General features: G+C 33.3%; 1 protein-coding gene and 1 pseudogene across 7 annotated transcripts; both read right to left on the reverse strand.

The window, feature by feature from the left end:
- Nucleotides 1-38927: 38927 nt before the first annotated feature.
- Nucleotides 38928-40514, reverse strand: LOC141501957 (glycylpeptide N-tetradecanoyltransferase 2 pseudogene; annotated as a pseudogene).
- Nucleotides 40515-69743: 29229 nt separating this feature from the next.
- On the reverse strand, nt 69744-221359 carry GABRG2 (gamma-aminobutyric acid type A receptor subunit gamma2). 7 transcript variants are annotated; one of them, XM_074229949.1, is made up of 10 exons: nt 221253-221359; nt 178993-179135; nt 177144-177211; nt 174883-175103; nt 172248-172330; nt 169513-169650; nt 76993-77145; nt 73859-74064; nt 71541-71564; nt 69744-70158 (listed from the first exon to the last, which is right to left on the reverse strand). In XM_074229949.1, exons 1-10 carry the CDS (start codon nt 221357-221359, stop codon nt 69883-69885), a joined length of 1419 nt encoding a protein of 472 aa, XP_074086050.1. In that variant the 3' UTR covers nt 69744-69882. The 7 variants fall into 7 exon arrangements, with proteins under 7 accessions (XP_074086050.1, XP_074086044.1, XP_074086034.1 ...); XM_074229943.1 differs by having other exon boundaries at nt 76993-77142; nt 178993-179144; XM_074229933.1 differs by having other exon boundaries at nt 178993-179144.
- Nucleotides 221360-288358: the final 66999 nt, after the last annotated feature.

Genomic DNA, 288358 nt, shown 5'->3' on the forward strand with positions numbered 1-288358 from the left:
ATCAAACGCTTCTGTCAAACACACAAACATTCATCCCAAATGTGATCTGAACCAGTTTGAAATGTAATTGGGAAATAGTTGACAAAATAAATTAAACTGCAGTAAAACCTAGATAATATTGCATTTTAAAACTGTCACCATAAAGACCCTTAATTATGTTTAATGGTCCATGCTTGTACCGAGTTTGAAAACAATGATTTATGTAATACAAGGATAGAACTAATTACTATGAAGGGATACGTCACCAGAGAGTGAATCAATGTATATACTATACTATTTTTATCTCATTTGATCCTCACAACAATACTGAAAGGTAAGTATTCAGATTATCCCCTTTCTGCATATAAGGAAACTAAAGCAAGCAGAGTATAAATGATTTACCCAGTAGGTATAAAGAGAATCAAGTTATGAATTCAAGACTTCACTGGAAGGCTAGCATTGTCTGCCCTGTACTACCTAGCTACCAAATTATTTAAATATATATATATATATATATATATATATATATATATATATATATATATGTTATATATATAATATATATATAAAATGTGTATATATATGTGTATATATGTAGCTATACATACATATGTGTGTAGATATATGTACATATATGTGTGTGTACATATGCTTATGCATAAATATTTATTTCTGTTATCAGTCTATCTTATCCCTGCAAATCTATGAGTTGGGCCCTAAAATTAAGCATAAGACTCAAATGGTTTGGAGATATTATTGATATAAAACTGTTCAGAGTCAGAAAAATCCTTTTATAAACACTAACATTTTCCTGGTAAAACTACATATAGCAGAGGATTATAGAACACAGTGATCTCAGGAGAACTGAGGTACTATTGTTACAATTTCTACTTTATATTTAAATTTTACAATTTTAGAATTTTTACAGTGATATACACATTTCCTTATTTTATCTTTTTGTAAAATATACAGTTACCATTTTTTATTCCCCATCTTCTTCCTGATGCATTCCAGCTAGAGTTGCAATAGAAACATAAAGTTCAAACTCCATTTTCAATACACATAGTGTCTTCATTCTGATACATCCAAAAGTCCACAAATGAGACCAAAGGATCTCATTATTATAATGCCCTTTCTCTGATAAATACTTAACAAAAAAAAATGTTAGGGCTATGCTGAACTCAAAATGAAGATAATGTATATTGCAGACAATCTCCTTAAAGGCTTCATTATTCCTGCAGTTTTCAGAAGAAGAAATGAAAATTATCTATACTCATGTGAAAAAATGCTCCAAATCATTATTGATTAGGGAAATGCAAATTAAAACAACTCAGAAGTAGCATCACATGTCTACCAGACTGGCAAAATAACAAAAAAGAAAAACAATCAATGCTGGAGAGAATGCAATAAAACTGGCACCCTAATGCATTGTTGATGGAGTTGTGTACCAATCCAACCATTCTGTAGTGCAATTTGGAATTCTATCCATAGTGCAGTAAAACTTTGTGTAGCCCTTGATCCAGAATAGCACAAGATTTATATTTCAAAGAGATAATAAAAAAATACAGAAAGGTCCCACATGTACAAAAATATTTATAACCACTATTTCTATACCAGTTCTTTTATAGGGTCAAAGAATTAGAAATTGAAGAAATATCCATTAATCACAGAATGGCTACAAAAGTTATAGTATATGAATGTTACGGAATATTACTATTATTATCAAAGAAATTATGAGTGTATTGACTTCAGAAAAGTATTGAAAGACTTACATGCACTAATAATGAGTGAAGGAAGTAGAACCAGGAGAATATTGTACATTAGCAGGAACATCATGAGATGATCAACTGTGATGATGCAGCTCTTCTCAACAGTTCAGTGATCAAGGACAATTCTAAGAGACTTGTTTGGAAAAATGCTATCCATATGCAAAGAAAAAACTGGATTCTGAAAGCAGAGTAAAGCATATTATGTTCATTTTTTAAAACTTCTTTTAAGTTGTTTCTTTTTCTCTTATGATTTTCCCCTCTTATTTCTAATTTTTCTTTCACAACATGGCTAATATGGGAAATATGTCAGATATGATTGTACATATACAACTTATAACAGATTGCGATGGGGAATGGGGGGAGGAAGGAAGGCTGGTAGAAAAATGTAGAACCAAAAGCTTGCAAAAGGATGAATGTTGAAAATTATCTTTTCATGTAATGATAAAAAATGAAATAAAAGCTTAGGGGAAAAAATCTTCTTTGTTCCCCTTTGTAAAACCATTATAATTTCCATTATTCCCATTCCTTTCATTTTTTTATTCCTTTTCTTACTTTATGCTTGCCTTCTTCTTAAGTATCTTCTCTTTATTTCCGATGCCTCCAGATTTTTTTTGGAACTACTTCACACTTCTAATTTCTCTGATTTCTTGGATATCTATGCATATTCTTATTTATTCAGTGTTCAGTATTAATGTGAAATGTGGACATCACTTGATATTTCTGCATTTTATTCATCTCCACTTTCCCCACAGTACCTAGATGGGTTCTTGAATGAAGTTAAGATCTTAGTGATGTTGAAGACTTTGTTTTCAGGGAAGGGATGTCATGAATTGTACAAGAATTGGATTTGAGTGAGGGGGTGCTGTGCTAAATCACCAGTCTCACTTTCTCCTCCAGATCCATCTGTGTCCACTGGCCATATAGGAATAAGGATGACTGTAGATATCCCTGGATATGAAGCAGTCAGAATCAAATGACTTGCCCAAGTTCACACAGCCAGAAAATGCCTGAGGACACTTATATTGTGCAGTGGGTTCAGTGTCAGTCTTGAAATCATGAGGAATTCAATTCCAATATAGTCTCAGACACTAAAATCTTAGTAGAAATTTGATAAATGAAGGAATATCTTTAAGAGGAGAGAGCAAGATATTGTTTCCCAAAGCATAGAGGCAACATGTTTTTTGCACAGTAATGCAGATTTAAAATTGTAAACTAATGAATATTTGTCTTCATTATTCCCTATTTCTTTTCCTATATTCCATTAATGACATTCTTTCTAATTTTGTTGCATAACTAGTATTATCCTCCCCAATGACCTACTCTTTGATCCTTCATTTATTTCAGCTACAGGATAAATGAACAACCAGAGTTGTGCTGTGACTGCCATAGCAACTCAGTCAATGGATAAAAATACAATTCAAATACAAAAAAACCAGAATGAGGTATGCAAAAACCACTATTTAAGGTGGAAACAGCTCCACTGAAAAGGGCAAAATCAAGGAAAATAAAAAATGAAGTTAGAGACATTAAGACTTATATGAACCAGTGGGTAATCAGTCTTTGATGCTAGAAGTGCATGACAGGATATTTTAGTGAGGCAGTAATTGGATAAAAATAGTGGCATTCAAGGTCCATTATTGTTTTGCTGGTCATGTTGCACCTTAATAATTGCGCTAATTATGGAAAATGTGGAGCAAAAATGCTACTAGTGTTTCTGTCAACATAATGAATCTGCTGCCTGGTAAAATTTAATTTGATTATTCTTAAATTCTGTAGATAGAGCATACTAAGTTAAATTTTCTCTGGTGAGTTAAATTAGTTCAAACTTGGTAGCTTTCAAAACAAAATCTCCATTTTTTATTTTTTTCCCCTATGATTTTAGAATGAGATTTTTGAATTAACTAACTTGTCAAAGCATCAAGAAGTTTCTCTGTATCTTTTAACTCAGAGTTATCCTAGGAACTGATATATATATATATATATATATATAATATATATATGTGTATATATATATATATACACATATATATGTGTGTGTTTATGTGTGTATATATGTGCATGTGTACATATGCATATATACATATATGTATATGCAATTTATATATGTATATACAAATATGCAAAATATATATATATATGTATACACAAATCTGTTCCTGCCTTTTCTAGCAGAAAATTCTAGAAATAAGGAATGCTAGGTTGAAAAGTATCTTATGATAGGAGGTATTTTTACTGATATTCAAATTTATCTATATATTAGCATTCATCATAGAGAGCATATTGGTGTATGGATGCTGTCCCCATGGGGAATAAGATAGACATTTCACCCCTTTTCTAAAGGTCACTAACAGTCAATATCATGTGCCTCCCTCTCCCCTCCATAGGGTGTTGCTTCAGAGGAAATTGGCTTCTAATAAAACATAACAAAAAACACCCATTCAGAATCTAATGAACACTTTATAAAAATTATCTCTTACATACCTCTTCCTATTAATCCTAATTTCTCATATCAAAAATGATTAATTTGTAAACATTTTTATCAAAAATACCTATGTACAATGCTAACCAATTCTTTGCCACTGAAGGGGAGGGCATGCAAGGGAGAATGGAAGGCAATTTTAAAACTTAAAAATGTACATGTGTATATGGCCGCATAAATTAATAAATAAACAAACAAATAAATAAATAAATGGATAGATAGATAAATAAACAAACAAATAAATACATAAACAGATAAATAAATAAATAAATGGATGGATAAATAAATATATAAATGAATGAATGAATAAACAAATAAATAAATAAATGAGTGAATGAACTAGTAAACAAACAAACAAATAAATAAGTAAATAAAATGAAGAAATTTGGTTCTGAACCAGGAAATGCTATGTTATAAATGAATGAAAGAAAACCCTGCTAGAGTGACAGCAAATTTTAGATTTTATTCACAAATCCTCCAGGACATGGGTACCTCACCTAACATGGCGGACGAGGTAGCATTTGAACATCAGGTAATTTATAGTCTTCAGAAACTCTTTCCCCTCCCTCTTGGATTTTCATAGGCCTTCAGAGTTTGAGTTACCCTCTAAGAGGTCCACCTCTTCCATGACATGTCCCTAGTATGATCCCCCTATATCATAGGACACATGCTATAATGATGAGCCCCATTCCTCACAGCGATAATATTGCATGGGATAATATTCAATTACCTAATTGTGCAAACTCAGTTGCATTAGGTCAAGATCTCTAGGTCACTCTTGACCAGTTAAGGACTAGTTTCTTCTAATCTTGGGTTTAGGAAAACTCTTGCAGTTTTATGATTGCCTGGGTCCATTCCTCCTTTGTAATGGATTTAAAAAGGACCCCTCCTCCACACTCCATAAAGAGCACAACTCTACATTACTCACAGTTGCTCACTAAGAACTTAAAGAGTGATTCGATGTCTCTATTTCATATGTACATACACACACACAAACACACACATTCTCATAGTCAGATTTGAGGAAAAGGAAGAAAACTACTACTTATCAAAATTTTATGTGCCCAGAATGGTACTTAGAACTGGAGATACAAATAAAAACAAAAAGGAAGAGAATCACTGTCCTCATGGAGTTTATATTCTAATGGCAGTAGACCATACCAAAAAAATAGAGGCGTGTATCTGAAGAATGGAGTGAATAAGGGAGAAAGGTACCTAGTATAGGGTATGATTTTCAATTCCAAAATACAGGAACAGATCTAGGAAGGAAATGATGATCATAAATGGGAATCTTAGGGAAAACTTAACAATGGAAGAAAAGGAACTTGCTGGGTGGAGGAACATTGCAGGGTAGATAAAATTAATCGTAATTTTCTTAGGCTGAAACTGAAATAACAAAGTTAATTTTATAAATGAAATTTTATTCTCTAGGATTTAATCAATAATTCGTGGATAGATGACATTCTTACAAATGTCAACACAGACTTAAATGAATTATCAATACTTATAGAATTTAAACAATGAACCATAAAATTTTGGCAGCCAACCAATTGGTTTACACATTTGTACATAAAGGTGCCATTGAATACTTTCTGATTCTCTAACCCTTCCATAAGGTTTGTTCTGTGTAAGAATTGTCAAAGAACCAATTAGCAACTCTCTCTTCTTCTGATTTGATATTTTACTTTGTTAAGAGATATAATCTAGACATATAAAACTTAAGAATTTCTCCCTTTGCAAAATGTCATAAGTATGAGAATTTATTCAGATTCCTATCTAAATATTTTCCTGTCTTTTCAGGATGATCTTGACCCTGATTCTTTAAACAATTTGATAGTAAAAGTTGCAGATGCAATTAGAGGGAGACTAAGTTATTTCACATAGACAGAACTTGCCTTCCGATTTTAGAGAGAGACTTGTGGAGGTCAAAAACCAACATTCCAAACTTATAAACTCAAACTAGAGACTGAGAGAACAAATTTTTTACAGAAATACTAATTCCAAATTAAAGAATATCAGATTAGACAAAATCATAGGTATTTCTTGTATAGTTTAATTTCTTGTAATAGTAAAATACTCCTCTGCATCCTTTCCATGACAATTATACATACATGACACTAATATGTATGCTGCCTAAATGAGTAACAACTGAATCTCAGCACTTATGTATTTCTTTTGCTTGCAACTTCTTCCCTGAGCATGAGGTCCTATGCCTGGAAACAGCTCATGAATCCTAAAAGTCAAAATCTCCTATTTTCTTCAAATGAGGTTTCCCTGAAATTACTACAGAGTTTCTAAGAAAATAAGATGGCTGCCATCAGAAAGATGAGTTCAAGTCATGATCTGGTTAGGGCATTAGACATTGAGTTAGGAAAACATGGTTTCAAATCTTTGTGACTTAGGACAAGTCACTTAAGCTTTGCTACATCTAAATTTCCTCATCTGTAAAATAAGATCAATAACAGGGAAACCTGAAGGGCTTTGTATGAACTGAAGCTGAGTGAGATGGGCAGAACCAGAAAAACATTGCACACCCTAACAGCAACATAAAGGTGACGATCAACCTTGATGGAATTGTTCATTCCATCAATGCAACAATCAGGCATAATTTGGGGGTATCTGCTATGCAGAATAATATCTGTATCCAGAGAAAGAATTGTGGAGTTTGAACAAAGACCAAAGAATATTACCCTCAATTTTAGGGGAAAAAAGTTATCTCATTATGTAATTTTTCTATGTCTTATACTTTATTTTTCTTCCTTAAGGATAAGATTTCTCTGTCATTGCATTCAACTTAGATCAATGTATCCCATGGAAACAATGTAAAGACTAACAAACTGTCTTCTGTGGGGGGTAGGGAGAGGGAAGTGAGATTGGGGAAAATAAATAAATAAATTTAAAAGTTAAAAAAATAAGAGGAATAGTATTAATAGGTTCTAAAGTTTCTTCTGGCTCTAAATATGGAAATTTAGGAAATTCTATCGACTTGTTCTAATGTCACAAAATTGAAGTTAGGTGAAATGATGGTTCACCAGTTCCAAATAAAGATTATATATTAAGATATTTTAAGTACAATCCTACTAGAAAAGTATAATAGGAATTATGGATTACTCCATCATTTAACTGTGATCATATTCTCCTTTGAGTCTTCTGTTTTAAACATTTCTTTTGTATTCAGGAAATAAAGAGTTATCAAATCAAATCTACATTGCACACTGAGAACCTTTTTAGAAGTAATCCTATTGATCCGTTCTAAGTGAACTCTTCACCTGAATCAATGCTATTTTTTTAAAGATATCATCTCCAGAATCCTATGGGGCAAAGGGGAGTAGAAGGAAAGGTAGTCAAGAATCTTTTGCAAAGTAGTCAGATTTTTTGCAAAATGAAACTGCTCCATTCCACAGTGCAGAAACTAGGTCCCCACACTGAGAAAGGTCAAACACAGCTACCTTCCCTTCCTACTCTCCAGATCATGCCAGTATTTATTTTAATTTTAGAATACTCTGAGGACTCTTGATCTAATGAATAGAGGTTCAACGTAGTTGACTTGATTGCAATTATAAGTATTTCTAACAAGAATAACTTCGTTTTTTCAATCACTCTGATTCACAATCTCAGGGTCATCTTTGACATCTCCCTCTTCATGGTCCTGGTGTGGTTTGTCTTAGTTTTAACAGTAATAAATCTGAGTAAGCATCAAATATAGATTATTTGTCTCCAAGTCTAGTAGTTTATTTGCTACAATATGGTGCTTCTAGAATTATTACCAGTAAATTGACATAAATGATCTTATTGATCCTCAAAGTATAAATTTGAATTAAATAATGCAAGTGCATGCATTTTTCATTTTTCCTCAGTCTGCAATTTGGTATCTCCTTCCCACCATTCTACCCAGATAGTTTCATAAAATGACATTAGCAATCACTTCCAAAATATTTTTTGCACTTTGTTTTTTCCTTCACTTTTTGGAACATTCAATGCCTTGGATCAACCGTCATTCTATATATGTTCTATTTTCTTGGCCTCATAGACTCCATAATTCCATACTGGTGTCATCAGTTCCTATCCTGAGTCTTTTGCTAGAACAACTTCCTTTTTTCTGTCACTTATAATAACACTTCCCAAGATGCTACTGTCATTCATCAACTATTTTCTCTTGATAAATTTGACCTTGGCATTCTCATTTTCTCTCTAACTCCAAACTCTCCATCTTGAAAAATGAAGATGCCTTTTATTTTTAATCAAAAGCTATTTCCTGTTATAACACCAACCCATCCCCATTCCTTTTCCACAAAACTGAAATAAGTAGCTTTCTTAGAGGGAAAGATTCTAATATGTAGGGGAAAAGAAAGTCTTTGTGTGAAATCCAATGTTTAAGCAGTTTTGAAGGAAACCAGCAATTCTATGAAAAAAAAAGGCAGAAGAATGTTATTTATATTTCCCAAACTACTAGGGTCATTTAGACAAGGATAGAAATAGAAGATGAGTATTGTTTGCAAGGAACATTAACTAGGAGAGTATGACAAAGAGTGAAAGAGGAAAAACATTGGAAAATATACTCATTTTGAAAATTTTCAAATAACAAAGTACAAAGTACTTTTTGAACTGCAGTTGCGTTTGCTTGTCTCAACAATTCATCCTCCATTCATTTTCATAAAGAGCAGATCTAACCATGTCTCTTTTTCTCAATGAATTCCAGTGACTGTATCATCTCCAAAATCAAACACAAAATCTTATCTGTCAATCAAAATCTTTCTTAATGTAGCTCCCTCCTAACTTTCCATCCTCCTCTTAGTTTATTCCTTGCCATATAATTTTTTGGCACAAGGGCCATTAGCTTCCTTGTTATTTCACAAACAAGATACCTCCTTTCTCAGCTCTAGTTATTTTATCTTATCAATCTACTTTATTACCTTCCCTGGCTTTTTTAAGTTTCAATTAAAATCATGGGGCAACTAGGTGGTTCAATAGATGGAGCACTGCCTTGGAATAACAAGGAAAGGAGTTTGCATTCATCCTCAGATATATACCACTTAATAGTTGTATGATCTTGGGCAAGTCACTTAACCCTGACTTTCTCACATCCAGGGTTATCTCCAGTTGTCCTGATTCAATATCTGGCCACTAGACCCATATGACTCTGGAGGAGAAAATTAAGGTGGTGACTTAGTATAGCATCACCTCACTCAAATTCAATTTATGTGCTTGTCATGACCATCACCTCCCAGATGTCATGTTCTTCTTTGAGAATGAAGGACAAATATCATCTAAAATTTTATCTCTTACACAAAACTATTTCCAATCCCACTTTTACTCCCCCCTTTTTTACATTAATACATACTGAAAGATTAAAACAAGCATTTATATAACAGTGCAATAAAAAGATGATTGTATAATAAATGGCAAATCTACTAATTACAACTTGCTATACCTTTCAAATGTACAAAAAAAATTATCAGGTAATTTTTCTTTTTTTCCTCTTTTTTCTATCATCCCCCAGTCCCACCCTAGAGATGGCTGCCATTAGACAAAATAAGAATATGTAATATATATGTGTGTTCAAAATTATTTTATACATATATCTATTTATCAGTTCTCTCTCTGGATACAAATAGGTTATTTCTTCATATATATCCTTCACAATTAATTTGATATTTAGAATAATATAATAGTTCATAATATTACAAATAACTTATTCATTCAAATTTATTTTTCCTCTTATTTCTATTTTTCTCTTCATTATTTTCATTACAAGATTTTCTATGTTTTTCTAAAATCACTGAGTTCATAATTTCTTATTGTACAATACTATTCTATCACTTTCATATCCCACAATTTGTCCAGTCATTAACAAACTAATGGCTATTCCTGTAATTTCCAGTTCTTTGTTTCCAGAATTGCTATAAATATTATAGAATGCAGATTCTTTTTCTTCCCCCCCATCTTTTTTGAAAATTACCTAAATTTTCATCTAATCTGAAAGTCTTTATGAACATAAAAATAAGACAAATAAAAATTACCATCTTCTACATGAAACCTTTCCCAACTCATTTAATTCTAGTATTTTTCTCCCTCTTATTTCTTATTTTTATTTTTATTTAACTATTTTATTTTTGTTTAATTTATTTGTATGTATTATTTTGCTTCTCTCGCCTATATTAATCTGTGAGCACTTTGAAGGCTTGAGACTCTCTTTTTCCTCTTTGTATCCCCAGTGCTTTTCACAGTGCCTGGCTCATAGGAAATACTTAATAAATGTCTATTTTAACCACTTTCTGCTTTTACATTTTTTAGCAATGAAAGAACCTATAAATAACCCATTCTTTCTTGACTTTGCAATATCTTCAATTCTTCTTTGCACTTTAGCTACATATCAAACCAGCTACCTTTGTATTATGTTTTTATACTGGTTCTCTTCTCTGTATTCTCACAGCTGCTGTCACAGTCATGGCTTCATTCCTTGAGATTTCATGTAATATCTGTTTGCATCTCTCTTATTTACTTAGCATGTTATTACTTTGTACTATAAATGTTTTTCAGTGAAATGAAACTTTAAAAGTCATTGGCATCAATTAATTGCACTGGCCACTATCAATTCTAGAAAAAGAAGTATGAAATAAAGTTCAGTCCTCTTAGGAAATGGAAAACTAAAATTTGAAATGTAATTTTTATATTCTAAGAGATATATTCACTGAAACAAGAGAAAACTACTGGCCTATATTGCCTAATTGACTTTTTTGAAGTGATAAAAGCATTTGGTGGTAGACACTAGACTAGAATTTAGCTCATCATGCTACAACTACAATTTTATTTATACTATGCATCCAATGTCAGTAGTTGCCATGCTTAGACATAGTGCTATTGCAGAATTTTTAAACTGGAGAGAAACCTAAATCGTCATACAACATCTAATTCCTTATGAACAAATAAAATTCCAAAAAGAAAAAATAATCTTCTCCAAAAAATGTAATAATTCTTTAATTTCAGGAAATTTTGTTAAATACTTCCAATAATAAAAGGAACAGGTACATTATATGGGTTGTCAGATATGAAAAAAGAAAAAACTCACTTCCATACTGAAGAGAAAAAAACTATTTCCTCTTCCACCTCCTTTTTTCCTTTGTTATCATTTGTCTTCTTTTATTCATCTTTTTTGACTGCCTGAGCTTATTTTCTCCCTTTTTTCAAAGTCACCTTCAGTTTTCTATCAGGAAATAAAGAAAGAAGAGATAGAATCTGAGAAAGATAGAAAAATATGAAATGGGTTTAGGGAGAAGAATAACACAAAAGAGTGAAGAGAGAAAGATTCTAGTAGCAATTTGTGAAATTATTTGAGAAATTGAGCCTAACCATTTGGAAACTTTCCCAGCCTCGCCTCAACTGTTTTCATCTATGAGCCATCAATAGAAATTTCATTGTCTAAGAACAGAGACTTTCAGGTAGAGAGGAGCTACTTATGCAAGCCTGTGGTTTTTGTGAATTGTTTTTCTGCCAGACTGAGATCTTAATATAGACTCCCTATAAAGTATTAAGTAAAACACATGTTAAAAGGGAGCACCCAGCTGCTTTTTCTTCTTAATATATACTAACTCTGGGCAATTATGTTAACTATAAATGCACCACATGAACCCCAGTTAGAATGTTCAGCAAAAGAAGGTTACTTTAAAAATTTATGAATTATCCTCTTTTTGCAATGCAAGTAAACAGGCAATTTATTTTGTTTGCCTCCTTATTGATTTCTACTGTGGTATTATGAACATCTAGTTGGCACAGTAGCTAGAATGCCAAGCTTAGAGTCAGGAAGTTCTGAGTTAAAATCTGACTTCAGATGTTTACTACCTGTGTGTCCCTGGGCACGTAATAAGAGGAATAAGTAAATTTCATAGATTGTCAGGTTGAAAAAAGAAGAAAACATTTATATACTGTAGAGAAAAATACTATTTCCTCCTCCTCTGTTTTCTTTTATTATCATTTATCTGCTTTTATTAATTCTTTTGACTGATTGAACTTGTTTGCTTCAGTTTCTTAATATGTAAAATTATCTGGAGAAGAAAATGACAAACCACTCCAGTTTCTTGACAAGAAAACCCCAATAGTGGACATAAACCATTGGATAAAACATATATGGTTGACCAACAACAATAAGGACTTTTAATTAATGGAATTTATCTTGTTTCTCCTCCCCGTCCTTTTCCCCTTCCTTTTAGGGCACCAATTTGCAAAGTTCAACAGTCAAACAAATTTGAATTGAATGGTATCAGCAAGGGATCACAATGCATTAGATGAAGCCACTAGGGTTAGCTTATGAATGGAGCTTTACTCTTTTCCATTCTTATCCTTAGTTCAAGTTTTCCATCAACCTGAAATCATAAGGAAAATTCCACCTCATTATACACCATTACAGCAACATGGGGGTGATGATCTATCTTAATGGACTTGCTCATTCCATCAGTGCAACAATCAGGGGCAGTTTTAGGGTATCTTCATTGGAGAATACTATCTGTATCCAGAGAAAGAATTGTGGAGTTTAAACAAAGTATAAGAGATAACAAAATTAGAAATAAATTAACGGTTCCCCACCCCTCCTAAAATGAAGGCAACACTCTTTGGTCTTTGTAATGGTGTATAATGTTCTTTTGGTTCTGCTCATCTCACTCAGCATCAATTCATGCAAATCATTCCAGGTTTCTCTGAATTCCCATCCCTCCAGCTTTATAGAACCATAGTGTTCAATAACATACATATACCACAATTTGTCCAGCCATTCCCCAATTTATGGACGTTCACTCAATTTCCAATGTTTGCCACCACAAACCAGGCTTCTATGAGTATTTTTGTACAAGTGATGCTTTTACCCTTTTTCATCATCTCTTCAGGGTGTAGACCCAGTAGTGGTATTGCTGGATCAAAGGGTATGCACATTTTTAATGCCCTTTGGGTGTAATTCCAAACTGATCTGAAGAAAGGTTGGATGAGTTCACAGCTCCACCAACAATGCATTAGATCCCCAACTACAGCAGTTAATTTTTTTAACCCTTTCTTACTTTTGGAAAGATTTTATTTATTCTGAGTTTTACAATTTTTCCCTCTCCACCCTTCACAGAAGTTAGTCTGTTAGACTTCAAATTGTTTCTGTGATATAAGTTGAATGTGATGAGAGAGAAATATACTTAAAAAAGAAAAATAAATGAGTTAGCAAAATTACATAATAAGATACCTTTTTTTTTCTGAAATTAAGGGTAATTTTCTTTAGTCTTTGTTCAAACTCCACAATTCTTTCTCTGGATACAGATGTTATTCTCCATCACAGATAGCCCCAAATTGTCCCTGATTGTTGCACTGATGGAATGAACAAGTCCATCAAGGTTGTTATCACCCCCTTGTTGCTGTTAGGGTATACAGTGTTTTTCTGGTTCTGCTCATCTTGCTCAGCAAGAGTTCATACAAATCCTTCCAGGCTTCCCTGAATTCCCATGGAATGGTTACTAATTCCTGGTTACTAATGCAACAACAGTGTTCCATGACATAGATATACCACAGTTTGTTAAAGCATTCCCCCAATTGAAGGATATTCACTTTAATGTCCAATTCTTTGCCAGCACAAACATGGCTGCTTTGAATATTTTTGTACAAGTGATGCTTTTACCATTTTTCATAATCTCTTCAGGGTATAGACCCACTATTGGTATTGCTGGATCAAAAGGCATGCACATTATTGTTACCCTTTGGGCATAATTCCAAATTGCTCTGAAGAAAGGTGCAATGAGTTCACATCTCCACCAACAATATATTAGTGTCCCAGATTTCCCACATCCCTTCCAACAATGATCATTATCCTTTCTGGTCATATTGGCCAATCTGGGAGGTTTGAGGTGGTACCTCAGAGATGCTTTAATTTGCATTTCTCTAATAAGAAGTGATTTAGAGCAACTTTTCATATGACTATGGATTGCTTTGATTTCCTCATTTATAAATTGTTGCATATCCTAAGACCATTTGTGAATTGGGGAATGGCTTATTTGGTTTTTTTTTTTTTTGAAAATTTGACTCAGTTCTCTGTAGATTTTAGAAATGAGTCCTTTGTCAGAAATACTACTTGTTAAAAATGTTTCCCAATTTACTAAATTACTTTTGATCTTGGTTATGGTGGTTTTGTCTGTGCAAAACCCTTTTAATTTACTGTAATCTAAATTAACTAGTTTGTTTTTAAAGATATTCTCCATCTCTTTCTTGGACACAAACTGGTTCCCTTTCTATAGATCTGACAAGTACACTACTCCTGTATCTTCTAGTAGGCTTATAATATTGCTTTTTATGTCTAAATTCTGTATCCATTTTGATCTTTTCTTGGTATAGGGTGTGAGATGTTGGTCTAATACAAGTTTCTTACATTCTAACTTCCAATGTCCCCACCTGTTTTTACGGAAGAGAGATGGGTGTTGTATTTTGTCAAAAGCTTTTTCTGTAACTATTGATATAATCATATGATTTCAGATAAGATTGTTATTAATATAATTAATTAAAATAAGTTTTCCTAATATTGAACCAACCCTGCATTCTTAGAATAAATACTACTTGGTCATAGTGTTATCATCCTAGTGATTACATGCTGTAATTGTTATGCTAAGATTTTATTTAAGATTTTTGCATCTATATTCATCAGGGAGATAGGTCTATAATTTTCTTTCTCTGTTTTAACTCTTCCTGGTTTAGGTATCAGTACCATATTGTTATCATAGAAAGAGTTAGGCACAGTTCTGTCTTCACCTATTTTTCTAAAGTGTTTATAGAGAATTGGGAATAATTGTTCCTTAAATGTTTGATAGAATTCACTTGAGAATCCATCTGGTCCTGGAGGTTTTGTCTTAGGGAGTTCAATAATGGCTTGTTGAGTTTTTTTCTGAGGTAGGAGTTTTTAGTCAGTCAATTTCCTCTTCATTTAATCTGGGAAGCATATTTTTATTAATATTGGATTATGACATTTATTGGCATAGAGCTGGGAAAAATAATTCTGAATTACAACTTTAATTTCCTTCTCATTGATCGTGAGTTCACTTTTTTCTTTTATGATACTAGCAATTTGGTTTTCTTCTTTTTTTAATCAAATTGACGAGAAGTTTTCAATTTTATTGGTTTTTCATAAAACCAACTCATGGTTTTATTTATTAGTTCAAAAGTTTTCTTGCTTTCAATTTTATTAATTTCAACTTTAATTTTTTGAATTTCTAATTTGGTATTTAATTGAGGGTTTTTTAATTTGTTCTTTCTTTAACTTTTTAGTTGCATATTTGGTTCACTGATTTCCTGTTTCTCTAAATTATTTTTTAAAAATATAATATATCCCTTGCCAGCCATCTTGAGTGTATCTCATAGGTGTTTGTATGTTGTTTCATTATTTTCATTATCTAGGATTAAATAATTAATTCTTTCTGTGAACTTTTGTTTGAACCAATCGTTCTTTAAATGAGATTATTTAGTTTCCAATTAGTTTTAGGTCTATATCTCCCCGGCCCAATATTGCATATGATTTGTTTTTAGGTTTTGTTTTTTTTTTTTGCAAGGCAAATAGGGTTAAGTGGCTTGCCCAACATCACACAGCTAGGTAATTATTAAGTGTCCGAGACAGGATTTGAACCCAGGTACTACTGAATCCAGGGCTGGTACTTTATCCACTGCACCACCTAGCCAACCCTATTGCATATAATTTTAATTGCATTATGATCTGAGAATGATGTATTCACTATTATTGCAACTAATCATTACGTTTTTATGCCCTAGTTACATGGTCAATTTTTCCATTAAGTGCAACGTACTGTGTGTGTGTGTGTGTGTGTGTGGGGGGGGGTTAGGATATTCCTTTCTATTCCCATTCAGTCTCATCCATTAGACTATCATAGCTAAGTTTTCTAAAACTCTATTTGCCTCCTTAACTTCCTTCTTGTGATGAGATTGATCTATATCTGAAAGCAGGTCATTGAGGTCTCCAACTACTAGAGTTTTGCTGTCTATGTCTTCCTTTAGCTCTTTCAATTTCGCCTTTAAGAATTTGGAAGCAACTTCTGGGCAAGATGGTGGAGAGAAGACAGGCACAGTTCTAAAGTCTCCTGATCTTTTCCCATCTATCATATGAAACAAACCTTTTAAAAGAAATCCAACCCACAAAACACAGAAAGAAAAGACAGGAGAAAGAACATCTACCTCAGGATTTGTCTCCTCCAGCAGCAGTGGACAAATTTGGGTGGGTGAGTCTGTGCTCAGAGGAAGGATCAGCCCTGGATCAACCAGATTAACAGCTGAATTGGAACTGGGAGTCTGAGGGCCAGAGAGCCAGACCTGCTGGATTAGTGGTGGGGCTACAAGGCAGCGGCTTGCATCAACTAGGGAGCAGAGGCACTGGTGTTGGTGCTTTCCCCCGGAGCTTGGCGACAGGGCTTGGGGAGAGAGTTCTGGTGCAGGAGAGCTGCAGACACCATCCCTGGGCTTCTCTGTTCTGAGGAACTCTGAGTCCACACCTCCATTACAACTCAGACCTCTTGGGGAACGAATAATTCCAAACTACTTCTGCCTCAGGGCAAGGTGTGTGACCAGAAGAACATCCCAGCTGACAATACAGAGAGGAATGACCTCAGGCTATTGTGAAGCCCACCATTGATTGAAGGCTAAAGAATTCAATACCTCCAACTCCTCCCCTCAAGCAAAGGGAGAAGGCCTCAAGCAAGGTCACAGACACTCCAGAGAAAGTAACCAACACCCCCTACTGGCCAGCCAGAGAAATTGCACTCAATGAGTAAAGCCTTTAGAGATCCCAAGCCCCTGTGAACCAGCCCCTCTCCAACTCAATGTCTTAGCAAAATGAAGAAGGGTCAGGCGAATGGTGGATCTGTAGAAAAATTCTTGGAAGGGAAAGACCATAACGCAGAAAGAGCTAGAACCTCTAAGGAGAATGCAATCTGGTCTTCAGCACAGAAATACTTCCTTGAAGAATTAAGGAAGGAGCTTAAAAATTTGGGAGAGACAATTTATACCTTGCAACAAGAAAACAAATCCTTAGAAAGTAGAATTGGACAAATACAAAAGTAGAATAAATCTCTCAGATCTTCAATTGGACAAATACAAAATGAGAATAATTCTCTCAAAACCTCAATTGGTCAAATGGAAAGCTCTTTCAAAAGTAGAATTGACCAATTGGAAAAGGAGTTGCAAAAGGTTAATGAAGAAAACTCCTCCCCCCCAAAAAAAGAATGGAGTCTAAAGAAACTAATGAATCCATGAGACAGCAAGAGTCAGTTAAACAAAATCAAAAGATGGAAAAAATAGGGAAAAAATGTAAAATAACTCATCAACAAAACCACTGACCTTAAGAATAGATCGAGGAGAGGCAACCTGAAAATTATAGGACTTCCTGAAAACATTGAAGGGAAAAAATCCTGAACTTAATGTTAAAGGATCTAGTGATGCAAAACTGCCCTTGATATCATGGAATCAGAAGGCAAGGCAGTTATTGAAAGAATGAATCGATCCTCTCCAGAAAAAGATCTTAAAATGAAAACACCAAGGAATGTTGTGGTCAAATTCCAGAACTATCAGATAAAAGAGAAAATCCTGCAAGCAGTCAGAAAGAAACATTTTAAATATCAAGGAGCCACAGTAAGGATCACATAGAACCTGGCTGCATCAACATTAAGGGATCAAATGGCCAGGAATGAGTTATTTCCAAGAGCAAGTGAGCTTGGAATGAAGCCAAGAATCTACTTTCCCACAGAGCTGAGCCTTCTCTTCTAGGGAAAAAGATGGACATTTCACAAAATGGAAGAATTCCAAAAATTCCTGATGAAAAGACCAGAGCTAAATAGAAAATTTGGACATCAGACAGGAGGTTCAAGAGACACATGAAAAGATGAAAAAAAAAAAGAAAAAAGAAAGAGGGGGTGGTAAAAGGAAAAAAAATGCTATCAAGTAAGTTGAAACTAGCTATATCCCAGCATGGGGGGAAAAGCCTCTCATAAATCTTGGGAACTGTAAATCTAACAGAGAGAATATACCTACCCAGAAATGATGCACATTCATGATCTATCCATGAAACTGCTATCTAAAGAGATGTAACTGGCTTTAACCCCATTTGAGAGAAAGACTCTAATAACTGTCAAGAATTTGAACTCTATTTGATAGAATACACTGAACTAGAAGTGACAGACACTCAGAATTTTCTATGACATAGATAGAATGATCTAAAAAACATTACCTGCTTAAAAAGGGGACAGGAAGTGGGAGGAGGGAGGGGATTGAATGCAGTAAATCTCATTACACTAAGAGGTACAAAAAACCCTATGGTAATAGAGGGGAAGAAGGGGTTAGATGAGAAACACCTGAATCTTCTTCTCATCAGATTTGGGTTAAAGTCAACCTACACACACTCAGTTAACTTATAAAACACCTAACCTTTCAAGTGTTAAAAGGGGAAAAGGGGAGTGGGTATGGAGAAAGGGAAGGGGAGTGGAGGAAAAGAAGGGGAAACAACAAAAGGAAGGGAATGGAAAAGGGAAAAAATGAAAGAGGAAAGAAAGGGGAGAGTGTGATATAGGAGGGCAAACACACTGAAAGGGGTTGTATTCAGAAACAAAATACTTGGGAATATGGATAAAGGGGGGAAAGGAGGAAAATACAAACAGAGGGCAGATAGCACAGAGGGCAATAAAGAATTAGTAATCATAACCTTGAATGTGAATGGAATGAACTTTCCCTTAAAAGGTTACCAAATAGCAGAGTGGAATAAAATCCTACAATATGCTGCTTACGAGAAATTCATTTGAAGCAGAGAGAAACAAATAGAGTAAAGGTAAAAAGTTGGAGCGAAATATATTTTCCTTCAGCTGAAGTGAAAAAAAAGCAGGGGTAGCAATCCGTATCTCAGACAAAGAAGCAGCAAAAATAGATAGCGTTAAAAGAGATAAGGAAGGAAACTTTATCCTCCTAAAAGGCACCATAGACAATAAAGTTATTTCAATGCTGAATATACATATGCACCCAGTGGGACAGCACCAAAATTCTTTGAGGAGAAGCTGAAAGAACTACAGGAAGACATAGACAGCAAAACTCTACTAATGGGTGAATTCAACCTCCCTCTCTCAGATCTAGATAAATCAAATCATAAAATAAACAAGAAAGAAGTGAAGGAGGTAAACAGATTGTTACAAAAATTAGATATAGTAGACTTTAGGAGGAAACTGAGTAGGGATGAAAAGGAATATATATTTTTCTCTGCAGGACATGGAACTTATACAAAAATTGACCATGTACTCGGACATAAAAACCTAATGATCAACTTCAGAAAGACAGAAATAGTGAATACATCTTTCTCAGATCATAATGCAATAAGTCATATGCAATATTGGGCCAAGGAGATATAGACCCGGAACATATTGGACAGTGAATAACCTAATTTTAAAAAAAATGAGTGGACCAAAAAACAAATTATAGAAAGAATTAACTATTTTAGACTAGATAATGATAATAATGAAACAACATGGGATTCATTCACAGCAACTCTCAGGGATATATTATAGCTCTAAATGCTTACATGAATAAATTGAAGAAACAAGAAACCAATGAATTAAACATGAAACTAAAAAAATTAAAGAAAGAACAAATCAAAAATCCCCAATTAAATACCAAATTAGAAATCCTAAAAATTAAAGGAGAAATTAATGAAATCAAAAGCAAAAAATAAACTATTGTATTAGTAAATAAAACCAAAAGTTGGTATTATGAAAAAAAAACAATAAAATTGATTAAATTCTGGTCAATTTGATTAAAAAAAGGAAAGAAGAAAACCTATTGCTAGTATCATAAATGAAAAAGGTGAACTCACCACCAATGAGGAGGTAATTAAAGAAGTATTTTGAAATTATTTTTCCCAACTATATGCTAATAAATTTGATAATCTAAGTGAAATGGATGAATATTCACAAAAATATAAGTTGCCCAGGTTAAATGAAGAAGAGATAAAATACCTAAACAGCCCTATATCAGAAAGAGAAGTTCCACAAGCCATCATTGAACTCCCTAAGAAAAAATCTCCAGGGCCTGATGGATTCACAGGTGAATTCTACCAAACATTTAAGAAACAATTGGTTCCAATTTTATATAAACCCTCTGGAAAAATAGGTAAAGATGGAACTCTGACTAACTCTTTCTATGAAACCAATATGGTGCTGTTACCTAAACCAGGAAGAGTTAAAACAGAGAAATAAAATTATAGACTCATCTCCCTGATGAATATAGATGCTAAAATCTTAAATAAAATCTTAACAAAATGATTACAATGCTGAAAAAGCTTTTGACAAAATGCAGCATCCATTTCTATTAAAAACCCTAGAGAATGTAGGAATAAATGGACTATTCATTAAAATAATTACAAGTATCTATCTGAAACTATCAACACGCATTATATTCAATGCAGAGAGGTTGGAGGCAGTCCCAGTAAAATCAGGGGTGAAACAAGGGTGCACATTATCACCACTACTGTTCAATATTGTAGTAGAAATGTTAGCATCAGCAATTAGAGAAGAAAAAGAAATTGAAGAAATTAGAATTGGGAAGGAAAAGACAAAACTCTCACTCTTTGCAGATGACATGATGTTCTACCTAGAGAATCTCAGGAAATCATCCAAAAAACTACTGGAAAAAATTAGTAATTTTAGCAAAGCTGCAGGTTATAAAATAAACCCTCATAAATCCCCAAAATTTCTATATATGTTTAGCAAGGTACAGCAGGAAGAGCTAGAAAGAGGAATCCCATTCAAAGTTACCTCAGACAATATAAAATACTTGGGAGTCTATTTGCGAAGACAGACTCAGAATCTCTTTGAAAATAATTATAAAACATTTCTCACACAAATTAAATCAGATTTAAATAACTGGGCAAATATGAACTGCTTATGAATAGGTAGAGCTAATATAATTAAAATGACAATTCTACCAAAATTAAACCATCTGTTTAGTGCCCTACCAATCCAAATTCCAAAGAATTACTTAAATGAGTTAGAAAAAATAGTAAGTAAATTCATATGGAGAAATAAAAAGTCGAGAATTGCCAGGAGCTTAATGAAAAAAAATTGCAAACGTAGGTGGCTTAGACCTACCTGATCTAAAATTATATTATAAAGCATCAGTCATCAAAACTGTTTGGTATTGGCTAAGAAATAGAGTGGTGGACCAGTGGAATAGACTAGGTGCAAAAGCAGGAGATGATTATAGTAATCTGCCCTTTGATAAACCCAAAGAGTCCACTCATTGGGATAAAAACTCCCTCTTTGATAAAAACTGCTGGCATAATTGGAAGTTAGTATGGAAGAAACTTAGCATAGACTAACACCTAAGACCCTTTACCAAGATAAGATCCAAATGGTTAGAGGACTTAGACATAAAAAAAATACTATAAGCAAACTAGAAGATCAAGGACTAGTTTACCTGTCAGATCTATGGAACAGGGAGCAGTTTATGACTATGGAAGAGTTGGAGAACATCTCCAAAAACCAATTAGATGATTTCAATTACATTAAATTAAAAAGCTTTTGCACAGATAAAACCACTGTAACCAAGATGAAAAGAAATGTAGTAAATTGGGAAACAATTTTTACAAGTAATGATTCTGACAAAGGACTCATTTCTAAAATATACAGAGAACTGAGTCATATTTTTAAAAGAAAAAGCCATTCCCCAATTGACAAATGGTGAACGGATATGCAAAGGCAATTTATGGATGAGGAGATCAAAGCAATCCATAGCCATATGAAAAAATGCTCTAAATCATTAATTATTTGATAAATGCAAATAAAAGCTTCTCTGAGGTACTACCTCACACCTTTCAGATAGGCCAATATGACCAGAAAGGACAATGCTCATTGGTGGAAGGGTTGTGGGAAATCTGGGACACTATTACACAGTTGGTGGAGCTGTGATCTCATCCAACCCATCTGGAGAGCTATTTGGAAATCTGCCCAAAGGGCAACAAAAATGTGCCTCCCCTTTGACCCAGCAATACCACTACTGGGTCTATTTCCTGAAGAGATGAAGAAAAAAGCCTAAAAGCATTACTTTTACAAAAATATTTATAGGCTCTGTGGTGGCAAAGAATTGGAAATCAAGTAAATGTCCTTCAATTGGGGAATGGCTTGGCAAACTGTGGTATACATATGTATGTCATGGAATACTATTGTTCTATTAGAAACCAGGAAGGACAGGATTTCAGGGAAGCCTGGAGGTATTTGCATGGACTGATTCTGAGTGAGATGAGCAGAACCAGAAAAACACTGTATACTCTAACAGCAATATGGGAGTGATGTTCAACCTTGAAGGACTCACTCATTCCATTAGTGCAACAATCGGGACCAATTTTTGGGCTGTTTGCAAAGGAGAGTGCCATCTGTATCCAGATAAGGAGCTGTGGAGTTTGAACAAAGTTCGTGGACTATTTCCTTTAATTTAGAAAAAAAAAAGATATCTTATTTTATGATCTTGTTACCTCTTAGATTTCTTGTCTCTTCTTTAAGGATATGATTTCGCTCTCATCACACCCAATTTGGATCAAGGTACAACATGGAAACAAAGTAAAGACTGACAGATTGCTTTCTGTGGGGGGTTATGGGGAGGGAAGTAAGATTAGGGGGAAATTGTAAAACTCAGATAATATCTTTAATAAAATCAAATTAAAAAAGAATTTGGATGCTATAGCATTGGATACTTACATATTTAATATTGAAATTACTTTATTGTCTATGGTACGTTTTGGGAGGATATAGTTTCCTTTCTTATCTCTTTTATTTTATATCTATTTTTGTAGTTGTTTTGTCTAAGATAAGGATTGCTACCCCTGCTCTTTTCACTTCAGGTGAAGCAAAATATATTTTACTCCCACCTTTTTCCCTTTACTCTATATGTATCTATCTGCTTCAAATGAGTTTCTTGTAAGAAGCATAGTGTAGGATTTTAGCTTTTATTCCAGTCTTCTATTTGCTTATGTTTTAAGTGAGAGTTCATCCCATTCACCTTCAAAGTTCTAATTAACTAACTCTTTATTGCCCCCATGCTATCTTCCCTCTGTTTGTACTTTTTCCCTTTTTTCCCCTTTCCCCATATTCCCCCTCCAATATCAACTCTCCTGCCCTTTTCTTTCCCCTTTTCCTTTTCCCCTTTCCCCTCCTCTTCTTTCACTTAGTACTTCTTTTTCTCCTCCTTCCCTGTACCACCCTCCCCTTTTCCCCTTTTTATACTTGAAAGTTAAGATAAGTTTCTTAACTTAACTTGAGTGTGTATAATTTAACTTTAAGCCAAGTCTGAAGAAAAGATCATTCATGTTGTGCTAACCTTCTCCTTTCTTCCCCTCTATTGCAGTAAGTATTTTGTACCTCTTAATGTAATATAAAGTCTCCTCCATCCTCCCATATCGTTACTGTCCCCGTTTTTTAGGGGGTTTTGTATTTTAGTCAATCTTTCTGAGTCACAAAATGTTATGTGTCCATCACTTAAGGCTAAGTATATTCTCTCTCTAATAGAGTTACAGTTCTTGAGAGTCTTTCTCCCAGGTAGAGATATAGCCAGTTTCATCTTGTTGGATAGCAGTCTGACGGATAAGTCATGATTGTCCATCACTTCTGAATAAGTATATTCTCTCTAATGGAGTTTCAATTCTCAATAGTTATGAGAAACTTTTTTATTCCCAGGTGGGGATATAGCCAGTTTCATCTTATCAGATCGCAGCATTTTCTTCTTTATCCTTTTTTATTTGCCTTGTCATGTGTCTCTTGAACCTCCTGTTTGATGTCCAAATTTTTTTATTTAGCTATAATCTTTTCATCAGGAAATGTTCTAAGTCTCCCATTTCATTAAATATCTATCTTTTCCCCTGAAAGAAAAGGCTCAGCTTTGTTGTGTAGTAGATTCTTGCCTGCATTACAAGCTCCCTTGCTTTTCAAAATATCAGATTCCAGGCCCTTCAATCCCTTAATGTGGATGCAGCCAAGTCTTGGGTCTTGGGTAATACTTAATGTGTCTCCTTGGCATTTAATTTATTTCTTTCTGGCTGCTTGCAGGATTTTCTCTTTTGCCTGATAGTTTTGGAAGTTGGCCACAACATTTCTTGGTGTTTTCATTTTAGGATTTTTCTCTGGAGAGGATTAATATATTCTTTCAATAACTATTTTGCCTTCTGGCTCCATGATATCAGGGCAGTTTTCCATCATTAAATCCTGTAATATTAAGTTCAGGCTTTTTTTTTTTCTCTTCAATGTTTTCAGGAAATCCTCAGGTTGTCCATTCTTGATCTCTTCTTGAGATCAGTGGTTTGGCTGATGAGGTATTTTACATGTTCCTCTATTTTTTTTAGATATTTTGGTTGTGTTTAATAGAATCTTGTTGTGTGTCAAGAAGTCATTAGTTTCCACAGGTTCCATTCTTTTTTTTTTCTTAGAAAAGAATTTTCTTCATTTACCTTTTGCAACTCCTTTTCCAATTGGTCAATTCTATTTTTTGATGGAGTTTTCCATTTGCCCAAGTGTAGTTTTGAGAGAAACATTTTCTTTTTGCAATTGTGTTTTCATTTTGTATTTGTCCAATTGTATTTTCCAAGGATTAGTTTTCTTGTTGCGAGTTGTTAAATTTCTCTTTCAGTGTGTTAATTTTCTCTTGAGCTTCCTTTCCCAATCTTTCCAACTGATTTTTAAACTCCTTCCTGATTTCTTCAAGGAAGTCTTTCTGGTCTGGAGACCAATTCATATTCTTCTCAGAAGTCCTAGATCTCTCTGGGTAAGAATCTGTTACTTCTAAGTATTTCTCCATGGGTCCTCCTTTTTGCTGATTTTTTTTCATTTTCTTAAGATCTTTTGTTTGGGGGGGCCCTGTTTCTTAGAGGCTTGCTTTTGAAAACCCTAGAGGCTTTGTTTACTTGGTTTAGTAATTCCAAGGGCCAGTTAGTAGGGGGTGCTGGTTGCTTTTTCTGGAGTGATTGAAGCCCTTTCCCAATCCTGGAGGAAGTGAGAAGGTTGTGAGAAGGGATAGAGGAGGGGAGCAGGCTTTGAATTGACCTTGAACAATGGGCTGGAAGCCAACCTCTCTTTGAGCTGAGGGTGCTCTGTAGTCCACACCTGTGCCTGAGGGTGTGGGGGGAGGGTTACCATTTGTTCCTGGAAAAAAAGCTTCACTAAAAGTACAGAGTTCTGGTCCTACAGCCAGGGGGATGATTTCTAGTCATGCAGACCTCCCCTCCCCATGGCCAAATACTCCACAGCTAAAGATTTTTCTCAGACCAGCCACTCACCAAAGCCTCCAACTGGTGTTCTGACTTCCCCCCATCACTTTCCCTGTGCTCATCCTCTGCTCTGTGCTGTCCCTCTTATCTCCTTTCTGGTTCACCTATGTTCCCCTGAGACAGACCTTGTAGGAAGGTGTTCTTCTCCTAGCTTCTTTTTTTGGATTTTGTTAATTGAGTTTCTGTTAAGAGGTTTCTTTCATGTTATTTCTGAGGGGACATCAGGAGCACTTAACACAGTTCCTGTCTTATCTTTGCCATCTTGGCCAGAAATCCCTGTTATTTCATATTTGCTGAGAAAATGTTTACGTCAACTCTGAGGCCTCTGTTCATATTTTAGTTTGCAGAACATTTAGATGGCAGAGCATTTCCATTAAGCAAATTCATTGATTGTTATTTTTGTTTGTTTGTTCTTCACCCTGAAACCCCAAGGTTTGCCAAGTACACATTGGGCATGAGATACTTTTATTGTTTGTAGATATTTAATACTACATGTACTAATATTTTTCTTGTTATGGAAATAGGTTTCTTTGTCTTATAATAACCTGAAAACTGAGGGAGAAAAAAAATGGAAGTTTCACTCTTAATTTTTACCTGTTCCTTCACTCCTAAACATTTGTTACTTTTGTCTTGGACATAGGGGAAGATGAAAGAGGAGATGATAAGGAAGACAGGTGTAGTTCACCTAATCAAATTTAGAGAAATAAAATTTGTTCATATAAGGAAGCAATTTTGAGACTTTCTCACCCAACACTTCCCCCCTCATATAGAATTGCCTAAGTGTAAAATTAGATGGCCTAGGTAGCTCTTTCACAGGCAAAAAATGGCAATCTGTCTTTGTCTCTGAATTTGTCTTTCATTACTTTATAATTTTATTCAGTTTCCTCCATCCATTTCTTTTAACTTACTTGCTAAAATTTTGAGAGGTGATGGTTTGTAATCAGATTACCCAAATGTACATGGCATACTGAGCATTTCTGGATCTCTTAGGAGACAAGATATTTAATATCTAAGGTGTTATAAAGCATATTCCATCAATAGTAATTGAATCACGAATTGCAACCCTACCTAATGATGAACTAAAATGCAACTAGTCTGCCCCTTCCTACACACCAAGTTACTTTATATGAGGAATGTTCCTCCTAAGTAGCAAGCTCATAGATTGAGGGGATGGGAAAACCTGGGGGAGGAGGAGAACAATAAATAGTCCATCATGGACACCTGGGAAAAATAAAAGACTAAGAGAGGAGAGAAAAGTCTTCAGATATTCACTCAATTATAGCAAGGAAGTTAGAAAGTGTAGCTAAAGAAAGGATTTAAAAATTTTAAAAATAACTAAAAAAGGATTTTTAAATTTTTTGTATTTTCCTTTAATTTATTTTCACATTACTAAAATATTCTTGTATAAGTGTAAACATAATATCCCCTTTCCCACAAAAATATAAAACCTCATGAGAAATAAATAAAAAGAAAGATGAAAAAATGTGTTTCAGACTGTTTCTGATACCATCAGCTCTGTCTAAGACAGATCACATTCTTTATCATAAGTCTGTCATAGAAGGTTCCTCCATCCATTCCTCCCCACTGCCATCTATTATATTTTCTCTCTCCTTGCACTCTGTCCCTCTTCAAAAATGTGCTGTGGGGCAGTCAAGTGGCACAGTGGACAGAACACTGGCCCTGGAACCAAGATCCACCCCAAAGATCCAACAACCATCTGAACCCATGGTCCTGGACAAGCCACCCAATAATAGCACCTTGCAAAAAAATAAAAAAGAGAATGTGTTATAACTGACTTTCTTCTCCTATGATCTTCCCTCTCCTCTAACACACACACATTCCCCTTCCCCCTGTCCCCCTTCTCTCCTTTTACTTCTAGATGTCTATACACTATTGAGTGTGTATGCTATTTCCTATCTGAGCCATTTCCAAAGAGAATGAAGAATCCCTCATTCCCCCATGACTTCCCTCCTTCCATACCATTGCAAAAGCTACATGAAATATCTTTTGTATGAAATATCTTAGCATATTCTACCTCTTCTTTTATTTTACTCCCAGTACATTTCCTTTTCAACCATTTACTCCATTTTGCCATATATTATATCTTCTAATTCAGCTTTCACCTGTGTTTTATCTATAAAAGCTCCTTCTACCTACTCTATTAAATGAAAAGGTTCATATGAGTTTTATAAGTATCATCTTTCCATGCAGGAATACATGCAGTTCATCATCATTAAGTACCTTATGTTTTACTCTTCTCATCAACTCTGTATGCTTCACTTGAGTCCTGTACTTGAAGATCAAACTTTCTATTCAGCTCTGGTTATTACAAAAAGAACATTTGAAATTCCCCTGTTTCATTGAAAGTCCGTCTTTTCCGTTGGAATAGGATGTTCATTTATTCTGGGTAGCTGATTCTTGGTTGCATTCAATGCTCTTTTGCCTTCCAGAATAAATATTATATTCCAAGCCCTACAGACCCTTAATGTAGTTGCTGCTACATCCTGTGTGATCCTGACTACAATTCCACAGCATTTGAATTGTGTCCTTCTGGGTGCTTGTAATATTTTTTCTTTGACTTGGGACTTCTGTAACTTGGCTATAATATTCATGGCGATGGTTTTTTTTTTTTTTTTTTGATCTCTTTCTGGGGAAGATGAATAGATTCTCTCATTTCTATTTTGCCCTCTGCTTGTAGGATATCAGGGCAATTTTCCTGTAGAAATTCTATAAAAATGAGTTCAAGGCTCTTTTCCTGATCATGACTTTAAGGTACCCCAATAATTTTTAAATTATTTTTCTTGGATCTGTTTTCCAGATCAGTTCTTTTTTCAATGAGCTATTTCAAATTTTCTTCTAATTTTTCATTCTTCTATTGTTGAAGCATTATGTATTGATTTCTCATAGTCATCAGCTTTCTTTAGCTTCATTCTAGAACTGAAGGATTTGTTTTCCTCAGAGAGCTTTCTTATCTTCACTTTCAACTGACCAATTCTGCTTCTTTAAAGCATTCTTCTCTTCAATAACTTTTTTGAACTGATTTATGCATTTGACTTAACCTGGTTTTTAACTTGTTATTTTCTTCAGTATTTTTTTTTTTGTATCTCCTTGACTAAGCTGCTGATTTCTTTTTCACATTTTTTTCCTGAATCTCTCTCATTTCTTTTCCTAATTGTTTTCCTATCAGCCTTACTTGATTTTCAAAATCTTTTGTGAGTTCTTTCATAGCCTGAGTCCAACTTCTATATTTCTTGGAGTCTTTAGCTGCAGAAGTTTGGACTTTCTCATCTTCAGATTGAGTATTGATTCTCCATGGGACCAAAATAATTGTCTATGGTCAGGTTCCTTTTTTTCTGTTTACTCATTTCCCCAGACTGTGCCTAGTTTGGAAGCACTTCCTAAGCTTTTGAAAGTTATTGGAACATTCCCACAAGGACCTCAGTATGTGAGGCTCTGACTGCACTTCTGCTTTGTTGAATGACAGCTAACTCACCCCTCTTCCCTGGGACTGTGATGGGGCATTCCTACTCTATGGGGGGCCTATACTGTGGCCAGAGTCTGAAATTACATTTCCAGAGTCCTGTCCCAGAGATAGAGGACAGACCTTGGTGGTCTCCTTCCTCTCCCTTTCCTTCTGTGAGCTGAGCACTATGGGTTCAGCTAGTGGGTGGCATTCCTGGGCAGCTCCATGGGCCTGCTTCTGTTTCCTGGAACCTATGCTGTGCTGAGTGCCAAGGCTGGCTGAGAGTGGCTAGGCTGGCCTGGGCTTCAGGCTTGCTCAGGCAGAGCTGATCTTCCAAGTTGTGCTTGGTGCTCCCTGGGGTGCAGGTCAGGAAACTGCTTCTGCTACAGGTAGCAGGCCCTCCCAGGCACCCTGGGGCTGTTTTCCTGAGGATGATGTTCCTTCTCTCAAGTGTGCTGCCACCCCTCTAAACCCATAGAACAGAGCCTTTGCATTATTTTCCTGGTTACCCTGGGCTGGAGAATTGCCTCATTGGATCTTTCTAATGGTCTCTGTCTATAAACAATTTAGTTAGAGTCATAATTTTAAGGTTTTTGAAATATTTTGGAGAAAACCTAGGAGTGAATGTACTCCTGTTGCCATCTTAGCTCTGTCCCCTCTAAAGAAAGAATTTTTTATTAAAATTTAAAAATCTTTTCATTGATACTGAACAACTTGATTGAACTACCTCTAGTATCACAGTTATGCACCTAAATAACTGTATTTGTGAGCTTTTTGAGTCATTGGGGGAATCCAATGCCTTCAATCTTAACCCTAGCCCTTTTCCAACTTACTCATGGAATGATAATTTCAAAATCATTTAAAAGTGAAACCTTCAGTTTTGAAAGGTTCATTATCAACTTTCTATATTTAGCTATCCAGAAAGTCAAAATAATATAACTGATAGATTGTCTTTTCATTAACCAAGAAAATTAAAACCTGATGATGTGCATGATATCCTTCTAGCTAATATGTTATTCATTGGAGAGTAATAACAAACCTTATGATTAAATATATACTTATTTGTATATATCAATAAATATGCATATGCATGATATCTAAATATGCCTACTATACTACATAACAAAATTGCATGTCAATTTCAGAGACATATCATATACATGTATTGTTCACATCAGATGTCCCCCTTCTTTCCTCAAATGTATTTATAATGCATGAAATATTGTCAGTGTTCTGGGAGATGTCTATACTGTATATTTCAAAAATGGTTTCATTTATATTATCTCATTTGATCCCTTCAAAATAGTTTGGATAGATTTTTGTTTGTTTGTTTGTTTAAAGGATTCTCTTCTTATTTTAGCTGAGATATCCTTGATTTCTGGACAAGTAACTTGCACAAAATAATTCTGTTCATTATTGGCTGAAGAATGACCTTAACAGAGCAGCCAGGTGGCACAGTGGATGGAGCACCCGCCTTGGTGACAGGAAGACAAGATTTCAAATCCAACCTCAGACACTTAATAATTACTTGTGTGATTTTGGGCAAGTCACCTAACCCAATGTCTTGCAAAAACTAAAAAAATAAAAAATGGCCCTAACCTTGGTATCCTGACTCTTAGTCTAAGACTCTCTCTCTGAAGAGCTCTCTATTTCATATCAGGCCAATTTAACAAACATTTAAAAGTGCCCACAAAGTAAAAGAGGATACAAAGTCTAAAATCTGACACACTTGCCCTTAAGATGTTTTTATTCCACTGAGGGGAGAATATAAGAATTATGTAATTTAGTTAGATAACTCTAAATTTGACAGTTTGACTTTACAAAAGAAAAGAAATAAAAAGAAAACTCATAGCAAACCAAAAAAAAAATTGCCTACTTACACACAAGACGCTGATGTTTTGGCAGAGGTTAACAGTACTGCTTTCATTTTTAAAGCATTGTCCCCAGGCTTTAAATAGCAAAGAAACTTTGTTTTTTCAGAGTTTCATTGTTGCAAATTATTTTGAAAATTTATTAATGCAGTTTGCCAAGACTTCTTTCCATCAACACTGTCTCAAGAATTCTGTCAGGATTTGTCATTTTTACTAAAATAATGATAATGTAAAGACATTTTATTCTAATTTTGTTCACATTGAATCTGGCAGTTTTATTATATGGCCATGTCCGTAGTACATTATTTCGATTAATAATATATCAACAAATGGATTTTTCTTTTGGAAACTACTAATTTTGGGGGGTTCGATCAGTGGGTAGTTAAAAGTCTGATTTTTAAAAAGTTGTCCAGTTTTCTTTTGTTTGGATGAATATACATACTTATAGAAATAGGCACTACATATAGATATATATATATATATATATATATATATATATATATATATATGTATATTTCAGGAAAGGAATAGACACCTGCCTGTGTGGGTGAATTGAATTTAAGTAAGGTAGAGTTGCACAAAGTCATTAACCTCACTCTTCCTTCTAGATTCATCAATGTTCAGCAGCAAATAAAATTCAGGACAACTGGGGATGATCAAGCATGCAGTTGATGAATTTGGTATCTTTGATGTCTGATCAAGTTCCAAGAATTCCTTAGCACCTGTTTCAACTTCCTTTAGTGCTGATGGAACTAATTGTTGTCTTCTGCCCATTCTGTCAGGGAAGTCTTCCTAAGTTTGGAGACGATATCTCCCTAATCCATCAGTAGGTTTGAGTCTTTTCAACTACACTCAACCTGGTTTAGCCCAACTGTCTGGATGTTTTGGGGAAAGTATGACCTCTGCAAATATTATAACTTCTTAGAATCACAAATAAAAGTTGGGGAAGAGACAGAATGATGAGGAAACCCTGAAATGGACTGGGCAATTTCTCATACATGCTTGCTTTTCATGAATATTCTACAGACATTTCTCTCCCCCCCATACCATTATGCACATGTACATATAATGTCTTTTCTGTTATAATATGTGTATATTTCATATATATATATATATATGTATATGGGTTTATTTATATGTGTATATATGTTTGTGTTTGCATATGTGAGAAGTGTTTTTATATAAAAATATTCCTCCCTCTGTATATATAAACACATACGCCCTTTATATATACATATAGATGCACAAATATATGTGTATAGGCTTCTATCTACATATATATATATATATATATATATATATATATATATATATATATCGATAAAATTTACTTGTTTTTTAAATGGCATTTTTAACCACAAGTCTACCATGAATGCTAATGGGTAGCTATTGGGGACAGAAAGTTGTGGATACCTAGTGCTATAGAAAACTTGTCTGGATGTGTGTTTTTCAGTTTTGCACCATCAACTCCCAAGTAGTGGAAAACACTTCAATATATGTGTTGGTATACTTCTTACTGCTATTGACTGCAACTCTTCCAGACTTTCATAGGGAGTTTAATTAGTTCCTATATCTAAATTATTGAATTCCTTAGTGCTTTACCCTTTGGTGATGAAACACTCAAAAATAATAAGATAGATTTACAAAGGGGCATATTTGATTTGATATTGGATTACTGGTATGATTCTAATAATTAGCACAATCAAATATTTAAATATAATACTTCACAAAAGTTTTTACTTTCTTTTCTTTGCAGATCTTCAAGCAAAAACTGGATTATAATTTATTCAGAATTTTATACTGAGGCTTCTGTTTAGACTTTAGATTGGTCTATATGGTCTCTATATTCAGCCTTCTAGTGCTGAAATTCTGTGATTATGAGATATGCAAATAAATGATAGGTATTTGAGTTGAACGTATAGAGTTTTTGATAGATTAGGGACACCTTATTGCCAACATGAGGTAATGAAGTTATGGTTGGTACATTGGAGCTTAAATTTGATGGTTTGGGATTTGTTACTCTTATTTGTGTAAGAATGAAAAGACTGAGAAGAGAAAAAAATAGATGGCTTCAAAACACTTATAGATGCACTTCCTGGGTGGAGTCAAGATGGAGGAGTAAAGCTAAGAAGCCCCTAGAGTTGTTTTTTTTTTTTTGGTAACAATTTTTTGTTTATTTTTGTTGTTATAAGACAATGGGGTTAAGTGACTTGCCCAACATCACACAGCTAGGAATTTATTAAGTGTCTGAGTTGGGATTTGAACTCAGGTCCTCCCAACTCCAGGGCCAGTGTTCTATCCACAGCACCACCTAGCTGCCTTCTAAAACAGCTTTAAATGCAGCCTCTAAACAGACCCTAAGTGACAGAACACACACACACACACACACACACACACACACACACACACACACACAGAAAAAATAACACCCACACAAACATAATGAAACATGTTCTCAACTCAAGATAACATGGTGGAACTTCAGAAATTGTCTGTGTAATACAATGTAAGTAGGCAAGTTGGAAAGTCAGCAGAAGGCTCTTAATCATAGCTCAGCTCAGGTCCTGGTTCATCAGGCTGACAGTACAGCAGGTTAGCAATAAGAATTCAAATCCCAGCTTGGAAAACAAAGTTTCAACCCAAGAATGAAGATGCAACCAGGGTGAACACCTTAGATGCCAACACAGAAAACCAGAGACAAGACCTCTAGGCCCTAGCACAAAAAGTTTAGGACAATACACCCTCTGACCCCAGGAGCAAAACTCAATTGTCAAAATGAACAAAAAATCAAAAAGACAGATCAAAAAAGAAAACTACCTGTAGTCATTTTAGAAGAGGAAAGCAGTGACAGAATGCCTACTTGTAAAGCATAAAAGGAATTTATTAGATGATCTTAAATACAAAAAGATTTCTTAGAAGAGCTCAAAAAAGTTTTTCAAAACCAAAGAAGAGAGGAGGAATAAAAATTGAGAAAAGTAACAATACTTATACAGGAGAATTAAGAAAAATGTACTGAAGAAAACAAAACTTATATTTAAAAGTAAAATTAATCAAATGGAAAACAAAGAAATTAATTACAATAAAAGTTTAAAAGACCATTGGGGAAAGAAAATAAACTCATTAGAAAGAAAAAAATAACCAAATGGAAAAGGAAAACAACTCATCTTAAAGTAAACTTAACCTACTGTGAAAAAAGAAACACAGAAGCAAACTCAAGAAAATAAAACCCTGAAAATTCAAATTTGGCAAAGGGAAACTATTGATGTTTTGATAAAACAAGACTTTATCAAACAAAATCAAAGGCTGAAAAAATAGAAGAAAATGTAAAGTATCTCTTAGGGAAAAAATGACTAATTTGTAAAATAGAGAAGAGATAATTTACAAATTATTGGTCTACCTGAAAGTCACAATCAGAAGGAAAAGAGACAATGTTGTTCAGGAAAGAATAATGGAAAATTGCCCTGATATCCTAGAAAAAGAAAAAAAATGCATCAATCACCCTCCAGAATAAGATAACATAACAAAAACTCAAAGGAATATTGTAGATGAATTTCAGAATTGTCAGCTAAAGGAGAAAATAACTACAAATAGCCAAAAATGAGCAGTTTCTGTACAGGGAGTCACAGTTATGTCTTACTTAACAGCTTAAACATTAAGGTATCAGAGGGTAAAGAAGTTTGGATTGCAATCAAGAATCAAGTACTCTTCAAAATTTCACCATATTCTTTACAGGGAAAGATAGGTTTTCAATGCAATACAGGACTTTCAAATTTAGCTGATTAAAAAAACAGAAATAAACAGAAAATCTGCTTTTCCAATTCCAAATTCCAGGGATATGGGTAAAAGTAAATGGAATGAAAAATACTTAGCCAGTAAGACTAAGCTGTCTCTGTCCCTAGAGGGAAAGATAATACTTGTAACCCCTGAGAATTGTACTTCTCTCACGATTGTTGAAAGGCATATACTTTGACAGAGGGATTGGGTACAAGACAGATATAGTACAATTAAAGTATGTAAAAAAGGATTATTCTTGGAGAAGAAGCCAAGGTCATAAGATGATAAATATGGTTCAAATGACCTATTGTAGTAGAGGTAAAGAAGGGAGATTGTGAACACTGAGTAAATCTTATTTTCAACAGATGTGTATCAAAGAGATATATTTACCAATTGTGTTTGGAAATTTATCTTAGGGGCAGCTAGGTGGTGCAGTGGATAAAGCACCAGCCCTGGAGTCAGGCGTACCTAGGTTCAAATCCAGTCTGAGACACTTAATAATTACCTACCTGTGTGGCCTTGGGCAAGCCACTTAACCCCATTTGCCTTGCAAAAACCTAAAAAAATGTATCCTATACTAGGGGAAAATAGAAATGAAATGGGAAAATGGGAAAGGGCAGATTGAGATAGAGAACAGTCAGAAGCAAAACATTGGTGAGGAGGGATAAGGAGAAAAGAGAGAGAAAAGTATAAACAGGGGAAAGATGTGATAGAGGGAAATACAGAATTAGTAAGCATAACTTTCAATATGAATGGGATGAACTCTTCCATAAAATGGAAGAGGACAGCAGAGTGGATTTTTAATCCACTCTGCCATCCTACAATAACCCTACAATATGTTATTTTCAAGAACACTATTTGAATCAGAGAGATAAACACAGTATAAAGGTAAAAATGCTGGAACAGAATATATTATACTTCTGTCTAAAAACCAAAAATGGGATTACAATCCTAATCTTATATGAGTAAAAGGAAAACTAAGTCTAATTAAAAGTTATTAGCAAGGAAACTACATCTTCCTAAAAAAAATACCATAGACAAGTAATATCACTCTTAAACATATATACACCAAGAGGTTTAGGATCTGAATTTGAAGAGAAAATGTTGAATTAGTTACATGAAGACATATACAGCAATACTAAATTAATGAGTGATATCAACATGCTTCTATCAGAATTAGATAAATCTAATTACAAAATAAACTAGAAAGAATTTTTGTGGTGAATAGAATTTTAGAAAAGTCAGATATGATAGACTTCTAAAGGAAATTGAATGGAAATAGAAAGGAATATATCATTTTCTCATTGGAACATGACACCTCCACAAAATTGACCATGTATTAGGGCATAAAAATGTCATAATTAAATGCAGAAAGGCAGAAATTTTCAATGCCTTCAAATCAAGGTGTAATAAAAATTCTGCGTATTAAAGTACAACAGAAGGATAAACTAAATATTAATTAGAAACTAAATTTCCTAATTTAAAATAATGAGTGAATCAAGCAGCAAATCCTAGATATATTCAACAATTTAATCAAAGACAATTACAATGATGATACATCAGGCCATAGCATGTTGGATGCAGTCAATGCAGTTATTTGAGGAATAAAAAAGGAGATCAAAGAATTGGCAAACTTAATAGAAATCACTCAAATATCTTAATAGATACTGAATAAGCCTTTCATAAAATACAGAAGCCATTTCTATTTTTAAAAGAAGCAAGTGAGAGTATAGGAATAAATGGAGTTGCTTTTAAAATGATAAGAAGTATGTTAAAACTTTCAGCAAATAATATTTGTAATGAGGATAAGCATTCTCCAATAAGACTAGGAGTGAAACAAAGATGCCTTTTAACACTTCAATCATTCAGTATTGTATTATGTTAGGTTTAGCAATAGAAGAAAAAAAGAATTTGAAGGAATTAGAATAGGGAATGATTAAATGAAGTTCTCACTCTTTGTAGATGATATGATGGTATACCTAGAGAACTTTAGAAAATCAACTAAAATTTATTTAAAACAACTAATTTAGCAGAGTAACAGAATTAGTTCATTGGCATCTTATTCAATTTCTTTATTTGAAATAGAGTAATTTAAAATGAACCCACATAGTTCATCAGCATTTCTATATATGACCAACAAAGTCCAATATCAAAAGCTAAAGAAAAATTCCATTTAAAGTAACTATAGACAACTTAAAACATTTGGGAATATACATCCCATGACAAACCAAGAAATTATATGAAAATTATTGCAATACACTTTTCACAGAAGTAAAATCAGATCTAAACAATTGGAAAAATATCAATTGCTCAAGGGTATTCTAAGGTAATATTATAAAAGATGATAATCATAGCTAAATTAAATTATTTGTTCATTTCCATAACAATCCCCCTTTACAGAACTAGAAAAAAATGTAATAAAATGTAACAAAAATCATCTGCAGGTACACAAGTTCAAAAATATCAAAGAAATTAAGGAAAACAATGCAAAGGGGGGCAACTAGGTGGCTCAGTGGATAAAGCATGAGCTCTGGAATCAAGAGGATCTGAATTCAAATCTAGCCTCAGACACTTACCAATTGCCTAGTTGTGTCACCTTGGGCAAGTTACTTAACTTCCAAAAACAAAAAGAAATGCAAGGGAAGGTGACCTAGTTGTACCACGTGTAAAATTATATTATAAAGTGACAGTCATCAAAACTGTTTGATACTGCCTAAGAAATAGAGTGCTGAATCAGTGGGCTAGATTAGGTATAAAAGAAACAGTAATGAATGATTCTAGTAATCTCTATAAGATAATACTAAAAACTCTAGTTTCTGGCATTAGAACTCACTATTTGACAAAAACTACTGGGAAAACTGAAAATTAGCATGGCTAAAACTAGGCTTTCATACTCTGTACCAAGATAAGGTTGAAATGGGTACAGATTTTAGACATAAAGGATGATACCATAAGCCAATTAGGAGAATAAGCAATAGTTCAACTGAGAGATTTATGGATAGGGAAGAGCTTATGAGGTAGAACATTATAAATTACAAAATGGAAAAAAATGATTAAATTAATTAAAAAGTAATTTATAAGTATAATCAATGAAGCCAAGATTAGAAGGAATGCAAAAAGTTGGGGGGGGATTTCACAGTGTTTCTGATAAAAGACTCATTTTTAAAATAAATAAGTCAACTGAGTCAAATTTATAGCTAGTCATTTGCCAATTGCTAAATGGTAAAAATATTGGAACAAACAATTTTCAGATAAAGAAATTAAAACTATCTATAGCCATGTGAAAAAATTCTCCAAATCATTATTGATTAGAGAAATACAAATTAAAACAAATTTTAGGTACTACCTCATGCCTATCAGAAAGGTTGAAATGACAAAAATGAAAACTGATTGAATGAGAGGTTATGGGAAAATAAGGATACAAATTCACTGTTATTGAAACTGGGAAATGATTCAACCGTTCTGTTTAGCAATTTGGAACTAGGCCCAAAAGGTTATAAAACTATGCATACTCTTTGATCCAGCAATATTCCTAGTAGATCTATATACTAAAGAAATCATAAGAAACTGGAAAGAACATATTACAAAAATATTTAGAGCAGTTCTTTGGAAATTGAAGTAATATCCATCAATCAGGGAAGAGCTAAATAAGTTATGGTATATGAATGTGATGGAATACTATTGTTAAATAAGAAATCATGAGAGGTCTGACTTCAGAAAACCCTGGAAAGACTTTCATGAACTTAAGTTGTATAAAGTGAGCAAAAGCAGGAGAACAAAGTACACTTTAATAGCATCATTGTGAGATAATCAACAATGATGAATGCAACTTCACTCAGCAGTTCAGTGATCAAGGGCAGTCTTGAGATGCCTGGTATAGAAAAATATATCTTGTCTAGAGGAAATGTGGGGGGTGGGGGGAGAAGCAAACCAAAAACCTATGGAGTCTGAATGCAGAGCAAAGGGTACTTTGTTCACTTTTCAAAATTTCTTTCATATTCGTTCTTTTTTTCTCATGCTATTTTTTCCATCTCAATTCTAATTACTGTTTCACATGACTAATAGGGAAATATATTAGACACCATTGTGCATGAATGATCCATATCAAATTAATAGCTGCCATGGAAAGTGGGGAGGGTGGCAGAATTTTATTATTTTTTCCCTTAATCTCACTTCCCTCCCCCACATAAGGCTGTCTGCAAGTCTTTACCTTGGTATACATTGATCTAAGTTGAATGAGATGAGAGAAAAATCATATCCTTTTTTTTTTTCACTTAAGTTGTGCTTTTATTCTTTGGAACAATGGTTCTGTGATTTGTTAAATAGAACATCAACTCAAATGATGACTGCAGAGTTCTAGAAATGAAAATGTCCTTCTACTGTAAAACAAGACCAACCTTTTCAGATTCTGTTCCTGGACACCGCCAGTTGTACAAATAATATTGCAAATGACCATCTCCTATACCAAACTTGAGTTTTTCTAGGAATATTTTATTTTCCATCAAATCTAGTGCATTGAACACATCAAATCCTTTCAATTTAGATATAATGATTGCATCATTCTTTAGGTTCAGTAGTGGAGTCTCAGTATGAATGTTGTGGAAGGAACAAGCAGCTTTTAGACTTTTATGAATTGGGTGACGCATGACAGTGGAAGGTAACGTGTAGAAGCTCAGGAAGTCAGTTAACACTCCATTTGAACACTCTACTACAAATGTGTCGATAATATGATCCTGAGGCAGAAAACAATGGGCCACTTCCTCTTCATTCATCACAGGGGCAAGATGAAACTGCTTCAGATAGTTGTTAATTAATTCTTGCATAGCTTTGGTATCTTTTGCCCAATCGGTCTAAAGCCTGAAGTCTTTGTGACATCAGGAAGTCTGTATAGCTTCATTGTTCTCTGTAAAGTCATATTTCTACTCAAGTGAGAAAATTTCACTTCTACCAATTTTCTGGGATTTAGTGATCGATGCCAGTATCTGCAAGTAGCCACTGGCTTAGGAAGTACCACTCCTGCTGTATAAACAGCTTGAAAAATCCCCTCCAAGTTGACTCTTCTAGTTATTTCTCTAATCAGCACTGGTGCTACCCGTTTTGATCTCAACTTCTTATGAACACAGAGAAAATTTATTTCTACCATCTTCTTCACACTGTCATAAATCTGAATGTTAGCTGGGATGGCACTTATGAACCCCACTAGGTTTTTGTTTGAAGAAACCCTAACTCCACAGTGCCACTGAGGCAGCCAGCCTGGAGGACGAAGAGCCCATAAGAGGAACTCAGGGGAATAATCAAACCTGTACATGTTGTCATCATCTTCTACATAATTTTCATTTAACAATGTATATAATTCCTTGAGTACTTCAGCATTACTCAAGTCTAAGGTGTCCCACGTGAAACCCTGGGGTAAAGAATAAGGCTCTTGACGAATATTGTCCTTATCTGGTTCAATTGCACCATGAGATGTAACTACTTCATGAAGCTCGGGCACAGGTTGTGTATCCCAAAACTGATATTTCCGTTTGTTAGCATCATCAATGTTTTTGGCAGGGCCCTGACATGCAGAGAGAAGTTCCATCGCCTTTGAATATCCTGCAGTCTGCATCGGAATGGCTGGATTTTTGGAAGGCTGTTGAATTTTAATCTCCTGGGAATCAGATGCTGAATCTGATTTTGTGCCTCCAGAATTTGGTTTCTCCTTTTTTTTCTCTTCTGTTTCTTCTTTTTCTTTTTTGGCTCCTAAATCCCCTCCAGGGCTTCCGCGGCCGTGCTCAGCCTGCTCCTCGTTGTCTCCGTCGATGCGGCAGGTGTCCTGGTCATCCAGCTCCAGGCTCTGCTGGTTGGCGGCCGACTCGCTGTCCTCCTCCGCCATGGCGCCAGGCGGCGGGCGCGGCTGGGGCGGCCGGGGCGAGCGAGCCCGGCGGGGAGGCGGCGGGTCGGGAGCACCGCCCGTGGGAGAGCGAGCGCAGCCCGGGCGCAGGCGCCCGAAGCCGCCAGCAGCTCCCTCCAGCACCGCCGCCGCCGCCCCGAAAAATCAAATCCTTAAGGGAAAAAAATAAAGTATAAGAGATAGTAAAATTACATAATGAGATAATGTTTGTTTTAATAGTCTTTGGACTTTGTTTAAACTCCACAATTTTTCTCTTGATATAGATAGTATTCTCCATTACAAATACCCCCAAATTATGCCTGATTGTTGCACTGTTGGAATGATCAAGTCCATTAAGGTTGATCATCATCCCCATGTTGCTGTTAGGGTCTACCATTTTCTTTTGGCTCTGATCATCTTGCTCAGCATCAGTTCGTGCAAATCCTTCCAGACTTCCCTGAATTCCCATCCCTCCTGGCTTCTAATAGAACAATAATGTTCCATAACATACATATACAACTGTCAAATATCTTTTAAACCAATGGTTAAAAGAAATAGGGCATCAATAATTACTTCTCAATATGATTTACGTGAGCTTTTGTCCTTTTTTCTGTACTGAAATAATGTAATCTCTGTCCCTTCTCTTTTCCCCAATTTCTATGTTATTCTGGTTGGTATTTTTCTATCATTATATTTAAATCAATTAGTTTCACTGCATTCCTAATGAAAGAATGAATCTTAGCCTTCACTTAAGTTGATTGTCTTCAACTGAATCCTAAGAAGAAAGATAGAAGAAAGAGTTAAACTAATGATGAGAAAAATAGATGGAAATCCTTCTGTCTGATCCTCCCATTCACTTCTTTACAACTTGCATAAAAAAAATTATTAGTCAACTAAGACATAAGGTGTTTTTTTTCTGAGCCATCTCTTTGGAAGTCACTATTAATTGTACAAGACAGATTATCTTTGAACCAGTGAGGAGATTCACAGCAATTCAGTCTACAGTTGAGGAATGTGACTTGGGATATCATTGAGTGTAATTATATAAATTTTACAAATTGAGTGAATCCAATGGAGCACCCTTATTTCCATATTATTTATAATCCTAGTCAGAATGATTTATTCATTACAGTTCAGAAGAGGCAGAATAAAAGCTGAGTAAACAGGAAAACAACCATTTTGTAATAGGTAAAATATCTTTGTCCTTTACTATTTATATGATCTCAATTATTTCCTACTGAGATTAAAGAAAAAATATGCAATAATGACTTCAAGAATGCCTAAACAACTTTTAGAAATATCTAGGATCATTATTCAATTGTCCATTTTCATTAGGACAAGAGTCTTTTTTTTTTTGTTTACTTTGAGAAAGGATTAGGAGATGAGTCAATGGAAAAACTTGCTAAGTTTTCCACACTAGAATAATTTACATGGCTAGGTCCATGATAAATTAATTTCCTTATTACTCACTAGCCACGTAAATAGGGGTGTTACTCAAGGTTTTGCTTTTGTACAAGTTCTCTTTTCTTCCTTCTTGCCATTGGTAGTTTTGTCTACTTTTGCGATTTTAGTCAACTACTACATCAATATTGGTAAATCAGAATTGCAGAATCATAAAATTTTAGAATAGAAAAAGAAATCAATTGCCATCTTGTTTAACACACATTAAATAAAAATTTCCAATAAAGGATACCTGAATGAATGATCATCCAGTCTCTACTTTAACCTCAGAAGAGGGGGATCTTAGGATTTCCTTATGCAGTTGATTCTACTTTAGGCAGCTGTAATTATTCAGAGGATTCCTTTATTTTAAGCCTAAATTATCCTTCATCTCCACCCCAATTTCTATGTGTGGCTCTTTAATTTTCCTCTGCAAAAAAATAGGATAAGTCTAATGCTTTTTCTTTCCTCCTACTTGGCAGTCCTTTTCTTCAAGTGTAAAGGAAGTTATTTTGTCCTCCATGAGTGTTCTTTTTTGAAGAGGGAGTGAAGTGATATGATATAGTGCCAAGTCCAGAATCAGGAAAGCCAAAGTTCAAATCTAGCTTCCAACATTTACTAGCTGTGTGACCCTGGTTAAATCACTTAGGCTCTGTTTGTGTCAGTTTTGTGAATGATTAAATAGGATGAATGATAGCACTTACCTCCTTAGGTTGTTTTGAGGTTAAAAAACAGATAATGCTTGTAAAGTGCCTTGTCACAACGTAGTTAACAATATAAAATCTAGCTAATAATTTTACTATTTTTTACAGTCTAAACCATTCCAGATTCCTTCAATAAACCTTCATTTTTTTCCCATGCACTTCAACAGCCTGGTTCTCTTCTGGATATTCTCTGTTTTTTTGTGCTTTTTTGAAATTGTAGAACACAAAATATACTCCAAAATTTATTTGATCAAATATATTTCTCCAGGCACACATACCTAGTTTACCACCATAGATAATATCTTGCTATATTTTTAACTATTCATTGAATCAATCTATACCTTAATGGCCAATTTACACTTCAATCACAAAATGTTTAAAACTTAATTCAAACATCCTTTTCACTAAACTTGATCTTTGGAATCAGTTCTTTATTCATACGTGCAATGCTATGGAGCACTTAGAGCTTGTCAGTCAGAAATCAAAAATGCCAAGGTCATTCATTATATACAGGGCCATTGCCAGTCATCTTGACTTTTGTCATGCCATTGGACTTTGATGACTTGGGAAGAGAGAGTGAGACTGAATTTAGGTAACTCTGCCTCACAGAACCAATTCATGGGCATATCAAAACATCACCTGTGATATCACTGGTAATCTTAGAAAATGAAGAAAGAGCAAGATATTAAAATCACTTCTTTGATCCAAATTTTCCAGGTTTATATTCTTGAAAAGTCATCAATACCTCTTTTCTGTCTTTTGCTCCACATATGTAAATAGTTGACAAATACTAGGAGAGAGAGAGAGAGAGAGAGAGAGAGAGAGAGAGAGAGAGAGAGAGAAACCAAGAGACAAAGAAAGATGAAGGTACTATACTAAGTGCTGGTCATACACATACAAGTTTAAAAAACAAATCACTTCCCTCAAGGAAGTTACATTCTCTTTTGTAAATAAAATTTTATTGATATATTGTGGTAAGATACCATTTAAATTTCTTGCTATATCTTTCCACTCCTAGAAATCTTTAACATATAAAACAGACATTTTTTTTGAAAGCAAGAAGAGGTAGAAGCTAGGAGTGGAGCCAAGATGGCAGCATGAAGGCAGTATTTCCCGGGAATTCCTTCTACCAACAAACTCCAAAAAAAAAAAAAAAACAAATGATGACTCTAGACAAGATTTAGAAGGGCAGAACCCACAGACTGAGTGACACATTTTCCCCGGCCAAGATAACTTAGAAGTTCTACAAGAAAGGTGTGTTTCACAAAGACCAGGGGTTGGACAAAAAAAGCCATGGCTGCAGCACAGCAGAGCCCAGCCCAGCCCAGACCAGACCAGAGATCATCTGCAACAGCTTGATGGAGTGATGAGACAACTCTCCTACACCAGAATGAGTTTGGAGTGAGGAGCACTGGTGGCAAAATCTGCAACGAGAATCTGGAGAAAGCAACCTGTACACCCAGAAACAGTAGGGGAAGTCTGCAGAGATTTCTCTGCTCTCCCTGGGGTAGGACTCCCCTGTTTGCCACACTCAGATCAAGGCTGCAGTTTAGCCTTCCATACTAAGCAGCCAAGCTGGATTCCATCCTTAAAGCCCCAGGGCAGAAAGAAGTAAGGGGGGCCATCTATATATCAAAGCACAGGTAAGAGAGCAGAAGACATTGGAGTAATAAAGGTCCCAGTGGGGTGTCCCCTCCAAAAAAATCCATAGCCTTGGAAGTGCTGTCTTGGGTTGAGGAAATGCATAAACAACAGAAAAAAAAAGAATCTGACCATAGAGAATTAATTTAGTCCCATGAAAGATCAAAACACATACTCAGATGATGACAAAATCAAGACTTCCATATTCAAAACCTCCAAGAGAAATAGAAAATGGGCTCATACTTTGGATGAGTTAAAAAAAAAGACTTTGAAAAGAAATTAAGGGAGATGGAGGAAAAATTGGGAGGAGAAATGAAAGTAAGGCAGAAAAATCATGAAAACTAAATCAAAAGCTGGGTGAAATATGTATATATACATATGTAGATAGATAGATAGATAGATAGATAGATAGATAGATAGATAGATAGATAGATACTGAAGAAAATTTGTTAAAAAAAAACAGCTTTGGCCTAATGGGAAAAAAAAGCAAAACAAAAGGCAAATTAGGAGAAGAATGCCTTAAAAAGCAGAATTGTCCAGCTGGAAAAGGAGATGAAAAAAACTCTCTGAAGCAAATAACTCCTTCAAATGCAGAATGGAACTAATGGAAGCTGATGTCTTTGCAAGAAAGCAGGAAGAAATAAAACTCTTTCAAAAAAGTAAAAAATTAGAAGAAAATGCAAAATATCTCATTGGAAAAAAGCCAACCTCAAAAACAGATCCAGAGGAAATAATTTTAAAAGTATTGGGCTATCTGAAAGCCACAACCAGAAGAAAAGCCTAGACTTAATTTTTTAAGAAATTATACAGCAAAATTACTCCAAGACTCTAGAAGCAGAGAAATAGAAATCAAAAGATTTCCCAGTCATATCCTGAAAGAGATTCCAAAGGAAAACTTCCAGGAATATTATAGCCAAATTCCATAACTCCCAAATCAAAGAGAAAATTCTAAAACCTGCCAAAAACAAGCAATTCAGCTACCAAGCCTCCATAGTCAGGATTACACAGGCTCTGACAGCATCTACATTAAGGACTCATAGGGATTGGAATATGATATTCTGGAAGGTAAAAGATCTTGTTTTGCAATGAAGAATCAACTACCCAGAAAAACTGAATATCCTCTTTCAGGGGGAAAGATGGACTTTCAATGAAACAGGGGACTTTCAGACTTTCCTATTGAAACAACCAGAGTTGAATAGAAACTTTGATCTCCAAGTACATGGTGAACCATAGAGGGGGTGGAAGAGAAGGACTAACTATGAGGAACTTGATGATATTGAACTGTTTGTATTCCTGCATGGGAAGAAGATATTGATAACTCATATGAACTTTCCCATTTATAAGAGCTATCAGAAGGAGCATATCTATAAACAAAGATATAGGAAGGAGCAGAATAGAATTGTATAATATAGTAAAAAGATGGAACTAGTGGGTGATAAAGGAAAGTACTGGGAGGAAGGAGGAAAAGGAGATGAAGAAGAAGCTAAGAAATTTCACATAAGAGTCCTGCAAAAGCTTTTTCAATGGAGTGGAAAGGGGGAAGGCAAGGGGGGATGAGTGAGCCTTCATTCTCATCAGAAATGGCTTAGGTAGGAAATAGCATACAGATTTAATAGGGTTAGGAAATCTATCTTACCCAAGAGAAAAATAAGAAGAAAGGGATGGGATAAGATATAATGGGGGAAGGGAAGGGAGAATAGGTGACAGAAGAGAGGGAAGATTGAGTGAGAGGGTCCTTAGCTACAACACACTTTTGGACAGGGCCAGGATGAAAGGAGAGAGAAAGAGAGGATAGAATAAATGAGAATAAGGAGGAATAGTGTGGATGTACAGCTAGTAATAGCAACTATGGGAAAAATATTGAAGCAACTTCTCTGGTGGACTTATGATTAAGAAAACAACTCTCCCCAGAGATAGCGCCATTGAAATCTGAACACAGACTGAAGTAGAATTTTTTTTCCTCTCTCTCTCTCTCTCTCTCTCTCTCTCTCTCTCTCTCTCTGTCTATTCTTGAGATTTTTCATCTTGTTGGGTGGGGGGAGGGGTTTATGTTTACTCTTACAACACATTCAATTTATATCAATGTATTGCATGGAAACAATGTAGAGACTATCAGACAGCCTTCTGTGTGGGGGGATGGAAGTTAGGGTGGGGGGAAAATAGTAAAATTCAAAACCTTACAAAAATTGATAGGTACATATTATTATTGTATATAATTGGAAAACAAATGAAAAAAGTTAAAACTAAAAAAAAAAGAATGCAGATGCTATGCCATTTAGGGTTTTAGTATTAAAATTAGTTTGTTGTCTATGGCACCTTTTAGCAAAAGATAAATAAAAGCAAGAAGAGACTTCTGGGACAGAGCTAAGAGGGTCGCATGCTCCTGGACTTTTTCCCTATGCAACATTCACAGACATTAGAGATATAGATACTAACAAAAAAAGTAAGATTGAAAAAAAAGATTCAATTTTAGACATCATTGGAGGATCTTCAGTGAAGGCCTGTCTCTTCAGGGGAAAAGGGGAAGTAAAACTCAGCTTTCAAGCAAGAAAGTCATAAGGAGACTTTTAGCCACAGTGTGGTCCAGGGCACATTAGACAACAGTATAAAGTGCCAACATCAGCAAACCAGCAGGGAAGGTCCTAACCTGACTCTTTGCCACTGAGGGGAGGGGTTGGGAAGGGAAGGTGAAAGGAAATTTTGTAACTTAAAAATATGCCTAGTTTTATGATGAATGTTGAAAAACATTCATAACATAATTTGGAAAAATAAAATATCAATAAAAAAGAAAAAAAAGGAAATACTCTGGCAAATCTATGGGAAGGTAAGAAATTTATGACCAAACATGAAATAGAGTACATTATATTTCACAAAATATATTATATTAAATAAAAATATTTTGTGCTAATAAAAGCAATTCTGTCAAGATTATAAGGAAAAAAGAAAGTTAGGAAACAATTTTCATTACCAGAAGCTATGATAAATTTCTCATTTCTAAAATGTATGATTGTATCAAATATTTAAGATCATAAATCATTCTCCAATTGATAAATGATCAAAAGATATGAACATGTGTTTTGCAAACAAAGAAATTAAAGCTATATTTAATCATGAGGGTGAAAAAAACATTCTCCAGTATCTGAATGAACACTATGTTTAATTTTTTAAAATTTCTCTTATTTTTCTTTCCTGTCTCAAGATTAGCTTTTTCCCCTCCTTAGTCCTAATTCCATATACAGAAACGACTAATCTGTATACATGTTAAACACAAATGTACATGTATTATTTTCACCAGATTGTTTGCTTTTGAGGGGTGTTGGGTGGGGAGGGAGGGTGGAAGGAAATTATGTAATGTATAAATATGCATATACATGCTGAAAATTTTTCATGATGTAATTGAAAAAATAAAATAAAATATTAATTGGGGGAAAACAAGAAAGAAGAAAAAATTCTGAGAACATATACAATGTCCACCATAATCCTACACTTCTTTGAAGGCAATAGAAAACTTGCCTCCTCACATATTTTTAAGGGTTTGTTGTTCTGTCCTTCAGACATCTCTAACTCATCATGACTCTATGGGGGATTTTTTGGCAAAGATTCTGGAGTGGTTTGCAAAACAAAATTTAAGTGCTTCTTCTAGCATTTAAGCTCAGGTCTTCCTGACTGCACACACTATTTTTTATCCACTGAGCAACCTAACTGCTATTGTAATTTTGCAACATTTATTTTCAATTCTTTTGTAGTTGTTCTTTCCACTTATATTGTTAGATCAATATGAATATTGTTTCTGTTTATTTCACTTTGCCTCAGTTCAGGTAAGTTTTTCCATACTTCTATATATACATCATATTCATGACTTTTAATACCCTAGTGCTATCCCACTCAATTTTTGCATCACATATTGTTTATTCATTCCTTAATCATAGGCATCTACTTTGTTTCTAGTCCTTTGCTATCACAAGAAGTATAACTTTGATAAATTTGTAAATTTGATAAATTATTTTCAGAGGTTTTCTTGAAGTATTTATCTTTATTGAATGAGAAAATAATGGCACCATTGAATGAAAAAAATAATTTAGAATGAGAAGAGACTTTATGAGGAAATAAAATATTTTCATAATATGATGACTTTGTAACTGGTCTATCTTTTTATGGTTTTATTTCACTTATTCAAGTAAGTGCAAAAATATTTTTACTAATTATGTATACTAATACTAATAGTACTAATACTAATTATGAAATCCTTGAGATTAATGGTTTTTTTCTCTTCATATCTCCCACAAATTTAGTACAATGTTTGACATATTATGAATACTTAATAAATACATACTGACTTGTAGAAAAATAATCACCATAATAATAGTGAGAATCATGAAGTTTCAGTGCCTTTCCATTGACCAGCAAAGTTTATCTAATGATAATGTGCATATCAAGTTTATTTTCAAGCTGCTTTATTTTACTTTTTATATTTTCTAATATAATACTCTGAAACTCCCATTCTTCGTGGGTTTTCTATCCTATATTTACCCTTATTTAGTTCCTTCTCTCATGCTTAGAATAAACCCTTCATTCAATTGCCATTGTCAATTTTTTCTCTTCAAAGACTAATTTTGATACTACATCTTCTATAAGATATTTCCTTATTTATTTCAAATAATAGCTACCTCTGCCTCAAACTTCTCATAAACCTTCGTCCAGATATTCTCTGGTCTTTTCTCAAAACACTAGTTGAAAAATTGTTTCCCAATCTACTACATTTGTTTGGATGATAGTTACAGTGGTGGTTTTGTCTGTGCAAAAGCTTTTTAATTTAATGTAGTCAAAGTTATCTAGTTTGTTTTGAATGATGTTCTCTATCTCTTCCTTGGTCATAAACTGATGTCCTTTCCATAGATCTGGTAGGTAAACTTTTCCTTGATCTTCTAGTTTGCTTATAATATTGCTGTTTATGTCTAAATCCTGTATCCATTGTGATTTTATCATGGTATAGGGTGTGATATGTTAGTCTAATCTAAGTTTCTTTCATAATAACTTCCCACTTTCCCAATAATTTTTGTCAAAGAGATAGTTTTTATCACAATAGCTGGACTCTGTGGGTTTGTCAAACAACAGATTATTATAATCATTTCCTGCTATTGCACCTAGTCTATTCCACTGATCCACCACTCTATTTCTTAGTCAATACCAGATAGTTTTGATGACTGTTGTTTTATAATATAATTTTAGATCTGGTAGGGCTAAGCCACCTTGTTTTGCATTTTTTCATTATTAAATCCCTGGGGAGCCTCAACTTTTTATTTAACCATGTAAATTTACTTACAACTTTTTCTAACTCATTAAAGTAATTTTTTGAATTTTCATTGGTAGGGCACTAAACTGGTAGTTTAGTTTTTTGGTAGTATTATCATCTTCATTATATTAGCTCTACCTATTCATGAGCAGTTGATGTTTGCCCATTTATATAATTCTGATTTTAATTGTGTGAGAAGTGTTTTGTAATTGTTTTTGAGTCTACCTTGGCAGTTAGACTCATGGGTATTTTGTATTATCTGTGGTTACTTTGGATGGGATTTTTATTTCTAATTCTTTCTGCTATATCTTGCTAGTCAAATATAGAAATGATGAGGATTTATGAGGGTATATTTTATATTCTGTGACTTTACTAGAGTTGCTAATTGTTTCCAGTAGATTTTTAGATGATTTTGAGGGATTCTCTAGGTATACCATCATGTCATCTTCAAAGAGTGAGAGCTTTGTTGCTTCCTTCCCAATTCTAATCTCTTCAATTTCCTTTTCTTCTCTTATTGTTGAGGCTAACATTTCTAATACAACATTAAATAGTAGTGGTGTTAATGGGTATCCTTGTTTCACCCCTGATCTTATTGTGAATATGATGGTTTCAGATAGATATTGCTTATTATTTTAAAGAACAATCCATTTATTCCTATAATTTCTAGTGTTTTTAGTAGGAATGGGTGTTTTATTTTGTTAAAAGCTTTTTCAACATCTATTGATATAATCATATGATTTCTGATAGATTTTTATTGATATAATTAATTATATCAACAGTTTTCTTAATATTGAAGCAATGCTGCATTTGTGGAATAAATCCTACTTGGTCATAGTGTATTATCCTAGTGATAACATGTTGTAATCATTTTGAAAAAATTATTTAAGATTTTTGCATCTATATTATTCAGGAAGATAGGTATATAATTTTATTTCTCTGTTTTAAGTCTTCTTGTTTTAGGTTTCAGCACCATATTGGTGTCATAGAAAGAATTAGGCAGAGTTCTGTCTTCATCTATTTTCCCAAAGAGTTTATATAGAATTGAAGCCAATTGTTCCTTAAATGTTTGATAGAATTCACTTGTGAATCAATCTGGCCCTGGAGATTTTTTCTTAGGGATTTCAATAATAGCTTATTGAATTTCTTTTTCTGAAATACAGTTATGTAGGCCTTTAATTTCCTATTCATTTAATATGGACAATTTATATTTTTATAAATATTCATCCATTTTACTTAGATTATCAAATTTATTGGCATATATTTGGGCAAAATAATTCAGATTATTTACTTTAATTTCCTTCTCATTGGAGGTGAGTTCATCTTTTCATTTATGGTACTAGGAATTTGCTTTTCTTCTTTAAATTAAAATGACCAGAGATTTGTAAATTTTATTTGTTTTTATATAAAACCAACTCTTGATTTTATTTATTATTTCAATAGTTTTCTGGCTTTGGATTTTATGAATTTCTCCTTTAATTTTTCAATATCTAATTTGGTATTTAATTGGGGACTTTTAATTTCTTCTTTCTCTAATTTTTTTATTTGCACATTTAGTTCATTGATTTCCTCTTTCTCTAATTTAATCATGTAAACATTTAAAGATATATATATATGTATATATATATACATATATATATATATATATACATATATATATATATATTTCCTCTGACTACCACTTTGAGTGTATCCCAGTATCCCATAGCTTTTGTTATGTTGCTTTATTATGGTCATTATCTAGGTTGAAATAATTCATTCTATAATTTGTTGTTTGATCCACTCATTCTTAAAAATGAGGTTATTTAGTTTCCAATTAGTTTTAGATCTATATCTCCCTGGTCCAATATTGGATATGATTTTAATTGCATTATGATCTGAGAAAGATGTATTCACTATTTCTGCCTTTCTACAATTGATCATTTGGTTTCTATGCCTTAGTACAGGGTCAATTTTTGTGTAAGTGCCATGTACTGTAGAAAAACCTGTATATTCCTTTCTATCCCCATGCAATTTCCTCCATTAGGCTATCATATCTGAGTTTTCTAAAAATCTATTTACTTCCTTAACTTCATTCTTGTTTATTTTATGGCTAGATTTATCTGAATATGAGAGCGGGAGTTTGAGGTCTCCCACTAGTAGAGCTTTGCTGTCTATGGCTTCCTGTAGTTCTTTCAACTTCTCTAAGAATTTGGATGTTATGGCATTGCCTGCATACATATTTAATATTGAAATTACTTTATCATCTATGGATACTTTTTAGGAATATATAACTTCCTTCCTTATCTCTTTTAATGCTATCTATTTCTGCAGTTACTTTGTCTGAGATAAGGATTGCTACCCCTTCTTTTTTCACTTTAGCTGAAGAACAATATATTTTGCTACAACCTTTTACTTTTACTCTATATGTATCTCTCTGCTTCAAATGTAAATAGCGTATTGGAGGATTCTAGTTTTTAATCCACTCTGGTATTCATTTATGTTTTAAGGGAGAGTTCCTCCCATTCACATTCAAAGTTCTAATTAACTATATCTTTATTGCCCTCCATGCTGTCATCTCTTTGTTTGTATTTTTCTCCTTTATCCATATTCCCCAGTATTTTGTTTCTGAATACTGCCACCTTCACTGTGTTTACCCTCCTATATCAACCCCCCTCCCCTTGCTTTCCCCTTTCCCTTTTCCCCTTCCACCTGAGGGGGTGGTGGCAGGGGCAGCTACCATTTGTTCCTAGAAGAATGCTTCTCTAAAATATGGAGTTCAGGTCTTGCATCCATCTGGAAAATTTCCAGGCTCGCAGATCACTCCTCTCCCTGTCCAAAGACTCCTCATCTAAAGTTGTTTGAGCCTTTGTTGCTAACTCTGGTCCTCTGGCTTCCCTCATCTGCTGTCCCTATAATCACCCTCTGGTCTCTGCTCCTGTTTCACCCAAGTTGCCCTGAGACAGACTTTGTTGGTAGGTGTTCTCCTAACTTCTTTTCCTCAGTTTTGTTGATCCAGCTTCTGCTAAGAGGTTTCTTTCATGTTATTTTTGAAAGGGTACCATGAACACTTGACACAGTATTGTCTTCTCTGTACCATCTTAGTTGGAAGTCTGAATTGATTTTTAAATTTTTTTTTTTCAAATTTCATTTATTTAAGACAATGGGGTTAAGTAACTTGCCCAAGGTAGCACAGCTAAGCAATCATTAAGTATCTGAGGCTGGATTTTAACTCAGGTTCTCCTGACTCCAGGGCAAGTGCTCCATCCATTGGACCATCTAGCTGCCCCCTAACTGAGGTTTAAAAAGTGTAATTTTTCATTTTTGCATCCTCAGTGCTTAACCTATATTAGGCATTTAAATGTTTGTTAAAAATAAACTGAGCAAGGACAGCTAGATGATACATAGAGCACTGTGCCTAGAGTCAGGAGGACATGATTTTAAATAAGCTATCAAACACTTAATAATTACCTAGTTATGTGGCCTTGGACAAATCACTTAACCCATTCATTGCCTTGCAAAATAAACTAAAATAAAATAAACTGAAATGTTTTTTTTTTCCTGAGTAAGGAATATTATTTATGTCACAATAAAATGCCATTAACTCAATTGTAGCATCAAGCTTTGCCTCAGAAATAATATTCCAGGTTAAGGTAATTTAGGCTTCAGAATTCACTGAAAACTATGGTTTATAAGTTTACACAGAGATCACATTGACATATAATAATAATAATAATAATAATAATAATAATAATAATGATGATGATATAGAAAAAAAGGATGCCAAAAAAGTGACAACAAAAATTTTTCTCTATTTAATAAGGTAGAACACATAGACAAGACAACATATTTGTCTAGAGAATAAATAAGAAAGGCATATGGAAGAGAAATGTGAGTGGATTTGCAAATGCCTGTGTGGGTAAAAATTCCATCTCAAATGATTCAGAGATATCATTTCTTTTGATGATGTCCTTGAACTATTTAACTACTTTTTCTTATGTGTGTTGCTATGTTTAAGTATTGCTTCCAGATACATCATTTATTTTTTTAACTAAACATTCCCAGTTAAATGTAAAAACAATTGTTAATTTTCATTTTTATCACTTTGAGGTCCAAAATCTCTCCCTTTCTTCCTCCCCACACCTCCCTTTGAGAAGGCAAGTATTTTACTATAGGTTATATATCTATAGTGTCACAAAACATTTCCATTACAGGCACATGGTGAAAGAAAAAATAAACCAAAAAAAAATTCCTCAAGAAAAACAACGTAAAAAAGTATGTTTCAATCTGTATGCAGTCATCATCAATTTTTTCTCTGAGCATGGATTTCATTTTTTCATTATATGACATTTATCTCATTGGATCACTGGAATCCATCATTTCTGATGGATATTTCTGCCTGTCTTATGATTACTGAACTTATCGCTGCCACTTCATTGATTTTCAACTGCTAAATTTGAAAAAAACCCTTTATTTTGCTATAACCTTAAATAGATAAAATCTATTGTCATTTTGACTAGAAGAAATAATTGATTCTTTGTTTGGCTATTTGTTTTTTTCTATGGATGCATCTGGAGCAGGAAAAATATCTGTCTAAATTAGGTAAATTATTCTGTTTTTGTATTGCTTGATCCTACATTTCATGCCCCCATTTCTAATACATGATTTTTAAAAAGTTCAGTAGAAGCATACTAGATTTTGCTGTAGTTCTTTATCTTAACTCTGTGTGTGTGTGTGTGTGTCTTTCTGTTTCAAACATGTCGCTTATAATCAATTCATTGTGGAATTGTAATCCATTCTTCACTCTACTTCTATTTGGTGGAAAATTTCAAAACATTCATGTTCATAGATATGAGTGGATTTCCTTCCATCTCATTTTCTTCTTTCTTTCTTTCTTTCTTTCTTTCTTTCTTTCTTTCTTTCTTTCTTTCTTTCTTTCTTTCTTTCTTCCTTCCTTCCTTCCTTCCTTCCTTCCTTCCTTCCTTCCTTCCTTTCTTTCTTTCTTTCTTTCTTTCTTTCTTTCTTTCTTTCTTTCTTTCTTTCTTTCTTTCTTTCTTTCTTTCTTTCTTTCTTTCTTCTTTCTCTTCTGTTCTCTTCTGTTCTGTTCTCTTCTGTTCTGTTCTGTTCTGTTCTGTTCTGTTCTCTTCTCTTCTCTTCTTTTATTTCTTTCCTTGCTTTTTTCTTCTCATTCATTTTCTTTATTTTTACAAAGATTTTATTAATTTTGAATTTTATATTCCCCCTAATCTTACTTAACCCCCCACCCACAGAAGGAAGTCTGTTAATCTTTACATTGTTTCAGTGGTATACATTGATCTAAGTTGACTATGGTGAGAGAGAAATCATATCCTTAAGGAAGAAAAATAAAGTATACGAGATAGTAGAAATACATAATAACAGTTTTTTTTAAAAAAAATAACAGTAGTAGTCTTTGTTCAAATTTCATCATTCTTTCTCTGGATAAAGATGGTATTCTCCTTTGCGGGTACCCCAAAATTGTCCCTGATTGTTGCACTGATGGAATGAGCAAGTACATCAAGGCTGGATATCACCCCCATGTTGCTGCTAGGGTGTACAATCTTTTTCTGGTTCTGCTCATTTCACTCAGCATCAGTTCATGCTAGTCCTTCCAGGTTTCCTTGAATTCACATCCCTCCTGGTTTCTAATAGAACAGTTGTGTTCCATGACCTACATATATGACATTTTGTTAAACCATTTACCAATTGAAGGACATTTACTTAATTTCCAATTTTTTGCCACCAAAAACAGGGCTACTATGAATATTTTTGTACAAGTGATGTTTTTGCCCTCTTTCATAATCTCTTCAGTGTTTAGATAGAGTAGTGGTATTCCTGAATCAAAGGGGATGCATATTTTTGTTCCTCTTTGGATGTAATTCCAAATTGCTCTCCAGAAATGTTGGATGAATTCACAGCTCCTCCAACAACATAGTAATGTCCCAGATTTCCCACATCCTTTTCAAAATTGATCATTGTACACTCTGGTCATATTGGTCAGTCTGAGATGTGTGAGGTGGTACCTCAGAGATGCTTTAATTTTCATTCCTCTTATAAGTAATGATTTATAGCATTTTTATATGACTATTGATCACCTTGATTTCCTCATCTGTAAATTGCATTTGCATATCTTTTGACCATTTGTCAATTGGAGAATGGCTTGGTTTTTTTTTTTTTGAAAATTTGACTCAGTTCTCTGTATATTTTAGAAAGGGTCCTTTCTCAGAAATACTGGTTGTAAAAATTGTTTCCCATTTACTACATTTCTTTTGACCTTGTTACAGTGGTTACAGAGAGTGAGATAGATAAATACTGTATTGGAAGCAATAAATATGAGTTTGAACTATCTTAGGGAGACAGTGGAAGATAGAATGTCCTACTATTTAGTGATCCATGGAATTAAGAAAAGTTTGACACAACTGAACCAATGAACAACAGCAATAAAACACATTTTTCACTTTACCTCCCAGGGGCATGATATTTAGCTATGACTTTTTTATATTCTCCATATATCCTGTACTCTGCTTTCTTGAAATTTAAATGTTGGTGACACAAGGACAGAGGGATACATAAAGCTGCTAATTGTGTCCTTGGTCTATTTCATCACATAGGAAAGAAACTAAGCTCAGAGATAACATTAGTGATAACTGGTTAGAAATTGATCTAAATGTATTGGAGGAGGAGTGAAGATTTTAGGCTGTCTTGTTCATTTTGCTTTATTTTTCCTCATTTCAAAGATTGTTCTTTTTTGTATTAAACTCCTAAATAGCAATCAGGTAGTTCTTTTTTCTATCTAGTATAGAATATAATTTATTAATTCAGAGATAATATGAGGATAGGGAAAAAATAAACAAAATTTTTAGACATAATTATGTCCATCCATTTTTAATAATTTATTCTGTTTTATTGATTTTCCTATTGCTCACAATATGTTCTATATGCATATGTGCATATACACAAATACATGTACATGCATGCATATATATCTTTATACATATATATATATATATATATATATATATATTTGTGGTTTGTATATGTCTTCAAAGCACGTGGCTCAAAAGGCAACAATTTAGGTACTATATGCTTTGATGTGCTTTTGAATTTCTAAATGACATTACTTCAAAATCATTTAAGAAAAAAACATCAAAAATATGTAAAAAAATTTTAATTACATTGTGCCCCAAACCTTCATTAATGATGAAGATGAAGAAATGATTATATTCTCTAAGTCAATAGCTCTGGAATATTCCATGTGAACTTTCAATGACTTCAAAAAAAACTCAATCTGGAGGTGTAGGTGAACAAGATTGGAGGTCCCATATAGCCCATAGAAATTTTATCTTCAAAGGGAAGAAACTCGGAGACATTGGCAAAGGAAAAATATTGAAGAATTAAGGATTTTTAATTATAAAAAGTTTAGTCTATAGATTTTAAAATGTGTTAACTTTTGATACAGCAGTATTTTTAAAAGAGATTCTTCCTGCTATATCTGGGACGTTGTCCTAAAAGACCAGAGTTCTAGATCTTATTTCTACCTTTCCCTCCTCTCCCCTCTATGCTTTTCTCTCTCCTTACTTCATGTAACATTTAAAAGATTTTACCCTATATCTTAACAATGTTTAAATAATTATTTGACTTTTGCCCTTTAAATCCTTTTTTGAAATACTTAATGCATATTGAGTGAAAATTGGTGATTGATAGCACATATTTATTGATATATTTCATTATGGATTTTGTTTATAAATGTATAGATGCCTGCAAAATATTGTCTGTCAAATGGGAATTTTTTATATTGTTATAAATAAAATAACATTCTTTAACCCTGACAACCTGTGATATAATTTTTGTAAAATAAACTGCTTAGGATATGAATAAATAATAATTTCCCAATTACCTCAATGTATTTACAAAAAACTTTCAAAATAGGACTCTTTCAGAAACTAGAATTCTAATTAGACTTTTGGCAGGTGTATATGAATATAGGTCAAGATATAATGCATATACATGCATCAGCTTTTCCAGAATTTGAACTTGGAATTGCTTACATAAGAGGATATTCTGGTACTAAAACCCTTTTGCACCAGTGTAGATCAGTAATATATCTTCAGCTTATGGTATTAAAAAACTGCCTGAGACACTGAGAAGTTAAGTGAGATATAGATAGTTGTTATATAGACAACATGTGTCAGAATTAAAACTTGAACTCAGTTTTTCATGATTCTAAGATTGGATCTCTATTTTATATAAGTTCATAAAAATCATAGATTTAGAACTAGAAGGGAATTTAGAAGTCATATATTTCAAGTATCTTATTTTACAAATTTAAAAACTGAGACCTAGATATTTAGAAAGACTTGCTCAATGTGACCCAGTTAATAAAGACAGAAGTGGAATTTGAACTCATTCCCTCTTACTCCCAGGGATGCTCTTTTTTTCACTATATGTTACTCTCTCCCAAAATTAAATATAAATCATAGATTTAAATTTATACACACACACACACACATATATATATATATACACAAATGCTTTTGATCAAATACATTACCAACTTCAATTTTTTAATTGATCATCTACCTTAAAAAATCACATAGAAAAATATATTAAGAGAAAAATTGGTAGTGTGACCATAGGAAAAAATGAAAATAAAAATGTACTAGATCTTTTTCTAAAGAATTATGATTAAAAGATATACTTTTGCCTGCAGACAGTGACATTACCTGAAGTTTAATGATGAGCCACTAATAAGGATAATTAATGTTATTATCCTCTAACTCCACTTTGTATCTACTTCCCCTGCCTGTTTTCACCTTCAAGGAACATGATCTCCCTTCGAGGATAAATTTATTGCTTTTAAACTTACAACTACCTTCTAACTCAACCATGACACCTCCTTTGGCCTCTTCTCTCTTCTCATTGTAAGACTGGAAGGCAGAGTATCAAATTCTTCCCAGGCTTTCTTTTAAAGTGGACAAAGACAACACTTTCAGTTCGTTCCACCTTACATCTACTGGTCTATTTGATTTCAACTCCATAGAACAAAATGCCCCCCTGGCTTCTTTTCTGTTTCTTTTTGTGTGTGGTCTCCTGCTTTAGCCAGTAAGCTACGGGAAAATTCTTTTCTTCTACTAGTTGTATCCTCAAAACATATCACTGTGTCTGAGAACATTGTAGGTACTTTGTAAATGTTTATTGATCTGATTGAGTTGGATTAGATTAGAATCAAGATATACTGAAACAGTTTCATCATCTCTTTCCTCTTAGGCAGCAAGGGGGAACCCAGTACCTAGAACATAGTTTTGAAATCAAAAGTGTAAAGATTCATAGCCTGCATCAGACTCGTACTAGATTTGTGATCCTGGGAATGTAATATAATCTTTCTCAGTCTTGGTGTCCTCAAATGTAAGATGAAGATAATAGAACTTACTGAACATGTCAACAGTTTGTATAAATTGAAATAACAAGCAAAATGCTTTGCAAAAGTTTAACATGTTATATTAATGCTATCACTTTTATTATAATTATTTAGAATAATCTGAATAAAAGTAGTAAATTGTTGTTATATATATATATATATATATATATATATATATACACATACATACACATGTGGGGAACACAGAGGACTATTTTGAATACAAAAAGGAAATTTATTAACTCCTCAATGACCCCAATTGTTATTTAGGTTGGACCTAGGAAACAGTAACTTCCAAAGATAATTATAATATGTATAATTGGCACAGTGGATAAAGCACTGACCTTGGATTCATGAGGAACAGAATTCTAATTTGACCTCAGACAACTGATACTGACTGTTTGAACCTGGGCAATCACTTAGCCCTTATTGCCTCACATCTAGGGCCATCTCCAGTTGTCTTGATTCTTATCTGCTCACCGGATCCAGATGACTCTGGAGGAGAGAGTGGGACTAGTTATTGTGCACAGAACCCCCTTGCTCAAATCCAAATAAAATGCTTGTCATGGTGTCAAGATATTCTTTGAGAATGAAGGACAAAAATATTTATACTCTAAAACAAAAGAAGGGGGATTAATGGGAAATGAAATCCTCAAAAATAAACCATGACTGTTTTATAGAATGAATATTGAATCTAGTATCAGAAGACTTTTCCTTGAATAATAGTTGCACTAGTCAATATCTTTCTACCTTTTGGCAAGTTCAATTACCTTTTAGGATAATAAAGGATAATAATGACAATTAGGAAATGAACTTCTTGCCTCTTTAAGAAATTTTTGAATAGCAGAATCACAGAATATGGTTTGGAAGACACTTTAAAAATCAAGTGGAGTCAATCATCTGTCTCTTGATTTTTAAAGTGTCTTCCAAACCATATTCTGTGATTCTGCTATTTAAAAATTTCTTAAAGAGGCAAGAAGTTCATTTCCTAATTGTCTTTATTACAAAAGTTCCATATTGGAACTGAGAAGAATATGAGGTTTATTGGTTTTAGGGTAGGGCTCTGGAAAACTCAGAGATGATTCTAACCTGAGGGTACAGATAAAATATGAAATATTTTTTCTTTTAAATTTTGTTTGCATTAGCTGTATAAGATTGAAGCTATTACTCAGGCATAAAGATTCTCTGGAGGAAAGGATGTGGAAAAAGATAGTTGGCTATTGAGGCTGCTGTGTTTACTAATGTATATAGAAGCTCTTGTTAGTTTTTTTTCTAAACTGCCCCTTTGTCTGTCAGCTGATATTAGCCATGATGATAATTTTACTTTATAATTTCAATGTTATCTTTGATTTTAATTTTTGTCATATATTTTTAAAAGTAAACAGAGATGGGGTGGAGCCAAGATGGTGACAAGAGAGCATCCTGTCTTAGGCGCTCTCTCATAAAACTTATACTCTAATGACTCTTAACTAAATTTTCAAGAGACAGAACCCACAGAGGGACCCAGTGAGGCAGTTCTCCTACTCAAGGTAACAGGCTCTGTTCCCCAGGGTTGGAGGGGCAGCCCACCAGAGAGGTGGCCCGCCAGAGCAAAAGAACTTCAGCCTCCCAGAAGCAGACCCAGGGTGCTGGAAGCTGCTGCTCACAGCAGTGGGGGAGTTTCCTGATCTACGCCCCGAGGTGCACAGAGCACAACTTGGGGAAACAGGAGGGGGGTACCTTTGCGAGAGTGAGCATGTGAAGCCCAACCCTCAGGGCAGACAACAAGCAGCATGACCAAGGAAATCCAGATCCAGGAAACAGAAGCAGGCAGAGCACATAAGCAGGAGTCCCAGGGCATGAGCCCATTGAGCCAAGAGAGGCCAGTGAAGAGAGAGACTGCAGAGCTCTGGCTTCTGCCCCTGGAACAGGACACTGGGGCTCTGACCACAATCAGATCCTGATCACAGTCTAGGCCCCCCCATATAACAGCAGGGGCCCCCACCTCAGCCCCATGGTGGTGGGGTGCTTATGGTCATTCACAGATCAGGAGGGAGGACAGAGCCTCACATACTGAGATCCTTGTGGGAGTGTCCCAAAAGCTCAGGAAGCACTGCAAAAGCAGCCTCAGGCTGGGGAAATGAGTAAACAGAGAAAAAAGAGGAACACTATTGGGAAATACTTTTCCTGTGAGCACAAGAAAGATCAAAACACTCAGTCTGAAGATGAGAAAGCACAAGCTCATGCATCCAAATACTCCAAGAAAAACAGAAATTGGGCTCAGGCCATGATAGCTCAAAAAAGACTTTGAAAATCAAATGAGGGAGCTAGAAGAAAAACTGAGAAAAGAAATGAGAGAGATGCAGCAAAAACATTAAAATGAAGTCAGCAGCTTAGTCAAGGAAATCCAAAAAAATGCTGAAGAAAACAGCATGCTAAAAACCAGCTTAGGTCAAATGGATAAAACAGTTCAAAAAGTTATTCAGGAGAAGAAGGCTTTAAAAAAGCAGAATTGGCCAGATGGAAAAAAGAGATAAGATAGATCTCTGAGGAAAACAAATCCTTCAGACAAAGAATAGAACTCAAGGAGATTGCTTAATTCACAAGAAATTAGGACTCAATGCTTAAAAACCAACAGAATGAAAAATTAGAAGAAATGTGAAACACCTCATTTGAAAAAACAACTGATATGGAAAACAGACTTAGGAAAGATAATTTAAAAATCACTGGACTACCTGAAAGTCATGATCAGGAAAAGAGCCTTGACATCATTTTCAAAGAATTACTGCAGGAAAATTTCCCTGATATCTGAGAAGCAGAGGGCAAAATAGAAATTGAGAGAATCCACCTATCTCCCCGAGAAAGAGATCCCCCCCAAAAAACCAACCCCCATGAATATTATAGCCAAGTTCCAGAACTCCCAAGTCAAAGAGAAAAATATTACTAGCAGCCAGAAGGACACAATTCAAATACTGTGGAGCTGCAATAAGGATCTCACAGGACTTAGCAGCAACTACATTAAAAGTTCACATGGCTTGGAATATAATATTCTGGAAGGCAAAAGAGCTTAGAATGCAAGCAAAAATCAACTACCCAGCAAAATTGAATGTCTTCTTCCAGGGAAAAAGATAGACTTTCAATGAACCAGGGGAATTTCAAACGTTCCTGTTGGAATGGCCAGAGCTGAACAGGTTTGATCTTCAAATACAGGACTCAGGTGAAGCATAGAGATGGAGGAGTAGGGGAAAACAGGAGGGACTTAATGATGATGAACTGCATGTATTTCTGCATAGAAAAATGAAAATTATGATACTCATATGAACCTTATCAATTAACAGAGCAGGTAGAAGGAATTTTTATAGATGAAGCACAGGACAAAGCTGAATTTGAAGGAAAAATATGGTGCAAAAATGGACTCAATAGAAAAAAAGGGAAATGTAATGGGAGGAAGAAAAAGGAGAAGGGGAATAGGCCAAGATATTTCATGTAATAAGATTTTTATTTATTACAATGAGCTATTGCAATGATATGGAAGGGGGAAGGCAAGGGTGAATGAGGGAAACTTCGCTTCCATTAGAGGTGGCTAGGAGAGGAAACAGCATATATACTCAATGTGGTATAGACATCTGGAGTAAGAAGGAGGGGGGACCAGCGAAGTGGTGGGGATGTGAATGATGGAGGAGAGGGTGGACCATGGGGTGGGGAGAGTGGTCAGATATAGCACGTTTTCTTTTTTACTTCTTGCAAGTGGCTGGGATTGGAAGGCCTGTCCTGTACCATAGGGCCAGGTGGAAGCTGGGCCTAAGGGGTGTTATGGGGGCTTGTGGCCTCTTGGCCTCAGGGCCAGGGATCTGTCTGCTGTACCACTCAGCTACTCTGCAGCAGAGTCAGAATGAAAGGAGAGAGAAAATATAGTTCATGGTAGTGGAGTAATATGAAAGGAGGGAGTTACGATCAGCAATGGCAACAGTGGAAAAATATGGAAGAAACTTTTGTGATGTACTTATCAGAAAGAATTGTGATCCACCCATGACAGAGTTAGTGGTGTTGGAACACAGAGTGAAGTACAGGTTTTATTATTATTATTTTTTGGGGGGGTGTAGGGTAAATGGGGCTAGGTGGCCTGCCTGGGGCCGCATATCAAGGTGATCGTTGGGTGTCTGAGGCCAGATTTGGACCCAGGTGCTCCTGGCTCAAGGGCCAGTGCTCTGTCCACCACCCAAACAAACTTAGTATTATTACCATTTTATTTTATTTTGCGTCTTTTTCTTCTTTATTTTGGTTTTTGCAGGGCAGTGGGGTTGTGGTGGCCTGCAAGTCATACATCTGGGTGATTGTTGGGGGCCGGATTTGGGCACAGATGCTCCTGGCTCCAGGGCTGGTGCTCCGTCCACTGCACAACCTTGTCATACCTACAATTACTACTATGATTTTTTAAATTTTAATTTAATTTTTATTTTTTCTCTCCCCTTTATCACTCAAGTGAGTCTATATTTTTTGGGGGGAGGGGTACTTTGTTTACTCTAAAACAGGAATATATTATTAATGTATAGAAAATATTATTTGTACAAAATGAGAATAAATATGAAATTAAATATGAAAAATAAAAAAGTAAACAGAGAAAAGATTTATTCTTTCAGTACCACATATACCATGTTCATTTTAAAACAATGATTTCAAGAAAATATTCTGATCACGAAAGACAGCTCATCCTTCATATTATTCCTGACATTGCTTGAGTACTTATTTTTGTAATTGCATCCTGAATTTTCAATGATCTGTACAATTTTTCTAATTTCAATAGCTTTTAGATCCTAAGGAAAATAATGACACTTCATATGCAACAGCATTTCTTCATAATTTTTTATTACAATGCTATTGCTATAAAAATGTTCCAAAGATAAATAAATAGCTTTTAAATTCACAAAATCTACTTAGTACTAAGCATTGTGTGACCTTGGCCAAGTCACAGTTAAAGGGATACTTGTTCCTATCTCTGTAAGGAAGGCATTTGAATTAAAGGATTTCTGTTATTCATCCTGCATTTTTGAAGAAGACTATATCATCAGGAAGTTGATGCCATGACAAGCACATGAATTGGATTTGAGTGAGGAGGTGCTGTGCTGAGTCAAAAGTCTCACTTTCTCCTTCAGAGTCATCAGGGTCCAGTGACCAGATATGAATCAGGATGATTGGAGATGGCAGGATTAAGTGACTTGCCCAAGGTCACACATCTAATAAGTGGCAAGTATTTGAGGCTAGACTCAAACTCCTGTCCTCCTGACTCCTGCTCTATCCACTGTACCATTTAGCTGAGGATTTCTAATGTCCAATCCAAGATCTATCAGAATAATACTTTCTCCAGCAATAGTACTCATAGCTCTTCATTTGACAGAAATACTTTCACAGGCCAGCAACATCTTTTATTTGCAATTCCTAAGATCAGAAAAAAAATCATAAAGTTAAATTTTGAATTTGAAGAAGTTTGAGTCTCAGAAAAGTCTTACATTGAGAATGTCTTCCCATTGAAGGGACAAGGGGAGAGGTTCATTAATGGAACATGTGGACAGGATCTTCCTTTAACCTAAAATATCCTTAATTTTGTTGCTGTGCAGTAAAAAAGTCCTTAAAACTCTCAGATTTGCCATCTGAAGAACTGATTCAATACTGCTATTAGCTCTATTGTTAGTTATTTTAATTTCTGAGAGTCTGTGCTTTCTCATCTGGAATAATAATAATAATCACTATAACACTTCCTATTGGTCAGGTTCTCTGCTATGTTTTTCCAGACATTTTGTCATTTGATTTTCACAATAGTTGTGTAAAGTAGATATTATTATTGCTTTACAGATAAGGAAACTGAGACAAACAGTGACCTGCTTAGAGTAGCATAGGTAAGAAGTGTCTGAGGTAAGATTTGATCTCAAGTCTTTCCAAATCGTTTAACTACTGAACTATACCACAAATAAACAGAATTATGAATGATCCCTAAGGTTCTAGTGAACCCTCAAATTCTTAAATCTATAGCTGGAGTAAGAAAATATTGTTAGAACTGTGGAAGAAAGGAACAAATGAATGAAATTGTTTTTTAAAGAAATTTCAAATGGGAGCCTATTATGAGAAATTAATTTCTGCTGTGACTTTCAAATAAAAACTGTTCAGTTAAAAGACTTATGCTTCACACCCATTTAATTAAAAGTTCTAAGTACCAGGTCAGAAATGTTCTATTCCCCAAATGATTCAGTGTCCTTAGTTAGATTAGGTTAAATCATGTCAGTTAATTTTAATTGCCTCTATAACCATTATGTGTATAGAAATGAGATTGTGATTTTGCTATCATTAATCGCTGGACTAGAAATAGAATAATATCCCTGAGACTGGAATGATTTGGTTTTTTGAGTGTATTCTGAAGTTCTATAGTTTTAAGTTTGTGACTGATGAACTACAATATTCATCAAAAAAAGAACGGTACAAATGCTAATATTCATCCCAAAGATCTACCTCTCATTCAAAAATGACAATGTGTCTTGAAGTGAGTGCAGCTTCTCCTTTGCTGGCAGTATATTCCAAGATTGCCTGTCCATTAAAATTCATTCTAAAGAATTATCCAAGGAAATGATTTAAAGTGAATCTGAAAATGTACTATATAGCATGTATATTATATAATATAAAATTAAGTCTTCTCTGAAGGCTTTGCAGCAGTGTACTGAAAGAACTGAGGAATTTTATTGGAAGCAAATAACATTACCCCTCAGAAATATCATCATCCCTGTTAAATAATATTCATTTAGCATCTAACTGAAAAAATGTTGGGCAAGAAAGAAAATATTAGCTTGTCATAGCAATAAAGTGTTAAGCACACAGTAGCTATTTAATAAGCCCTTGCTAGTTGATTGCCTGATAGCTTGTTTCAGTTCATGCCTTAAAAATGAATTAAATTGTCAAAGTAGAAATAAGCTGTTTTCCTTTAGGACTCTAGCTGAGTGAATTTTAGCTAATTATTTGTCTCTAGCTCTTGTTTCCATAATCTATAAAATAAGATGGTCGTTTTTCCTCTCTCTCTCCCTCTCTCTCTCTCTCTCTCTCTCTCTCTCTCTCTCTGTATCAGCAAATACTGTTAAATATATAGGCTTAGAAAATTGCTTAATCAGCCATAAAAATAAATAGGATTTCAAGATTAGTCATTGTCAGAGGTAGCATTTGAATTCAGGTCTTCCTGATATCAAGATTACTAAAGCCATTTCTCTCTAATTCTATAACAAATAGCAAACTACAATTGTAACACTGATGTCAACAGATATATGACATATAAATATAAAACTTCAATCACTGAATAAATATTTGACTTTAAGGTAAAGCATTTATATCAAATGACTGTAACATAAAAAATCTATTTGTAATAACTGCATAACTGGGATGGAACCTGAATGTACCTTTACCAATAGGAAGATCATGTCCAGACTGATAATTGTGAAAGAAAGCAGGGAACTTGTCCCAGATTAATCTCAGAAGGTTCTAGGGAAAGAAAATTTTCAAGTGAGAGCCTGTTGACTGAAGAGAAATTATTCAAAGTGTGTAGCATGGTATGAGAGAAAACTCAAAATGGGAAATAGACCAACTGGGCAAAGAATACTTGGAGTGGATGAATCTGAGATAATGTAGAAGGACAATACTTAGGGAGGGTATTGGTCAGGAATTAAGAAAGGAGAAATAGCATAAGAAGAGAAAAGGGCTAGAATGTAAGAATATTAAAACTGAAGGGGGCAGACTGACAGATAACTTAGGATATCCTCATTGTTCTCTCTCTCACCCCTCAATTTTATGGTTTAAGAAGCCAGGACACAGCTAAGATTACTTGCCTTGTTTTAGGATAAACACTTACTATCACTAGGAGTGAGAGTAGGGACTTTTGACTTCCTCACCAATACTCTTTCCATTTTATCTCTCACAATGAATCTTAGTGATGTAAAGTGAAATTAGCCAGTGATGGCCATTCAAGCACAAAGTGCCTCTTGAATAAGGCCCATGGTCCATTTCAGATTTATATTTTATGAAAAATGTACTGAGAAAGCATTAATAACAGCAACAAACATTAACAGAGAGTTTTTATTGAAATTCTCAGAATTCATATTATTTGATTAATTTAATATTGCTTAAATCAGAAAATTTATCCCTCTCCCAGACAATAATTGTATTTATCAGTATGGATAGAGGGAGGAAGAGGAAAAAGAGGAGAAAGAAGAAGTGAAAGGAGGGAGGGAAAAACAGATTTCCTACACCATAGAACCTCACAACCATTCCAGACAATGGTACCAAAGAGGATGGAAATGAAAGGAAAAGGAAGGTAAACCTAGGAATTTCCATCCACTTATCAATTTTTTAGCATGAAACTGTATATATATATATATACACATAAAACTATACCCATACAAAATGCACACACATGCATGTTTGAAATATGTATGTATATTTATATATATTTCTATGTATGTATGCATGTATTTCAACTTATGTATGTGGTGTCTACCCAAATAGACTTTCATAAGCCTTAGTAAAGGAAGAGACTGTATTATTTTGGTCTTATATTTCCAGTGTAATGCCCAATATATAGTTAATGCTAAATTAATGCTTATTTTCTGAATAGTGATCCTATTAACAGCCTTTCCCATACTTACCCACTACAGAAAAATAGCTCCGCCCCAAAAAAGGCATTTAGAGAACAAAAAAGACCCACCTTTTAAAACCGCATTGTGCAAAGACACCAGCAAGGAGATGCCAACTTCTCATATTTAACAGCAGCAGTTTTATTGTGAAAATCCAAAGGTCTGTGCAATTCCTTTTTTAAAAGGATTTGAAATACATTTGACAAGGATGATTCAGAATTTGTTTATCTTTCTGTGCTTAAGAATTTCCAAACCTATACAAACATTGAAAAACAAGCTTTTTTTGTACCTTCTGTCAAAAAGCAATTGTATCACAACAACCAGTACATGTCTCTCATTACTGAAATTTGGTGGCAACTCTACTTAAGTAAGCATTTTAATACTTTGACATTTAGAGAAAAAATTCAAAGAGATTGATTACATCTACATTGGCATATCATTGCATAAATGAGCATATCAAATATGATTAAACTGGTGGCCGAATGAGTTTCAAGATTCATTCAGATAGAATAGTTGGTTTGAAATACACAAACTACAAACAACTTGTCTATTGGCAAAGACACCTTTTATTCCCCTTTGATTATTTGGGGTCATCTGTAAATTGTATACTAGCAATAGTTAGATTTTCTCATATAGTAACTAAACCACGTAAGAGAACTATGTTGAAAGAATGTTGCTGTTACAGAAACAAAACTAGGAGATGGAACAAATTGTTCATATGCACAATTCATCATGTTCAAAGTCATTAGTTCATTAGCTCAGTAAGAGTATAGTCTAACAATGTCAAGAGCATTGATTTGCAGCTAATTCTTATTGAATGCTTACTCTGTATAAGACATTCTTTTCTTAGCTACAGACCATCCCTTTAACCCCAGTCATAAATGAATTTTGAAAATCTGTGCCAATGATTCATATGAGAGAATGTGGTTGAATTTGCTCCAACCCATTCTAACAAATAGGTAAAAAAAGTAAAAGCAAATGCCCATCTATTGTGTATTAATAACATCACTTATACATACAAAAAGAAAGGAGGAGATAATCCCATTGATATAGATGAAAAACAAAAATGAGCTTTGTATGAAAAAGAAATACAAATTCCAGATAACAATGAAAACTGAAGTTCCTTCTAACACTTCTGGATATTTCTAAGAGATCATGTATCACTTCACAAATACCCCATGTGAGCTGACTAATCATCATTTGAGCTTGGTATGGAAGAAGTCACCAGCAGCTTATGTATTAATAGCCTGAAGCAGATCTTGTGATTGAGAATAATTTCTATTGAAGTCTAATGGACTAGAAAGAAAGAAAAAAATAGCATCAAGCACATATAGTCACTTAATAAGCTAGATAAGAAGTTGGCAATCCTTTTTGATTTATAGACTATTGAGCAGAGGCAAATGTAGATTGCTTTGTCTATATGTATTAAGGTATCTTAAACTGTCATAAACAAAAATGCTATTTTAATCTTCATGCATGAGAGGGCAGCTGAGTTGTCCTCTCCAATCCCAAACCCAAACCTGATTCCTTGTGATTCTATTCACTTTTTTTCCCTTACTGCCCAGAGTCACAAAATAAAAGACAATATTTTATTTTATCTCTGCTTCATTTATTTTGGCCCTAAAAGGAGGCATGCACTACTTTAAGCATTATAAGATAGTTCGATATTTACAACATTTTACATGTGCTCTTAAAAGGATAGTATTTTGTTCTATTATAACTTGGGATTATGGGAGGATAACTTGTCTAGGCTAGTAACACTTATTTGAATTGAGAGGTGATGATTCTCAAAATGAGAAGAAGATTAATAAAGGGTAAAGATTGATCATGTCTCTCTACCCCAGCAAACACATTGCACATTTCTTGTAAAATTTGTGTGTTTTTGTGTGTAGTTGTACAATGAAAGGGAAAAAGAAATTCCACGACTTCAATTTTATACCCCCTCCATTTCTGTTGCAACTGCTATTATTATATTTTGATGGACTCTAGATTTCAATATTCTTATTTCTCATTTATATGAAAGTTTTCATACGTTCAATCAGTTTAATATATAAGTCACACTACTCAAAGGAAATTTGGAAACAAATGACATGGCATGATTAGGATATTTTGTATTATGGCACAAATGAATTGAGACCAATATAATGCATATGAGAGATTATAGTAAGTGAACATTTAGAGGGAATCTTTAAACCATCTCCCCATTGGAGTAAGACTGTTAACACTACTCCATTCTTGTTTAAAGGTAAAGATAGGAAACCCAGTAAACCAGGTTGAATAAGCAGAAGGCAGTGGGAAAGAAGATCCGAGCATACGAGTCCATTTTCGCAATGCGAATATGTATTCTTCCATGACGCCATGCCCCTGTTCGACAATCTTCAAAGCAGCAGAAAAAACTGGCACAGTCCTTGCCATCAAGACATTCATAGCCATACTCTTCATCTCTTTCCTGAAGGTGTGTGGCATTGTTCATTTGAATAGTGGCTGACCTTGGTCGAATATCAATTGTTGGTGCCTAGGAGGATAATACAAAGGGAAGGGAATGAAAGGACAGAATCCTTAGAGCCATACATTTTTGCCTACAGCATGGTCAATGGGAATGATGATTCAGCAAATGGGGACTCAGGAAATTGCTATGACATCGTAATCTACAATGATAAAATTTAAATTATGAAGAGAGCACATTTCAAATTTCAAGCTAAGCAATGCAGCTGAAAATAATATTATTAAGCTAATAGCTATAGCAAGGAAATTGAACAACAAATGAATTCAAAGATCTAAAAGATTATACCAAACAACTACATGAGACTTTATTCCACTAACTATTGGAGGTGATGTTGAAAACATGAAGGCATTAAATGGAATGGAGAATTACTTTTTTTAAATGAATACTTTTTTGAAACCAAGGCATCTATCATGCTTATATGTTTGCAAATAGCCTGTTAAAATGATCAAAGATGGTGCTAATTGTAAATCCTGTTTTAATTGTATAGCAATATAAAATATTTGGGTGATAACTTTATGATATGATTAATGTATTATAGAGATGAAGTTTCACAATAAATGGTCACTATTAAGGAATATAAAAAATGTTAACCAAGTTCACCCACATGAATGAGTATTTTCAGTGAATTTCACCACATAGAATGGCAAAACATTATGTGTTTGGTTAACAGAAATCAGTATTTCCTTCTATGCAGTGAAATTAAATCCCTGTCCTTCTGCTAATGGAAAATGGATTAGAAGACAAAGGAGTTTCTTCAGCATTACCATTTCAGTTCTTTTTGACTTAGGATAAGTCAGCATTTAGGAATCAGCTTCCTAAATTCCAATTAAAATTGATAATTATCATCATTTGCTCTCTTGAATGATGACAGTGTATGTAGAGCCAGTTACAACACTTGCATGAATAAGTTTATTCAATTATAAAAATACTTTCTTTTCCAGGACTTTTCCCAAAGGACCCTATTATAATTTTTACATGCATGAAAAATATTAAAATATATGTAATCAGTAGGAGAGAGATCATGTCTCAAAATTTAATTTTCAAAGAATTAATGTGTCCATTTCAATTCTGAAGATTATGTATAGCACTGTGGAATGGAGGTTTCTAAGAAATAAGGCCAAATCATGGTTGACTACTTAAGAAAGTCCTGCTTTATTTAAGGTACTGTCAAGGTGTTAACAATAAATGAATTCAGAACATCTGTGACTTGATGTAGGAGCTGCTGAATCAACTCTACAAATTTATTTCTAAATCTGTAGCACTTTCTACTTCTTAGAGGTATTACCTGGAGTAGAATGCTTAAATGTCTACTTAAAAAAAATCTCATTTAAGCGTTAATAGTTAAATTCAGCAGTGGCATGCAGTGAATTTCCATTCCAAAAACATTATACCTTGAAGGAAAACATCCGAAGAAGCTTTGGTTTTGTAGACAGAAAAGAGAATAACATTTTTTTTTCAAAGAAAGGAAAACAAAGGAGAGGAAGAGACAAAATAAGAAAAATTAAAGATACATTCCCAAAACATAGTAAGCAAAAAAAGAATTGAAATTATAAATAGAGAAGGACAGTTCTCAACTATGATAAAAACCTGTGACTGAGGTGAAAGAAAAATAAAAATCTGGTAATTCTTAGCAAAGTTCCAGTTAAGTCAATATTATTCTGAATTAATATTATCTTGACACTAAACTACAATATAACTACAAAGCCCAGTTGTATTGCAAGCTAACTCTCAACTGATAATGAATCCAGAATAGATATAAGTATTATGAGTTTTTTTTCCTAAACCGTTTCATCAGTAAGAACTGATTAGAGTAAGCCTTTACACAATTAGCATCAGTACATCATTACAGGAGAATTAAATATGTTATTTCTTCAGTGAGGGATCTTAGTACTTGCCAGCTCTCTTGGCTAAGTAATAAATTACATTATCTACTTCATTTATAGAATGAAAAAATGCATCCCATATTCTTAGCAATTTCTATTTTCTTTGTTGTATTTTGTCAACCCTTTCCTCTTACTTGCTCATCCTTGCCAATTCTTTCTTCACCTAATACCAAAGTCCAAATTGTAGAATATAATTGTTTCTCATCTTTGAAACAAAAGATATAATTATAGAAATTAGTATATTTTATCAACCTTTTTATGCCCTGTTATCATACCCTTATTATTTTAGGAGTGATACTGAAAGAGAATAAAACAACTACCTGATTAGAATCAGAAAATAGAAAAGGAGAATGTCAAGTAAGGAAAAGGACAAAAATGAAATTAAATCAAGGAGAGAAAATGGAAAGTTGGAGAGGCAAAAGAAAAAAGAAAGGACAGACCTGCAAAAAGTAAGCATATTGCACATCTGAGAAATGAAAAATAAGAATTTTAAGGTTACTAATAGTTCTAAAGGCTATAGTTCTTAACAGAAAATTATCCTCAAAGACAGGAAGACCTATGTCTGTCCTTTGATATCTGTCATTTGAACCTGGACAATTCACTGATCCAACTAGTATTCTAGGTATTTATCTAAAACAATAAATTACAAAGATGGTATCAATTTGCATTGATTAGATGAGGTTTTCTCACCTAGAAGTTCTCAATACTAAAGAAATCTCAGGTCCAATCCCTATCCCTAATATTAGTGCTGTAAACATATTTGAGTCATTATATACTCTAATATTTAATTACATATTTATTTCCTCCTTGCAATAATTTAAGTAATGTTATCTGGAGAGCTGTAAGGACACAAATCAAAAGTTAGAGAACTGTCTCAAAAAGTTTCAGTAAATATATCTGATGGCTCACATAGCCACCAATGTTAATTCCCCCCCCCCAACATTGCACAGAGGGCAAAACTAGGAACAGACCATTCTATTCTCTTATCCTAGTACATAAATTTACAATTTCCTACTATCTTTCTTCCCTTATCCTGATCATAGCAATTGTGATAGAGTATAAGAAACTCTCATGAGTACTCATCAGCAAGTTTTTCCTGGTGATATGAAAGCTAGTTGGTAACTTTTCTAAACAAACAAGCAGAGCATATAATATAATTTTTATTTGAAGAAATATTTCATCAGGAAGATATCTAATTCCAAGAGGCCCAAAATACATAGGCCATATTCAAATCATCTATATTTACTATGTTAAAATATGTGGAAATCTTCAACCAAAAACATGTTGTTTTTCTCTTTGCAACAGAGAATTGTTTTTCTGATCAGATTTCAAATTTTAGAAATTTACCTGGAGAGTTACCCAGTATATGAATTTTATCCTGAAATATCAATAACTTCTGAAAAAATGTTGGTGAATAAGATTTGAAGGGTTAGAAGGAGGTATAAATGTAAAATTCAATGGAGTTCAGCCTATTAATAACTAGCTGACAGACAAACTTTGCATCAGTAAATATACTTCCCACAAAATGAAGAAAGCATAAAATTGTCCCATTTTGTGTAACTATTATTACCCAAAGAATGCATCAACTACATAGATTCTGCTCCTGAGAAACAAATATCTATTGTCTCTAGTGACCATAATAGAACAGCTACTTCTCCCTTATGGCTGGCTAAACTAAAATTATTGCTGTCATCTTTGACTTAAGTTATCCAAGATCATCTATTTGAAGAGTAACAAAAATCACAGATCAGATATGCTCTTAACACTACCCTGGAGGTCTACGTACACCAATAATGTCAAAAGTCTTGAAAGAGAATTGTACATACTGGATTTTTCTTCTTTTTGTCTTTGTCCTTGCTTGGCTTCCGATTGCTGACAAAGTAATGCAGTGTGCCATATTCCACCAAAGCGGAAAAGACAAAAATAAAGCAGACAGACACAAAGAGATCCATGGCAGTCACATAAGAGACCTTGGGCAGAGATTTACGAGCAATCGTGCTAAGAGTAGTCATCGTCAGGACAGTGGTAATACCTAGGAAGGAACCGATAAAATAGAAAAAGGAAAATAATTATTATACCAAATGGTGATCAGGATGAGAGCCCTGAGACACCAAAATGTTGAAAGTGTCTATATGTAATGGGGAAGGGGGAGAAATGTGAACTAAGAAAGTTCTATTAATTTAGAACATGTTGGCTGCTAATTATTAAGAGTGGATATAAGGGGTCAGCTAGGTGGAACAGTGGATAGAGCACCAGTCTTGGAGTCAGGATTACCTGAGTTCAAATCAGGCCTCAGATACATAATAATTACCTACCTGTATGGCATAGGGCAAGCCACTCATCCCCATTGCCTTAAAAAAAAAATAAAAAAAAAAAGAGTGGATCTGTAATTGCTTCTCATCTACAAATATACCATGGGAAGCTTAACATGATAAAATCATGGAAACACTGATTTTGAGTTGGAAGATAACCTAGAGAATATAGCCATTATTTTTATTTTACAAAGGATGAAACTAAGGCTCAGAGAGATTACATGACATGCGTCTAAAATTTATAGTTAGTAACCCATGTCTTGTGACCTCATGTTCAGTGTTGTTAATCAATACCCTTGCACATCTCATTCTAGAGAATAAAGCTAATTTTCAATGAACACTGCAAACATGAAGAACTAAGGACAGGTTTTTCACCATAATTAATTAATCCATACGTGAATGAAAGAAAGAAAAATATTAAATGTTAATGATGTGTCAGACTCTGTGCTGATTTCTGGGGAATATAAACACATAAGAGAGACTTACTTTGTCTTCAGGGGAGACATTATTTACAGGGGAAAGATGGCCAAAGAAGAATGAAGTCATAGAGATAATAAGTTGATTTATATAGCAGCTGAATGGTAAATTAGAGCACAGAACTAGAAATCAGGAGTTTTGAATTCCTATGCTGATTTCTACATTAACTAAAGGGCCTAAGCTAATTAACTTTGTTGAAATTCAGTTTCTTCATTTATAAATTAAAGGACTTTTACTTTATAATCTCTATGATACTGTTTAGCTAGCTACATGTTATGAATTTATTTTTGCTTTCCTTAGCCTAGTCAAAATTAAAGCTAAGTAAGTATATTTCCTAAGAATCAGTAGCTGCTCAACCTCAATAATGGTCAACTTTGCTTTGTGACTCACTCTCCCAAAGGAAAAACAAACAAACACACAGAAAAATATCATCATTTAAAGACATGCTGTGCTGTGTCCACCAGAATTGCTCTTAGCCATAGAGTAGCTAGGAGGCAATTAACTGTATCAGAGACTCAAACAGAAACTCAAGCTTTGCTGGGAGGAAATTCTGAAGAAGTTTAATAATATATTTCAGTAGAATCTAGGAAAAAATAAACAGTAATGGACAAGTTTCTGAGCATGGGATGAGGGGAAGTGTTGGAACAACTTCATAAATCTTGAGATAAAATTACTATCTTTTACACAAGTACACAAATATCATGATTTTGATCAATGACTAATTGAAGTCCTTTCATTTGATTAGGGAACTGTGTCAGGATCTATATAGCTTTTTCTTCAATCTACTAAGTATCTTTCTCCTTAAAATATTTTCTCTCAAGAATTGTATTTGTTTTCTCTATATATAGATATGTATGCATATTGTTTTGTTTTATATATATATATATATATATATATATATATATATATATACACATATGGATTTTTGTACCCACTGCCTCTGAGGGGGGCAGCTAGGTTGCCTAGTGAATAGAGCACTGGCCCTGGAGTCAGGAGATCCTGATTTCAAACCCAGTCTCAGACACTTGATAATTACCTAGCTGTGTGACCTTGGGAATGTCTTACCAAAAAACCTCAAAAACCTAAAACAGAATAAAACTGAGAGGACATCTTGCTCATCATATGTTTAGATAAGATCCTCTTCAAAACATCATTTATTATTGGTCATATAGTTGTTTTCTGAAGACTTTTAATGAACCAACACATTTGGAAATATTCTGTGGCACATTTACTTAGCCATAAATGGTCAAAAATATTTTCTTATATCAGGTCAAAATCTGGTTGTCTGTATCTTCTAAACATTGCTTTTCTGTCTGTCTTTTGGGAGTAAGAAAAAACATTCTAATTCTTCTTCCTGTGACAGCCCTTCAATTTCTTGAGGATGGGTCACATATTCTCATAAAATAAGAGACAAAGATATAGATCTCTCTTTCTCTCCATATATAGATTCATACACATATAGATGAATACACATTTATTCCCCTAGAAGGTTTTAATAAAGACTGCATTTTTGAGACTTCATTAACATCAGACACTACCTATACGTATACACAGATATAATTATGTATGTGAATATATACATATAAATACACATGTGTATAATATGATTTTCATACCATAGAAAAATTTTAGTAAAGTCTGAACTTTTCATACTTCATTAACAAAAATACCTAGAAAAGAAGATGAAAATGTTTGGAATTATAAGGGTAATTTTCCTTATTAAAAATACAAAATTAAATTTAAATAGAACATAATTGAAAAATGGAAAAAATGATAGTTTTACTATCATTTTCCAGCATTTGACAAATTAATAATGCCTTATTAAAATCTTATCTGTATACTTGTGGTTCACATTAATACCTTTAATCAAGAAGTAAGGAATAGCATCCATTTTTCTCTTTTTCTATTATAATGTGAACTTCACTCTGCAAATTTACATATTTGGGCAAAGTTTTTTTTAAAAATTAACATAGGCAGACAATTATATATTCACTATAGGAGATTCTACTTCTATGACATACTGATTCATATATATGTATATATAAAATATATGTATGCATATATGCATATGCAGCATACACAAATATGTATATATATGTGTGTTTGTGTGTGTGTGTGTGTGTGTGTGTGTGTGTGTGAATACACATGGAAGCACATGGAAAACAACTCACCTAATGAGGTTCTGGCTGGCACAGCATCCTTATTAATCCAAAAGGACACCCAAGATAAGACAACGATGAGTGTGCAGGGAATATAAGTCTGAATTGTAAAATATCCCATTCTTCTGCTCAGGTCAAAGTACACAGACATTACAATATAATCTCCTGGAAAAAATAGACATTAAAAATTTTAAATTTTAGGTTCATGTACTACATTTATGTTTCTTTATACCGGTAGGCAGTAGCTACTAGTTTTGCTCATTTATTTGTTTGGTCTGCCTACCCTGATTACTAAGGGAACAACCAAGGTTATTTTCTTTTTTCTGTTTCTCATCTGAATGATGCTATATCAAGACAAGTGTATAAATGAAAACCAAATCATGGGTAAATTATAGGTGAGTTTGGTATCTTAAAAGACTATCAATATCTTATTAGTAGATATAGAGGGAACAGTTAGCAACCATGTTAGTTCATTCACTGGAAATATTTACGTAACAAACATTAATTAGGGAATATTTGTTTAAAATGAAGAAGAGTTATTGCTAGTGAATGAAAATAACCTGTGGTCAACTCTAGGATATTATTCTAAATCCTTAGTCAGATCCTCAGTAATTATATATTTATTAAGTTCTAAGTGTTAAATAGTATGCTAAGCTCAGAAAATAAATGATCATCTTTAATTGAGAATTACTATGTAGTCAATCATTCAACAAGTCAAGTCAACTAGCATTTAAGAACTTATAGAAGAGGTAATGTGCTAAGGGCTAGGAATGTAAAAATAAGCAGAAAGCTATACTTTACCCTCGAGCAATGTAAGGGAGAAAAAAAAGGGAAATAGTAACCATGTATAGTACCTTTTATGTACCAAGCACCAAGTGCTTCATAAATATCTCATTTATTCCTTGCAACAACCTTGATAGGTAGGTGTTGATATTATTCTCATTTCACAAGTAAGGAAACTGAGACAAACAGAGGTTAAGTAACTTACTCTGGGTCACACATTTCATAAATATCTGAGGACAGACTTGAACTCAAGTATTCTTGCTTCCAGGTCCAGTAATCTATACACAGCACTGAATAGAAAAGGTGAAAACCCCTAAAGGGACTTGGCAAGAGTGTAGTCTGGGTAGGAATGAACATATGGCTGCCCTGAAGGGCCATAACATTTAGAGTGATTAGAGAAAGACTTCATGTTGGAGGTTATTAAGCTATCTTAAACTGAATGATACTATAGGTCAAGAGGTAAGGAGTGAATGTATCCCTTGCAACCAGTCAATGCAATGGTTAAGAGAGATGAGAGTAAGCATCTTGTATGAATAACACAGAGAAAACTAATGGGGCTGTTTTCATAGATTTCATATGCAACATATAGAGAACTTTGAATTTCAATTATTTGTCTAACCTTGCAGTCAGTATATTCAAAAGATAGCACTTGAGTATATTTCTTTCAAATTTTGTATCTCTCTCTCTCTCTCTCTCTCTCTCTCTCTCTCTCTCTCTCTCTCACAACACTGTACCTTTCTTTCCCCACAAAAGACAGGGACAGCAGGGACATAGGATCTCAAAGATACAGTCCATTTCTGAAATTTCTGTTTGAACATGGGATATCAAATTTCGGCAGAAAAAAATACTCATTTGACCTTAGTTAAATGATAGACTCATGATGGTCATTTTATTTAGGTCTTTAAGATACTAATCCTTAAAATAAATGTACCCTTGGAAATCAAAAGCTTTTCAAACTTTTCTTTGTGTTGGCTAGAAATCTATTGGGATCAAGCAAAATGGTAGATAGATGATTTTATTACTGAGATTAAATCAATTATTTTACAGACTTAAGGACATCATTTAACTTTTTTGGTCTTCTTGTCTTAGCTACTTTAAAAGACAACTTCTATTCTCTGTCTCCTGTTTATCATGGAGAATGTGTGGTCAAATGAATTGCTAGTTCATATTAAATTCCCAAACTTGAAACTCTTCCATAACTATGGCCTTTTATCTTAGTGAATTCAAGCAAATATTATAGGTACCTGTCCAAATGAAATTTCCCCTGCAATAGACTTTGGGAAGGGATTGATATTTCATAAACCTTATGGCTGAGTGTTTTGCTTCTCTTCTATTGAAATAAATTTACAATGAAAATCCTAACAAAAGAATCAGCTTCAAGTTAACATATTTCATTTTTGCTGGCACTAACCCAATCTTTTCTGACTCTCCACCTGCCTCCCACCATCTCAAACACCTTTGTTCCTTGTTACACTTCTCACTTTCTAGGGGACCCTGCTGAGTAGCCCTCTGAGTGTCATAAAGCAGCAGTAGGAACCACCATGCTTTCTCACTCCACAATCTGTGGCAAAAAAAAAAAAATCATTAGAATGGTAAATAGTTTTTAGATTACCTAAGAGGCTTCAAGGTGAACCTGCTATTTTTACACATTGCCATTCAGATATGTAAAACAGATTCAGACATTGGAACAAGTTGGCAGGAAATTATGCATAAAGTTTAGCTGCATGGGGCCATGTGCTTCTGCAGCACTCAAGGAAAGATTGGATTTCCCCAAAGAATACAAGGAAAAAACCTGATTTTGAAACCCTGCTGTTAAGATGACACCTTACAACTGAATCCTAATTAAGCACATTGAGTTGTATAAACAAAATGTAGAATCTTTCAATAAATCCACAATTGTGAGAGTTAAAAAATATAAAGATGTTCCCCTTCTTAGAGCATTAAAAGTGATTTGTTCCCAGTTATTCCCATAATAGATTATTGCATGTATGTTCCTTTATAAATTCCTGTTCTTTTACGGGATTCAGTTGCCTCTTTGGAAAATGATGAAGGATTCTTTCAAGTTGTTCTCTAATCTCTCTTTTTCTCCAACTACTGATCTCCCTGGATTCCTTTAAGTCCCAACTAAAATCCCAACTTCAATACAAAACCTTCTCTGATCCTTCTTAATTCCAGAGTATTAGTTCTGTAATTTGCTATTTATCATGTATCTAGCTTGCTTTATATATAGTTGTTTGCATGATTTCTGTCCATTTGTAAGCTCCTTGAGGGCAGGAACTTTCTTTTGTCTCTTTTTGCCTTTACAAAACTTAGCATGATAGCTGGTACATCATAAATAGTTATCTTTATTGATTGATGACATCTAACTAAGCTCCCTTCAGCTCTCAACTGGTCATCCCAGTTTATAGAAATGAGAGTTCTTTTTAGCTGAAATATGGAGTTATAGAATTTCCCAACTTAAAATCATTTGAAAATCATCTTTTAAACTTTCCTAATTTCACCAATGAGAAAAAAATGGAACTTGGAGAGATGAAAATATTTCACTCTAAGATGTCAACAGACAAACTATGATCAAAAGCAGAATTAAGACAAGATTTCCAGTTCAATGCTCTTTTTTCTACATTATGTTGCATATATCTTTTGTAGTTAAGGAGAATTTCATGGAAAAAGAAGTACTTTCTGGACTTCAAAATGTTTTGGAAGATGGAGATGGTAGAAAGAAGAGATAGCCTAAACAGAGTCCTGATGCTGGAGTGAAGTCAGGGATAGATAGGGAACAACAAAAACCAATTAGTTTGTCTGTAGCATAAGCAGCTCAAAGGTTAGAACACTCTACTTAGAGTCATGAAGTCCTCAGGTGAAACATGATCTCAGATACTTGTTCTGAAGCCCTGAGTAAGTGACTTAACTTCTCTATGACTCAGTTTTTGCCATTTGCAAAGTAGTAATAATATCACATAACTCCAAGGATTGTTATGAGGACAAAATTAGATAATATTTATAAAGTGCTTTGGAAATATTAAGGCACTATTTAAATGCTAACTACTATTACTATTAGCAGTATCACTAACAGTACTAGTTCTAGCAGTAGAAGTAGTACTTTTTTCTATGAAAACAAAGCAAAAAACAAAACAACACACACACACACACAAACACACACACACACACACACACACACACACACACACACACACACACACAAACCCATACCTGGAAATAGTCAAGTTTGGAGATAATTAAAATCTGAAGTCCTGGATAAAGGACTGCCTTTATTAGCTTCTTGATTTGTGCAGCCCAAAGACTGCAAGATAAGGGGAATGTTGTGGGGAAAGGTTATATGGTCATATTGAGACATGCAACCTTGATAACTATTGTACCATACTATTGTCTTCCTTTGAAGTATTGACACAACTTAAGGTCAAAGAAAGGTCAAGTATTATCCAATTTGTCAGTGTTGTTGCTTTTGAAAAGGTAAAATGAATCATTTGAAGAAAAAAGTTTTCTGTATTCAATATTAGCTCACAATTTTATGACTTTAAAGTTGTACTAAATTCTTTAAATACATTATTATCTCATTTGATATTCAAAACAACAAATGAGGAAACTGATCCCAAGAGCTAATAAATATGTTAAGGTATGTATAAAACAAATTATTCTGACAACTAATCAATCTGGTCTCTATTCCCTTCACCACAAAAACATATGACACTTTGTAATGCAAAAATTGCTATTCTTTCCTATTCCTTGCATAACATACTTAGAATTTTCTCATGGTAAGACATTTTTGTAACTTCAGCTCAGAGTGGCAGACTGACAAAGCAATCAAAGTCTGTGAACAAATTAACTCCAGTATAAGTATCCTCTATGCTCAGATAGTAAAAACTTCACAGAGAGAGAGAGAAAGAGAGTGAGAGAGAGAGAGAGAGAGAGAGAGAGAGAAAGAGAGAGAGAGAGAGAGAGAGAGAGAGAGAGAGAGAGAGAGAGAAAGAGATAGAGACACAGAGACAGAGACACAGAGAGACTTTAGGGCTTTTGACTTATATAAAAGGTGCAATTCCTTTGTATATTACTGAATCTACCCAATGCCTAAATTTTGATTTGAAACTAAAGTTATTTTATATAAAAGCCTTGATGAGGTCCTTATTTTAGCCAAATAAGAGATAAACCAATCGTTCATGCCCTTGTTTTTGCACAGTCAAAAACATATACTAAATCCATAATAACAATTAATTCATTCCAATTATTTTAATAAGTACCTTGCAGATTTGCTAAAATAAAATTATGCTTTCCTTTTGTTCACCTTAGGTACCAAAAGAAGACTAACTATATATCAGCACCAGGTGTATAGTCACAGGTAGCAATAAAATACTTTTTTCATATATAGCTTCTCCATGGATTCTTTACTACTGGGACATTAGAAGGTTTGCTCATTTATCCTCTTCAAAAATCCCAGTTTTATTGTATCTTAGGAGAAAACTTAAAATGTGTGTGTAGCTTCCATATAATACCCTAGGAACAAAAGATTTTTTTCCTGAAAACTCTTGAGACCTTTTGAACAAAAATACTGCCTAGGTTTGTCTATATCATTTGGATTTAAAATATATCTGTTGACATTTTAGATATTAAGATGAGAGATATTCCAGAGGAAAAAAAGGACTGAATCTACAGAGTTAATGTTAGAATTGTGAGTAATTCTATGAAAGACAGCAACTCTTTGGATTTAATTTAAAATACAAAACCTAAATTTGTTTCTACAATCTATAAATATAATTATGCCAGCTGGGTTATTCTAACACAAAAGGAGAAGTCTATAGTGGAAAGAATTTTGGACTGGAAGTCAGGAAGTCTGAGCACTGCTCCTAGTTCTGCAGCTCATTGACTGTGTGACATGAGTTTTCATATCTATAAAATGAGGGAATAGGATTGTGGTCTCTTGTAAATACAAAGGTGAGCACTTACTGGAACCTGTAGTAAGTCTGTGACCCTAAGTCACTCATCTTCGCTATGATTCACTTTTTTTTTCCATTTGCAAAATAATAATAGTACATAGCTCTAAGACTTTAAAAAAACATGAGGCAAGAGGTCTCTAAAAGTGAAGGGATAGGGACAAGATCTGTGTTTTCCTTCGTGCAAGGAATTTCCATAAGGGGAAACTCATCAACTATTACAGGTCCTTCTCTCTAACGTAAAATTTTAGTTATGTAGTTCCCTGAGAGTCTCAATAACTTATCTCAGCTTTTCTTGACTCCAAGTATAATTCTTTATCCACTATGGATATACTGTGGACAATCTACATAAGAAAACTGACCCTCAGGGAAGCCAGTTTTTGTTCAGCAAATGTTGAATCAATGCCCAGACCAGATCCTCACACACAGGATCTGGTAGAATGGTTGCTTGATTAGGTTGAAATGAAGCAGAAACCAGAGAGGAAGAATTTAAGATAATGATGAGAAGAGTTGATATTTATATAGCACATTATAATCCAAGAACAGCATTAATCCATTATTTCATTTGGGCTTCCCTATCGCCTGAGAGGTAGGTATTACAAATATTATTATTGCCATTTTGTAAATGTTTTCAGAAAATGCAAATGGCATGACTAAGGTTAAGAAACCACTAATTGATAGAACTCTGTTTCTAGTTCAATTCTCACTGAGAATGTTCTGTTCATTCCCTTACCCTGCAGCTGCCTCCAGAATAGTGTCCATTGAAAGAATAAGTAAAAACTATAAAATAACTGATGTAGATCAGGGAACAACTAAAGAAATGAAAAAATTGATTGGTTATAGATAAATTTGCTTCCCCAGAACTTGACACAATGCTTAACACGTGGTAGGTTCTTAATGATGACTTGACTGATTTTAGTATTTTTCTTTGTTCCTTATATATTCCCTCCTTCCCTTACTTGTCTTAATATCCCTTTCCTAAATTTGAATTTAAGATGACAAAAGAAAACTAATATGACCTGCATGTAGCATCTGGTGAATATTGTTTTTGGAAGTCAGTACCTTTGACACTTGATCTACTCAGTATAAAAGCTATGACTGCCTTTTGAGAAAACCTCTGGACCAGAGGAAATGGGATGGTTTAATTTGGCATGCCATCTCACAAACAGAAGTACAGAATAGCTCTGTCCTGTGACCAAGAATTCACAGTTCCACTGCTGCAGGCAATGGTACTCTCAGTCCTGAAATAGAGTGCCATCTATCCATAGTTAGATGTCAAGGTTAGAATGTAGCTCTTTACATGTACCTACATTCTCAGTACAGAGTCAATATATGGAAGGTTATTACTGAGAGAGACAGAAGGAGAGAGAAGGTAAATAACAGATGACAGAATGGACTGGAGGACAGTGCTGATTTTCTCCTAAGTGGCCTTCAGGTTTCCATGCATTAGTACCAGAAAGTGATAGCTTGGTAGTCAAATGCATTTGCACAGCCACAACCCATTTCTCATTGATGGAAAGGAAAAATAGATAATGTCCACTGTAGGACCACTTGAGAGACATATTCATTCTTATGAAAATATTTTTTTTAAATTGCTTAGGTGTATTGTATGTAGTTTAGAATTCACAATGTTCTTAACCACATACATCTACTGGAAATGGGAAATTTAACAACCTCTCTCAAGGACAGCAGGCTGTCAAATTTGAAGAAGTCATTGTCCCCAATCTACTCTTGGAAAATGAACTTAAAATAATGCCTGTATACTCTTCCCATTAATCTCACAGTTCTCAACAGGAGAGCATCAGATTATGAAAACCACTGGGTAAAAGCTAAGAACCTAGGAGTCAGGAAACCAAGGCCCTCATCTCAGTTCTACCATTGACTAAGAAAAATGACCACAATATCTCTGAACCTGTTTGCTCATTCATCTGGCCAGAAGATGAGGAAAAGGACGAATGAGTTAATGTACTTAGACACACATATGCATTTATATATATGCTTTTTTTGTGTGTTTGTAAATATGTAAATACATAAAATAAATAGATGAGTCAATAAATTTATAAAACATATACAATAAAAAATTAAAAATAAAATGAAATCAAATAAAACTTGCTTATATAAATGTTTATAAGCATAGATATTATCTATATAAGTAGGTATCTATCATTTATATATCTACATCTATCTCCATATGTTTAGTATTTTCAAAGAATACAAGGAGTTGCTTGCAAACATATAATATGCAAAAGAAATTATTATTATTATTATTATTATTATTATTATTATTAAAATAAGTAAATATGATTTCAAATTGGAATTGCAGAAATCTCTTAAATTATCAGCTTCTTATGGAAAGCCTTGACAAATCATCAAAAGTTAAAGACCTAAGTAGATAGAAGTATCTTTAGAAATGAAAGTACTCTTGAGAAGATGTGCTGTGTGGGTGTGGGTATGCTGAAACATACATGCAAGTGTGCATGGCAATTCTTTTATGTTCTTTGGAGTTTATTTTAGTTTGAAGTCTAGCACTACCATTGATATCTTCTAAGGGAAGAGAAAAGGCTTTCCAGACAAATTGAAAAATTTTATGCCCCCAGAATAATGAGAAATTCATAACCACTCATAGAAAGTATGGTTCAAATTTTATTTGAAGGAGGTAGTTACTAAAAAATATTAACTTTGAAAATGCTAAAAATGTAAAATAATATAGTTCTAAGGAGATACTTTTGAGACTTATTTTTCTTGAAAGTGATCTTATTCTTGATGGAAGCATTCGTTTTTGGAGATCTGGTTTGCTGTTCCCTGTCAGAATTATTCTATCCAACTTCATGGTGTCATTTAAAATCAGGAGATGCTGCTATACCCTATGACCTATTTTAGCATTCTACAAAAAATGTATATGATTTAAAAATGTGACTATAACCAATTAAGATTTTTAAAAAGTTCACCTGATTAATTCCACAGACTTTTTTTTTAACTTAAACACTCCTACCCCCTCCTCCAAGCTTTTTTGATCAAAAGACACAGTTCTAGTGTCAGGTCCCAATTTCCTGATGATTGTATTCTTCTAAAAGATGTCATTACTATTCCCAGATTATCACAGAGTGATGTGATAGTAATAGGGTTGATATTTAAAGGCCTGGCATAAATGTGTGTATATGTATGATTGTGTGTATGTATTTGTCTGTATGAAAACACACTGACGCTTGAGTCAAAGGACCTGAGTTCAGATCCCATCTCAGATGCATGTTATCTATATGATTATAGGTAAGTCACTTAGCCTCGCTGAGTCTCTGTTTTCTCTGTAAAATAAAAGAGTTGGATTAGACTATGTCTGAAATTCTTAGTAGTTCGAGATCTGGAACTCATTAATGTCTTTGATTTTTACATCACTGTCATTTTGTATCTTTTTTTATTCTGCCAAGGTCCCAACCCATGTGGGAATTGAACACTCCCTTTAAAAAAATATACTAATTATGTAACATTAGTAGCTACTGATAATGCAGGAAACCTTTCCCATTGATGACAATTTCTTCTAATCTATCCAAAGGGGATAATGATAGCTGTCCATGTCCCAAAATAAATAAGGTGGAAGAAATGACATTTGCTTTCCTGATAGTTTCAAAACTCTCAGAATGGTCTCTATCAGTACAATTGTATAACTCAATTGCTGAGCTAGCTTTTCATTTTGACTAAATATGTCAGAAAGGCAGTATCACATAATGGATGACCCTCACCTTCAAGAAGCCCTAGGGTTCAGACTCTGACCCATATTGCTATGTGAACCTGGGTCAAGTGCTCATTAGTGTCCCAATGTTTCTAAGGCTGAATTGTAGAGATGTTGCTCATTTCTATTGGTATAGGAAGTTTCTTCATTTGGGAGTTCCTTATATAAATGAAATCAAAAGCTCAGTTGTTATTCCCTAATCTATTCCCATTCCTTCTACTCCATCACAGTATTTTCTCTAATTTCAAATAAGTGCTTCTTAAGCTGTCCAGTTAGCAGGGCAGGTTCATTTATATCAGCAACACTTGATGCTGAAGAAAAATGTTGTTTTTTTTTTTTTATTAGGACTCTGACATTGTCAGTCCTTTGAGCACAGAAATCTATTCCAGAAATAGGGCCATTAGGAAGGGAGAGGTTGACTGTGTGATGTAAAGAAGGTTCTTTATCTCTTTTCTTCCTGTCTGCCTGTCTGCCCACCTGTCTGCCCGCCCATCAGACAGTAGGAGTTTTATGCTCGATATGTGTCTATTTGGAGACAGAGGAAGAGGCCAAAAGTACTGATGGAATGACAGCTGTACTGTCTCAGCTCTATTGCTGGGCCCAATCTCCTCCTAATAGTCATTTCTAAGCCCTGATTGTGACTTGATTATGTAATGAAGTAAAGCAATGTAAAGGCTTTGGGAAAAGCTTGCTCTGTAGTCCATTTTCACAAGATTATCTTTGGGATTCAGATCTCAATGAGGTTGGTTTTCAATTTACATGTCAAAGAATGAATTCCAATTACAAACTGTTATGTGTGGAACCACTTTTCTTTTTTTAAAGGAATGATTTGTGTGCAGGCCTGAAATTAAGTACATTCTGTCCTTAGAGAAAGAAAAAGTTTCTGTGTCCGTGGTGTGCAGGTGATCCAATAAAAACTAAATCTGTGAAAGAAACATTTGAGAGGCATAATATTGAGATATATGTTACCTGGAATACACAGAAAGGATGAAAAAAACAAAGCCCATCAATAATATCTTATGGCTGGTGGTTGATTCATTCCACAGATGGCATTCCATTTCTAATTAGAGTATTTAATGTTGGCATTAACCAGGCTAGATGTTACTGACCTCCTTTTATAAAAAGGCATGCATTTAATCCATTTAATTTTAAAATTATAATTTGAATTTCTGGTTTTAAATCATGGTCTTAGGGATGGAAAGGAATTTAAGAACATTTTGACTCCCATTTTATAGATGATGAAACTGAGATTCAGAGGGAGGAAATTATTTTTATAAAGGTAAATGCTTAGGAGTAAATTTGAAATCCCTTCACTTTCAGTTCAGGAATCTCCTCTTCACAATTTCTTCTTTCTCCCATCATGTTGCCATTTAAACAAGTTATTGAGAATTCCAAATTGGAATTAGAATATGAAAATAATTAAAATTCTTGCCAGTTTTGTTAAATTATCATAAAGGGAGGCATACCTAATTCTATTGTAAGCTAATTGTGTTTGCTATTTTGGAAGCAGGGAGAATAGAAATAATGAACAAACAAAAGATATATTTTATCCAGTAGAGATTATGGTCTCCCCAGTTTCTATGGAAGCAACTTTCTAACTTGAGTATCAGGAAGATTCTCTCAGGGGTAAATTAGTGTTCCTGTATGATGAAGGCATTAATGTAAGTGATTGTAATCACTTGGAAGGAATCTGGTATGTAAATAATGTGCAAATGAAAGCCTTTTTTATTCCCTCCCTGCAGCTTGGAAATGAAATTTCACAGTTTTAGTTCTAAGCTTTTAAAAAGAGAAATTGAACCTTGCAGAGCTCATTCTCATTGCTCATTATCTAGTTTGCTCCACAAAACACCTGGATAAAGTACAATCCTTGTTGATGTTGGAGGATATTAATGGATACATGGTGAAGAATGATTCACTAGATGTAGTATTTCATGGGGAGTGTAATGAAAATATCAAATAAGGGTTACTAAATCTAAGTAGGATGATCTTGTGACTGATGTAGTGCCTAAATTAAACTGAGGGGTTAAAAACTTCTTCTTTGGCCTTCTGGATATTTGCATCTGTGCTTCCAAATGTCTGTCATCCAATTTGTATAGTCCATCACTTTTTAGGCCAAATGAGATTTTCAATAATCTTTTCAAGACTCTATCAAAAGCAAAAGTCTCTGAAGGTTACTCTGGATTGAATTAGGTCAGAAACAAAATGCTGTAGGCTAGGCTGACCCAATTTGATTTGGAGGTTGTTTCTCTAGGGGTACAAAAGATTTAGAGAAAGTTGTGCTCGGAAGAAAAGACAGTATCAGGAAAAGACAGGAAAATTTTAAATTCTACCATCCCCCCCAACAAAAAAGCTATTTTTTTTAAAGAAAAAAGGATCCTGGTGCAGAGAGGTGGCACAGTGGATAGAGCACTGGTACTGGACTCAGGAGTACATGAGTTCAAATCCGACCTCAGACACTTAATAATTACCTAGCTCTGTGGCCTTGGGCAAGGCACTTAACCCCATTTGCCTTGTGAAAACCTAAAAACAACAACAACAAAAAAAAACGGAGCCTAAGATATCTATTTTTCATTTCCATCAATGAGAAATGGGTTGTGGCTGTGCTCTCTCAACATTCAAGATACTCATGAATCTTTTTAGTGTGCATACTTTTGACCCACATATATCCCAATTCTCCTACACCCTATTAAAGTATCTTAATGAGTTGTAGGCCATACACACTCAAATTTTCATTAAACTAGTCATTGGATGATAGATATATGGTGCCATATGTCTGAGAGTAAAATTGCCAAGGTAAATATTTTTACATGTGCTCTTGATTCTAAACTTTCAAATCTTTATCCCAAAACCTCAATCAGCTTCCTCCCTTTTCTTTCTCCTCCTCCTCCTCTTCTTCTTCTGTTTCTTCTTCATCTTCTTCTTCTTCATTTTTTCTTCTCTCTAAACTTCACAATCTCCTTATTTTTGTTTGTTCTTTAAAGATTTCAAACATACCCAAGTCTACTTCATCTTAAAAACAAAGCAAAGTAATATTTTTTCTGGACTTTACAAATGCTTATTGTACATTCCTACTTCTCTCAGATAAATTACTAGAAATAGTTATCTATACTTAACTTTTATCCCACAATCCTTTTCGATCTGATATATATAACTTAACATAACTTAACATTAATTGTTCTCTCCAAAGTTATCAAAGATTTCTTATTTTCCAAATCTGATGACCTTATTTCAGAACTCATCTTTCTCAAATTATCTGCTGCATATAATACCTTTTCCTCAGGGATGTTCCCACCTTTCTAGATTTTCTGATAGCACTCCTTCCATAGTTTCTCAAATCAAATCAAATAAGCTAACACGCAAAAAGCATTTTGTATAACATAAAGTACTTAAAAATGTTAACTATCATTATCATCCTTCTTGACTGACCATTTTAATCTCCCATATTGGATAACTACATAATCTTGAACTCTATGATTATCTAAGTACATGTCTTTGGTACTCTTCTTTCTCTTCAAACTTTCTCTTGGTATCCTTATCAACTACTTGAGTTTAATGTTCATTTGTACTCAGAGAACTATTTATGTACATATGTATTTATACTTCCATATATACACATTTACATATACACACAAACACACACACACACACACACACATATATATGGGATATATGGGAAAGGTCATATATGTGTGTTTTTACTTACATATATGTTTGTAAGTATAAATGAATATATGTCCTGTCCCAATCCTCCCTTGAAATTTATCTTCAATACCCCATTGTTAATCAACTATTGGCCACTTCAAACTGATTATTTCAAACTAAAAAGAACTGAAGTTGAGCTTATCATTTTTCTGTTACACCTTTATTACAGACTTTCAAGTCCATAACCTTGACTTTGCTCTTGAGTGTTCCAGAGTATTTAGAGTGATCTCACTCTATAAAAAAATCAATTTTGTAATTTTGATGGTATAAGCAACATCTCTTATATCTGACCTATTATTTCTCTTACACTATGGCCACCTTAGTGCAAACCTTCATCAACTCTTGTCCAGATTATTACAACATTCTCCTAACTGGTCTCCCTGCTGTTTAACCTCTCCTTGTTTCAATCTATCTACTATCATGTTACTGGAATTAGTTTCCTTAAATGCATATCATTGTCCTATTTAATTACAACTTTTGTGCATACCTAATTTGTGTGAAATGGAACCTTTTATAACAAGAGAGCAACTTCCATTGAGTCTGCCTAAGACTTCAAAACTGGTAAAACTCACCTTGTCGCATTCTTTCTGCCTCAATGCTGCGCTCTTTTCAAGGATTCCTATATGTATTGAATTGCAATGCTAAAATGGGAAGTACTTTCTTTTTTCTGCTTATTATCTCTTATTCCAGGTCCAAAAAAAATAGTTTTGGCATTGCTGATTTCTGTTCTGTGTTACTTTGCTTCAATTTCATGTGAAGGAGGTTATTCTCAATGGATTTGAGTCTGAGTTGTGGTGACTTTGAAGCTAGAATTTCAACCACCTTAGCCAACCAGTCTGATATGGAGGTTTGTGAAGTCAAGGTATATGAGATTCAAGCCCAAGAGGAAGCTTTAGTACTTGGAAGGAGGACTGTACTCTATGGGAACCAAACTAAGCTATGAACCTGATCCCTGTTCTCTCTCTCTCTCTCTCTCTCTCTCTCTCTCTCTCTCTCTCTCTCAAAGGTGCCCTGAGACAGCTACTAGTTCTGTGACTCTACACAAGTCCTTTAATTCTGTATGCCTCAGTTCTTTATTTGTAAAAATGATCTGGAAATAGCAAACCACCCCAGCATCTTTGCCAAGAAAACCCCAAAGAGAGTCATGAAAAATTAGACACAACTAAGATGCCCCAACAACAACAGCAATCATAACAACAAAAAGGCAGATAGGAAAATCCTGGCCATATCTGACATCAGCAAGAGGGAACCCAAGGACCTGCCTACAGCATGGCCCCAACGTCTTATCAGTCTCAATGAACATTTCTTCCCTCCCTGAACTCTGTGATCTAGTCAAAACGATTTCAAATATTTCTCACAAAAAACTCATCTCTCATTTCTGCCTTTGCATAAGTTGTGATTATATCTCCTCCCCTCCAACTTATACAAAATCTTCCTTTCCTCCCTATACTATCAAAACCTCCTCCATGTTACTTTGCTTATTTCACCTGATAGCCTTCCCCAACTACTTTGCTTTTGTCTTATATTTATTTCCAGGTGTAATCTTTGACCCAAGATCCATTGGACTGTGACTTTTTTCTTATTGGTAGAGAAGTATTTCTCTCCCTTGCATAAGGGGCAGGGCAGAATCAGCAAGAAATGGGAATGTTCCAGCTTTCAATAGTCTTTTATGAGTCCCTTTTAGGACTCTCCAAGGAAGAGTCTTCTTTGAGTATACAGCAAGCTATCAGTTTTGAGAGAGAAGCTGAAAGAGGTCAAACCATGTTCAGAGTGAGCAGTCTCCATAATGTCCCTATTCTCAATTTGCTAAACTAAAGACATCAGAGGGTTCCCCCTTGGGTAAGATCCATATTATTCTCTCAAAAGTTTCTTCATTCTAAATTGTCTAGTTATATATTATCATGCATATATATATATATATATATATATATATATATATATATATATATATATACTTTCTCTGATTTAGCTTTAGCTAAGATTTAGATAACGCAGCTTTCTACCTATTTTCTTTTTATTTTTATTCATTGTGGAACTGGGTACTTGATGACAAAAATATCAAATATTGTAAATACTGCTTGAGTCCCTCCTTTCCTCCAAAATGAGAGTCATGACACCTTAAATGGAATCCAAACATTCCTAATATTTAAGAGACCCAATAGCTATAATTCTAGCATGGTACCAATTCATTAAAGACAGAAGAATAGCCTCAATCCCAACTTTCTATTTCCCTTCCTGTCAGGAGTGAAAATTTCCTTTGAAGAAGGGAAGGAAGAAAAGTGACTGGAGTTTGTCTTTTCTGCTTTCTTTCAAACCACAGACAAGAACATTATCATTGCTACTGGAGTGTCCTCTCTACACATATGGGGTCCACTTTCTATCTTTTTACATATAGTGATATTTATATTTGTATTTATTCTGTAATCACCCATATATGTCTTACTTGTCTCTATGATTAGATTATAAAACACTTGTGAGTGTGAACTATTTCATTCTTTTCAATCCACTGTGACCAGCGTAATCCCTGGCACCCAATAGGGTCCTAATAAATGCTTTTTGCCTGAATAAGTGATTTATCATTAGGAAAATACTCAAAAATTTTCTTTTAGTAAATGAGAAAGACTGATTCACTGTCAAAGCCTTTGAGAAACTAAGGTCTAATGTTATGCTATATTGAGGCAATTAGGTGGGATGTAGTGGAATCCAAGAAAGTGGCAGCAGCTGTTAAATACATTTTTTTTAGTACATTACAATTTATTAACTGCATTCAAAGCAACAATCTCATATATTGGTTGATGTAGGTTTTATTAGCCACATTTTATTCTCTGAGATCAGAGAGATTAAGATAGTTCAGAGGCCGCATAGTTTAGGAGATAGAGGAAGGAGACAAGGAGATGGGGGTGGGGAGCTTATAGTTTGAATTCTTGTATGCTAATTATGTAACTCCAGATAACTCTTTTTTTAGCTCTGGGTCTCAATTTTTCTCACCTGTAAAAAGAAAACTTTTTATTTAAAGAGTTTTCAAGTCCCTTCCAGCTTCAAATCTTTTGATCTATTTTCCTTTGAATTATCAAGACCCATCATTAGTGTCAGGCCCCTTACCTAAACTGGTCTGTTTATTCTAAGACCAGTACTCTTCCCACTTCATTATAATTCTTGTATTTTTGATTCACCCAGGAGTTATCATAGCTCCAAAAAATTTTTAACTTATCTCTTTGCTTCTGGTCTTTCCAGTCTCTAACATTACATTCAGCTTAAAAAAATTACTTCATACTCTATGCCACTGTTGTAACTAAGGGGAATACATATCTCTCCCTACATTCTGTTTGGGAAGAAATTGAAGAAGAATAAGATCTATGAGAATTTTAACCAGGCGAAGCAATCACTAGCTTGTTTTTTTTTTTCCTTAAAAGACTCTAAATCATTCACAATGAATAAAAACTTAGGGGAAAAAGCTATAGAATATTTCTCCTCTGGAGGCAAAAGAAGTGAACATTTTAACAATCACTGATGTGTCTATCACTAGCCCCCTGGGAAACAAGAAAACAGATAGGGTAGTCCTTGTCATGGTTGAAAAGAATAAGAGGAATTACAGTTTAAAAGTCTATTGTTTTTCCTCATGTCTTATTATGAATTGTAAAATATCAACAAACCAAGTAAACATGCTTTATAATTAAATTACATTTGATTAAAGGAATTCTCACAGAGGAGAATAACACAGCAGGCAGTAGTAAAATTGTGCTTATGAAAAGTTTCACAAGAGACACGCATAAGCAGGATCATCATAAATATATTTATAAAAGTAACTAAATTTTCAATGAGTCAAATTTAGATCTGGTATAAAGAGAAATAACCTGTAACAATTAGAGCTATAAACAAGTATGGGACTCATGAGATTGGACTTTCAAGCAAAGAAATAATTGATGACCACCACTGGATGGGTAATAGTGAATCTTTTTCAGGTATGGCTAGTCTAGTTGACTGTTATAATAATTCATGAATCTGAAATTCTGTGATCCTGTTTAGGAAATTTCAATAGCCTCACAGTGCTTAATGATAAATCCCCAGGGCTTTAGCCTGATATTCATTATCTGTCACAATTCAGCTCTTTAATTCAACCTTTCTTAATTTATCTAGAGGCACGTATATTCTTTTTGGCAGGTAATCATAGGCATTTCTTATATTGTGCTGAAGTGTTATTACCTTTACACATTGGATACATAATCACAGATCTTGAGGAACCTTTGGACACTGCTTAGTCTAATCCCTTCACTTTAAAGGGAGGAAACTAAGGCCCAGAGATGGTTATTGAATAATTTAACATCATTTTTGATCTCCTGCTCAAAGAAATAGAATAGTCTATGTCAACCCCTTGAAGTTCTTTAGAAGAATCTCAGATGCACTTAGTAGTACATCTCTCTGCCCCAAATTTTATCTTGAGGAAAAGAGGAAGGAGTAGCAGAGAAAGAGAGAGGGACTTGGCATATGGATAAATTGATTGACTGGTTCTCAGAAGTCAACATGGGAGAAACAGAATTAGTCAAATGCTGATACCACACTCCTAGATGTCAAGAAAAGTAAAGCCTGGGTAGTTTCCAATGTCATTTCTTCAAGTCTTGTAGCTTGCTAAAACATCAAACAAACCAGTACATGAGGAGAAATGACAATAATGACAATAGACAACTTCACCACACTGATACCTTTGTACTCCAGGGAAGGCTTGGTTGTATCTCTTTCTCCAAAACAGGAAACATAATACAGGTTTGAGTGAGCTAGATGAGGATCTGAACTGAAATCAATACAACCCCACAAAGACATAGAACAACAGAGAAAGGAAATGCCTTATTTGTCACATAGCCAAATCTTTCACCCTTCTGGAAAGGAAAGATCCTGAGGATAATGAACTTGTAATTATGAGCAAATAGTATGCTCTAGCCTTTTCTGCATGATGTTTTTACATAGCCCAAGTCAAAAGTAGCTTGTTTAGAGTGTCCTCTTACCTCTTCCTTAAAAGATATTATTTCTCTCTTGCTGCCAACCCTGTCCACTATGTGTGTGTGTGCAAAGGTCCTGCCCTAATTTAGCAGCTCACGCAAACCTGCCAAAAGCTCTAAATATTTGATTCCAACCTCCCAAGCCCAGATTTCCTCCTTACATTGAGCTATCCTTTGGAAAAATATTCTAATAAACTTCTTTGGAGAAAAGAACTGATAAATGAGATACTATAGGGCAATAATATTCTAACAGGGTATTCTAGAAGACACAATGTTTTAGAATAGGACACAGAGAAAAGCCTCTAATACTCCAATTGCAATCAGTTATGGCAATTTAAGAGCAGGAAGTTCTTGATAGGGTAAAAGCAAAAAACTAGTGGACAATAACAATTATAATTCATTTTACATAACATTCTGAGATTTACAAAACACTTTCATTAAACCAACCCTATGAGGAGCAGCTAGGTAGCAAGATGGATAGAGCACTGGCCCTAGAGTCAGGAGAACTCGAGATCAAATCTGGTCTCAGACACTAGATATTTACTAGTTGTGTGAGTTCAGATTAGTCATTTTGTACCTCTCCCCCTCCCCACACCCCAAAAAAAACAAACAAACAATACAGTGAGGTAAAGAAAAACAGGTCCTATTTTGCCCAGTTTGAAGAAAAAGAAACAGATTTCATGTGTAGTGTAGTTCTATGTCACCCTCCCATATTCAATAAAATCAAGTGGCTTCCCATGAGCTACAGGAATAAATATAAAATCCTCTGATTTTTAAAGCCATTTATAATCAGATTTCTTCCTACATATTACTTCTCCCTACTTAATCTATGACCAGCCACAACAAAGTACCTTTAGTTAAATTCCTTTGTATTTCCCTATTGTGAAATTGTGAAAGCATTTATTGTGTAAGATCATAGCCCAAGAATTAAAAGCTCTTTAGTAACCTCTGTTCCTAGGATCCCAGAGAACTAACACCTATATCCAGACTAGTCACCCTTTCATTTTGCACACAGGTGAATATCTTTCCCTGATATCTTCCTCCCATTTTCAGTTTTTGTCAACATTAACCTCCTTGATGTTTCTTAAGCAAGAACTTTCAGTTCAAAAATTATGTTTTTTCATTGACTATGCTCAATTCCTATAATTTTTTCCTCTTTTCATGTCTGCCTCCTATCTTTCCTGACTCCTTTGAAATTTTAGGTGAAGCCTTCTCTTCTGAGATAAGCCATTCTTGATTTCTCTTAATGAGAGTGCCTTCCTCTTAATATTATATCCAATTTATCCTGTCTGTATCTTATTTGTACATAGTTGTGTAAATCATATTCTATGCCTCCACCCCAACTCCCACATTAGAATTTGAACTTCTATAGAGCAGGTCTTGTTTTTACCTTTCTTTGAGCTAATAAGGCACAGGACTGGCAGATAGTATCTATTAATAAATGCTTGTTAACTTAAAAGACAAATTTACTTTTGAAGATAATTACTGAATATGTATGTATGTATCTGTCATTTTCTGGATTTTGTTCTATATACACATGTACATCTGTCTTCATGTATATATGTATATAAACATGCATTGTATGTATAACATGCATATATAAATATTTGTATCTAGATCCATGCATAGCATACCATACAAATTTGCATATATACATACATGCAGAGAAAAAAAGAGAGAGAGAAAGAATGGGAGAGGGAGAGAAAGAGAGAGACAGAGAGAAAGAGAGAGAGAGAGAGAGAGAGAGAGAGAGAGAGAGAGAGAGGGAGGGAGAGAATGAAATGCAATATATCTAACTGAAAATTATGACATACTATGGAGAGTAGTTGTTTGGCTAGCTAAGAATAAATGGAAAAGATCTATATAAATAAGTCCTCATGTCATACAGAATATACTTAGATCTCTGACTTTAACAATATCAGAATATTTACCATCTTTATATATCAGAAACCCACCAAGTTCTCTTAGCCTTATCATATGTAAATGATAAATTATCATTTATAAATCTTTTCCATAACTTATCTTCCACAAATTCACCAGGAACACTGCCGCACCCAAGAAGTATTCTTCCAGTATTTTTAAATAGTTCATAGGTAAAAAAAATCAATGGTCTTACTCATATTCCATAATTGTTAGATTTCTATTATATTCATATTTTTCCTTAATATATGTTCTGCCATGATTCATGGGTAAGTCATAATTTTTAATAGAACAGTAGTTACACAACCGAGGAGCTAGAAGAAATCTAGAGGTCTAGTGTTCTCAACAGTATCTTAGTAAAAAAGATGGGAATAGTACTGAGAAATTCAAGTTTCGCAGGGGCCTTCCATGCACTCAAAAATGTGATCAAAGCTGGAAATACAGAAGCTCTTCCCTTTTTTTTAAATCACCCCCAATAAATTTTTGCACAGGAAATGATGTTTGAAAAAGTGGAAACTGAAATTTAAACACCCTGTGGTAATTTGAGCTAAGACTTAGGATGATGAAATTTACAAATTATAGATCAAAACTAACCTCTGGGGGCGGCTAGGTGGCACAGTGGATAGAGCACTGGCCCTGGAGTCAGGAGTACCTGAGTTCAAATCCAGTCTCAAACACTTAATAATTACCTAGCTGTGTGGCCTTGGGCAAGCCACTTAACCCCATTTGCCTTACAAAAGCCTAACCCCCCCCCCAAAAAAAAACTAACCTCTGGGAAGAGTAAGAAGAACAATCAAGAGGATATTGGAGAGTGTCTGGTGGAATAAAAATGATGTCCTGAAATACTTGAACCATAGACCTACAACACCAAAGATATATCACCCCAGGATTCAACAAAAAAAAAACAAAAAAACAAAGAGATAAATATAGATAATATGTCCATACAAAATGCTTTCCAGAACATGCTTCCAGATAATATCCCCATTGAAAAAAAATTAAAATCTCCCCAATCTCAGAAAGTGCCATCTTTATTCCAAGATTTTGTCTTTTCAAGCATAAGTATTTGAGCTGCTGAACCCATTCAAGGAAAACAGGACTCTGTGTAAAAAGAATTTTCTACAATTTAGCTTTCCATTGACTTAGGTACAAACACAGACTGAACAAACGTCTCCTCATTTCAGAGAGAACCATTTCCTTATGTATTTCTTGAATGCAGAACACAATTGTTTTTGGATTGATGACAAAGCAGTTCAGGTCAAGGCTCAGCAAGATAGAATTGCAGCAGGTCAGTAATGACGGTCCCCAATATATTTTCATAGTGAACTTTTTAATAGTGTAATTGTAATACTAATGCTATTACATGATATCTTATCATTTTAAATTTAGAGTTAAAAGGAAACTTTGCTATAATCTAATACAATTACTTCTCCCCTCTCCCCTTTGCTCAACCTCTGCAGCTAAAGAAACTAAGAAGATCCAGAAAGGTTAAATAATTTTCCCAAGGTCATGTAGCTATCAAATTGAAGATCCAGGATCAAAATCAATGTCCTCTGTCTTTAAACTTTGCCATCATCCCATTCTTTACTTTAATTGATAGTCCCTAGGGGTTTCTGTAAAGCAAAAAAAAAACTCCACAAAAAACAAAAAACTAAACAAATACAAAACAAACAAACAAAAAAATCAAACAACTTAACCCTGGTTATTTTATCTCTGAATTTAGCTAAGCTGGTTATTGGATAATAGGGATATCATTGTTGGAAGAATCAAACTTAACAGTCTTTTCAAATTCCTAAGAGATATTTGACTTTTATTAAGTTGGTAAAGCTTTCAACAGTTTAGGATCATTTCCATACCACAATCTGATGATCTCAGAATTGTACTAAATCAACTATATGAATAATATAGAATCATTACAATATCTATAAAACATTCATGAAACTTTTAGTATATAAAGTTCCCAGGTACATTGGAGGAGGAAGATAAGACCATTTTTCCCTTTTCTTGACTTTTATGTACCAAGAAGGAGACGTGGAAAAATGCAGGACTAATTGACTCTCATCAACAAATATCCAGTTCTTAAAATTACAAATACATAATAATTTTACTAAAAAAAGAAACTGAGAGTGACTATCAAAATAGCAGCCATTGGTTTCAAAGATATTCATAAATATTCAGTCATTTATTTTCCTATAATGTAGACCCCCTTACTACCAACTATTTTTTTACATTTTTGAAAGGCAAACAGGGTTAAGTGGCTTGCCCAAGGCCACACAGCTAGGTAATTATTAAGTGTCTGAGTCTGGATTTGAACTCAGATACTCCTGACTCCAGGGCCCATGCTTCATCCACTACACCACCTAGCTGCCCCCCAACTATTATGTCACTCTGTTTTATCCTTCAAAAGAGTGACTTCGGTCCAAGATGGCAGAGGAAACACAGGCACTGTGTTAAAGTCTTATGATCTTCCCTCTTATAAAATATGAAACAAAACTCTTAACAGAAATCTGATCAACAAAACCCAGAAATAAAAGCTAGGAGAAAAGCATCTACCTCAATGTTTTTCTTCTGTGATCATGGTGAGCCCAGGTGCAGAGGTCAGACTCTCCGAGGAGTACAGGACAGGGTAAGAGCCTGAGAGTCTGAGATTGGGACTAGCCTGATCTACCTAGGGGGTGTGGGCCAACTGGGGAGCAGAGACATTGTTGGTCTCAATGACTGTCTTGCTCTTGCCCTCAGGGCTAGAGGGTGAGTTCCAGTGCAGGAGAGTGGCAGACATCGATCCCCAGGCTCCTCTGGTATAGAAGAACTCAGGGTGCATACCTTAATTCCAGCTGAAGCCTCTTCCCAGAACAAACACAATTAGAGCCCACTTCTACCCCAGGCTCATGTGTGAACAGCAGAGTTCCCTCAGTTGTGAAGAGGGAGAGCAATTACCTTGTCCTAGGGCAAAGCCCAACACTGTCCATAGATAAAAGTATTCAATAGTTTTAACCACCCCCTCCAGATCAAGGAAGAGGGTCTCAAATCAAGGTCACAGACACTCAAGAAAAAGCAATCCATGTCCCCTACTGACTGCCCCCTATTGACTAAACACAGTAAGTAAAGCCTCTAAGGATCTCAGCACCAAATCTCTATGAACCAGCCCCTCTGCAACATAAGGTCTTAGGAAAATGAAGAAAGGATAGTGGAAAGGAGGGTCCATAGAAAAAAATACCTAGAACCTCTGAGGAGAATATGATATGGCCTCCAGCACAGAAATATTTCCTTGAAGAAATCAGGAAGGAGTTTAAAAATCAATTGGAAAATTTGGGAGAGAAAACACCTTGCAACAAGTACAGAAATCCTTGGAAAATACAATAGGACAAATACAAAATGAGAATAATTCTCTCAGATTCTCAACTGGTCAAATGGAAAACTTACAAAAATAGAATTGGCCAATTGGAAAAGGAGTTGCAAAAAGTAAATGAAGAAAATTCTTCTCTACAAAAAGGGTTTAGTCTGTGGAAACTAATGACTTCATGTGAAAGCAAGAGTCTGTTAAATAAAACCGAAAAAATTGAAAAAATAGAAGAAAATGTAAAATACCTCATCAGCAAAACCACTGACAACAAGAATAGATTGTGAAGATACAAACTGGGAATTATTAGTCTTCCTGAAAACATTGAAGAGAAAAAAAGCCTGGGGTTAATTTTACAGGATTTAGTGATGGAAAACTACCAGGATATCATGGAACCAGTGGGCAAAATAATTGTTGAAAGAATACATCAAGTGCTCCAGAAAGAGACGCTAAAATGAAAACCCCAAGGAATGCTGTGTCCAAATTCCAGAACTATCAGATAAAAGAGAATATCCTGCAAGAAGTCAGAAAGAAACAATTTAGATACCAAGGAAACACAGTAAGGGTTACAAAAGACCTGGCTGCATCAGCATTAAGGGACTGAGATATTCTGAAGAACAAGGAAGCTTGGAATGCAGCCAAAAATCTAACACCAAGAAAGCTGATTCTTCTCTTCCAGGGGAAAAGATGGACATTGAACAAAATGGGAGACGTCCAATATTTCCTGATGAAAAGACCAGAGCTAAATAGAAAATATGGATATCAAATGGGAGGAACAACAGTCACATGAAAAGGTTAAAAAAAGGGGGGGGCAAAAAACTGCTATCCAATAAGATGAAACTGGCTGTAACCCCACCTGGGAGAAAGATTCTCATAACTCTTGAGAATTATAATTCTATTAGAGAAAATATACTTAGCCAGAAGTGATGGACACTTAAGCCTTTACTGTGATTCAGACAGAATTATTTAAAAATAATACCTCCTTATAAAGGGGGAAAGTGAGGAGATGGGAAGATGGAGGAGACTGAATAGGGTAAATCTCATTACATTAAGAGATACAAAACAAATATTTTAATAGAGGGGAAGAAGGGAGGAGGTGAGAATAACCTGAATCTTCCTTTCATAAAACTTGGTTTAAAGTCAACTTATACATGCACTAAGTAGAGTTAAGAAACTTATCTTACTTTTCAAGTTTTAAAAGTGGGAAAAGGGGGAGATGAGGAATAGGGAGGGGGAGAAAAAGGGGAACTAACAGAAGGAAGGGAAGGAAGGGAAGGAAGAATGGGAAAAGGAAAGGGGAAAGAAACGAGAGGGAGTTGATATAGGAGGACAACACACTGAAGAGGGTGGTATTTAGAAACAAAATACTGGGTAATATGGATAAAGTGAAAAAGGGGGGGAAATACAGACAAAGCAGCTGAAAAAATAGATAGCATTAGAAGAGATAAGGAAGGAAACTATATCCTCCTAAAAGGTGCCATAGACAGTAAAGCAATTTCAATACTAAATATGTATGCATCCAGTCACATAGCATCCAATTCCTGGAGGAGAAGTTGAAAGAGCTACAGGAAGACAGAGACAGCAAAACTCTACTAGTGGGAGACCTCAGCCTCCCACTCTAAGATTTAGATAAATCCACCATAAAATAAACAATAAAAAAGGTAAGGAGGAAAATAGATTGTTAGAAAACCTACATTTGATAGACTTATGGAAGAAATTGAATGGGGATAGAAAGGAATATACATTATTTTTTGCAGTACATAACACTTACAGAAAAATTGACTATGTACTGTGGCATAAAAACCTAATAATCAGTTGGAGAAAGGTAGAAATAATGAATACTTTTTAAACAGATTATAAGGCAATTAACATCATATGCAATATTGGTCCAGGGATATAAAGACACAAAACTAATTGGAAACTAAATAACCTAATTTTAAAAAATGAGTGGATCAAATAACAAATTACAAAATGAATTAACGATTTCATCCTAGATAATGCCAATAATGAAACAGCATACCAAAACCTATGGGATTCACTCCAGGTGGCTATCAGGGTATATATCATATCTTTAAATGCTTACATGAATAAATTAGAGAAAGAGGAAATCAATTAACTAAATATGCAACTAAAAAATTAGAGGAAAGACCAAATTAAAAACCTCCAATTAAATAGCAAATTAGAAATTCTAAAAAATTAAAAGAGAAATTAGTAAAATGAAAAGTTAGAAAAATATTGAACTAATAATAAATAAAACTCAGAGTTGGTTTTATGAAAAACCCAATAAAATTGATAAACCACTGGTCAATTTGTTTTAAAAAAGAAAGAAGAAAACCAAATTGCTAGTATCATAAATGAAAAAAAGGTGAACTCAACGTAAATAAGGAGGAAAATAAAGGAAAGGAAAGTAATAATACAGAATTATTTTGTACAATTCAATGCCAATAAACTTGACAATCTAAATGAAATGGACTAATATTCACAAAAATATATTAGTTGCCCAAATTAAAAAAGAGGAAATTAAATACCTAAAACCCGTATTTCATAAAAAGAAATTCACCAAGCCATTATTGAAGTCGCTAAGAAAAAAATATCCAGGGCCAGATTGATTCACAAATGAATTCTATCAAACAATATAAAATCCCTGGGAGTCTTTCTGCCAAGGCAGACTCAAAAACATTTTGAAATGGTTCCAATTCTATATAAACTCTTTGGGAAAATAGGTGAATACTGAACCCTGCTTAACTCTTTCTATGGCAACAATATGGTGCTGATACATAAATCAAGAAGAGTTAAAATAGAAAGAGAAAATTATAGACCTATCTCCCTGATGAATATAGGTGAAAAAATCTTTAAAAAAATCTCAGCAAAATGATTACAACAAATAATCACTAGGATAATACACTATAACCAAATAGGATTTAATCCCAGGGATGAAGGGTTAATTCAGTATTAGGAAAACTGTTAGTATAATTAATAATATCAATAACAAACCTATCAGAAATCATGTGCTTATGTCAATAGATGTGGAAAAATCTTTTAACAAAATACAGCACCCATTCCTACTAAAAACACTAGAGAGTATAAGAATAACTGGATTTTTCCTTATAATAATAAGTATCTATCTGAGACATCAACAAGCATTATATGCAAAGGGGATAGGCTAGAGGCATTCCCAATAAGATCAGGGGTGAAACAAGGATGCCTATTATCACCACTCACTACTATTCAATATTGTATTAGAAATGTTAGCTTCAGCAATAAGAGAAGAAAAATAAATTGAAAAAAATTAGAATTGAGAACGAATAGACAAATCTCTCACTCTTTGCAGATGACATGATGGTATACCTAGGGAATCCCCAAAAATCATCTAAAAAACTACTGGAAATAATTTGCAACTTTAGCAAAGTTGCAGGATATAAAATGAACTCTCATAAATCCTCATGATTTCTATATATGACTAACAAGATACAGAAGAAATAGCTAGAAAGAGAAATCCCATTCAAAGTAACTTCAGAAAACATAAAATCCCTGGGAGTCTTTCTGCCAAGGCAGACTCAAAAACTTTTTGAAAACAATTCAAAGCACTTCTCACACAATTGAAATCAGATTTAAATAAGTGGCAAAGCATCAGCTTGTCAAGGATAGGTTGAACTAATTTAATAAAAGTGACAAATCTCCCCAAACTAAACTACTTGTTTAGTGCCCTAACAATCCAAGTTCAAAAATATTACTTTAATGAGTTAGAAAATGTTGTAAGTACATTCATATGGAGAAATAAAAAGTCAAGACTTTCTAGGGATTCAAAGAAAAAAAGAACAAAAATAGGTGGCTTAGTCCTACCTGATCTAAAATTATATTATAAAGCATCAGTCATCAAAACTGTCTGGTATTGGCTAAGAAATAGAGTGGTGGATCAATGGAATAGACTAGGTTCAATAGCAGGAAATGATTATAGTAATCTGCTGTTTGATAAACCCAAAGAGTCCACCTATTGGGATAAAAATTCTCTCTTTGATAAAAACTGATGGGAAAATTGGAAATTAGTAAGGAAAAAACTTAGATTAGACCAACACCTCACACTCTATACCAAGATAAGGTCAAAATGTATAGCAGATTTAGACATAAAAAACAATATTATAGGGTCAGCTAGGTGGCGCAGTGGATAGAGCACTTGCCCTGCAGTCAGGAGTACCTAAGTTCAAATCTGGCCTCATCACTTAATAATTACCTAGCTGTGTTATGTGGCCTTGAACAAGCCAATTAACCTCATTTGCCTTGCCAAAAAACAAACAATATTATAAGTAAACCAGAAGATCAAGGAATAGTGTACCTGTCAGATCTATGGAAAGGGAAGCAGTTTCTGACAAAGGAAGAGATGGAGAACAACACTAAAAACAAACTAGATGAGGTTGATTACATTAACTTAAAAAGCTTTTGCACAGACAAAACCACTGTAACCACGTTCAAAAGAAATGTAGTAAACTGGGAAACAATCTTTACAATTAGTGTTTCTGACAAAGGACTCATTTCTAAACCATAAAGAGAACTGAGACAAATTTTCAAAAAAAAGCCATTCCCCAATTGACAAATGGTCAAAGGATATGCAAAGACAATTTATAGATGAGAAAATCAAAGTGATACATGGTCATATGAAAAATGCTCTAAATAATTACTTATTAGAGAAATGCAATTTAAAGCATCTCTTAGGTACCACCTCACACCTCTCAGACTGGCCAATATAGCCAGAAAGAACAATGATCAATTTAGGAAGGGATGTGACAAATCTAGGACACTAATACATTATTGGTAGAGCAGTGAACTCATCCTTTTAGAGAGCAATTTGGAAATACACACACAGGGCAACAAAAATGTTCATACCCTTTGTTCCAGTGAAACCACTACTAGATCTATACCCTGAAGAGATCATGAAAATGGGTAAAAACATCACTTATACAAAAATATTCATAGTAGCCCTGTTTTTATTGGCAAAGAATTGGAAATTAAGTAAATGTCCTTCAATCAGGCAATGGCTTAACAAACTGTGGTATATGTATGTCATGGAACTCTATTGTTCTATTAGATACCGGGGTAGGGGAATTCAAGGAAGTCTGGAAGGATATGAATGAATTGATGCTGAGGGAGATGAACAGAACCAGAAAAACATTTTACACCCTAACAACAACATGGGGTTGATGTTCAACCTTGATGGACTTGCTCATTCTATCAGTGCAACAATCAGTCACAATTTTGTGATATCTGTGATGTCGAATACCATCTGTATCTAGAGAAAGAATCATGGAGCTTGAGCCAAGAGCCAGACTATTACTTTTAGTTAATTAATTATTTTATTATTATGTATTTCTAGTGTCTAGTATACTTTATTTTTCTCCCTTAAGGATATGATTTCTTTCTCATCACATTCATCTTATATAAATATATACCATGGAAACAATGTAAAGACTAACAGACTGACTTCTATTGGGGGGGGGGAGGGAAGCAAGATTAGGGGAATGATTATAAAACTCAAAATAAATAAAATCTTTCTAAAAAATTAAAAAAAAAACCAAAAACCAGAAAAGGTGGCTGAGTGGAATTTCTCTCTCCATATTTTTCTCTAGCTTCCTGCTATTGCCTATTAGAAGTCCTTAGAAGTTCACCTGGTCCACCAATTTCTCAAGGGAGACTCACATAAATTTGAAGCTCTTAAAATTCTCCAATATTTTAATGTCATTTTCATAGTACAAAATAAAGTAAAAACCTCTAGAATTCTTTGTTCTCCCAGTTCCCATGGCTCTTACTCTATGAATTTCCATTCCATTCCATCCAATTTAATTCAACATTTATTTTTATTTAATCCCTTCTATATGCAGGATATGTTACTAAATACTGAGGGTGAAAGGATAATATGACAAAAAGCCCCTACCTTCAGAGAAAAACTGATATTCCATCATTGTACCATTCTTTTTAGTATCCCAGCAGTTAAAATCCTCAACTTTTATTTTGTATACCAACCCTGAAACTTAATCTGGGGGGGGGGGCTGGAAGGCAATAATAATCTTTTCATTGAACACTGTTACTTTAACCAAATGAAAAAATTACTTATCTCATATGAGGCATTACATATAGTGGTCAATTGTGTTATTTTCACATAATGTACAGCACATTAAAATGTCCCCTTATGGTGAATTATAAATCTATATCATTTTACATATGTTCTATCAATCCCTTATCCCCCTTCCTGGAATGCATAATATAGAGACCTACATGCTCCAAAGCTCACTCCTCATTTTTCAGGGATATCACATATTAGGCTATCATTAGCTGTCTAAAACAACAGTTCTGCTGAAATTTTGTGCTACTTATGAAAGATTTACCTGAATTTCCAATACTTGAGCTTGTTTTGAGGGGAGTCTGGGGTCTTTGCCTATCTTTTCCTAATCCTTTCTCCATGAAAACTCAAGATATATTTGCGTTCTCTCTCACTTTTTAGATTTGAGAAGGCAACACATATGATCTCAACAATTTCCAATACAGGGATATCTATGAAAAAGATGATTTTTTATTATAGACTATAGCTTCTCTATTCTTTTAAAATATTTCCCCACTGCACATTGTTGTAAGCTTGTGGCTTTTCCAGAATCCTAGCAAAGGACCTAGATATGGTAATATAATCAGCAGGTCTATATCCACATTGAATCCCCTCTGAAAACAGCTGTTTGATTGCAATGTATGGATAGAAACAATCAACTCATCAATAAACATTTGTTAAGTACTTATCATAACCTTCTATATATTATGCTGGAATCTTCATTGAGTTCAGTTTCTTCTGGGTTCATTTGTTTCTGTTTGCTTGATGTGCCAACTATTTCCCTTTGAGGCTGCCAGTAATTAAGATCCATTGTATTTTTTTAGAGTCTTTGTTATTTTCTGGTGTTATTGCATAGTCTGAAAGTCTCCCTAGTATTTTAACTACTTACTATGGCATGGCTATCTCTTAGTAAGATATTCTGTGTTTTCCAATGACACTCTATTACAATAGCAAGAAGACATCTCATGGCTGGAATTCCTGGCAATGAACCTAGATTTCATTAATGCCACTTGTTCTTCTTGTGTTCTTCCATCCTGAACCCATAACTGGATAGCCAGCCTCTCAATATCTTCGTCTCATATCATAATATCTATGGATCCTTGTATCACATCATCTAACATTCCAAAGAATAAACAAGATTTTTTCAAAAACATGAATCATAGGAAAAATCTTGTGACGTTATTTTGGGTTTTATTCCTTTTATGCATTATACATGGATTGTATTACTATATGATTTTACCATTTTATATTCTAATCTCATTTACTCCAGAGTAAACACAATTTTTAGCTATGACATTCTTTTCTTTTGTCTAGTAATCAATTTTTGTATTATTAACTTTTCTCCTGTTTTAATCTTTTTAGTTCTGCATAACTCTTCATGACCACATGTGGGGTACTTGAAAGTTTTCACATTTCCTTCTCTAATTCATTTTAAAGATAAGGAAATTTAAACAAATAAGATTAAGTGACTTTCCTTGGGTCACACAGCTCTTGAGTTCAAATTTCAGCTCAGGAAAATGAGCTTCTCTGTCTCCAGGTCTAATACTCCACCAACACTGGATTCAGGAGAACCAGAGTGCAAATCTGTCTTCAGACATTTGACACTTATTCACTGTGTGACATTGGACAATTCATTTAACTCTGCTTGCCTCACATTCAGGGTCATTTCCAGTCATCCTGATTCATATCTGGCCAGTGGATTGATCAGATAAGGCTGGTAATTTTGCATAGGAATCACCACCCCCAACTCAAATCCAATTCATCTGCCTGTCATGGCATCACTTCCCTAATGTCATGGTAGTCTTCAAGAATAGAGGATAAGCAACAATAATAGCTCATTTGTGGTCATCCTGCAAATAGACCAACTCACCAGTCAATCCTTTTCTTCTGGGTATGGAGGATTGGCTCAAATTATGTTCAGTTTAGGGGCAACTAGGCAGTAATAGATAGAGCACCAGTCCTGGAGTCAGGAGGACCTGAGTTCAAATGTGACCTCGGATATTTAATATTTCCTTAGCTATTTGACCTGGGGCAAACCACTTAACCCCATTGCCTTACAAACAAGCAAACAAAACAAAAACAATAAAAACTATGTTCAGTTTAATTCTGCAAGGATGCTGTTAAGATGTTACTCTATGCAAGGACCTGTGCTAGACAATTAATAGACAACAGTACAATAACAACAACAACAAAATGCCAGAACCTTCCCTTTAAAGTGCTTACCTTCTCCAAGAGAAATTAGAGATTGAGTTTACTTCTTGTATTAATCGGCTTTTTAAATAATTCTGAGACCTGTTACCAGCTTTTTTATTTGTTAGGGGTCTCACTTTCTTCACCAGCTCTGTATAGATCACCCTTTTCTCTTGATATGAGGTCTTTAAGAAAGAACTTTTGCATTCATGTACCTTTTAAGATATGATGTATACTGATCTAGTTAGCAAGGGCAGTTATCCATCTCTATTTGATAACATCCAACTTGTCAGTTGAATAAGATGTAGGCAATTTGGTTTTTGTCCAAATATACTTGGAATTATACGCTGTATGTGTAGTCTCCAAACCTTTCATGGATAACTTATTTAATGGAAAAAACTCACAATTTGAAAATAGGATAATGAGTAGTACATCTGGCAAAAAGTAGACTTCTGTAGGCCAAAACATTCTTGGCAAAAAAAAAAAAATTCCCCAAACCATTCAGGCTGTCATATAAGCTCTCAGAGCTTATATGGATAAGCAAAAGCCAAAACTAGCATGTATATATATGATAGATAATTAGGTTCTTGAAGCCTTGATCACATTTCTCATCCTAGCATTCTCTTAAGACTACCAATGAAACAAGTTCAAATTGCTACCTTTGAATTATTTCCCAAATTGCAAAGCACATGGAGTGAAAAGGGGTGGACATGACCTGGGAAGGAGGGACAGGAACAATAATTACTAGATATTTCCAAGTAAAATTCCTGTCCAAATGCCACCTCTTTCCTTTGAAGCTGAAGTTCAACTTAAAACTGAAATGGCAAATTATTCCAGCTAGTGAGGGGTGATACAAAAAAAAAGGGCAGCACTGTTTTAAGTCCTTGGTATCTGAGAAGAATCACTGACCCTCCTTTGCCTTCTCCGTGTCCTTAGAGGTTCCACAGAAAACTACAAAAACCTCTCTTTACCTATAAGTCCTAGTGATATAGAGAATTAAGAAAATAGAAAATCTATAATCAGAAAGACATTCTACTGTTAAATTGCAAATTAAACAAAATTAATGCTGTTAAATATTGTTAAAGGATGGAAGATTCTTTGTTCTTAAGAGCAAAATTGAATCCTATTGTTTCATGGCTAGAAGTAAAAGTTTGTATGTTGTCTCTTTAATCCCAATTCCCAGCTTCCAACCTTTTACCTGTTTCAGTTACATAAGGGGAAAGGGGATTCCCCTTTTGTCCTCAGTGACCAGATAATAGGCAAGGCTATAAAAATCTGAACTGGACCCCTTCTTAGAATCAGTCTTCCCTTTGAACCAGTCAACTCTGATTGACTGCTCTGTCTCTGTCTGTCTCTATCTGTTTCTCTTTGTCTCTCTCTTTGTCTCTCTGTCTCTGTCTCTGTCTCTCTGTCTCTCTGTCTCTCTGTCTCTGTCTCTCTGTCTCTGTCTCTGTCTCTCTCTCTCTCTCTCTCTCTCTCTCTCTCTCTCTCTATCTGTGTGTGTGTGTGTATGTGTGTGTGTGTGTGTGTCTCACTCTCCCAAGCAACCTGGTCTAGTCTTTTGTTATTCACTCCCTGCAGAATGCTTGTTGACTCTTCAAAAGAAGAAAAGTTTTAACCTGTTTACTTTGCAATATTATATAATAAATCCTGAACAGTTTTAAAATCCCAGGGATTATTCTAGTTCCTTCCTTTTTCAGTAACCCTTGCTTTCTATCTTTAATTGGCAACCCAAATCCCATGAGCATAAGTCTTAGGCCATATTTTGGAATGACTGGTTCCTTCCTTTTTTTATGGAAAGTATTTCTTTATTGTCCTTTATTTCTTGGGATCAAAAGTCTCAGCACATCATGATCGAAGGTGGGCCACATACATAAAGGCTATGGAAACTCTCACACATTCACCAAAACTTATAAAGCTTTCCTTTCCATTTTAGGGTGACTGAGAGTCTAGTGCTGAGAACCAGAGTGGGCAGGGAGTCAAAGATTTAATGCCCTACTGGAGCTTAATTTAAGGCAGGTTGACAATACTCCTCCTCCTACTTAGGTTCCCTGATTCATCATACTACTGTTCCAGAACATAGATTTAAAGATTAGAAAAATTATCTCTTGCTATCATGCTGTTTATTTTTTTTTTCTTTCTCCTTTTGGAATAAGTGTATTGCCTAGAAAGAGATTTGGATTTGAAATCAGATTGGAAAACAATTAGTGCTAGAATTTTAGCCCAGCTCTTACTTCTTGCATAACCCTTTGCAAGTCACAAAAAAGCTGAACCTTAGTCTGTAATCTGTAATATTAAATGGTTGGTTAGATGTCCTTTAAGGTCTTTTTTTTTCATTTATAAGTCTTTAATGACTTCACCCTATGAAGCATAGGCATTTTTGTTTTATATAGTAATTTCATCCAATGTCTAAAATATGTTCTTCTGGTATGAAAATATAATTATTTATACTCTCATTTCAATAAAATATGAGCTAAGCAAATTATCTGTATTATTAACAACAATGTGTGACCATGATTTCTGGAGTCCTCTCCTTTACTCCTGTTTTTTTCTCATTTTTTTCTCTTCCCTTCAGTTTCAAATATTCATCAGCCCTGTCCATCCCAATCTAGACTGGTGAGCACAGCATTTATTTTGAAGGGAGGCACAGAAGTAAATGGTCCTGTAATATGTCGATTTAGTGACACTGTGATATATTAGGAATGATCCTGGCTCTGGTCAAATCACTGGACCTCTTAGAATACCATTTTTTAATGAAAGAAACCTAAGGGTAGTATGGTAAATTCATTTTAAAATGTTGTTGTTCAGTGGTGTCTAATCTTGGTGACCCCATTTAGGATTTTCTTGGCCAAGATGCTTAAGTGGCTTGCCATTTCCTTCTTCAAACCATTTTACAAATGAAAAAATTAAATAAAGTTAAGAGACTTTACCATAGTCACACAATTAATAAATGTCTTAGACCAGATTTGATCACAGATATTTGAGTCTTCTTTACTCCCAATTCAACACTCTATTCATTTTGCCACTTAGCTGACAAAGTGAATAGTGTGACATAATTATATTTTCTACCTCATCACTTTCTTTATGCTTTTCAGCATCATCATGCTAATATGAACAATATGCACTTATTTTATTACAAATCCTTGACATTATTATGAGAATATCCACAATTCTCCTAGTTTCTGTTAAAACATCAAAGGAAGTAGGAGTATTTGAAAAAAATTTATGTCCTGCCCACATATACTTAAAATGAGAAAAGGAAAAGGAACAATGAAAAACACTGGATTTGGAGTGCGTATAACTAATTTCAAATCATCCTCACACCCTTACTCTGGAAACATAGCTATTAATCTATTTTTCTCTTTTTAAAAATATTATATTATGAAATTAACAATCAATAATCACATATTTCAATATGCAAAGAACAACAAAAAGACTCTATATGAAACTACTTCATAAAAAAAACTACTTGTACTTGTTTAATTAAATGTATATAAAATGTAACACTTCAATTACAAAATTATTCTATATGATTTTGTCTCCTCATAAATTCATAGATATAGAATTGCCAAGGAAATGAGAAAATATATGTTCCCTCCCTCTTATTTCATAGATGAGGAACCTAGGTTTTGGAGGTCAGCTGACTTGCCCAAGGTCACACAATGCCAGAGGTGGAACAATATTTTTTGTATACAAACTTATTCTTTTCACCTTGACCATCTTTTTAATTTAATTTTATTTTTATGTGTGCTTTACAAATACTTTTTAATGATCATTTTTTTCCTTTTTTTTAAATCTCGATTCCCTCACCATTTGTTCCCCAGTAACTCTTCAATAGAATTCTTTCCTTATAACAATTAGGTACAGTTAAGCTAAACAAATAAAAAATTGACCCTGTCTGAAAAGGCATGTTTTGTTCTGCCCCCCAAGACCATCACCAATTAGTCAAGATATGACAAATGTGCCTCATTTTCTGCAATCAATACTTTTATCAGAGTTCTTCAATTTTTTCAAAATGATTTTTCTGTGCATGACTGTATCACTTGCTTTTGCAATTCCTTTCGATTTCAGTTGTGTTAGAAATAAATGTGGAAAATTATTTCATATACACCAGTGATTTAGCTAATTCTTATTCTCATCTTAACTTATATTAACAAACCATTTGCTTTCAAATATGGTTATAAATCTCAAGGATAATTTAAAGCCACTCTTATTTTTTGAGGTCCATAACAATATAAAGTATTGATTCTACTTCGAATCCCAAATTGGTTATTGTATCTAATTTTTCCAGCATTATTAAATTGAGGAACATATGCCATATTCTTTTTCACAGATTGTCAGTGTACTTAAATGTTAACCCTCTTATCTTCAAAAAGATTAGAAAACAGAGCATACTGCTCTCACATCTTTATTCTCATCTTGACTACTGCATGAAGTTGAATTGAGCTTTTATGAAGGTTAAGTCTTTCCCTTTTAAGGTTTCTAGAAGATTTAAATGTGAAATTTAAAGATCTCTTCTTTTCTTATTAATCCTTTTTTTGGAATAATAGAAGATTTTCACCAAAATCTGCATATTGTAAAACCATATTTGTTCATCTAACCTTTTTTTAGATTTTTTTCCTAAATTACACTTAAAAAAAACATTTTTCCCAAATTTTGAGCTCCAAATTCTTTCTTTCCCTGCCTTTTCCTCATAAAGAAAGCAAAAAATTTGTCATAAGTTATATATCAGTACTTGTAAATAGGACATTTCCATATAAGTCATTCTATAAAAAAACACATACACACTGAAAAAATCACCAGAAAAGTAAAGATTTCATATAATCACATAAATACCTACATGCATAAATATATAAGCACATATATACATATATGTGTGTGTGTTGCAGTTGAACATACTTTATATACAACTAAATTAATTACCATTCTGTAAACACATCCAAACTTTTCTGTTCTCTTCTGTGATCATTCCATCCTCTATTCCTGTAATGTCTTTTAGCTTATGGACCTTCCAATCATTCTACATGGCCTAGCTCAAATACCATTTCGTTTTTAAAGCATTACCTCATTATCATCTCTACTAAGGACATGCTCAGAGGCATCAAAATTAAGAACAGAACACTGAATTTAAAATTAGAGTCCCTGAGCCAAAACTCTCATTTATATATTTACCAACCTATGTGGCCTTGAGAAACAACAATAAATTTCAGCTCAATTGTACTATTTTAAATACATTATTTTACCTTGATCACATAAGAAAGCTAATTATGATAGTAACTATAGTCTCTATTTTTATATTTGAGAAAGCTGTCTCAGAGATGTTTTACCTTTTCCCATATGAGGAAAGCAAAATTCAGATAATTGTTTACTTTTCCATAGTTATGTATCTAATAAGCAGCAAAAGCAAGACTTTTAAAAATCCCTGTCTTCCTGATTCTAGGTCTCTTGGTCTATTCATTTTATCACATAGCCCCTCCATTATTATATGAGTCAATTTCTTTCTTTAGAAAATGAGGGGTTTAAAGAGTTAATTAATTTGCCTAAAGTTATACAGAAATATTTAAAGTAAGATTACCATTCTAGGTGGCTAATGTGGATACAGTGCAGGAATACCTTAATTCTAATCTTCAGAGTACAACCCTGGTTAAGTCACTTAAACCTCTATTTTCCTCAGTTTCCTCAACTGTAAAATGGAGATAATAATAGAATCTTCCACTTAAGGTTGTTGTGAAGGGCAAATGAGATAATATTTACAAAATAAGCAAATATTTTAGTACAATAACTGGAACATAGAAGACACTATTTAAATGTTTATTTCTTCCTTACCTCATAAAATGTTACACGAGGATCAAATCAGGTAATGTGAATAAATTGATTTTCGAAATTTAAAGATAAATAAATAAGTGAAGTTTAAAAAAAGAAAGAAAATGAAGGAATTTAGAAAAAGTACCCAAAACTGTCCATAGTTTTACACAAAATGATCTAAATCAATATTGATTAGAGAAATACAAACTAAAAGCTATCAGATTAGCTAATATGACCAAAAAGTAAAATGCACATTTTTGAGGGATGTTGGAAAATTGAAATACTATTACACTGTTGGTGAAGTTGTGACTAATTCAATCATTCTGTAGAGCAATTTGGAGTTATATACACAAAGAACTATAAAACCATACATACATGGCCTTTGACTAAGCTTGGTGACTCCCTATTTCTATATCCCAAAGATTCATAGAGACATGACCATAAACACACACACACACACACACACACACACACACACACACACACACACAAACATAAGAAAAAAGACCAATACATACAAAAATATTTATAGAATATATTTTAGTAGTGGCAAGGAATTAGAAATTGAGAGACTATACATCAATTAAGGAATGATTGAACCAGTTATGATATATAATTGTGATGGTATGCTATTACACTGCAAGAAATGATAGGTAGGATGCTCTCATAAAAGACTGGAAAGACTTATATGAACTGATGCAAAGAACAATGAGCAAAATCAGGAGAATATTGTACACAGTAGCAATGATATTATATGATGAAAAATTTTGAATGAACTAATTATTCTCAAAATATAATGATGAAGGACAATTTTCAAACAATTACAAAGAATAATGCTATCTATCTCCAGAGAAAGAGGTAATAAGTCTGGATACACATCAAACCATGCTTTATCTTATTTTTTTTTGTTTGTTTTGGTCCTTTTCTTCTGAACTAGAATGAAAACTGGTTTGCATGACTGTATATATATATATATATATATATATATATATATATATAAATATATATACACATATATATATAACCTATATCAAATAGATTGTTCAGGGAGGGGAAAGAAGAGAAAGGAAGAAAATTGGAACTCAGAATTTACAAAAAGATCAATTTTTAAAAATTATATTTTCCAATTAGATGTAAAGATAGTTATCAAGATTTATCTTTATAAAGTTTTCTCCATCCCACCTTGTCCTTCCCCCCACCATAAGATAGGAAGTAATTTCATATGAGCTATACATGGAAAATCATGTTACACATATTTCCATTTTAATTATGTTTTGAAAGAAGAATCAGAAAAAGAGAAAACCACATGAAAGACAAAACAGAAAAAAATTAAAAAGTGAAAGTAGCATGATTTCATCTGCATTCAGATTCCAAAGTAATTTCGCTGGATATGGCTGATGTTTTCCATCACAAATCCTTTACATTTATCTTTCATCTCTGTATTGCTGAGAAGAGCTAAGTGAACTATAGTTGATCATACTGCAATATTACTATTACTTTGTACAGTGCTGTCCTGATCCTGCTCATTCTTGCAGAATCAGTTCATTTAAGTCATTCCAGGTTTTTCTGCAATCCTCCTGTTCATCATTTCTTACATAATAATAAAATTCAATTATATTCACATACCACAACTTCTTCAGCCATTGCCCAAATGATATTCATTCCCTCAATTTTCAATTATTTGCCACCCCCAAATTTTTTGTACATGTGCATGTCTTCCCCTTTTTTATGATTTTTTGGGATACAGCCCTAATAGTAGTGTTATTGCTGGATTAAATGACATGCAAAGTTTTATAACTCTTTGGGAATAATTGCAAATGCTCTTTAGAATAGCCCAATCGATTCTCATTTCTATCAATAGTGCATTAGTATCCCACTTTTCTCATATCCCTCCAACATGTATCATTTTCCTTTTCTGTCTTATGAACCAATTGATGAGAATGAGGTGATAACTCAGAGTTTTTTTAATTTGCATTAATCTAATAGAGATTAGATCATTTTTTCAAATGACTTATGATAGTTTTAATTTCTCTATCTGAAAATAGCTGGACATATCTCTTGACCATTTATCAATTGAAGAAAGACTAGTATTCTTATAAATTTGACTCAGTTCTTTACATATTTTAGAAAAGATCCCTTTATCAGAAATATTGACTTTAAAAATTATTTTCCAGCTTTCTAATTTCCTTCTAGTCTTGATTACATTTGCTTTTGCTTTTGTTTTTTTTGTTGTTTTGTTTTAGTTTTTGCAAGCCAATAGGGTTAAGTGATTTGTCCAAGATCATCCAGTTAGGTAATTATTAAGTGTCTGAGGCAAAATTTGAACTCAGGCCTCCTGACTCCAAGTCCAGTGCTCTATCCACTGCACTATCTAGCTGCCCCAGATTGCATTGTTTTTGTTTATGCAAAACTTAAAAATTCAAATGTTAAAAAATGGTTTTCCATGTAATTGGGAAAAAATAAAATATTGAAAAATAATATTTTTTTAAAAAAAGAGAATTAGTGGTTTGGATGACCTCTAAGATCATTTCCAGAAATGCTTCTTTCTTTCTCTTCCGCCTGCTATGCCTAAAGCAATCATTTAATAAAAATATGCTGATTTTTTGAGGGATTAATTGTTCTTCAGCAGAGAGTTTGTGAAAAGACTGATGAAAGGTATATGGTATAAAATATCTTGGAATAAAAAACACACTGGTCAAGGCATTTTGAGAGTCAATGAAGAAACAACTTAGCAGACAATTAAACTTTAAAGAATAGAAAGCAAGTCCCTGACTAAATGAGGCAAAACATTGACAAATTTGATATAAATAAATTTCATCAAAGTTAATTAATCCTATGACTCTTTGACTTTCCTATACCATTAAGACCTTTCATAGAAATTCTATTGGACTCCAGGGAAGAATCCAATGTCAGTGAGAAATGAATATGGATAGCAAATTTCTTACCTAACATCTGTTCTTTTTATCACAGATACCATCTGGGACACTAGGAAATGAGACAAATTCACCCATTAACAAGACTCTGAATTACAACAGTCACAGAGTAATTCATGACACTCTTCTCTCTATCATAGTCTATATACTCATAGCTGTCTCTGTAAGGACAAAGTATAATTAGACTCATTATGCAGACGGAGTAATCATGGTTTAAAGTTCAAGGTCACTGAGATTTAATGCTTAGTTAGTTCTCCTTTTAAAGTCCAGTTTCATTCCTGACCTTTGAAAATCCTCCTTGAATAACATAATTTCAAGCTGAAAAATGCACTGGAGATCATTAGTTCAACTCCTTCATCTTATAGGAAAGGAAGTGATATCAGAACATACTAAACGTTTGTTGCAAGTCAGGCAAATAGCAATTTAGAGATCTAAGAATCAGAATCCAGATCATTTGACTATAAATCTATCATTTTTCCAACTACAGCATGATTCTTTTCCCATATTTCCTTCTTTTTCTCTCTTACAAAATTTCATTTTTTCTCCTTTTACTCCACGTGTTTTCACTGAAATAATTCGTCAACAATCATGAAGGATGGTTGCTATTATTATCTCATATCAGTTAAGGAAACTGAGAGACAGAAGCTAAGTAACTAGCCAAGGGTCACATAACCAGTAAATATCTAAGATTACATTTGTGCTCAGGAAATGGTATCAACCTGACTTCAAATCCAGTACTCCAATCATTTTCCCACCTACCTGCCTGGTATTTAAAACACATGAAAGACAATATCACCATCAAAAAAGAAAAAGAAAAAGTTCCCATGAAATTTACATTTGAATAGAAATAGAGATCACCTTTACAGGCTGTAGGCCTTTCCTGGTCTTTTAAAATATGCCATTAAACAAAATGCTTAAAACATATAAAAAATATAAAACAATTATATTTGTATAAAACATTTATATACAAAAGCATAAAATCCTATAATCAATTCAATTTGAATTATAATGTTATTCTTAGGCATTTGTGACTGTTTACTTTCACTATATGACTAGACCCTTTCATTATGAAGTCATCAATATCCTAAATATTTTTGGCTCTTTTTTATGTGAAATTTATTTTTGATCATATATTGTAGATTATTCTCACAATTATTTTTTCAGTGCTCTTTAGGTCTTTTACAAGTTTATTTTTTCTGATAATGTGATATTTTATGACTTCAAGGCATAAAATATCTTTATTTTATCATAATTTTATATTAAGAGAAAATTGGTGGTCAAATGATAAACTTTTGTATCTGTGAGAAACTGACATTATAAAATTATGAATTATGAAATTCCCCACTTCCTCAAATATGACCTAAACCCATTTCTATCTCGTATTTAAGGCTTTGTTTACAGCCTAGCTGCAGTTAAATGCTAACTAGGCAATGAACTGAATTTACCTTATTTATCCAAACTGAAAGCATTAAAATGGACACTATGCCTTATTTGTGATCAAATGATCAGAGAATGACTTAGTAATAAAATTTGTAGTATTTTGACCAATACATTAGACATTTTGGGGAACAAATTAGAATCTAAGGTACTTAGGTAAATTTTAAGGAAATGATTAGACTTAAGCTAACATGGCAGTAGAGATAATTTTAGATTGTAGGCGTAATGAGAGACTATCTGAAACAAAAGGAAGAGCATAAATAAAGGTGATGCTGAGCATGACCTATTTATGGGATTGTAAGATGATACTTTAATTGGTCTATCAGTCAACAAGCACTTATTAAGCATTTACTATGTAAGGCATCTTGCTAAACCCTGGAGATATACAGAGAAAGCCAATAAAAGATGGCACCTGTTATCATGGACTGTGCATTCTAATGGAGTATGTCAATAAGTGGGTATATACTTATTTTTTTCCTGTAATTGGACTTCAAAGAGTCTGGGAGGCTGCCAACTTTACCTCATTTAAATCCAATTAATGCTCAAGTCAAGATATAACCCCATGTTTTCACTGGTCTTCTTCAAAAAATAAGCATAAACAAAGAAATATACAAAGTAGATAGAAATTGAGAGTAGAAAAGGTTAGCAATTGTTTGAAGGAGGTAAAAGCAAAGGCATAAAGGTGTCCTTCAGAAGGGAACATTTTTACTGATTTTTTTTAAAGAAACCAGGAAAATTAAGCAACAAAAATGAAAATTTTAGACCTGGGGGAATAACCAGCATAAAGGATCAGAGATTAGATATTATGTAACATAAATGAGGAACTGAAAATAAGTCATTTTGTTTGTTTGTAGCATGTGAGGAAGGAAAAAAGTGAATAAAGATTGGAAAGGGAGGAAGGGGTCAGATTATCAAGGGCTTAAAATGCCAAACAGAAAACTTAATATGTCTTCTTGGAAATAACAGGGTGCCACAAGATCTCATTGTGATGGTAAGACCCAAGTTTTAGGAAAATCATCTTAGCTCTGAGGAGGGGAGTATTCATTTATGACAAGAGAATTTCTGGTTCAGGGTTTTTTTTGCTGCAACTGTGATAAGAGAAATATTTTGATGGAAAGGAAATACTGGATCAGACATCTTGTAACCCCCTATGAAAAAAAATATAGGACTTTACCCCAGTCTTCATTTTGCTTCTAGACATTATTCCTGGAAGCTTGAAGGTCACAACAACTGCAAAATCAAGGTTGGGAAACCAGCCATAGCTCTTGTTTTGATCAGTTGGCAGGTGTCCTTATCTTTTCACTTCTGTTTCTTGTTTCCAAACTTGTATACTCTCATATCCCCCCCTCCATATTCTGTAAAATTCCATTTTATATCCTTTCTCTACATTAACATTCATTACAGTTTCTTTTAATGATATTCCAAGCTCATCCTACAGATGACCCTGCAATCTGTGCTTAAATAAAATCTATATATAATAAATATACATTGACTTGGTAATTAGAAACAGTAAACTAAAAATCAAAAGACTTTTTGGATAATTTTTATATCAGATTTATGTTTCAGATTGGGAACTAGAAGTGATGTGGGGCAAAGAGACCAGCTAGATACAAAAGTAGTAGTCTAGGAAAGAGATGATGAGAACCTGAACTAGGATAATAGTTATGTGAATTAAAGGAAAGGAAAGTATACAAAACATTTTGAGAAGTTATGAACAGCAATACTGAGCAATGTAGTGGCTATATGTGATGAGAATAAGGAGTAAAGGATGACACAGAATTTTTGAGGCTGAGTACCTTGGGAAATTGAAAAGTAAAAGGGAATTTCTGAAGGGAGAAAGGTTTTGGAGAAAAATATACCTGATTCTACTTTGTATTTGCTGAGCTTGAGATGCTTATAAGATATCTTGCTTGAGAGATGCAAGAGATACTTGGAAATTCGTGCCTGCTTCTCAAGAAAGAGAAGAGGTCAGGACTGAAAGATATGGAAATCATTTGCATAGTACTAGAAACCATGGGATATCACTGTGGAAGTAGAGTATGAAATGAGGAGGTCCAAGGAAGAGTTCACCCAATGAATGGATGTGACATATATGAAGAGCCAACCCCTGACAATTAGAAGGAATATTGTGTAGTTTTGAGATCCAGGAAATAACAGTGCACAAAAATCTAGAAAAAAAATATCCAGAAAGAAAAAGTAATGTGCAATCTGCAAAATTTGCTTTAAATAGCAAGTCCAAGAGCTTTGTCATATTCAGCTTTACTTCCCCAAACATGAAAGAATCTTGGGGACTTCCTAAGATGTTCATTATCTTTGCAAGACTTGATATCTGTGTTTGAGAAAATTAGATGATTTAGACCCCATCAGGGGAAGTGTAAAAACAGGTTTTTAGATAGAGTGGTGAATTCTTCATCTATTTCAGAAGACTATAAGACATTTAAACCCTGTTGTCTGAAAGGGTACCCCTCATATATATATATATTGCAATATGAAAGTATGGTAGGTTATTTCCCCCATCTGCCCTCTAGGAATTTTTCATCTGACTGAGGAAATAAAACTAAGAATAATATAAGACAACCCATAATCAAATAACCAAATGAAATATAAAGAGAGTAAATGCTATGAGTTTTTAACTCCTCTATAATATAAGAAAATGTCATGGAAGATGTAGCTCTTAAGTTGGGCTTGGAAAAATTGATTTGGTAGAGAGGATAAGAACAATTAGGATTGACACAAGGTATTAGTTTTGGGAGTTATGAGATCAGTGGTAACCTCGGGGAGGAAATTTTCAGTTCACTGAAAAGTTGAGAAGTTAAGAAAAAAGAAGAGTGAGAAAGTAAAGGCATTGATTATGTACTGCTTTATCAATTAAAGTGAAGTGTGTATGTTAGGGCATAAACTGAATCTAGGAGCTAAGGGAGCTGAATCTAGTGAGGTAAGTTTGTGGGAATGCCTTTAATATCAACCAGTGAAGTAAAGAGGGTTTTTACTTTAGAACAAAAGTTAAAAGGAATAATATAAACATGTTAGCAGCTAGGTGACAAACCACTGCAGCTGGAAAGCTAAGTCTGTAGTCAGAAAGATGCATCTTCCTGAATTCACCTCTGGTCTCAGACACTTACTAACTGTTTGTGACCCCTTGGCAAGTCACTTAACCCTGTTTACCTCAATTTACAGAATCCTGTAAATTGTCCTGGTAAAGGATATGGCAAACTACTCCAGTATCCTTTGTAAAAAAATCCCAAATGCAGTCATAAGAGTACAAAACAACTGAAAAACTGAACATCAAAATAGAAAATAAAGTCATGCACCCGTTCAAAGAATCTTGGACACATTTAGGCTAAAAAACCATGATGCTAAATGAAATTTCCCAGCTTCAGGATGAAACTTTATTTTCTCATGTCTCTTTATTTCAGAGCAACTGCCATTGAAACTTGCTATACGATTACAAGTATCACACATTCAAGTAATTTAAAAAGAAGGCAATGGGAAGAAAGTAGACAAGCTCTAAAATGATAAGCATTGTTTATGTCTTCCTAATCAACAATATTCACTTAGAAGGAAGATTTCAGTTAGTGTCTTTTAACAAAAAAAAGTGAGAAGAGGAAGTTGGTAAATCAAAAGTCCAAATTTAAAATCCTAATTTGTCAAATAAAATTTAATACCAACCATTGTTGCTTGGTTTTACTGAGATAATATATTAAAAGGAACACAAAGTACTTTTAATCTTTTTTTTTCCCTTAATGGTGACATATAAACAATTATTTTCAGCATGCACACTAAGTATCTGTGCATTAGATATATCCTAAAGAAGAGTCAAAGACAAGTTATTACTGTTCTTGTCTTGGTGACCCTGATGACAACATTTTGGTAATAAAATATGAAGCAAAATTACAAGAAAACTACCACCAATGGCAGCTAGCATTTTTACATGTTTTATCTCATTTGATGCTCAAATAACTCTGTGTAGTAAGTGCTGTCATTTTGCTCATTTTAGAAATAAATGAACTGAGGCTGAGAATGATTAAAATGACTTGTTCATGGTGATAACTTAGAATGTTAATAGAGGCAAAATATAAGGCACATCAACTCAAATCCAAGAAAACAAAGTCTAACAAAGTAAATTTGATGGTTTGAGGAAATTTGTGAGGAAATCAACATTCATATCCCTTGGCAAAGTGCTTGGCAAAAAAGAGTTTATAAATATTTTTCAATCATTCTTTCATTCTTTTTGCCAATCTTTACATGTTAGAAATTAAGGCAGCATCCTAAGTATGGATGGACTGATTACCTGTAAACTAAAGAGAACTAAAGACCAATATAGATAATTCATTGAATTCCTCAGCATATCTATAATCACCAAAAGCGGCAATCTATTCTTAACACCTTAGTCCCTAATGCCCTGTATGAAAAAAGGCAGAAATGTCAATTAAAAAAGATGAAATTCAACAGCGTGGCAGAATCCACATAAAGATAGTTAAAGGAAAACTGTTAATTGTAGCAATATCTTGATGACCATAAGGAAATTATTTTAGAAGCTAGCCCAGAAAGTTATATGTAAAAAAATATGAAAAAAACCAGAATTTATTAGACCACAAAAGCAACCAAGAGAGCAATAACTAGTGACATATATTATTAACTAATAAAAAGTGTCCCCAAATCATAGTGCAGTTGTGCTTATATAAATTTAACATTCAAAGAAGCCAAGATGGTGACAGGAGAAGAGTGTCTCCTACTTGTTCTCTCCAAAATATTTTAAAAAATCTTAAAATCATGACTCTGACTAAATTTTCAAGAGACAGCACTGACAGAAAGATCCAGTGAGGCAATTCTCTAGACCAAGGTAGCCTGGCAAATAGTGGAAAGGCTCTGCTCCATGGGGTTAGAGGGGAGGCCCACCAGAGTGAAGAAAATTCAACCTCCCTTAGGGAGCTGAGGCTCACAGCAGCCAGGACAGTTTCCTGACCTACACACTGGGGAGCACCAAGTAAAACTGGAGGATCAGTGGAAGGGACCTCTGGTAGAGTGAGTGTACCAAGCCAAGGAGCCTCAGGGTACTTGCAGCAGTAAGCATGGTCAGCTCAGCAGCAGCTGTCCCACAGCAACCCAGATCCATGAGATGGAAGCAGCTGTGGAGCCAGTAAGCAGGAGCCACCAGGCAACTGAGCCCTGAGTGCTCAGCCCACCTAACATAGGGGAGTGGAGAGAGACTTCTGTGGTCTTTCCTCTGTACCTGGAACAGGACCCTGGGGCTCTGACCACATTCAGATTCTGATCACAGTCTAGTTACCCCATAGAACAACCTCCCCCACCTCAGTCCCATGGCAGAGGGGTGCACTTGGGCTCATTCATATACCAGGAGAGAAGTCAGAGCTTCACACACTGAGATCCTTGTGGGGAGGGTGTGTCCCTATAATAGTCAAAAGCTCAAGAAGCAACCCCAAACCAGTAACAGCTTGGAGAATTGAGTAAACAGAGAAAAAAAGAGGAACACCATTGAGAAATACATTTTCTATGATCCCAAGAAGGATCAAAATATTCTGAAGATGAGGAAGTACAAGCTCCTGCAGCTAAAGCCTCCAAGAAAAATGAGAATTGGACTCAGGATATGACATAACTCAAAAAAGATTTTGAAAATCAAGGGAGATAGAAGAAAAATCGGGAAAAGAAATGAGAAAGATGCAGGAAAAACAGGAAAAAGAAATCAGCAGCTTTGTCAAGATCCAAAAAATGTTGAAGAAAATAACATGTTAAAAACCAGCATAGGTAAAATGGATAAAACAATTCAAAAATTACTGCGGAGAAGAATGCTTTAAAAACATAATTGACCAGTTGGAAAAGGAGATAAGAAAGCTTTCTGAGGAAAACAAATCCATCAGATGTAGAATGGAACCAAAGGAAGCTGATGACTTCATGAGAAGTCAAGAAACAATACTCCAACACCAAAAGAATGAAAAATTAGAAGAAAATGTGAAACTTCTCATTGAAAAAACAACTGATATGGAAAACAAATTCAGGAAAGATAATTTAAAAAATTATTGGGATCCCTAAAAGTCATGATCAGGAAAAAGAGCCTTGAGATCATTTTTAAAGAATTCCTAAAGGAAAATTGCCCTAATATCCTAGAAGCAGAGGGGAAAATAGAAATAGAAAGAATCCACTGATCTCCCCTGGAAAGAGATCCAAAAAAGCCAACCCCCACCCAGGAATATTATAGCCAAGTTCCAGAACTCCCAAGTAAAAAATAAAATATTACAGGCAGCCAGAAGGACACAATTCAAATATCATGGAACTGCAGTCAAGATTACACAGGATTTAGCATCAACTACATTAAGGGCTTGTAGGGCTTGGAATATAATGTTCCAGATTGCAAAAGACCTTGGAATGCAACTGAGAATCAAGTACCCAGAAAAACTGAACATCTTCCAGGGGAAAAGTTGGACTTTCATAGAACCATGGGAATTTCAGTTGTTTCTGTTGAAACAACAAGAGGTGAACAGAAAGTATGACCTTCAAATACAGGACTCAGGTGCAGCATAGAGAGTGGAGGAGAAGGGTACAATATGAGGGACTTAATGATGATGAACTGCATGTATTCCTGAATGGAAAGATGACATTGATAATATTCATATAAAACTTCTCATTTAATAGAGCAGGTAGAAGGATCTTTTATAGATAAAGCACAGGAGAGAGCTGAATTTGAAGATATAATATATTGTAAAAATGGAGTTGATGGCTAAAAGGGAAATGTAATGGGAGTAAGAGAAAGGAGAGGTGGAATAAGCAATTTCATATAATAAGATTTTTTATTTCAATTAGCTATTGTCGTGATATGGAAAGGTAGGAAGGCAAGAGGGAAAGGAGAAGGTGAGGGGGTATGAGGGAAACTATGTTCTCATCAGAGGTGGCTCAGAGAGGAAACAGCATATACACTCAATGGGGTATAAACATCTAGAGTACAAAGGCAAGAAGGGGGACAAGGGGAAGGAGGGAATGTGAGTTATGGAGGAAAGAGTTGATCATGGGAGAGAGTGGTAAGATATAACACATTTTCTTTTTTTAACTTCTTGCAAGGGTCTGGGATTGGGTGGCCTGTCCAGGGTCACAGGGCCAGGTGGTTGCTGGATCTTAGGGGTGGTAATTGGGCTTGGGGCCTCATGGACCCAGGGCTGGTGATTAGTCCACTGCTCCATGCAGCTACCCTAAAGCAAATTTTAGAAGAGTGACAGAGTGAAAGGAGAGAGAAAATAAAGTATATGGTAGTGGGGAGGTACGAATGGAGGGAGTTGCAATCAGCAACAGGAACAGTAGAAAAATATGGAAATAGTTTTTGTGATTGACTTATCATAAAGTATGTGATCCACCCTAGACAGATTGACGCACATTTTTTCCCCTTTCCTTTACTTTATTTCTCATGAGGGTTTATATTTTTTGGGGGAGGAGGTACTATGTTTTCTCTTAAACTTGAATATTTTAATAATGTATAAAAAATCATTTGTACAAAAATAAAAACAAATTAATTAAAAAATAAATAAAATAGTAATAATAGACCGAAAAACCATTTCTAGGTATAAAATATATATCAAATCCAACAAAAATATATTTAAGAGGCATTAATTTATAAATTAATAAAATCTAAATTTGGATTTAAAAAAATAAAATACACAAATATTGAAAAAAATTAACATTGGGGGCAGCTTGGTGGTGCAGTAGATAGAGCACTGACCCTGTAGTGAGGAGGATCTGAATTCGAATCCAGCCTCAGACATATAATACTTATCTAGCTGCATGACCTTGGGCAAGTTACTTAACCCCACTGCCTTGGGAACAAAAATGCTTAACACTGCCACAAGCCTTCTGGGTCAGTGTATAATGCAGGAAATATATGATCACTAAATGAAGTAGTCTGCCTCTATAGTGGGAATAGAGAATAATGAATTACATGACTGAATTATATGTTGGAAGTTCCATCAAATAAAAATTAAAAGAAAGATCTCTAGCATATTGGTAATAGTCTCATTTGAAGAAAATGGCATAGATGAATTGTAGAGTGTAGTAAGAAAACCCTAGGATCAAATTCCAGCCTAAATATTTCCTACTTTGTTTAAATCATTCAACACACTGTGTGTCAGTTTATTGGAATGCAAAGAAATACATAATAATAAAAATTCTGGTCTTCAAGGTTTGCATATTTTAACACAAGAGGCAATGTCATCATGGTATATATGCAAGATATATACAAAACAGATGGAATGTAATATGATTGGGGTAAAACTCTAGTAACTGAGATTCAAAAAGACAGAATACAAAATGTAAAATTTCAGTTGGGACTTGAAAGAAGCCTCGATTTTTTAACATATAAGGTATGGAATGAGAGGGGGAGTCATTGTAAAGGCACAGGGATCAAAAACAAAATGTTGTGGTAAGTAGAATATCTTAACCTAGTATTCATGGACTACTTATGGCATCAAGAGATAAATTTTGGAAATCTTTATTTTCACTAATGTTTGTTTTCCTTTATAATCCTGTATATTTTATTTTATATTTTCAATTATTATTCTGAGAATGGTACCACATGTTTCACCAAACTGCCAAAGGAGTCCATTACACAACAAAGGATAAGAACCTTTTTGTTAGAGGAAAAATAGGGTCAATGTGTTTGGACTTTAGAGAGCATGAAGGGGAATAAAATAAAAAATAAACCTAGAAAGATAGCAAAATTAATATCAAGAGATTTTGATGTTAAATTGAAGGTTTTATATTTAGGCCTAAAGGTAATAGGGAACAACTAGATGGCTCAGTGATTATAAGGCTGTACATCTATAGAGAAAGACCTGAGTTCAAATGTGAAATCAGAAATCTACTATCTATGTGACCCTGGGCAAGTCATTTAATCTTGTTTGCCTCACTCTTCCCAACTGTAAAATGAATTGGAGAAGAAAATGGCAAACCAGTCCAGTATCTTGCCAGGAAAACTCCATAGACAGTATGGTCTATAGGGTTATGACAAGTCAGAGTAAATGAGTGTCTGAAAAACAACATAGATATTAGAGCAGCAGTGGAGATAAATGAACAGGGTAGAAAGATTGTCAGATCTATATTTTTTTAATGATTTACTTTTTTTGTATTATAACAATCATCTTGCTGCAAAAGTAAGCATAAACCCTGCCTAGGCCCCCAAAAGATAAAGAAACCAAGAGAAATGAAGTGGGGGGGAGGTATAGTTCAGTCTGTATTCAGAAACCATTGACGCTATCTTTGGGATGGGTTTCATTCTTTATCATAACTCCATCACAGAAGTTACTTCAATTTATTTTCCATAATTGCTATTGTTAACTGTATTTCCCTCCATTCTGTTCCTCCCCATTGCCATTTTTTTATATTCTCATTCTCCTTTCGCCCTGTCCCTCCTCAGAAGAGTATTGTATCTATCGTTTCCCAATATCTTACCTCTATTCTATAACTGACCCCTCCCCACACTGTCCCCTCCTTCCATCCCTTTCCCCTACTTTTTTTTTATTTAGGGTAAGATGAATTTCTATACCCTAATGAGTGTCTGTTATTTCCCCTCTGAGCCAATTCTGATAAGAATGAAGGCTCACTCTTCTGCTTTACTATCCCCCCTTTCCAATCCATCACAAAAGCTTTTTCTTGATTCTTTTAGGAAAAATGTCTTAGTCCATTGTACTTCTCCTTTCCCATTCTCCCTGTACATCCTTTTTTCACCCATTGACTCCATTTTTATATTGTATTATACCTTTAGATTTGGCTCCCTAATGAGCTTTGTCTATAAATGTTCCTTCAAACTGCTCTTATAATTTAGAACGTTCATATGAGTTATCAATATCTTCTTCCCATGCAAGAATACATACAGTTCAACATCATTAAATCCCTCATAATGTGCCCATCCTGTCCACCCTCTCTATGCTTCACCTGAGTCCTGTATTTGGAGATCAAACTTTCTGTTCAGCTCTGGTAATTTCAACACAAAACTTTGAAACTTCCCTATTTCATTGAATATCCATCTTTACCTGTGAAAGAGGATGCTCCCTTTTGATGGATAGTTGATTCTTGATTGTAATCCAAACAGCTTTGCCATCTGGAACATCATATTACAAGCCCTTAATGCAGATGTACAATATGGACTGCAGCGTCATAGTAGCCGAATTGTTTCTTTCTGCTCCGTGTAGCATTTTCTCTTTGAATTGAGAGTTTTGGAATTTGGCTACAATATTCCTGGGACATTTTTAGCAGGAAATTCTCATTCTGGAGGTGACTGGTGGATTCCCTCAATTTCTATTTTACTCTATGCTCTAGGTTCTCAGGGCAATTTTGCTGGATTATTTCTTGAAAAATGAAGTTTAGGTTCATTTCCTGGTCATGAAATTCAGGTAGATCAATAATCCCTAGAAATTCCACATTTTATTTCTCCATATGAATTTACTTAACATATTTCTAACTCATTAAAGTAATTTTTTTGAAATTTTGATTGGTAGGGCATTTTACAAGTAGCTTAATATTGGTAGAATTGTCATTTTTATTATAATATTTTCTCAGCCTATCCATGAGCAGTTGATATATGCCCAGTTATTTGAATCTGATTTTATATGTGTGAGAATTGTTTTGTAATTGTTTTCAAAAAATTGTGGAGTCTGCCTTGACAGGTAGAGTCCCAGGTATTTTGTATTGTCTGAAGTCACTTTGAGTGGAATTTCTCTTTCTAGACTTTCCTGCTGCAACTTGTTAGTCATATATAGAAATGTTGAGGATTTATGAGAGTTTATTTTATATCCTGTGACCTTACTAAAGTTGCTACTTATTGCTAGTAGTATTTTAGATGATTTTGGGGGATTCTCTAGGTATAATCCTCATGTCATCTTCAAAGAGTAATAGTTTTGTATCTTTCTTCCTTCCCTATTCTAATACTTTCAATTTCTTTTTCTTCAATTATTGCTGAATCTAACATTTCTAATAAGATATTGAATAGTAGTGGTAATAATGGGCATCCTTGTTTTACCCTTGATCTTACTGGGAATGTTTCTAGCCTATCCCCATTGCATATAATGCTTGTTGATGGTTTCAGATAGATACTGCTTATTATTCTAAGGAACAACCCATTTATTCCTATACTCTCTAGTGTTTTAGTAGGAATGGTTGCTGTATTTTGTTAAAAAAAAATCAGTATCTATTGCTATAATCATATGATTTCTGATACAACTGCTTATGATATAATTAATTGTACTGACAGTTTTCCTAATATTGAACCAACCTTGCATTCCTTGGATAACTCCAACTTGGTCATAATGTATTATTGTAGTGATAACTTGTAGTCATTTTACTAAGGTTTTGGTAAAGATTTTTACATCTATATTCATTAGAGAGATAGGCCTATAACTTTTTTCTATGTTTAACTCTTCCTTGTTTAGGTATCAGCACCATATTGGAATCAGAGAAATAATTAAACAGAGTTCCATCTTCACCTATTTTCCCAAATAGATTATATAGAATTGGGACTGGTTGTTCCTTAAAAGTATTATAGAATTCACTTGTGAATACATCTGACCCTGGAGATTTTTTCTCAGGGAGTTCAATAATGTCTTCTTGAATTTTTTTCTGAGATAAGCTTATTTAGATATTTTATTTCTTATTCATTTAACCTGGGCAATTTATATTTTTGTGAATATTCATCCATTTCACTTAGATTATCAAATTGATTGGCATAGAGTTGGACAAAATAATCCTGTATTATTATTTTAATTTCCTCCTCATTGGTGGTGATTTATGATACTAACAATTTGGTTTTCCTATTTCTTTTTTTAATCAAACTGACCAGAGGTTTAGAAATTATATTTTTTTTATAAAATCAGCTCTTTGTTTTGTTGATTAGTAAAATAGTTCCTTGCTTTCCATTTTACTAATTTCTCCTTTAATTTTTAGAATTTCTAATTGGGTATTTAGTTTGGGGTTTAAAATTTGTTCTTTCACTAATTTTTAGTTCCATATTCAGTTCATTGATTTACTCTTGCTCTAATTTATTCATATAAGCATTTAAAGATAATATATCCCCTGATAGCTGCCTTGAATGTATCCCATAGGTTTTGGTATGTTTTTTTCATTATTGTCATTATCTAGGCTAAAATGATTCATTCTTTCTATGATTTGCTGTTTGATCCAGTACTTCCTTGAAATGAGGTTATTTAGTTTCCAATTCATTTTGGTTCTATATCTCCCTGGACCATTGTTGCATGTGCTTTTTATTGCACCACAATAAGATAAAGATGTATTCACTTTCTCTGCCTTTCTTAAATTGATTATCAGGTTTTTATGCCCCATTACCTGGTCAAGTTTTGTGCAAGTATCATGTACTACAGAAAAGAAAGTATATTATGTTCTGTCCCCATTCAATTTAATCCATAAGTCTCTCATGTCCAAGTTTTCTAACAATCTATTTTCCTCCTTAACTTTCTTCTTGTTTATTTTATGGTTATTTTTATCTAAATCTGAGAGTGGGAGGTTGAGGTCTCCCACTAGTAGACTTTTTCTGGCCATGTCTTCCTGTAACAACTCCTTCAACTTCTCCTCTAAGAATTTGGATGCTATATCATTTTGTGCATATATATTTCATATTAAATTACTTTATTGTCTATGGTACCTTTTAAGAGGATATAGTCTCCTTCCTTATCTCTTTTGATGCTATCTATTTTTGCAGCTGCTTTGTCTCAGATAAGGATTGCTATCCCTGTTTTTTTTTCACTTCAGCTGAAGCAAAATATAATTTGCTCCAACCTTTTACCTTTACTCTGTATGTATCTCTCTACTTCAGATGAGTTTCCTGTAAGCAGAAAAATGTAGGATTTTGGTTTTTAATCCACTCTGATAGTCACTTACTTTTAAGGGAGAGTTCATCACATTCATATTCAAAGTTATAATTATTAGATCTTTATTGCCCTCCATGTTATGCTCCCTTTGTTTGTACATCCCCCCTTTTTCCCTTTATCTATATTCCCCAGTATTTTGTTTCTGAATTCGACCACCTTCAGTGTGTTTGCCTTCCTATATCCAACCCCTTGTCCCCTTTTTAACCCTTTCCCCTTTGCCCCTTCTTCCATCCCTTCTTTCTTTTGTTTCCCCCTTTCCTCCCCTTCCCCTTTTCCCCTTGTAACACTTTAAAGGTAAGATAAATTTCTTAATGTGACTGAATGTATGTATGTTGATTTTACACCAATCTGAGGAGATTAAGATTTAGGAGGTTCTTACCACCTTCCTTCTTCCCCTCTATTGCAATAAGTCCTTTCTACCTCTTAATGTAATGAGATTTACTCCCATCCATTCTCCTCCATCCTCCCATCTCTTTACTGCCCTCCTTTTTAAGGAGGTATTATTTTTAAATCTTTTTGTCAAGATTGTCCATCACTTCTGGCTAAGTATATTTTCTCTAATAGAATTACAACTATTGAGAGCTATATGAGTCTTTCTCCCAGGTAGAGATATAACCAGTTTCACCTTGTTGGATTGCAGTTTATCTAATAAGTCATGAGTGTCCATTATTTCTAGCTAAATAAATTCTTCTAATAGAGATACAATTATCAAGAGTTATTAAAGTCTTTCTCCTGGATAGGGATATAGCTAGTTTCATCTTATAGGATAGCAATTTATTTTTCTTTTTTTTACCTGCCCCCCTTTCTTTACCTTTTCATTTGTCTCATCAGTCTCCTGTTTGAAGCCCAAATTTTTTATTAAGCTCTGGTATTTTCATCAGGAAAATTTGGAAGTCTCCTATTTCAGTTAATATTCATCTTTTGCCTGTGGAAAGAAGGCTCAGTTTTGCCAGATAATGAATATATGGCTGCATTCCAAGTTCCCTTGCTTTTCAGGATACTGTATCCCTGGACCTTTGGTCCCTTAATGTTGGTGGAGCCAAATTCATATCTATATTTTTCTTTATATGCAGGATTTTCCCTTTTACCTGATAGTTCTGGAATTTGACCACAATATTCCTTGGCATTTTCATTCTTGGATCCCTTTCTATGTATTCTTTATATTTTACCCTCTGGTTCCATGATATCAGGGAACATCTCCATTATTAAATCCTGTAATATTTAGTCTAGGCTTTTTTTCCTCTTCAATGATTTCAGGAAGACTAATAATTCTTAGGTTGACTCTCTTCAGTCTAGTCTCAAGGTCAGTGGTTTTACTGATGAGGTATTTTACATTTTCTTCTATTTTTTCAATTTTTTTGGTTTTGTTTAACAGATTTTTTTGTCTCATGAAGTCATTAATTTCCACAGACTCCATTCTTCTTTTAAGAGAAGAGTTTTCTTCATTTACCTTTTGTTACTCCATTCCCAATAGGTAAATTCTATTTTGGTAAGAGTTTTCCATTTAAACGATTGAAGTTTTAAGGCAAATATTTTCTTTTTGCATTTGCCCAATAGTATTTTCCAAGGATTTGTTTTCTTTTTGCAAGATGTTAATTTTCTCTTGAGTTTCATTTCCCAAAATTTCTAGTTGATTTTTAAACTCCTTCCTGATTTCTTCAAGGAAGTCTTTCTATGCTGGAGACCAAATCTTATTCTTTTCAGATGTTATACTTCTTTCTGAGTTAAGGTCTTTAAATTCTATATATTTTTCTATGGAGCCCCTTGTCAATGGTCTTTCTTTATTTTCCTAAGATCTTGTGTTGGGGGAGTGGCTACTTCACAAAGATTTGGTGTTGGGATCCCTATAGGCTTTACTCACTGGGTTTAGTAACTCTAAGTGGATTGGCCAATAGTGGGTGCTAGAGGTTTGGCTCACTGATTGTAATACACTTCTCAGCCAGTATGGGTTCTGGAGGCTGGAACTTGTCCTCCAGCCCTTCAGGAAAGCCCCACACTGTCAACCCCACAGTCAACACCTCCACTCTCCTGTTGGTTCTCAGACATGGCTTCAACAGTGACTGCCTTCGGGGCTGATCTTAGGTTTGTCTGACTCTCACCCCACCCCTGCTATTTCTCTCATCTTTGCACCCAGCTCACCCATTATCCCCAAATAAAGTGTTTTGCTGATCAGATTTCTGTTAAGAAGTTTGTTTCTTATTATATATGACAGAAGATCAGGATACCTTAGCACAGGGCCTGTCTTCTCTCTGCCATCTTGGCTGGAAGTCTTAAAAGGGAATACTTTGATCTTCCATGGGACCAAAGTAATTTCTATTTTCAGATGCTTCTTTTTCTACTTTTTTGCTCATTTCCTCAGCCTAGGACTGATTTACCTCACTTACAAAGATTTTGGGGGTTTTGGGGATACCCCCGGGACCTTAATACCTTCAATGTCTTATGAGATACTCTGACTGCTTTCCTGGCCTGTGCTCTGGTCAGTGGATGACTACACATACTCCTTTATGACCTGGAACTGGGAGGAGAATTCTTGCTCCTCTATGCTTGTCTGGGGCCCCAGATTGTAACCTAGATCAGAGTTTGGCTGAAGCAGAAAAGGCATGACCCAGGGAAAGCAGAGAGACATCTGTACTTTCTCTATACCCCCTTACCCTCTATGAGCAGAATGCTCCAGACACAGCTGCTGGGGGAAATCCATACATTCCCAAAGCTACCCTGAAGACAGCACTGACATGGGCTCCACACTCAATCTGGTGCAGCATAGTTCTCCAAGAGATCTGGAAATTGCTTCCACTGCCACAGACCCAGGCACCTGCAGGAACCCAGGTGTGACTATAGACTGGACTATGAGGTGGCTTTTTCTGTAACCCCTCTCCATTCTGGTGGAAGACCTTTCCTAAATTGTCTTGGGCTAGGAAGTTGTTTCATTCAGTTTTTTTGTGAATTCTACCCCCACTAAAATTTTGTTACAGCCATAATTTTACAACTTTTGAAATTTGGGGAGGGAAGAGTTTCTGAGAATTATTCCTTCATGCTGCCATCTTGGTTCTGTCCCACTTCCAAGTATATTCTAGTTTAGGAAAATTATGAAAAGGACCTGAATTAAAATAATGGCTATTTGAATAGGGGGGAAGGGCTTTATCTATCTATGTATCTATGTATCTATGTATCTATGTATCTATCTATCTATCTATATGATATATATCTATCTATATATATTATATATATATATATTTAGATATATATGAGAGGTATTTTAAAGGAAACAGGATGATTTGACAATGGTTTGGATATGTAAATATCAAAAGTTTGATGAATAAATATTAGAGGAAGACAGCAAGTTTGAAAGCATCAATGACTGGGAGGATGATGATGATGATGATGATGGGCTTGGCAATATTGGAAGAGTTCAGAAGAGGTATTGTGCATTTAAAATATCACTGAGATATGCATTTATTTTTAAATATTTTACCCTGGAATCTGTAATTTATAATGGACTTCCTATAATTTACTTTATGTAATTAAAATACATTTTTTTGTAAAAAGGAGCTTTAAGTTTTATCACACTACCAAAGAGGTCCATGATCCAAAAAATTGATAAGGACCTCTGACCTAAATTTTTAAGTTCTGCTACATTGGTCATTTTTTATTGTTCATATTTTAATGGAATTAGGCCCATAAAGAAAGAACACATTAATGCCCCATTTGCTAGTTGGATGGAAGATATTTGGTGAATAGGAAATTCTTTTAAATTATCATAAAGTTGGCTGGCTCTGTTCAAAAGCAGGGTCTATATCTTATGAAATTTATATATGAAGCTTGAAGAGAGATACAGTGATCATTTTTTCTCTCATGAAATCCCATATTGGAGCTCATTAGCATTATTTGTATCAGACAGCAATCACATTATGTCTTAAAGTGCAAACATTTCATGGTCTTAGAAAAGAATAGAAATATGTTTCCAGTTTCTGAATGACCTTTGTGAAACAACCAGTTAGACTTGATCCCTGACACTGTCATGTCTTTAACATTTAAATTATAGATCATGAGATCCAGATGTAAAGAATCCTTGTTATATTTATTTATTAATGTCTCATAAATATAAATATATGTATGCATTTGTATACATAATAAATATATGCACATGCATATATATATATATATCTATATATATCATGTATTAATAACTATTGTTGTGATTGTTGAATAACAATTGGGTGGAAACAATGTGTTCAATCTAAGGCAAAGAGAGTCAACAACTTGGGAGAGAAAGCAACTCTTTAAATATTTTCTTTGCATCTGCAGAATAGAAAAGAGAGTCCAAAGTTGCCTCTACCTTACCCTAACTTATCTCAGTTCTGGAAAATGGAGCAGTTGGAAAACCACCTCTGTCCCTTATCTGTTTCTCTTGCTCTGCATTTGTGTTGTTCTATAGATTCAGTTGTGTTTAATTCTTTGTGACCCCACCTGGCATTTTCTTGGCAAAGATTCTGCAGTGTTTTGCCATTTCCTTCTCTATACCATTTTATCTATGAGTAAAATGATGCAAGTGAAGTTAAGTGACTTGATCAGAATCACATAACTAGTACCTAACTGAGGTCAAATTTGAACTCAGAACTTCTTGACTCCAGATTTGGTGCTCTATCCTGTATAACCTAGCTGTCCTAAATTTGTGTAGGTTGATTTACCTGAATATAAACACTTTCAGTAATAGCTTAGATGGCAATTAATGAAACTCAGAATGAGTTTCCAGATCTAAATAATAAACAAAGTACAATAACTGAGAAAGGAGGCTGGCAGGAGTCTCTCTCTTTTGTCCTCTCCACTTGGAAATTCCAGTGAAGCAATTCAGAGTAGCAGAATATCTATCCAAAGGATTTGTAAACAAATAAGCTTTCCTTGGTCTATACTGAGAATCTTCAGATCAGGTTTATAGCATCTATTCTAAGACTTACTTTATATTCTTCAATTTCCAGACCACTATCTTTTTTTTTTTTGTAGTCACCAGATATGATAAAGTGGGGAAAGATCTTTAATAATTCTAGCTCTGGCTAGGAGCTCAGTTAGCAAGTATCACCCAATTACACTCAGTCTAAACTTAAGGCTTAGACCCAGAACTTTAAGGGTATGTTGAATTTTTTTAGACAAAACAATGTTTGAAATATCCCATTATGTAATCTGCAACAAAGGCATATACAGATTCTTTGATCCAAAGGAGTTGTTCTACTCTTGGGCTTGATATGTATTAGGTAATGCATGGATTTGAAGCTAAAATGTTCCAAAGGACAAACATGCTGAACTCTTTATGTCTTACTAATAATTTTACTAGAAAGATGTTTCTCCAGGGAACTAAACATAGCAAGTACTAAAGAGAAAAATTGTTTAGGAATATTAGGTATTTAGGAATATCCTACACCAAGACAAAATCAAAATGGATATAGGATCTAGACATAAAAAAACAATTTTATAAGCAAACTAAAAGATCAAGGAGTAGTTTATCTGTCAGATCTATGGAAACAGAAGCAGTTTATGACCAAGGAAGAGATAGAGAACATCATTAAGTTAAACTAGAAAATTTTGATTTTATTAAATTAAAAATCTTTTGCACAGATAAAACCACTGTAACCAAGATTAAAAGAAATGTGGTAAACTGAGAAACAATTTTTATGACTAGTGTTTCTAACAAATAACTCATTTCTAAAATATACAGAGAACTGTGTCAAATTTTTTTAAGTGTTTTCTTTTTTCTATTTTTTTGGCAAGGCAATAGAGCTAAGAGGCCTGCCCAAGGCCATACAGCTTGGCAATTATTACGTGTCTGAAGTCAGATTTGAACTCAGGTCCTCCTGACTCAAGGGCCAGTGCTCTATCCACTGAGTAACCTAGCTGCCCCTTGAGTCAAATTTTTAAAAAAGAAGACAAGTCATTCCCCAATAGACAAATGGTCAAAGGATATGTAAAGACAATTTACAAATAAGGAATCCAAAGCAATCCATAATCATATGAAAAATTGCTCTAAATCCCTAATTATTAGAGAAATGCAAATTAAAACATCTGTGAGGTACCACCTCACATCTCTCAGACTGGCCAATATAACTAGAAAGGACAATGATCAATATTGTTGGAAGGGATATGGGAAATCTGGAACATTAAAACATTGTTAGTAGAGCTGTGAACTCATCCATCCTTTCTGCAGAGCAGTTAGGAATTATGTCCAAAGGGCAATAAAAATGTGCATACCCTTTGATCCAGAAATACCACTACTGGGTCCATACCCTGAAGAGATTATGCAAAAGGGTAAAAACATCGCCTGTACAAAAATGTTCATAGCAGCTCTGTTTGTACTGGCAAAGAAATGGAAACTGAGGGTATTTCCAAGATTTGGCGAATGTTTAACAAACTGGTACATGTATGTGATGGGACACTATTGTTCTATTAGAAACCAGGTGTCATGGAAATTCAGGGAAGCCTGGAAGTATTTGCATGAACTGATGCTGAGTGAGATGAGCAAAACCAGAACACTGTACACCCTCACAGCAACGTGGGAGAGATAATCAACCTTAATGGATTTGCTCACAGGGCAACTATCAGGCACAATTTTGGGGTATCTGTGATAGAGCATACCATCTGTATCCTGATAAAGAATTTTGGACTTTGCACAAAGACCAAGGACTATTACCTTTATTTTTTTAAAAATATTGTCTTATTATGTAATTCTGCTATATCTCATACTATATGTTTCTTCCTTAAGAAAATGATTTCTCTCTCATCACATTTAACTCAGATCAATGCATTCTATGGGAATGATGTAAAGACTGGCAAACTGCCTTCTGTTGGGGGGGGTGAGGGGAGTGAAGCAAGATTAGATTATGGGAAAAATTGTAAAACACAAAATAAATTATTTTTTTAATTTAAAAATAAAAAAAAAAATTAAAAAGGAATATTAGCCTCAACTTATTTCTCCCTCATTAGTATGTCCAAACAATTATACAATACAATTAAAAGTGGCATCTTTATCTAATTTGACCTTTGCATATATTCTTTAAATGAGTATAAGTTTCTCTTTTTTGTTCCACTAGCTCTTAAGGAAAATGAAAGTATTTTATTGTAAGTTATACAGTTTGAAGTTTGAAATTTGAATTTTCTCATCTCTGAACAAAAGTCCATCTTTAAATGAAAGAATTAGTATGAGCTGTAACAAATAAATAGCTGTCAAATAGATTCTTCTCTGTGGATGTTAGAGATAGTCATTCATATATAGTAATGACAATATTGAAAATGTCTTCTTTCAAAATATGAATAATTAATCTCCTTTGTGCTCTTTTCTTGATGAATATTTGACAAAAGCAGGTGGGCAAAGTGATAGAAATTAACATCCTACCCTGTTATTTTGACATTTTATACCACAATTGTTAAAGATTCCCTTGCAAAAAGAATTTTCTCTTTATACCTTCTTGATCAGAAAATTTCCAGTGTGAGGGCTTGCAGAGGTACTTTAGGAAATACATATATTGTGTTTTCTACATAGACCTTTCCCTTTGTCAGTTAAATGACCTGGGATTCTCCACATTTAGTAAGACCTTTTTATGGTGTGCAGTATGCAACCTGCTCCTAATTGTGAAATTCTGTGATTCAATGGCATTAGATAAAGTAACCAGTCAGTTGTAAATAAAAAAATGGAACATTTATGTGTGCAGCTACAAATAGATTCATATATCCCAATTCAATAGGGAATAACTGACCACAGACATCAAACAGGCATAAATAATGTCTATAAAATATATAGAGAGAAGTCAAAGCAAATAATACAATTTAAAGGAGTCATCCAATGAATGAAGTTGATATTTCAGGAAAATCAGATCAAGTTGAACAGACTGCTGGGCTGGCAGCTGATCTTGGTGTACATAACCCTTTATGTTCCCAGTGGCACTATTCTACTAGCCAGGGCTTATAAACTCTTTTAATTCACAGGCACATGTGTATGCTTGAGCAGACACACACAAACACACACACACGCACACACACACACACACACACACACACACATACACTCACACCATGAAATAAGGGAGAAAAGTAATTATGGAATGAAATGGTATGTGGAGATGTTAACTTCTATGAGTGTACTTTAATAATCACAACTTAAAATGAACAATGGGTTTTTATGTGTGTAATCATTTTGATTTTACTCTAACATTATTTTCCTAAACCAATCTGATGCTGAGTTATTTTAAGAAGTTGCACTATTTCTAAGATAATAGTATTTTGATTCAGATGAAATTGGTGATTCTACTCCTTGAAGAAGGTTACAAATAAATGGATTCTACTGGATTAAATATAAGGAAATTCTTAAAAATGCATTCTTATTAATTCTAAGAATATGTGTCTTGAAAAATATTAAAATTACAATTATCTGTAACTTCTTGTCATTCTGATAATACTACTCCTATAATCAACATCCAAAGAAATAAGGTCTAACAGGACTATTTCTCAATATTCAATGGAGGGTAATAACTCAGCACAGAAATGAAATCTTGCATTCTCATTCCTCTCCATAGTACAGTATCAAATTCATTCATTGCAATGGTAAAAGATTTCAAACCAACAAGACTTAAAAATTCAATCAACAAACAACTTGTTATATCTATTATTCTCTGTAAAGTGTATTTTTTCTATCCATTTATTTACATGCCTCTGTAATTCATGAGAGATCTTGGATCATTCATAAAGTTAGTGAATTGAACAGTAACCTGGCTAAGAAAGGGGAATTCCCAAGTCTGTACAAATTCTCTTTTGATTGTGATTTATGGAGTTCATTGAACCTTTTTTCTTTCTCTTCCTCTCTCCTCCCTTTCTTCCTCTCTTCCTACAATAATTTCCTCCCTCCCTCCCTCCCTTCCTCCCTCTTAAGAATAGTCTTCTGACAGATCTAATTATAAAACTTAGTGAGAACTACACAAATCAGAAATTTTGAAGACAAGAGGTCTCTGGGAGAGCACTAATTTGCTGAAATTTTTCATATCCAAAGAGGTCAGGGACCCTAAGCTTCAGAAATAGGAATGAAGCAGCTGTCATCAATTACTGTGCTCAGAACAGGGACCTGTCTCCTCTGACTGCCTGAAAATATAAAGTCAGTACAATTCAATTTTTTTTTTGTTCTAAATTGACTTTACATTTTGAATGCTGAGTTACATTGAATGAGTAACTATGGTCAACAAAACAGAATACTGGACTGAATCTTATGAAGTGAATCTAATATAGTTAAATGTAGTGTTACATGTGGGTCTAGAAAAATCATCTTTACAAGTATCTGATAGAAAAAATAGGGTTAGGAAAGTAAAATGCTCAATATTGAATCAGTCACTTCATTTTATAGTACCAAAATATGATGAAGAATTAGACACAATTAAAAATTGAATTCCAGACCAGAGAGATGATAGTTTTTCATTGTTTTCTGCCTTTTTCATACATCTGAAGTATTATGCTTAATACTAGCTTTTTCCTTTTAGTTATGATATTAATAGACTATAAAAAATCTTTAGGAAGGCAACCAAATGCTGAAGGCTTCATAATCATATCAAAGGAGATTAGGATAAAGCAAATTGAGTTGCTTAGCCTGGACAATACAAAAATAGGAGATTTGATCACTGTCAAATTCCATTGGAGAAAAATTTATTTTACATGAAAATGAGTTCATGCTACATCAACAATGTAAATTCAGACCAGTTTTACTTTCTCTACAATGATAACCAGTTCTTTACTCCTTTATTTTGTAACATGAAACCTTAATCTATTAATAGATACAATGACAAAACTTTTGGTGGGGGAGAGAAGGAGGAGGTCACATTGTAATCCAAGTTGATACAATCTGTTCATCAAAGTCACAGTGGTATCTAGAAAATGGCTAAATGGCTCTTACTGAAATTTGGTTAAAATGAACTCCAACTAGAACCTGAATTTCCATTATAGTAATCTTGACAAATGGTTATCTGACCTTTACTTGACCTTTAGAAAGTCTAGAATACTTAATAACTCCTTAAATAGGCAATTTATTCACCTTTTAAAAGTGCAAAAATTCAGGAAGTTCTTCTGGGCTTCAAGGTGACATCTGCCTGCATCTAGATCTTCCTATTATCCTTTGGCTTCCATTTCCTTAATTTCACTGACTTCAGATAAATCTTCAAAAATTTATAAAATAATATGTTTAAGTAGTTTTCTATAATACTTAGTCCCATTTACCTTTCTTCTTTTTTTCTTTTTTTTAATTTATTTTTTATTCTCATTTTGTACAAATGTTTTTCTTTACATTAATAAAATATACTTGTTTACAAGTAAACAAAATACCCCTCTCCCCATTGAATATAGATAGACTTGCTTGGGCAAAAAAGTAAAGGGGGGAGAAAAAAAAATTAAAATTAAAAGAATAATAGTAATAATTGTAAGTATGGCCAGGTGGTGCAATGGACGAAGCATCAACCCTGGAGCCACGAGTACCCAAGTCCATATCCAGCCTCGTAAACCCAATAATCACCCAGCCATGTGACATGCAAGCCACCGGATCCCCACTGCCCTGCAAAAACCAAAAAGATGAAAAAAAAAGACACAAAATAAAATAAAATAAAATAGTAATAATAGTAGGGGTGGCTGTGTGGCAGACAGAGCATTGGCCCTTGAGCCAGGAGCACCTGGGTCCAAATCCGGCCCCAGACACCCAATGATCACCCTGCTATGTGGCCCCAGGCAGGCCACCCAGCCCCACTTGCCCTGCACCCTCCCCCAAATAATAATAACAAAAAATGTGTTTCAGTCTTTGTTCCAACACCATCAACTCTGTCATGAGTGGATCACATTCTTTATGATAAGTCCATCACAAAAGTTACTTCCATATTTTTCCACCGTTGCCATCGCTGATTGCAACTCCCTCCTTTCTTATTTCTCCACTACCATGTACTATATTTTCTCTCTCCTTTCACTCTGACTCTGCTGTAGGGTCACTGAGTGGCACAGCAGACAGATCCCTGGTCTTGGGGCCAAGAAGCCCTGAGCCCCCATACCACCCATTAGGCCCAGAATCCACCTGGCCCTATGGTCCTGGGCAGGCCACACAATCCCAGCCCCTTGCAAGAAGTAAAAAAAGAAAATGTGTTATATCTGATCACTGTCCCCCCATGGTCCATCCTCTCCTCCTTTACTCAAAGTCCCACCCCTTCCCCCTGCTCCCCCTCCTTCTTATTCCAGTTGTCTATACCCCATTGAGTATATTTGCTGTTTCCTCTCCTGGCCATCTCTGATGAGAGCGAAGATTCCCTCATTCCCCCTTGCCTCCCCCCTTCCATATCATTGCAATAGCTCATTGTAATAAAAAAAATTGTATTATGTGAAATAGCTTGGACTATTCCCCCTCTCCTTTTTCTTTCTCCTATTCCATTTCCCTTTTTTTCTTATTGACCACATTTTATCTTCGAATTCAACTTTCTCCTGTGCTTCAACTATAAAAGCTCCCTCTACCTGCTCTATTAACTGAGATGGTTCATATGAATATTATCGGTATCATTTTTCTACACATGCAGTTCATCCTCATTAAGTCCCTCATATTTCCCCCCTCTCCTCCAATCTCCATGCTTCACCTGAGTCCTGTATCTGAAGATCAAACCTTCTGTTCAGCTCTGGCCATTCCAAAAGGAACCTTTGAAATTCCCCTGGTTCATTGAAAGTCCATCTTTTTTCCTGGAAGAGGACATTCAGCCTTGCTGGGTAGTTCATTCTTGGCTGCATTGTAAGCTCTTTTGCCTTCTGGTATATTGTATTCCGAGCCCTAAGAGCTTCCAGTGTAGTTGCTGCTAAGTCCTGTGTGATCCTGACTGCAACTCCACGATATTTGAACTGTGTCCTTCTGGCTGCTTGTAATATTTTCTCTTTGACTTAGGAGTTCTGGAACTTGCCTATAATATTCCTGGGGGTTGGTTTTTTGGGATCTCTTTCTCAGGGGGATTGGTGGATTCTCTTCATTTCTATTTTGCCCTCTGCTTCTAGAATATCAGGGCAATTTTCCTGTAGTAATTTTTTGAAAATAATGTCAAGGCTCTTTTCCTGATCATGACTTTCAGGTATTCCAATAATTTTCAAATTATCTTTCCTAAGTCTGTTTTCCATATCAGTTGTTTTTTTCAATGAGATATTTCACATTTTCTTCTAATTTTTCATTTTTTTGGTTTTGAAGTATTGATTCCTGATTTCTGGTAAATTCATCAATCTCCCTGAATTCCATTCTTTGTCTGAAGGATTTATTCTCCTCAGAGAGTTTTCTTATCTCTTTTTCCATCTGGCCAATTTTGATTTTTAAAGCATCCTTCTCCTCAATAACTTTTTGAACTGTTTTATCCATTTGACCTAAGCTGTTTTTTAGCATGCTATTTTCTTCAGCATTTTTTTGGATTTCCTTGACTAACCTGCTGGCTTCATTTTCATGTTTTTCCTGCATCTCTCTCCTTTTTTTTCCCATTTTTTCTTCTAACTCCCTGATTTGATTTTCAAAGTCTTTTTTGAGCTCTATCATAGCCTGAGCCCAATTTCTGTATTTCTTGGAGTCTTTAGATGCAGGAGCTTGTGCTTCCTCATCTTTAGACTGAGTATTTTGATCCTTCTTGGGCTCATTTGCAAAATATTTCTCAATGGTCTTCCTCTTGTTTCTTTGTTTGTTCATTTTCCCAGCCTAAACCTGTTTTTTGGGGGTGCTTCCTGAGCTTTTGGGACACTCCCACAAGTATCTCAGTGTGTGAGGTTCTGTCCTCCCTCCTCATCTGTGAATGACCATAAGTGCCCCCCTCTGCCACGGGGCTGAGGTGGAGGGTGCCTGCTGTTCCATGGGGGGGCCTAGACTGTGATCAGGATCTGAATGTGGTCAGAGCTCCAGAGTCCTGTTCAAGGGGCAGAGGACAGAGCTCTGCAGTCTCTCTTCACTCCTCTCCCTCAGCTCAATGGGCTCATGCCCTGGGGCCTCCTGCTTACCAGCTCCATCTGCTTCTGTTTCCGGGTCTAGGCTGCAGAAAGACCAGGCTGCTGGCTGTGTGCCCTGAGGGCTGGGCTCCACATGCTTGCTCTGGCAGAGGTCCCCCGCTGTTCCCCCACTTTATGCCAGTGCTCCCCAGGGTGCAGCTCAGGAAACTCCACCGCTGCTGTGAGCCTTGGCTCCCAGCACCCTGGAGCTACCTCCAGAAGGCTGAAGCTCTTTGGCTCTGGCAGGCCACCCCTCTGGCGGCCGTCCCTCCGACCGGGGGAGCAAAGCCTTTCTGCTCTTTTCCAGGTTACCTTGAGTAGGAGAACTGCCTCACTGGGTCACTTTGTGTGTTCTGTCTCTCGAAAGTTTAATTAGAGTCCTTAGTTGATGAGTTTTTATCAGAGAGCTCCTAAGACTGGATCCCTTCATGTCACCATCTTGGTTCCGCCCCATTAGTCCCATTTTCAAGTTGAGTAATTAATTATGTTTACTGAGTGACAGGATATAATTGGCAAGAATGACTCTGGAGGCATATCTGTTTGTTTTGGATTGGAATCAACTAGAGACAAACACAGTTTATGTGAGATAAACAGCCCTTATACTAGTGAAACTCATTATACCAAATTGCTAATGCCTGTCAAGAAAGGTTATTTGTGATTAACTCTCCTTTGTCCAAATATACCAGGGGCCCAAACTAGTATGAATAGTGAGTATTCATTCCTTAAGCCCAAACTCCCTAAGATTACTAACAAGCTAGGGTGAAGTTATTGAAAGACTAGGCATTCATTTTAGTTTAGGCCCAAAATGTGATTCTAGTAGATTCAGGGTTGAGAACAAGATAATTCTAATTCCCCTTTTAGATAACTAAGGCCTCAGTCACTTATCTTCTCTGAGCCTCAGTTTCTTTTTCAGTATAATGAGAATGATGATAACTCATAAGAATATCTAGGAAAGTTATAAACAAAAACAAAATAAAGCAAAACAAGATACTGGGTGAAAAACACTCAGGCAAAATAAGTATTTTAGTTTGCAAAAGATACCACCAAATCATCTGTTAGCATTTGAAAAATCTTTCCAAACTAAATGTAAATAATTTTGGATTTATTCAATTTTAAAGTATATATGACATGGTTCTCAAGAAGCACAGATAATATAGCTAGTATATAATTATTATTTTAATATTATTGCATGAGCTATGTTTCTAATTTTCAAAGATAGTATGATGATGGTACGGGGCACTGGCCTTATGATCAGAACATTTAAATTCAAATCCTGGTTTCAATACGTGCTAAATTTGTAACCTTGGGGTGAGTCATTTTATGTCCTTGAATTTCACTTTCATCACCTATAAAGCAGAGATAATAATTCTTATGCTAATAAACTCTAGGATTGTTTCTAGGAAACTTCATCAACTATTTGGAGCTAAAAAGGACCAGGGAGTCATCAATTCTTAATTTTTTTATTTTAAAGGGTCAAGTTTCAGATCAGGAAGTGACTTAAACAGGTTCATGCAGATTCAAATTCAGATCAAATTACAGATTTAATACTTTTTTAAATTCCAAGAGAAATGTGAAATGATATTAATTTCTTAAAATTAATAAAATTATAAAATTAATTTTAAAATTCTTAAAATCAAATGTCTATTCTAATCTAGCATAAAGTAAAATTCAGATCCTAATGTTTTGATTCTTTAAAAAAATACTGCAATTGTGTCATTTGCTCTTTATATTTGAAGAAAGATTTCCATTACAGTTTGTCCTAGGTTTAATTTAGCATAACAAATGAATTCATTGTTCCCAGTCCTGACAAAATGATCTGGGGATAAACTCCTTTTGAATGCAAGGGGATTTCACAACTTATTAATCTATTCAAATTGTCCAAAGCACTTTGTCATCTACTTACAAGCCCATGACATAGATGTAGAAGATGTTCTCTTCATTTGGAACAAAGGGAAACAGAGGGCAAGAAATATCAAGGGACTAACCTGGGTTTATAGTGTCTATGATGGAAACGCACAAAAATCTGGGGGTGAAACAAGGGGAAAGGTCTCAAGGAAGAGATGTCTCTTGATTGAGTTTTGAAAGAAGCCAGCAATTGTACATATCAGAATTATAGAAGAAGAGTATTCTAGTCATGGAGAACAGAAAGGACACAGGTATAGATTTGAAAAATATATTGTTTATGAGGAAGAAGCAAATAGACCAATAGGAACTGGAGTTGGGAGAGAATTAAGACAAGAAGACTACTCAGAAAACCATTATAATAGTCCAAGTGAGAGATAATAAGAGCCTGGAAAATGTGGGAGTGAAGAGATGAGGACTTATGCCCCCTCTGCTCAACAAACTCCCCACTATTATCTCCATGATCAAATGTAAAATCTTGTTTGCTAGGCAAAAGTCTCCATAACTGATTATTCCTGTACTTTTTAAGTCTTCCTACACTGTACAGCTCCACTCATTTTCTTTGATCCAGCAATGCTGCACTCTTTGCTATTCTTTGAAAAAGAAACTATCTTAACATTCTGAGTATTTTTCACTGTCTGATTCCTCATACTTCTGGCATAAACTCCTTTCTCATTTTTATAAGAATCAAAGGATGCAAGCTGATGAACATGCCAATACCTTATAATCCTTGCTATTTAAGTACCTTTATCACTAGGGATGTCCATTTTGGAGAGATATCAACATTTTAAATAAAAAAATAAAACTAAATTAAACTAAATTAAATTTTATTTAATTAAAAATTAACTTAGGGGTGGCTAGCTAGTGCAGTGGATAGAGCACTGGCCCTGGAGGCAGGAGTACCTGGGTTCAAATCTAGCCTCAGACACTCCATAATTACCTAGCTGTGTGGCCTTGGGTAAGTCACAACACCATTTGCCTTGCAAAAATATAAAAAAATTAATTTAGGAGTCTGTTGCTGGTAACTTGAAAAAAATTGAATGAAATGAACACAAACTCCATGAATACTTTTTAACAAATTACATGCATAAAAATAATATAGAATTGGAATTTTGGAGATTCAGATTTTAGTGCTGTTATTGTTGTTGTTGTTTGCCCCACCATCATCTTCTCCCTTGAATAACAAAAGCAATCACCCAAGGAAATTTAACTTTTCATTACTTTGTATCTATTCATTATTCAATATGATCCGATTATTTTTCCTGCTTCTAAGATAATCTGTCTATTGTCTTCTATATCTTGTAAGTTTTCTTGTCTTTAATATCTGAAAATTTGGATTTGAATGAGATTGTTTTGTGTCTTGGTATCGTTATTATTAATGAAGCTATTCCAAGAGCCTTTAAAAATCATTTTACTGGTTTTTTAGAGTGTTTCTCATAGTATAATGATGTTGGTTTAAAAAAAAACAAGGAAGGTACAGATAGATTTCACTAGATTTTAAATCAAAGCACTTGGCCTCAAAAAAATGCCTTAGCCACTTACAACCTATGAGATCTTGGAATTACTTAACCTCTGTTTGTCTCAGTTTATTCATCTACAAACTGTATGGGAAGGAATGGCTGAGCTATGAATTCTATACTAAATTAATCATGATATTACAATCTTATCTCCTAGTTTCTTCCATTTGAATCCAATTTTAGATATTGAGGAGACAGTAAAACATGGTGAGCAAAATGCTGAACAGGAGGTTAGGCAAAATGGATGTCAAATCTTGGTTGCACTTCTTTCAAGGCATGTGACCATGGGCAAATTGTTTCTCTGGCTTTTCCTCATCACTTAAGTGAACACAATAATTATTATAATATCTATTTTCAAAGTTATTGTGAGTTTTATATAATTTATGTTGAGTAGAATTTCTTAATTTAGGGTCTATAAATTTTTAAAAATATATAATTTCAATATCTCAATATAATTAATTTCCTTTGCAATCCTATGTAATTTATTTTATGTGTTTAGAATATCATTGTGAGAAATATCTCAATGTTTTCATAAAATTTAAAATAAGGTCCATACAAAAAAGCCTTTTTAAATTTTAAAGAGCCTTATAAATGTTATTTTTTTAAAATAAGAAGACATAACTAAAAGGCAATGACACAAAGCAACTAAATTAAACTGAAGTAGACCTTATTTAAGAGAGTAATTCTCCAATCAGAAACAATTTTGGGACATCTGTGATGGAGAATACCATCTGTATCGAAAGAAAGAATTATGGAATTTGAACAAAGACCAAAGACTATTACCTTTCATTAAAAAAAACATTATCTTATGTAATTTTTCTATCTCTTATATTTTATTTTTTTCCTTTAAAAAAAAGAGGGTAATTCTCAGTGAGATTCATCCCCACATTTCAAGTGCTTTCATCCTTTGGGGTAAGTACTTTTCTTTGATAAGCTTATATGATCATGAAATATCAAGATAAAGACTGAAATGGATACATTATCAAGACTAGGAAGTAAGGTCTTTAACCTTTTTCTAGAAAAGAGAATATTTAAAAAAATAAAATCAAAAATAAGTCACAAGACCACCATAAATTGCTATATGATAAAAAAATGGACATTACCTGCGGGTACCTTTCATGATTCTATCATATACATACATACATGTATGTATGTATGTATGTAAATGACAGAATCTTGAAACTTAATACATTGATATAGGTATATCCAAAACAAAATACCTCTTTGAATGTGCTACAGCAGTTGTGATGCCAGAGAACCAGGGTTCATAGTTCCCTTCTGCTACTTTCTACAAGGTTTCCTTGGGGAAAATCACTTAACCTCTCTAAGCCCTAGTTAAAAGCTATTATTTCTAAAATGAGAATGAAGAAAATTTGACTAAAAGTCATCTAGGAAGATATGAATATCTCTAGTTACCATAATTCTAACTTGTGGATACCAAAACAGAGGTTCTATAATTGATCTGGGTGGAATTCAGAAAGGTAAGTCAGCAATAGCTGCATCTTTTGCCTCAGTCATTCTTTAAGGATCTCAATGGCTTTCATACATAGCATCAGATAAGAGGAAGTTAGTTACTGATCCCTAACAATGAGAACAATGAGAAAAAAGCATAAAAGTGGCAGATGACATTTAAGAACAACAATACCATAACCCCATTAGGATTATTCCCTAATTCCCTGAGGGGAAGATGTAGCAGACCATGCTCCAGGAGAGTGTGCCAGAGTATAACTGTTACACTTGAATAGAACGAGCTTAAGCAATCAGGATTTGGCACCAAGACCTGTATTCCCAGAGCCATCATTTTTCTTTGTAGAGAGTTGCTCCAGTGGAATTTGCACAGTGTTGACATCAAGAAATCTGTCAATCAGTTCTAGTCTCTAGTCAAACAAATAACAATCCTGGCAACTTAAGCCACAAGAGAAAAAAATCAAGTTAAATGCATTTGAATGTTAAAACTTGGTTGAAATATAGTAATAAGTAGATTTAATTGGACTTTTGCCTGAATTTTTTAGTTATTCAAATGATGTGGATTAAGAAAAATAATTCCCATTAATTTGGTACTTTAAAAAGTATTTTTCATAATAACTTTTTTCAAGTTTTATTTTGTCCATTATTAATGGTTTCCCAATATCAGAAAACTTGCATATGACAAAAATAGAGCTTAATACCAGATCTCTAAATACTGTGTGCATTTTTTCTGCATTATGATTTACTGCCTCTCAGATTCAAATTATTACAGTCAATAACAATTGTACTATGAAAACAATTAATTGCTCCATCTTTCGCAATTTCAAAACATTTGCAATTCTGAATAGCCATTAGCTTATCTCCTTAGTCATCTAAGAAAAGAAATATAAAGAAAAAATAAATATAACTTCCTCTTGTTCCCTTTCTACTCATTTTTTACTTAAGTTTTCATGGTCCCTTGCATCTTTCAAGAGACTGTACATGAGTTTACCCTAGCCAAAGAGAGGTAGAGAAATTTGTTTAATGTTACACTGCAAATTAGTAGCATAATCAGGATTTGAAATTATTTCAATTCTGGTGTTTTTTTCTACTTCACATCATAGATCATAGTTATAATAAGTTGATCATCAGAAATCCAGTGATTATACAATATGCATACAATTTTAAGTGCACTCATACCTATGAGTTTATATTTGCATTTATATATCTATCTACCTCTATCTATATTTATAGATATAAACTGACAGAGACAGATTGATAGATAGATAGATAGATAGATAGATAGATAGACAGACAGACAGACAGACAGACAGACAGATAGATAATAAAAAGAAAAACAACTCTTGATTGAGGGGTAAAATACATCAAGAACACAGGGGTTGAAGGGAAAGAATAAAATTAAAAGGCATTAGACCAAAGTAGCCAATATGGTATAATAGAAGGGGACAGAATTTACAGACATAGAATCTGGTAAATTGTGTTTCTATCAATTTCTACCTATGTTATCTTAAACAAGTCACAAAATGACTCTTGTTACATTTTCCTACTGTATAAAATAAGAAGGTGAACTAGTCTAAAGTCCTTTCTAGCTTCAAATCTCTGATTCTAGTATGTCCTTGGTAGGATCCAATGATCTTAAACTTAAAGTTAAAAGAATCCATCATGGTCTCTATTTGAGAGTCACTGACCTAGAAACTTTCTCAAGTCCTTTCCAACTAGAAAATTCATTTTGTGAAATGCCACAATTTTTTATCATGATGAGTAATTTAAGTATCATTATATATCCATCTGTCCAGTAAGCAATAGCAACTTTAATCAAAACACCAACACTTCCAAAGCAGAAAAAAAGAATTTTTCCATCATGCCTCATAATAACTAACTATTCCTAACAACACCCACATACACCCAAGTACATACACACAATAAATGTACACATGCATGTGTGAGCACTCACACAGACACACACACACAGACACACACACACAGACACACAGACACACAGACACACACACACACACACACACACACACACACACACATCCATCAAGCAAGGAACCCTGGAAAATAAATCAACCTTATCTTAAAGGCAAACACAATGCTATTTACAGCAATTCTAAAATGCTTTTGTCCACCTTATAATTAAGCCTATTGATTATAAGGCTTGTTTTAGCACTACCAATTCATTTTGGCAACAACTTCTGCCCACATAGTTACCCTACTAGAAGTTTTCAGTATAAAACAGGTCATTAAAATATAAGCTTTAATTCCAGAACTTTTTTGATTCATTTATTTATGATTCATTCAGAAAAAAGGTCTTGTGTAACGATATGAATTCAGAAAAAGCAGGTTCAAATCTTAGCTCTGTTTCCAACTAATTATATGATATTAGTTAAATTTTTGAACTTTTTTTAGTTTCAGTTTCCTCAACAACAAAATTAAGACATTGAATTCAGTCATCATAAGGAGTGTTTCAAGCTCCAAGTTCTACAATCTTAACTTTCTATCTGACCGTAACATAGCAATACAAGAAATTGTTTAATCAAAATACAAGCCCAATTGGATTGAAACATACTTGAATTAAGTGCCATTTGACAGTAGAGTTTAAAATTCATTCCTAAACTACCAGTTAATCCCTTCAGATTCCATTGATTCCCACAGTTTTTACAATAGCCACTTTCCTTTTTTCTTTCCTCTAAATCCTTTGATATTAAGGTAACACTGTCTAAGATTCTCAATTCAATTCATTACAAGTATTTTTAGAATCCTGTCACTTTGCAGCCCTTCTATGAATTTTTGGTCCCCGGGGCAATTTGTGTGTGTGTGTGTGTGTGTGTGTGTGTGTGTGTGTCTTTGAGATGAGACCCAATGTTTGCCATCACTGTGGTACTCATTGGCCATATTAGCCTAATATTTCTCATTGAGGAAGTTCAGATATGGCACATAAAATTATAATTTTTAATTTTTTGTTTAATTTCAATTAAAATATTACTTTGTGAAGAATTCTCAGAGGTTGTTCTATAAGAAATTGTGAGGGAAAAGATTTCAGAATACCTTGGAAAGACTTACATGAACTTATGCTGAATGAAGTGAGCAGAATCAGAAGCACATTGTACAAACTAACAGCAACATTGGGTGGTGATCAGCTATGATGGAATTGTTCATTTCAGCAGTATAATAATCAAAAATAATTCTAAAAGACTTGTGATAGAAAATACCATCCTTATCCAGAGAAGCAACTACGGAGTTTAAATACAAATCAAAACTTACTATTTCAATTTTTAAAAGCTCCCTTATATATTATGTTTTTTTTCTTTTGATGTTTTTTTTCTATTTCCATTTGATTATTCTTTCACAACATGATTAATGTGGATTTATATTTAACATAGTTATACATGTATAACCTAAATTAGATTGTTTTCTGACAGGGGGAAGGGGAAGGAAAAAAGAGAGACAGGAGAGAAAAAAATGTGAAACTCAAACCTTGCCTAAAAAAATATTGAGAACTATTGCTGCATGTGGTTGGAAACATAAATAAATAAAATATTAAAAGGAAAGAAAAAGAATTCTTAGTGTTTCACAAGGCATGATTGCTTACCAAAAAATATGTCATTTCAATGATGGAATAAAACTTGCTCAGTGTTATAGTAATAGATATTAAAATAAGGAAAATTTCTTGAGTTCATCTAGTACACCCACCACATTTAACAAGGAGAAAAAATAGTGAGCTGGCCAATATAACGCAACAGGTTATATATCATTATCCATGTGAGAAAGAATATGGAACTGAGTCATAAGATCATTGAATTTTGAATTTAGAGGAAGTTTTTGAGGTTATCTCTCCCAAGTTTGTGTAAATCAATATATAAATCTTGAAGTATTTCAAATAATTATTATCAAACAACAAAAATAATAATTAGCTTTATGACCATGTGACTGTGGTTCTAAGCTTTCTTGCATCTAAAATAGAAATTGTATTAGATGGCCTCTAATCTCCTTTGCAGTTCTAACTATTCCTGTTTCAATTATTTATGACCAAAATTTTAAGTAGAGCATAGGTTTCCAGATTCCTATTCAAGTGCTACTTCCATCATTGAGGATATAACCTTTCCTGAGGAAAAAAGCAAAATCTCAGCTATGCCACCTGAAACAGGAGGAATTCCCAACAACTAATGTACATCCCTAGATCTGTGCATATTCAGACAATTGTAGCAGAACACACCATTAATTAACAATTAGGCAATGCTAATCAATGACAAGCAGATGAAAAAGTGTCAATTTTTTTCTTGTATAGTGCTTAAGAGTTAAAGGGATTGGAAAAAAAAATAAAGACTTCTTTAGATATTGAAAGTCTCATATAGAATTTAATTTGAAAATTTTCTTGTTTTTTTAAACTTATTTTCAATGAAAAAACTATGTTAGGATTATAGTGCATGAAAGTTAATTCATCTCTGTTAAATGAGCTTGAGAAATAATATACCATATCACTCCAGGTATAAGACACATTATTTTTTGAAAAATTTGGGGTCTAACTGGGAGCATCTTATTCAATGGTTGCAGTTTTTTCTACTTGCATTTCTACCTTTTTTCTGGCTTGTTGTCTTTGTGCTCATTGTTTCCCACATTGTTTTGCCACATTCTTTCCAGAAATGGCTCATAAAAGATTTTCATACAGTGTTGAATTCAAGTTTGAAGTGATCCAGTTTGCAAAAGTGAATGGAAATTGTGCTGCTGAACATCAGTTGGTCTCCTCCAACTGAGTAAACAATCTGAGACTGGCTATGGCAAGATGAAACCCTACTGAAAACCTCCTGAAGATCATGACAGGCAAGTCAGCCAAATGGCTTGAGTTAGAAAGATAATTCAAAAGATAGATTGAACAGCAAAGGGCCATTGGAATTCTTTTATCCAGAGAGATGGTTCAGCAGGTTGCAGGAAGAATTGCTGATGAAAAAGAAGTGACTGATACTGAAGGAGGACACAATTGGTACTTCAGGTTCATGAAACAGAATGAACTAAGCATGCGTCCATGCAACAGACTTGCCCAAAAGATGCATGGAAGTTATGAGCAGAAGAAGGTCCTTAAATTTCATGATGAATTAAGCTTGAGATGAATAACTTTATGTAGTATATATTTTTTCAAATTTCAGGTCCCAAAATAATGCTTTATACATGGGAAAATATGGTAACTGATTGAAAGAGCATATATTGTACTGGATGTCAACAGGCCTGTACTTTAGTTTCAACTTGGTCACTACTACTCTAAGAAGTATAAGTCTGGGTAAATCATTTCACTTCACTCAGCATTGTTTCTTGTCCTATGTAATGGAAGAAGATAAAAATGACATCACTATGTTTGAGACAAATTAAAGTATGTCCAACTATGGCTCACCAAACCAATATGAAATTCTGAATGGTCTATCACAGGTCATGCATAAATAGTTCATGTGAAAAACTGGGGTGGGTATCTAAACTTACATTTCTTTTGAACTGCTTCAATTATGCCTTCCTCAAAGAGTGCAGCACCGTCACTGATGAGGACATACCATGCAGGGCAGTCCTGTGCCAGTGTCTCCCATGCTTTGCAAACAGTTCTAAAGCTCTTAAAAGAGACCTTCAGAGTGTCTCAGAATTGCTTCTTCTCATCTCCTTGTGCCACTTGCCCTGTGTGAGTTCTCCATAAAATAGTCTTTTCTACAAGCATACTTCTGAAACTCTAACAATGTGTCCAGCTCATCTTAGTTGAACTCTCTGTAGTATTGTTGGAATGCTTGGCATAAAGGACCTCAGTGTATGCTATCTTCTCCTGCCAGGTGATCTTCAATTGGTGTAGTTACATGATCTCTTTAACTTCCCCCTACTGCCCAATGCAGCAATTAACATATTTTTCCCTTTACTAACCTTTCTTTTTCCCATTCAGAAATGAACAGTTGGTAGATTGATGCCCATTAAGGTATTCATAGTTTTTGCCACATAGCAACAGACTAATAATCCTGGGTGGAAACAAAATTCATATAAATTTGCTTATTCAAATTTAGTATTTTGTTATTTATTCATTCCTTCAGCAATATATATTTCCTCATGTATTTTGGGGGCAGGGAGCTCTGGACAGCTCCTCATAATAATTCTTTTAAAAATAAAAATCATAGGATTGCAAAAGGAATATCTATAATGTATATATTTTTAATTAGTTCAATTAACCTCAAGTAAAAAAAAATCCTGCAAAATTATTGGGCAATTAGGTGTCACAAAGGATAGAACTCTGGGTCTTGAATCAAGAAGACGAGTTCAAATTTGATCTTAACATAATTACTAGGTGTGTGACTATGAAAGTCGATTAACTCTGTATGCCTCAGTTTGTCATCTATAAAAAGAGTTGGAAAAAGAAATGGTAAATAATTACAATATCTTTGTCAAGAAAACCCCAAATGGGACCATAAAGAGTTGGGCATGATTGAAATGACTGAACAACAACAAATATTTGACTACCTAGACTTGGACTTGTTTTGTATAAACAGTTTCCCACTGATTTAGACAAATATACAAACAAAATATACTTATATGCACATATATGTGTACATATACATATACACATTTATAAATGTAAAGAAGCATGCACACATGCAACATATAATACATATATGATAAATAATTGCATGTGCTATGTGTATGCATGTAAACGTATGTGTATATAAGCACATCATATATAATGATTATCTAGTGCTAACTTCACAAAATTGTTCTGTGGAAAGTACTTTGTCAAATTTAATTTATATTCATGTATATACACAATTATATAGTGTTTGTGAAAACATGTAAGTACAAGACATCTAGAGAGAAATCCATATTCCATTTAGTAATGTATATTTAAAAATTAAATTTAACTTTATTAAGAGCAAAGAAAACCTCAGAAAAGAACATGCCTTTCTCAAATTAAAAAAAAGAGAACATAAATTTCAAGAACTGTGTTTTAGCATTAACGTTGTTTAGAAAACACATTAATTTCTTGGTGAAGGAAAAAAGAAAATACTAAACCTTAAAACCTTAGAACCTGAAACCTTAAAAAAGAAAGCTGCTGTAAAGAAAGCAAGGGTTAAATTTGACAGTATAATCAGCCACAGTTATCTCTGAAGTTTGCCTTTAAGAACTAATGAGGAAAAACAAACAATTTATGTTGATTTTCATTTTATAGATGTCAGGAATAACCTTTAATGAAAGAAAATTAAAGGTGAGGATATTGAGACAAGATGAAATATCAAAGTTCAAATGTTCAATCAGTAGAGTTCATTTATTCTAACAATCTCATCCTTCAGATAAGAAAAACAAAGTACAGAACTTTGAACTGGCATTGTTATGACCATATATATATATATATATATATATATATATATATATATATATATAGGAAATATATCTATATCTGAGAAATATATCTATATATTTATATCTAGGAAACAAATGACCCTCAAGAACATGTAGTACAAAGTTCTACATTTATAAGGGCTACATGAGTAGTAGGTAGCAAAACTGGGGATTCAATCTCAGGTTCTTTAGGTACAAATGGACCACACTTCCCATTAAATAAAACTGACTTGACAAAGGTGACAAGTTTTTGTTAGCAAAGCTCAAATGAAAGGTCATTCAGCTCTTTTCCCCACCATCCACCATCTTTCCTAGTTCATATGTATTACTTCCGCATCACCCTGTTTCCTATCCATAAAATACTATTTCTTTTTTCTGTGCAAAACTTTAAATTCCTTAAGAAAATTAAAACCCCCTACTTCCTCAACTATCTCCTGGTTTATTTATAATATATAATGCAACTCTTTCAGGAAATTGACTTCTGTTTGAAAAGTTTAGCATTGACTAAAATAGACTCACACACCATAATGACTCAAGGGATAACTGTAGACCTTTTCATTGATTGTGGTACTTATTTTCTTCTATTTTTTCCTAATGCAGAGTGTGAGCATTTTAATTCTTTTTCAACCTCTTAAAAGAACAATAAAATTAACTTGAGTCTTTATAATAAATAGCCCACTCAAGTGATGAGTCAAATTTAATGGGGTTTTTCACAGGGCAACATGTGCAATGTGGCTTTAAAAATATAAATTACTGCAATTTGAAAGAATCAAGCTACATTCTTATGTCATTAACCAATTTGAGAGTTGGAAAGGGTGTCCTACCAATCAAAATTCCCAAAAAATTACATTAATGAGTTAGAAAAAAATTTTAAGTAAATTCATATGGAGAAATAAAAAGTCAAGAATTTCCAGAGATTTAATGAAAAAAGTGCAAAAGAAGGTGTTTTAGCCCTAGTAGATCTAAAATTGTATTATGAAGCATCAGTCATCAAAACTGTCTGGTATTGGCTAAGAAATAGAGTGGTGGATCAGTGGAATAGATAAGGTGCAATATCAGGAAATGATTATAGTAAGCTGCTGTTTGATAAACACAAAGAGCCCAGCTATTGGGATAAAAACTCTCTTTTTGTTAAAAACTGTGGGGAAGGGTTGGCTAGGTGGTATAATGGATAGAGCACCATCCTTGGAATCAGGAACAACTGGGTTCAAATCTGATCTCAGACACTTAATAATTACCTATCCATGTGGCCTTGGGCAAGCCACTTAACCCCATTGCCTTGAAAAATCTAAAAAATAAACTTTTGGAAGAATTGGAAGTTAGTTTGGAAGAAACTTGGATTAGACCTGTACCTCACACACTATACCAAGATAAGATCAAAATGGATACAAGATTTAGATATAAAAATAATATTATAAGCAAACTAGAAAATCAATGAGTACTTTACTTGTCAGATCTATGGAAAGGGAAGCTGTTTGTGACCAAGGAAAAGATGGAGAAGATCATTAAAAACAGACTAGATAATTTTGATTACATTAAATTAAAAAGCTTTTGCACAGATAAAACCACTGTAAAGAAGATCAAAAGAAATGTAGTAAACTGGTAAACCATTTTTGCAACTAGTATTTCTGACAAAGGTCTCATTTCTATAATATACAGAGAACTTAGTCAAAATATCAAACTGAATAGATTTGCTCAATCCATCAGTGCAACAATGAGGGAAAATTCTGTGATATCTGTGATGGAGAATTGTGGAGTTTGAACAAAGATAAAAGATTATTACCTTTAATTTTTTAAAAAAATATTATGTAATTGTGCTATTTCTTATATTTTATTTCTTTTCCTTAAGGATATGATTTCTCTGTCATCACATTCAACTTAGATCAAAATATACCATGGAAACAATGTAAAGACTAATAGACTTCTGTGGGGGATGGGGGGAGGTAAGCAAGATTAGGGGAAATTTGTAAAACTCAAAATAAATAAAATCTTTCTTAAAAAATTTTAAGGGGTGGCTAGGTGGCGCAGTGGATAAAGCACTGGCCCTGGAGTCAGGAGTACCTGGGTTCAAATCCAGCCTCAGACACTTAATTACCTAGCTGTTTGGCCTTGGGCAAGCCACTTAACCCCATTTGCCTTGCAAAAAAAAAAAAACCCTAAAACATTTTTTTTTAATTTAAAGCATAAAATTGTTGAGCACAGAAAAAAAAAATTAAAAAGGATTTTGGAGATTAATTAATGAATACCTCATTGGATTGTTATGAGGAAAGCAGTATATAACTGAAAAATTATTAGATTATTATCTTATTCTATATAAATGAAGCAAGAAATTAAATGATATGGTAGATAAAATGTTAGATTCAGAGGCAGTAAAAACTAAGTTCAGATTCTGCCTCAGATACTTAATCAGTATGAAAACTAGGGAAAGAAATTTTACTGCTATTATCTTAAGTTTCCTTATCTACTATAGGAACTGAAAGGACTTGATAATCTCTAGAATTCCTTCTTTCTTTTAGATTTATGATCCATTTCTTCCCTGTTGGTATCCTTTCTAGAGAATATAGGGTTTCCTAAGAGTCTTTATACAATTTTAAACTATTAAGACCTAAACTGAATGATGATTTTTAGAATGCTTCATAATTGCTAGGCTGTCAATAGTTTTTAAGATATAATTCACCATTTCATGACATAATCCATTCCATTATTGGCAATTCTAAATGTTCAGGGAAAATTTCCCCCCTAAAATCTCCTATATGTCCATCTTTATAGCCTTGATTTATTTTAATTATATCTCTGCACCTATATAGGGTAAATAATTTTTCTCTATATGGCAAACTTTTAAATCCATTGAAAACAGGAAACATACTTCCCTTTAATCTTTTTTTTTAGTTTTTGCAAGGCAATGGAGTTAAGTGGCTTGCCCAAGGTCACACAGCTAGGTAATTATTAAGTGTCTGAGGCTGGATTTGAACTCAGGTACTCCTGACTCCAGGGCCAGTACTCTATCCACTGTGCCACCTAGCTGCTCTACTTCCCAGTAATCTTAAAGAAGTAAAACAAGGGGCAGCTAGGTGGCGCAGTGGATAAAGCACCTGCCCTCGAGTCAGGAGTACCTGGGTTCAAATCCAGTCTCAGACACTTAATAACTACCTAGCTGTGTGGCCTTGGGCAAGCCACTTAACCCCATTTGCCTTGCAAGAGAAGAAAAACAAGCAACAGTGGATGTTGGATATGGAATAGTGTGACTTAGCTGATGTTTTGGTTATTTTTATAGATAAACTATTTTTGATAATGAGATAAAATTCCATAATGTAGAACTTTTTCAAACTAAAAGAACCATACTTTTAAACTAATTTTACATATGGTTTTCATTCTTTGCCATAAAGTTTGACATGAATTTATGGCAAGGGAGTGATATTTTAGCAAATAAAGGTGATATAAAGCCAAAAGAAAATCAATAGAAATTTAAAAATACATAAATAGGCATAACCAAAGGAAAAGTGTTGGCTTTAGGATAAAGACCCCAAGTTGTCCTTCAAATATTCACTATATGGAATATTATCTAATTTCCTTGACAGTCTCTATTTTCTGTATGTCTCTCAATGTCTAATCAGATTTTTAATAAAACACAACTGAATATATCTCTAATCTCATCAATGTGAAAGTGACTTCAACAAAGTAGATTACAACTCATTTTACAGAAGCATATAATTCCCAAATCTCTTTTTTGTTGTTCTCTTAGATAGTTTCTGCTGACAGATTCCTCTGACAGTCTAAAACAGGATCTGATGTGCAACTTAACATTTTAGTGAGTTGTTTGGAGGGACTAAAGTTTTGACCAACATCACACAGTCAGTGTATAAGAAATGTGTCACTTTAACCAATATCTTCTTGAATTTGAGGCAAGCTTTCTATCCACTAAGTCACATTCTCCATATTAGGAATAGAGACAAAGTTTAGATCTGTAGTTTCACTTATACTGAAAAACCCTAGATGAAAAAACTCCCTAAACCAATATATGTCAGCACTTTCTTGGAAACTTAGAATCTAAGAGGGGGTGTTTAGAGTTCAAAGATAAAGTTCATCCTATCATATATAGCTAGTAATTACTTCAGTCAGATCTTCCTGATTTGAAGAGTAAAGCTCTTTCATCTAAGCCACATTGCTAATCCATTGACTGTCTCTTAACTCCTCTGTTCTGGGCACTTTGCTTATAACAATGGAATCCAAAGCATCAGGATGATACAGGGGAAAAGTTAAAGGACATGCTTATATAATGCACTATGTGAAGTACTTGAATAATTAAGTAATTGACTTTGTGCTTGAGTGGTTGACCTTTATCCAGTCACTTTGCCTAATTAGAACTCAGTTTTTCCATTTATAAAATGTATCATTGTGGTCTCTGTAGTTCCTTCCAGTATTTAATCTGTAATACTAAAATTTAATTTCTATATTTAAAGATAAGTAGGGGAAATAATCTGAATCATTTATCCAATGCCATGGCCAGTGAGTGGCTCTAACTATATTAAATTATTGTCCATCTTCAACCATATGACCTTGATTCAGAATTCTCTACATACATTTGGCCCAAGATTTTACAATGTAAAATATTTATGTACAAATAATACTTTGTAAATATGTCATAAATTTGACTGTTCTCCCCCACCCACATTAGAAGTTTTGCTCATGTTCCAAATAAAACTTATATGACATTTCCTTATTAATATTCTTATTTCCTTCCCAGTTTCACATGATTAAATACAAGGGTTTAAGTGAATTTACTGTAAGATTTGAAAACACCATTCATGGTATTATGAGTTAGCTGGAAAAAAATAGAATTTCACACACAGGCATACGGAAACACAGATACAAACATACACATATACACACATATTCATATATGCATATATATGTATACATATATAAGTATATATATATGTATATGTACATATATATATATATATATATGTATATATAAAATGGAGAGGTATGGATTGCCATAGATTTGTAGTATGGTATGATGGTATGTACTTTTAGGTGAAAATATTGTATTATTTATTTTATATTATTAGTTTTATTTAACTGTTTTAATTTGTATTAAGACTTCTTTTGAAGTGGGAGTAATCTGTAAATGTTTGTAATGTGAAAGCAAAACACATCAATAAATCTTTTTAAAAATATAGAACATACTATTGAAACTCCTCAAATGATTGCTCACACTTTTGGCAAGCCTACCTTCTAGCAGCCCAGTGTTAATGGCTAACTGCTGACGGTTGTGCTTCCCGAGAGAACTGACCATGTGGTCTGGATTCCTCCCAAAGGAAACAGCCTTCTGGAAGTTGTTGGCAAGAGAAGATAATTAATCATTCTTTGATACTTGCTGCTACTCCTGCCACATTAACATGCCAGGAGGGAAAACATGATCTCTATCCCACAAAACAATTGAGAACCATTGCATGTGGTTCACTTTATTACATTTTTATTTATATTTTACATTTATATCAAGTGGAGTTGATACTTCACCACTCACATTCCCATAAGATCTTATAATAGATGAGAATACTCTAGTATATCGTCCCCTTTTGAAGCAGAGAAGTCCCTGATGTTCAGAGTCCCCAAAAGCCAAGAATTCTACTGTACTAGACAATGAAGAAGTATATAGTGAGTTGGTTATAGAAAGTTAATAGTTTCTTATCAGACATAATATGTCTCTCTTCTCTTTAATCCCATGTGATTCTCTCTTTTGTTCTGTCCCCAGTACCAATCAACTATAGAGTGCAATTTGTTTTCTTAAATTACTCTCATTCATTGAAATATTTTATGATTTTTGATTTTTTATTTTCTACTGCAGATACTTCCTCTCAATACTCTTTGGCATTCTATGGTTTGTAGCCCCAGAATGACTATGGACCACTGATGTTCAAAGCCTAGGTTCATATGATACTTTATAGTTTGACAAACATCTACATTTTGGAATTTGATCTTATTATCAAATATTTGAAGTTGATGTTCAACAGCAAATATTTTAATGTAATTTCTGTAGTTTCCCTTGTCAAAGAGTTTCCTTATCAAATTTAGATATTCGAACCCAATTAGGAATCAGAACATAATGTAGACTTCATTCTTGTGAGGGTGTCATAGGTAAATTTAAGGAGAATCCTCTTTTCTGCTTAGAGTAAGGATAAGAAGTGATATGTTTTCTAATGTGCTAAAATGTTTTTCATATCTGTGTCCTCCCTTCAGAATATTCTTTTGTCCCACATCTCCCAATAGTAAGCTCTTCCTTTTTTGGGAAAGCTCAAGTCAGATTTCTATCTTCTGCTGCCTTTTGCTGCTTCAACTCCAGATTTAACCATCGTATCCTGGCATGAGAACCTACCCCTATCCCTTTCATGTTCTATTTTCCCACATTAGAATGCAAACGTTTTGTGACCAGGAACTATCTTCATTTTTGATATTTTGATCCCCATCTTTTTGGAGAGTATCTATCAATAGTAAATGCTTTATTTACTGTCTAATTAATCTGTAATATTTCTGGCAGTTATGCTTTTTTTATTTAGTTAAGTTGAGCCATACTAACAGTCCCACTATTGCAGGTTATTTATTTTAAATGGTTCAAGCACAATGGACTTTCAAACTATTATCCTATTAAGGTCATGTTTTTAGAGCTAGGATGTGTACCTTGTTATGATTTCATAATATTCTTTAATTACAAGGATGTATCAGTTTTATTTTTCAATTTTCTTAATCTCCATATTTTTTATTTTCTGAAGGAACTTACCAAGTTTTCTCTGTCACACACACACACACACACACACACACACACACACACATACACACACACACACATACAGAGAGAGATACACAGAAACACATGCAGTACTTGTAAAAAGGGTAGAGTGTAACTATGTTTTCAAAGTAGAAGCAAGCATAAGAAAGGATAAACTATTCATCAGAGTGAAATTAACACATAGAATCATTTTCTAGCCATTTGTGAAAGCAGCTATCTAAAGCAACAATCTAAGATGTTACTTACTTTCTTTTGCAAATTAAAATTCTGCCACTCCTCCAAACAGAATCAAACAAATGGCACCATAGTGCACTGAAATATATGAAATCATTAGGAGAGTAGGGTGTAAATGAATCCTCAAGTTTGGGATTTTCCACTATCATTACTCTCAGAAATCATTTCATCATATTAAAGAACTTAATTGGCTCAATATAGAGATTGAATTGAATAAAAATCTAATGTCTGCCCCATTAGGGTATCTCTACAATTTCCCAGGAACGATTAGTAGTATTGGGAGAGCATATTTTATAAAGTAATAATTTATATTTTTAGTTCATCACTTGCTTTTCATGGAGAAAGTCTATGTGAGGATAAATGGCCTCTTGTCTCCAGATACCTGGGTACTCTCATAATGCAACCCATTTTAATTTATTCATTTTATCTTGAAGTAACTATTAGAGTCAGTCTGAACTTTCATATTTTAAGTAGTGTTTTTCCTCTTGAAGTACTATGGATATACTGTCCAGACTGTCAGGTGCTGTAGAATTTTCTTTTAAAAAAATACAATTGTGAATCAGCATGATTCTAGATTCTAAGAAATCATTCACAAGTAACATTTTTAAAGTTCCTTCCCCCATAGAATGTCCTCTGAATATATAGGCAATTCAATACTATCTTTTCTACAGTCTTACTCTAAATCTTTTCATACAAACAAAATTACCAATAATATCTTTCCAATGTTACCAAAGATTTATTAATTACAAAACTTGAATTTTTTTTATCATTCTCATCATCCTCTACCTCTCTCTATAGTCTTTGAAACTCTTAGTCACATTCTCTTCTCCTTGATAAATTCTTTCTCCAGGTTTTCAAGATTATACTCTCTCCTTGGGTTTCCTCTTTCATATTTGACTTCCCCATCTTAATCTCCTTTCCTGTCTCTTCCTCCTGGTTTTCCCTTCTAACCATGGGAGATTCCCAAGTCTTTGTTCTATGCCCTCTACTGTTCTTCTATGCTGTTTTTCTTAGAGATATGAACTTCTTTGTGTTCAATGATTTCTGTGCTAATAATTCCTAGAACAACTCATCTAGATCTAATGATTTTGACCTATAGTACCACATCTACAGTACTTGAACTCAATGTTTCATAGTCAATTTAAACTCAATATGCCCCAAATTGAACTCATCTTTTACCCAAACTGAATTTTCTTCCTAATGTTTCTTTTATTTTCAAGGTTACTGATATCTTCCAAATCACCCATGCTCACAACTTAAAAAATGTTCTGAACTTTTCACTGTCTCTCACCTCACATCCTACTAACTCATATCCAATTAGCTGCCAAGTTCTACTAATTCTACTTTATAATATCTCTTGAATGTCTCCACTTACAGTGTTATCTGCCTGGTTCAGGCCTGCAGAAACTTATCCCCTCTCACCTGAATTACTGCAAGAGTTAATTACTTGGTTCCCCTGACTTCAAGTCTCTTCCCACTCCAATCCATTTCCACTCAGCTCTTAAATTGATTTTCTTGAAGTTCAGGTCTAGCCATGACATTCCTGAACACCATTTAAAATAATTCACCAGTTTTCCATCTCCTTCAGCATCAAATATCAAATCCATTATTTGTCATTTACAATCCTTCATAACCTAGCTCTTTTCTACCTTCAGGTTTTGATGCAACTCACTCCTCTCTATGAACTGAGCAATCAAATGATATTAAACTGTTTTTATTCTTTGAATAAGTGATTCCATATCTTGATTATGAATATTTTCATTTTTTTCTTTTCAATTTTAAATTTATTTATTATTCCAACTACAAGCAAAGATAGTTTTCAACATTCATTTTTGAAAGTTTTTGAGTTCTACATTTTTCTCTCCACCACTTTCACTCTCCCCTCCCCTTGACTGATCTGATATAGGTTATACATGCATATCAATGTTTAACATGTTTCTATAAGAGTTCTGTTGTGAAAGACACATCAGCACAAAAGGAAAAAAAAACCCATCAGAGGTTTAAAATACATAAAGTATAAAAGAATATTTCTTAATGGAAAATAGTATGTTTTAGTCTGCATTCAGATTCCACAGTTCTTTCTCTGATTATGGATAGTATTTTCCATCACAAGACTTTTAAATTGTCTATGATTACTGTCCTGCTGATAAGAACTTGATCCATTATATTTCATGATCACACAGTGTTACTCTTACTTTGTACAATAGTGCTCCTGGTTCTGATCACTTAACTCACCATCAATTCAAGTATGTCTTTCCAGACTTTTCTGAAATCTTCCCTTTCAGGATTTCAAACAGAAGAATATTGCTCCATCATATTCATACACAACAATACCATCTATTCCACAATTAATGGGCATTTTCCATTACTTTGCCACTACAAAGAGAACTGTTCTAAATATTTTTGAATATGTGGGTCTTTTCCCCTTTTTTATGATCTCTTTAGGTTACAGACCAAGTAGTAGTAATGTTGGATCAAAGGGCAAGGATAATTGTATTGCTATTTTTACATAGTTCCTGATTGCTCTCCAGAATGGTTGGGTAAGTTCACAATTCTGTCAAACAACACATTTTTCTTTTTTTGCCATATTGACTATCTGATAGATGTGAGGTGTTATCTCAAAATTGTTTTAATTTATATTTCTCTGATCAATGACAATTTAGAACATTTTTTCATATGACTAGAGATAGCTTTAATTTCTTCACCTGAAAGCTGCCTGTTCACATCCTTTGATAACTACCAATTGGGGAATGACATATTTTTATAAATTTGACTCAGTTCTCTATATAGTTTAAAAATGAGACCTTTTTTTAGGTTTTTTTAAAAATTGAGACCTTTAATAGAAATGCAAGCTGTTAAAATTATTGCACAGTTTTATGAAGTCTTTCTAATCTTGGTTTCATTATTTTTATTTATACTAAAACTTTAAGCTAATGAAATCAAAATTATTCATTTTTGCATTGTATAATATTTTCTATCTCTTGTTTGGTCATAAATTCCTTCCCTTTACACAGCTCTAAGAGAGATATTATTGCTTGTTCTTCCAATTGACTTATGGTATCACCATTATATATTTAAATTCTGTACCCATTTCATTCTTATCTTGGCATAGTATGTGAGATATTGGTCTTTGCCCAGATTCTGCCATACTTTTCTCAAGTTTTCCCAGCAGTTTTTGTCAAAAAGTGACTTCTTAGCCTAGAAACCAGAATCTTTGGGTTTATCAAAAAGCAGATTACTACAGTCATTTAATACCATTTCTTTCATCTCCAATCTATTGTACTACTCTTTTCCTTAACATGTTATCAAGCAGCTCATCAAAATTGTAGCTTTATAATATATAATATGAGAACTGAAACAGCTAGGCCACCTTCCTTAGTATTCTTCCTTAATTTCCTTAATGTTCTTAAGTTTTTGTCCTTCCAGATGAATTTTGTTATTATTTTTTGTAAATCTATAAAATTATTTTGATAGTTTGATTGGCATTGCACTAAGCAATTTACTTTAAGTAGAATTGTCATTTTTATTATTTTAGCTTGGCTTACCCATGAATAATTGACATTTTTTCCAAGTGTTTAGATCTGATTTTATTTGTGTGAAACCTGTTTTCAACTGTATTCATATAGTTTCTCGGTTTATCTTGGCATGTACACACCTAACTATTTCACATTGTCTATAGCTCCTTTAAGTGGTATTTTTTGTATTTTTTTTGCTTCTGGACTATAGTGGTAATATATAGAAATGTTGATGATTTACGCAGATTTATTTTATAACCTGCAAATTTACCAATGTTGCTAATTATTTGTGTTAAATTTCAAGGACTTTCTAAATATATAATCATATCATCTGGAATGAGTGAGATTTTTGTTAGTTCATTGCCTATTCTAATTCCTTTAATTTCATTTTCTTTCTTTATTGCAAAAGGCAATATTTTTTAAACAATGTTGAATAATAGTGGTAAGAACAGGCATTCCTGTTTCACCTTTGATCTTAATGGGAATATTTTCTAGCTTATTCCTGACTATTGACATTTTTGATGTTTGTCCCTTGTGCCTAGAAACCTGCTGTTCCTCATCATTTCTTACTGATTTCCTTGTTATTCCTCAAGGACAAGCTAAAATGTCATCTTCTGCAATCAACCTTTCCCAAACCCAAATCCAATATGATATATATATTTACCCTGACAATGATGTATGGATATCTGTCAGCATTTTACATCCCCTATTTTACTGAAAGATCTTTGGGTGCAAGGAATTTTATTTTTTTTTTACCTCATTTGGTATTCCCATGAGTCCTGAAATATAATAGATGATTAAAAAATGCTCTTTTTTTGCTGTGGTTTATGTATTGTAAGAAATGGACAGAAATTAAATGGAATAAAAGGATGTAGGTTTGCAATACAAAGAAGTGAAGAGAGCCAAAGAGATCAAGATTGATTCATTTAAATATTAGAAAAGTTATGTTCATGGATCATTTTTTTTGCTTTTGTCACATTCTTGCAGACATTGTGAGCATTTATGCACTTTGACTATCACCTTTCTGTAAATCATTTCATCTTCTGGATTCATCCTGAATGTCAATAAGTAATATTCTATAGAAAGGAAACACCATAATTTCATCCTTCCTTTCACACTTGCTATAACATTCTGGCTAAATTTCTATTAGCCCTAGATCTATTCATTTATTCAAAACATGATATTGATGATAGCAATATCATTGGCTACATCTTTGAACAACTCAATTACTTTTACTCTGCTAATGGAAGTAGCACCATACTGTATTGTTATATTCATCTGAGTTCACAAATTTCTAAAATTATACTTGCAGAAAATAGCAAAGACTACAAATCAATACAAACTACTACTGGGAAAAAAATAAAGGTATTCTTTTACTTAAGGGAAGTTAGAGTACTATCAGACCAAAGGATTTCATTTCCTCTGATATGATATATCAAAAGAATTGCTTTCATAAATGAAGAGTTAAATGTGACTCTATTAACCTTCAGATTAACAAAATTCAGAAAACTCCTATTACAAAATATTGCATATTTCTCTCTTATTTCATTAACATATAATGTTATCCAGATCAAGAAATCATGCATTTGTTTCTACTTTTGCTGAAAATTTAGTCATTCCTGACTGATAATCTTAAATTTTATTGAATACTTTTGATAAAGGTTATTTCAATGAGTATAGATCCCTAACAGCCATGACAGGTTCTAATGAATCACACAATAGGTTTTAATTACTAGATTGAAAGTTATTATTATAAGAAATGATGCCAACCACTAGCTCAGTGAATACATGATGATATTTATCTCCTTCAAACTGAATTACCCAAATCCCAGTATGATTCTCTCTAGGAAAATATAATAATTTTATTCAGCCTGTATTTTCTTACTTCATATTTTAGACTAATATAAAACAGATCAAAAACTTTCACATGCAATAAGTATTGTAATATGGCTAGTCACATTTTCATTCTTGCTGCATCTTTCTGAATAAGAAAGATTTTACTATCTTACCTGAAGTTGTCTTCACGACATCAGTAGTATTTCTCAGTCCCACAAATGAAAACTGATAAAGCCTCCAAGACCTTGTGTCTCCTACTTCAACAGAACTGCGCTTCCATTGATAAACAATTTCTTCCTGTGGGTAGCCATCTTCCACACAATGAAAGGGAGGTTTATAATTATTATTTAGAGCAATTTTAATGTTCTAAAAGGAAAATAAATCTTGTGCTTTTAAAATACTATTTTAAAATTTACCTAGGATTTTAAAAATATATTGTTTCATTTGACATTGACAACAGTGTGTAAACTCTATGAAGTTAATGTTTGAGCGTTTGTGAGGGAAAAAAAAACTTTTACATAGAAGCTGCTTAATAAATGTTTGCTGGATTGAGTTTTTTAAAGATAGAGGCTGTTATTATAATTAAAGTTTTATAACTGAGGTGACTGAGCGTCATCATCAGGCAACTTTTCACAAAAGTTAAGTGATTTTTTCAGTACTAGACTAAAAGGTGACATGTGTGGGATAAACCTTTAGTTTTTATGAATTAACTCATATAATTGACTCTGGTATTTCATTGTTCTTTCTTTATATATATTACAATACAGAAGGAAATGCATCATGAAAGGATTATTGTCATGTCACCTTTCAAAAACTCTGCCCAATTGGAAAAATCCATAATTGCTTAAGAGTCACTTGTCCAGAACAAATTTTCTAATCTTGTAGAATATATATTTTTCAATCTAGACTTTTGGTCATTTTTCTATCTTTTACATGAGCCTACAAGAAATTGCAGGAAGGAGATAAGAAGGAGAAGAGAAATCAGTTTAATGTTGGTAAGTGAAAATTGATGGCAAAAATCAGTTTGGGGAATTACTCACATGTAAGTTGAATTTGGCTACATTATTATAGAGTAGGCTTATTTTTATTTTAGTATTTCAAAGACAGAAGTTTAAAAATGAAGAGCTCACAACTCAAAAGTATTCAGAATAAGCCTTAACTTTTTCTTCTATTCAAATATAAATTAGTAACTTTCTTAAATTCACTCACATATAAATTGTAAGAAAACATCTGTGATCTAAGGCAGTTGGAGATTTTATATTTGTTATTAAATGCATGAAGTCATTGATAGTTACAAGTTAAAATAAAAATTCAATAGACAAAAAATGAAAACTTATGTAACTGGTGACATCTTTGCTTGATTTCTAGATTTGTCAATGGATGAAGATTTATCTTTGGAAAGCTTTAAGGAGATGCACAAATCAATGTCTTAATATAAGCAGGAAACTGTTTACTAAAGGCAATTTAGATGAATGTAATGTTTCTTGTACTATCTCTAATATTTTTCCTGATGAATTATGATTATCACTTAATATTATTAATAGAATTTATCATATTCCAGGACATCATGTTTCTAAGAATGTAATATCTAATTTCCCCTCTAGCTCTAACTTCTGTTTATCCATTATAATAATAAAGATTCTATAAATCAATGGGCTGCTGTAAAATATTTTTAAAAAATTTAAAAACTATTTTCTCACATTTATTTTAAGAAATTCAATTCATTAAATATTTATTAAATGGCTCTAATGTGTCAGGTTTTTATTCTAGGCACTACAGATAAAAAGAAAAAATGAAATCATCTCTGCCTTTAAGGCACTTTTTCTACTTTGGGATATTGGTATTGATGTAGCAAAACAAGTATAAAGATAAATAAATGCAACTCATATAAAAGATAATATAAAAATTTAATGAGATAAAGGGCACAAATAATGAGTGAAAAGGAAAAGCCTTTTTGGAATTGATTGGTACCTTACTTGTGACAAAAGATTCTAAGGAATCTTTAAAGTTGATTTTGAATTTTATTTTTGGATATGCTATTATAACTGTTCAAGAAATGTCTGGTAGCATTGTAGTTTGTTGACAAACAAGTCAGAGACTTGATGGAATCAAAAATGACAGTCTAGTTAAGGGAACTGTTTCTTTCTTTACAAAATTTAGACTTTTATCTTTCATAAGAATTCAAGCATTGGTTGCTACATGGGCCTCTGATATCTGAAAATTTTTAGAGCAATTATGAAGAATTATATAAAATTTAAAAATTTAGTTTTGCTTTGTTTTTCTTCACAATTTAGGAAACATTTAAGAAAAGTTAGACTTAGAAGAGAGAAATTGAGTGTGTATGTGCATTTTAATAATCTGGGCTAGTTGAAAATGTGAATCTGATAGATAAGAATATATTTGAATATGTAAAATAAAAATTGAACTAATAATAATTATATGTAATATTTGAATTTCAGTGTAGGAAGAGAAATCAAAAGTTATGTAGTTCAATGCCTAATTGAAGTAAGAATCTTCTTTTCCAACTTTTCTTCCTAATTGTCATCTATCTTTTGCTCTTAAGAGAACAAATACATTTCAAGTACTTTACCACACTCATTGTTTAAAATGCAAATAAATTCTCAGCCATTAACTCCTCTAATTGTAGAAAGTTTTAAAGCAGCAAATTCTCTGTTCTACCTTTGTTGACAGCTTCTTACATTTTGGAATTACTCAAGTGGTAAGAATCCTGTTGTTTTGTTGCTGTTGTTGTTTAATGTTTTCTTTAATTCTAAATAATTTTTTAACTATTTCTATAACACAAATATGAATCTTTACCATGGTCTTTTAAATAATTAGCACTAACTTGCTTCTTTTTATCTCTTTATTTTAACCGAGGAAATGACATGTAAAGGAATTTATTACTTACAGCTGGAGAATTCCAGGGGGCAGGAATGTTCATCCATTGGGAAATTATGTAGCTTTAACTGACACTCAGCATCTATTGTCAGCCTATGGAAAGAAAATTTCTCATGTTTATATTGGTCAAAATAAAAACTAATTAAAATTTCTATTGTATTGACAGCCAATCATTGACCTAAGAAAATAGACCTCTTGTGAACAGACAAGAATGAAATAAGAAGGGGAAAATAATGTCCAACTTAAGAATTACATCATTATTCTTCTCATTTATAAAAACCAAAGAATAATAATATTCTTTATTTCAATACAGCAATTTAGATTTTGTGATCATTTAGTCAGACAAATATTAGAAATGACTTTTTCCTGGTTTATTAATTATTGATAAAATAGTATAGGGAAAGATCTCAGGAGAGCATAATTAGTCTCCTTAAGAGAAAAAAATAGTGTTAAAGTACATAGTACACACATAGTTTATATGTTAAAAAATGTCTTACTTATTAATTAATTAAATTAATTTCTTACCTAATTAAAGATTAATTAATATATTTGGATAATAAAAATAAATTAATAAATAACAATAAATAATAATATGTAATGATATATAATAATAAATAATAATTAATAAATTAAAGATTAATTAATATATTTGGAATGTCATTGTTCTCGATTAGTACATGTCAATTAAATATATTCTTAATGCTTATTTGCTTTAAAATTTCTAAATCATACTCCTTAATGGCTTCCATTTGGTGAGATTATATTGTGCCTGGGAAAGAGATAATCTCTTTTCCAGCTTGCAAACTATTTTTCTTTAACATAACATCATTAATTACAAAAAAGGAAGATAATATTACAACAATCATGACTTTCTATCCTTAATTTAATTTTACCTGTCATAGACTAATAAGGAAACATCAGAAGAGGGAAGAAAAGTATGAAAAAAGGAAAGAAATGAAATGAGTATAGCCCTATGCCCATACACAATTTTATTCAAGACTTAATTGACAAATTACTTGTAGTTATCTTAGTGTTATTTTATTTAATGATGTCAATACTCTTGATGTCTGATTGATAAGAAAAGACAAATTAATACTGAGAAATAGTATAAGATACTGTCCTTTGAAGAGAATGCTAATTTGGCTTCAGATAGTGAAACTAATTTAATATTTCATAAAATCTGTTCTACTTTTTTAATATATCTGATACATTTCTAACTCCAGTGGATTTTAGTTGCAATTATTCCTCTCTTGTCTAATATTGAAATATATGTTTAATGAATATAGAATAACTAATAATCATATCTTTATAAACAAGACTGTTTTTCTAATACCAGTGAGATCAGTATGACTAAAATTTAAAACTTAAATTTCTTTAATTTAAAAATTACTTTTTAGCAACTGTAATACACACACATACACACACACAAACACACACACACACACACACACACACACACACACACATATATATATATATATATATATATATATATATATATATATATATTAGTTTAAATTTGCACAATCCAAATTGACTGGCAGTGCATTTATAAATAAAATGCTAGGATTTTAAATAATAAAAATATTTGAAAATGTGTCTATAACATTCATCCAGTGTTTCATTGTCTAATCATCTGACCAGACATTTTTATGTAGTGATTAGAATTTATTATATAATAATGAATACAATAATTGCTATATTTGAGATTCAAGTATTCTTTTTTTTAAGGGCAAATGGGGTTAAATGGCTAGGTAATTATTAAGTGTCTGAGACTGGATTTGAACCCAGGTACTCCTGACTCCAGGGCTGGTGCTTTATCCACTGAGCCACCTAGCCACCCAATTCAAGTATTAATAATTGTCAAATTAACCAATCCAGGAAACTATGAATTCAATAAATATTTGACAGTATTTATATAGAAAAAAATACATAGAGATAACTTGTCTTGGAACATTTTTAAACTTTCTTTTAATATAAATATTCCATGGCAGAAAATTCATACATTAACTCATCTATCCTTCAAGTAATTCAAAAGTTGTTTATACATGGCACTCAATTAACCAGCCCAAATCAATAGAAAAAATAATCAGTCAAGCTTAACATTTGTCATTGTGCAGACCAACAATAAAAGAAAGTTAAAATGATTTTTCTATCATTTTTCTACTATCCATAATAGTAATTTAGACAGGGTCAAAAATAAGGGATCTTCAATAAGAAATGCTCTATAATAATGAATTTTATTGAAACCAAGGCATTTTTAAAGCACATAAACTATTCATTGATCCTAGATATGGTTTATTTAGGTCACATTTCCCTGGCTCTCAATTAGTGGAACTCATTATAAAATAAGAGTAAAGAAAGGATACATATGTTGCTATTGGTATAAAGGCAATAATAAATGCTATCAAAGCATGACAGAATACCCTATTATTAATTCATAATAGGATTGCTGCCAACAATTCTCTTCACATGTGGATATCTACAGGAACTTGTCAAACTTAAAGGGTTAGCAATGGACAATATTAGAATGCTGGTCTCTACCTAAAATGCACTGATATTTTTCATTGTGCATTTAAGTACTGAAAATATTATTCTCTTAATTTTCCTTAATATTGCACAAAATTTTAACAGAATAAAAGCACCTGAGTGTATATAGTACACGGCCATCATTCCAGATCCTGAGCATGCGATTAGGCGTTGTGATCCAGTGTGCATCAGCTTTTTTGGAGTTCCGGAAAAAAGTGTCTGGGATCCAAATCTTCCCAACCATGTTGCTATTGAGCCTGAGAACCTTTATGGTACTATTAAATTTCAGGCGTCTGTCATACCAGGTTTGCGCAAAAAAAATGTCAATCGTATACTCCTGTTTTTTAAAGAAAAACATGATGGCAATCAGTTTAAGGTCATTGGAAAGATATTTAACATCATCTTTCCTCCAAATTACAGAATTTACAAGAAAGAAAAAAATACTTTTATTTTTTACATTTTTTATTTTAAAGATTTTATTTATTTTGAGTTTTACAATTTTTCCCCTAATCTTGCTTCCCTTCCCCTGCCCCCCACCCACAGAAGGCAATTTGCCAGTCTTTATATTGTTTCCATGGCATACATTGATCCAAAATGAATGTGATGAGAGAGAAATCATATACTTAGGGAAGAAAAATAAAGCATAAGAAGGAAAATTATATAATAAGATAGCAGTTTTTTTTTTCCTAAATTAAAGGTAATAGTCCTTGGTCTTTGTTCAAACTCCACAGTTCTTTCTCTGGATACAGATGGTATTCTCCATCACAGATAGCTTCATATTGTCCCTATTGTTGTACTGATAGAATGAGCAAGTCCATCAAGGTTGATCATCACCCCATGTTTAGGGTGTATAATGTTTTTTTCTGCTTCTGCTCATCTCATTGAGCAGCAGTTCATGCAAATCCCTCCAGGCTTCCCTGAATTCCCATCCCTCCTGGTTTCTTCTAATAGAACAATAGTGTTACAAGTCATATACATACATACATACATACATATATATATATATATATACATACATATATATATATATATATATATACACATGTGTGTGGGTGTGGGTGTGTGTCTGTGTGTTTATGTATACATACTATAGTTTGTTAAGCCATTTCCCAAATGAAGAAATTACTTTTATTTGTTGATTCTATTAACTAATTTTAAATTACAATGGAAATTTGATTTTTGGCCTTGAAAAACAAAGAATAATTCCCTAAGAGCAATAAAAGAGTGATATTACAAAGAGATATTCGTAAGCAAATTATTTCACAAGAATCCAGCACTAATGTGAGTCAGCCAGTTCAATATCCTTTGGTGCTAATCAAAGCTCAAAATTCTCCTTAAAGTATTAATTTCACACTTAGCTTCACTTAAATGAGGAAATGAACCCAATTAAACAAAATTCTAGGTACATAATATCCATTTTTATCAAATTCTACCATTTGGAAAGAGTTCTTGTGGATGCCCTATCTTTCCTTGAACTACTACTACTACTACTATACATGAAATCCAAAATTTCAAACTTTGTAATAAAAAGAGATATTTTGGATATCAGAAAAAAACACTAATTGAATTTGGAATCACAAAAATGAGATACTATTCCTGTTTATTAAAGTAGCTTAGATATGAGATTTTAGGCAAAGATGTAGAAGCACCATATATCAATGTAGAGGATTCCATATCTGAGGAATTAAAAGTAAGGCATATGCCTGGGATAGAGAGGGCATTATAGAGTCAAAATGTTGTCTCATTTACAAAATACATTTTCACTGCATTTTACTGTTTATAAAACTTTTATTTAAACATCAAATTACATAAATAATTAGAATAGATATTAGAAGAAAATTACAGGAATCAGAGATAGTATTCACTTATTTTGCTTTTCTAACATGTAGAAAAGATAAAAATGAGAATCAGACTTATTTTCTAAAATCTTTCAACTAATTGCCATGTGTCTCAATTGTATAATTTAAGGTATTTAATAAAATGTTGTGGAACCATTTCTAAGTATAAAATAATAAACAATTTCTGGTATAAATAATAGACAAAATGACATATAAGGTATTAAATTTTATCCTATAGTCTTACAAACAGTTATCTTTTAGGGAATTCAGTATACTGGCTATACTTGTTATATCTTACTGTTGCATATTCATCTACAACATTTCCAACAGTAGTCTAATAATCAAAAATGAAATTTCCTTTGCGGTATCTAGAACAGTGTCTTGAAAACCAGAATCACTCAGGAAATATTTGTTGGAAATTTGAGAAAATTTTTGATAATTACAAAATTTAAACAAAATGCAAATGACTTTTCAGATTATCAGTTTTTTAAATTAATATGGTTTAGTTACAAAATATAGCCTAAATATGTGAAACTCACCATGTTAATAGCATTCACTGGTCCAATGCTATTCACATACATGTCAGTGTGAATTAATGTTGGCTTTACTGTGAAGAAACCAAAAAAAATAAAGGTCATAAATATTAATTTATTAAATGGTATAATTTTAACACATGATCGCTAATTTTTATCTAAGATGATAGAAATATATATTTAACTTGAATTCAATTAATAAATACAATAACCTTTTTAGTAAATGTAATTTTAACAGGAAATTATTCTTCAGAAATTGGAAATTATGGACTTATAACTGATTATTCCTTTCAAAAATATGTTTATTCAAAATGTACAACTTAGGAGACATTTTTCTTTGCTGAATTTCATGCATTTTGCTTTAGCCATGATGAACTGTCCATTCTACAATGAACATGATTAGGAAATGTGATCAGTATAACTTTTATGTATGTTAAAGATTAATAACAATTTAATTAAATGGTTAAAATTGAAGTTACAAGTATAGAGAATATTACAATGCAGTACTTCAACAAATTGATGAAGAATTGTTTTCATGCATTAACTAGCTTTGCAAATCTTAGCCTTTTTCTCCGCCCATTCTCCTAATATGTGGATCACTAAGAATTGAACTAAATGTTCACTAAAACATTCTTCTTTTTGTTTATTGATACAATATCATCAGTACAGAAAACTCTATATATTAATTTGTTTGATAATTGGAAAATTATATAATTTATAGCTTTAGTGTTCCCTGTGAGAGATTATATTCCTTGACTAAGGTCCATCAGTTAGCATTTATTATATGATATGAATTCAATGCTATCCTAACTTCAAGCACAGACTCTTATCCCCTCTACCACATTTCCTCTCAAGGTTCTATAGACCTAAAAATTTCTTTGATTCTTCCCATACTGCTCTGACCAGTGAAAAAGAACAGAAGCTGCAAATCTTTCCACAATACTAGAGTACCAAATGCAACACATACCAGTCTGTGAGAAGGTACTGACATTTAGCATGTGTCAAATAGTGCCCATTTCCTAATACATGGCTCTGTTTGATTTAAATTTAGATATTATAAGGATATGGTGGAGTAACTTTAATCAATTTTGAAGAACTAGTATCTACTAGAAATTAAGACTTAATTCATTGCTTTGCTGAATATCTAGATTAAAGAAAGTATGATAATTCATATTAAATTTTAAAGTGAGTAAAGCATAAAATTTTACCACTATTACAACCCCGAATGTTTTTAAACATTTACCACTACTGTCACACTATCATTATTGCTTAATTTAGTAGCAGTAACATAGAAGGCAATGACATTATCCCTATATTGCTAGACCACATGCCAGGTAATTGTGGGCTAATAGTAATAAAATAATAATAATAATAATAATAATAATAATAATAATAGTCTTTTCCAAAGAGTTTTAAAATTTGCAAACTGTTTTACTTTCATTTTTCCCATTTGAATCTCATAATTTCCCTTGCTTGGTCACTTTTTCAAGTTTCCCAGAAATTCCTAGGTAATATATGAATCTTTACTCTATGTAACTCCCAAATGTACTTTCAAGTTTGTCTGTCTCCCCTTTTTTGTCATCTGCTATATGTTCCTTGCATTTTGATCCTTAAATTCATAGATCACACTAAAAATGTTATTTCCATTCTCCCCTCCCAAAATGTTTCTTTCATAAATGTCCCTTCCTAAAGCCTCTTGATTCCTGAGCCTCTCAGATTTTCTGACATAGAGTCATTGGCATAAAAGGGGCCAGGGAATGTCCATTATATGACTAAAACTCTTAAATGCTTTTGGTCTCTATTTTCTATATAGCTACTTTCATATGAAACATTAGGAAAGGAGCTGAGAACACACCTCCTATGTCAGGTCTCAGCTTGTTGTCATATCCTTCCAGTAAGCCATTTAAAATGAAAGTGACATCTCCCTCTGGAACTTTTGGAGTTAAAACCCATGTTTTGTTTGAAGCATAATCTTCATAGTCATCATCAGATTTTTGACTACTGAGGCTAAAAGAACAAAAGATAAATAATAAATTCCCAGAAAAACCATATCATCTTTAGCATCCAATTAAAGTAACAAATAAAACATGTTCATGGATAGTAAGTGCACAATGAAAATATTCATCAATGGATTTTTAGTTATGTACTTATATCACATTGACAATGGCCATAGCTCATTCAATTGCATTCTCCAATTTAATGAAATACTTCCAAGTTTGATGAGCCTGACCATCTATCTATACATAGTCCAGGATTTAAGAATCTTCTCCGTTCTTTGATATTTCTACTCCTCTTCTCTTTCCTCCCACATTTCAAGTCAAGAGAAAGATAGTCAAAAAAGAAATCTTAGTGTCATTTGTTAGGGTTTAAATGATGTATAAATGCTTAAGTGTGTAGCTTTTGAGTGTAGTCTGCATTTCCCTGCTTTGAGAGGTTAATTTGATCCAGTAGATTAATGAGAAGAAAAGACTCTTAATTAGATTCACTCCTACAAACTGTCAAGCATCTACTCCTGATATAGGTAAAGTACTGGGGAAGTGTTTGATCTTTGCTGCATTTTTTTTAAAGTGCACATAAATTCACATACACAAATACATATTGACTCAGGGTGCTTGCATTTTTTCATTTGCATTTAGTGAAAAGAATTTCATTTCTCTTTTACTCAGTACCACAAAAGACTATTTAAAATATCAAACAATCAATTTTTCTGTTGGCTGAAGAGCAAGGAAATGCTACTTCTTATTTCAGTATTTTGCAAACCCTCAAAGTTAGAAATGCAAGGTGTCTTTTACATGATAAGCTTGTTCTTGTTGGATTTCCAAACCACGGACCTTCTCAATGCACTTCATGTTTCATGAATACTACAATAAAAATCTCTGATATTAGATTATTTCTCATCATTTGTCTCTTTCTCATGAAAAAAAAAACCCTTCTAGGACTATAATTTCACTAAATTCCTACATCCTATCTACATCCACAGGACTGAATGATGACAATCGTTGTTCAAAATGATTACTGCAGTGTTTCATGACCATGACAATCATTCTTAATCATAAAAGAGAAAATAGTTTTCATATTATAAGACTATTAAAAGAACAAGTCAACTGAGTTCATCCTGTTAGATAAATAAGAGTTGATGATACATCACTGACTGACTTGGCCTGCTGTTTCACACAGATATGATGGTCACATATGATATAATCCCAGACCTGAAATAGGGTTCCAAGTCTTTACTGTTGCCTAAACCCCTCTTTTTTAAAGATGAGGAAACAAGAAGAAAGAGGTTGATTTATTTGCTCTTCTTCAAGTAGTTAATAAGTAACTGAGGTGGATTTGGAATACAGGATATCATCACTAAATACAATAATGTACCCAGTATGCTATGTTACCATGGCAAAGACCCATCTTCAAGAGGCTTACTGGGTTATTGGAAATGTCACTTAGCACAGTGCCTAGCATATAGAAAGTATTTAATGTTTCTTGAATGATTAATGTCACTTATACAATTGAAGTTCATCCCTTCATTCTGTCATTACCATGACATCAGGAAGGTGATGACATGACAACCATGTGAATTGAATTTGAGTGAGGGCTTGCTGTTTTAAGTCACCAGCTTCAATTTCCCCTCCAGAGACATGTGGAGTGCCCCATTTAGAATCAGAATGACTGGAGATGGCTCTGGATACAAGGCAATCAGTGTTTAGTGACTTGTCCAAGTTCTCACAGCTAAGACCCAATAAATGTCAAATGTCTGAAAATGGATTCAAATTCCTATCCTCCCAAGTCCAAGACCAGTGTTCTGTCCACTTTGCTGCCTAACTGCCCATGAGTTCACACAATTAAATATCATCAAAGTAAACAAAAATCCAACATAAATTATGAAAGAAAATGAGTGAAGGGCAGTTGGATGGTACAATGAATAGAGCATTAGAACTAGAGTCAGGAGGACCTGATTTCAAATTCTGACGAAGACACAATAATAATTACCTTGGGCAAGTCACTTTAATCTCATTGCCTTGCAAAAACTGAAAAAAATAGAAAAAATTAATAAAAAAGAGAATGAGTGAAATAGGATAACCTTTCAACCAACCTCCATCATGTTAGAATGCCTTAAGATAAAGTTTAATGGATATTCCATAAAAAGTGGAAACTTTAGATTTTCATATTGTAGCAATAAAAAAATCTCTTCTCTCCCAGTTTTCTGTACCCTTTAAAATAACATCAATTTCAATTAATTAAATTTCTTTGAGTTTATACTGAAGAGATGGCACTGTGCTGGACATCTTTTCAGACTTGGCCAATCCCCAAACCCTGTTGAGTGCTGGGGCTTGATCAAAGCTTTATCACCTTCAGGAAAACATCCACCAGCTCACACAGGGAAAGCCCATCTTGCCAGGCAGGAAAGGGATTTATTGGCCAAGAAAATACCTTTCCTGTAGTTCTGGCCTTAGTTCATCAACCTTCTAGTGAATCTGCCTGTTAGTGTCTCATAGAAATAAAACCTTATGACAAGTCTTATTACAATAGAAATATCTTCATTATAAAAGATATTTCCAAGTCCAGTCAATGTATTTGACTCATAAAGAATGATTTTGGAAATGTTCCTAAATCTAATATATGTACTTGTCCTAGTCCTCCCTTTAGATTGAAACTTTCTGAGGTCATAGATCATTTGAGTTGTAAAGAATTTTATTTCAGACCAACATTTCAGATGTTAAAACAGGGAACCAATGGAGGGAATTAATTTGCTCATCACTAGGTAATCATCAAATTAATTATAGAAGTTGCATCTCTTGACTCCTATGCCAATATTCTTTTGACTTTGTCGCCTGCAATAGCTCTGATGTGGGTCTGGACATGAATTTCTGAGAATCAGATTGGGTAGAAAAACATACCCAAACATGAAAGATCGGGAAGTTAAAAATCTACCAACTTTATTTTTGGAAACTCAGATTTTTTATAGCAAAAATTTAGCTCAGGAATTACCAGTTAAAGGATATCCACTTTCACTATTCCTGGGTAAATTTACAATATTTGTTCTTAGAAATTTGCATACTTCCCTATCAGGAAAACCTTTTACAAACACCTCCTGAGCCACAGATTATTCCATCTCAGGGTTCACTGGTGAGCCAATGGATCCATACAATGAGCAATAATCCATACATATCTTTGAAGGAAAACATCACTAAGGATATGTGAATATCACTCTCAGGGGCTGGCCTTCTATGTGACTTCAATTGACTTTCTCATTTTCCTTTGTACACAAAACCTGTTTCTAGCGCACCTTCAGTACCCTATGTAAAAAGGTACTTGATTAATGGTATAAACCAATAAATAGGTAAAACATTTTAAATGAAGAGATCATATGGAAATCACTTTAAATAACATTACTTTCCCAGAACTTAATGCACATTTCTTTTTTTCATGGGGTCATTCACTTTAGGATCCACAATCTGACAAAGAAATGGGTCAAAAAGGGGAGCATCATTAACTGAATTTCAGCTCCTTAAAATTTTCTAGTCTTTACTTTTTCAGTGTGAAAACCTAGTTATACTGTGGCTTACCAGAAATGCACACCATATACACAGAAAGGGCTCCATTTCCTGTTTTGAGATCCCTAGATAAAGTCTGCAGGCCTTCATCCAAGGTAGGCTGGGAAAAAACTATACACAGATGTTTTCCAGGAAGAAAAATAATGAACTCCATACTATAAATACACTAAGCTATTCTTCCCCAGAGCTTTCTACTTTGAGTTCTAAATTAGAGGGGCAGATGCATAATCTGGGATGTTTTCCAGGATTTTGTTTCATTCTAAAGAGAAAAAAATTTTTGTCTCATTCAGCTTTGGCTTTTGTGAGCTTTAGGGATTCTCTTTGACCAGCAGGGTCTCACAACTACAGGTTATAACCTACAAAAGTTACAACAAAAGTTATATTACAGTGCTGTTTGAAATAAATGCAACATTTTCATTATCATTGCCAGTGGTTTTGTGGTGGCCTGATATGCTGAATAATTAGTTATGATATAAAGGGTTATTGATATCACTCTATCCATGACTCTGGAAAAACCAAGACAGAAGGATTCTATCTACGTCTGTATAGAGAGATAATGAATTCAAGGGTCAAAATGAGACTTTTATGAAAACATGTTCAATAAGAGAATTTATCTGGTTGTAATGGTGCAGATTCATTTTTCTTTCTCTTTTTCTAATAGTATGTTGAGCACAAGAGAGAGGGAAAACAACATTTTGACAATTACAAGGAAATAAACCTTCCGAGGCTCATAACATGTGAATTAATCCATTTAAAAAAGTACTTATGAAAAAATGTGATATACCATTTTTTTATTTCTTCTCAAAAACTTACCATTTAATATATGAAGATTTTAGTGAAAGATTTATTTTGGCATTGTCACAAAGATAATGTCCTTGATCTGAATCTCTCTAGCTATTTAAAACCCTGGAAAATTAATGCTCAATGCTCTAAGGATTTATCTAAATAAGCATTTATGCTTATTTTCTCAAAATAAATATGGTATGCTTTATGGGAGGAATATTGCTGATAAAATTATAGTTTCTTTGTATATTCAAATTAGCTTTTAACACAAAGGTCAATAATGCCAAACCATTTTGTAATTTGTAATTTTCCAAGACCAGGCAAGTATTTTTGTGCAATATGAAACTGACCTACAGGTTTTGACCTGACCACTCTTGGGAATTACAATGAATAAAAACAAATGAATAAAAAACAGCATCAATGAAGCATTTGAAAATATACAGAAAAGAGTAAAAGGAATTTCAAAAAGGGACACCAAAAAGAAAAACATTTTTGAAATTATTTAGCTATATACAATGCATAGTTGAATGTTTTATAGGGTAATATAGGGTAATAATTCTTTCTATTCTATATGGTTATATTCATCTTTGTTACTTACAGTTAAGTTCATAATTTTAAAAATAGCCCCAAAATAATAACAGACCTCAAAATAATATCCTTTATTCTTAGACTATCTTATATGAATAGATCTCATCTTTATCTATTGTGACATTTTCCTTGTACATAAGATAATGAGATGCAAGATCCTAATAAGTACAGATTAAAGGACATTCTAAACGTGAATTAATTCTTGGTTTTAAAGTTTCAATTGTCATTTCTAAACAGTGGCATTCAGTAATGATGTCTCTGACTTTTTACTGCTTCCCTTTAATACCTTTATTTTTAAAACCCTTTCCCCAATGTCTCTTGAGGAAAATTTATTCTGACTTCATATTTCTTTGAGGATCTTTGAGTGACATAAAAATCCTGCTGCCAACAACTGGCTGAATACCAGTTGGTTCTGAACCAATATTCACTAATGTTCAGTGTAAATCAGTGAGCTGTAACTGATTCTAAGGTCATGATACCTCAGGAAGGCCTTATAAAGTGAAATTTTCCCAAACATTGAGGATGTCTAACTATAAGTCAAACACCCCAACTTTTTTGAGTTGTGAATATAACAGGATACATAACATGACTTTGTTCTTGCTTTTCAGCTGCTATCCTCAATGGTCAATTATTAGCAGCATATGATATCCTTGGTTTCTAATAAAGTTCAAAATATATGAGAAAAGCAATTAAAACATACATAGATGTTTCTGCAGAGGTTTTCCTTAACTTTAAAAGAGATGTAACAAGCAGAACTTGTAGTAATGGAAACTTGCATCTCACACTTACTAGTAATGAGACCAGGGAGAAGTCATTTAACTTAAGGTTCAATTGCTTCATCTATAGCTTAGATAAAATTATGTGCTATAGCAGTCATCTGATTAGACTCAATGGAAATCATGAATGCAAAACACAAAATATTAATAACTTTATCCTTTCTAGGATAAATGGTATAGATGGAGATAAAGAGTATTTTAAAATTCTTGTAGTACTACACAAATCTAAAGATACTAGACCTGAACTGAAAGCAACAAATGAATAATTCAACACAGTATTTGAATTGCACTCTGGCTAAAGGAATTGTAAGTCTTGGCCAGATAATGTTTTGTCTTTTATGATGGTGGCATCTTAGTTCTGCTCCCACATTGTTCCACAAGATTAAAACTACCATTATTGATCTAATGGCATGGATATAAGACATGATCATCCAAAACTATAAAATGAAAAGGTAAGCTATAACAGTTTTTGATAAGCCAGAATAACTTGTAATATAGACCTAGAAATAGATCATGTTCTTATTATGCAAATACTAGCATAACTAAGTTATGCAAGCTCATTTTTCAAAAATTATTTTTTACAAAAATGCAAATTACTAAAAATATTTTTCCTATTTATTTCATTTCCCTAATCACCCTAATTCAATATAAAACACATAAGAATATTGAGGAGAAAATTTCATTATTCACACTAAAAAATCTTGGTGTTATCAGTGATCAAAGAAATCAGCAACTGGTTCACTCAAAAATTTTTACTACACCCTCAGTTTCTTGGCTTTTGTTTTGTTTTGATTTGTTTTTGTTTTTTGCAAGTAAATGGCCAAGTTCCCATAGCTAGGTAATTATTAAATATCTGAGATCAAATTTGAACTGAGATCCTCCTGACTCCCAATCCAGTGCTTGATCCACGGGGCCACCTAGTTGCCCCCACCTATGTCTTTAATACCCCTTTCATAAAGATCATTTTTTCATAACACAAAAATAGTCGGAAAATCTGTATACATTTTAGAATATTCCATTTAAACAGAATTATCTGGTTCAATTTTTTTCAAACAGGCAAATGTCAGCTCATATATATATTTGACCTCATAAAGACCTGTACTCCAATAATCTTATTTCTTTCAAATTATAACACTCTAGGCAAAATATTTGGTTCTACAATATTTATGGGAGTTTGAAGACCAAATACCAAATGAAAAGATACTGTTTTGCTTGATTTAGGTATTTTTTTGCTGTTGTTGCTTTTCTGTCTGTGGTAGTAAGCCTTAGGGACTCAAGTAAGAATTATTCAAGTGTTGAGGGCAGTTGGGTGGTGCAGTGGATATAGCACCCATCCTGGAGTCAGGAGGACTCATTCTAGAAATCTGATCAGATCTGAAAATTATTTAGCTGAGTCACCTTGGGAAATTCATTTAACCCAATTACCTTACAAAAACAAAACAAAACAAAACAAAAACAAAACAAAAAAATGATTTGCTCATGTGACCAAATCTAAGATTGAGGAAAAGTCCCAAATTCAATGAGGAAAAGGTAAGAGTCAGGAGTCAATTTGGGATAGTGCTCTATCAAAGAACACAGTAAGCATTAGTTGGATGATGTTTTGTCCATTATGTTAAAAATAGATTAGGCATATTTATACATAGCTGAAGACAACCCAATTCTTATTCATGACTTGTATATAATGCAGAATTCTCAAAAATTATAGCATGGAAGTAAATATAAGTAGTAAAAGTAACCATGCTAAGAATGATATGGAATATGGACCTGAAAATAAGATGTGCTTCTTATCCAAGGACTAGCATAGCTAAATTTAAGAGAAACTAGAAAGTTAGTTGTGAGATTTTATATTTTCTTGGCCAGAATAATTCATTATTCTAATATGGAGAGGTTGACGTCTGTGTCAGAGGATGGAGTAACACTGATAAAATCATCAATCTTTAAAAGTATCAAAATAAATATATGTTAAGAACTAATAATATTACGTTATATTTTTTCATTCATAGGTTCTGTAACTGAACAGACATAATCACAAATAATAAGAGGAAGTTGTGTGTATTGCTAATAGCAAACATTCAGATCTACTGACCTGGTGGAAATATGAACACAGATATAGATATTGGACATGATTTACTTGACTAAACGTAACATGCTTTTCTGATCAAATGCTGATGTTCAAAAATTTATGGTTCATATTGTATCTTCTTTGGATTTCTGAAATGTAAGCCAAATTCAATTTATCTGTAATACCTAGATAGGTTTTCTTAAGGGAAGACATGAAAGTAAATAATTTTCTTCTTTTGTGACTTCAGATACCATAATTCTGTTTAGTACACTTCTGAGTTATGATCTTTTAATTTTAATAGATATAATAAACTAGTATAAATAATTGAACTCATCAAAAAAGTCATATGAAAGTCCTAAAATATCCTAATTAATTACATTATATTCCATTTCACAAAAAAATTGACTTCTCTGCTCCACTAATGTTATTGTTTCACCATAGTTCCTATCCCTCTTCTTTCTTTGTTCTCAAAGTGATTCTCTATCATCCAAAATTTAAAAAAAGAATTAATATCAAAGAAAATTATATGTTTCTGTACATGAAAGCTACTATCTAAATGTGGGATCTCATCATCTTTGCTATCATTAGGCCAGCCCTCTTCTCTGTTTCAGTTTTCTCATTTGATTAGTTAAAGTAAATTATCATCCTTATGAAAATGACAGACAACTTTTTCTCTCCTGAGATCTGATGCAATATCACAAACTGAAAGTGGGTGAATAAGCATTTATATAGTGAGGAAACTGTGCCATATTATTTGCTAAACATTTTAATAATATTACTGTATTTGATATTTACATCAATCCTATTAAGTAGGTCCTGTTATTGTCTTCACTTTATAGTTGGAAAAAACTGGGGCAAATAAAGGTGAAGTGAATACTTCTGAGTCACATGGCTTATTAGTGTCTAAGACTGAATTTGAATTCAGATCTCATTGACTTTATGTCCAATGAACGTTATTCTCTTTGCTTCCTAATTGCCCCATTAGAAATTTCAAACCAGATATTCCAGGCTAGCTAAAATAGAAAGGAGAATTTATTAAATGTGTTCTTTAGATTTTCCCAATTTTGTCAAGAGGATCACCGTTCTTCTAGTCTCTCAAGTTTACCACTTGGATATTATTCTTGATACCTTCCTCTCCCTGGCCCCTTCCTATCTAATCACTTGTCAAGCTTTGCCATTTCTAGTTCCACAACATTTCTCACATCTGTCTCCTTTCCATAATGTTCACAGTTAGTAACTTATTTTGGGTTATCAACAATTCTTTCCAGGACTATTGCAATGGTCTCATCTTTCCCAGCATTAAAATCCTCTTCCACACAACTATCATAATGATTTATCTTAAATGAAGATCTAACTATATAGATCCTAGATAGTTCTAACTAACTTAAATGAAGTTCTAACCATATAGGTAACCCATTCACTCAATAAACTCAAATAATATCTAATTGATTTTGAGATTAATCATAAATACCTCTGGCTTTTAATTACTTTTTTTCTCAATTTGCTTTCAGTCTTCCTTTCTAATAACATTATAGAATACTCTACTTTTTGCTTTTTTTATTCTGGTCAGTCTGGCTGAGGGAACCCTTCTTTTCCTATTTTTCTCCTTTTGCATTGCTATTCTCCATCCTTGGAATGCATGCTCTCCTCAGTACCATCTCATAGATAGAGGATAGCAATATAATCACCAAATTTTACCTAAAGTTTTTCCTGGGTTTCCCCTACTGCTAGGAGTGTTCCTACCTAAATAATCTTATATTCTTCCATATAGGTACACACACACATTCACACACACATATGTATGTATGTGTGTGTTTATCTATAAAATATATATATATATATATATATATATTGATACATTGACTTAAGCACCTTAAGAGAACAACCTGATATATTTAAATTTTGTATCATCAGTACCTAAAACACTCTTTGCATATAATATCTACTTAATAAAATTATGCCAATTGTTTGATCATCACATTGTCATTACCAATTAGTATTATGTATTTGGGAAGCTTCTAGCCACTTTGAATTGATTCCCTTTATAAAGAAATTCTATTTAGGGAAAACCAAATTAGTCAGCATAAAACTAATGATCTGACCTAAGAAATAAAGAATTCTATTATTAAGGATTTTGCTTTAAAGTGTTTCAAACACTTTGAACACATCTTATGCCCATTTAAAAAAATGGTAAATCTGATTTATTATGTCATGTGTTACAAAACTTACTGGTCACTACGAAACATTTCTCTTACTGATGACCATTTTGATCATGCCTAACTTGAACACTGCAGGAGGTGATTACCAAGTAGTTAAATAAGTGATGTTTAGGTTGTCTATAAACATATAACAAAACCAAGTCTGCCAATTCCTTTACTTAACACTTAAAAAAAACTTAACCATGAGACTTCCTTCTATTTAGTTTTCACTCTTTTTACATCGCCTGGCTTCATATTTATCAAGAAAATCAATATGAATATTGTTGAGGTTCTCACATAGTATATCAGTTCACTCAATGTTAGATAAAGATTGTACATTTAGAAAAGAAACATTAGGATGTTGGCAAACAGATTGAAGATAGTGATTCTTATAACTTTAACCTTCATTTCTTTCATCTTAGTATTACTGCAAGAGGGACTGAATAAGACTGAGATAAATTTGTAATTTTAGCTGTTTTACAGATTAAAACAAAGAATCAGTATCTTCAGGGGCAACCTGATAATAGTGAATCTCAGTGTTCAACTAAGTTGATTTTTTCAAAATTTTATCCTTATGAAGGATAAGCTAGTAAAACACAGTAATTAAAAGTTTACTAATTTACTTGCTTAGCTAACATTAGGTATTGTGGAACAATGAATGAAACAATATTCTTGGAGTTGATGAGATATGTGTTCAGACCTTCATTCTGATATTTATCAGTTGTGTGGTCCTCAGCAAATCACTTTGATACAGATTTCTCATTTGAAACTTTGGATTTTTACTTCATGAGTAACTATTTAGAATAAGGAATAGAATACTAGACCAGGTGCCAGAAAGATCTCAGTTCAAATTTGTCCTCAGATATTTGATACCTTCATTTTTACAGATCATTAAATCTATGTCTTCCTCATTTTCCTCATTTGTAAAATAGGGATAATAACAGCACCTTCCACCCAAGTTTTCTGTGGTGAGAAAATAAGATAATATTTATAAAGCACCTGGCACACAGTAAACACTGTATAAATGTTAGTTATTACAATCATTACTTTTACCTATGTCATAGGGTCTTATGAATATTGTAAATAGGTCAAATAAGAAAATTTCTATCAAAATTACATATAAATCAATAATTATTATTTTAATATAAAGAACATTACACTAAATTTGGCTCACTAAAATAATTCAAAAGTCACTATAGTCAATATTCAAAAGCAAGCATGAATGCTAGTTTCTATCCTAGTTGCATTACAGCAGGATAAGTTTACTAGAACTTGGAGAAATCGAAAAAAAATTCTTGGGTTGGGATATGTGTTTCTCAATAATAATAATTCTATATTTTAAAATATAGTATAAAGAATAATTTGTGAATTAATATAGTACTATTTGATCATTCCCAAAGGATAATGGGAAAAAAATAAGGATAGACATAAAGAGACTGAAAAATATTACTAGAAGTGACTTGCAGAGTAGAAAGTCTCTAAAATGTACTATCAATCATATGTATAAACAGAAAAGAAATAATAGGGACATGGATAATCTAAATGTGCATAAAATGTTAAAAATCAAGAGGAATCTCTTCATTATGGTTGAGGGAGGGCATTCTTTACAGTGAAGTTATTAGAAGACATAAATAAAATTAGGCAAAACAATTTTATTCCATTATATTCTTTATTTGTGTTTAGAATATAAATTTCATACAATATAAATAGTGGTTTAGCAGGTAATGATCCAGGAAATGTAATATGAAAAAAAGGAAAAAAAACAGTCATGTAGCAAGTGATGGAATGAGTGGAATGAGAAGTGGAAATTCTGAATGTAAGCCTGGTGCCCACAGAATGTTAAAAGACATAGAGGAAAGTCTCCAAATTATTGGGTAAATTTACTTTAGGGGAATCATAGGAGAATATGGATAAGAATTCCACAAGATGACTCGAGACAGATAAACTACTGTATTTTTTGTTTCTTTATCTTTATCATTCTAGATGTATCATTATCTCATGAACCCACTTTGCCAGCTTTTCCTACAACAATAAAAAAACAGCCAACTTGCCCTGGCAAATATGTGTGACAGCTTTTGAAACATAAAGTTCTTCTAATTCTACATCCCTCCAAAGAAGAAAGAGAGGTATATTTCCTCACTGATTCTTTTGAACCATTATTGATCATTATAATGGCATAATATCTGGATTAATTTTAAGACACTTTTCATTTACACCTCTCTCTCTCTCTCTCTCTCTCTCTCTCTCACCATATATACATATATATATATATACAAATTTTGATTACTGTTTTCAATCTACATAATTCATAAAAATCTTCAATAGCTAATATTTGTATTATTGAAAGCCATCCAATATCAGTCAAGTCAAACCAATACAATAAAATGTAAATATTGAATATAAGGCCCATTTCTGGGTTTCATTGAGAATAAATAGAATGATGAAATATAATTTCTGTTGTCACAGAAATAAAAATTTAATTGGAAATAGAAGATATAAATGCATGAACAATTCAACTACTGAAAAAATGTCAGGGGCTGCTAGGTGGTGCAATGGACAGAGCACTGGACCTGGAATCAAGAGGATCTGAGTTCAGATTTGACCTCAGACACTTAATGATTACCTAGCTGTCTTAGTTTGGGCAAGTCATTTTACCCCACTGCCTTACAAAAGAAAAAAAAAGAAAAAAATGTTAGATTTTGGCAAGTAAATGTTATAATATGAAATAAGAGAGTAGAGATAAATTGCTGAATCAATTTTATACATAATAATTTACATTTGTTTAACAGTGAGAGTGGAGGGACCAGAAATGGTTTACTTCAGATAGAATTTGAACTATCCCTTGAGCAGTATATTTGGTTTTGCTGTTGATGCATTTTCAGTATCTTTTAAAAAATATTATTTTATTCCTGTCTATTTCAGCCAAATAGTCTATCTTCCTTCATTCATCTCTACTAGTATATTCCATCTTTAAAAAATATGTATGTGCGATCAACTAAAACAAATTCATGTATTGACTCTATTCTAGAATTTATGATCTATTAGTTATTACTAAACTATCACCTCTTATAGATGGTATATTTTTAAATGTCCTTTGATGGCATTTACTTTTACATACCATTCATTTCTGAAAATTCCCTTATTCCTTTCTCTACACAGCAAATGTATACACATAATTAAGCTTAATTAATTTTTATTGTGAAAAACATTAGACACATTGTCTGAATCTGATAACATGTGTAGAATTTAATAGATGGAAGAGTGTAGGAAAATAGGTAAGCCCTAGGCATGACATAAATAAAAACATAAATTAAATCTAGCTTAACCTATATTTGGGGCAGAAGGAAGGGTTTAGTTTCACCAAAAAGTTAATAAGTTATTGAGATGGAGAGGGAGATGGATCACTACATCATGCATTTTGTATAGTGTATGTGTAATAATCTAAGTGAGGTCCCATTATCTTGAGTTATACTAAAAAAACAAAAGAAATACAATTTTAAGAGACATTCAGTACAAACCTTTATACTGAAAAGTTAACACCCCTATTTTCTTGTGAACATATTAAACTATTCAAATAAAACACTTCCAACAGTTTTTGCTTCCACAGGATAAAGGTTTTTTTTTTTTAATTCTATGTCCCTCAGTTTCTACATCTTTGATTTAAAAAAGTCAACAACATCTAGTGAAAGAATAAGAATTTTTCCAATATTGAATAAACATTTTGTAAATTCTTATAGCCTTCTGAAAATCAAACTAAAGCATAAACATTCCATTAATCAATCAAAAGATATTTATTAATTGTCCCATATGTGCAAGGCAGTGTGCAGAGTGAGATACAAAGATAAAAACTGGGTCAATTTTAGTGATGAACAATCTTCTTTAATCTAATATTATACTTTTGATGTGATTTGAATATTAGTAAAAGAAATTGTATAAGGCTAATGCAGCAAAATTACGAAACCTCTATACTTGTTTAATTAAAATGAGCTATACGTTCATTGAAATTTTCTTTGCCTCTATCCTTGTGCCAGAGTATATGTTTACATTAAAACAAGGATTAAGATGTTACCAACTATCTGGATGTCTAAAGATATGCATATTAAATACTTTGGTGATTAACTACGTTGTCCCTTTTTATCACCATGTTTTGACATCATGAAAGCATAGCTTGAGAATTCATACATTCATAAAGTTATTCCTAGCCTTTGAATGCCCACTTCAAATCACGAATAACTCAGAATATCAAAATCTGCTTCTCTGAATCTGTTTCTAGGAGACAATCTTACCCTTTCATCATCTTTCTACTTCTGTGTAAAATAATGCATTGAAGTTAAAATTTTATTGCTCTAATAGTACTTTTAATCATAGAGGTTTATGTTTTCAGGTTTAATACTATAATACACCCATATACATTCTTGCAAATCACTAACTGCTTAACTTGGGAACTCTCAATAATGTAAATTTTCTTTCTTGGTATTTAAATAACTATATGGTGCAACCATTACAGAGTGACATGCTTAAAATAACAACTTTTTCCTATTCCAAATTAAGTGGGGTCTTTGATAATCTAACAGATTTCAATAGTGGGTTGGGAATAGGCATATATAACTATTATAGGAAAGTGTTTACTTTGATACAGAACCATGTAATTTATAAAATTATGTTTTTTGGAGATTATGAGTGGATTATGAAAAAATACATTAAAATTAAAAATCTCTATTTGATTCCCTGTTTTAATATTATCTCAAAAATAGCATTTCAGGTCAATTGGTGATCATCAAGGTATATAAAGTAGAAAACAGAACAGGTTGAGAAACAATGGGTTATTTCTTAATGTACCTACAGAATGACCTGTTCTGTCATAAACATGTTGAAAAGTCTGATGCTTGTTTGTGAAAAACCCCTTAATATGATATGCTCAATGTTTTAAAAAAGGGAATTCCTGTCTGGGAGTGAGTGATTTCTGCAAGATATCTGCAAAATCATTTTTCTTTTCTTTTTTTTTAACAGGGCAATGGGGTTAAGTGACTTCCCCAAGGTCACACAGTTAGGTAATTATTAAGTATCTGAGGTTAGATTTGAACTATGATCTTCCTGACTCCAGGGCCAGTGCTCTATCCACATGAGCAATAACCATAATCACCTGTGAAGTACAAAAAGAAATGCCAAATTAAAGCATTTTTTTCTTTTCTACAACTGGATTATGACATAGTGAATTGAATTCTGGGCTTAAATAAAAACTCCAGGGTTTAAATCCCTCTTCAAACCCTAAGAAGGAATGTAGTTATTAGTCACCATAAACTCTATCTATCTCAGACAACTCTTTAGAATCAAAGGATTAGATAAGTGGAGCTGGAAGGGTCTTCTCTGACTATGATTCCCAGCCCTTCATTTTAGAGATGAGGAAACTAAGATCTGATAAATTGAGTGACTTATCCTAAGTCACACATGCAGTTTCTAGTTTTCATTAGAAATGAAATATAAACCCTGAATAAATACTTAAAGTCAATCATAATTATAACAGAATAATTTCTGATGTGTCATTAAAATGATAAAGTAATAAATGTTTCTATCTGAAACATTGAGTTAATATACAACATATTCCCTATGTATAGCTACTAAATAACATGAATAGCTACTAAAATTTTCCCCAGTCTTCAATACCATAGAGCTTTCTCTATGCAAATATTTCAAACTATAAAAACAATCACTTAATCAGATTTAAATTTAACTCTCACCATTATTTTAAAAATGAGTCTAAATTTGAGTCTGAGAAGTTTGCCATTTAATGAATTTTTCATCATAATAATAGTCAAAATCTATATAGGTCTGCAAAATATATTATAATTATTATTTCATTTGATCCTTAAAACAGCCTTGAGATATAGATGCTATTATCAACATTTTACAGATAAGGTAAATGATACAGATGAGGCTAAGTCACTTTTCCCTGGGTCTCACAGCTAATGAATTTCTTAAGCTAGATTTGAACTCACTTTGTAGTTCCAGGTGTGACAATCTATCCACTGTTCCATGTAACTGCATAAAGCCATTTTAAAAGTCACTTATGCAAAACAAACAAACAAACAAACAAAAAACCTACCCTGTTATTTGAGGGAAAGTCATAAAATTTTACCTTACTCTGGTTTATTTGTCATTTCTGTATTTATAAAAATAAACTCTTCTTTCTTGATAATGATGAAAAGTCAGATGATTTAAGCTAAAAGACTATTACCTATTTTCTGCCTATTCTTCTTTTTCAAATGAATTTCTATTAAGGAATGTATTCATGTATCCTCCAAGGTGAAATTTTGTTAAATCATCTGATATTAAAATTTTAAAAGACTAGCCACTATAAACATGAAAGCCACAAGGGGGGGGGGAATGGTTTTGTTACTAAAATGCTATTAAGGGCACTTTTATCATTTACCTTATCTGTAAAATGTTCGTCTTTGTGTCACTTCCAGAAAGTAAGAAAAAATAGATTTTTTTAGAGAATGTTGTGAGGAAAAATGAGTCACAGGATTGTCTCAATTTTCTTGAGCTTCAGAATTAATATACTGTTTTGCTTAGCCATAATTGCTACTCATATTTATGGACAAGCCATGTTTTAATAAGATAAAAATCAATAATATGCTTTGTGGTTTGTAGGAAAAAATGGTCTTTTGAAATTGTATTTACAGTGGCCAGCAGAGGATCGTGATGACCTTTGGTCACTACTAGTGGCAACCTTGAGATGCCAAGGTGTCAAGAATATTTACCAGCAGTACGTATTTATTCTAAACTAAAAGAATTCTTCCCATATAATTTGCATATATTCCTTCATTATCCCAAGGATATTGAATCCTCAAATGCCCAATAGTAAAACAATGCCACTATCATCCCCTAAGCCTCATTGACTATTTTCTCTCATTCACTTATATGATCCCTTTTCTTCTCTGACAATGACACAATCCTAGTCCAGGTTCTCTTTACCTCATGACTAGACTATATCAATAGCCATCTGGTTGCTTTCTCTGTTTCATGTCTCTCCTTATTCTAATCTACCCTTAGCTCTAGTATCAAATTAATCTCTTTAATAAAGAGACCTGATAATGGTACTATTTTACCATTTTCTCCCTCTTCAAGAAATGCTAGTCCCTCCCAATCATCTTCAGGATTATATATATAAAACTTTTTTTGACTTTCAAAGTCCTTTATCACATTATCCTCTTGTGCTTTTCTAGTCTTCTTACTTCGTGCTCTTCTCTATTTCCTTATATGAAGTGATAACCAATATTATTGCTCTTTCTTTGGCGAGATATTAAATCTCTTGACTCAGAATTTTCACTGGTTATTCCAAATGCTTGGATTTATCTTTCTTCTTTTTTCTACCTCTTACTATCTGGTTTCCTTTAAGCTTGAGCTAAAATTCCATATTTTACAAAATAAAAACCTTCCCAGATCACTGTTAAGGTCCCTTTCCTGATTTAATCATCTCTCATGTACATTTATTATTCTTGTTTTCTTCCCCATTAGGATTTAAGCTCCATGAGAGTAGGGACTCTATTTTGGTCTTTTTTTTTGGCATATCCATTGCTTAGCACCATCCCTGGGGCAGAGTAGGTGCTATATAAATGCATACTGATATAGTGGCTATATCACTCTAATGGCTCCATTGTCATAGCTAATTTAAACCTCTGTTCCCACTCTAAATTCCTTGTAAAATTTCCATTCCATCAATAATACACGTTCCTACATTCTGGATATGTTCCTTTTCTCTGGCAATAATAGCTAAAATTAAATTCTTGTTAATCCTTTCCAGAACTGTTTAGACATCCTCTTAAAATCTCCAATATTTTATTTTGTTATATTGGAGGGACAAACAGAAATCCAGGGTCTCCCTATTGCCTTTTTTTAAAGAATGTAATCTTTCCTGTCATAGTCTTCAGTTATCTCTTCAACTTAGAAGTTCACCCACTCCAAGAGAATTCAGCCTCTAATATCTAATATCTATTATCTATTGAATCTCAAGATACTTCTCCTTTCTAAAGTCCAAAACTTGGTTCATGGTCTTTTCTTGACAATCAGAATTTCTATTCTTTCACTAAAAGATGCCACTGAAATATTGATACTCCCTCAAATACCCTAATCTCTCAGTTCCTGAACAAACTCCACACCCAACGTATTCCTCCCCTCTTCTTCTATTCTACACTCATGACCTTGATACCCACTGCACATGTTCAACTTCCATGATTAAATATATTTGAATTATTTTACTTGCTCATAACCTGCTCCTCTCTCCTTGACTTAGTTCCAAACCTATTCTTCATCCTCAGAATAACTTTGAATTTCTATATTCCTTAATATTTTTGAAAGCTATAGAAAACTTATTTTCTAACATTACTCTTAGAAATACTTTAATGCATCACTTTTTAGTTCTAAATCTTTAATTTCATTGTTCAATTGTCATTTTAATTTTGCAAAACTTCAACTCTTGATAATTTCCATCATTCTGCTCCTCTGTTCCAATGAAAGTATTTCATGAATTTCAGAAAGTCTAATAATTCACCAGTCCTGATTGAGTCCACTTCATATTGTATTACTAAATCACAACTGCTCTCTAAATTAAATAACTACTAAAGTTCTTTTATGCTTCCCTTTTTGATTTTTCTATCATACAACACAATTTTCAAAACCTTTTTTCTCCTTTCAGTTTTCTCATATAAATCTTCCTCCTAAGCATAACAAATGAGAGTAACTTCAAACAATAATGAGAAAACAATGACAATTCTTTTCGGGTTTATTCTTTTACCCCTTCTCTATATCTCTGAATCATTAATCATCTACAATTCCTTTCTCCTTTTCTCTATACCTGATTTAGAATTGTACCTTTCTCTTCAGTAAAACAAACCCCTTTACATGAGCTCTAACTTTGCCTCCATCCCGTATTGTCATTTTATCCCTACCAGCATCCCATCTTTCTTCTTTATTGGTAGTCTCTCCCTATGTATTGATATTTACTTTATGGCACTCCAACTCACTTTTTAATTCTTTTGCTGGATCATCACCTAGTTCCTTAAAATAATATCTTAAATAATTTATATGGGAATTCTTAGCTTGAAAAGAGTCTTTACTTCAAACTGTGGGGGCAGAAAGTTTGATGCTTTGCCTTTGTTGCTTGTTTGTTTCAATCTCAGTCATATGTGTTACATAGCTATTTAATGAATTTTCTTTATTTTCCCAATATTGTTATTAATGACTTTTGCAAATGTTAATAAAGTAAATTGATAAAAAAATTGAACCATATCATTTAAATTATGAGACATAGACATGCAAAAGAGAGATAAATAGTAAAATGTTCAAAATGGAAGAGGCCAGAAGCAGAATAAATGTAGGTAGGGAGAGAGAAATATTTTTGTAGAATTAATAATTAAAGAGCAAATGATTTTTATCAGTTAGGAAGGAAAAATTTAATGTAAACATTCTATTCAATGATTTTTTTTAGTAAAAGCTCTTGATTGGAAAGAGTCCAAAAGCTTAAATAGACCAAAAAAAATCAATATTTGGGGGATTTCATTGAAAAAGAAAAAACATAACTGTGGATTAATCCAAACACTATGGTGAAAATTGGAATTATCTGAGAACATCACCAAATTATTTATAATGTGTACCCCAGAGATCCAGTTACTGGGCATATACCATATGGAGGCCAAAGAAAAGAAGACAGGTATGTCTCCTCTACCTAAATATTTATAATAGTACTTTTTATAATATCATGAAGAAATTAAATAAAGATCCTCATTGAATGAAGAAATAACTGAATAAATTCACAATATATAAATGTTTTTCCCCATAAGAAATGAGGAATAATAAGAGTTGATAAAAAAATATGAAAACAGGTGAAAAACAAACTGGAAGAGTGAAATGGGCAGAAGCAGAGATGATAATATACACAGTAACTACAAGAATGTAAAATAAAATAAAAGTAGAACAAAGTTAAATGGGATTTCTAAAAGTTATAGTAACTAATTTTGCCTCCAAAGAAAAGATAATCAAATCCAGTAGTCTTCTTTCTCTTAGAAAGGTAATGAACTAGGAGATATAATGTTCTACATGTAAAAAGTCATGTTCATTGTGTTAATTGATTTTGCTGGGGTGGTTGTGTTAATTGGGTTACTGGGTTTTTCTTTTTTTGTTTGTATGGTTGTTTTTTTTTTTCTTTCTTAACAAGAGAAATTTAATTGTATATGTTGATGATAATATCTAGACATGACCTTGAAGCAAAAAAAGTTCTAAATAAATTATTTTTTAAATTAGTAAATATATTTTCTTCTGGAGCTTGTACTATTTCTAGCTTTATTTGTATTTAGTGATCTGAAATTAATTTTTCAATATTTTAAAATTTAAATTTCACTTTGATAACCAACATAACTGCTAAATCTAATAAGTTTATATTTAAGTTGATTAATTTTGACAAATAAATATTCACATACTCTTTCATTTCATTTTTTACTTTTGTTTTTCAGAAGACTTTTATCATTCATTTGTATTCACTTTCCCTCTTATTCTATTTAGTCTTTATTCTATTCTTCTGATTTTGCATTTACTCAACTTGCAAACTGTGAAATAGATCATCTGAATAACATATCAATGTATTGGTCTCTTTAATGGACAGAAAACTAAGGAGATAAAGGGTTGTATCTATTTGTCAGACTGGAGATGACATCAGAAAATGAAAATATTCAGAAGTTGCTGACTGAGTAGCCTGGAAACTTCCCCCTTAGAGCAGTGTAAAGGAAAAAGAAAAAAGTAGCTGCTTCAGACTGAGCAAGGTAAGTCAATTGACAGAAGCATATAGTGGCTTCTGAGACCGCATTGGAAGAGATTTATAACTGTTAAGAAAAAGTATAATGAAGTATCTATACTGCTGCTCTTCAACACCATCTACAGGCTGATAGAGACAATCTTCAGAACCTTGAGAATAGATTAGAACAGCTTTGCGATTTTGTCTTTTAAGAGAATTGCTTTTCATTAAAATAGTTTAATATTTTCACCACTACCTAGCCAGGAACTATGAGCAGCCCTGGAAAGAAACATATCCCAAGCTTAACACATTTGCTTCAGTGAAAGCATGAAATACTGTTCTTTACTAAAATAAGTTAATATCAATTTCATGGATCAACAGTGTCAGAGAATGACATTAGGCAGCAGGAGAGTGAAAAGCCCAGAAGAAAGGTGACCAAGCCTAAACAGGTAACACACTGTGCATATTTTCCATATATAACAAACAAAAAAGGACTACAAATATAATAGTTCATATTCATTATTTACCCCCAGACACTTAGGTTTCCTTATTCAATGTTCTTTACTATTATGTTTCTATAAATTTATGTCCACTCTTCCTACATCACTCATATGATTTCTGTGTACATTTATGGGAGAAAGTGATTCAGAATTTGAGGTCAATTTTTATGCTGTGATTATGCAGTTCTGATGCTTATTTAATAAATATTTTATTTCACCATTACTGCTTTTTCTTTTTCATTTAATAAACTTATTTAAGATTCAGGGTTATGAATGAATGATTTTATCTCTATCTACATCTGTATTTTTGTATATGAGGCATACCATTGGGAGCTCAAATCTATTATAGAACCAAATGGCAGGATTATGTTTACTCCTCTCATTAGCCAGGGTTCCCACACAAGAATACTAAAAGTTTGATAATAACCTATATGAGTTTGTATCCAAAGCCATCCTCATTCCCCAAGACTTACATACCAAATCATTTTAAAATACTTTCACTTGCAAAATTTAATTCAAACAAAGAATTAATGGAATTAAGTTTGGAAAAATCCAGAATGGTATAATAAATTAAATTACAGGTTGAAACATAGAGATTTATTTTGGATCCAACAGACAATTCTGAGGAATTTTGAAAAGGAGAGTTGTGAAACAATATTTTGACTTCAAGACTTTTCTTCCAGCTACTCCCTTAACCCAACTATGAACAAGAACTCTTGTTTCTGGAAAGAGAATATCAGTTCCATTCACAATACATGTGGCTTCCAGAGCAAATAACCTTTTCCTGATCATTAATTTCCATACATGTATTAACCTTTCATTATAACTCTAATTTATTTGAGGAGAGGGACTATGGTTCTTTTATAAATTTATGTGTAGTGTTTAGAAAAAAGTAAATACTTTTATTATAGATGGACTTTTCACTCATTTTGTAGTGTATATATTGCCTAAAGGAGAAACTGAAACAGAAACATAGGCAATTTAGAAAACTATCATAATGACATGATTTTATGAGGTGATGAAGGTCTGGACTAGAATAATAAAGATATATCAGGAAAGGGAATGACTTGAGAAAAATAGAATTGAAATCCACAAATCCTGGTAAAACATTGTATACAAAATCCTGAGAGAAGGAATAGTCAATAATGAGGAATATTTTAATTCTGATAACTAGAAAATTGGAAGTGCTATCAAGAGGCATAGTGCTGGAAAGAAATGACCATTTAAAGGGAAGGAATAAAATGAGTCTTATTTGGATTATGTAGCAAACAGTTGGTGATATGGTATTTAAAGGGTAAATGATATATAAATTCGGTTGATATCTATATGGACATAATAATTTAATTACCTTAATTTAATGAAGTCATTAAGATAAAGTATAAAAAGAAAAGACAGAACTTCAGAAACATAGATGCTTTGTGAGAGGTAATCAATCAAAGGAAATTTCAAATAAGTAGTCATGGAAGTAAGAGGAGAATTCATCAATAAGAATTATAGCAGAAGAAAAAAAACAGAATTGGAGAGAATGATTAAAAAAAGTGAAAACTGGTGAAGAATCAATTAGTCTGGTTTGATTATAGACTTAGAAGATAAAATAACATTGTTAAACATGCAAAGAATAATTTCAGAAAATAATATTACAAAGGCTTAGAAGAAGAGGTCAAGAAGTAGAAACATTAAATTCAGAAGACTCCCCTTCCCATGTTTGAATGTGATAAAATTAGATGAATCTAGCCAAAAAATAAATAATAAAGGAGCTAAGGAGTTATAGAGAACTACAGAAAATGTAAATATGATAGATGTCCTGGAAAAAACTGAAAGGAGTTAGAAAGGAATAAAGTTTTTTCTAAGTAGTACATGGTACTTACACAAAACTTGATCATGTATTAGGGCACAAAAACTTCACAATCAAATACAGAAAGGTAGAAATATTAAATGCATCTTTTTTATCTCATGATGCAATAAAAACAACATGAAATAAAGGGCATAGAATGATACACTTCAAATTAATTAGAAATGAAATAATCTAATCATAAAGAATGAGTGAGTCAAATAACAAATCATAAAAATAATCAATAATTTAATCCAAAAGAATGACAATAATGAGATAACATATCAAAACTAATGGCATGCAGCAAAAGTAGTTGTTAGGAGAAATTTTTTAGCTCTAAATGCTTTTGGGGAAAAAAGGTAAGAAATCAATGAATTGGGTATGCAACTAAAAAAGCTAGGGGGAAAACCTAATTTAAAATCTCTAATTAAGTTCAAAATTAAAAATTATGAAAATCAAAGGAGATATTAATAAAATTGAAAATTATGATGTTATTGAGATAGTAAATAAAATTAAGATTTACTTTTATGAACAAACCTTTTAGAAAAAAGAAATAAAAAAGCTAAATTACAAGGATCAAAAATGAAAAAAAAGCAAATTCACCATCAATGAAGAGGAAATTAAAATGATAATTCTGTGCAAATAAACCTGACAATCTAGGTGACATGGATATTTACTCTATAAATGGCACAGATTAATAGAAGATGAAATAAAATGCTAAAAAAATTGAAACAGAAAAAGAAATTGAACTGTTCATCAAAGAACTCTCTGAGAAACATTTCCAGGACCAGATAGATTTACAAATGAATTTTACCAATTATTAAAAGAATATTTATTCCCAATATTATGAAACTATGTGTAAAAATAGATAAAGTAGTATTGAGCAATTCTATTTAAAAAAAAGATTCTGAGGCCTAAACCAAGAAGAGTCAAAACAGAGAATGAAATTCATAGGCTAATTTCCCTAATGAATATTAACAAAAATGTCAAATAAAATATTATCAAAAAGATTGCAGCAAAGTATCACCAGAATAATAAACTCTGACAAGTTGGTATTTCAATGTTAGGGAAACAATCATTATGATTGATCATATCAATCAAAAATGAACAGAAATTATAATTATTTCAATAGATGTTGAAAAGCTTTTAACAAAATATAGAACTCATTCCTATTAAAAACACAAGAGACAAAAGAAAAAAGGAGTTTATCTTAAAATGGTAAGCAGTATCTTTCTAAAATCATTAGCAAAAATTGTAAGCAATGGGAATAAGCTAGAAGCATTCTCAATTAGATCAGGATTGAAACAAAGATGCCTATTACTGAATATTGTCACAGAATTGTTAGCTTTGGAAAAAAAATTGAAAGACTAAAATGAAGAAACAAAATTCTACCTCTTTGCAGATGATATAATGGCATATTTAGTGAATTCTATACAATCAGTTAAAAACCTACTTTAAAGAATTAACAAATTTAGCAACATTATAGGATATAAAAGAAATCCACATAAATCATCAGGATTTCTACAATATCATCAACAAAGCATATTAGCAATAGATAGAAGAAGAAGAAATTCCATTTAAAATACCTATAAACAATATAAAATTTTGGAAGTCAACCTGCCACACAAATCCAGGAACTATATGAAGAAATTGAAAACCACTTTTCACACAAATTAATTCAAATCTAAACAATTGGAAAATATCAATTGTTCATGAGTAGGGCAAGCTAATATATAAAAATAACAAAAATTGCCTTAAAAATCTACTTAATCTGTGTCATGACAATAAAAATATCAAAATTATTTTATAGAGCTAGAAAAAATGAAATTCATCTGGAAGAACAAATGGTTTAGAATAGTCAGAGAATTAATGAAAAAATGCAAACTATATTAAAAAGCAGCAATCCTCAAGAATATTTGGTACTGGCTAAGAAGTGTGCTGGATTGGTTGAATAGGTTAGTTACAAAAGCCACAGTAATAAACAACTACAGTAATCTAATATTTGATAAACCCAGACTCTAACTTCTGTTTTAAGAACTCATTATTTAACAAAAACTGCTGGGACAATTTGAAAACACTATGGCAGAAACAAAGCACAGAACAGCATATTACATCCTAAACTAAAATAAGGTTGAAATGGGTACATGATTTAGGTAAAGAGGGCATAAGTTAATTAGAAGAGCAAAGAATATTTAACTGTTAGATCTATGGAGAGGAGAATTTATCACCAAAGAAGCAATAGAGAATATTGTAAAATGGAAAATGAATAGTTATGATTTCATTAAATTAAAAAGGTTTTACCTAAACAAAATCAATGCAGCCAAGATTAGGAGAACATAAACATCTGAAAAAAATTTTAACAGCTTATATTTCTGCTAAAGATCTCATTTCTAAAATATATTAAGTATTGATTTATAAAAATCTATAAGATTGCAACTCATACTCCAATTAATAAATGATCAAAACATATGATTAGGTAATATTCAGGTTAAGAAATAAAATCTATCTGTAGTCATTTATTTATTTATTTTTAGGTTTTTGCAAGGCAAATGGGGTTAAGTGGGTTGCCCAAGGCCACACAGCTAGGTAATTATTAAGTGTCTGAGACTGGATTTGAACCCTGACTCCAGGGCCGGTGCTTTATCCACTGCACCACCTAGTCGCCCTATCTGTAGTCATTTAAAAATTCTCTAAAACATTACTAATTAGAAAAATGTAAAAAAAAAATCAAAAATACCATCTCACACCTTTCAATATGGTTAATAACAAAAAAAGAAAACAAATATATGTTAAAGGGTATGTGAGAAAACTGGAACACTAACATAATATTGGGGTGAAGTTATCCAGTAATTCTGTGGTGCTGTTTGGAAGTAGTTTTATAGCCAAAGGACTATAAAATTGTGCATACCCTTTAATCTAGCAATACCTGTCCTATGTTTATATCCCAAAGAAATTGTAAAAAAAAGGCAAAAAGGACTTATGTCTACACTGATATTTATAAAAGTTCTATTTGTGATTGCAAATAATTGCAAATTTTGTAAATGCCAAAATAAATCGGGGTGGAGAGCCTAGGTGACACAGTGGATAGAGCACTGTCCCTGGAGTCAGGAGTACCTGAGTTGAAATCTGGCCTAAGACACTTCACTACCTAGCTGTGTGGCCTTGAGCAATTCACTTAACACCATTTGCCTTGCAAAAAAAAAAAAACCCTAAAAAATCTATCTGGGAATAGCTAAACAAATTGTGTTATATTAATATTATGATCTACTATTGTTCTATAAGAAAAGATGACTGGGCAGACTTTAGGAAAACCTAGCAAAATGTACGCTAACTGATGCTGACTGAAGTGAGCAGAAGCAAGAGAACATTGTACACAGTAAACAGAAGCAAGTGTGATGGTCAGCTATGATAGACTTAGCACATCTCAGCAATAAAATGATTAAAGACAATTCCAACAGAAAGATTTGTGGTGGAAACTGTCATTAACATCCAGAGAAAGAACTATGAAATCTGAATACTGATCAAGCATATTATTTACATTTAAAAATTTTTTCCTTCAAGTTTTTTCCCTTTTGTTCATATTCATCTTTCCAAACATGATTGATATGGAAATCTGTTTAACATGATTGCACATTACAACATATCAAATTTCTTGCTGTCTTGGAATGGTAATAGAGAAGGAAGGGAGAAAAAATTGTAACTTAAATTTTACAAAAATGAACTTTGAAAACTATCTATGCATGTAATAGAAAAAATACCATTAAGATAAAAAAATTAGGAGAGACCTTGAAAATATTTTAGGCAGTAAGGATGGAGGAAATAATAAGGAAAATTGAAAAACTTATGGAAATGGGATAATGAAATGAAAGAGTTACGAAGGATAAACCAAGGAAAGAAGATCATAGGCACAAGGAAAAAGAATGGCTTTGGAAAAGAGAAAGATCATCTCTTTTTAGATATATAAATGAAGGAAAATAGAAATATCTCTTAAGATACATGACTCAGAAAATAGTAAGCTTATGTTGAAAAAATTTACATTTCTCAAATAAAATGGTAGAAAAATACAAAGAATCTGAAACTATAAAAATTATATATATATTACATATATATAATATATACATATATATGTATGTATGTATATATATATATATATATACATATATATATATATATATATATATATATATACAGGAAGAATGAAGAGACATCCATTCAGCAGTAATTATTCAGGTAAATTTATGTAACATGAATTTTTTAGAGACCTTCCAAATATGATTACTGAAATAGTGTTAAGAAGAATATAATTAAGTATGAAGAAAGTGAATGATTCATTTTGTATAGTAATAAGGTTTATAAGGTATGAGCAATAGTAAAAAGAAAAAGCAAGGAATTCATGTTTATGGTGTAGAGCTAATTTAGTCAATAGATGGGATAAGGCTATATAGGGAGGAAAGGGATTAGCAGAAGAGTAAATGACCCAGACGAATAAAAAGTGGTACAATAAATGAAGCTAAGGATATGTGCAAATAAGAGGTTCAGGTGAATTAAAATAAAAGGAAGAATGGAAATTTAGGAAGCTATGATCTGAGAAAATTTTAATAATTCAGAAAAATGGATAAATTTGCAGTTATTCATCATAGAGAGGTCTAAATTGTGACCATCTGTATGCTGGGTTGGAATGATCGTATGAATCAAAGAAGTTTGCAGGCTTATGAACTGGGACATCAAGGTATTTGAGGGGAGGTCAGTATTAATAGTGAATTGTCTTGAGTTCAAATCCGGCCTCAGACACTTAATAATTACCTAGCTGTATGACCTTGTGTAAGCCACTTAACCCCATGGCCTTGCAAAAAAAACACAAAATAGTGAATTTCTCAAATATGAATTACTGCATTAGGATGGAAACTTGAAAAATTAATATAAGAGACTTTTATTAAGGAAACAGAGATCTGTAGGGTATAAGTGATAATAATTGGAATCTATTAAAGTTTTCAGAATAGATGGGTGACATGATTAGGAAGATTATTCTTACATCAATGAGAAAGAAAAATTGGAGACATGATACAATGGAGATTAAAAAGTCTCATAGGAGACAAATACATTAGTTTTGTCAAGGAGCATTGACAACCTTAATCAGACTTTTACTATTGGGATTTGGGTGAGAAAATTATTTAGGAGAACAGAATCAAACTTAGCTTAAAATTAGCTTAAAATTATTTACACTATAAAATATTTATAACCTATCTTTAAGGGCAAAAATAGCTAATAAAATATAATAATAATTTTGTTTAAATATAATATTTTTTGCAAGGCAAATGGGATTAAGTGGCTTGCCCAAGGCTACACAGCTAGGTAATTACTATGTGTCTGAGGTCGGATTTGAACTCAGGTATTACTGACTCCAGGGCCAGTGCTCTATCCACTGTGCCACCCAGATGCACCTAAATATAATATTTTTAAAAATCATTTGGTGATATTTCACTTTGACAAAAAATAAAAGGTTACTGACTATTCTAGTAACTTTCAGAAATCCTTACAAAATTGTAAATCCATTGATTAAAATCCAACAATTGACAGCCCTCTGAAGATTTAAGTCAAAAAGGCTTATTAGCAAAAGTCTGGTCATGAAGGAATGATGTTTTTCTCCTTTGTCAATTTATTGAAACTATCTTCTAAGTCATAGAAGAGCTATTATCTCCTACAGAAAGGGAACTTCTCATATCCATAAAATCTCAGCTCCTAGAAATACTTAATTGTACTGTACATGTTTGCATTAAGTATATTGTATTTTAATGGAAGACTAGTACCTCTGCTTTGAGAGCTTCTGAACCCTTTTCAGGACTGCTTTGGTAAGCACCTAGTACTAAACTCTCACCTGAGGCTCTAAAAAGCTATAGCATGTACAACAGCCACATGCTAGAAAAACCTTTTTGGCAGACAGGATTAACCAAGTTGAGGATAACCAATATTCCTCAAAGCAATTGGAGAATGAGAGGGGCCAGTGGGTTATCTATCCCAGGTATGTGAAGATTCCCTCATGGAATGGGTAAATGTGAAAATTTGTTCCTATGGCTCCTGACTCTCCTAGAAGCAGGTATTGTGGAGCACTTAATCAAGTGCTAATTAGACATCAAAGACTCCAAGGTCATCCACTGCAGTCAGTCACCTTAATTTGATTTGCAATTGAACTTTGAAGACTCCAAGAAAATTTAAGGTCAACTCCTTTGTGGGTGTTTGCACAACTCTGCCTAACTTAAATACAATTTATAGGTGAATCAAAAGGAATAACCCTTACTATTTAATCATTTTAACCTTCTTCAAAGTCCTGTGGCAATGAGATAGGGACAAATGAGGCAACAGGCAACATGACAGACCAAGATGAAGGGTCATCTTCTCAAAAAAGCAATGGAATTTTGCAGTCTTCTTGGTTTCTTAGCCCTTGTTGCAAGAAAACTCAGTAGGTATCACATTCAAATAGCATTCCTGATTGAAACAAGGCTGATAAATGAAGTTTGTTTTCTAAAGTTGAAGTTAGCTATACATTTTTCTGGAGTGGTTTCCATGATGGGGAGCACCATAAGGTTGATGTTAGTTTTGCAATAAAATCTAATCTAGTCAGCAGGGAGGCTTATGACAATGCAATTGTCAATCACAAGAAAGTGCATCCCACAACAATTAATGTATATTTCCTCCATGATATTTGGCCCTGAATAGATCAAAGAGAAAAATATTGAGAAGACCTGAAGATTCTCATCATTAATGTGCTGAGAGAGAAGTGACTTTAATGCCAGAGTATTCATAGGTGATTAGACATAGCAGGCAGTATTTGAGAAGTATGAAGTAAAAAATCATGTGTCTCATGATTTTCTAATCATCATATGTGCAATCATCAGTTATAACAAGAGGAGACATTTTGATGCTGCATGCAGATAAGCCCTCTTGCTTGGCAGTATAGTTTACAAGGAACCCCACATAGATGATAAGATTGATACATACAATCTCAGAGATAGCTTAGATTTACAGAGACTGAGAGAAAGTGTGGGGGAAGAAGAGGTCTTACTTTATCTTCTAAATTGAAGATCTATAGAACTATTGTGCTGCTCTCATTATTCTATGCCTGTGAAATCTGGACAGTATACCATTGCCATTACTGGATATTGAACTCCTTTCTTGTGCAAAACTGAAAATTATTTATACACTATTGCAAGAGCACAACTTGAAAGTATTGGTCTTGTAATTTGAGGATTAAATGTATGTTTGTCTAAAGTACTATTTTATAGAGAACTCATGCAAGGCAAGTGCTTAAAATCTCTCTGAAGAACATTGAAATTGATTGTGAGATGAAAGACAGTCAGAAGATCACCTACCATCACATGTTTGCATCACAAATGCTGCTGTGCAACTCCTTTTAGCAGTTCAGTGATCAAGGAAAATCATGAGGGACATTTTATTAAAATGCTATCCACATTAAAAAAAAAAGCTGGATTCTGAATGCAGAGCAAAGTATTCTGTGTTCATTTTATAAAAAATTATTTATATTTTCTTTCCTTTCATGATTTTCCACTTAGTTCAAGCTCTTCTTTCATAGCTTGACAAATACATAAATGTTAAATATTATTTTACAAGTACAAACTATATCAGGTTATTTGCTGCTATGAATAAGAAGTATGTGAAGATAGGGTGGTGGGAAAATATGGAATTCTAAATCATGCAAAAAGATGAATGATGAAAATTATCTGTGCATGCAACTGGAAAATAAATTAATAATTAACAGGGGTGGGGGAATGTTGCTATTCTCTTTAAGAATTGTACTTACTCCAAAGAAACACAATCTGGCAAATTTAGAAATATTTCTATTTTAGATGTTCACATGGACCATTAGTGCCCAATTTGAGATAGAGGTTTCCAAACTCCTTTTATCTGATCAGTCAGATACACTGTACATTGATTCCAACATTGGGATATCATTTTGATTCTCTTCAAATGTAAAGGATAACAACCAAATACTAGTTATCTCCTTTGATAGAATGAAAATGTTTTGAGGGGAAGAACTGTTTCTTCTTTCTCTCTCCTTAGCAACTCTGTATAGCAAATAATAGATGCTTAATAAATAATTTGTTATTCACCAATCAAGTAAAAAAGAATGGTGAAAACTATTGCCAAAGATTGTAAAATTGGTTCAATATTTTTGCCCCTGAGAATATATAGATTCATAGTGAAAAACAGATTCAAGTTTATTGTGAGTGTGGAGATGAGCACAATTACTTTTGTATGGATTACTTGATCCTTTTCAGATGTGGATATTAATGTATAATTCACTGATAAAATGACCTCTTTGGAAAAGGATTGAAAATAATTGCAAGGAGTCTTCGTATTACTTTTTCATATGTTCCTCATATAATAGAGTTTTCATGGGAAACAGAGCTTAATCTCAACTTTATTCTTTCAAAAACATGTTTGAAAAAAGCCACAGATATCATACTCAATATATCACATGGACATGAAAAGTATTAATAGGAATGTAAACATAAACAATTAGGATACAAGAGTAAAGTAAAACAGAATAATCAATGTTCTTTTTTGTTAAAGTATAGAAATAGTCAAAATCAACAAGATTTGAGTCTTCCTTTTCCCTCCTGCATTATATTAAATGATTTCCAGTTTTAAAATTTTTACATGAACAAAATTTCTAACATCTTTTGAATTTTTTCACTTATAGTTATTGCCCTAATTCAATATTTTATTTTATTCTTAATGCTTTGTATCTTAATTGATATTTCAGCTTCCATTGCCTATATTTATCAATTGACCCTTCATAAAGCTATCATAATAATATTCCTAAGTTACAGATTTAACCATGGTCTCCTTTAATCAAAAATGTTCAGTAGCTCTATATGGTTTCTAAGAAACAGTTGGGCTTTCATTTAAAGTCTTCCCCAATCTGGTCGCATCTACATTCTTTTATTGATTTCATACTACTTCACTTATACAATTATATATTTCAGTAAAACTGACCTACTTTTTCCGAATTTAGTATTTCATTTTCCATTTCTATACACTTGCACTGCCTCTTTCTTCCTAGAATTCGCCCTCTCCTTTCCACATTTTATTAATCTAAAAAATTCTTGTAATCCTTGAACCTCCTATTCAAAGTCTTCACTTCTGTCCTTCCAATTACTTTGTGTCCTTTCTTACCATATATTACCTTGTGCTTAGTGATCTGCTTAAATTTTAGCACTTTTCATTCATTGTCTTATTAAGCATTTATTACATGTCAGGCATTGTACTAAGTGCTGAGGAAAGAAAAAGAAGAGACCATAAGCAGCCCTGCCCTCAAAGAATTTATGATCATATATGGAAGACAACATGCCAAAAGAATAGGTAGGTAGGTAAACAGATAGATAGATAGATAGATAGATAGATAGATAGATAGATAGATAGATAGATAGATATAGATAGATAGATGATAGATAGATTTACATATATAAATTAATTTTACATAAACATTTTTCAAATCTTTCAATTTTTCTAATTACAATTATTGCCCTAATTCAAGATTTTATCATTTAAATATATTTATAGTTATATGTATATGTTTATAAGTATATAGAAATAATTATTTAAAAGAAGGCCCTGAAACTTATTGATATTAAAAGAAAGCTAGGAATTCTTGAGAGAAGAACTTAACTCTGATTTTTTTTACCAGTAAGTAAAGATGGGGAGAAGAGCACAGCTCATGCAGGGAGAGAACTGAAAGATAAAATGAGGTCACAATCCAGATGAAGAATAGTTTTTTAAAAGGAAAGAAGAGGAAGAATTGAAAATTCAGCAGATAATGGTAGAATAAGGGAATTTCAAAATTCTTGAAAATGGTGGTAGTGCATTAGTGAATGATGACAAGATTGAAAATAAAACCATCTGGATTTGTCTGACTGAATTTGGGTGGACAAGTACATCATGGAGCTTGAGTGGTTAGAGAAACTGAGTATTTAAGATATTTGAGGGAGACTCCATATATATGCAAATTCCCCCTAGTATGATACCAAGCAGTAGGGAGGAAAAAAAATTAAACCAGGTTTTGAACTAATTAAGAAATGAAGGACCCTGACCTGGCAATCTATAGATAATAGTTAATTTTTGTTCTTTAGCAGATATGAATAGCATGAGCATCAAAGGAAGAAAGACTGCGTGAAGGAAGAAAGAAAAGAAACTGGGAGTTGTATTGGGGAGCAAGAAGTATTTTACCTCCCCTGCCTTGACCAGTGAGCAAGGGAAAATGACTTTATGGTGCAATCAGTACTGGAAAGGATGATCAGGGAGACTAGATCTTCAGAGGAAATACAGGTTTCAGAAAGAGCTTGTAGTTAAAAGGAATGGAAATGGAATAGAAAATGTAAATTCCTTAAAGACAGGGTATGTTTTCATTTGTGTTTATGTTCATTTCCTGGCACACAATCTTGAACATTGTAAGCATGACTAATTTAGCAATGATTAGATTAAAATATTTAGATTGAGAAGAAAAGTGCTTCTATGGATTAAATCTATTAATTATCTTATTGCTGTTGGACAGTGCCTAATTTTTATGATTTAATTACAGGTATACTTATACTTTCTGACTTACAAATGCTCCTTTCCTAATATGATTTAATCTTTTAAGAATTATATATGGAAGTTGAAGGTATGTAGAAGGCCATTTTATTTTTATTTTGGGGAATGCTGGGTTTTCTAATATTAGGTATTAGAATATGAGAAGGAATATTAAGGAAACCTTAAAGATCAGCCAACATCTAGTTCCACTCATTCAATTTATAGATAGGAAAATAAAAATTTCAGCAACGATGTAACTTACAAGCTAATATAGTTAATTATCAATAGAATGTCACAGTAGAACTCAGGTCTTCTAAAATCAGGGTTCTTTCGTCAAAACCATAATGCCTTCCAAGATCTACAGTAAAATTGTCTGAGAATTAAAAATAAACCATTCTGGCATATTTCCCCATCTTTTATGTTAATTATGGATTCAAAACCAGTATTTAGTGTCAATAGCCTTTACCATTATCCTAAAATATTTTATCTAAAATCTCTATATGTCAAAAAGATCTTGAAAGTATTTATTCTAAGTTCAAAACTTTAGCACTGAAGTGGCTAAAATTTTCTTGTATCCTTCTACTTCAACATTCATTCTTTCCATTCTCCTGAAATTTTCCATCTTCCACCTGAAATTCCAAAATATTATTCCAATCTTAAATAAAACTTGAAACTTTCTGCAACTCCCCAAGTTCAATATATTCCCTTCAAATTTAGTAACACACACTGCAACTACATCTCATTGAAAAATTCCCTTACCAGATATATTTTACTATTATGTCACCCAGAGATTTGAATTCTTAAGTCTAATGTATGCTTAAGGATAAAACAAACACCTAAGGATTCAATAGTACCAAATAAGCACGATGATAAGTATTATGCACAGTGTCAGTGAATCAAAGGTGGAAGTGAAAATCATTGTGGATTCACGTCTCTATAGCACATATATGTTTCCAGAATCATCCATCATATTTCACTTTGAATATTCTCACTTGTCAGGACAGCATCACATTCCCTAAATGACTGATTTCTTCCTGTCCATTTTATTCATAGAATTAAAAGAAGTTCAATTTTCATGTGTCAGAAATCTAATTCCAAATATATAAGTTATGTATCCTTGAAAAGGCAAACCCAATTCATCTACAGAGGGAAATGTCATTTAAACTCAAACAAAAATAGTGTAGGTGCCAATATCGAATTTAAAAAAATCGATAAGCAAAGATGGAAGTATAGATGATAAATGAAGTGAAAGATTCAAGTCTTACGTCAAAGTGTATCATCAGTTCATATTAGCACTTTCATTTACATAAATCTCAGCACAAAATTTGTGTTTCTACCAATAGAATTGTTCCAACACTAACCTTTACAACAGAAATCATACTATTTAGATACTTTAATAATTATAAAGAATTCCTCCTTATTCCACTCCCTGTTAAATGTAAGTATGCTATTTGGAATTCATATGATTATAGATGGGTGGAGAATGAAAGGTCAAAAGAGGTTACATAACATTAGTATAGGGCTTTTTGACACTGAGCTATACAATGTTATAATAATATACAATTGTGACTATTTATGTACTTTATTATAATAGCAAAATAATTTATATAATTCTGATTTAATTTCTTTGTTAATCTATTCACATGCTTAACTTGGTAGAAGTCCTTTCATTCATTTTATATAAAATATCTCTCAACAATGTTGAGAGAAATGTGGAAAGTAAATTTTCTTACAAAATGAAAGATATAAGCACTTTGTATTAAAATTCAATGGATAAAACCTACTTTAAATTATTTTAAAATATTATTATAATTGAAGGAAGAAACATTTAAAAGCTATATGGTTGGTACCATATCAAGGAGAATAATATAACATTGTGAAAGGAATGAAGCACTATCCTGTGTATACTATGTACTTACTATGTTCTAAAATACTGTATTGGTTCTGATGTTGGTACCACTATTCACTAGATTTTTAACAAAAAGAAAATTTATTAAATTTCTGAGGGTGTTTCTGCACCTGCAGAATGGAAATATGAGTGTCTGTAACTATTTGTCTTACCATAAAATTGTGATACTCAAAGATAAGTGAATTTATGCAGTAGAACTTGGAAAAATACAAGTCATCATGCAAACAGTATTATATCAGTGAGACATGAAGGGATTTGGTATAATTTAACTTGTAGTACATGAGAGTTTGGCAATTCAATCTACTGGATGGTTTCACTATATCTGGAGGAATAAAGCAATTACTTACAGGCCAAAGCTATTTCACCTTAAATACTCAGATTATGTAGCAAGAATATGTTTGAATTATCTTTGTAATTGCCTCATTATTTAAATTTGTTAATATTATCTTTATTTAAATCTCTTTTTTGGTGAGATAAATGTTGAACAAGCAGTCATCCAGTGAATACAAACCATATTTATAATTTCAGGTTAGAGGAAAAAATTTAGCTTCTTTTAAGACAGATAACAGATTAGCCATTAGTCTAGCTTTTTGAACCATTATTACTTGCTTTATTACCTGACTTTTAAGTCTTTTACAACAGCATGAGGGAGAACATCACATTTCTAAAACTGCTTTTTACAATACATTCACAGGGGCATCTAGGATAGAAACCTGACCCTGGAGGCAGAAGGATCTGATTTCAAATCCTGTTTCAGACACTTACTAGCTGTGGGACTCTGGACAATTTACTTAACCTCATTGTCTCACAAAAACTAAAACAAAACAAATAAACATAAATTACAGTTACAAATGAATGGTCAATTTTGTTTTTCTTATTGAAAAAAATGAAAAAAATTGAATCTGGGACTGTGACTTTTGCAAAAGTGCACAATTCAAACTTTGATTTTCAAAAGAATTGATAGAAAAGTCACTTAATATATGTTGATAAGATCTGAAGAAATTCTCAATAATACTCTGCTCAGAGACCCCAAATGATCAGACTAATTATCATAAAACTTGGTAGGCATATTGCTCTGTGGACTATTTTGATACAGAGAGCAACTTATCTGTTGCAGATGTCAAATTCACCCTAACAGAACCAGATTGAAATGTAATTGGGAAGTTTTAAAGAAAGTAAATAAAAGTACAGTACAAAAATGATATTACTGATTTGTGTTTTAATGAGGTTATATAAATTCATTTTAACTTGAACTTGTTATCACTGGTTTAATGACTTCATATTTTGTCTTTAATTTACTAACAGAATTTGGTGAAGTCACTTTAATACCATCTATGCCCTACTTACTTTATCTGTGATTACCATTTCACAGGGTTAAAAAATTCAATTCAATAATAATTTATAGTAAACCTCTTATGTGCAAGGTATTAAAGATGCAGAACATTAAAAAGACTTAGCTTTAAAAATGTATCTGCTCTAAAGATTCTAATAGCCCACTATCAGATAAAACATTTCTATAGATTGTGAGGATAAAATGAAATAAAAAATGATAAGATGCTTTGAAAATTTATGAAAATTTTGGATTTTTTCCTTCAAACTATGTTATTGCTAAGCTTAGAAAGTCTCCTCTACTTTGTTAAAATTCAAGATCTAATTTCCTTCTTCCCACATGTTCCTGAATAATAATGTATCAAAATTGAAAAATCTAGCCTTATTGAAACAATAAATATACTTAGTTGTTAGTAATAAATAATTTCTCAACTATTTTAATGGTAATTTTTGTCTAGCATGGTCTGCTCTCCAATCAACCCAATTTTCATAATTTGGACCATTCTATTCATGATTCTAATAATATTGTTTATGACAAACACTTAATTTGGAAAAAGTTTAGAAACAATTCAGTTATGAATACACAACTAAGAGAACATTTTAAATAAAAGAATTTAGAACTGAAATAGATGCTAGAGACATCTAGCTCCAGGTCATTTTTAAAAAAAGTATTTAAGTTCTCCTTAGTCTCTTTGCTTTGGTGAATATGCTTTCTTAATAATAAACAATGAAAGTTATTTTTTGAAGGAAATTGATAAGCTGGAGGTGGGAACTTTTCATTTTCACCTGATTAATTGATTGATTAAGATTAGACTTCACATCTTAGCCCAAGCTGGAAGTATTTTGATTCCTTATGGAATCAATTTAACTATAGATGAGCATGGAAGCTGTAGTTATATTTGTTTCTTACCTGAAAAGTTTTATCTGTCCATAGGCAATCTAGTTCATTCTCCATCACACCACTGTTGAGGCTCACTAAACTAGTACCAGGAATATTTTGTATGTCTGACTAACTCTAGCCCTCAGAAATTCCTTTCTCAAGGGTTTCACCAACTTCAGTCTTCCTAGGAACAGGGTTTATAAGAATGTGATACCACATCTAATGATGGAAACTTTCTACAAGTAAGTGCCTGTATGTATTGTGGGGGAGGGGAGGAATATAATCTGTCACTTAACAACATGAACAAAAAAAATTCCATTGGAAAATTTGTATAACTTATATGAATATTTTGTGTGTTTTTGCTTCCATTGGATTATGTTTTAATCTTTTTCCTTTCTCTTTCTCAAATGATCAGCACCATATCTGGCATATAATAAACCCTTAACAAATGATAGTTGACTAATTGACTGACCAAATTTTCATGAAAGGTTTGAGTAAGGAGAAAAAAAGAAACAATAAATGAAATTACAGATCCATATTTTAAGTGAAATAACTGTCCACTACTTAACTGTATCTCCTCTTCTTCCAAAATTATCTAAAACTATCTCATTTCTGCTTATGCTACAAATAATTTGAATGAAATACAATTCTAGTCAATAAGTTAAAACAACCAGTTTCATAAACAGAAATAGTTCATAATTGAAATTTGCTACTTTTATCTGAATATTTTTCATTAATTTTCATAATTGCCAATTTTATGATTCTTATATACTTACATGTAATTTTAATATTAGAAAGTTAATTTAATAAATCTAACAATATGAATAAAGCAGTAACAGTTTCATTTGCATAAATATGCACACACATACATACATACATACATACATATATATACATATATATATATATACTCAGTCTCAAAAATGAAAAAACCTTTAAATTCATGTAAAATATCACTTTCTTTATTTTTGGAGTTTGGCTAATTTTTTTCTTACTTGCTAATTATTATATTCACTTAATCCAGAAGGATAAAGAAATGAAATGTAAATAAACAGTTTTTGAGAATTTTGGATATTTTCTAAAAATTTTATTATTTTAAAATACATATTGGAAGAGAGACTTAGTAGGATCAGTAGCACTGAATAATGACTTTATTTAATATTTTAATGAAATATAAGGTTCATTGGTTGCTTATTGAATTTTTAAAATGATATTTGAAATCACTTTTATAGTTGACCCTTATTCCCACTCATCATCTATATAGAAATTTCTAGAGTCAGTTGATATCTCAGTTTCCTTAGATCAAGGGCTGATGGGGAGGAAAGGCCTGGGAGAGAATGTAAATTCCAATATTGAAGCTTTTGTATTTCTGATCTATTAAACAGATTGATTGGTTCTCTCTAAGGTCTCTTTTTTTCAATTCTGTCTCTTGTCTCTTTCTCCATTTCTTTCTGATTCTGTGTCTGTTATCTATGCCCTCTCCTTCTTCTGCTCTGATATTTTTTATTAAGATCTGAATGAATACAGGTTCTGATTAGTTGAAAGTTCTTTTGTCAAATGACAGCATATATAAAGTAGGTTCTTTTTAATGTGGTATGACAAAATATTTAAAATTGATCTGTAAATAAAAGGTAAATGTGATACTATATATCCCACATATAGTGATTTATATAAGGAGAAACATGTTTTAGTTAAATAATGGTTATTTATGGTTATATTAATGACAGGTTGTCATTGTTATACTTCGAACAATATTCAACATGCTTTAAAATGAGTTTCTTAAAGTCACGAAACTGAAATTTTAACTTTAAATGCATTTTTGCATTGCAAATAATTTTAGAATTTAGTTATTCCCTGTCCAAATATTCAAGGAGATATTTACTATGTTTTTCAGTCAAATTATATAATTCTCTTAGTTTGTATTTACATCAAACCGAAATAACCACACATGAAATCACTTTGGAAGGGGTTGAGGAAATAGGAAAAATACATTGGTTTGGAGATTTGTAAATATGGAAATTAGTAGATTTTTTCAAATTTTTTATATTGCATAGTAATAATTGTATCCTCTCCTCCAAAACTAACTCTTTTCAAAACTGGCTCCAAGATTGCCAGATTTATATTCTGGGTTTCTTTTTTCTCTAACAAAGTAAACACTTAACAATGAATATACATACATAAATGTACATATACATATATTATATATTTTTATTCACTTATGTCCACATAGTCCAGGCACAGTAATTGAAAATGACATAACAACTACTATTATTCAGTCAAAAAAAGGACTTTTTTCATCACACCTTCTACACCAAACATCTTTCACTATCATGGGAGTAATTTTAATAAAAATTCAATATAGTAAAATTATTCTTCAACATTTATAGCTTCATAATTTTTAAGTTTTAGTTTCATTTTTCATTTTTTGGAAGCAAAAATAAAAAAACAAACCACCATGTCTTGTATTTCATCTGATAACAGAATAAAGGGAGGATTAGAAGAGGAAATTAAAAGGTATTTTAAATTACATATGTATATAAACATATATACATATTTTTATATCATGAACACAATTACTTTTTGTTCATCTGATAATATGTACTAACACACACACACACACACACAGAGTAATTAAAAATAGAAATTTGGATATAAAAACCCTAATGCTTTTAACTGAAATTTAATTGATCATCCTACTAAGTACAATATGACTATATAAATGATTCTACAGGTACAAGAAATAGGGATCTCGACACCATAACTTGCTATCTACTAACAAAAGTAGCAATTTCCAATGGATAAAAGGCTTCTTAAAGATAAACAACATCTTATCCTGTCAAAAAACCCATCTACTCTGAGATTCTTAATTAAAGTACACTTTGGTTTTGTAGTAAAGGGGAAACTGGTAGATAGGAAGAAATACTCCTTCTGACTGCTACTCCAGATAAGTCAGACCTTTGCTTTGCCAGACACTCCATTCTTACTACAGTCTGGCACTTTCCATTGTCTTCCAAGGGACATATAATGCAGCCAGCAAAGGAGGGTGGGTCTTCATGAAAAAAATGTCATTCTTAATCATCATGCCTCCCACCATTCCTAACTCTATCACAGTCTATCTTCCCAGGAAAGTTTGGCCCTGTCTTTGGGGATCTGTCTTTTATAATCCCTTCTTTCTAACTTCAAAAATAGAATAGAATATGACAGTGTAGAGAAAGTGCCAATAATGGAAAACAAAAGTCACTGGCATAACTGCCTGAGATCTTGAGGTCCTGCTGAGAGAATGGTTTAGATGTTAATGAATAGACATTTTGTCCTCTCCTGATAAATGAGGTAGAAGGGAGAAGAAAACCCATTCAAAATATTATGCACATTCCTCTATCCCACACATATTCCAACGATTCCTAGTTTCACTCACTTCAGTGCATACAAGTAGTAAGAAGTTAAATATATATTATACAGTTCTACTGACACATATGCAAAGTTCAGCATATTCTTCAACACTGCGGCAGAACTCACTCTTCCCAATGTATGATTATATTCAACCAGTCAGTTCTACTTTTAATCTGTCCCAAAATCATGAATACGAACTGAGATTTTAGCCCCAGATAGAATGACAGAAGACATGTTATTAGTACATTTGGCCGACTATTGCGGTCTTCTCTTGGCGACCAGAAACCTTCCCTATCCCATGCCCACAATAGTTAGGAAAGAACCGCAAATTCCCGGAGCTGCCTTTGGCCCTCAAATGTCGTGCTGCTGTCCTTGGTGCTGACGACTTTCGCTCAGTTAGAAAAGGTAGTAAGAGATTAAAAAGGTGCCCAGTACTTGTCCACATGAGAGATAGCATGGCATACTTAAAGAGGTTAAAGAAAATCATTGAAAGTCAGGACTAGGTTCTACTCCCATATCTCTTTCATTCTTCCAGAATTTGAATGTTGACTTCTTCTGTAGCCCCCTCCTAAACCTTAACATGGCCTCGAAATATAGACGTGGATTATATCTATTTAACCTAAAATCTAACTGTAATAATAAGAAACATAGTCTGCAGTCCTCTGCATCATTCTCCGCATTATGAGTTTACCCAGTGGTCGCTTAACAACCCCTCCCCCATCCCCAATGTCTCATAGGGGAAAAATGCAGACCACCCTTCCCCCTTTCCTAGTACACACACACACACACACACACACACACACACACACACACACACACACGCAAACAAAACCCTCCTAACCCTTTATACCAGGGGTATAGTTTCCAACACAAACTACCTTTCTCTCTCCTTACCCACTCCCACCTTCCTCCCCTTCAATAAGAACGAAAGAAACGCATCTTACCCCGGGTGGAGGGCGAGTAGGAGCAGAACCCACACCATCATTTTCAGAGAAAATGCAGGAGATGAGAGTACCCGGCTTCCTGTTCTCCTTGCAACTGGAGAACTCATCCTTTGCTGTTTTACTCCTCCTTTCCTCTTGGTTGCAGACAGGTCTCTCCTTTCTTTTTTTTTTTTATTGTTATTTGTATGCTTATTATTATGTAGTAGCTCCCCAGCACCACCACCCTCCCCTACCAGGTCCCGTTAGTGGGAAAATGCATTGTTCCCAGGCACGGGAATTAATATTCAGAATGCAGAAATAAGATCAACAGCAGATACAATCAAAGCGGCACCTCAGGCAGCAGCTCCCCAAGTCTTTGAAAATAATATAATAGAGAGTAAAGAGTGAGAGGTGGGGGTGGGGAAGGCACATAGATTTAGTAAAGGGAGAGAACAACACTCACAGACACATTCACACATACTCTTCCCCCCACACACACACACACTCACGCATCACATTCCAAATCCATCAGTTTAAAAAAAAGGAAATTTAAAAAAAAAATGAAAAGAAAATGACCGAAGCTGCTGCCTGAATGCAGATTAACTCCGAGGTCAAAGTGGAAGTGATGCACGCTGCTGCAGCGCAGATTAACACATGCGTGGTGTAGTCCTGGCTGCTTTTTAACGTCTGGTTACACACTCATAGCATGCAAGTCATGGCTTTCATGAAAAGGGGGTGGTATGCAGACATCTCTTTGCTATAGCCAGAAATAATGTCGCCAGGAACAGAAGGTCTGTCTCAGTTGGAAATGAGAAGGATATTCATTTTAGGTTTGTAGTCTCAGAGATTGTGATTTAGGTGAAGGGAGGAAGGGTGATTGTTGCTATGTAACACATCCATCCCCCTGAGGGGGAAACAGCTTTAGTGGAGTCCTTATGAATGAGGTGTTAAAGACTTAAGAAAGGACTAAGAGGAGGTTGTAGATATTAAATTCTCTCAAGCCCTTCTCTTTTCCCCTACCTGAAATTGAAGTAGACAATACAGAGACACAAAAGAGAAAGGCAAAAGAATGCACGTGCAGAAGACTATATAAAACCCTGTTCAGGCTTTAAGTGGAAAAGACTGGGAAAGGGAATACGACTTATCTTTCCTTAACAGTATCTAGATCAGTTTGGAGGTGGTTCTTCACTCAGAGAGAAGAGAGAAAAGAACCTAAATTAATTAGAAGTAAGGAATTTCAAGGAGATAGAGTGATTACAAAACTGACCTTTTTTGCTGTCTTCTTACCCTAGAGACCAGAAAGGGATTCTCTTCCTTCTTCCTCCCAAGGATGCATTACCATGGATACTAAATCATCATGGATACTGAGGCATTCATTAAAAACCTTGAATTACTTGAAGAAATAAAACTTTATAAATCACTAGAAAAAAGTACACCAGATCTCCTTTGGTGTGGAAAGGATAGTATCATGTTGACTGACCTTCATTTGTCCTTCCCAGTATTTAGGCAAGGAAAGGAGTTTGTACAAAGGTTATAATTGAGGATTATAACCTTAACTTCAAGAAGTATTAGATTTCTACAGACTGAGCAATCATCCTCCTTTTAAGAAGTTCCTATGGGGTCATACTGTTGTACAAAGCATTTGGGAGACAGATGAAACAATCAGATACCTTATTCTGTCTGTAACTCCATTATATAAAACACTCTAAGTATAAAAACAGAGTGATAATGTGAGTCATAGTTTGCTTAAGTCAATGAAATAATTTAGGATTAAAAAAATCTGGAGAATGGAACCATTAAGTATTGCAGCAAAAAACATGAAAGAGTGGAGGCAATTTGAAGTCAGGTATTATGGAAGTCCTTTGATGACTATTAAATTAAATCCAGTGAAGAGAAATGATATCTACTTGAAAACCATTAGATTATTTCTTATTAAAAATTGAAGCAAAAAAATGTCAGTCACCACTTTTTTAGCATCTATGAAGCTTTATAAATTTCTCATAAAATTTGTAACATCAAAAAGAAATTGATCTTTTAAAAATGTAGAACAAAGCAATTTGGATTTCTAAACATGTATCACAGGCAATTTTATATTCTACCCAAGATACATTATTTTAAATCTGAAAAGAAAAATCTTTCAATTGAGTTGGCTATATAGATAATAATCTATGAATTTCCCTTGCATTGAAAATTTAGAAACTAACAAAATCACTCAACTTGATGGTTTTGCAGATCATTTTTGCCATGTCTATATTAAATTTATGTAAATACTTCCTAAAAATTCTCTATCTTGGGAGTGGCTAGGACATGTAGTGGTTAGAGCACTGACCCTGGAATCAGGAGGACTGAGTTCAAATCCTACCCCAAACACTTAATGATTACCTAAATGTGTGACCTTGGGCAGGTCCCTTAACCACATTGTTATTCAAAAACAAATAAACCAAAACAAATACAAAAATCTTTCTTGATCTCTAAAATTGAATACTTTGGAGAATGCATACTTTTTGATGGACAATCTTTTTTGTTAATATATCATCAGGCAAAATTAAAAAATCATGAAGATCCAATTTGATGGTTATTATGAATATTGCAATGCTATTACTATAAAAATATAATTTTCCTGTGTGATTTTCACCCTACAATGCAGAGGTGATATTTTTTTAGTTCCTCATTGGGCACTTAGGTATTAAATGCCAACTAAAGGAGAAATTTGTGAAACCTGTAACACCAAGTTTTTATAAGCAACATATAGAGATTGGGTAACAAGAAAGAGGAATGAGAAAAGAAGGGGGGGAAACAGAAACTAGGGGGAAATAATTACAACAAATTTATCTAATCAAGGGTTCATCTCAGATAGGTAGGAAAGTGATTAATATTTATAAGAGCCATTCCCCAAATAAAAAATATAGCCAAACAATGTGAAAAGCAGATTTCATAGAAAGTAATTTAAGTTCCCAATAACCATATGGAAAACAATTTAGAAGTCATTAATAATTAGAGAAATGCAAATTAAAACATTGCTGATGTACCATTGGCACCTTTCAGATTAACCATAATTTTGAAAAAGTAAAGTTACAAATACTATGGGATGTGGAATAACAGTCACACTAATGCATTATTGGTATAGATGTGAGCTAGTATAACAAATATTCTGGAGTAATGCTCAAAAAAGCTATTGACCAGAAATTCAACTACTAGAATACCTTAAAGGAACCTTATATACAAAAATATTTATAGTAGTTCTTTAAGCAGTGCAAAATAATGAAGGCTAGGAGGTAGCCATTGATTGGGAAATGATTTAAGAAATAATAGAATGTTAATATTTTAGAATACTATTGTTATGTAAGAAAAGATGATAGCCATGGTTTTAAAAAAATGGGAAAATTCTGTGAACTAATACAAAAAGTGAAAGAGTAGAATCAGAAGAACAATGTATACAAAGATAGAAGTAATTTAATAAAGTTAGGAACTCTAATCAACACAATGGCCAGTCAAAATTCCAGACTCAGGTGACATATATGTATCTCCAGGTAAAGATCTAATGAACCCGTTTCAGAAGGGACTTTGTTTTCTTTCATTTTCTTTCATTTTTTATCATTTTAATGTGGTAATGGCTAGCATGGGGATTTGTATTTTATCACTTTGCAACTGGTTTTGCTTTTCTTGTTTTCTCAATGGGTGGGAGAGTGAGAGTGATGATAAAAATATTTTGAGAAAAAATAAAATGACATTGATTATTTTTATAAATAATTTTATTTGTTTTCCAATGATATAAAAAAGTAGTTTCTACCTATCTTTTTGGTAAGGTTTTGGATTTTATAATCCCCCCCTCCCCTTTTCCTCCCCCTCTTCTCCATAGCAGGCAAACTGGTAATCTTTACATTGTTTCCATGCTATGCACTGATCAAAACTGAATATGCTAAGAGGGAAAAAAAACATATCCTTGAGGAAGAAATAAAATATTAGAGACAGGAAAATTATATACTATATGACAAATTATTTTTAAAAAATGAAAATGATCTCTGGTCTTTGCTTAAACTCCACAGTTCTTTCTCTGGATACAGATAATATTCTCCATCACAGATACCCCAAAATTGTCCCTGATTATTGCTCTGATGAAATGAGCAAGTTGATCAAGTTTGAACATCACCCCATGTTGCTGTTAAGGTGTATAATGTTCTTCTGGTTTTGCTCATCTCATTCAGTATCAGTTCTTGCAAATCTTTCCAGGCTTCTCTGCAATCTAAACATTCTTGATTTCTACTTTTTAAAAAATTTTATTTATTTAAGGCAATGGGGTTAAGTGACTTGTGCAAGGTCACACAACTAGGCAATTATTAAGTATCTGAGGTCACACTTGAACTGAGGTCCTTTGACTCCAGAGTCAGTGCTCTGATTGCGATGAATATTTTGTTTTTGATGTTTTTTCCCTTGTCAAGATCTCTTCAGGGTATATACCCAGTAGAGGCATTGTTGTATAAAAATGTATGCACATTTTTTATTGCCCTTTGGTCATAATTCCAAATTGCTCTCCAGAAATATTAGATCAGTTCACAGCTCCACCAAAAATGCAACAATTATAACAGAAACTTGATTAGTCAATGGAATATGGTTTGAATGAATATATTTTAATCAAAGCAAATAGCAGAGGTAGAAGAAGGAAGGGCAATCAGAGTAGCACATTAAAAAAGAATACACATAGGAAAATGAAAGAACAAAAAAGAAAAAGCATTGTGTAAGGCATATGGAAAATGTTAATGAAAAAACCTAAATATTTTTGTAATCAATGGGATACATTTCAAGTAATATGGGAAGATAAAAGAAATAAATGATGACCTCAGGATATATCCCAAATATGCCACAGAGGCAAGCTATAATGATGATCTTAGGTTTCAATTATGCAAAAATTGACTGGACCATTCTTTCAGATAAAAACAGGATAGCTTATATTTTTTCACTTGTCTTTGTGATGCTTTTATTCTTTTTTAATATTTTACTTATTTTGTTTTCTTAATTTTTCACCTAATCTTACTCACCTCCCCCCCACCACTCCCACGGAAAGAAATTTTCCAATCTTTACATTGTTTCCATGGTATACATTGATCCACATTAAATGTGATGAGAGAGAAATCATATCCTTAAGGAAGAAGCATAAAGTAAAATAGATAGCAAGATCAGACAATAAGATTTAAGTTTCCCACCCTAAATTAAAGGTAATTATCATTGGTCTTTGTTCAAACTCCACAGTTCTTTCTCTGTATACAACTGGTATTCTACATCACAGACGGCCCCAAATCGTCGCTGATTGTTGCACTGACGGAAAGAGCAAGTTCATCAAAGATGACCATCACCGCCATGCTTTTGTTAGGGTGTACAATATTTTTCTGGTTCTGCTCATCTCACTCAGCATCAGTTCATACAATTTGTTTCAGGTTTCCCTGATTCCCCATCCCTCCTGGTTTCTAATAGAACAATAGTGGTCCATGACATACACATACCAAAGTTTGCTAAGCCATTGCCCAATTGAAAGACATTTACTTGATTTCCAATTCTTTACTACCACAAACAGGGCTGCTATGAATATTTTTGTACAAGTGATCTTTTTTAGCCTTTTTCATCATCTCTTCAGGATAAAGGCCCAGGAGTGGTATTTCTGGATCAAATATTATACATATTTATGTTGCCTTATGAGCATAGTTCCAGACTGCTCTCCAGAAATGATGGATGAGTTCCACAGCTCCTCCAACAATGTGTGTGTGTGTCCCAGATTTCCCACAACCCTTCTAACAATGATCGTTGTCCTTTCGGGTTATATTGTCCAGTCTGAGAGGCGTGAGGTGGTATCTAAGAGATGCTTTAATTTGAATTTCTCTAATAAATAAGGATTTAGAGTTTCATATGACTATGGAATGCTTTGATTTCCTCATCTATAAATTGCCTTTGCATATCCTTTGACCATTTGTCAATTGGGGAATAGCTTGGTTTTTTTTTAAATTTGACTCAAATTTCTATATATTTTAGAAATGAGTCCTTTGTGAGAAATATTAGTTGTTAAGATTGTTTTCCCAGTTTACTAAATTTCTTTTGATCTTGGTTACAGTGATTTTGTCTGTGCAAAAGCTTTTTAATTTAATGTAATCAAAATCATCTAGTTTGATTTTAGTAATGTTCTCCATCTCTTCATTAGTCATAAACTGCTTCCCTTTCTATAGATCTGGCAGGTAAACTACTCATTAATCAACTGGTTTGCTTATAATATAGTATTTATGACCAAATCCTACATCCATTTTGGTCTTATCTTGGTCTAAGGGGTGAGGTGTTGGTCTAATCTAAGTTTCTTCCATACTAACTTCCAAATTTCCCAGCAGGTATTTATCGAGAGAGGTTTTTATTTCAATAGCTGGACTCTCTGGGTTTATCAAACAGCAGATTACTATAATCATTTTCTGCTATTGTACCTAGCTTGTTCCAATAGTCTATGAGTCTATTTCTTAGCCAATACCAGACAGTTTTGATGACTGATGATTTATAATATAATTTTAGATATGGTGGGGCTAAGCCACCTTCTTATGTACTTTTTTTCCATTGAATTCCTAGAAATTCTTGACTTTTTATTTCTCCATATGAATTTACTTAGCACTTTTTCTAACTTATTGAAGGATTTTTTTTTTTTGGAAACAGGTAGTTTAGTTTTGGTAAAATTGTCAATTTTATTATATTAACTCAACCTATCCATAAGCAGTTGAAGTTTGCCCAGTTATTTAAATCTGATTTTAGTTTTGTGGGAAGTGTTTTATAATTGTTTTCAAAAAGTGTCAGAGTCTGCCTTGGCAAATAGTTTCCCAGGTATTTTATATTGTCTGAGGTTACTTTGAATGGGATTTCTCATTCTAACTCTTCCTGATGTATCTTGCTAGTCATATATAGAAAAGCTGAGGATTTATGATAACTTAATTTATATCCTGCAACTTGGTTAAATGTGCTAATTGTTTCCAGTAGCATTTTGAATGATTTCTTGGGATTCTCTAAGTAGACCATCATGTCATCTGCAAAGAGTGAGAGTTTTGTCTCTTCCTTCCCAATAGTAATTCCTTCAATTACTTTTTCTTCTCTTATTGCTGAAGGTAACATTTCAAATATAATATTGAATAGTAGTGATGATAATGGGCATCCTTGCTTCACCACTCTTTGTATTGGAAATGCCTCTAGCCTATCCCTGCTGCATATAATGCTTCTTGATGGTTTCAGAGAGATGCGGGTTATTTTTTAAGGAACAATCCATTTATTCCTTCACTCTCTAGTAATTTTAAGAGTAATGGGTGTTGTATTTTCTCAAAAGTTTTTACAGCATCTATTGATAAAAATCATATGATTTCAGATAGGTCTGGTTTGGATATAAATAATTATATTGACAGTTTTCCTAATATGGAACCAATCCTGCATTCCTGGGATAAATCCTATTTGGTCATAATGTATTATTCTAGTGATAACTTGTCGTATTTGTTTAGCTAAGATTTTTTTTCATCTATATTCATCAGGGACATAGGTCTATAACTTTCTTTCTCTGTTTGAACTCTTACTGGTTTAGGTATCAACACCATATTGGTTTCATAGTGTTAGGCACAATTATGTCTTCACCTATTTTACCAAATAGTTTATATAGAAATGGAACCAAGTGTTCCTTAAATATTTGGTAGAATTAACTTGCAAATCCATCAGGCTGTGGAAAATTTTTCTTGGAGAGTTCAGGGATGGATTGTTGAATTTGTTTTTCTGAGATAGGATTGTTCAGGTATTTAATCTCCTCTTCATTTAACCTGGGAAACTTATATTTTTGTAAATATTTGTCCATTTCACTTAGATTGTCAAATTTATTTCCATAGAGTTGGGCAAAATAATTCTGTTTATTACTTTAATTTCTTCCTCATTGGTGTTGAGTTCACCTTTTCATTTGTGATACTAACAATTTGATTTTCTTCTTTCTTTTCTTTAAATCAATTTGACCAGAGGTTTATAAATTTTATTGGTTTTTTTTATAGAACCAATTCTTGGTTTTACTTATTAATTCAATAGTTTTTTGCTTCAATTTTACTAATTTCTCCTTTAATTTTTAGAATTTCTAATTTGGTATTTAATTGGAGGTTTTTAATTTATTATTTCTCTAAGATGTACCTCCATTCAATCCCCTCCATCCTCACATCTCCTTCCTGTCCCCCTTTTTAAGGAGGAGATGTTTTTAAATCATTCTATCTGAGTCATAGAAAATCCTGAGTATATATCACTTCTGGCTAAGTATATTCTCTCTGATAGGGTTACAAGTCTCAAGAGTTATGAGAATCTTTTCCCCATGCTGTAATATAGCCAATTTCATCTTACTGGATAGCAGTTTTTTTTTCTTTACACCCATTTTGTTTTTACCTTTTTATATGTCTCTTGAATCTCCTGTTTGTTGACCAAATTTTCTATTTTGCTCTGGTTTTTACATCAGGAAGTCTTCCACTTTATTAAATGTCCATCTTTTCCCCTGAAAGAGAAAGCTCAGATTTTCAGGGTAGTAGATTCTTGGCTGAATTTCAAGTTCCCTTGCTTTTTTGGAATATCTCATTCAAGGTCCTTTGATCCATATTTGTAAATGCAGCCAGGTACTGTGTAATCCTTACTGTGGCTCCTAGATTGCTTTCTGGCTGCTTGCAGGATTTTCTCTTTTATCTGATAATTCTGGAATTTGGCCACAACATTCCTTGGTGTTTATATTTTAGGATCTCTTTCCAGAGGGGATTGATGCATTCTTTCAAAAACTATTTAGCCCTCTGGTTCCATGATATCAGGGCAATTTTCCATCACTAAATCCTGCAATATTAATTCTAGTCTTCTTTTTTTATCTTCAGTGTTTTCAGGAACACCTTTAATTCTCAGGTTATCCCTTCTCGATCTATTCTCAAAGTCAGTGGTTTTGTTGATAAGGTATTTTACAGTTTCTTCTGTTTTTTTCTATTTTTTTTGTTCACCAGACTCTTGCTGTCTCATGAAGTCATTAGTTTCCACAGACTCCATTCATTTTTTTCGAGAAAAACTTTCTTCATTTACCTTTTGCAACTCCTTTTCCAATTGGCCAATTCAATTTTTGAAAGTGTTTTCCATTTGACCAATTGAGGTTTTGAGAAAATTATTTTCTTTTGGCTTTTGTCCAATTGTATTTTGCAATGATTTGCTTTCTTTTTTTTAATTTCCTGTACCAAATTTTCCAATTGATTTTTAAACTCCCACATTATTTCTTCAAGGAACTCTTTCTGTGCTAGAGAGCATGTCATATTCTCCCCAGAGGTTCTAGGTTTCTCTGAGTTATTGTCTTCTCCTTTCAAGAATTTTTCTATGGCACCTCAATTTCACTGGCCTTTCTTCATTATCCTAAGACCTTGTATTGGGGAGGGGCTGGTTCACAGAGGTTTGGTGTTGGGATCTCTAGAGGCTTTACTCACTGAGTGTAATATCTCCAACTTGTCTGTAGGGAGTGCTGTTTGCTTTCTGTGACATGTCTGTGACCTTGATGGAGCCTTCTCCCTTGGCCTGGAGGGTGTAGTTGAAGCTGTTAAATAATTTTGCCTTCAATCAATAGGGGGTTATAGCTTGGGGTGAGGTACCAACTCTTCTTATTGACAGCTAAGGTGGTTCTGCTGTTTACACCCCTGTACCTGAGGCAGAAGTAGTCTGTAGTTGTGTTCTTTTCTGCAAAGAGGCTTCAGCTGAAATGGAGGTGTGGGCTTTGTGTTCCGCCAGACCAGAGGAGCCCAGGGATCATTGTTTGCAACTCTCCTGCACAGGAGTTCTCTCTCCAACACTGCCAGCAAGCTCCAGAGGGTCAGAGTTACCACCAATGATTCTGCTCCCTACTTGACCCAAGCCCCCATGTTGGACCAGGCTCTAGCCCTGCCGTTGATCAAGCTGGTCTAGTTCTCAGGTACTAAGGCTCCTGAGCACCAGCTCCACTGCTAATCAGGCTTATTTCTGGGAGCCAGGGTCTCTAAGCTGTTTGATACAGTCATGGCAAGAAAACTCAAAGCAGTCACACTGCCTGATGGAACACAACATTTCCTATATATATTTATGTGTGTGTGTGTGTGTGTGTGTGTGTGTGTGTGTATGGATTCCATGTATACCCATATTTATAAGTCTATTACTGATTGCAAAATTTACTCATCCTAATAGTGGAATGACTATAAAGGAAGGATTTCAGAGAAATTCCTTGAATAAAACAGATTGTGAACTCTGTCCAAATTTAATAGGACTGCCTCTCCCTGAGACATACAAAAGGCTTCAACATTATGAAATCTTTGGAAGATACAGCACTGGGAGTTCCAGGGAGATGTCAGAATATATATATGGAAACCAGATACAAGATGGGTCAGATAGAATTCCAGGGAAATTAACAATTTTGCCCCCCTTATCATACACAGGAATATATGAAAAAGATGGTGAGAGAATAGTTAGTATAGGTAACCAATATGTGAACACTAACAACCTTAGTTTATTGGGCAAGAATAAAAAGTCATAGAAACCATAGTGTCTACCCACAAGGGCTGAAAGGAAAATTGGTTATTGAAGGAAGCAACGGATGGGTAGACAAATTTAACTGCCCTCACTATAGGTTGTCAAGGGAGCATATCGAAAAACATTACATATGCAGCACAAAAACATAAAAGCATTCCATTAAAAAATTATATCAAATATTATCATAAGGAAAGTTCTGTTTAATTAATAACTTTACTATGCAGAAACAAACTAGGCAACAGGCAGGTTGAGGTCATCACAGTCTGAGCAGGGACAAGAAAATTAACTACATGATTGATAATCACACTTGTAACCACTACATGATAAAACGTGTAACCATATGAACTATGGGATTAATGATGAAAACTGTATACTTTTGTAACCAAGAAAATGATTTTAATTTGCTTGTTTCATATGATTCTGAGACTATAAAAGTAAATCTAAGCAGCTGACAGTCAACCTGCTCCTACCTTTACCGACTTGTTGACTCAACTCATTTTGCTGACTCTATCCCTCCTGTCAGTTTCCAAGGACCCCACGGAAGCTGGACCCCCGCAGCTTATCCAAAGTTGATCCAGGCTCCCAAGTTCTCACCTGTCTGTGCTGCCAGAAGAGTCTGCCCTCTGGGCCTGGACTCACCCACAATCTTGGAAGACAGATCCTGAGGTGGATGTTCTTCTTCTGGCTTTTCTTTCTGGGCATTGTTCATCGAATTTCTGTTAAGTGGTTAATTTCATATTATTTCTAAGGGAAGATCAGGAGACTTTAGAACTGGTCTTGTCTTCTCTCTCCAATTTTGGTCAGAAGTCCCACTTTTATTATTTAATAAGGAAAAGAACCCAAAAGGCATTCTCCTCAATTCCAACAGTAACTTTATTAAGGAGGAATTTCAACAACCTTTTGAGGAATTATGATTTAATTCTAGTACTTGAAATAGAGAAGTAAAATGCAGACATTTTTTGATTTTGAAAAGCAGAATTCAAAGGGTTCATTGGGGAAAATAGGAAGTCAGTCTAAGGAGGATAGAATATCATTAAGAATGAAGTATTAAAGACCAAAAGATAAATGATTCTTTGAAGAAGGTAAATGAATTTATATGATGAGAAATAAATGAAACTCATCAATCAACTGAGATTTTAAGTGAAATGTACAAAGGTCTGAAACAAGGTCAAATAGTATAGCATGTAAACACTAGGACAAGATTTTTTTTAGAATGAATAGATAATTGACAGCAGAAGGAAAGAAGAGCTCCTAAATTCTTATTCTTCAAATAAGAGTTTCACTTGTACATAAGAAGTCATATTAAAATGACTAATTACAAATAAATTGCCCAGATAAATAAGAAAATAATGAAAACACCTATGTTTTCTTGATCATTTACTGCTTAAATATTTTTGACAATAACTATTATAGACATTGATGGTATGCTCATCACATTTCCAAATGGCAGAAAAATGAGAAGAATAGGGGTAGCTAGGTGGTGCAATGGATAAAGCACCAGCCCTGGAGTCAGGAGGACTTGAGTTCAAATCTGTCCTCAGACAGTTAATAATTACCTAGAAGTATGGACTTGGACAAATCACTTAACCCCATTTGCCTTGGAAAAAACCTAAAAAGAAAAAAAATATGAGACGGATAGCTTAATCTTGATAATAGAGTAAGATCCAAAGAATTCTTGATAGACTTGAAGATTGGGTTGATTATAATAAAACATAATTAAATAGATATAAATAAAAATGTATTGTATTTGAGTAAATAAAATAACCTTTAAGTTGAGGAGGGAGGAGTATGATTACACAGATAGTGTACCCTAAACTCAATAAACAGTATGTTATGATAGCCAATGAATGTAATTCAATGTAATTCAATGTTTAACTGAATTAAGAGAGATATGATTTCTAGGTGGCAGTACAACTGCACACTGACTTCTTCAGACTTCATGTGGAAAATTTTTTAATCTGCGAGCCTTGGTTTATCAATCATGGTGATAAATTGGGGAATGTCAATAAGAGGGAAACCAGGAATGTAAAAAGCATTTTTTGTGTGTTGTCAAAGAAAATGTTTGACTTGAATAAGAGAATGAGAAGAAGAAAACTAAGTGGTTTGAAACTTTTAATTTATTATACTTTCATTCTAGTTTTGTCAAAATTACTTGATGTGGAGGAGAATGTGCAATTCTTCATGTCATTTTAACTAAAATAAACAAGATCTATAGTCCTTCATTTTTTCTTCAAGAAGAAATGACACAACTTCAAGGTTTGAATGAAGATTTTGGAGAGGAGCTAGGAAGCTCCTGAAATTTTTCTCATTTTCCCCTCTAAAGCAACTTAAATGAATTCTTCAAATAGAGCCCAAAGTAGCAGAACCCACAAAAAGACAGGGAGTGAAATAACTTTTCAGTTCAAAATATCCTGAAGATATTTCTAATGTGGGTTAAAGGTAAATGCAGTATAACATAGGCAGGATGAAGGTTGAAGACTGTGGGAAGGAATTGGTCACAGTTCAGTTTAATAATTAAGGCAACTCAGTCCTGGCTTAGCAGGCCAGCAATACAGCAGGTCAGTAGTCAAAGTCATGGACAAGTATGGAAGGCATACATAGAGTCCAGAGTACTATTGCAATAGGTGAGACTGGGTCAAGCTGCTCTAACAATGGTAACAAGCCATGAGACCAGGAAACAGATCACTGGACTCCAGACCCAAAAAGCTAAGAACTGTAGCCCTGTAACCCAAGAGCAGAGCTCAACTTTCAAAATTAGCAAAGAAAAAATAAGAGTGCTAGCCACAGAAAACTACTATGGTAACAGAAGAAATCAAAAAGTTATCTCAGAAGAGGAAAAAAAGCATAAAATGTTTAAATTTGATACCTCAAAAAGAATTTTGAATTAGTCTTAAATCCATAAAGGCCTCTTGGAAGTACTTAGAATGGATTTTAAAAACCAAATAAGTGAAATGCAAATTAAAGCATCTCTGAGATACCACCTCACACCTCTCAGATTGGCTAATATGACCAGAAAAGATATTGATTAATGTTGGAAGGAATGTGGGAAATCTGTGACACAAATACATTGCTAGTGGAATTGTGAATGTATCCAAACATTCTAGAAAGCCATATGGAATTTATCTAAAGGGTAATAACAATATACATACTCTTTGATCGTGCAATACCTGAAAAATGGTAAAAACTCCACATGTATAAAAAAGATTCATAGAAGCACTGTTTGTAGTGGTAAAAAATTGGAAATTGAGGAAATATCATTATTTGGGAAATGACTGAATGAAATATGGCATATATATAATGTACATATAAACATACACACACACACACACACACACACACACACACACACACACACATATATATATAAAATAGGACATTATTATTCTTTTTTTCCCCCAAGGCAATGGGGTTAAGTGCCCAAGGTCACATAGCTAAGTAGTTATTATCTGAGGCCAGGGCTCTAGAGTCAGTGCTCTATCAATTGCACCACCTAGATTTCCCAGACACCACTATTGTGCTGTAAGAATTCATGAAGGGAGGGATTTCAGAAAAACCTGGAAAGAATTGATGTTGAGTGAGATGAAAAAAACCTAGAAGAACATTATGCATCATAAAAAAAAACCTTGATGGACTTTCTCACTCCATCAATGCAATAATCCAATAATCAGGGACAATTTTAGGAAATCTGTGATGGAGAATACCATCTGTATACAAAGAAAGAATAGTGGAGTTTAAATGAAAATCAAAGACTATTATTTTCAAATTTTAAAAAAGTTGTCTTATGTATTACATAATTTTGCTATCTTTAATGTTTTCTTTCTTCCTTATGGATCTGTTTTCTCTCAACACATTCAATTTTTATCTATGCATATCATAGCAACAAATGTAAAGACTATATCAGATTGCCTTATGCTGGGGGGGAGGAAGAGAAGAAAGGGAGGGGTAAATTATAAAATCCAAAACATTACAAAAAATGATTGGTAGAAACTACCATTGTATAATTGGAAAACAAAATGTTCATATAATTAAAATTAGAGAGGTAGAAGAAAAACTGAGAAAAGAAATGAGTTAAGCAACTATGAAAAACTGGAAAAGGAAGCACAAAAAAATTGACTGAAGAAAACATTATTTTTAAAAGTAGAATTGATAAGGGGTGGAGCCAAGATGGCAGAGAGGAGGCAGCAACTTCCCCAAACTCTCTTTCACACCACTTCAAATACCTTTAAATAATGACTGTAACTCTAGTGTGGGAGGACCCATAAAAATACTGATTAAAACAATTTTCCAGTCCAATAAAATTTGGAAAATCCATAGGAAATGTCTGTTACACTGGAGTTAGAAAGGGCCTGCACCACAACACAGTTGAGGTAGAGCAAACTGATTCCAGGCATCTAGGAAACCCCTGGGTCCCTTAAAATGCCTGGGTCCGTGGTACTGTTGGTGATTTCCAGACTTCTCAGTCCAGGAATTTCAAGGGACAATTGGGAAACTCAACACAAAAATTCTGCCACATCAGCTTGAACATGGATCCAAGCACAATGCAGTCCTTAGTTCAGACATGACCCTGGGAACTACGAACAGACCGGGGGAGCCTTATGACAGCTGTTTCTAGAGCACTCAGTCCATGAATGGTAAGGAGATCAGGGGAGATTGCAGACGTTACTTTATTATCATTCAGGTAGGACTCTTTGCCCTTATTCAAATCTAGGTGCCCAGACTGGGACTCCAGTCTAAGAAAAAATGAACTTTATTGCCATAGTGGAACAGGGTCTCTCCTCACAGTTCCAAGGCAGAGAAGAGTGCTTGTGGTCATCAACAGACTTAGACACAGTCAGGAGAGCAGTGAGAATCTCTCATAAGACCTTGAAGGAATTGAGAACTTATATACACCAGGTATTGTCCCTGAAAACAGCTGCAAAAACCCTCAAAAGTTTGGGAAAATGAATACTCTACCCTGGGAGCAAAGTTCCACCTTAACAAGCATCAAAACCAAGTCATAAGGGGCAGCTAGGTGGCACAGTGGATAGAGCACCGGCCCTGAAGTCAGGAGTAACTGAGTTCAAATCTGGCCTCAGACATTTAAAAATTACCTAGCTCTGTGGCCTTGGGCAAGCCACTTAACCACATTACCTTGCAAAAAAAAAACTAAAAAATACTGAAATCAAGTCATAGACTGGGGATATGAGCAAACAGCAGAAGAAAAAATTCCAAACAAAGACAATTTCTTTCTTTCTATGGAGGATAAAAATACACATTCAAAAGAGAACAAAGTCAACACATCTGTATTCAAAGTCTCTGAGAAGAATATGAATTGGTGTCAGGTTATAGAAGACCTCAAAAAAGATTCTGAAAATCAAATAAGGAATGGAGATTAAAAAACCAGAAACAGAAATAAGAGCAATGTGGGAAGATCATGAAAACCAAGTCAGCAGCTTATAAAGGAATTACAAAAAAAATGAAGAAAATTATCTTAAAAATCAATTTGAGTCAAATGGAAAAAGCAGTGCAAAAGATCAATGAGAATAAAAATGCCTTAAAAAAACATGAGTGGTCTGATAGAAAAGAAAATGCAAAAACTCTCTGAAACAAATAATTCCTCCAAAAGTAGAATGGAGCTAAAGGAAGCTGATGACTTTGTGAGAAATCAAGACACAATAAAACAAAACCAAAAGAATCAAAAACTAGAAGAAAATGTGAAATCTCTCATTGGAAAAACAACTGACTTGAAATACAAAGCTAGGAGAGATAATTTAAAAATTTTAGACTACCTGGAAATCATGACAATAAACAAAAATCTAGATTTCATTTTTTCAAGAAATAATGCAGGAAAATTGCCCTGATATCCTAGAAACAGAGAAGACCTTCAATCTTTCCTGATGAAGTGATATTGATAACTGATATGATCCTTCTCATTTAATAGGGCACTTAGAAGGAGCAGAAATAGACAATAAATAGGAAGGAGTTGAACATGATGGAGTTAACTGACAGGAAAGTAATGTACTGAGAGATACAGAAAGAAGAGGTAGAATGGGTTATGTTATTTCACATATAAGGGGCAAGTAAACACTTTTGCAATGGAGTTGAAGGGAGGAGGAAAGTAAGGGGGCGTGAGTGAACTTTACGTCAATCAGAAGGGACTCAGAAAGGAAATAACATTCACTCAATCGGGTAAAAAAAAAATCTCTTCCCTAGAGTGAAATAGGAGAGGAAAGATAAAGAAGATAGGATAAGTTATCACAATAAGTTATCACTGCAATAATACATTGTGAGAAAGTAGGAATTATTCCAGGGATGTAGGGTTGGTTCAATATTAGGAAAATTGTTAGTATAATTAATTATAGCAATAACAAATTTGTTTATCAGAAATCATATGATCATATCAATAGATGTTGAAAATGTTTTGATAAAATATAGTACCCATTCCTACTAAAAACATTAGAGAGTATAGGAATGAATGGTTTGTTCCTTAGAATAATAAGTACTATCTATATGAAACCATCAACAAACATTATATGCAACAGGGATAGGCTTGAGGCATTCCCAATAAAATCAGAAGTGAAACAAGGATGTACATTATCACCACTACTATTCAATATCATAGTAGAAATGTTATCCTCAGCAATAAGAGAAGAAAAAGAAATTGAAGGAATTAGAAGAGGGAAGGAGGAGACTAAATTCTCACTCCTTTCAGATGACAGGATGATATACCTAGAGAATCCCAAAAAGCCACCTAAAAAAAATTACTAGAAATAATTAGCAACTTTAGCAAAGTAGCAGGATATAAAATAAACCCTCATCAATCCTCAACATTTCTATATATCACAAGCAGGATACAGCAGAAAGAGCTAGAAAGAGAAATCCCATTCAAAGTAACCTCAGACAAAATATAATACCTGGGAGTCTTCCTGCCAAAGCAGACTCAAAAACTTTTTGAAAACAAATACAAAACTCTTCTCACACAAATAAAATCAGATTTAAATACTTGGGCAAACATCAACTGTTCATGGATAGGTCGAGCTAATATAGTAAAAATGATAATTCTACCAAAACTAAACTACTTGTTTGGTGCCCTTCCAATCAAACTGCCAAAAAATTACTTTAATGAGTTAGAAAAAGTTGTAAGTAAATTTATATGGAGAAATAAAAAGTCAAGAATTTCCAGGGATTCAATGAAAAAAAGTTTAAAAGAAGGTGGCTTAGCCTTACCAGATCTAAAATTATATTATAAAGCATCAGTCCTCGAAACTGTCTGGTATTGGCTAAGAAATAGAATCATGAATAGTGGACTAGACTACATGCAATAACAAGAAATGATTACAGGAATCTGCTGTTTGACAAAGCCAAAGACTCCAACTATTGTGATAAAAAGTCTCTCTTTGATAAAAACTGTTGGAAAAATTGGATGTTAGTATGGAAGAAACTTAGATTAGACCAACACCTCACACCCTATACCAAGATAAGACCCAAATGTTACAGGATTTATATATAAAAACCAATATTATTAAAAAACTAGGGGTGGCTAGGTGGTGTAGTGGAAAAAGCACCAGCTCTGGAGTCAGGGGTACCTGGGTTCCAATCTGGTCTCAGACATTTAATAATTACCTAGCTATGTGGCCTTGGGCAAGCCACTTAACCCCATTTGCCTTGCAAAAGAAAATAAGAAAACTCGAAGATCAAGGAGTAGTTTACCTGTCATATCTATGGAAAGGGAAACAGTTTACAACCAAGGAAGAGATAGAGAACATCATTCAAAGCAAACTAGATAATTTTGACTACATTAAATTCAAAAGTTTTTGCACAGATAAAACCACTGTAACCAAGATCAAAAAAATGTACTCAATTGGGAAACAATTTTTACAACTAGTATTTCTAACAAAATACTCATTTCTAAAATATAGAGAACTGAGTTAAATTTTCCAAAATCAAGCCATTCCCCAATTGACAAATGGTCAAAGGATATGCAAAGTCAATTTACAGCTGAGGAAATAAAAGCAACCCATATAGTTATACGAAAAATTGCTCCAAATAATTACTTATTAGAGAAATGCAAATTAAAGCATCTTTGAGATACCACCTTACACCTCTCAGATTGGCCAATATGACCAGAAAGCACCATGATCAATGTTTGAAGGAATGCGTGCGGAAAATCTGGGGCACTAATATATTGTTGGTGGAGCTGTGAACTCAATCAACCTTTCTGGAGAGCAAATTGGGATTTTGCCCAAATGGCAACAAAAATGGACATACCCTTTGACCAAACAATACCACTACTGGGTCTATACCCTGAAGAGATGATAAAAGTATAAAAACATCACTTGCACAAAAATATTTATAGCAGCCCTGTTTATATTGACAAAAATTGGAAATTAAGTGAATGTCCTTCAAATGTGGAATGGCTTAACAAACCGTGGTATATGTATGCCACGGAACACTATTGTTCTATTAGAGACCAGGAGGAATGGGAATTCAGGGAAGCCTGGAAAGATTTGCATGAACTGATACTGAGTGAGTTGAGTAAAACCAGAAAAAAACAATCATACACCCTAACAGCAGCATGGGGCTGAATATCAACCCTACTGGACTTGCTAATCCCTTCAATGCAACAACCAGGGATAATTTTGTGCTATCTGCAATGGAGAATACCATCTATATTCAGAGAAAGAATTATGGACTTTGAACAAAGACGAAAGACTATTACCGTCAAATTGGGGGCAGGAGGCATTATATTATTATGTACTTTTACTATCTCATGCTTTATTTTTCTTCCTTAAGGATATGATTTCTCTGTCATGACATTCAACTGAGATCAATGTATAACACTGAACCAATGTAAACACTAACAGAATGCCTTCTGTGGAGGTGGGGAGAGAAGCAATACTGGGGGAAAATTATAAAACTCAAAATAAATAAAATCTTTCTTTAAAAAAAAGAAATAATATCTTTAGAAAGGTAGAACATTTGGATTCATTGAAAGTTTAACAGAGTAAAATCTTTCAGATATGTATTCTCTAAATGCATTGTAGAAAGAATTAATTTCATAGTAAAAATGCAGAACTATCTTGGGATCAAGATCTATAGCCAGCCCAAAGAAGACTCATTGATCTGAACAATCTCTTCATTTTATGGTTGAGGAAATTTATCCCAGTGTACTCACTTTGTATCACTGAGGTCACATGAGGTCATATAATTGCTAATATCAGACATGGGATTTGAATATAAGTCCTATGTCTCAAAAGCTACAAATTATAAGTGATCAAAACCTGCCCTTTAGAATGTCAATTTGACAGTTGTATGGATAATTAATTATAAAAAGGTGATAGCAAAGGCATGAAGACCAATTTTGAGGCTATTGAAAACGTTCAGAAAAAAGATAATGATATGTCTACGATAATGCACACATACAGAGAAATGGAATAGAGTTTTGGAAGTTATAATAGAATTCATTGTATCAATTGATATACATATATTAAGTATTTATTTTGCAGACAACAAAGCTTTAGAGGTAGAAATATAAAAGTAAAAAACAATCCCTATTAATAAAACAGTTTAATAAATATAGAATAATACATTTAAGATAATTGTATCTGGGCCAACAGGAGTAAGTGACAGTCTAAGGTGCCCAACAGTGATATCAGCAGAGAGGCAGAGACCCCCTTCTGCTTTCCATCTCGCACCTCCCAGACAGCCTATACATCTGACTTGCAGGGAGTTGTCTATGATGGTTCTCAAAATCAAGAATGGAGGAGAATATGAAGCAAGCATTTGTAGAAGTTGCAGTGAAATAACTTGTATTTTCATTAGCAAAAGATTAAAAAGATCCAAAAAATGCAAAGAGGTGCATAAAAGGTCAGTAACAACCAACTGTGAAGCTCAGTTTATCTCCTTTATCTGGCAAAATCAGTTTTTTAATCTCAAATATATAAACCTAGTAAAAGTAGAATTTCTGCTCATATTGTTGATGTGAAGTTTAGGGATAAAATTGAGGATGAATAGTTTATTGTTTATCTAATAAAGCAAATTGCAAAGATTTTTCCAGAGTTAGTATCAAGGTTTGAAGATCACAAAGGCAAATTCTTCTTTATATAAACTGCTAAATTTCTCACTAAACGCTAAGTGGTCTTTTTCCCCACAGTGGATAGATTTGCATTATTCTAGCACCACAGAAATAGGGGAAATATCTTGATTTCCTGCCATATCTCAGTCCAAGAACTCTGAAAAACTCCTCACCTCAGAATCTATATAGGCAGAAGTGAACAGAAAACTAAAATTTAAGAAAAATCCAAATATCAGTTGATTGAGTTAATACTTCTTCCCAGTTTCTGCTGTGGCAATTTTGAAGCACCATGTTCCATTGGTAACTGCAGGTGTCCAGGGCTTTTGCTTACAGAAATCCTATTGACCCATAAATCTGCAGAAACATGTGTAAAGACTTCAATCACATTCACAAAATATTTGTATACATAGCTGGAACAACAGAGGTTTGGCCCAGGCCTCTTCAGTGGATACAGTTTCCATCCCAGTCCCACTTCAAGTACTGGGTGCATGAACTGGGCATGACATGGATGCATGGTTTTGAGATTATATGGACTAAATCCATTCCACCTTGGGACTCCAAGAAGTCTTGAATGATCACCATCTCTCTTTTGTGACTTTAACAGTCTGAAACATTATAGCTATTTTGAATGAGAGGGAGAAAGTTCTAGTAAAGCAAACATGACAGAATTGCTTTCAGTGATCTGTCAGAAATTGACATAAACCCTAGAAACTGACATAAACTATGTTAACTGTAATGCACTTTGATCTGGTAGAGTTTAAAAAAGAAGCTATGTTCCATTAGAAAATGATGATCAGTAGCTGCATATCTCACCAGATTACCTGGACAAGATTGTACAGGAAGCTAGTAAAGAATAAACAGAGAAGACTTTTGATTTAACCAGAGTCAGAGAATGTGAAGGCATTGGTGTTCAAAGTCTCAACCCATGAAGAACTGTCAGAGACAACAGTCCTTTTTGAAGCAAAGCATCAAAGACAATCTGGAGTGAGAATTCTGAATGCCTAAAGTGGGAAGAACTGAGGGGAGTGTGTCTCTGAGAGAAACTTAAGAAAGTATCAAATAATAGATGGCACAGATGGGCCAGTAGTTAGCATGCATTGGAAAAGTTTCATCACTTGGAAACAGATGAACAACTTAACAAAGAAACTGTTCTAAACTCTTGAAACTAAAGTGAGTGGCCCTATTTTGGGCCCCATGGATCTTGATTTCAAATATCTAAAATATCAAATATCTTGGAAAGCAATCATTATGAAGTTGGACATACCAGCAAATAACTTTAAAACTAATTTATAAGATCAAAGACATATCATACAGGAACATTTAGATTAATCTGTAGCCAATAATGAACCAGAATGATAAAAGAATAAAAAGGATGAATACAACTAGATGGAGGGGACTAGAAGTTGGGAATGTGTAGATTAGATAAGACCTTCAAGAAAAAATGAAACTTACAGTAAAAGAAAATATGAAGTCATATATGATTTGTAGATAATTATCTAGGTGATTGGAAAATATACTTGATAGAAATAAAGTTAGCAAAAAGGGGTGCATTTCAGTGAACTATTTTCTCCCTTGAATTTATTGAGTTTGGAATGCTTGGAAACTTATTTGTGATCAAGAGAGAGATAAGATCTTCAAATACAAATTCAATAGTCACCTACTTATTGCTTATAATTGAACACAGGGAATTGATAAAATCACCACTTCTTGCAAATAAAAATTAATAAATTACTATAGTAGTTTTTATACTTGACAGTAAAAACAGCATACAGAATCTTTCAAATACCTCAAGGTCATCATTATTAACATTAGCTGTTATTTAAAGGTGATCTAAAAGTCAAAAAAAAGAAATTCTATTACTTGAACATTCTAGTTTGTTGTCAGAGTATATATTAGGTGACTTCCATGGTAGCATAAAACTATAGGATTTCATGATTCTTCTCAAAGGTTTTTTTTGTTATTATTTCACTTCAGTTTCCCCATTGGAATTAGAACATCAGTAGATTACCTCTATACTGCTTAAAACCTGGGGAAATCATTCTCTTTACTTCAACTTTTTTATGGCAGTCAAATTATCACACTGTTCCATGAATATTTCATCTAACTTTCTTTTAGGTAGATTTAATTAATTGATTTTTTAAGAAAGAAAAAAACATAAAACTGCAAGAGTCAAAGTATTTTATCTAATACATTAGAAATGTTCAGCACTGATTAAAGATTTTGTTTCTAGTTAAGAAAATATGACTTGCTTCAAATAAATTAACTTAAAACTTTTACCATGAGCAAAAGAAAAATAAAAGTAAAATGTTCTTTTTGTAAAAAGTACATACCTTACAAACATTATCATCCTCTAAAGCATATTAACCTTATCATCTTCAACTCTCAATTAAAGGTCTGGCTAGTAATTTTCCATCTTTTTTTCAGACTTCAGTTTTCAATATACAATTGAAAGCATAAATTCCTAAAGAATATCAGTACCATTGTGTCCTTTTCCTAAATCATGCAACTTTTTCAAGGAAATTTTTTTTCTAATCATGCCACACACTAGAATTCTGACCTTCTTTCTGACTTACATTTTTTTCATGATGCCAAAAATACCATAATGAAATGTCATGCTTGTAAGACTGATATAAAAATTCCACCACAAAATCATTTAGAGGTAGTCTTCAAGAAAATGTCAAAGACCCTAAGATTTTGGATTCAAAACTATTCTAAATAACATGGAAAAACAATAGCAACATTATCTTCCTTACACATCAATATTTATTGATACCTTGTCCACTGTCACACAATGAAACTACTATTATAATATATAAAACAGAGTGTACACACGACTACATAAATTTCTCATATTCCTCACTTTTTACAGGGCAAAATTATTCCAAATATTACTCATCTATAGTTAGAGCTAGTATTAGCCCTATATGAGTTACAAATTGGGTATACTGAAATAAGATGCAGTAAACAAAACATGGAATTTTTGGAACATGGAAACGTGAATTTATTATGTAACCAGTCTTATTTTCAAAATGTGAACTTTAGGTTGATACATCTTTCAAATTATAGACCTACATAAAGATATAGTTTCCCCTTATATTTTGAACATAAATTCTTGTTAATGACAATCCTAATTGTGTTTTGATAATGAGTAACACTTAGCACCATGATTGTGATATCCATTTGCTTTTTTGTTCCCCACTCCATTTGGAATAATAGTAGAATAGAAACTGAATTAGATGTATTTTAGGGGATCTGAATATAAATCCAAGATCTATTATGAGTTAGACAAATGTTTTCCCTTTTTATATTAATTTTCTCACTTAAAAACAAGGGGAATGTGTGTGTGTGTATGTATGTATGTGTATATTTGTGTATGTGTGGGTGTGGGTGTTAGATTAGATAATCAAAACTCTGACATTCATAATCTCTCCTTACTCCAATGTTCTATGGTCATGTATGTCTGAATCACAATTCTTCATCACATGTTAGTTTCTAATTGATAGTTGTACACTTATTGTCTTGAAAATGAAATTGTAGGCTTCTCAAGAAGAGGAACTATATATTTTGCTTTGTTCTTATCCTCAAAATGTCAAGCATAATTTAATTTTGTTTTTAAGGTATTTTTCATGTTTTGTATTACCAGCAATTGATTCACTTTTAAGATATATGTGTCAGTTTTACTGGATACAGAAAAGAAACTCAACTGAAATAATGCTTTCTTGTCCTTAACAGCCAAGACTAGAATTTGAATTCTTGTGAAACAGCACAAATCATTTAACCACTTTAAAGCATTTTACTTTATTCCAATTACATATGAAGATAGTTTTAAACATTCATTTTTGTAAAATTTTGAGTTCCACATTTTTCTTTTTTCATCCCTCTGGCCCTCCATAAAGCAGCAAATAATCTGATAAAGGATATACATGGACAATCATGTCAAACATATTTCTATATTAATCATGTTGTGAATGAAAAAATCTGGACAAATGAGGGAAAACATGAGACAGAAAAAAGAAAACAAATATTAAAAAGTGAAATTAGTATGCGTTGGTCTGCTTTCAGAACTGATATTTCCTTCTCTGAATGTGTATGACTTTCTCCATCACAAGTCTTTGCAATTGTCTTTAGTCAGATTATCAAGAAGAGCTAATTCTATCACAGTTGATAAAAAATATAATGTTACTGTTGCTATTGCTGTTGTTCTGTTCTCTTGGCTCTGCTCTCTTCACTTAGCATTAGTTCATATAAGTCTTCCTAGATTTTTCTGAAATCTACCTGTTCATGATTTCTTACAGAACAATAGAAATACACCACATTCACAAAACACAACTTGTTCAGTCACAACCCAATTGAAGGACATCCCCAAAGCTTCCAATTCTTTGCCACTACAATATGAAATGTAATCTGTACATTGGAACATGAGAATCTTTTCCCCTTTTTATGATTTCATTGGGACACAGAGCTAGAAGCTGTATGAGTGGATCAAAATGTATATATTCAGTTTGGTTACCCTTTTTATATAGTTCCAAATTGCTCTCCAGAATGCCTGGATCACTTCACAACTCCAGTAATGGTGCATGTGTCCCAGTTTTTCCATATTCCCCTACAACATGAATCATTTTCTTTTTCTATCATATTAACCAATCTTATAGCTGTGAGGTGATAACTCAGAGTAGTTTTAATTTGCATTTTTAATCAATAGTGACTATAGATAAATTTAATTTCTTCTGAAACCTGCCTGGTCATATCCTTTGATCATTGGGGGATGATTTATAAATATGATTCATTTCTCCATATATATTTAAAAAATAAGACTAATTTCCACTTTTCCCAGAGGTTTTTGGTAAATAGTGAGTTCTTATTTCCAAGCAGGAGTCTTTTATCAAACAGAAGATTATTGACATCATTTACTACTGTGTTTCCTATACCTAACCAATTCATCTGATTCACCCTTCCATTTCTTAATAAGTACCAACAAAGCTTAGTTGACAATAACTTGATAATTTAGTTTTCCATCTGATAAAGCTAGATCACCTTGCTTTGCAGTTGTTAAAAAATGAATTCCTTTGATATTTTAAGTTTTAGTTCCCCCCAGGTGAATTTTGTCACTATTTTTTGTTGCTATATAAAATTATTTTTGTTTGGTTGATTAGTAAGGTACTGATTAAGTAGCTTAATTTAGGTTAAATAGTCAATTTGTTTCTATTAATTTGACCTACCCATAGATAATTGGCAATTTCCAAATGTTTAGAACTGACCTTGTGTAAAAATTTTGTTTTAATTTGTGTTCATATAGTTTCTGAGCTTGTCTTGTCATGCAGTCTTTCACGTTGTCTATTTTATATTATCTATAGTTAATTTAAATGGAATTCCTCTTTTCATTCCTTTCTGCTGGGCTTTTTTGGCAATATACATATATACATATATATATATATATATATAAATTCTGATGATTTATGAGGTTTTTTGGTAATTTATGAATTTTTATTGTAATACAGCTTTGCTAAACTTGTTGCTTCAATTAGTTATTTGATTTTCAGATTCTCTAGGTATACTATTATATTATCTGTAAAGAGTGAGAGTTTTATTCTTCATTGCTTATTCTAATTCATTTATTTTCTCTAATTTCTAAAGCTAATAATATTAATGAAATCTTGAATAATAGATATAACAAGAATAATTTTTTTTCACCCCTGATCTTATTGACAATGCTTCTAGCTGATCCCCATTACATATGTTTGTTGAGGGTTTAGAAAGACTGCTCATTTAATGGAAAACTCCATTTATTTATATGCTTTCTGGTTTTTAATAAGAATGGGTGCTATATTTTGTCAAAAATATTTCCAGCATTTATTTAAATAATCATATGATTTCTGTATACTTATATATGTAAATATATTGATAGTTGATCTAATACTAAAACAACTTGGCACTTGTTATAATATCAACTGGTCATTGTATATTGTCTTTGTGTTAACTTACTATAATTTTTCTGCTAATATTTTATTTAAAATCTTTACATCAATATTCATTAAGGAAATTGGTCGATATTTTTCTTTCTATTTTGGCTCTTTCTGGTATGGTTATCAATACTATATTTATGTCATAAAAGGAATTTGATAGGGGTCCTTCTTCACCTCTTATTTCAATTAGTTTATCCAGAATTAGATTTCTTTATTCTTTAAATGTTTGGAAGAATTCACTTCTGAATCCATCTGGCCCTGGACAACTTTTCTTAGGGAGGTCCTTGAGTACTTTTTAAAATTTCTTTATGTAAATTGGAGTTATTTAGGTATTTTTCCTCTTCTATTAATCTATATGTTTTGTGTTTTTGCAATTATCCATCCATTTCACTTATATTTTCAGATTTATTTACATAAAGCTATGGAAAATAGTTTGAAATTATTACCTTATTTTTTTCTTCATTGATGATGAATTTACTGTTTTCATTTTTGATACTGATAATTTTGTTTTCTTTCTTTTTTAAGCTTAAAAATTTCTCTAATTTATTTTTTCATAGTTTTCTCACTTTTATTTATTTGTTCAATAGTTTTCTCATTTTCAAATTAATTAATCTCGGATTTTCAGAATTTCTAATTTGTCATTTAATAAGTGATTTTAATTGCTTTTTTTTCTTTTTTCCTAGCTCTATTAGTTACATCCCCAGTTCATTTTTCTCTTCTTTCTCCCTTTTATTCATGTAGAAAATAGAAATAAATGTTTTTCCTTAGAAATTATGAGGTTACATATCAAAAGTTTTGGTATGTAGTCACATTGTGGTCATGATAAAGAATAAATTTATTGATTATTTCTATGATTTTTATTTGATCCATTCATATATATATTTATATATTTAGTGTCCAATTGATTATCATTCTGGCTTGTGAGACTTTTTATTACACAGAATTTTTTTTTAAATTCATCTCATCATCTGAAAAGGATGCATTTAATGTATTTGCCTTTCTGCCTTTGATTGGGAAGTTCTTATGCCCTACTTCATGGCCAGTGTTTGTTTGGGTGCTATGTACCCTTGAGTAAAAGGTGTATTCCTTTCTATCTCCTATTTTCTATGGAGATTTATCATATCTCATTTTCCAAAAATTTCACTGTCTTCCTTGACTTATGTCTTCGTCATTTTGTGATTCAAGTCATCTGGCTCTCAGAGAGGGAGGTTGATGTCCTTCTCTAATATGGTTTTGCACTTTTTGTCTTCATGTAACTGATTTAACTTTTCCTCTAAGAATCTGGATACCATATGACTTTCTGTATATATAATTACTTTTGTCATTACTTCATTGCCTTCATGAGATCTAGGTTTTTTGCTTTTGCTGTGTCTGAGATCAGGATTGCTACCCTTGCTATATATTTTTTCCTTCAGTTAAAGGCTTTTGTCATTATTCTGTAAATGTTGCTCTGTTTCAAATATGTTTTTATAAACAAAATATTTTAGGATTCTGGTTTATGATTCTCTCTGCTATCCACTTCAATTTTATGAAGTCTGTCCATTCACATTCACAGTTATGATTACTAACTATATTTTCCTCTCCCCCATTTGTCCTTTTCTCTTTCCTTTTACCCTATTTCTCCTCACCAGTGTTTTGCTTCTTACAACCACTTCCCTCAATCTGCCCTCCCATCTCTCAGCCCTTCCTTCCCTTTTCTTTCCCCTTTCACTTCCTTATTTCCTGTAAGGCAAGAAAACCATTTTTAAATCCCACTGAAAGTATATGTAATTCCTTCTTTCAGTCAAATCTAATGAGAATAAGATATTGGTAATTCTCATCCCTTCCCTTCTTTCTCTCTACTGTAATATATCTTTTGTGTCCCTTCATGAGAAGTGATTTATCCTGTTCTGTCTTCACCTTTCCTCTTTTCCCAGAGGAATACTTTCTTCCATGACTTATTTTTTTATTTTAAAGCTTCACATTTAAATAAATTTATTCCCATACCCTCTTGTCTAAATATGTCTTTTCATAGAGATATATTCTCAAAAATTACAAGTATCATCTTCCCATATATATTTATTTACGCCCATAAAGGAGTATAAATAGTTTAATCTTATTGAATAGCATTTTTTTCTTTTCTGTTTACCTTTATATGGATCTCTGAGTCTTGTATTTGAAGACTGAATTTTCTATTCATCTCTGATCTTTTCACCAGGAAAATTCAGGGGTATGTTATTTTGTTGAATGTCTCTCTTTTTCTCTAAAAAAAAGTATGTTCAGTTTTGCTGGATAGTTTATTCTTGACTATAATCCAAACTCCTTTGCCCTTCAGAATTTCTTATCTTAGCCCTTCCAGTCCTTTAAAATTGAAGATGCTAAGTCCAGTGTAATGCTAATTTTTGCTCCTTGGTATTGAATTGTTTCTTTTTTACTGCTTGTTGCATTTTCTCCTTGACATGACAATTTGGGAATTTGTCTACAGTATTCCTTAGAGTTTTCATTTTGGCATCTCTTTCAGATGACTGGTAGATTCATTCAATTATGACTTTGCCCTGATTATAGGCTATCAGGGCAATTTTTATTAATGATTTAGTGGTGTATAGGCTCTGTAGTTTATCATGGCTTTCAGGTAATTCAGTAATTCTTTAATTCAATTTCATAGGTCTATTTATGATATCAGATCCAATTAGGCTTTAGTTAGCTTTTGTATCTCTTTTTTCCATTTGCCATCTCTATCTTTATATGATTTGTTTTCTACTCATGGAATTTTTCCACCATTTCATCAATTCTATTTTATAAGTATGTTTTTTCCATTTGCCCAATTGTCTTTTTTAAGGAGTTGCTCAGTTGATTTTTGTGCTTTGTAAATAAACTGTTGACTCTCTCTTGCATGTCTTTCATTTATTTGCACATGTTTTCTTCTATTTCTTTTACAAATTTTTAAAAAATTCTTTTTGACCTCTTCAAAGAAAATTTTTTGGACTTGAGACAAATTCATATTTCCCTTTATGGCTTTTCACTGTTGTCTTAGGAGATGGTGTTTTGATTTTATTTTTTTGCTAAAACAGCTTTCTATGCTCAATATTATTTTCTGTTCCTTACATATTTTTATTTGAGTTCATGGTTTTAATTTTGAACTTTGTTCTTGAGTCACAAGGGGCACAATTCTAAGTTTCTAGTGTTGGGGACTCACTGACTATCTCCACTGATTCTCAGATGCAAAAGTTTTGCCCACTATTCTGGGATTTCCTGACCTAGTTGTACTACCTGTTTAAGGATTTGGGGGCTCAAAATTTTATTTCTGTGTTGTATATTAAGGCTTCACAGAGGGCCTGCTGTGCCACTAGCCTACTGAACTGGTATCTGCAAGCTTCCATTGCTCATTTTTGCTGTGGCTAAGAGCAAACTGCTGACTTCCCCACATTTTCATCTTGCCCTGGACTCTGATTCCCTGACACCCAAGTGAGAGACCTTTCCTCAAACCCTTTCAAAATATCTGGGAAAATTGTTCCATGCTAGTTCTTTGTTTTTTTTTTTTAAATGTGTGTGTGGTTCTGTCACTCCAACATCCATTTATAGACTTGTTCAATGTTTCTGATGGAATCTAGGAAGATCACAGGGAAGTACCAGGTTTCTCTTTAATATCTTGGCTCCTTCCTTACTCAAACACTTATAAAAATATTCATTTAACCATTTTGTCCATAATTTCCTCAGTTAAATGAAAATGACAATAAAATATACATTGAGGTGTTGCTGTAAGCCTCAAATGAGATAATATATGTAAAGAGCTGTTGAAATCTTAGAGCATAATACATATGCTAACTATCAAGAGGCAGATAGGTGACACCTTGGCCTGGAGTCAGAAATATCTGGATTCAAATCTGGCCTCCAACACTTATTAAATAAATGTATAACCCTAGGCAAGTCTTACAGCCTATGCCTCAGTTTCTTCATCTGGTAAATGAAGAATAATAGCATCTGTCTTAAAGGTTGTTAAGAGGGTAAAATAGCACAATAACTGCAAAGTTCTTAGCACAATGGTTAGCATATAATAGGTGTTCTATAAATGTTAGCTACTATTATCATTATAATTATTAGCTCAATTAGCCATTTTATTTCCCTTGACTTTACAGAGTTTGGATAACTTAACTAGATAAAAGATAAATATATTAATGAACATTACTACAGAATAACATTTTCTAAGTAGTATTTTAAATATGTATATATATATATATATATGTGTGTGTGTGTGTGTGTGTGTGTGTATACCATGAAAGTGAGAGATGAAAAATGCTTTATGGAATTTTTGTTTGTATCTTTGTTTTTTCTTCCAAAGAAAATATATTTAGCTGTCATTGTGACATATGTCATCTCATTTTAGATGATATCAGAGGAAATTATCTATAATTTCTCAGCTCATTATTTCAGAAAGGAAAATTAAACAAAGCTATGGTTTCTGTTTTTTCATCCCAGGGCATAAGAAGAGAGAGATGGAAATGTTTTACTTACACTCTTGATGGCTTAAATTCTATTCTTTTGATTCTATTCTTTTCTAAGTTGGTATAATATAAACCTGTCTCCTTTATTTTTATCTGCTATTCTTTGCTTTGTTTTTAACCTTTTCAGATAAAGTAAAAAATGTGCATGGAATTAGATATTGCTGAGTTCAACATTGGTTAGGACAGCAGAAAGAACCACTCTGGATCACTTTATTATTTTTTATATAAATCAGTATTTTTACCTTGTGCCTTAATTAGATCCTAGAGGATCACTAAGCCATATCATACATTCTGGAATAAATTTCATGCAAGACAATCATAATTCTAAATAAATTCCAACATTTTGATCTTCAAAAAAAAAAGATAAAATCTCCATATCTCCTTTGTAATGGTCAGAAAGGGATGACAATGAAGTTTTTACTAGCAGGAAATGCACTTGCGTTAACAGGCATCTCTTTTATCCATAACCAGTCCTTGTACAAATTTCCAGGATAAAAAGAACAAAGTTATTTTTGTTCCCAACACAAGAGAGGTCCTGGTCATAATTGCATGGAATATAAGGATATGTGACTACAGGACAGTGGGTCATTTGATGATAGTTGTGTTTAGGACTGATGGTGAGTCCAAGATCTACCTGTGTAAGGGCTTAAATGCAGACCAAAAAACAGTGACCAAACCTCTCTTTGAATTATAACACCTTGAATGAACTGAAAATTTGAGATCCCTAGAAATAGCTCTGAAAATGAGAGATCAAAGAAGCCTGAAACTTTGAATAGTTCCACCCAAACCCAAATGAGCAGAGCCCAATTGTAATATAAGATTCAAGGACAAGAAATAGGTTGGAAAATCAACAAACAACTAAAAAAACAGCCATAAAAATCTATAATGGTTGCAGTGAAGACCAAAATTTAAACTAAGGAAAAGAGAACAATGTGAAAACAACTTTGCGTGCATGCGTGCGTGTGTGTGTGTGTGTGTGTGTATTAATTATTCATTGTCTAAGGTCAGATTTTGAACTCAGGTCCTCTCAGATCTATAGCCAGTGCCCTATCTACTGTGCCACCAAGCTTCCTCATAATTTTTTTTTAAATCTAATACCTATCCTGACTCTAGGTCCAGCTGTCTGTTCACTGTGATACCTAATTGCCCATAATGCCCAATGTTCAAATTAAACCATGCTGAATCAAAATATTTTAGGAGTATCTTGAACCAAGATGGTGGAGAGAAGACAGACACTGTGCTACAATCTCCTGTTCTTCCCCCCATATATAATATGAAACAAATCTCTGAACAGAAACTCAATTGACAAAATCCAGAAAAAGAAGCTAGGTGAAGAATATGTATGAACAAGGTCTATCTTTGGGAATTGTGGGTGATCTGGTGGAGGAAAATAGAGAGCCAGCAGGAGCAGGATGAGAATCTGACTAACCTAAGATCAGCCATGGAGGCTTTGAATGTGGGAACCATGGTCTGAGAGTCAGCTAGGTCACATAGGCTTTGACTGTGGGAACGCTCTGGTCTGCTGTGGTCCAGTGGGACTGGAGGGCAAGTTCCAGCACAGAGAATTCCTGGACATCAATCTGCTGGATGCACTTAGCCTCCAGCACTTAGTACTCCAGACTTCTATTTCAGAAAAGACCTCTCCCCAGAAAAAACACAGTAAAAGCCTCCACTCTCCCCCAGGCTCAGGTGTGGGCAGCAGAGCTCCCTCAGCCCACCTTGCTTCAGAGCCCAGTCCACATTGTTCAAGGATAAAAGTATCCAGCAGCACCACCTACCCCCTCCAGGCCTAGGGAGAGGACCTCAAATCAAGACCACAGAGACTACAAAGAAAGCAAGGAGAAGCCCTACTGGCTGGCCCACTTGGAATTACTAAACCCAGTGAGCAAATCCTTTAGGAATCACAACACCAAACATTTGTGAACCAGTCCCTCCCCCACCACTAGATCTTAGGAAAATGAAGAAAGGTCAGTAGAATGGGGGTTCATAGAAAACTTCCTAGAATTTAAAAATCCAAACTCAGAGCGAAATAAAACTTTTGAGGAGAATATGATTTGGTCTCCAGCCCAGAAATACTTCCTTGAATAAATCAGAAAGTAATTTAAAAATCAATCAGAAAATTTGAGAAAAGAAACCCAAGAGAAAATTAACACCTAGCAACAAGAAAACAAATCCTTGGAAAATACAATTGGAAAAATGCAAAAAGAAAATTATCTCAAAACCTCAGTAAGACAAATGGAAAACTCCTTCAAAAACAGAAATGACCAACGGAAAAGTGATTTGCAAAAGGTAAGTGAAGAAAATTCATCTTTAAAAAAGAATGTAGTCTGTGGAAACTAATGACTTCACGAGACAACAAGAAACTGTTAAACAAGAACAAAAAAAACAGAAAAAATAGAAAACAATGTAAAATATCTCATCGACAAAACCAATGATCTTGAGAATAGAACTAGGAGAGAAAATTTAACAATCAATAGGCTCCATGAAATATTGAAGAGAAAAGAAGCCTGGAATTAATAATACAGGATACAGTGTTGGAAAAATTTCCCTGACATCGTGGAAACAGAGGGCAAAAGAGCTATTGAAAGAATACATTGATCCTCTCCAGAAAGGGATCCTCAAATGAAAACACTAAGGAATATTGTGGCCAAATTCCAGAACTATCAAATGAAAGAGAAAATGCTGCAAGAATACAGAAAGAAACAATTTAGATACCAAGGGGCCACAGTAAGGATTACACAGGACCTGGATGCTTTGGTATTATGGGATCAAAGGACCTGAATTGTGGTATTCTGAAAAGCAAACAAGCAAGTAATGCAGCCAAGAATTCACTCTCCAGCAAAACTGAGCATTCTCTTCAAGGGGAAAATATGGATATTTAATTAAATAGGGGATTTCCAACTTTTCTGAAAAGACCAGAGCTGAATAGAAAATTAGAACTTCAAAAAGGAGAATCAAGAGACACATGAAAAGGTTAAAAATAAACAGATAGAAAAAGCCTGCTATACATTAAGATAAAATTGGATATATCCCCACAAGGGAGAAAGAATCTCATAACTCTCAAGAATCATAACTCTATTAGAGGTAATATACTTATCCAGAAATAATGGATACTCATGACTTAACTGTGACTCTGATAGAATAACTGAAAAACAATATCCCCGTAAAAAGAGGGACAGTAAAGAGATGAGAGGATAGAAGGAAGGAGGTGAGAACTGCCTGAATTTTACCCTCATCAGATTTGGCTTGAAGATAACATGCAAGCAATTTGTTAAGTTAAGCAAGTTATCTTACCTTTCAAGTATTTAAAGGGGAAAAGAAGAGGGGGAGGAAAAGAGGAACTAACAGAAGTAAGGGAAGGAAGAAGGGGCAAAGGGAAAGAGGAAAGAAAGGGGAGGGGTTGAATACAAGGTGACAAAATGAAAGGAGTGGTACTCAGAATCAAAACACTGGAGAATATAAATAAAGTAAAAAAAAAAAGATGGAAAATAGGAACGGAAGGAGGATAGCATGGAGGGCAAGAAAGAGTTAGCAATTATAACTTTGAATGTGAATGGGATGAACTCTCCAATAAAACATAAGTGAATAGCAGAGTGGATTAAAAACCAGGATCCTACAATATGCTGCTTATAAGAAACTCATTTGAAGCAGAGAGATACATATGGAGTAAAGGTAAAAGGTTGGAGCAAATATATATTTTGCTTCAGCTGAAGTTAAAAAAGCAGTAGCAATCCTTATCTAAAACAAAGCAACTGAAAAAATAAATCTCATTAAAACAGATAAGGAAGGGAAACTATATCCTCCTAAAAGGAATCATAACCAATGAAGCAATTTCAATACTAAATATGTATGCATGAAGTGGTGTAGCATCCACATTCTTAGAGGAGAAATTGAATGAGTTGCAAGAAGGCATAGACAGCAAAACTCTACTGGTGGGAGAACTCAATCTCCTGCTCTCAGATTTACATAAATCTAACCATAAAAATAAACAAGAAGGAAGTAAATGAGGTAAATCATATGTTAGAAAACCCAGGCATGATAGACCTTTGGAGAAAATTGAATGGGGATAGAAAGGAATATATACCTTTTTGTGTAGTACATGGCAGTTGCACAAAAATTGACCATGTCCTAAGGCATAAAAATCTCATAATCAAATGCAGAAAGGCATTTATATAGTGAATACATCCTTCTCAGATGACAATGCAATAAAAATCACGTGTAGTAACAGGCCAGGAAGAGATTTACCTAAAACTAGTTGGAAATTGCATAGCCTCATTTAAAGGAATGAGTGTATTAAATATAATGACAATAATGAAACAACAAGCCAAAATTTATGGGATAGTGCCAGGACAGTTGTTGTGGTTATATTATATGTTTAAATGATTTTATGAATAAATTAGTAAAAAAGGAAATCAGTAAATTATCATGCAACTAAAAAATTAAAGAAAGAACAAATTAAAACACCCCAAAAATGTCAAATTAGAAATTCTAAAAATGAAAGTAGAAATAAAAAAATTGAAAGTGAAATAAGTGTTGAACTAATAAACAAAATCAAGAATTGGTTTTATGAAAAAAATCAATAAAATTTATAAGCCTCTGGTTGATTTGATTAAAACAAATAAAGAAGAATACCAAATTGCTAGTATCATAAATGAAAAAGTTGAACTCACCACCAATGAGGAGTAAATTAAAGAAATAATTTGGAATTATTTTACCCAACTGCAGGCCAATAAATTTGATGATTTAACTGAAATAAATGAATATTTACAAAGATTTAATTTGCCCAGGTTAAATGAAGAGGGAATTAACTACCTAAAGAACTGTATCTCAGAAAACGAAATTCAACAAGCCATTATTGAACTCCCTCAGAAAAACATCTCCAGGGCCAGATGGATTCAGACGTGAATTCTATTAAACATTTAAGGAACAATTGGTTCCAATTCTGTATAAATTCTTGGGCTAAATGGGTGAAGACAGAACTCTGCCTAACTCTTTCTAGGACAGCAATATGTTTCTTATACCTAAAACACAAAGAGTTAAAACACAGAGAGAAAATTGTAGACCTATCTCCCTAATGAATTTAGATGCAAATATCTTAAAGAAAATCTTAGCAACACAACTACAACAAGTTATCACTAGAATAGTACATTGTGACCAAGAAGAATTTATCCCAGGAATATAGGGTTGGTTCAGTATTAGGAAAATACTCAGTATGATTAATTAAATCAGTAACAAACCTATAAGAAATCATATGATTATATCAATAGATGCTGAAAAAGATTTTACCAAAATATAGCACCCATTCCTACTAAAAACACTAGAGAGCGTAGGAATAAATAGATTATTCTTTAGAATTATAAGATCTATCTGAAACCATCACCAAGCATTATATGCAATGGGAATAGGCTAGAGGCATTCCTATAAGATCGGGGGGTGAAACAAGAATGCCCATTGTCACTACTACAATTCAATACTGTATTCAAATATTCTCTTTAGCAATAATAGAAGAAAAAGAAATTGAAGGAATTAGAATAGACAAAACTTTCAATCTTTACAGATTACATGATGGCATACCTAGAGAATTACAAAAAATCATCTGCCAAACTACCAGAAACAATTAGGAACTTTAGCAAAGTAGCAAGATATAAAATAAACCCTCATAAATACTCAGCATTTCTATATATGTCTAGCAAGATATTGTTTATTGATCTAGAAAGTGAAATACCATTCAAAGTAATATCAATAAATATAAAATACCTGGTAGTCAACCTTCCAAGTCAAACTCAGAAACTTTATGAAAACAAGTACAAAATGCTTCTCACAGAAATAAAATAAGATTTAGTTAACTGAGTAAATATCAACAGCTCATGGATAGGCCGAGCTAGTATAATAAAAATGACAATTCTACCAAAATTAAATTACTTATTCAGTTCCCTACCAATCAATGTTCCAAAAAAATTACAATAATGATGTACAAAAAATTGTAAGTAAATTCATTTGAGAAATAAAAAGTCAAGTATTTCAAGGGATTTTAAGAAAAAGTACAAAAGAAGGTGGCTTAGCCCTCCCATATCTAAAATTATATTATAAACCATCAGTCATCAAAACTGTCTGGTATTGGCTAAGTAATAGAGTGATAGATCAGTGGAAAAGAGTAGGTGAAATGACAGAAAATGATTATAGCAATCTGTTTTTTTTTTGATAAACCCCCAAAGTCCAGCTTTTGGGATAAAAATTCTTTAATAAAATCTTGGGAAAATTGGAGGTTAGTATGGCAGAAACTTGGATTAGACCAGCACCTCAAACCCTATACCAAGACAAGATTAAAATGGATACAGGATTTAGAAATAAAAGACAATATTATATAGCAAACTAGGAGATCAAGGAATAGTTTACCTGTCAGATCTATGGAAAGGGAAGCAGGTTATGACCAAGGAAGAGATGGAGGACATCATTAAAAACAAACTGGATAATTTTGATTACATTACATTAAAAAGCTAGTGCACAAACAAAACTACTGTAACCAGGATCAAAATAAATGCACTAAATTGGGAAATAATTTTTACAACTAGTATTTCTGACAAATGACTCATTTCTAAAAACTGTAGAGAACTGGGTCAAATTTATAAAAAAAAAAAATTACCCAATGGACAAAAGGTCAAAGGATATGCAAAGGCAATTTACAGATGAGGAAATCAAAGAAATCCATAGTCATATGAAAAATTGCTCTAAATCATTACATTATTAGAGAAATGCAATTTCTGAGGTACTACCTCACACTTCTCAGCCTGTCCAATATGATTAGAAAGGACAATGATCAATTTTGAAAGGATTGTAGGAAATCTGGGACACTAATGCATTGTTGGTGGAGCAATGAACTCATCCAATCTTTTTGGAGAACAATTTAGAATTATGCCTAAAGGGCAACAAAAATATGCATATCCTTTGATCCAGTAATACCACTACTGGGCCTATACCTTGAAGTGATTATGAAAAATGGTAAAAACATCATTTATACAAAAATATTCATGGATTTCCTGTTGGTGGTGGCAAAGAATTAGAACTTGAGTGGATGCCCATCTGTTGGGGAATGGCTGAACAAATTGTGGTATATGTACATTATGGAACATTATTGTTCTATTAGAAAGCAGGAGGGATGTGAATTCAAGGAAGCCTGCAAGGATTTGCATGAACTGATGCTGAACAAGATAAGCAGAACTAGAAGAACCTTCTATACCATAACAGCAACATGTGATTGATTATAATTCTTTTTCTTAATTATTTTAAAAAGGCTTTTTAGGTTTTTGCAAGGCAAATGGGGTTAAGTGGCTTACCCATGGCCATACAGCTATGTAATTATTAAGTGTCTGGGGCCAAATTTGAACTAAGGTACTCCTGACTCCAGGGCCGGTGCTCTATCCGCTGTGCCAACTAGCCGTCTGATTATATATCTTAATGGACTTTCTCATTCCATCAGTGCAACAATCTGGGACAATTGGGGCTATCTGTGATGGAGAATATCATCTGTGTCCAGAGAAAGAATTGTGGAGTTTGAACAAAGACTAAAGACTATTGTCTTTAATTTTAAAAAAAGTAATCTTATCTAATTTTGCTAGCTCTCATATTGTATTTTTTTCCTTTAAGGCTATGATTTCTCTCTTAACACATTCAATTTACATCAATGTATATCATGGAAACAATGTGAAGACTAACAGATTGTCTTCTGTGGGGGATAGAGGGAGGGAAGCTACAGGTAAAAAATATGTAAAATTCAAAAATAGTATTTTTCAATCTGTATTCTGACACCATCCACACTTTCTCTCGCTTTGGGATGGATAATGTTCTGTATCATGAGTCTTTCAGAATCGTAATACTGAGAAAAGCTAAGTCATTCACAGCTGATCATTATACAATATTGCTGTTACTTTGCATATAGTTCATTTCACAGTATATCGGCTTGTCTTTCCATGTTTTACTGATAGCACCCTGCTCATCATTTCTTATAGAAAAATAACATTCCATCCAAATCACATAACACAATTTGTGTGTATAGATATATATCTACACACACACAATTTTTCTTCCTGTTTTTCATTTCTTCTAAAAAACAGACCTAGTAGTGGCATTGCTAGGTCAAAGGTTACATATGGTTTTACAGCACTTTGGGCATAATTCCAAAATTGCTCTACAGAATGATTGAATAATTAAAGCAATACTGATTAGAGAAATTGATAGCACCTGAAAAACTGAAATACTACCTCACATCTATCAGATTGGCTAATAGAACAGAATGGAAATTGACAAATACCAGAAGGAATAAAAAAAAGTGTTCACTATTGCACTGTTTGTGAAATCGTGAACTGATCCATCTATTCTAAAGAACAATATATCAGAGTTAGCTATATAGTGCAGTGGATAGAACCAACCCTGGAGTCAAGGGGGCCCTGAGTTCAAATGTGACCTCAGACACTTAAACATTGACTAGCTGTATAACCTTGGGCAAGTCACTCACAATTCCTTTGCTTTAAAATAACAAAAGTTAAAAAAAAATAATGGACAATGTAACTATAATTCAGCCCAGCAATAATGTATAGCCACACATGTATGTATATGTATATATATATATATATGCACATGTATGTGTTGTACACAGAAAGTGAGTCAGAAACCAAATAAATTTAGAAGTGGATTTTTTATTTACCTGAGTGGTTGTTAGGGGTAAAAACCCAAATCTAACAACCCTGAGAATAGAAAGAGTAAGGTTTTTTTATAGTATTTTGTGGGGAGGGGTAATCATGAGCAAGCAGGGTACAGAAGCAGTCCTTGTCAGACTGTTGCACACATGCTACATAGTATAGCTAGCAGGCCAATAAAAGATGGAAGGGGGTCAGGGTCTAACATGTTTCCTGTGGCAAAGGACAGTCACATACCAGGGAAACTTAGGTCGGGTGGAGTTTATTATCTCACAGCCCCAGTTGCACCTGTGGGAGGTGGGAGTCAGTTTTAGAAGGGAGCAGGAATATAGCAGAAACAGCAAAAGGATTAGGTTACCAAGAACATTAGGTAAGTCTCAAGTAAAATTTATCATATATCTTGTGACTTTCAGGGTCAAGTATCAGCATCCTGTCAATATGTTCCCAGACTTAGGTGTGTTAGGCAAACTGTATTTCTGGGGAGTTTCTAAGCACTCAGAAAAGTGTCTAGGACCCCCTTTATACAGTATTAATATTGTACTTCACATGTATACACACATACAAACATACACACACATAGTGGGGACAGAGTGATAATCAGACTAAAATGTCTGATAGTACACACACACACACACACACACACACACACACACACATTAAGCAGCCTCTCTTTTAAACTAGTCCCTCACAATCTTTCAAATTTATCTTTTTTTTTCATTGCTCAGAAACCACATTTCCAGTTTTTTTAGTACCCTAGATATAGTTTTTCCCTGTAAGGGGACAACTTGATGAAATTTAGATAGGTACTCTCTTTGTCCTTAAATATCTTGATTATCAACTCTTAGTCTTTTTTAATTTTAAGTCTTCAATTCAAAGCACTTTCAAAGGCAGCTTCATGGTATAGTAAATAAAGCACTAATTTTGGAGTAAGGAAAACTTGATTTCAAATTTGTCCTTAGATTACTGTCTCTGTAAGCATTACTAACTATATAACTGTGGCCAAGTCACTTAAGTTCTTTCTGTTAGTTTCTTAGTACTTCCCTGCTAGAACAAGATTCCTTCTCAGTTGTTATTCCTTAGATACTATCAAAGAAGCAAAATAATTATTTCTTTTTCCTATGAGAAGAAAGAAAACAAATTAAAATACTGAATATTTAGTGAAATCGTTTCAAAATAGTACAGTATAAGAATTGGAAAGGTCATTCATATGTATATCAGTTACGGATTTTAAATACAATCATTTTGTAGAGCAAATTTGGAACTTTGCCCAAACTATCCCCATCAATAATATCCGTACTGTTTCTTGCTCTTCTTTTTCTCACCAAAAAGTTATACATGATTACCTAGCCGTGTGGCCTTGGGCAAGTCACTTAACCCCATTGCCTTGAAAAATCTAAAAAAAAAGTTAAATGTGAAACTATAATTTCCTGTTATGCATAGTTTTTAAGTATAAAGTAAGCAAGGTGGAAACAAATTTGGCCTATGTTCCATCATCAAATTTTGTTGTTCTCTATTTCTTTACATTTATAATTAATACCAAATTCTATATAATAAAAAGCATGTTCAAGGAAAAAAAAAACCCAAAAATTAGATGGTTGTTCAGTCATGATGCAGTAATGTGTGTTTCACTCTCAGACTACTGCAGTTATCATTTTTTGCTCTTTTGATCAGAGATTCATTTTTTTTCAAAGTCATTTCATTTATACTGCTTGTGTCATCACAAAAAAATTCTCCTAATCCAATTCATTTCAATCTCCTTCAGTTAATAAAATGTTTACTTAAAATTAATTAAATTATTAGTATTCATTATTATTATAGAATCCATGTTAACTGTTAATCATTTATCAGGCTCTTTTTCTGATTTTGTTTTCCAATAACCTTGTAAAACTAAGTAGAATTAAAATTCAGAATTTGTTTTATTGTCAAATATTCTTTCTAGTGATTATTACTTTCAACTCTTTATTCAATACTAGAATCCTAGAGTCAATCTTTAATGCTATAACATGCAATGGGAAAGAAAATAAAATGATGCATAAGTTTCATTTGGAAAATTTATCCCTACTTTAAAAAAATAGTTTATTGGAGATAAGGTTTGTGCTTAACACATTTTATTCTTTCTGTTGTAAAATAAGTCTTAGATAGCTGTCAGAAGAAAATAAATGTAAAAGCAAAAGGATAACAGGAAGAACTACAGTCTAACTTTCTTTTTTTTCCTTTAGATGCCACCAAACAAATCTAAACCATGAAGCATAATGAGTACTAATTAAAAAGAAAAATACTTATAATGAGCAATTTTTCAGGACCAAGTTGCCATAGGAAAATTAGACAGAGGTTTGACATCTAGCTAGAAATTTTCATTTAGAGAATTCCATCACAGAGAGAAGTTGTGGACCAAGATAAGAAGTCTCTAAATCTAGTAAAAAAGGGTCCAAAATTGTCCAAGATACAAGGATGGATGTAAATTTCAATTTCAATTAGTAAACATCCATAGTCATAGATCCACAACTAAAATAAAATTTGTTCTTAGTGCTAATACTTCAAAGGATTCATGATCACATTATCTTTGCTGACTACCAAGCAAGGAACAAATTCAGAAGCAAGCATGTGTGAAATCCTCACACCAGGACTTCAAAAGGACCTTAATGAAATAGACATCTTTCAAGCATCCATGTGATAAGACCATAGTTGCATAGAACTTTTGAAATGAAAAAGCAAGATCTAAGTCAAATGCATAAAGGAAAACATGAGGAATCAGTCTTAAAAGCTGAATGAAGATAAACTATTCACATTTTAACATGGGAGCATAAACTGTAAAAATCATCATCACATGTCATAAAGACTGTCTAAATTTCCAGAGAGCCTGGTACTATTTCTATTATGTATTTATTATACCAAAGAGAAATTGAAGGGGGGAGGGGGGAAGATGGTAGAATAAGAATAAGAATAATGTACTCTCCTGAATTCAGCACCAAACAACTATGGAATAATGTTGCAAAAAAGGATTTTAGAGAATTAATAAAAGAAGAGATTAAAACAATTTTCTAGCTTAAGAAAATTAAGGTCACCAAAAAAATTTGTCTAACTGGGAGATAAAAAGGGAGTAAAGTACATTGCAGCAACATACAGTCAAGTCATCAGTCAGGACCTGATTTTTGTGTTTATCCAATTGCATGACTGAGTGACATCCCATTGCCCTTGGTTTAGCAGCAGGGCAAACACCACAGACCCACACAAAAGTACCAAAACTCTGACACAGTAACAAAGCACAATTGTAAGGAAAAAGACATGAAAAATGCTGAAAAGCTAAGTGGAAAACAAAAAGAAAAGTTGCTATAGAATGTTACTATGGTGACAAGGAAGATCAAAACACAAACTCTGAAGAGAACAATTTCAAAATGCCTGTAGGCGATTTTAAAGAAAAATATGAATTGGTCTCAGACTCAAAAACGGATTTAAAAAATCAAATAAGATCCATAACCAATAAATGGCCCAAAAAATGAACAGTTAAAAACAAATAAATAAATCAAAGTTATCAACAGGCATATGAAAAAGTGCTCTAAATCACTTTTTAATAGAGAAATACAAATTAAAAATAATTCTGAGATATTATTAATCAGATTAATTAGTGTGATTAAAAAGGAAAAATGATAAAATTTGGAGAGGATTTGGGAAAATTGGGATACTAAAGCATATTTGGTGGAGTTGTGAACTGATCCAACCATTCTAAATTTGGAACTATGCCCAAAAGACAATGAAACTGAGCATACCCTTTTTCCAGTAATATCTCCACCAGGTCTATATCTCAAATAGACCATAAAAGAGAGAAAATGAGCTGCACGTGTGAGTATTTATCATAGCCTTTTGTGTGGTGGCAAAATATTAGAAACTGAGGGAATACTATCAGTTAGCTGATCAAGTTTTAATATATGATTCTAATAGATAAGCAAGTAGATTTCAGAAAAATTTGGAAAGACTTAAGAAATGATACAAAGAGAAATGAGCAGAACTGGGAAAATAATGTACAGGGTATCAGCAATATTATCTGATGAATAACAATGAAGGAAATAGTTCTATGCAAAACAAGGATCCAAGACAAATACAAAGATATCATGAAGGAAAATGCTATCCAAATCCAAATAAAACATTGATGAACTCAATGAAGATAAAAGCATATTTTTTCATTCATTTTATTCTTTTTCATGATTTTTTTCCTTTTGATCTATTTACTGTTCCACAATTCACATAATATGGGAATTATGCTTTATATGATGTCATGTGTATAAACTATATCAAAATATCTAAAATTTTCATAAGGAGGGAGAATTTCTAACTCGAAACCTTGTATAAATGAATGCAAAAATATTCATTATATGTATTTTGGAAAAATACTACTAAAATCATATAAAAGGAAAATCAAGTAGAAGAAAATTTGGTGAAATTAATAACACTGAAGCGGGGAGGAGTATTTAGATGACACAGTGGATAGAACACTGGTCTCAGAGTCAGAAGGAATTGAGTGCAATTCTGGCCTCAGAAACATGATACTAGACAGTGAAATTGGGCAAGTCACATAACCTCATTGTCCCACAAAATATACAAAGAAACAAATGAACAAATAAATAAATAAGATGGATGCAAGAGAATTATATAACAAAAAAACAACAGTTTTGCAAAGGAAACAAATAATGGGGGAAAAATGAAAAAATTATTGAAGAAAACAACTCCTTCAAAATTAGAATTAAGCAAAAGGAAAGGGAGATACAAAAAAACCACAAAAGACATGTTTCCTTAAACATGAGAATTGGATAAATAAAAGCTAATGAATCCATGAGACATAGAAATAATAAAAAAAATTAAAATAATAAAAATGTAGGAAAAATGAAGAAAACTGGAAAAATTGATCATTTGGAAAATAGATCAAATAGACCCAATAAAAGAATTCTTGGACTTACAGCAACACTGTATGAAGACAAACTATTATGGCTTTAGCTCTTTTCAGCAATATAGTGATCAAAGAGAATTCTCAAAAGCATATAAAGGAAAATGTTGTTGACTCCCAGAGAAAGAACTATAGAATCTGAATGCAAATCAAAGTATATTTTCAATATGTAATATTCTTTAGTTTTTCTCATTTTTCCCTTTTGTTCTGGATTATCTTTCATAGTATGAATTAATGTAGAAATATATTTAAAATGATTCTGCATGGGCAACCCATATCAAATTGCTTGCTTTTTTGGAGGTGGTGGGAGGGGTGGAGAGAAGAAAGGAATGGAGAAAATTTTACAAAAAATGAATTTTGAAAACCATCTCTATAGGTAATTGGGAAAAAATAAATAATATTGGCAAAAAGGTACAGGAGGGAAGAATTATCAGGTGACCTAAAAAGTTATTTTTTAAAAACCCTAGAAACTGAGTGGAAACTTGTCCAGAGGAAATGACTGAAGAAGTGGCATTACATAAATGTAGTAGAATATTAGTACATTTTATTAAATTATGAAAGGCATTTTTGAATATAACCTGGGAAGATTTGCATGTCCAAATATAGGGAAGCAAGTGGAACCAGCCATTATACAATGAGAACAATATTATGAAGACAAATGACTACAAAAGATTTAAGAACTTTAATAAATGAAATGATGAAGCAGCATACGTGTATGAGATTGTTTGTATAAAATTGAGTGACTATAGGTCTTAATTTATATGAGTTTACAAAGGTAGAAAAAGTCAAGGGATTTGAATCTGTCTCCTCATTTTAATCCAGCATTTTTTTTCTCTATGCCATAAAGAATGAAAGTTGGTCCCAATTCTAGTTCTTGACACCTATTCTGAAAGATTTCCTTTAATCTATGGACAATGTTTTATCTATTTTATATATCTGCATAATAATATTGTCTACACATAATCATCACAACCTATAACATTAAGTTTCTTTAGAGGAGGAATTACATTTTTGTCTTGATATCATACAGACTTAACATAGAGTTTTATACATACAAAAGTATTGAACAACCAAAAAATTTAGCTGTATTTCTTATGTTTTCTTTGCCATTTAGAATAATTTTTTTCCTCAGACCAACCAGATGACAATCTGGGCTTGTTTTAGTCTATACTCAGGATAAAGATTAGAGAAAATAAGGCAATCATGATTTTCAACAAACTGGAAATAAAACATCTTAGAAACTCCCAAGTTTACTTACTATTTCTCTGCAGATGACTCCCAAATTTATATATCTGGCCTCATTTTCTCTTTAGTTTTAGTTCTGTGTCATAAATAGATAGCAAATGTCCCTCATCTCAAATTCTATGTATCTGAGAGTTCATTATCTTTCTGTTTCCTTTTCCCAAATACAACTTCTAAAAAAAATTTTCTATTTCTGTGAAGAGCAGCATCACTTTTCCAGTAGCTTTGATTCTATTTTTAAAAATTTATTTCATTTTGAATTCATGGAACAAAACAAACATTTACATAACACAGTATAATTTTAAAAAGAGATGATTGCACATGAAACTGCAAATCTACCATGAACAATTTTTATGCCTTCGAAATATATTAGTTATGATATCTTTTTCTCATTTTTTGTCCCCCTACACTCAGATGCTATAATATCAGTCCCTCATTCCCCCTCATTCTTCATGTTTTAATAGTTGCCAAATATTGTAAATCTTGGTGCCTGTAATTTAAAATTAATTGAATTTATTCAAGGAAACACCACCTTAGTTGAACATCTTATCACCTCTCACCTGTAATATTACCTGGACCTTATATGTAGTTCCTCAATTTTAAGTCTTTTCCCTCTCCACATAACTGCCAAATGATTTCGCTTAGCCTTTCTCACCATACCACACCACTTCTCTATAAAATCTCATCATTCTCCATTACTTTCAGGGTAAAATATAATCTAAAGCTTATCTTTAAAAACTTCATAATTGATTTTCCTTTTCTATCTATCTTTCCAACATCATTACATAAAATGCCCCATTCTGAATTCTAGGACACAGACAAATTAGCCTTGTTTGCTTCCTGCTCCTCACACTCCATTTACCATCCCCATGCCTTCGTCTTTGTGATCTTCCTTAATCTTCTAATATGATTCATTTAACTATTTTGTATGTGTTTTGTATTCAGTCTCTGTCTCTCTTTGTGTCTGTCTGTGTATATTTCTACACATACATGCATACATAAAATATATGTGGTTATACAAACAATATATGTCCATGCATGTTCCGAGACAATAGAGATTATTCTGCTTGAGCATGTATAATTGTTTATGACTTGTACTTTGCACAATATCTGGCAATAGTACACACTTAAAATAATTGTATACTGTTTAAAAGGTTGATACCACTGATCATTTCACAATAAAAGCATTGTATTTCCATTTTGGGGTTCATCAAGAATTGTATATTATACAAGTTCTACTAGGTGGCGCTGTGGATAAGAGCACCAGCACTGAATTCAAATCTGGTTTCAGATACTTAATAATTACCTAGCTGTGTGACCTTGGGCAAGTTTCTTAACCCCATTGCCTTACAAAAAGCAAATAATAATAATAATAATATAATAATAATAATGGCATATTATAAAGAGATGGCAGAATTCCAAAATTTGTATTTCTTCTAAGATCAGTCTGAATCATTAAGTAGCATAGCGCTGTAAGCAAATGGATCCCTTTCTTTTTCTTCTAACCTGTAACTTTTCATGACCTAAGTATTCTTATTAATATATATGAATATATTTTTAACTGAGACAGCTATGTAATCTAATATTAAAGCAATGAAGTCTCCTACTGACTTAAACTCCTGAAATATCTATATCCATATGAAAATCATTCAAAAGAAATTTTGATATGTTTAAAAACAAATAACGATCAAATGACATGACATCCAATTTTTACCTTTGTAATTTTGTTTCATTCTTCTAATTTAGAAGACTTGATAACCTTATAGGTCACTTGGCACATATACCATATGCCTCTATTATTATAAATTTTCATAATTGATTGTTCTTTCTTGAATTGTCATGGTAAATTAACTGAACAATGCATAATGTATTTATCTTCCAGGGACAGATGATATAGGCACAGTTAAAATAAACATGGCTAGGACATATAAAATCATGAAGATATAAATAAGTTTCTAGATATATAATCTCTATTTTTGTTATATGCTACTATGTCTCTATTTGGTGAGAAGCTTTTTGTATGTTTATTCAAAGATAATAGATAAAACATGATATAGTAGCAAAAATAGCATGAAGAGATAAATGTGGCAGTGGTAAAGGTTTACAGATATACAGAAGCAGAAGAATAGTATATAGAGAGTTCTCTCTATATGAGACAGCATGAGAAAAATATCTATATTTGGTGTCCAAAGACCTGAGTTTCTCTTTTACTATCTCTGTGTTATTGGGCAAATGACTATTTTTTTTTCTGTGTACCAGTTGATTTATCTGTTTAATCATATCATTGGACTGGATAATGTCTAATTATTATTCCAAGCAAACAAACAAAAATTTCTGTGATGTCAGAAATACCAAGAAGATTCCTGGCAAAAAACTAAAATTAAAACAAAATAAACAATATTCTTTCCAAAATTTCATAATTTTAAAGATATGCTGCATGCCTTTGGGATTAATAATGAAATTTAAAATGAAAAATTGTTTATGGGCTATAATATATTAAATGACTTCATTTTTATAAAAATATTTTTGTTGATATCTTTTGTTTTTGTCACTAAATTTCCTCAGGCATTCCATTCATCATTTCCAGAGACTGATATACTGAAAAAAAGTAAAATATTATCTATAGTACAGCATGTCTATGAACTTCGACCTCTACAAAGCAATGTAAATTAGGAGTTCAGTGGTCTCTTCATTGTAATTTTACAACATTAAATTAATATCCTTCCAATTTTTTGTTTCTTTAATTTTTATTTATATTCTTTTCCTGTCTTTGGATATTTCACTTCTATCCCTTTCATTTTCATATAAGTTTTTCTAAGGTCTCTATCCTCTGTTTGGGGACAATACAGTCTATAGACAGTCAATTGTAGTTGTCCTAGTCCTCTGGACTGCTTAGAGGAGCTGCTTCCATCGAGGTTGTTCATTTCATAATGTTGTTATTGATGTGTAAATTGTTGGTTTCCCTTTACTCAACATCAGATCCTGTAAGTCATTCTATGCTTCTCCCCAGTCTGATCATTTATGGTTTGTTATAGAACAATCATATTACATAGTATTCATGTACCATAACATGTTTAGCCATTCCCCAATTAGTGGTCATGCTCTCAATTTCCAATTCTTTGGCACTACAAAAAGAGCTTGTATGAATATTTTGGAACATGTAGGACTTTGCCCATTTTTTATAATTTCTTCAGACTATAGACCTAGAATTGTTGGGTCAAAGAGTATGAATAGTTTTATTGCTCTTTGGGCCTAGTTCCATATCATTCTCCAGAAAGATTGTATCTGTTCACAACTCCACCAGCAATGCATCAATGTCTCAATCCTCCCACAACCTTTCCAACATTGATCATCTTCTCTTATTCTCATCGTGACTAATCTAATAAGTGTGAGATGATGCCTCATTGTTGTTTTAATTTACATTTCTCTAATCAATAGAGATTTGGAGCATTTTTTCATATAATTATATAAAGCTTTAATTTCTTCACTTGAAAATTGTCTGTTCATATACTTTGACCATTTAATTGAGGAATGGCTTGTAACCTTATAAATTTGAAGTAATTCTCTCTCTATATATATATATTTTAGAAATGAGACCTTTATCAGAACTCTTAGTTGTGAAGATTGTTTCCCAGCTTTCTACCTTCCTTCTAATTTGGGCAGCATTTATTTTATTAGTGCAATTTTTTTTAATTAAATATAGTCAACATCATTCATTTTCCATTTGTAATGTGCTCTAATTCTTGTTTGGTCATAAATTGATCACTTTTCCATAAGTCAGAGACGTAGAGCATTTTTTGGTCTATTATGGTATCACTCTTTATGTCTAAATCCTGTATGCATTTTGAATTTATTTTGGTATAGGGTGTGAGATGTGGATCTATGCCTAGTTTTTGACATATTTTTTTCAGTTTTCCTAAAAAATTTTTGTCAATAGTGAGCTCTTATCCCAGAAACTGATGTCTTTGGGTTTGTCAAATAGGAGATTGCTGTAGTCATTTACTGCAGTTTCTTTTGAACGATCCCAATCCACTTATCCATTATTCTATTTCTCAGTCAGTATCAGGCAGTTTTGATGACTGTTGCTTTATAATATAGTATAGTAAAGTATAGATATAATATAGTATAGTATGGTATAGTATAGCATAGTATAGTATAGTATAGTATAGTATAGTATAGTATAGTATAGTATAGTATAGTATAGTATAGCATAGCATAGTATAGTATAGTATAGTATAGTATAGTATAGTATAGTATAGTATAGTATAGTATAGTATAGTATACATCTGGTAGAGCTAGGTACCTTCCTTTACATTTTTTTATCAGTTCCCTTACTATTTCTGTCTTTTTGTCACTCCAAATAAATTTTGTTACTATATTTTTTATATCTCAGTAAAGTAGTTATTTGGTAATTTGATTGTTTTGGCACTGAATAAGTAATTTGGGTAGAATTGTCATTTGTATTATATTACCTTGATCTAAACAAAAGCATTTGGCATTTTTCCAATTATTTAGATCTTACTTTATTTGAGTGAGGACTGCTTTATAATTATGCTCACATAGTTTTTGGATTTATCTTGGGATGAATACGATATATTTAAGAGAGAAATGAAAATTAAAACAAGATGCTAGGAGGGAGGGAGAATATTCATAGCTCTGTCTTTGAAATGTGTATCACCTGCCCCAAGCAAAATGAATCCAAGTCATCAAAGGCAGTATGAGGTCAGTTTTCTGTCACAGATGCAACTTTTGAAACCTGAGAGATACACTTCATTCAACTGTCACCTCTTCTTGGTTACAAATATAATTAAATTATGGAATTTGTATTTCTCCAGTGAGTAGAAGTGTTCCCAACTTGTATGACCACAAACTATGGGAAAACAAAATTCCATTTAGAAAAAAATTTTCCAGTATTAAATGCATCAGTTTTAGAATATGATGCAATAAAAAATAATGTTTGTAATAAAATGTCATTGAAAGAGGGAGTAAATATTAATTGAAAATCATATCAAATTTTAAATACTAAACAAATTAAGCATTAAATGATTAAAATAATCAAAAATCTCACCAAAACAATGACAATAATGAGACAACAAACTAAAACATTTAGACAAAATCAGATCAATTGTTAGGGGAACTTTTATATCCATTAATGTTTGCATGAATAAAATAGAGAAAGAGAAGATCAATAAATTGGGCATACAACTAGAAAAAGAACAAATTAAATATTCCCAGAGAAATCCTAAATAAGAAATTCTGAAAAATCAAAGGACCAATTAATAGAATTGGAAGCAAGAAGACTATTAAAATATTGAATAAATAATACTTGAGATTTAGTATGATACAAAATAAATCATATTAAACTCTGTTATTTTGATTAAAATAAAGAAAGGAGATCAAATTATTAAGTATCAAAGAGGAAAATCATAAATTTGCTACCAAAGAGGAGGAAATTTAATAATTTTAGCTATTTTTCCCAATTGCATACCAATAAATATGACAAAGTTAAATTAATGAATGTTTACAAAAATTTAAATTGTCCAAATTTATAGGAGGATATGAAATACGTGAATAGTATCATTTGTGAAAAAGCAAATGAATTTCATAATAAATAAAATTTATAAATGAACTCTCTAAGAAAAATCTTCTGTCCATGTGGATTTAGAAGTGGATTCTACCAATAATTAATTCCAATTTTATATAAAATAATTGAAAAAATAAAGGAGTTCTGCCTTCTATGTGCTCTTCTATTACAATGATATGGTGCAGATACCTACACCAGTAATAATCAAACCAGGGGGGAAAATGACAGACAAATTTCTCTATTGAATATTGAGGCAAAAATGTTAAATTAAATATTAAAAAAGAGATAAAAAAGAGATTAGCATTTTACATTGTGATCAGGTAGGATATAAACTAGAAATGCAAGAATATTTCAATATCAGGAATACAATCAGTAAATTTGACCCATATCAATAACAAAACTAACAGAAATCATATAATTATCTCAATAGATACTAAAAAACTTGACAAATTATAGCACTCGTTCTTATTAAAAAAAACACTGGAAAGGAGTTTTAGGGAGCTTGGAATGCAGCCAAGCATTCACTATTCATCAAAACTGAACTTTCTCATCTAGGCAGAAAAGACAGAGCTTTAATGAAATAAGAGACTTCCAACTTTTTTTTCTGATGAAAAGAACAGAGCTAAATAGAAAATGTGGATTTCAAACAGGAGATTCAAGAGATAAATGAAGAGTGAAAAAAAGGGGAAAAACTGTTTTCCAATAAGATGAAACACACTATATTCCCTCCTGTGAGAAGAGTCTCATAATTCTTGAGAATTGTAACTGCATTGGAGAGAATATATTAATAGAATAATATTAGAGAATATTAGAGTATATTTATTATATATATATATCAAAAATTAATTGACACTCATGACTTGTCCATGATTCTGATAGAATGATGTAAAAATAATATCTTCTTAAAACAGTAAAGAGATAGCAGGCTGGAGGATACTGAAAGGGGCAAATTACATCACATGAAGAGGTGCAGAGACCTATTGCAATAGAGGGGAAGAAGGGAGGAGGTGAGAACCACCTGGATCTTATTCTCATCAGATTTGGTTCAAAGAAGGATTAACACGTGCACACACTCAGTTAAGTTTAGAATCTTATCTTACCTTTTAAATATTAAGAGGGGAAAGGGGAAGGGGGAAAGAAAAGAGGAACTGACAGACAGGAGGGAAAGAAGGGACAAAAGGAAAGGGGAAAGAAAGGGGAGAGAGTTGGATATAGGGTGACGAACAGACTGAAGGAAGTGATATTCAGAAGCAAAAGACTGGAAAAATAAGGATAAGGTGAAAAAAAGGGGGTAAAATATAGAAGATAGCATAGAGTACAATGAAGAGTGAGTAAGTATGACTTTAAATGTGAATGGGATGATCTCTACCATGAAATGTAAGTGGAGAGTCGAGTGGATTAAAAACTAGAATCCTGCTTACATGAAACAACTAGAAGAAGAGAGATACATATAGTGCAAAGGTAAATGGTTTAAGCAGAATATATTATGCTGCAACTGAAGTGAAAAAGGCAGGGGTAGCCATCCTAATCTCAGACAAAGCAGCTGCAAAAATAGATTTCATTAAAAGAGATACGGAAGGAAAGTATGTCCTTCTAAATGGTACCATAGACAATGAAGCAAACGCAATGCTAAATATACATCCACCAAATGGTTTAGCATCCAGATTCCAAGAGGAAATGTTGAATGAGTTCCAGGATGACACAGAAGACAGAATTCTACTTTTGGGAGATCCCAACCTTCCTCTTTCAGAATTAGATAAATCTATCCACAAAATAAACCAGAAGGAAGTTAAGGGGGTAAATAGAAAGTAAGAAAACCCAGACATGATACCTTGGGAAAAAGTTAAATAGGAATAGAAAGGAATATAACTTTTTTCTGTAGTACATGGCACCTACACAAAAATTGACCATGTACAAGGGCATTAAAAAGTTATAATCAAATGCAGAAAGGCAGAAATAGTGAAAACTTCTTTTCAGACCATAATGCAATAAAAATTATGTGTAGTCATGGGCCATGGAGAGATAGACCTAAAGCTAATTGTAAACTACTGATTTTAAAATTAGTAGATCAAACAACAAATTATAAATAGAATTAATGATTTCATCCTAGAAAATGACAATAATGAGACAGCATACCAAAACTTATGGGATATAGCCAAAGCAGTTATTAGCAGTTATATTACAACTCAGAATTCTTACATTAATAAAATAAAGAGAAAATTAATGAACTAATCATTCAACTAAAAAAAAAATTAGAGAAAGGACAAATTAAAAGCCCCTGATTAAATACTAGTTTAGAAATTCTAAAAATTAGAGAAATTAAAAAATCAAAATTGTTGAACTAATAATTGAAATCAAAAGATGGCTTTTATGAAAAAACAGTTAAATAGATGGATTTTTGATTAATTTGACTTAAAAAAGTAAGAAGAAAACCAAATTACTAGTATCAAAAATGAAAAACATGAACTCAGCACCAATGAGGAGGAAACTGAAGTAATAATTTGGAACTATTTAGCCCAACTCTATGTGAATAAATTTGATGATCTAAGTGAAATAGATGAATATGTAAAAAATATAATTTGCCCAGGTTAAACGAAGAAGAAATTAAATACCTAAACAATCCTATCTCAGAAAAAGAAATTCAAAAAGTCATCAAAGAACTCTCTTAGAAAAAATTTCCAAGATGAAATGGATTCACAAGTAAATTATATCAAACATTTAAAGAACAATTGATTCCAATTCTATATAAACTCCTTGGGAAAATAAGTGAAGATAGAATGCTGCCTAATTCCTTCTATGATACCAATATTGTGCTGATAAATTAACCAGGAACAGTCAAAAAAGAGAAAGAAAGTTATAGACCAATTTCCCCAATGAATATGGATGCAAAAACCTTTAATAAAATCTTAGCAAAGTGATTATAGCAAGTTAATACTAGAATAATATAGTATGACCAAGCAGGATTTATTCCAGGAATTCATGGTTGGTTCAATAAAAGAAAAGTGACAATATAATTGACTATATCAAAAACAAACCAACAGAAATCTTATGATTATATCAAAAGATGCTGAAAATGTCTTTGACAAAATACAGCACCCATTCCTACTAACAGCACTAGAGACCATAGGAATAAAAGCATTATTCTTTAAAATGACAAGCAGTATCTACCTGAAACCATCAACAAGCATTATATGCAATGGGGATGATGTAGAGGCATTCCCAATAGGATTGGGGTGAAACAAGATTGTCCCTTTTCACCAATACTATTCACTATTGTATAAGAAATGCTAGCTTCAGCAATAAGAGATGAAAAAGAAATTGAAGGAATAGGAATTGGGAAGGAAGAAACAAAACTCTAATTTTTTGCAGATGACATGATGGTATACCTAGGGAACCTTAAAAACCAAGCTAAAACACTTGTGGAAACAATTAGTAACCTTAGCAAAGTCACAGGATAATAAAATAAACCCACATAAACGCTCAGTCTTTCTATATATTACTAACAATATACAATAAAAAGAGCTAGAAAGAGAAATCATATTAAAATAGCTTCAGAAAACATAAAATTTGTGGGAGATTATCTGTCAAGGCAGATTCATAAACTCATGGAAATAACTATAGAACACTTTTCACACAAATAAAAATCAGATTTAAAAAACTTGGCAAATATCAAATGCTCATGGAGATTCCAAGTTTATATAAGAAAAATGAAAATTCTACATAAATTAAACTATATATTTAGTGCTATACCAATCAAACTTCCAAAAAATTTCTTTAATGAGCTAGTAAAAATTGTAACTAAATTCATATGTAGAAACAAAAAGTCAAGAATATAAAAAAGATTTAATAAAAAAATTGCAAAAGAAGGTGGCTGAGCCTTACTAGATCTAAAATTAGATTATTAAACAACAGTCTTTAAAATTGTCTGGTACTGGCTAAGAAATAGAGTGGTGGTTCAGTGGAACAGAGGATGTGTGAAAGAGATAGCAGGAAATGATTACAGTAATCTTTTACTTGATAAAAACCAAAGATTCCAGCTTCTGTGATACGTATTCACTCTTTAATAAAAACTGTTGGGAGAAAATTGGAAGATAGCTTGGTAGAAATGTGGATTAGACCAAGATTTCACACCCTATAAAAAGAACAAAATGATGCAATATTTAGACCTAAAAGACAGTTTTATAAACAACTAGGAGAACAAGGAAAAGTTTGCCTGTCAGATGTATGGAAAGGGAAACAGTTTATGATCAAGGCAAAAATAGAGGACATCATAAAAAACAAACTGGATAATTTTGATTACATTAAAATAAAAATCTTTTGCACAACCAAAACCACTGTAATGAAGATTTAAAGAAATGTAGTAAACTGGGAAAAAATTTTTACAAATAATATTTCTGACAATGGACTCATTTATAAAATATGTCCAGAACCGAGTCATATTTATGAAAAAACAAGTCATTCCTCAATTGACAAATAGTCAAAGAATTTGCAAAACAATTTGTAGATGAGAAAACCATAGATATCTATAGTCATATGAAAAACAGATCTAAATCATTACTGATTAGAGAAATGCAAATTAAAGCATCTCTGAGCTACCACTTCACACCTCTCAGATTATTAGATATGATCAGAAAGGACAATGATAAATTGTGGAAAGCTTATAGGAAATCTGGGACCCTAATGCATTTTTATGGAACTATCAACTGATACAACCTTTCTGGAGAGCATTTTGGAATTATGGTATACCTTTTGATACAGCAATATAACTACTGGGTCTACTACTGAAGTAGTAGTAGTATCACTACTGAAGAAATCATGAAAAAGGGTAAAAACACTTTTACCAAAAATATTTATAGCAACTCTGTGGTGGCGAAGAATTGAAAGTCCAGGGTATGTCCATCAATTGGGGAATGGCTAAACAAATTGTGGAATATGTATGTTATAGAACACTATTGTTCTTTTAGAAGACAGGAGGGAATGAGATTTCAGAAAAGCTTGAAAAACCTTGCATGAATTGATGCTGAGCTAGATCAGCAGAATCAGAACAATTTACTCCCTAAATTCAACATGTGTTTCATGGTCAACTTTAATGGACCTACTCATTCCATCAGTGCAATAATCAGGAACAATTTTAGAGTATCTGTGATGGAAAATACCATCTGTAGCCAAAGAAAAAATTGGGGAGTTTAAACAAAGATCAAACTCTATTACCTTCAACTTTGTTTAAAAAAAGTTGTCTTATGAACTACATAATTTTGCAATTGCTAATATTTTATTTCTTCCTCAAGGATATGTTTTTTTCCCCTCAACACATTTAATTTTTTCATCAGTGCATAACATGGAAGCAATGTAAAGATTATGAGATTGCCTTCTGTGGGGGTTAGTAGGAAGAGAAGAAAGGGTAGGGGAAAAGCTGTAAAACTCAAATCCTTACATAAAAATGAAAGGTAGAAACTACTATTGTATATAATAGGAAAATAAAAAAAACATAATAAAAAAGATTGAAGAAAATGAACAGAGAGGACAGTGATACAGAGTAAAATCTAATGTCACAAAAAATTATGAAAAGGTAGAATAAATTGCTAACTGGAGACTCAAGTTCCCACAACTTCATTGTTTTCCATAAGAGTCTTTTAACTACATCATTTTTGTTAGGAGGAGTTGGGCAAATAATTTTGTTATTATCATTACTGTTTTAATCAGAAATCATTGAGAAAACAAACAAATATACATACAAAGTATGGAATAAAATTATCAACCAAACTCTAAGACAAAATTAATAAATAAACATAACAATAAGACACTTTCATTCCCTTTTAAAAAACACTAGTGAACATAAAAATAAATGGAGTTTCATGTTCTTAAAATGAAAAGCAGTATCTATCTAGAACTATCAGTTATCATTATATGTAATGGGGATAAGGTAAAAGTGTCCCAATAATATCAGCAGTAGAACTAGGATGCTGGTTATCAAAACTATTATTCATTATTAAATTAGAAATATAACATTTGGTTATAAGAGAAAAAAAATAAAGAGAAGGAATTTGAATAAGCAGTAGGAAACAAAACCCTCATTCATTGCAGATTATAGGAATCCTAAAAAAAACTTGAAATGCTTTAGCAAAGTGAAATGATATTAAATAAACTGACACAAATCATCAGCACGCTATATATGTCCAAAAAGATCCAAAAGCAAGAGATAAATTCCATTTAAAGTAATTGTAGACAGCATAAAGTATTTAGGAGTTTACCTACCAAAACAAACCCCAAAACTATATGAAAACAATAGCAAACCATTTTCACAGAAGTAAAATCAGATCTAAATAACTGAAAAAATGTCAATTGCTCATGGGTAGTTTGAGTTAATATAAAAAATGACAATTCTACATAAATTAAATCACTTATTCAGTGTCATACCAATCAAAATGGAAAAATACCAAAAAATATTTTATTGCACTAGAAAAAATTGTAAGAGGAATCTGAAGGAACAAAAATCCAAAAATATCAAGACAATTAATCAGAAAAGCATGCAAAGGAAAGTAAACTAGATGTACCAGATATAAATTTTAGTATAAATCAACAGTGATCAAAAATGTCAAGTACTGGCTTTAAAATAGAGGGGTAGATCAGTGGAATAGATTAGATAGAAAAAGAAAATAGCAGCAAAAGGGTATAGTAATCTACTATTTCATAAACCCAATGATTCTCATTTCTCAGCTACAAACTCACTATTTTAAAAAAAAATGCTGGGAAAACTGTCAAAAATTATGTTAGAAATTAAGCATAAATCAATATCCCAAACCTACCCCCAAATTAAGAGATAAGCTCAAAATGAGTACAGGCCAGGCATAAAGGATGAAAATATAAGCCAATTTGGAAAATAAGTAATAGTTTATCTATTAGATTATCAGATAGTAATACTATCAGTTATCAGATAGTAATAGTTTATCAGATCCATGGAGAAGGACATTATTTATGACAAAAGAGATAGAAAGCATTTAAAACATAAAATGGATAATTTTCAATGCATTAAAATTTAAAGTTATTGGAAAAACATATTAAATGCAACCAAGTTGGAAAGGAATACAGAAGTTAGGAGATAATTTTTTTCACTTCATGTTTCTAAAATAAGATTAATTGCTAAAATGTAGAGAGAAAAACGAATCAGACTTATACAATACAAGTCATTTCCCAATTGCTGAATGATCAAAGAATATGAACAGTTTTCAAATGAAGAAATTCAAATCTATCTATAATCATATGAAAAATTCTCAATGCTTGACTAGATAAATGCAAATTGAATCAACTCTCAGGTACCTCACCACATCTATAAGATTGGATAAGGGGTCAAAAGAGAAAAATGATGAATGTTGTAGGGGATATGACAAAACTGGAACACTAGTACATTTTTGGTAGAGTAGTGAGCTAATTCAACCATTCTGGAGAGCAATTTGGAACTTCACCCAAATGTAATAAATCTGTGCCTAATCTTTGATCTAGCAATACCACCACCAGGTATAAATTCCAAGGAGGTCATAAAAAGGAGTAAAGATCCACATGCACAAAAATATTTAAAGTTGCTCTTTTTGTAATAGCAAAAAAATTAGAAACTGAGGATATGTCCATAAATTTGGAGAATGATTGAACAGATTGTGGCATATGAATATGATGAAGTTCTATTGTTCTTTGAGAAATCTTGAATGGACAAACTTCAGAAAAGCCTGGGAAAATTCGCATAAACTGATACTGAGCAAAATGAGGACAACCAGGAGAGCATTGTACACATTAACAGCAAAATTGTTTGCTAATCAACTACAATAGACTTACCTCTATTTGACAGTAAAATGATCAAAGACAATTCTGTAGTACTTGTGATAGAAATCATCATCCATATCCAGAGCAGGAATCTGAATGAAGAGCAAAGCATACTATTTTTCAGTTTTTCAGTTTTCTGCTTTATTTTTCCCTCTCGTGGTTTTTCCCCCCTGTTGTTCCTATTCTTCTGTCACAACATGAATCATATGGAAATATTTTAACCAGCTTTATATGTATAACCTATATCAGATTACTGGCTCTCAAGGGCAGTGAATAGGTAAGGTAAGAAAAGAGAAAAATGTGGAACTCAAAATCTTATAAAATTAATTTTGAAAACTTTGCATGTAGTGAGGAAAATAAATCATTATGAGGGTTCCCTCAAGAAATACATAATGGGGGGGGGGGGGGCAGAGCCAAGATGGCAACAAGAACGGATCTTGTCTTAGGCACTCTCTCATAAAACTCATAAGCTAAAGACTTTAACTAAATGTTAGAAAGACAGTACCCACAGAGGGACCCAGCAAGGCAGTTCTCCTACTCAAGGTAACCTGGAAAAGAGCAGAAAGGCTCTGCTCCCCAGGGTTTGGGGGCTGGCCCACCAGAGGGGGGGGGGGAGAGCAAAAGAACTTCAGCCTCCCTGAGGCAGCCCCACGGCGCTGGGAGCCACTGCTCACAGCAGTGGGGGTGTTTCCTGAGCTACGCCCCGGGGGAGCACTGGGCGCAAATTGGGGGAACAGTGGGGGACCTCTACCACAGGGAGCACGTGAAGCCCAGCCCTCAGGGCACACAGAGAGCAGCCTGGGCAGCATAGCCCAGTTCCAGGAACAGAAGCATGCAGAGCCAGTAAGCAGGAGCCCCCAGGGCATGAGGCCATTGAACCTAGGGAGGAGAGTGAAGAGAGACTGGCAAGCTGTGTCCTATGTCCCTTGAACAGGACTCTGGGGTTCTGACCACATTCAGATCCCAATTGCAGTCTAGGCACCATGATAGAACAGCAGGGCCCACCCACCTCAGCCCTGTGGCAGAGGGGGGCACATATGGTCATTCACAGGAGAGAGGACAGAGCCTCACACACTGAGACAATCATGGGAATGTCCCAAAAGCTCAGGAAGCACCCCAAAAACAGGCTTAGGCTAGGGAAAATGAGCAAGCAGAGAAAAAAGAGGAATACCATTGAGAAATATTTTGCATATGAGCCCAAGAAGGATCAAAATACTCAGTCTGAAGATGAGGAAGCATAAGCTCCTGCATCTAAAGACTCCAAGAAAAACAGAAATTGGGCTCAGGCTATAACAGAGCTCAAAAAAGACTTTGAAAATCAAATGAGGGAGTTAGAAGGAAAAACTGGGAAAAGACATGAGAGAGATGCAGGAAAAACATGAAAATGAAGTCAGCAGCCTAGTCAAGGAAATCCAAAAAAAAAAAAATGCTGAAGAAAATAGCATGCTAAAAACCAGTTTAGGTCAAATGGATAAAACAGTTCAAAAAGTTATTGAAGAGAAGAATAAAAGCAAAATTGGCCAGATGGAAAAAGAGATAAGAAAATTCTCTGAGGAGAACAAATCCTTCAGACAAACAATAGAATTCAGGGAGATTGAGGAATTTACCAGAAATAAGGAATAAATACTTCAAAACCAAAAAAAATGAAAAATTAGAAGAAAATGTGAAATATCTCATTGAAAATACAACTGATATGGAAAACAAACTTAGAAAAGATAATTTAAAAATTATTGGAATACCTGAAAGTCATGATCAGGAAAAGAGCCTTGACATCATTTTCAAAGAATTACTACAGGAAAATTGCCCTGATATTCTAGAAGTAGAGGGCAAAATAGAAATGGAGAGAATCCACTGATCTCCCTGAGAAAGAGATCCAAAAAAAAACAACCCCAAGGAATATTATAGCCAAGTTCCAGAACTCACAAGAAAAAGAGAAAAAATATTACAAGCAACCAGAAGGACGCAGTTCAAATATCATGGAGCTGCAGTCAGGATCACACAGGATTTAGCAGCAACTACATTGGAAGCTCGTAGGGCTTGGAATATAATAAACCATAAATCAAAAGAGCTTAGAATGCAGCCAAGATTCAACTACACAGCAAGGCTGAATGTCCTCTTCCATGGAAAAGATAGACTTTCAATGAACCAGGGGAATTTCAAATGTTCCTGCTAGAATGATCAGATCTGAACACAAGGTTTGATCTTCAGATACAGGACTCAGGTGAAGCATATAGATTGGAAGAGGAGAAAATATGAGGGACTTGATGATGAACTGCATGTATTACTGCATAGAAAATGACACTGATAATACTCATATGAACCTTCTCAGTTACTAGAGCAGGTAGAGGGAGCTTTTATAGTTGAAGCACAGGAGAAAGCTGAATTTGAAGATAAAATATGATGTAAAAATGGAGTCAATAGAAAAAAGGGAAATGTAATGGGAGAAAGAAAAAGGAGAGGGAGAATAGGGCAAGATATTTCATATAATAAGATTTTTCTTTATTCCAATGAGGTATTGCAATGATCTGGAAGGGGGGAAGGCAAGGGGGGAATGAGGGAATCTTTGCTCTCATCAGAGGTGGTTAGGAGAGGAAACAGCATATATACTCAATGGGGTATAGGCATCTGGAGCAAGAAGGAGAGGGGGGTGACGGGGGAAGGAGAGGGATGTGAGTGAAGGAGGAGAAGATAGACCATGAGTGGAGAGTGGTCAGATATAAAACATTTTCTTTTTTACTTCTTGCAAGGGGCTGGGATTGGATGGCCTGTCTGGCACCATAGGGCCAGGTGGATGCTGGGCCTAAGGGGTGGTGTGGGGTCTCAGGGCTTCTTGGACCCAGGACCAGGGATCTGTCTGCTGCTCCACTTAGCTACCCTACAGTAGAGTCAGAGTGAAAGGAGAGTGACAGAGTTGTTGTTGTTGGAACAAAGACTCAAGCATATTTATTATTATTATTATTATTATTATTATTATTATTATTATTATTATTTGGGGGGATGCAGGGCAGATGGGGCTGGGTGGCCTGCCTGGGGCCACATAGCACAGTGATCCTTGCATGTCTGAGGCCGGATTTGGGCCTGGGTGCTCCTGGCTCAAGGGCTAATGCTCTGTCCACAACCCAGCCACCCCTACTATTATTGCTTTTGGGTCTTTTTTTCTTTCTTTTTTTTTTTGGTTTTTACAGGGCAGTGGTGTTTGGGTGGCTTGTATGTCACATGGCTGGGTGATTGTTGGGTGTACGGGGCTGGGTGTGGGCTCAGGTGCTCATGGCTCTAGGACTGGTGCTCTGTCCATTGTGCCACTTGACCATACCTACAATTATTACTATTATTTTTTTAATTTTAATTTTTTCTCTCCCCTTTATTGCTCAAGCAAGTCTACATTAGTTGGGGGAGGGGTATTTCATTTACTCTTAAACAAGAATATTTTATTAATGTAAAAATATTATTTGTACAAAATGAGAATAAATATTAAATAAAAAAAGAAATACATAATGATAGAGACACCCAATTCACAGGAACTTCAAAGCTAAGTTGAAGTACCTCCATTGTGCCTATCACCCTCAATCATCAGGAATGGTTCAAAAAGTTAATGGAATAATTAAATCTCCCTTGTTAAATTATCTGAGAAGCAAGTTATTCTCTTACCCAAATGCCTTCCTATAACTTCAGCAGACCTTAGATCTACAGTGGTTGGTTCCAGTAAGCCCAGTCCCTTCAAAACAATAATAGATTGCCTACTGTCACTGTACCTGTGAGAATCATAACAGTTAAAGCTTTCCTCCTACAATATTTCATTGGATTTGCATAGAAAATATCAGAACATATCGACTTGGGAACTACTAAATCAGCAATAGTAGCAGCTGCTTCCAGAGTTCTCAGTCTACAGCTGATAAAGTGTGTGAACAACTGGTCAGAAGGGAATCAAAGGGTCTCTTGGCAAGCACTGAGACAGGATTCTGTTGCTTTACCCATATTCAGATCCGGGTCACAGTCTAGGAAGAAGAGGAGCAGTAACACATAAGAGCTTGCTTCTGCAGAGGAGCTAGGCTCTTTCCCTCAAGTTCCAGAAGAGGAAAGTATACTCACAGACTAGGTAAAGGCCTTGAGAGTAATAAACACTTCTTCTTAGATCATACCAACTTAGAAAAACTCAAAACATGTAGGTTTCTCAAAAGTATATCTGAAAAGAGTTGCAAAAATTCCAGAAGCTTGGGACAGTGAGCCCTCTAACTTGATAGCAGAACCCTAATCTAATAAACAATTAAAATTAATTCATTGGATTGGAAAATGGGCATGCACAGAAAAAAAAATCTAACCATAGAAAGTTGCTATGGTGACAAGGAAGAACAAAACACAAACTGAGAAGATAAAGTCAAAACCCCAGATCCAAAGCCTCCAAGAAAAATAGGAATTGTTCTCAGTTCATGAAAGAATACCAAAAGAATTTTGACAATCAAGCAAGAGAGGAAGAGGAAAATTTGGGAATATAAATGATAGTGATGCAAGAGAATCATGAAAATTCAGTTAGCAGTTTGGTAAAGGAGACACAAAAAATACTAAAGAAAATAATACCTTAAAAAATCATGAAAATCAGGTATAAAAAGCCAATGAGAGGAATACCTTTAAAAGCAGAATTGTTCATATGGAAAAAAGGGACACAAAAATTCACTGAAGATAAAAATTCTTTATAAAGTACAATTAGTCAAATATAAAATGATGTACAAAAACTCACTGAAGAAAATAATCATTTCAAAATTAGTACTGAGCAAATGGAAGCTAATGTCTTTATGAGAAATCAGAAAAGAGTAAATAAAACCAAAGGAACAAAAACCTAGAAGACAATGTCAACTATCCACTGGAAAAGCAACTGCCCTGGAAACTAGAGGCAGGAGAGTTAAGAATCATTGGACTAACTGAAAGCCATGATCAAAAAAGAGCCTATAGACTTCATATTTCAAGAAATTATCATGGAAAAAACTACCCTGATATTCTAAACCCATGAAGTAAAATAAAAATAGAAAGAATCCACTTATCAGCTTCTGAAAAATATCCCAAAATTAAAAATCCCAGGAATATTCCAAATTACATAGCTTGCAAGTCAAGAAAATATGCAAAAAAAAATTGAAAGAAACAATTCAAGGATCATAGAATCACAGTCTAGATAATACCAAATTTCTCAATTTTTTACATTAAAGGATCAAGGACTTGGAATATGACTTTCTGGAAGGCAAAAGAGTATGAATTATAATCAAGAATCAATTACCCAGGGTGGCTAGGTGGTGCAGTGGATAGAGCACCAGCCCAGACTCAGGAGTACCTGAGTTCAAATCCAGCCTCAGACTCGTAATAATTACCTAGCTTTTGTGGCCTTATGTAAGCCACTTAACCCCATTTGCCTTGCAAAAGCTATAAAAAAAAATCAACTACCCAGCAAACCTGATCAAACTCTTTCAGTGGCCAATCTGGCCATTTAATGAAATTGAGAACTTTTAAACTTTTATGAAATAAAAGACCAGAACTGAACAGAATAATTTATCTTTAAATACAGTACTCAAGAAAATTATAGAAAGATAAATAGGAAAGTGAACTCAAAAGGAACTTATTGATGTTGAACAGTTTATATTGCCAAATGGAAAGAAGATTCTATTACTTTATATGAACTTTTTCCATTATTAGAGTATTTAGAAGGACTGTGCTTATATAGATGTGGGTATAGATGCAGATATTTAGAGAGGGGGCACAGGTGTGAGCTAAATATGAAATGATACTATCTAAGAACAATAAAACCAAAGTATGAGAGAGAAATGTACTGGAAGAAACAGAAAGGAAGAGGTAGAATGTGGTAAAATATCTCATATAAAAGAGTAAAGGAAAAGTTACTGGGGAGTAGAAGAGGAGGGAAGCAAGGGTAAGTTAGTGAATCTTAGTTGCATTGGAATTGACTCAAGAGATAAAAACATACGTACTCAATTGAGCTTAGAAACCTATCTTACCCTACAGGAAAGTAAGAAAGGAAGGGGGGTCAGATTATGGAAAAGAGGGCAGATTGGGGAAGGGGGCAGTCAGAAGCAAATCACTTTTGAGGAGAGACAGAATAAAAGGAGAGAGAGCATAGAATAAACTGAAGTGGTAGAAAATAGGCTGGAGGGAAATATGGTTAAGTAATAGTAACCAAAAAAAGTTTAAGCAAGTTTCTCTGATAAGGGATTGATTTCTCAAACACATAGAGAACTGAGTCAAATTTATAAAAATAAGAGTCATTCCTCAAATGATAAATGATAAAAAGATATGAACAGTTTTCAGATGACATTATCAATGCTAAGTATAAACCATATTTTAAAATGTTCTAACTTACTGCAAATTAAAAGTGCTGGTGCTATCTTATTTTAGATTGACTAAGAGGACAGAAAAGGACATGACAAATGTTGGAGTGACATAGAGAAAATGGCACATTCATCCACTGTTGGAGGAATTGTGAACTGATTTAGCAGTCTGTAGAGCAATTTGGAACTATGCCCACAGGACTATATAGTTGTGCATATCCTTTGACCTACTAATACAGATGATAGGTCTGTATCCCAACAGTTATGAAAAACAAAAAGTAAAAGGACTATATGTACAAGGATATTTATAGTATCTCTTTTCTGGTGGCAAGGAATTGGAAATTGAGGGAATGTATATCACTTTGGGAATGGATGAAGAAATTGTGGTATGTGACTATGATGGAATATTAATCTGCTTTAAGAATTGATGAGAAGCATGTTCTCAGAAAAATCTAAAAGGACTTACATGAACTAATGCAAAGAGAAATGTACTTTATACAAAATAACAATATTATAAGTATGACTTAATTACCATTCCCAACGAAAGGGGAAGGATGGAATCTGAATACAGATTGAAGCATTTTTTTTACATTATTTTCCTAGACATTTCCTTTTCTGTGGAGGGCAGTCCTATGCTTTCTTTTACAACATGATGATTATGGAAATGTTTTGAATTACTACACATTTATAACCTATATCATATTGCTTGCTTTTTAGATAAGGGGTGGAGTGGAGAGAGTGGATGGGAGAGAATTTGAATGTCAAAGTCTTAAAAGCAAATGTGAAAAATTGTTTCTATATGTAATTGGCAAAAAATTAGATACTAAAGTAAAAAAGATTTAAAAACTGAAAGTAGCAGAAGTCATCAATCCATCATGATAGATCCTGCATTTCTTCCTGACCTGTACTTGCCTGTACTAAGTGAAATAAATCAATATAGTCTGTTCTGTTCTAGTAACCAAGCAGAATAATGGAATACCCCCAAGAATATATAATCAAATTAGTCATTACCACAGGACTTGGGAACATCTCTGTTGTCCTACTTGTAGGGTCACAAGTGATGTAATTTTTCTATTGTCCTGTACAATGACCTTGTATTAGAAGATCACTCAAGCCCCCAAAATTATTGTTTCCCTCTTCCTTCCCACTTTTGATCATGTATATTTTTGTGGCTAAACTACAGTAAGATATTGTTCCAAGAAAGGAGTAATCACTTGTGTTTCCTTTCAATGTAAATATTTAATTAAAAGTTACTATTTACTGGCACTCTGTCTCTTACCTACTCTGTTCCACTCAGGTTAGATGCTGGCTAAATAAAAATTCAGATAACAAAAATAAATTTTCCCTATTTCAATCAGTGAGCAAAAAAGAATGGATGAAGGTGCAGACAGTATTGTAAGCTATGGAAAAGCTAGGTTTGCCTCAGTAAGAGATGGCAAATGGAAGAATGGGAGAAGAAAAGATTTAAGATCAAGGGAAGAT

Source organism: Macrotis lagotis, chromosome 1 (genome assembly GCF_037893015.1).
Source record: "Macrotis lagotis isolate mMagLag1 chromosome 1, bilby.v1.9.chrom.fasta, whole genome shotgun sequence".
NCBI classification, from domain to species: domain Eukaryota; kingdom Metazoa; phylum Chordata; class Mammalia; order Peramelemorphia; family Peramelidae; genus Macrotis; species Macrotis lagotis.

Coding starts and splice junctions, on each gene's coding strand:
- GABRG2 (XM_074229933.1), bottom strand. CDS start 221,359: ATGAGTTCTCCAGTTGCAAGGAGAACAGGAAGCCGGGTACTCTCATCT. Junction 74,065..76,992: donor GCCAGCCAGAACCTCATTAG/GTGAGTTGTTTT, acceptor GTTCCTTCCTAG/GTATTACCACTGTCCTGACG. Junction 71,565..73,858: donor ACAAAAAGAAGAAAAATCCA/GTATGTACAATT, acceptor ACAAAACCAAAG/CTTCTTCGGATGTTTTCCTT.